This window comes from Canis lupus, chromosome 25 (genome assembly GCF_003254725.2).
Source record: "Canis lupus dingo isolate Sandy chromosome 25, ASM325472v2, whole genome shotgun sequence".
Taxonomy (NCBI): domain Eukaryota; kingdom Metazoa; phylum Chordata; class Mammalia; order Carnivora; family Canidae; genus Canis; species Canis lupus.
In genome coordinates, this window is record NC_064267.1 from 12710078 (window position 1) to 12931590 (window position 221513).

At 40.9% G+C, this 221513-nt stretch overlaps 2 protein-coding genes, 1 long non-coding RNA gene and 1 pseudogene across 15 annotated transcripts; 2 read left to right on the forward strand and 2 right to left on the reverse strand.

The window, feature by feature from the left end:
• Window positions 1-19846: 19846 nt before the first annotated feature.
• GPR12 (G protein-coupled receptor 12) lies at window positions 19847-23803 on the forward strand. The gene is made up of 2 exons (XM_025462647.3): window positions 19847-19967; window positions 20754-23803. The coding sequence occupies exon 2, from the start codon at window positions 20769-20771 to the stop codon at window positions 21771-21773; it is 1005 nt and encodes a 334-aa protein (XP_025318432.1). The 5' UTR covers window positions 19847-19967; window positions 20754-20768; the 3' UTR covers window positions 21774-23803.
• Window positions 23804-61521: 37718 nt separating this feature from the next.
• LOC112670252 (U6 spliceosomal RNA) lies at window positions 61522-61613 on the reverse strand (annotated as a pseudogene).
• Window positions 61614-87061: 25448 nt separating this feature from the next.
• On the reverse strand, window positions 87062-220299 carry WASF3 (WASP family member 3). 13 transcript variants are annotated; one of them, XM_049100986.1, is made up of 11 exons: window positions 220172-220299; window positions 160080-160162; window positions 155231-155419; window positions 129816-129958; window positions 109304-109438; window positions 107021-107174; window positions 103704-103821; window positions 99170-99345; window positions 94893-95159; window positions 92725-93092; window positions 87062-90476 (listed from the first exon to the last, which is right to left on the reverse strand). In XM_049100986.1, the coding sequence occupies exons 4-11, from the start codon at window positions 129946-129948 to the stop codon at window positions 90319-90321; spliced, it is 1509 nt and encodes a 502-aa protein (XP_048956943.1). In that variant the 5' UTR covers window positions 129949-129958; window positions 155231-155419; window positions 160080-160162; window positions 220172-220299; the 3' UTR covers window positions 87062-90318. The 13 variants fall into 13 exon arrangements, with proteins under 13 accessions (XP_048956943.1, XP_035575250.1, XP_048956942.1 ...); XM_035719357.2 differs by lacking the exon at window positions 155231-155419 and adding an exon at window positions 159487-159559; XM_049100985.1 differs by lacking the exon at window positions 220172-220299 and adding an exon at window positions 164224-164379 and having other exon boundaries at window positions 155269-155419.
• LOC112669502 (uncharacterized) lies at window positions 151694-162401 on the forward strand. Its single transcript, XR_003142308.3, has 3 exons — window positions 151694-151824; window positions 161817-161856; window positions 162241-162401. It is a non-coding gene; the product is annotated as an uncharacterized LOC112669502 (long non-coding RNA).
• Window positions 220300-221513: the final 1214 nt, after the last annotated feature.

The window sequence follows — 221513 nt, forward strand, 5'->3', positions numbered from 1 at the left end:
GCAATCCGTGATCCTCCTTTTCGGTCTTTTTCAGTAGCTGTGTTTTTCTCTGCCTCTTGGGTATGCTAAGCAGATCCACAATCTCTTACTCAAAACCTTGAAGGCTGAATGTGTTTTAGACCGCAGAAATTTTCAGATTGGGGGAAGGTAATATAGTGCAGATATCGTATTTTATGTCACAGCTCCAGGGTTTAGGATAGTGCCTCATAATTAAACTCATTAACATTTCTGTGGCAAAGACTATGAAGAGTCACCCTACATGAAGAAAGATCCCAATTTGCTTCACACCATTTTAGGTCAGGTTTTGCCACCAAATGGGAGAAAGAACAAAAACAAAAATCCCTCAGTTTTTGGACATTGGAATTGTAGAGAATGCATGATGAGCTTGCATTCCCAATTTTTTTGACTTGCCCCATAAAAATCAATTGTTACATCTTTTTCCCTTCCACTTATGTCTTCCTTTGTTCCTACTGTTGGTCTGAATTTGGAATCTTTCCCTTGTCCTTCCCCAATCTTATTCTTAAGTGCCTCAGGGATAATCACCAAACTAGTTTATACTTGAGGATCCTGTAGCCTCAACACCCTTTGTGCACAGAGGACATTCTGGCACAGAGGGACGTGGCCCGGACTTGGCTTGGAGGCTTCCTATAAAACAGGTTTCTGTCTTAAAAGCTTTGCAGACACAAACTGAGTGACTTACAAAAATATATAGGGCCTCCGGTGTTTGATGAGCTAACACTAAGAAAGATATTTCAGATGATCCAGCTCCCTCATCCTTCATTTATTGGTTAAATCAATGAGGGATTATCAAATGGTTCCTAAGCAACCGATCTCATAAGACTCTGAGAGCTGCATTCCGGTTACAGATGACTTTCTGAAGGAGCTCATAGTTACAGTCCACCGCTTATGCCAGGATATAAAACCTTCAAAACACAATCCAGCTGAATGTAATCGGATGTTTCCAGCAGTAAACGCTGATTTTATCCTTCTCTGGTGGCCTCAGCCTTGGGTCGAGGCTCCAGATCTCATGCAGTTTACCCAAGAATTACTAATCTCAGGGCACCTGGTGGCTCAGTGGTTGAGCGTCTGCCTTCGGCTCAGGTCGTGATCCTGGAGTCCTGGGATGGAGTCCCGCTTTGGGCTCCCCAAGAGGGAGCCTGCTTCTCCCTCTGCCTATGTCTCTGCCTCTCTCTGTGTGTCTGTCATGAATAAATAAATAAAATCTTTTTTTCAAAAAGGAATTACTAATCTCTTTGTGCAACCAAATAAGCATCCAAATTATTTGCAATAGCCAAAAGGTGAAAGTAACCCAGGGATCCACTGACATGTAAACAGATAAACAAAAAAATGGTGTATGCATGCAATAGAACATTATTCAGCCTTAAAAAGGAAAGAAGCTCTGACACAGGCTACAACATGAACAAACCTCGAGGACATGATGCTAAGTGAAATAAACCAGTCATAAAAGACAAATACTGTATGATTCCTCTTACATGAAGCATCCAAAGTAATCAAATTGCCAGAGACAGAAAGTCAAATGGTGGCTGCCAGGGGCTGGCAGGAGGTGGGGGATGAGGAGCTATGGTTTAAAGGAGACAGAGTTTCGGTTTTGCAAGATGAGAAAGTTCTGGAGATGTGTGGCACAACGACATGCACATACTTAATGCTAGCAAACTGCACACTGTAAAAGGTTAAGATGGTAAAACTTACATATATATATATATATATATATATATATCTTACCATGATTAAAAGTAAAAAAAAAATAAGAATGAGCTACTGAAAACAAAAAGGGGAAGGAAAATCTGACACATATTACAACACGCATGAAGCCTTGAGGAAACACTGTGCTAAATAAGCTAGACGCAAGGACTAATGCTGTACCACTCACAGGAGGTACGCAGAGCAGTCACAGTCCCAGAGACACAGAAAGGTGGCTGCCAGGGGCCGGGGGAGGGGATAGGAGGGAGCTGTTTAATGGGTGTGGGGCTTCTGTTTGAGAAGATCAAGGGGTTCTGGAGATGGGTAGTGGTGATGGCCACACAGCAAAGTGAATATATACAATGCCCCTGGACCTCATACTTATAAACTGATAAAATGGGACATTTTAGATTCTATATTTCTACCACAATAAGAAACAAATTGCAAATGCAAACAAAGATAACTCCTGTTTGGCAGAGGCGCTTTCTGCTTCAAGTACTAACACGACCCTCAAGTGACAGAACCAACCATTCACATAGGCCTAAAATTAAAAAGCAACAGGGAGGGGTGTTTGGATGTCTCAGTGGTTGAGCATCTGCCTTTGGCTCAGGGTGTGATCCCAGGGCCCTAGGATCTAGTCCCACATCAGGCTGCCCGCAGGGAACCTGCTTCTCCCTCTGCCTGTGTCTCTGCCTCTGTGTTTCTCATGAGTAAATAAATAAAACCTTTTTTTTAAAAAAAAAAAAAAAAGGAAAAAAATGGAACTGATCACCCCCACAAAGAAAATCTTCAAAATGGTCTTGTCCAGTTTGCTTTTGTGTGTAAACATGTTGAATTTACAGCAGGAATGACTTTGAAAAAGGGACACCAAGTGAATCTCAGCTTTAAGAAAACTAGGACACAGTTATCATTTATAGAAACAGGTGCAACTGGTTTTCTTTGGGATTTTTTCTTTAGGATTTTTTTTCCCCTCAACTTTCTTCATGATAAATAAAAGCAGACACCATGTCAAATGAACCAGGGATCTTTGGCCACAGCTGTTGGCAAATTGCTAAACTCCTTGAAGATCAAGTTTATCTCAAATGTTGTGCACCCTGACTTCTTGGCTCTGTTGCTGCTGCTGGTTCCAGTGTTGGCATCATCGGCTCTGCGGTCACACGGAGGAGTAGGCTTCCCAATGCTCACAATTATTCCTCAATTGGATCTCCACTGAGTCAAATGCAATTGTCAAGCCCTTCTTACCTTTTCCAGCACTGGTTCTCTACCTCGGCCACACAGAATCACCTGGGAGATGTTTTAAACCCGAATGTGTAGGCCCTCCCTTTAGCCAAACAAAATCAGAATCTCTGGGGCTGAGACCCACAGTGGAGACAGCTGTTTTAAAGTAACTCTACAATCCTTTATAAGGTATCTGTGAGAGTAATAAAACTATATAGGTTTTCGGGATCCCTGGGTGGCGCAGTGGTTTAGCGCCTGCCTTTGGCCCAGGGCGCGATCCTGGAGACCCGGGATCGAATCCCACGTCAGGCTCCCGGTACATGGAGCCTGCTTCTCCCTCTGCCTCTCTCTCTCTCTCTGTGACTATCATAAAAAAAAACTATATAGGTTTTCTCCTTAAAAATATATCCTCTGTTTTCTGTCCTTTCTTGTGCTCTTTCCTTTGAAAATCCCACCAATGATCCTCTGAGAAGCCCGTATCCCATTCCCACTTCTCAAAATAATTGGTTGAATTAGAAACTAATCATTGGCTTCCAGTAAACATGTTATTTATTAAGTACCTACTATTCTAGACCCTGCGAACAGATTGGTGAACAAGACAGCTTGCCAGCTCTCCTGGGGGATCACCTTCTAGAGGAGGCAGATGTACCCCTTTTGGCTAGAACATCCATCCTGCCAGCTGGAAGGAGGACTGGCTGCCCATGGCCACAGTTGAGCCCCTTGAGGGGAGCTGCCTCACCCAGGGCCAGCCTGCAGCCAGCGATTGGTCCCTGAGGGGTACAGTGCAAAGGCTTGGTCTTCTTGCCTCCATTTGGGGCAATCTGGAGCCATCCAGAGCTCCCCATGGGGTTGGCAGAGGCTTCTGGTACCACTGAACCTCAGTTCTCCCTCTGCCCAGGTCTGCTTTCCTGATCCCCACCCTTGCCCATGTTGGTCCCAATAAACACCCAGCATGCAACAACCCCCATCCTTGGGGGTTTCCCAGGGAACTTGCCCCAAGTCTGGGATGGATACTCAGGTGGCGGTGGTGGAGGTGGGCAAGGCAGAGTGGTTGAAGATGTCTGTTGGAAGTAGAGCTCCATGGATTAAATGTGAGATGTAAGGAAAAGAGGCATCAGGGGTGCTTCCTGGGGCTGGGGCCCGAGCCAGTGATGTTGATGATATTACCCAAACTTCTCTTGGGGAGAAATACTGGCCACAGAAATTGTGGTGTGTGCCAAAATAAGGGCTTCCAACTACACTTTGTAAATTAGTAAATGGCCCCCTGATAATAGCTATTCATTTTTCATGTTCTAAGCAGTTTAGATACATTAGATACCTTAACTCATTCTCACGAGAGCACAACCAGGTAGATATTGTTTCCCTATTCCTGAAAGCCCTCAGATTCCACACCTCACCATTTGCTCCCTCCAGCTCAATAGGCTGCACTGGCTTTCTCCCCATCTTGGCATGCACCAAACACTCTGACTTGGGTGACCTCAGGCCCTTTGTATGTGCTGTCCTCCACGTGGAGCCCTCTTCCCACTACCCCCACCTCTACCCCTCTGGCTGTCACCTTCCTCAGGAATAGCCTCAAAAATCAGTTCCTCAAAGTGACTTCTCTTATCCTCTCAGTTTTTCAGTTGGGTTCTCCTGGTCTCAAATTATTTTTTTTAAATATTTTATTTATTTATTCATGAGAGACACAGAGAGAGAGAGAGAGAGAGAGAGGCAGAGACACAGGCAAAGGGAGAAGCAGGCTCCATGCAGGGAGCCTGACATGGGACTCGATCCTGAGTCTCCAGGATCAGGCCCTGGGCTGAAGGTGGCGCTAAACCGCCGAGCCACCAGGGCTGCCCTCAAGTTATTTTTTTAAATTAATTAACTCTAGAGCATTCCTTTTTGAATGGGCCTATGATATTTACTATTTCTATTTTATTAACCGTATAACATTTCTTGATGATTCACTACAATTATAATTAAATGACTACTTGTGCAATGAATCTCTTTCCCTATATGTTTTAAGCTCCATGAAAGCAGGCCCTGCTTTGCTCTGCTCTTGACCCTAGTACAATGCCTGGCACGTAGTAGGTTCACAAGAAATATTTGTTGAATTAATGATGGAAATATTGAGGCTTAATTAGATTACAGAATATCCCAAGGTTATAAGTCAGTTTGTGATAGAGCTAAGTCAAGCAGGTATGTTTGACTCCAAAGGTCAAAGCACATCATAATTTGCTGACCTAAATTGGGTAGGCTGACCCATCAAACTGGTCAATAATATCTGGTTTAATCCAGCTCAAGACTGCTTCCCCAAGGGGCACCTGCCTGGTTCAGTTAGTAGAGCATGTGACTCTTGATTTCAAGGTCATGAGTTCGAACTCCATATTGGATGTAGAGATTATCTAAATTTTAAAAAAATTAGAGGCAATAAAAATGTTATGTATCTATATAAGAATGTTTCCCCAAAACTAGACTAAAATGTGGGTTCCTGTAATACCCAAGCTTCACTGGGACCTCTCCCAGAACAGCAGGGAAATAGTAATTTTTCTTCCATGCAGGCAATTCTAAAATAGATTCAAGTTGACTTGTGTGCTCAACATGATGCTAAAGAATGGGGGTGGGACAAATTGGGACAGGGGGACAGGAAGCTGTGATAATGTATAGTAAACTAGAATCCTTGGAGGCTGAGATGGAATTGTTCTAATAGGTAAGATCACTACTAATTGACAAAATATTCGCTAGAAAACCCCTTTTATTTCAATCCTCACAATAAATCTTTTTAAAATGGGTTAGTCCATGGGGCACCTGGATGGCTTCATTGGTTAAGCATCTACCTTTGGTTCAGGTCATGATTCCAGGCTCCAACCCCTCTGTTGAACTCCTTGCTCAGTGGGGAGTCTCTCTCTCATTATCTTTCTCTCTTAAATAAATAATAAAACCTTCAAAAAATAAAATGGGTTAGTCCATTATTCTGCAAAAATAAACACTCTTTTGTAAACAAAATCTAATTTTTTAGTAATGATAGAATTCCAGTGGGACCCAAGGTTACAGCTCTGATGATCCAGTGCTTCATTGAGGAATTGGAGAAAGTCGGGCACACAGCAGAGAACTCCCTGGGTAAGTGAGCTCAGGACAAGTCCTGCCTTTTCCTAACACTCAGCTGGTGAGCAGGAGCAGGGCGATTCATCCATGCTGACCTGTGTGTCTTCATCTGTAAAATGATAATGGACCATATCAGTGTTTGTCACATTATTTTGACCACAGCCCACAGTTGAGTTCAGTGCTACTCAGAGTTCTTACACACACACATCTATGTATGTTTATATAGAATTGAAACAAGTTTTATGAAAAAAACTTCCTCTTTTGTATGCACTTTTTTTTCTTATTTTATTTTCGAAGAAATTCTGGTTGCTGATTTCATGACCCACTAATGGATTGCAAGGGCTACTCGAAAACCCCAAACCCCACCCCAGATTTATGATTCTCAACAAAGAACTGGCTGAATAAGGATACACCTTTAACATGCACAGGGATTTATTTGTTTTGAAAACTAAATGTCATGTTATCTTTGATTATTAGACTCATTCTTCAAAAAACTCAGTGAAAACCCCCTACTTTCTGATTAAGAGAGTATTCTAGAGTGGTGGTCGTTCTCGTTGATTGAGGTTAATTTAAAACTCCCCCTACACCTGAGGTACCATAGGATTTATATGAAGAACAAGGAGGGGTCAGCACCCAGTGGTACATTATCAAAGCCAAAGGCATCTGGCAGTGATGAGAATGCAGAGGGGAATGAGGAAATGAATCCTTTGCTCAGATCTGGGTCCCCTCTTCTATGACTTAAAGGAGTTGAAGTGGTAGTCATCATGGTTCCTTCTGGTTGCAGGTTTCTATGAGTAAATTGCTGTGACTACAACCCTTAGTTCTGAAATCCCTGAGACCTGGCATTGTCAACGGGTCTGGAATCTCATGGGTGTCAATGGAGGAAGGTGAGAACGAACATTCTGCTCATCCAGAAGCAGGAGGTGAGACCTCTTGACCTCTTTACGCTCACCCTGGACCATGAACCCTCCTGTCAGTACATGGTGACCAGAAATGTGGGTAGCTCAGTAACTGGGCAGAACCACGGGAAAGACAGCATAGACCTTGCCTTTGAGACCTTCAAGCAAGTGTATGATATGAAAATCTGCTAGCTCATTTTCCTTGTATCTTAGGGACCTCAACAAGCTTCAGTGTGCGTGAAAACCAAACCCACAGCCTGGTTCACGGCACACACTGCAGTGTGTCAGCTGTGCCTGGCACCTCTCCCAACCTGGAAAGGCATAGCTGCCTTTATGGATTGGAAAATTAAGACTCAGGACACCTGGGTGGCTCAGTGGTTAAGCATCTGCTTCTGGCTCAGGGTGTGATCCCAGGGTCCTGGGATCAAGCTCCACATCAGGTTCCCGGCATGGAGCCTGCTTCTCCCTCTGCCTGTGTCTCTGTGTCTCTCATGAGTAAATAAATAAAATCTTTTTTTTTTTTAAAGAAACAAAGAAAATTAACACTCACAAAAAGGGAAAAGCCTAAATTACCCTCAAGTTAGGGATAAGAATTGGGTCTCTCGGCTCCCAGTCCAATCCACCAGCACTTACTCCTTGTGCCTGAATGGAAGGACACTCTCAGGAATGAAAACAGCATCTACCATTGAGCACTTCATAGGCATCTATTATGTGCCAGGCCCTGCTCCAAGAGCTTCACATGCATTGATTAATTTAATTTCAAACTATAAACCCTGTAAAACTGGTGCCATTTTTATTCCTGTTTCCAAGCTATGTAGACTAAGAGTGGGAGATGGGGTGTTTTCACTTCCTCCAGGCCCAGGAGTACTTTCAAAGTCCAAATTAGGGAGCATGGAGCTCACTATTATTGAAAAAAACCAAGATGGCCTTTGCCTGGACTCCTCTGAGTCATGGATAAATACATTATAGAAGGAAATGAATTCAATTGAGCTAATTCAAATTTCATGCCATTTAATTTTAATGGGAAGAATATTAGCCCATAAATAACACTTTTAAATAGTTGGAATATGAATATGTACAATTCAATGTTGGACTAAAGACATTATTTCAACATCATTTAATCTGATTCATCTCAGGGGAAATGAAGGAGACATTTTTAGTGGCCACAGAGGTAGATGAGTGAAATTCTAATAAATCTGGGAATGGATGAATAAAGCATTGTCCCATGACTGCAGACCAGAGTTTAAGCATCTCTGAAGCATCTGGGGGCTCAGCCCAAAGCAGATGTGCAGCCCCTTCTTTTTTCCATTGTAATGTTCCAGGAGTTAGGCAGAGCATGTGTGATGCTGATCACAGCAGGTTACTCTGCTCTAATTGCTACCCACTCTTCTTTCTCCTTTAATACTGTGAGCCCTGTGCGGGGAGTCATGTCCTTGGGGGTCTTATATCAGTAGCCTCTTGCCCAATGCTTTTGAATGAATTATTTTTTAATATTTTATTCATTCATTCATTCATTCATTCATCCATTCATTCATTTTAGAGAGAGAATCTGAAGCAGATTCCAACTTGAGTGCAGAGCCCGACACAGGGCTTAATCCCACGATGTTGAGATCATGACCTGAGCTGAAACCCAGAGTTGGATGCTCAACCAAGTGAGCCACCCAGGCACCCCTGAATGAATTATAAACACTGCTGGACAGCGCTACCCAATGCACATTCTGGCCTCTTCCCTCAGATACATTTTTCTATCTAAAAAGACTTCAGTGGCCTATGGATCCACCCAGCCCTCACCCTGCTACCCAGCAACAATCATAAAATAAACCAACTACATGCATTTCCAACTTCCATCAACCTTACAGCAGCATTTCCAAATATTTTCTGGGAATGTTCAAGAACATTTCAATAAGAATGAGAAAAGGTTTCCCTGCTAAGAGTGTGAAGCTCTGGGTTAAACTCAAATGTTTCTTTACAGAGGATTTCTTATAGCCTTTAATAAGCTACCAAGTGCTGTGATATTCCTAGAAGGACCTGCAGCATTCAGCTTTTCTGTCTTAATTTGGGTTTCCACAGAAGCAGACCCTAAGACAAAGATTTAGTATAAATAACTCATTTGGGGTATATTCCCAGGAAACACATAGGAGTGGAGAAGTGAGAAAGCAGGCAGTGAACAGATTTTTTAAAGCATGTTACCTGTCATGGACTAAATGTTTGTATCCCCTCAAAATTCATAATTTGAAGTCCTAGCCTGCTACGCTAGTGTGGCTGAATCTGGAGATTGAACCTTTGTAGTATAATTAAGGCTAAATGAGGTCATAAGTGTGGGGCCCTGGTCCAATAGGGTTAGTGTCCTTGTGAGAAGAGACACGGAGAGCTTGCTCGCTCTTTCTGCTTGGACATATTCCCCCAAAGAAAGGCCATGTGAGGACTTAGTTGAGAAGGCAGCCATTTTTGAGCCAGAAAGAGGATTTTCATCAGAAATCGAACTCAGCTAGAATCTTAAACTTGGGTTTCCAGCCTCCAGAACTGTGAGAAAATAAACTTCTGTTTCAGCCACCCGGTCTGTGGCCTTCCACTGTGGCAGCCCGAACTGACCAAGGCGTTCCCACCACAAGTTGCCAGAGCTGCAGCCTGCCAAGAGTTAGAGTAAAACATGCACCAGGAATGTGATTAAAGCACAAGGAAACAAGCTGCAGAGTTTGACTCTGAAATCTCCAAGCAAGAATAGGACCCAGAGCAAGCTCTCTGTGCTGGAGTGCCTGGCAAACCTGAAACTGAGTGAGCAATGCAAACACAACCATGTACCTGTCATCCCAGTTGTGGTGGCTTCTTTGGTCTAAGAAGATTATGGTGATCGATTAGTCCAGATACATGAGACCCAGGGAGGAGAGAGGAGGGTGCTGGGGTATGTATATCCCTGTTCCCAACAGCCATCTGCAGATGGCTGCTCCGAAGGCATACACTTCCTGGCACTTCAATCTGCAATGCAAGGTGGCAAGGTGGGCTCTAGGCCACAGAAAGTCCTCAAGTAGGAGATTTGGGTACTCGTTGCTGGGAGTTAGCTAGGGTGCCCTGATGAGCAAGGGACAAGTCTGGGCATCAACAGCACCTGGTATACTTTCCAAGCATGTACTAACATCTTGTGGAACAGTTACGTTCCTTGACACCATTTGGAAAGCTCTGCTATATACCAATTTCAAACCCCCCAGAAAAACTTGACTTCCTGTCAGAATCTGTCCATCTGCTCGTACTCATCTGTGTTAATCTGCACCGGCTGTCATAACAAAGTACGACAGGCTGGGGGAGCTGACACAACAGAAATTTATTTTCTCACAGTTCTGGAGGCTGGAAGCCCAAGATCAAGGAGTCCCAAGGTTGGTTCCTTCTGAGACATTTCTCCTTGGCTAGTAGATGGCCATCTTCTCCCTGTCTCCACTTGGTCTTCGCTCTCTCTGTGTGCATCTGTGCCCTAATCTCCTGTCTACCCTCATGACCTCAGTTTAACTTAATCATATCTTTAAAGACCCTCTCTCCAAATATAGTTGCATTCTGGAGTACTGGGCATTAGAACGGCAACATACGAATTTTGGAGGACAGGATCCAGCTCATAGCATATCCTGTCCCTCTGCTGACATCAAGGCAGGTCACTTGAAAAAGACAAAAGGGCTCTGAAGAGAGCAGGACTTGCCTCAAACCTGATCCATAGATCGGCCTGTCTGAAAGAACACATTATTCTGATTGGCGGGTGCGGGGGGGGGAGGATTCATTCCTCAGGGAGGCCCGTGCAACTTTGCCAGGGAGAGGCTCACTTGGTCATTAGATACTTAGTGTCCCAAATACATTGGGAAGACCTGCCCTGCAGTGAGGTGCTGGATCTCCATCCAACTTTGCAACATCCAGTCCTTCTGACTTCCTTTCCCAATTCCATGATCCATTCATCAGAAATAAGGCCCTTCCATGCACCAGGCCACATTCTAGGAACCAGAGAAACAAAAGTCAACCAAATGGAGGAAACAGTATTATGGGGAGGACACAGATAAACAACAGGGAAAGAAAGATAAAACAGGTGGTATATCAGAAGGGGTCAGCGAGAAGGAAAGAAAGAAAGCAGGAAGAGGACCACTGTGTGTTGGGGGTGCACAGTGTGGCCAGGGTGGCTGAGGCCTCTCTGAAATGTGACATTTGAGGGGAGACCTGAGAGAGGCAAGGGCCAGTCATGGGGCATCAGGGAAGAGTAGTTTCAGGTTCACAGCAAAAGTGAGCGAAAGTACAGAAAATTCCCAACACACCTTCCCCCCACATGCACACAGCCTCTGCATTATCCACATCCTTCACTACAGTAGTACATTTGTTACCATCTATGAACCTGCATTGACACGTCATTATCACCGAAAGTCCATAATATACATTAGGGTTCATTCTTGATTTTTTGGGCAATTGTATAATGGCATGAATCCACCATTGCAGTGTCATGCAGAGTAGTTTCACTGCCCTAAAAATCCTCTGGGCTCCACCTATTCATCCCTCTCCCTCCTCCAACCCTTGGTAACCACTGATCTTTCTATTGTCTCCATAATTTTGCCTTTTCCAGAATGTCTTTTTGTGGCTTAAGAAATTTTTTTAAAGAGCTGAATAATATTCCATTGTCTGGTTTTACGGTTTATTTACCCATTTTTCACCTACTGAAGAACATCTTGGTTGCCTCAAAGTTTTGACACTTATGGATTCTGAAAGTATTTTGAAGGGAAGATCAAAAGGATTTCTTGACAGGTTGGGAAGTTTGTGGGCAATGACTCTGAGGAGGTACCCATTTGGCCAGTACAACAGAGAGGAAGGAATCACCTGGATCTCCGCACACACAGGGGACAGGAAGATGACACACTGACAATGGCCATAGCAATGATCACAACTCCTGTGTACAGACCCTTAGCTTTGTGCCAGGCTGCGATAAGTGTACTGTCTGCTTTATCTTGTGTCACACACCTGCCTAGGAGGTAGATGCTGTTAACATTCTCATTTTACAAATAGGTGAGTGGTTTATTTATTCAAGGTCACATAGATCTGTGCATACTTGGCTCCCGAGATAGTAAATATTAATTATATGATAGCTGGCACTTTAATGTGACTGTATCAGTCTGGTTAATGTAAAAACTCCCCAAACCAGGGTAAATTCACAGAGAAATTAATGTCACTATGTAAGTCATCATAGGAGGCAGCCAGCTCGCCATTTCCCTGATGATACCATACAACATCCTGGCAGTGATTGAGTATTTTCTAATTCCCATAAAGTGAAGAGCTCATGACACAGGGTGGGTGTTGTATAAACATGAGCTATGAGTTTGGAGAGGTGAAGAATGTTCCTGAGTACCTAAAAGAAAACTGTGTATAATTGGAAACTTTACCTGTACATTTTCCCTATTGATGTGACAAGAAAATGTTAAATCTCTTCAAGGGTTCCTTTGAGTAGATACAAAATCATCATGTCCATCAGTGGTTCTCAAGAGCCAACCTCTGACCAACCTGGGCTGTGACAGTTTCCATCCATCTCAAAAATGGATGTTCTACAAAAAGAACAATGCGGTAAGTTTTCATTAAACCAGATCTATTTCATTTAAAGCACTTTCCTATTGTTTGAGATATGTCTGTGTGTGTGTGTGCGCACACGTGTGTGGTAAAAATGTCCTTTTAGGGACGCCTGAATGGCTCAGCAGTTGGGCATCTGCCTTCGGCTCAGGTCGTGATCCTGGGGTCCTGTGATTGAGTCCAGCATCAGGCTCCCTGCAGGGAGCCTGCTTCTCCCTCGCCTCTGTCTCTGCCTTTTTCTCTCTCTGTGTCTCTCATGAATAAATAAATAAGTTTTTAAAAGTGTTCTTTTAATATAAAATAATAATAAAAGTAATTAGGAGTTTGCTTGCTTAAATGAACTTATTTGGCTAAGTAAAAGTTTGGAAACCCCATGTCAGTCTCCTTATTTTGTTATTGTTGTTGCTGCTGGTGAAATTTACCAACTGAAGGAATCCAAGTTTGGGGGTACCTCTGATCTTAAATAATCATTGTAAACTCAGTTGACTGTAAAGCAATCAGAAACACAAGCCTCCAATGTAGAATGATCAAGAGTTAGGACAGGTCAACTTTATTGCCAAGCAAAGCATGCATTAATCACCCACCACACATTACCCTGAGCTAGGTAAGCATCATTCAGAGACACTAACACAGAATGAATAATTCTCCTTCACTGTTAACGAGACCACTGCCAAAGCTCTTCTAGTAGCACAGTGTCACACCTGTGTACACATCTTGCAGAAGTTTGGCTGTAAATTTATCATCCTCAACCTGTTTGCATTGCTGAAGGAGTCAGGTAGAGGGGAAGATACCGTACACTCTACAGAAGCCAAGGGCAGGGCATTGAGCCAGTGCTCTGGGATCTGGTTATTCCTTCCTCTCCCCTGTCCCTTCTCTCATTTCATTCACTAGCCTTTTAAGCCAGGATTTCAAGAGCTACAGGATGGGGGACTTGCCAAATAATCATGTTTTGGCTAAAATTTATTGATTGCAATTGGCTGCCTGGCCCTCCTGACATAGTAAAAGAAAAATTAGAAGCAAAGTAGTACATCAGCAAAATACACTGCTTCCCTACTTCTAGCTACTCCTGGAGTATCCTTCCATTTTCCCCCTTTAAAGAAAGAAGGCGCATCCAGTAGGAGCGTGCCAGAATTTTAAAACCACATTAGAAGAAAAGGCTATATCTTTGCTCACGACGCACATTTCCTCTAAGCCTCACAGGGAAGTCCATCAGATACAATGAAATGTAGGTCACAAGAAAAAGAGAGAGATTGAGAACACATGATTCATGATGTATCAAGTGATAGATCCCCTAGGAATGCTTCTTTGCAAAGCAAGTGTGTGTTGTCAAGCTGGCCTGCAAAGATGTTTAACTCTTCATCTCAAATACAAAGCATTTAGATTGTGTGAACAGTGCTGGCTCCTTAGTGATTCAAAAAATCAATACCAAGCCTGATCACTCCATTTCTCTCTTTGAGTTCTTGTGCAAACACAGCCAGCGTGTTGAGGCCCAAGAAGATAACTTTCCCGGACCTCTGCCCAGTGGAGCGTGGCACCATTGAGCCAGCAACATGCAACAATTCACAGCTATGATGCCCACCTCAGGGTTGGTGGTCTTTGTTACAAGGCTGAATGAGAACAGTGTACAACCTGAATGGAGTTACAGGTGAACACTTTCTCTTTATACCCAAAAAGTAGCTGCCTTGGCCTCTACTGGCTTGATTGTTAAAATTCAGATGTCCTTAAAGCATCCTCTAATGATGTGATGAGTCCCCAAAGAGGTATCTCAAGCTCAGGCTCCCTCTCTTCACATGCCTGTCTACCTCAGGAGGAAGTGCTGGCCTTGCCCCTTCAGAGGCTGGCCCTGGTGCGGGCGTGGTGCCTGGCTCCTGCCACTCCGTGCTTCCGATGTCCTGGCTGAGAGAAGGTCTCAGGATTCCACCGAGAGATGCAGACGTGGCTCCTCCCCACCCCATGGCCAACGCCCGTGCCCATGTTACTAAATGAAAGAAGCTGGTTCAGGAAGGCTCCGTGCGGTATGACTCCAACAACATGACATTCTGGAAAAGGCAAACCATAGAGACAATAATAAGATCAGTGGTGGGCAGGGGATGGGGGAAGCGGGAGGGAGGAACAGGTGCAGCAAAGGGCATTTCCAGGGCAGTGAAACAGCTCTGAATGATACTTGGATGATGAAGACATGCCATTACAGATTTGCTAAAACCCACAGAATGTACACCACTACGAGTGAAGTCTACTGGAAGCGATGGACTTTAGTTCGTAATAGTGTGTATCAATATAAAAAAACCAAAAACCTAAATTTATTCCAGAGGTAAGAAGTCAAAAGTGGGTCCCTAGAACTGTGTTCCTTCTAGAGGCTCTGGAGAGGACCCATTCCATTGCTCTTTCCAGCTCCTAGGGGCTACCTACACCCTTTGGCTCCTGGGCCCCTTCCTATGTCTTCAAAAAAGATCTCAAAAGGACCTTTGTGGAGTGCCCGGGTGGCTCTCCAGTTAAGCATCTGACTCTTGATCTCAGTTCAGGTCTTGATCTCAGGGTCGTGAGTTTGAGCCCTGTGTTGGGCTCTACACTGGACGTGGCCCTACTTTATTAAAAACAACCACCACAACAACAAAACAAACCTTTGTGATTATGTTTAGGACTTGCCTGGATAACCCAGATTATCATTTCCACATTCCAAAATCTCTTTTGCCATATCAGATAATACAGGTTCCAGGGATCAGGATGTGGCTCTTTGGGGGGGGTCACTGTTCAGCTACCACAGGGAAGAAGAGGCAGCAGGAGACACTGCAGGAAGAGCTGGTGTGGGAAATGGAGGGCCGATGAGCACCTAAGAGTGAATGGGAACTGTCCCTGTCTGGCCATTTACAACATAACACACAGAAACCAGACTAACCAGTGGCTCAAAATCCAAAGAACATTTAAAACTATTTCTCCAAGCAATGAGAATAAAATATTTCTGAAAGTAATTCCTCAAGTTACTCTGGGGAAAAAGAATCTCCAATAAATGCATTAAAAATGTATATTAACAAAAAAAAAAGTTCACAGCGTCTCTCTCTGGAATTGAGAGTTGAGAGTACAGGTAATTTTAATTTTTAATTTTAATTGCAGGCAACAACATTTCCATAATGAATATGTATTATTTAATAATCAAAAAAGAACTTTTATTTTTTTTAATTAATACAATTTTAGAAACACAAAAATACGTACAGAAATGAGGTGATGTTAGCACTGGCAACAGAACCCTTCCTTTTCACACAGAATCTCAGACTTAATGTTATCTTTATGTGATGTGTCCTTTCTTTTTTTATCTCCTTGATGTGCCCACAAAATACATTCCTCCTCAATTAAAACAGGAAGTTTAAAGGATCTTATAAAGGGGAAAAGAAGGGGATGTTGTGATTTTTCATAGACCCTTCTCTGACCTTAAATAGCAGTCAGGGTTTGTTTAAATAGAAAATTAAATATTAAAATGTACTTTGATCGAGCCTTCGGAATATACCTAATAGAAGTACCTACATATGTGCATTAAATGGTGTGTACAAGGATGTTCGTCATGGTTTTCTCCACAATAGCCAAAGCCAGACAATGACACAATGTGATCAGTAGGAGACTGGATTAAAAAAAACCATGGCATATTATATAATAAATACTACACAGCAATGAAAAAGAATCAACTCCTAATCCATGCAATGAATCAATAACGTTGACAAATAATGTCGAGTGAAGGAAGCCAGACACAACCGTATACATACTGTATGATTCGTTTATGGAGAATTAGTAAATAGGCAAATCCCTTATATTAGAATTGAGAATAGTGGTTCCCTTCTCCTAGTGGGGATAATAACAGAGACTGGGAGAGAAAGACAGCTTTGGGGCACTGGTAATGTTCCATTTGTCAGGATGGTTAGAGATGACATTGGTATATTTATTTGGCATCTCTGCATCAAACTATATGTTTATGAGATGTGCACTTCCTATATGTAAGTTGTACTGCAAAAAAATTTACTGTAAATTAGAGAAATGAATGAGAATTAAACTTTAATTTGGAGTCCTGTTTTATGCTCAGGTAGGATATAACCCTCAGCTAGGCAGAATGAGGCATGGCTCATCTGGTGCCAATTAGCACACCAGTTAATCAAATATATAGAAATTGACTCGCAGTCATTAACACAGGCAGCAAAGAAGCTGACCATTTCAACATAGACACCATGTCCTCCATGCAGTACTGGCTCACTTATGACTTGCCCCAGCCGGTTATCTGGGACAGCCCCACAATCTATAAATTCAATCACAAGAAAGGGCCAGGAAATGTGCGTACCGGGTCGACGTTAGCAAAGACACTGTGTGTGATTAAGATGGGCACAGAGCCTTTCTCACACGAAACAGTTGTTGTTAGTATAGGTTGTAAAAATGCCAGGCTGTGCTTAAGGCTTACAATTTCTTGCCAAAACTATTTTTTAAAAAAGTGACAAAAAGGCGAATGATGAAAAGACAATTAACCTCACATACTGAAGGCATCTGCTCCAGCGTCCTGTGATGAGTGATGGATGAACTGAGACAGCTTGCAGTCAGCTACCTTATGACCCACGTTACCTAGGGTCATGCAAAACCTCCTGATCTGCCCCCTGGATTCCAAGCTCCAGAGGCCACCTGGTATCCCACTTCACACCTCCTCTAAGGAAATGCCCATTCAGCAAAGTTCAGATGGAAACTCCACTGCAGGACTCTCCACATGATCCAGGCCTTGCCAACTGATTCATCCCATCCCATCAGCCTCGTGGTTGCTTCAGAGCTGGGCATGCACCAGGCTATCCTGAGTCTCCATGGGAACACCTCTCCCTAGCTGGGAAGATGGTCTCAACTTGCGCCAAGGGGCTGCCTGGGGCCACTTTCACGGCTGCACAGGAGATGCTTTTCTAGGAAAGGTCAGTTTGAGGCTGGCAAACACAGAGAAGCAAGGACAAGAAATAAGCCAGAGGAAGGAACTGACCAGGAGCCTCCGCACACAGGATTCTGTTTCTGCAGCTTCTCCTTCCTTTCCACGAGCCACTCCAGGATCTTTCCCAGCCATGCCAGACAACAATATCCATTTTTAATTGAGTTAGTTTGAATTGGATTTCTGCCCCCTTGGCAACAAAAGCCCTAACAAATACACAAACAAATGTAGAATTTGGAGTAAAGTTTAAATTTTTAATTAAAAAAAATTTTTTTTTTGTTACAAGTATTTATTGGAGGAGAAGGCGGAACTGAGCAGAACTGTGAAGGCGCAGCTGATCTTGACAATCCAGAGGAGCTGGCGCACACGCTGCCCAGCCCTCGGTGCTGCCGTTTGGCCGTCTCCAGTCCCGGGTGTAAGTTCTCTCGGCTTGTTCCTTTGCTCAAGATTTCACTGCCAAGAAAACACATCCACTTCATTACCTTTTCTCTTCTCATTGCTTGCTTCTTTTTTTCCCTCCTTCTTTCCCAAGCACCTTAAAGAGGGAGTACCTTCCGCCACTGTCAGCTCTGGGGGGCAGGCCCTGTCTCAGTGTCCCTGACGAGTATAGTGTCCTGCTAGCGCTGAACCTTCCCCTTCCCTGAACCGCAGCGCCCATGTGAGCCTCTTAAGGTCTGGCAGGTAGTTGGAACCGTACCATGCTAATAAAACTGCTATGTATCTGCTTGAACAGCTATTTTTCAACACTTCATTCTAAAAATGCTTAGGTTCATCACATAGAAATTGACAGGAAGGTATACATCCCTTCATTACAGCATTTGCTGCCTGGTATTATTGTTCCTTTCTAGGCGTCTGTCACACGCAAAACATGCCTGTGAGTAGAAAGATCATATCTTATTGAATATGTGCATCCAGCAGTTAGCATGGTTCTTGGCAGGTACAGACGTCCGATGCTTCCCCACCAGGTACCAGCAGTTCTTAAAATTCCATAGAACCTTGCTTGTCAAAGTGGAGTCCATGGACCAGGAGCAGCAGGATCTCTGGGACAGAGGCTTGCAAATGCAGAGTCTGGACCCCACCCCAGAACTACTGATTTGTAGTTGAGCGCTGGCCAGTGGGGAGAAGCGGGGTGATCTTGCAGAGGCAGGAACCCACGGATGGAAGAAAGGGTGGAGAAGGGACAAGAGGAAGTCGAGGGTAGGGGAATCTTCAGGACTGGGGCACAAATGACAGTGAGCACCAGGAGGAGGCAGGATGGCCAGAGGAGGATGCCCGGGGAGGAACGGTCCCACGTTCTGCAGACCATCTCTATCTACATAGGACCCTTTCTGAGTGCTGAGAAAGGCAGTCAGGAAAACTTCACTGCTGGAAAAGAAAAAACCACACAAGCATGCCTTGTTTTCTCCCATCTTTAAGCTGGGAGATCATTTTTAAACTTAAGATCTCCTAGGTGCTCTAGGTTTTGTATCCGGAGGAGACAGGAGCTCATAAAAGCAGACGGCTATCAGGTTCTTAATCTTAGAACCTACTGATGTGTTAAAACGAAAAAAAATAAATTCACACTGCCACTTCAGTACCTAAAAGAATGGGTTTGGGCCAGCATCTGCAGGAAGCGTCTGCAGGAACTCAGTAAATGATTCCCATTTGAAAATGCAGCTTAAAGAGCACTTAATAAGTGCAACGTGATGATGATGATTCACACAACAGCACCTTATACACAGTTAAGCAAATGTTCCCAGGGAACGGTAACGAGGAACCAGATCTCGGACACACCTAAGGAAAGGAACCCCCTTGGGATCAGGATGCTGTGCGGTCAATGGCAATTCTAAAATAGCTGGCCATTCTGGGGCTGGAAAGATGAGCCTCCCTAACTTGCTCACCCTGCATCCCTACTGCGAGCCCTGAGTGCCACCCTAAGCGACTCTTTGGACCATGAATGTGGCAGGTTAGGGAAAGGCGCGGAGAAGTGGGTCGCTAGAGACTGGGACTCCCCGGGGAGACCTCGGTATCGAAATAGGTCACCGGGCTCGCAGGCGGGGCTCCTCTGCCCCCGCCCCAGTGCAAGCCGCAGACCGCCAGCTGGGGTGGGACTGGGCTGAGGCAGGGAGGGTGAGGGTGCAGGTCTCGGCCTCCAGGTTCGGTCCCTCCCAGAACGGGGGGGGGGGGGGGGGCTCGAGCTCCCGGGCTCTCGGGCTCTCGGCCCCAGGGGGGCGCGCGCTGGCCTCCGGGGCTCCCGCGGGCGGGCGGGCGGGCGGGCGCGGGGGCGGGGCGCGCGCGCGAGGAGCGTGTGGGCCGGGCGGGCGCGCGGCGGGGAGGACCGGGCACGCGAGCCGAGCCCGCCGCTCACCTGCCGCCCGCCGCGCACCTGGCGCCGAGCGCGCGCCCCGCGCCCCCCCCGCCCGCAGCGCCCGCCCCGGGGCGCGGCCGCCGCCCCTCGCCGCCCCTCGCCGCCCCTCGCAGCGGCGGGCCCGGGCGCGGACGTGCGACGCGAGTAGCCCGCGCGCTTCGGAAGCACCGGAGGAGCCCCCCGGCCTGGGCGCGCCAAGGTGACCCCCCAGCTGACCCCCCGCCCCCGCGGGCCGCGCGTCCCGGCGCCCCGTCCGTCCCCACGCGTCCTCCGCCCGTCCGCGCCGGGGGTGGGGGGCGGCGGCCGTGCATGGGCGTGTGTCTGTCTGTCTGTCTCCACATCCCCGCGGCACGCGCCTGCCTTTGTGACCCTGGCCCGACTGCCCCGTGCACACGGGGGACGCCTGGGACCCCTCTTTGTTCTGGCCGGGGACGGGGGGCGGCGTGAGCGTGTGCACGCGCACGAGGGATGGTTTTGGAGTGTGGATGGGGTCGATGGAAATGGGCGATTTCCGTATTCCACGGAGGATGGCGGCCCCCGGCGCGGGACCTGTGGCTGCGGCGTGGCTTTCCGGGCAGCAGCCCAGACGTCCGGCGGGGGTTGCTTTCCAGCATGCAAGCCGCGGTGGCGCGATGTGCGTGCCCAGCACCCTGGGACCAGCCCCGGGCCCGGCCCCCGCCCCCGCCCCCGCCCCCGGCCCCGGCCCGGCCCGGCCCGCCCCGGGGTGCCTGCCCCGCTCCCGCTCGCGGCTTCAAGTCCCGCCCTGTGCTGTCCCCGCGCCACACGGCGCTTGTGGTCGTGGGCTTTAAACCACGGAGACTTCGCCTTTTGTTTTATTCCGCGACACTCTATAATTCATGAAGCTTGTGGCATTTGATGGTCGTGTCTGAGTGGGGGCTGGCTTCTGTTTGTGTGTCTTTCTGCATGATCTTGGATTGCCACCCTGCCGTGTCTAAACATTAAAAAGCCTGTCTTTTCGTTGAAGAGGACGGGGGTTAAAATGAATGAAGACCTGAAGGTCAATTTAAGCGGGCTGCCTCGGGATTATTTAGATGCTGGCGCTGCGGAGAACGTCTCGGCTGCCGTCTCCTCCCAGGTTCCTGTTGCAGAGCCGGAGCCGGAGCTCGTTGTCAACCCGTGGGACATTGTCTTGTGCACCTCAGGAACCCTCATCTCCTGTGAAAATGCCATTGTGGTCCTTATCATCTTCCATAACCCCAGCCTGCGAGCACCCATGTTCCTGCTAATAGGCAGCCTGGCTCTTGCAGACTTGATGGCTGGCATCGGACTCATCATCAATTTTGTTTTTGCCTACCTGCTTCAGTCAGAAGCCACCAAGCTGGTCACCATCGGACTCATCGTGGCCTCTTTCTCTGCCTCTGTCTGCAGCTTGCTGGCTATCACCGTTGACCGCTACCTCTCCCTGTATTACGCCCTGACATACCACTCGGAGAGGACGGTCACGTTCACCTATGTCATGCTCATCATGCTCTGGGGGACCTCCATCTGCCTGGGACTGCTGCCTGTCATGGGCTGGAACTGCCTCAGAGACGAGTCCACATGCAGCGTGGTCAGACCTCTCACCAAGAACAACACGGCCATCCTTTCTGTCTCCTTCCTCTTCATGTTTGCGCTCATGCTTCAGCTCTACATCCAGATCTGCAAGATCGTGATGAGGCACGCCCATCAGATAGCCCTGCAGCATCACTTCCTGGCCACCTCCCACTATGTAACCACCCGGAAAGGGGTCTCCACCCTGGCCATCATTCTGGGGACCTTTGCTGCTTGCTGGATGCCTTTCACCCTCTATTCCTTGATAGCCGATTACACCTACCCCTCCATTTACACCTACGCCACCCTCCTGCCCGCCACCTACAACTCCATCATCAACCCTGTCATATATGCTTTCAGAAACCAAGAGATCCAGAAAGCCCTCTGTCTCATTTGCTGTGGCTGCATCCCCTCCAGCCTCTCCCAGAGAGCGCGGTCACCCAGCGATGTGTAGCAGCGTCCCCCTTCGGTGGACACGCTGCACACTCAATTCTGCATTTACCAAGCACTTTCACTGCCCCGCCAAATGGTTGAGATGCTGTCCTTAAATTCTTTATATTGGATTCTCTCTTGAGCCACAGGAGCACTTAGCATTCGTGAAGCATTCATTTAGATGAGTAAAGTGACCGAAGTGAAAATAGTGTTGCCAGTGTTTTTACCGTTAAAAAAAAAAAAAATGAGTTCTTTGCTCAAGATTATTTTGTTTTGTTTGGGGGCAGGAGCTTTGTTTTCTGTTTTATTTGGAGGCAGGGTTTCTGTTTTCTGTTTTACTTAGAGGATTGGTAATGCGTGGAAAGAAAGTATATGAAATGGCCATAATGTTATGAAAAGTAAACCGGTCCCAGAGCTCTTACTTGGACTTTCAAATAAATTTGAACTATTGAGAAAAATGGAGGAGAAATGACTTTTCCCAGACTTTTTTTTTTTTAACGTCAAGGTGGATTTTCAACGCTGCATGTACCTAACTGAATATAATCTCTTTTGAGCCTATACAAATAGTTTACATGATTCTGTTTGGAAGAGACCTGGTTTTATTAACATGAACTCAGTAATAAGTTACCAATACAGAAACCACGTACCCATTCTTATTCATTCTTTCTTTACTTTGGGCAATTACTGTTCACAAGAATTACTTTGGCATTTCTATGAATGTTGTAACTTTCTGCATGGTTGCCTGTGTTAGCTAGACCACTAGTTTCAAATGTTGCTGTGTAAATCCAGAATCAAATGAGTCCGTTTTCAATATAGGTTTTCAATGTGTCTCTAAAATGAATTATGAAATTTGTTTGACTTGCATATGAAGTAGGATTGATTAGATCCACCACTGTAGTTTCCACGCCACAGTCTGATTGTTTTCTGGAGGCAAAAGAAAAAATTTAATAACAGCTATTAAAAGTAAGTTACATTTATTTTACTATATTCTGAGAAATAAATCAATGTAAAGCTATTGCAGAATATGAAAAACACCACCTTTCCTAGCTCTCTATATCTAAGAATGTATAAATAGTTATTCTTGATTGAAACAAATAGAATTAAATATTGTAGGCCAAATATTTCTGGTTCATATGGTCTGTGGTGCAAAGTGCATTTGAAACAGGTGGTCTCCTATTTTAATGATTAAGTTTGTGACTGTATAACATGTGTACCTGATTGTAATATATGTTTGCTATATTATGTAAGTTGACAAGCAGAATGACCATGTGGCTGTTCATGAAAAGCTAACTTTGAATTCCTTTTCCTTCTTTTCACCAAAAAACAACTTAAATGCAATAAAAACTGTATTGCCTGTTTTCAGAGAGCAAAGATTTAGTCAAGAAATGACACAGAATTAATTTTAAACCTATTGCAAAGTCACTGTGTCTGAGCATCATTTCTCTTGGTACAGACAGGTGTTTTAGACACAGATACCTTCCCTCCATTTGCTGAAGATTTATAATGCTGTCTGTACAACCAGTGGGAGAATTTCTGGACAGGATGTCAACTAAGCCCATTCAGATGGTGGCAAAACCAGTATTTCAAGGTCTCTGGGGGAATAATTTGTAATAAATTAACCTCATCAGTTTGTCCCAAACGTGATGCCCATCATGGTCTCGGGACCATTCCGGCAGCTTGCATGCCAATGCCATCTCTCCAAAGCCCCTTCGTATGTAGCACAAGTGTGAATAAATCCTATACTTGAATCTGGGTCTCCTCCCCTAGGTTACTTATGGAAGCAGGAGAGAGACTGAAATATTTCAGAAGCAGGAAAGGATTTTTAATACATATCACCATGCGACCAATCTAATCAACTTGATGCCTTTAAAAAATTTCTTTTGAACATTTGATGGAGTTGGTAGATTGGAAATGATGGGTCTGTTTGTTTTTAATGACATAAAATTTGTTAGCATCTCCTTGTGAGAAATGACTAAGGTAAGTTGGTTCTGACAAGGGCTGGGAAATATCCAGACTGAGGTTGTAAAGCAATAAATACTGTGTTTGTAGAAATGGTGGTCCATTTGCATATCTGTAACAGTAAGAACTATAGTCATAATGATGTGTGCTGTTTTTCACATGTTGCGTGCCAGGCCCCTTTTTTTGCTTTGTTGCTGGATTCATAAAAACGCACTCTTACAGGTAAAAAAATTACGGCAAAGAGAGGCTAAGGGATTTGTCCAAGGCCGCAGAGCTCCAGGGTAGAGTCAGGATCCGAACCTGGGTTTTCCCAAAACCTATGCTCATAGTCCCCTTCCCTGCACTGGGTTGCCTGTGATCCCTCACTGGTTAGAAGGGCTGAGGGAAATGATTTAGAACATGTTACTGTCACCAAGTTTTAGTTCTAGAATTAAAACAACGCTTCCTGTTTAAAATTACATGTGGTGTGACTATTGACGTGGTCCTAGGTAAAAGAGGTCTGTTTTTTTTTTTAAAGATTTATTTATTTATTTACTTATTTATTTATTTATTTATTTATTCATGATAGACACAGAGAGAGAGAGGCAGAGACACAGGAGGAGGGAGAAGCAGGCTCCATGCCGGGAGCCCGACATGGGACTCGATCCTGGGACTCCAGGATCACGCCCTGGGCCAAAGGCAGGTGCTAAACCAAGAAGCCACCCAGGGATCCCCCTAAAAGAGGTCTGTGTTTAACGTGCTCTTCTTCACTAAACATTTCCCAGCTTTGGCCCCAAGGCTAGTCCCAGAGGCACGTTGCAATATATTAGTGCAATAAGATGAGGGCACTAATTATACATGTTTTTTTTTCCTTCATTTATTATTTTAAACTTCACATTATATACTTATATCAGTTTGTAATGGTCTTATAAATACTAATGGATTGTTTTTGACCCTGTTTTTAAAACATCGTTTTTTTTTTTTTTCTTTTTGAAGATTTATTTATTTATTCATGGGAGACACAGAGAGAGAGGCAGAGACATAGGCAGAGGGAGAAGCCCAGGCTCCCCACAGGGAACCCAATGCGGGACTCAATCCAGGATCCCGGGATCACACTCTGAGCTGAAAGCAGGTGCTCAACCACTGAGCCACCCAGGCATCCCTAAAACATCTGGTTTCAGCTAAGATATTTTTCAATTCAACTATAACATGTCCTTACAGTTTAAATTGTGAAGATTTGGGGGTGTTTATGTGGTTTCTACAAAGCTTCTTTGTTTCTATGAAGTTAATTATTAGGAACTGTGTCTGTGTCTCAATATATATGTATATGCTTATGTATGTGTATGAATGTGTATATATGTATTTATACATATATATATATAAATGCATATATGTCTTCAATAACATTAACTTTGCAACAGCACTAAGTACATTATGGAAAACTTTCATATCCCCAACAGTCCTGAGGTACCAGATAATCTTTCACTCCAAATGATGAAAATGTTTAGCTACCAAGGAATTTATTGAAAGTTATCCTTGGGGGCCCTGGGTGGCTTAGTCAGTTAAGCATCTGCCTTTGGCTCAGGTCATGATCCTGGAGTCCCACGATCAAGTCCCATGTTGGGCTCCCTGCTCAGCAGGGAGTCTGCCCCTCCCCACTTGTGTTCTTTCTCTTGCTCAGTCTCTCACTCTCTCAAATAAATAAATAAATAAATAAGTAAATAAATAAATAAATACTTTTTAAAAAGTTACATTGTAACAAAGACAATTCAGTTACCTTATCAGAATCCTTAGTTGAGGCAAATTATCCAGGTTGTGATTATCCAGGATTTTGTTTCCTTAGTCCCTTTAACTTTTATTTCTTTATAGCAATAACTTTGTTTCTTGCTGGTAAAAGGGGCCATTTTCCTTCCTGCTACCTGGGGGTGGGATGGGTTGGGGTTGGGAGACAGAGCACTTCTTTCCATAGAAGCCTAAATTGAAGAACTGAGTTCAGGAAGGGAGAATAACTCACTTGACTTGGCAAGGAAGAACAATCTTAGATTCCTCCAGAATTTAAAGCAGGATTGAAACAAGAAGTTTAAAAGAGCAGATGAGAAATGAAGATCTTTATTGCCAATAACGTGTCTTAGAGATTTTTAAACTTTTTTTAAAAAGAAATGCTTAATCCATTATTAAAATAATAATTAACTTTCACAGTTTTATATATATATATATAAGTTCACATATATATCATATGAAATTAGGATGACTTACCATTTTATATTTAAAATACATATTAAATAAGTGACTACTATGGTCTTACATTGAACAATGTTTATGTTTTTCTCTTGATTAGATGCCTAATGTAATAAAGGGACAAACAGCCTTCTCATCCCCTTAAAAATTTTAATGATTATTGAATTGTTTTGATATCTGGAACCTTGAAATGTGATTATAACTTTTAGAACCATCAGACATAGTTTGTATACATCAAGGAAGTAAAAACATGGTTTGAGTCAGCAGACAGGTCTACTGTCCTCTGGCAAGCAATACAGAAAAAAATATTGGTAATTTTGACTAGAGATCCTTGAATTTTCATTATTTAAAAGCATACAAATCACCTGAGAATCTTGTTAAAATACAGCTTCTGCTTTAGCGAGTCTGAGGCATTGCTAAATTTCTAACAAGCTCCCAGGTGATGCTGAGCTGAGGCTGATGGTCTGTAAGCAACACTTTGAGTTGCAAGGATAACTATCACACCCTCCCCATCCTGAAAAATATATCTATATTTATAATAATATATACATATCTTATATGTATATACAGTATATATTATATAGTAATATTATTATATATAATTATATTACTATATAATATATTAACCTCTAAGAAGAGGTTAAAGAATAAGTGTTATAAGAATAAACACTTTTAAATGCATGTATTTTTTACATATATGTATATTATATATTTATATAAAAAGTGTTCGTTCTTGTTAGAAGTTAATAGATAACTGGGGATCCCTGGGTGGCTCAGCGGTTTAGCACCTGCCTTTGGCCCAGGGCGCGATCCTGGAGTCCCGGGATCGAGTCCCCCGTCAGGCTCCCGGCATGGAGCCTGCTTCTCCCTCCTCCTGTGTCTCTGCCTCTCTCTCTCCCTCTCTCTGTGTGTGTGTATCATAAATACATAAGCAAATAAATCTTTAAAAAAAGAAGTTAATAGATAACTAATCTGTTTTCAGTGAACATGAACTTTGAACTTTGCCTAGAACTTTTCAGTATCTAGTAAAGATCTATAAATATATTTTTTCATGTTAGTGTTTCCACTTTTTAGAATCCCAATTACCATTATCTGAAGGTATTTGTTTCCGAGCATTTTATATCTGTGGAATATGTTTCTGTATGTGTGTGTGACTACACAGAAAGATTTGCATACTCATACATCCAACAGTGGCAACAGACTCGTTTTCACTGCCATTTTTTCAAGAAGGACAGTTTTCTCTATGACATGTGGTTTATGTACATGCACAAATTTATCTTGAGATAATTTAGATGGAAACTTTTCTTCTCTGTGCTGCACAATTCAGCTGAACTCATCCCAAAGCAACCTTTATCTAGCCAGGTACATCAGAAAAATTTTTAAATATCTCATCTTCATTTTGATATTTATCTGTAATCTTTTGTTAATTTTCAACATCAAAAATACTATTAATGTTCATCTTTAGCAGTGCTCATTACATCCACTGTGCTTCCTCTCTACCCAAGGAGGTGAGAACATTTTTTATCCAATTGAAGCCTGTCAAAGTCCATAGTTGTTTTTTTAAAAAGATTGTATTTATTTGGAAGAGAGACAGAGAACATGAGCTGGGGGGAGGGGCAGAGGGAGAGGGAGAAGCAGACTCCCCACTGAGAAGGGAACCCAACAGGGGGCTCAATCCCAGGCCCCTGAGATCATGACCTGAGCTGAAGGCAGATGCTTAACCGACTGAGTCACCCATCAAAGTACATAGTTAGAGTGGATTTTAATATATAAATTAAATGTGCCTATAGTATAAAATATTTATAGAAGAAATCTGGGGATTTTTTTAATCACTGAAATTCAAATGGTAGCATCTAGCACCAGTGAACAAACTTTCAATTGGAAATAAGTGTGGAACAAAAGTGAAAACATTTACTATGTCACAGACTTCCCTGCAATTGATAGTTTGAATAGACAATTACAAGCAGAATATTTTAAAAGGTAAAATAACATCTTAAGGGCATTCTCTGAAAGTCTTTGATTTGTGTTTCTCACCAGACACGGTACTTTGAATCTATGGGATTCTTGCTTGAGTTGGTGAAGATACCATAGATCACTCACATGAGGAGGGATAACGGCCTTTCACAGATGTCATGGTCACAGGGCTACAAGCTAAGGGAAACTGGTCCTGGTGCAATTACATTTCCTTACTCCTTCCGGGATGCTTTGGGACTATGAGCGAATTTATGTTTGGGTACCAGAGAATCTAACCACTGGAAGAAAATGCAGAGTGCAATTTTGTACACTCAGTCAAAACCATCTAGGTCCAAGTTTCTTTGGAAACTAAAATTCTGCTCTTTCCCTTAGCACTTGGCAGTGTCTGAACATTTCTAGTCTTTCTTAGTACAAGTTATGTTGGCCCAGCCCCTGATGATCCAGAGAATGCTCTAGTCTCTGTCAACATTTACCTACCGTGGGGCATCCCTGGGTGGCTCAGCGATTGAGTGCCCGCCTCCAACCCAGAGTGTGATCCCGGGGTCCCAGGATCAAGTCCCACATCGGGCTCCCTGCATGGAGCCTGCTCCTCCCTCTGCCTGTGTCTCTGCCTCTCAATATCTCTCTCTCTCTGTCTCTCATGAATAAATAAATAAAATCTTTTTAAAAATTACCTACTGTAAATATTGATTAAACAATATAGTTCTCTTCTTTTTTTTAAAGATTTATTTATTTATTTATGATAGACATAGAGAGAGAGAGAGAGAGGCAGAGACACAGGAGGAGGGAGAAGCAGGCTTCATGCCGGGAGCCCGTCGCGGGACTCGATCCCAGGACTCCAGGATCGCGCCCTGGGCCAAAGGCAGGCGCCAAACCGCTGAGCCACCGGGGATCCCCCAATTCTTTTCAAATACAATTATCTCGATTACTGAAGTCATTTTTTTTCCTGATTTATTTTATTTTAGATCCTTTAGATTATTTCACTGATCCTTTTTTCCAAATCATCTGCCATCTCTCTGCATACCTCTTCGAGTCTGGGAAGGCAAGCTGGGATGCACAGCCCACTGCATGCAGAGCTTCCTACAGCAGAATGACTGAGTGCTGTGCAGCAGTTGGCCCGCCAGTGCAGGCCCCAACCAGCAGGAGCAGCATCTCCCGCAAAGGTGTTAAAGATGCAGAGTGTCAGGCCTCACCCAAAGCCCAATGACTCAGAAACTCGGGGTGTGAGGCCCTGCAATCTTTTCACAAGCCCTCCAGATAATTCTGATGCATTCTTGAGTTTGAGACGCACACAGTGTAGCTGGCTGAATCTTGACATACTAACATACGATCTTAAAAAGATTTTTTTGAGTATAGCTGCCACTCAACATTGCATTAGTTTCAGGTGCACAAAATAGTGATTGGACAGCTCTATATGTTATGCCGCGCTCACCACAAGTGGAGCTCCCATCTGTCACCATACAGAGCCGTGACAATCCCGTTGACTATATTCCCTGTGCTGTGCCCTTTATTCTCATGACATATTCACTCCACACCTGGGAGCCTCTCCCTCCCACTCCCCTTCACCCATTTTGCCCATCCCCCCAACCCACTCCCCTCTGACAACATCAGTTCTCTTTATGAGTCTGATTTTGCTTTTTGTTTGTTTATTCATTTTTAACATAACATAGTAATGGCATTAATATGGCAGCATAACTGAGACCTCTTAGCCTTTTCTGTCTATGCCAGGCATTTCTCACGTTGTCCCCTGAAGGATGATTCTGGAGTGTGGTGGGCTTCATGACACTGACTGTTCTCAGAGATGGGTGCATTTTCACCAAGACCCGGGGATGTCTTTGGGTGAAAATCTAGATATTTCTGAAACATCTGAATCCAGAGGTTCTGACCAAAATAACGGAGAAGATTGGCCTTGTTGCCCTGAGCGCTGACCCAGGAGCCGCTGCTAAAAGCAGCAAGCCATGCCCAGTGGCTCCTGTGCCCTCTGAATGTTGCCATTCCACAGCCAGTGTGTCCCAGGGACAAAGGCTGCTCTCTCAGCCCCAGCAAACTTAACACAAACAAAACACAAAAAAGCCGAGCTGGCGGGGGCTCCAGGGCAGTCTGTGGCAGGCTGCTCTCATTTAAAAGTCTTCACTCTGCAGCAGATCATTGTTTTAGTCCTGGAACCGGTGACACATCCTGAGAGTTCTTTCTACGTAGTATATTTCAAAGCCCAATTCACTCTACCCAGCCCTGCTGTGAACGTGAAGACTGTTTCCACTCTTCAGACTTTTCTGTCCAGTTAGTATCCAGTTCTCATGGACTTATTTCAGGAGGTCCCCCTGGGTTTGAAGAAGTTTGGAAAAGAAAACTCATCAGCTTTAGGGTAGCCACCCTCTCACCTGCAGACCTGACCGAGTGACATGGCTTAAAGAAGCAATGTTGACAATGGATGTCGTATCTACTGGAGTGAAAAGAGATTTAATTGTTACTTGTAAACAGAAAAGACGTAAACCAATAGTTACATAGCCTTCATTAATAAAGTGATTAGGAACACAGGCCCTGGACATAGATGCCTGGATTCACATCCCCTCTCTGTCCCTTTCTATTCACGCCTGGATTCATGTCCCCATAGGCTTTGGGCATGCTGCTTAACCTTTCTGAACCTCCACGTCTCAGTTCTATAAAATGAATGTGGTACAAGAACCTACCTCACAGTACTGGCTGAGAAACGACAGATTTGTTGGCACAAGCCTACTTGGATGTGAATTTTCATTACTATTTTTATTCCTACTACTGATAATACAGCTTCTACTCTTTAGTTAGCTAAGTACCGAGATAAAAGCACATTCTCTTGTGATCTTTTCAGCAATGCCATAAGGGATGTATTAATATTCTCCATTACAAGTAAGGAAACTGATGCACAGAAAGGTTAAGTGACTGGCCTAAAACCACATAGCTTTTGTGTGAGTCGCTGTGCTAGGAACTGTGGGTACTCAGAAATAGCCAGTGCCTGCTAAGAAATGCCCAGTCAAATGAGCCAAGAGTGGCCTGCGCATGAATAGGTCAGATGACTAAGGTAACCCGGGCTCAGTGTCAGAGGAATGGCACACAGAAGCCTGAAGGGTATGCTCTGGAGTGTAGACAGGCTTCATGGAGACAGCTGGATGCAATGGGTTCCAAAGAGCAGGCTGGATCTAGTTAAGTGTAAAGAAGAAAAAGAATTCTCTGAGAAGAGTAACCATGATGGACTCAAAGAAGTGAAGTGGAAATAATTTGGAGGTGACTACACAGAATTTCTTCTAATGACATTTAATATAGGGACCGATTCTTTAAAAAGTTTCTGAGAACTGCACTGAAATAAACTTCAGCATAATCACTAAAAGCTCACAACTAGGTGCTTTGCAAACCTCGTAAATATAAGATTTTTAAAAATTTATGTTTATTAACATCCATAAAGAGTCTGTTCAGGAAAACAGCTGAGCAACCAAAAGTTTGCATTTGTAAACATATGCATGTGCATGAATAAAAAATCTTTAGAACATTTATTTTTCAAAAAATCAGCTAATATACATACAGACTTTACAAACTTAAAACATACGGGACGTCTGGGTGGCTCACTGGTTGAGCATCTGCCTTCGGCTGGGATCTGGGGTTGAGTCCCACATCCGGCTCCCGGCAGGGAGCTTGCTTCTCCTTCTGCCTGTGTCTCTTCCTCTCTCTCACTGTGTCTTTCATGAATAAATAAATAAAATCTTAAAAAAAAAAAAACATAGCACAGGTTGGTAAGTTTTTATTTTAAGTGGGTCCTTTAGAGGTCTTTGGAGTCATGAAGTCTATATTCTCAAGCTGGAGAAGACTTTGCAAGCCCCTCACTTCACTGACGGGGAATCTCAGGCCCAGGCTGACATCCCAAGGTCACTGGCTTGGAAGCAGCAGGCCCAGAACAAGAAACCAAAATTGCGATTCCTCACCCAGAACTTCATTCTGGGCCAGATGTTCGTAGACAAGGAAAAGCTTGAAATGTGAAAAGCCTTGTCTAATGTTCCCTTCCATGATTGAATAATTTGCTGTTACTACTGACTATGAGAAATTATAATGATAATTTGAAGAATAATTATCACTATGAAGGCTAACACTTTCAGAGCACTTTGTTCCAAGCACCATTTTAAGGGCTTCCTATAGATTGACTTACCTGCTCTTCACATCCTCAAGGTAGTATTCAGAAGCATGAATTCTAGCCTTAAAGAGAAGGTTGTTCGCAAATGCAAATTGGAAGCAAGTTTTATGACCCTTCTTCTGTGTCCCCTAATCCTGTGCTCTACACATCTTGGAGATTAACACATGCCTGGGCCAACATTCTCCAATTTATTGGCTTAAAAAGCAGTGTATCATTTCAGAAGTCACTGCATTTTCAATACAGATTGTACAATATTTGCATACCCCAAATATCAGCACATAATTCAATAAATTCACTAACCACTGTGATTCTTCCTCACACAAAGGCTGGCAAGTTTTATAAAGAGATACGCAGAGGTCCAGAACCTGTTTCTGTCCCACCAGAAAGTGTGTAGCCAGACCTCACACTGCTTTTCCAGCCTTTTTGAGAAATGGCAAATAAATCCCACGCATGACAAGCAGGGGAACAAGCTTGGGAAAATAAGAATAATACAACTGTTATTAAAAGCGACAGCAAATAACAAAATTTATTGGGTGACTGCTGTTCCAGGCACTGCACTTGGCACTTTACATGAATTAGCTCCTTCAGTCTTTACAAATGACTCTGCAACACATAAGCACCTCTATTATATCCATTTCATAGGGGAGGATGAAGGATTGAGGGGCTAAGTAATGTGCCCACCAGCTTTCACCTGTTAGGTGGCAGGTCTGCCCAATACCACAACCACCGTCTTCAGCAACAGACACTCTTCCTTCTCATCTGTCTTGAGCATCAACCTAGGCATCTGTTCTTGACTGGTCTGTCTCCAAGACACCAAAGGCAAGCACTGGAAGACAGAGAATCTCAGGATTTCTTGGTTGCAACACCCCTGTCTTTCTGCTGAAGGCTGGAGGAAGGTGTCTTGCCTCTCCTTGAACACCTGAACACAACTTAAGTGAATTGTATTAAATGTCTGAATGGAGGAAGTCTCCACTCCCCACTTCTTCCCTGCCACTCTGTTTGGCCACTGGAGCCCTGGCCCTTTATTGATTTTTTTAAATAAATTTATTTTTTATTGGTGTTCAATTTACCAACATACAGAATAACACCCAGTGCTCATCCCGTCAAGTGCCCCCCTCAGTGCCCGTCACCCATTCACCCCCACCCCCTGCCCTCCTCCCCCTCCCCCACCCCTAGTTCGTTTCCTAGAGTTAGGAGTCTTTATGTTCTGTCTCCCTTTCTGATATTTCCCACATTTCTTCTCCCTTCCCTTATATTCCCTTTCACTGTTATTTATATTCCCCAAATGAATGAGAACATACACTGTTTGTCCTTCTCCGATTGACTTACTTCACTCAGCATAATACCCTCCAGTTCCATCCACGTTGAAGCAAATGGTGGGTATTTGTCATTTCTAATGGCTGAGTATTATTCCATTGTATACATAGACCACATCTTCTTTTTCTTTTTTTTAATTTATGATAGTCACACAGAGAGAGAGAGAGGCAGAGACATAGGCAGAGGGAGAAGCAGGCTCCATGCACCGGGAGCCCGACGTGGGATTCAATCCCGGGTCCTTCCAGGATCGCGCCCTGGGCCAAAGGCAGGCGCTAAACCGCTGCGCCACCCCAGGGATCCCTAAACCACATCTTCTTTATCCATTCATCTTTCGATGGACACTGAGGCTCCTTCCACAGTTTGGCTATTGTGGACATTGCTGCTAGAAACATCGGGGTGCAGGTGTCCCGGCGTTTCATTGCATCTGAATCTTTGGGGTAAATCCCCAACAGTGCAATTGCTGGGTCGTAGGGCAGGTATATTTTTAACCCTTTGAGGAACCTCCACACAGTTTTCCAGATGGTCGCACCAGTTCACTTTCCCACCAACAGTGTAAGAGGGTTCCCTTTTCTCCGCATCCTCTCCAACATTTGTGGTTTCCTGCCTTGTTAATTTTCCCCATTCTCACTGGTGTGAGGTGGTATCTCATTGTGGTTTTGATTTGTATTTCCCTGATGGCAAGTGATGCAGAGCATTTTCTCATGTGCGTGTTGGCCATGTCTAGGTCTTCCTCTGTGAGATTTCTCTTCATGTCTTTTGCCCATTTCATGATTGGATTGTTTGTTTCTTTGGTGTTGAGTTTATTTATTTATTTATTTATTTTTTAAATTTATGATAGTCATACAGAGAGAGAGAGAGGCAGAGACACAGGCAGAGGGAGAAGCAGGCTCCATGCACCGGGAGCCCGATGTGGGATTCGATCCCGGGTCTCCAGGATCGCGCCCTGGGCCAAAGGCAGGCACCAAACCGCTGCGCCACCCAGGGATCCCTGGTGTTGAGTTTAATAAGTTCTTTATGGATCCTGGAAACTAGCCCTTTATCTGATACGTCATTTGCAAATATCTTCTCCCATTCTGTAGGTTGTCTTTTAGTTTTGTTGACTGTATCCTTTGCTGTGCAAAAGCTTCTTATCTTGATGAAGTCCCAATAGTTCATTTTTGCTTTTGTTTCTTTTGCCTTCGTGGATGTATCTTGCAAGAAGTTATTGTGGCCGAGTTCGAAAAGGGTGTTGCCTGTGTTCTTCTCTAGGATTTTGATGGAATCTTGTCTCACATTTAGATCTTTCATCCATTTTGAGTTTATCTTTGTGTATGGTGAAAGAGAGTGGTCTAGTTTCATTCTTCTGCATGTGGATGTCCAATTTTCCCAGCACCATTTATGGAAGAGACTGTCTTTCTTCCAATGGATAGTCTTTCCTCCTTTATCGAATATTAGCTGACCATAAAGTTCAGAGTCCACTTCTGGGTTCTCTATTCTGTTCCATTGATCTATGTGTCTGTTTTTGTGCCAGTACCACACTGTCTTGGTGACCACAGCTTTGTAGTACAACCTGAAATCTGGCATTGTGATGCCCCCAGATATGGTTTTCTTTTTTTAAAATTCCCCTGGCTATTCAGGGTCTTTTCTGATTCCACACAAATCTTAAAATAATTTGTTCTAACTCTCTGAAGAAAGTCCATGGTATTTTGATAGGGATTGCATTAAACGTGTATATTGCCCTGGGTAACACTGACATTTTCACAATATTAATTCTGCCAATCCATCAGCATGGAATATTTTTCCATCTCTTTGTGTCTTCCTCAATTTCTTTCAGAAGTGTTCTATAGTTTTTAGGGTATAGATCCCTTACCTCTTTGGTTAGGTTTACTCCTAGGTAAAGGAGTGCAATTGTAAATGCTTTTGGGTGCAATTGTAAATGGGATTGACTCCTTAATTTCTCTTTCTTCAGTCTCATTGTCAGTGTATAGAAATGCCATTGATTTCTGGGCATTGATTTTGTATCCTGCCATGCTACCAAATTGCTGTATGAGTTCTAGCAATCTTGAGGTGGAGTCTTTTGGGTTTTCTATGTAGAGTATCATGTCATCGGCGAAGAGGGAGAGTTTGACTTCTTCTTTGCCAATTTGAATGCCTTTAATGTCTTTTCGTTGTCTGATTGCTGAGGCCAGGACTTCCAGTACTATGTTGAATAGCAGTGGTGAGAGTGGACATCCCTGTCTTGTTCCTGATCTTAGGGGAAAGGCTATTGATTTTTTTTAAAAAGATTTATTTATTTACTTGAGAGACAGAGTGCACACATGAGGGGAGGGAGTGAGAGAGAGAGAGAATGCACAGAGGGAAAGGGAAAGAAGGCACAGAGGGAGAGGGGGAGAAGCAGACTCCCCAGTGAGCAAAGAGCCCCATGAGGGGCTTGATCCCAGACTCGGGGATCATGACCTGAACCAAAGGCTGGTGCTTAACCAATTAAGCCACATAGGGAATCCATGTCCTGGGCTCTTTAAATACTAAGTTAATTCATGAGCCTCAATAATTTTTTCAAAGGGAGCACAGAAGACATTTGAAATTATAGAATTACAGCTAACATGAAGAAACCTTCAAAATAAGCCAATCAACAAAAACAGGAAAATTTTTTTTAAGTAGGAAAGTTGCTTTCTTAGTTCTGCCAAGGGAGAAAAGCATAGATTGTCTATTTCCTCATCTGCCCATCTGCCAAGTTTATAAGCTTTTTAAGAAGATGGTCTATATACTATATTTCATAAAAAAATTCACTGAAACTGGTGAATTTTGGCAGTCCATTTCAGCACAGCTGACTCACTGAACTTGAGATCCAAGTACAATAATCTTACCACAAGTAACATCTAGTAGAAGTGTACTTAGACGGTGTGCCTTTGTGTGCATGTGTGTGTGCATCCATGCATTGGTGCACATCTATATTCGATGTGTTCTAGTTTAAGTATTGTCAGTGAAAAACTACTGAGGAAGTATAAAATCAAGCTGCCTTTTTCTGTAAGAGATATGAAATAAAATAGTGAGAATAAGGCAAAACAAATGTTCAGGACACATACTCAGTTTTTCCCAACATGTGTTTTGTATGCTTTTCATTAGTATTATTAGTAGTGTGTTATTTTTTTTATTTCTTTTTAAAAGTTTTTAATTGTAATTCTAGTATAGTTAATATACAGTGTAATATTAGTTTCAAATGTAAAATATAGTGATTCATCACTTATCTACAGCACCTGGTGCTCATCCCAAGTGCCCTCCTTAATGCCCATCACTTATGTCACCCATTCCCCACCCACGTCCCCTCTGGTAACTAGAAGTCTCTTCTCTATAGTTAAGAGTCTCTGACAGTATGGAGGTTCCTCAAAAAGTTAAAAAAATCAGAGAGGGAGGCAAACCATAAGAGAGTCTTAATCATAGGAAACAAACTGAGGGTCACTGGAGGGGAGAGGGCGGTGGGATGGGGTAACTGGGTGACGGGCATTAAGGAGCATGATGGAATGAGCACTGGATGTTATATATAACTGATGGATCACTGAACTCTATCTCTGAATCTAATAATACATTATATGCTAAGTAATTAACTTTAGATAAGAACTAAAAAAATTTAAAAGTCTGTTTCTTCATTTGTTTCTCTTCTTTTTCCCCTTGTTCATTTGTGTTATTTCTTAAATTCCACATGAGTAAGACCAGGTGGTATTTGTCTTTTAGGATGTTATTTTTTAATGTTAATTTTTATTTATGTCACACATTTTAGACTATTGTTATATATTTTAGATTACATATTTTAGTTGGTAAGTACTTAATATAGAACTATCACATTTAAATGGTTACTTATTTTAAAAGTTGTATCAACTGTGTTTTTTTCATCTATTTTGATCCCCAGAAAAACTCCAGAGCAGGGCTTTCTGATGGAACTTTCTCTGACTATGGAGATGTAGCCAATTCAGTAACTGCTAGTCTCAAACGGCTATTGAGTATTTGAAATGTGCTAGTGATACTGAGAAACTGAATTTTTAATTTTACCTCATTTTGATCAATTTAAATTAATTTGAAAAGCCATTTGTTGCTAGTAGCTGCTGTACTGGACAGTGCATACCTAGATACACACTGAATTCCTCACAAAAACAACTGTAAGAAAGACTATTTAAAAATAATGACAGCTGTTATTTTTTTAGAAATTAACTTCTGCCTCTCAATCTTCTTTACTATTCTACTAGCTTTAAATTAGGCACCATGTCCTATTTTAAGAAAATCTAATGTGTCCAGGTTATAATTGATGAATTAAAACATTAGGAGTATCACTTTGAACAACAATTTTACTTCACACAATCCACAATGGTTTAAATATATTCTTTTTTCTCCTGCCTTTAAAAGTTAATTCATTGGCCCTTTAACTAGTCAGAGTACAGAGCTTCAGTCATACAAAATGAGTAAGTCCTAGGAATCTACCATACAGCATACAGCCTAGAATTAATAATATTGCATTATTTACCTAGAAATTTACTAACAGATTGAATCTAAGTGTTGAAAAAGAAGGATAGGGGGAGGGGAAGGAGGAGGAGGAGGAGAAGAAAAAGAATGTGGGAGGAAAACTTTTGGAGGTAATGGATACTTACTTTATGGCACAGATTATGGTGATGGTTTCACAGATATATATTCATCTCCAAACACATCAAATTGTATGCATTAAGTATTTATAGCTGTTTGTATGTCGATCATACCTCAAAAAAGTGGTTTTAAAATTAATGAAAGATCCCTGGGTGGCTCAGCGGTTTTGCTCCTGCCTTTGGCCCAGGGCGTGATCCTGGAGTCCGGGGATGGGGTCCCGCATCAGGCTCCCTGCATGGAACCTGCTTCTCCCTCTACCTGTGTCTCTGCCTCTCTCTCTCCCTGTCTGTCTGTCATGAATAAATTTTAAAAAATGAATGAAAGAATAAAGTCTATTTTATCAATTTTAATAAAGTTTCAAGAATATAAGAAACATATACAACTCATTATACACAGATTATTTCTCCCACTCTGCCCTGCCCTGCAAGGTGGGCAGGGCAGAAGGAATGGGAGAGAGAGAGAGTGAATTTTAGTGTTGTTAACTGTGGCTTCAGAAGGAACAATCTGATCAGTTTTCATGTGACAAGGTTAGAATTAGAAATAGTGTGGTAGGTCATGAAATCCCATGAACTCTTCCAGGACGGTGGAGGAGCTGGGACCAGTCAGCAAAGACCTAAATAAGAACAGGATAGTCAGGTTCCTGCCTTCCCCAGGTGGCAGAGGATACTCAGCAGGTAAGAGTGACCATCATCACAAAAATAGTCACCTTCAGGCTCACTTGCCAAATCACTGGCCATGAGGAATACATTTTCTCAGTCCTAATAGAATACTTTTATCTTTGAAGTTGTGCATTTCCCTCCCCACAACCACTGATGTCTGAGTAATAGAAGAAGGAAAATGCAAGATAATTTACGGTAGTCTTCTTTCTGCATGATTTTTCAAATATAGCTTTCTCTAGGGAATTTGACTCGCTTTAATCTCAGCAGATGATTTTACCATGAGCTTCACAGTACAAGCTGCCCCTTCTAATGAAAGCAAACAGCCTAACCTCTGAGGTGTGACTGTGCCTGAGCTCCAAGGGGGCTCTTTTTCACAGGCATGCTAGCTACAGGCTGATTATGTGGAGATACTGTAATTAACTTTCATATACTACCTCTTAAAAATTATTGTGACACTCTGAAATCTAATCTTTAAAATCTAGAATACTGAAAATACATGAAATTCTTCTTTCAATGTCCTCAAGGTTTCAACTGTGTTTTTATTTATTTTTTAATTTTTTAAAGATTTTATTTATTCATGAGAGACACAGAGAGAGAGAGGCACAGACATCGGCAGAGGGAGAAGCAGGCTCCCTGTGGGGAGCCTGATGCAGGACTCAATCCCAGGACCCCTGGGATCACACCCTGAGCCGAAGGCAGATGCTCAACCACTGAGCCATCTAGGCATCCCTCAACTGTGTTTTAAAACCAGTTTCATGTGACTCACATGAGAATGAATGTGCTTTATTTTAATTTTTTAAAAGGCACAAATAATTCCTTGCCACGTATCACAATTGCACCATGCTAAATTGAAAAGGTGCGGTTTTCTGGCTCATGTTGTAATAGCTTAGTTAGAAACAGAACTGTTGTCTATGAGGTATGATGATACAGAAATTTGGCTTCATGAAAAGTTGGGTATTTCTGCATGTTGAATAGGTGCATGTGTTGTTTACAATTTTTCTATGTGTGTCCTTCAGAGACAGGAGATTGCCTATCTCTAGAATGCAGAGGTTGACTCTAGAGGTTGAGGTTTGAGAAAAGCAAAACCTTGAAAAGGTGACAAAGTTTCATTTCATTATATGTCTACAGAAGCCTGATTGGACTGATTTTTGCACACTAAATACTTTTAGAATACACAAGATGTGAAACAAAGAATGTGAGGACTGAGCCACAGATTCAGTAGCAAATAAATAAAACATACATGTGTCCCCAACATGAATTCTGATTTTGCCTTTGCAGATTTTTGCTGTTTTAGCACAAAGGTAGATGGTTGTGCCTGCAGTTGAAGAGAACTGTCCAAAGCCTGTGGAGCTCCCACTTTCTGGCTCTGCAGCCTCAGGTAAATCACTTTATTGCTCTAAGCCTCATGTGTAAGATGCCACCCATGACAGCATGGATATACCCAGCATCTCTGGATGCACTCAAGAAGTGAAGCTACTTTTATCATTATGAATGAAAATTCTCCCTACTAACAGCACAAGCATGGGTTTCCTTACCCAAAAAGTCTGACATTATTCCACAAATGGGTAAACAAAACCCAGAGAAGTAAAGAGAGATATCTCACATCATAACTGGAGGATAACAGAGTACAGTTGGTGCACCTCCTACTTCCCCGCTCAGGACTCTTTGTCAAAGATCATTCTAAAGTGATAGAGATGGGCCATTTCTCGATTTTAGCAAGACTCTTTTGTAATATGAAAGTGAAAGTACTAGTTCATTACAGACACTTCAGAAAACTCAGAAAAGCACAACAGAAGACACACAAATCTATAATTCTTCTACCCACTGATAACCACTTGAAGTTGTAATGTATTTTCTTCCATTATTTATGAATGCTTCTCTAAAACCTCAGGTCACATTGTTACAAATCATGAGAGCTCACACTTACAGAGCCACACAAAGTGCTAAGTGCTTCACCTTCATTCTGTTTTATAATATGATTCTTTAATCATGCTGTTTTGTCACCTGATGTGCAGTGAACATATTTAGACGTAGCATCATCTTAAGCCACATTCTCTACTGACTCCATGGAATTATATCAGATGGAAATACTGTTATTTATTTAGCCAGTTTTCTTTCTTATGACTATCCAGACCATTTCCAATTTTATTGGCAATACGCTTCAAAGAATATCTACACGTACATGTTTGCTCACACTTTATTTTTCTTTAAAAATCCTAGAAGAATTATTATATCATATTTCCAAACTGCCCCCCCAGATAACAATTTATAATCCTCCCAGCAATGCATGCAAATGTTCTCCATAGACATTCGATTCTATTTTAGATGCATCACACAGTTAAGATTTGATGGTTCTGTTGAGTGAGTAACTCACCTTGCAGGTCACACAACCCAGTCAAAGCTACTGGGGTCTCAAGCTAGAACATAAGGAGAGGAGGATCTAGTGGGTAGAAAGGCTTCAAGTAATATTGGAAGGATAGGGGTGCTCCCTCTTCACCTGCCTCTATACAGGTAACATTTCTATTCGTCCATTGTGCTTACCTGGGGGCACCATATTTGAAAATGGTTGCAGACAAGTTGGAATAAATCCTGTTTAGAAGGTGATTAAAGGGTCAGGAAATGGAGTCAATGAAGAAAGATAAAAGGAACTGGGGCTATTTGTCCTGAAGAAAAGGAGGTCGGTCAGTGACCTAATTACTATCATAAAGGTATAAAGAACTTGAGAGTATTTCTTTCCTCAGTATTAATAGAATATTGACTAAGAAGCCTAGATCATATTAAAACAGAGCTTTTCCAATTGGATACAATCAAATGCTTTAAATGCATTCTCTCATTTAACCCTGATGACAAACTTTCAATGAAGATATCACGTCTGTAGGGGTCATCTCCAGTTTGCAAAGAGGGCTCCAAAGGAATGACAACTTGCTAAAGACCCCACAGTTAATATTGTGATTACTGTGGTATGCCCAGACCCCTAGCTCTGTGCCTAGAAAAGAGTCTATGACTAAACACATATATTGACTATTGACTACAGATGGTAGAACTAGGACTTGAACCCAAATCCATTGGACCCTAAAGCCCACTCTCTTAACCCTTGGGGTACACTGTCCCCAGTTACAATCAATGCTTGATGCATTTTAAAGCATCAGTACAACCCAGATGTGAGCTGTTCTTTTGCAAATGTGACATAAATCTTGGTTCTGTCATCAGCCCTCACTCCATGAATGTTGTAATACACTTTGGTTCATCCAGCACTTGTAGGGTCACAAGAAGAGTCTGTGGGATCATATGTTGTTTCTTCCCCAAATGCCCCTTGGGCATGTCTCTTCTCCAAACCTAATCTTTGCCCTCCCCTGTCCCAAAAAGCAGGTTTCCTGAACCCTTTTACCCCTTCCCCAGATGGCAGTAAACAAAGATGGCTCCCCTCACAATTCTTTCAGAAGTGTACTCTTTTCTTTGCTTGTCTCACTTCTGCCAGCTTGTCCCTGCCATAGCCAGCAGCTGGTGCCAAGGACCTGGAGCCCAGCCTCAACCCTGAGTACTGTGGAGTTTATGATAGCTTTCCCCATCCAAAGCAGGTCTCCTCAAGGGGAGACTCGTAGCAGCTGCTAAGAATGGCATCTATTCCAAATCATCTTATATAACAACACATATTAAACTGGCATGAAGGTATAAAATACTGCCCTCAGCATGAGCCCACAAAGACCTCAAGGCAAAGCTCCCATATGTTGGAGCTGCCCAGAAGTCCTGCTCTCCAGTCAACCCACCTGGAGCCACCAACCCCAGCACTGGCCCAGTAGACATCCCAACCTACCACTGGGTGGGTACCCTGGGCCAGCCCAAGATGCTGGTCATCAAGGTCAGTGAGTTCAGCTAAGAATAGGAGGCTGTTTGCCTGGACTTGGAAAAGCCATCCAAGTGAAGCTCAGGAACCACCTCCTTGGTTAGAAATGGCCAATGAGGTACATATTGTTTCAGGCAGAAAAGGATTGGCTGAAGAGCAGAATGGCATATCCAAACTAGTTTTTTCATCAGAGAGGATAAGCAGTTTTATTTTCTAAAGCATTCTCTTTGGATAAATTCAGCTTAAAAAATGTGGGGTTTGAATTAATGCAGGCAGAAGTGTACATGTATAACTTTGCACATGGTGTGGCCCTCCTATAATTTTCAAGCTGAGCTCCCACAGTGTATGCTACTGGTTGAGATTCTACTTTTGAAGACACGCATTCCAGGTAGACTCTACCACTCTATCACATAAGACACAGGGCACGCGGGGACTCAGGTTGTTCTTAGTCCACTCTTGTTGCTGTTTTTAATTTCTTGGTTTTGCCAGAGAACTAAGGCTGCTTGTGGTGGTTGAAGGAATAATATTTTCTATGTAGAAAACATTGTATAAGATAGGATCTTGAGGTAAAAAATAGATTGGGCACCCCCTCAGCACCCACAAAGGCTGACATTCCTGGGTGAAACCCATCCCAGAGCCCCTGTCACTCACACGGGGGTTGTCACTCTCCGTTTCAATTTCACCCATGAAAACATACTGAGATGATAGTCACTCTGGAGATAATCTTGAATTTGTTTTAATGGGTTTGAAAGAGTAAATATTTCAAACTCTAGCACTTTCTTGTCAGTAACAATTTGCTCAAGATGCACAGCTGGGATGTCTCACTATTATTGAGAATTTCTGAAAGGGAAGATAGGGTTATCAACTATTGGAGGGACAGAATTCACACTTTCATGGAAACAAGACCATCTCCACATGACCAAAAATGCAGCAAGCAGAGCAAGCAGAGCAATAGGCTGAGGCAGAGGGGTCTGTTGCTGCCAATAGAGGGTTGGGCACTCATGGGATCAACTCAGGGAAGGCAGGAAAAGCTGAATGGCATTTTAGGAAAGGTGTGGCCTCAGCACCATTTATTGAAGAGACTATATTTTTTTCCATTGAATTACCTTTCTTGGTTTGTCCAAGATTAGTTGACCATACAGTTGAGGGTCCATTCTTTGGTTCTCTATTCTGTTCCATTGATCTATGTGTCTGTTTTTGTGTCAGTATCATACTGTTTTAATGATTACAGCTTTGTAATATAGCTTAAAATCAGGCATTGTGATGCTGTCAGCCTTGGTTTTCTTTTTCAATATATCATTTAGGGTCTTTTCTTGTTTCATACAAATTTTAGGATTATTTGTTCCAGATCTGTGAGAAATGTCAATGGTATTTTGATAGGGATTGCATTGAATGTGTAGATTGCTCTGAGTCGCACCAAAAACCCCCAAATAATCCAGTCAAGAAATGGGCAGAAGACATGATCAGACATTTCTCCAAAGAAAACATACAAATAGCCAACAGACACATGAAAAAATGCTCCACGTCACTTGGCATCAGGGAAATATAAATCAAAACCACCATGAGATACCACCTTATAGCAGTCAGAATGGCTAAAACTAACAAGTCAGGAAACAACAAACATTGGCAAGGGTGTGGAGAAAGGAGAACCCTCCTGAGCTATTGGTGGGAATGCAAGCTGGTGCAGCCACTCTGGAAAAATGTGTGGAGTTCCTCAAAGAGTTAAAAATAGATCTGCCCTACGACCCAGCAATTGCACTTCTGGGGATCTACCCCAAAGATACAGATGCAATGAAATGCCGGGACACCTGCACCCCGATGTTTATAGCAGCAATGTCCACAATACCCAAACTGTGGAAGGAGCCTCGGTGTCCATCGAAAGATGAATGGATAAAGAAGATGTGGTATATATTTAGAATGGAATATTACTCAGCCATCAGAAAGGATGAATACTTACCATTTACATCAATGGAGAGTATTATGCTGAGCAAAATAAGACAGAGAAAGACAATTATCATATGGTTTCACTCATATGTGGAATATAAGAAATAGCACAGAAGATCATAGGGGGAGGGAAGGAAAAGAAAAACCACGAGAGACTCTTAACCATAGGACCTAAACTGAGGGTTGCTATTAGGGAGTTGGGTGGGGGGATGGGGTAACTGGGTGATGGGCATTAAGGAGGGCACATGATGTGTTAGCACTGGGTGTCATATGCAACTGCTAAATTATTGAACACTACACCTGAAACTAATGATGTTGGCTAATTGAATTGGAATTTTTAAAAAAGAAAAATCAACCAATAGATCAGTATCACTCATTCACACCATAAAAAAAAAAAAAAAAAAAGAAAAGAAAAGGCGTGGGCTTTTCTTGGAGAAGGTCGACCCACATGCTGTCTTAAAACCCACATCCAAGAAGGTGGAAATGAATGGTTAGATTCACACCAGTCTGTGAAACCCTGTGCACATGGAAGTGTGCATGACTTCCACATCTGTCTCCTACTACAGAGAACTGAACTCTGCTCTGGAGGAGAGTGGGGCCAGAGGCCTGGCTGCCTTGCCTCTCTTTAGGATAACTAAATGGTCACTATTCCGTGATTCAGTGATCATTTCTTTCAGAGAGTACTTAAGGCTTTTAGAGTGTGCAGCAGCACAAAATAACAAAACTGATGAATAAATAAAAAAGGTCATCATTCATAGTTTTTTTTATTAATATGTAACTTTGTTTGGCTTTACTGGTACTTTGGATCAAACTCTCTTTGAGAATAGATGAACCGAATCTCCTGACATTCTCTATACTTTTTACTATTAAAATAAAAATTGCTTAGGATGCTGTGACAAGGTGTTATTGTCTCACATGACTCCTCCCCTCCTTCTGTTATCATTATAACCAAATTATAGCTAGGTACATGACTACCCAGAATAAAACTGTATTTACTCACCTTCCTTGCATCTTAAAATAGCCAATGAAATATAAGCAGGATTGGTGTTTACAACTACTTAGAAAGGTCCTTAAAAGGAAGAAACACACACTTTTCACCTTCTTTCTTCAAGCTGGCTGGAATACATGTTTGGTGGCTAGAGCTATAGCAGTTGTCTTAGCCATGACTTGAAATCCATGTGCTGAGAATTATGGTAGAAAGATCTGAGTCTCCGATAACATGGTATATTATACCTGTCTGTATTGATTATACTAACTGAATTAATTCCTCTAATTATTGACAAATTGCCCTTCAGATACCAAATTACAGTTCTATCAGCCATGTATGCACTGCCCTTAAATGACTTGATCCTGAGTAGTCCTTAAATAAATAATGGAAGGGTTTTTGCCCTCTAATTATTTAAACCATTGTTATTTTGTTACCTATCCCTCATGCATCACTTTATTTTAACCAATACTAGCCCCACTCAAAGTATGAGAGAAAATGCTCTTCCTTCAACCCACCCTCCGTCACTCTGGAGATGCTTGCAGGAAGTATGTTTATTGAAGTCATCATTGCTCTGATTTTCTGCCTCTGCTGAACTCTTATTCTATGTCTGATCTCTGTACCTTTTTTTTTCTCTAAAAATCTGGGAGGTAGCCGGGAGGAATAAATCCAACAAATCTAGTACTCCTTGAGCAGGAGGCACATGCAACATTTTACAGAGTGGACAGCCATGATGTACTGTTAAGTTGCTAATGATGGACAGAGCAAAGCAAGTGAGAAATCAGGGACTTTCTGAGGGTCAGGCCTCCCTACTGTCCATCCAGGCTGGGTGATCAGAGGCAAGAAATGTGTCCCAGCCCCACTGAGTCAAGCCACACCCACCCCAATTTTGATTCTAGTTTGTTTGAATCAGGACCTCAGCCAAACTTGAACTTGGACTTGGATCCTCAAACTTAGGTGAGGCCAACACTAAAATACAGCCATAGACAGGGAAGTTAGAATTCAGGGCAAAGAAGTAACCAGACTCCATAGCATCAACTGAGTGGGAGAGAAGGGGGAAGACAGATGTAGTAGATGATATCCATATACAAAAAAATTAATCTAGACACAGAAATTACACCATTCATAAAAATCGACTCAAGGTGAATTATAGACCTAAATGCAAAATGCAAAACTATAAAACTTCTATAGTATATCACAGGGGAAAATCTAGGTGATGTTGGGTTTGGTGATGACATTTTCATGCAACACGAAAAGCACAACCCATGAAAGAAAAAGATTGGTAAGTTGGACTTCATTAAAATGAAAAACTTCTGATCTGCAAATGATACTATTAGGAAATGAGAAGACAAACCACCTGTATCTCAAATATACAAATAACTATTAAAACTTAATAAGAAAACAAACAAGTCAATTTAAAATTTGGCAAGAGGCACAAATAGACATCTTACCAAAGTCATGCAAGTGGCAAATAACCATATGAAAAAATGTTTAACATCATGTTATCAGAAAAATGCAAGTGAAAACAACAAGATACCACTATACACCTATTAGGATAACCAAAATCTAAAACATTGACAACACCAAATGCTAGTGAGAATGTAGAACAACAGGAATTCTCACTCATTGCTGGTGGGAATGCAAAATGGTACAGCCACTTTGGAAGAAGTTTAGCAATTTCTTACAAAGCCAAACACAGTCTTATATGATCTGACAATCATGCTTCAAGGTGTTTATACAGTGGAGTTGAAAAAGTATTTTTACACAAAAACCTGCACATGAATATTTATAGCAACTATATTATTATCCCAAATTGAAAGCAACCAAGATGTCCCTTAATAGGTGAACTATGAACAAAAAAATTGTGATACATCTGTACAATGGAATGTGATGGCCTCAAGCCACAAAACAAAAACAAAAACAAAATAAAAAACCATGAGGAACCTCAGATACATATAGCTATGTTAAAGAAGTCAATCTAAAAAGGTTACATACTAGGGTGCCTGGGTGATTCAGTCTATTGTGCATCCTACTCTTGATTTCTGCTCAGGTCATAATCTCAGGTTCATGAGATCGAACCCCATACTGGGCTCTTCACTGGGTGTGGAGCCTGCTTGGAATTCTCTCTCTCCCTCCCCCACTGCCCCTCTCCACCACCACTCACATGCATGCTCACTCTCTAATAAATTAATTAATTTAAAAGGCTACATACTGTATGATTCCAACTAATTGACTTTCTCAAAAAGGCAAAACTATAGAGACAATGAAAAGATGAGTGATTGCTAGGGGTTAGGGTGGAGGGAGGGATGAACAGGTAGAGAGCTCAGATCGTTGGGGCAGTTTAACGGTTCTGTAGATTACTATCATGGTGGATATAAGTGTTTATATATTTATCAAGACTCATAAAATGTACAATACCAAGAGTGAACCTTAATGTAAACCATGAAGTTTGGTTAATAAGAATGGTTTATCAACTGTTACAAATGTAACTGAGTCAGTGAGAGGGAAACTGTGGGTGGAGAGGGGATATACGGGAATACTCTGTACTTCCTGTGCAATTTTTCTGTACACCTAAAACTCTCTAAAGAAAACTGCTACTAAGAAAATTTTTTAAGCAAAAGTTGGTAAAAAAAGATATGGAATCTGGCCAAGTTGTCATTTCTGGACAAGTGGGGCAGGGGAGGTTCAAACAAGGAAACCAAGAGTATCTTGTGCTCAGAGCTCAGCCAGGTATGTTCCTCACTAGAGCAATGACATCCAGCCCTTGCATATGACAAACTGCTGAGCTGAGAGCCTTTCCTAACTTGCCAGGGCCCCACTGATGGTAGGGCAGAGTGAAGACTTGAATCTAGCTCTTCTTACTATAAAGATCTTTCTATCGTTCACCACTCTCTGAACTCACCTGCTTCCATAGATGGGAGAGGTGCTCATGACCAGTCAGATATACAAAGTCAGATACTCTGATAGGCCTGTACACAGTCAGTGCTCAATATATTACTGCTTCACATGAATTGGAGGAAGATGATATTTCCTTAAAATGAGCATTTGGAGTGTCCTTATCTCTGCCTCCTAAAGAGAGGAAAATAAAAATATAGAGTTATAAAGACAGAGTAACTATAGCCAAGGTGATCTAAATACTGTATTTAGGCCGAAAGAAAGCATAGTCTAAAATAGTTCCCTCCATCAGCAAGTCGCTGGCAGAACAGGCCACCCATCCCTCCCTGACAATAGCCCCAAATGTGAGGTCCTATTGTTGAGCACTAATCTCTACTATTTGAGCAACTCCTTGGGCACACGGCTAAAAGGCTCATTACCACTGTGAGAACACGGTCTGCTGTGTTTTTGAACACATGCAATCTGCAGAGAGCAATTTGAAGCTAAACGTGGGCGCTCGGGACAGCAGCTCTGCAAAGGGCTGCCTCCCACCTCCACCTATGTGCCCTGCTCTTCCTCTGCAAGAAGGAATCTATGGAAATGGCCCAAGCACAAAAATGACATTCATTGTTGTTACGGTGAGTCGGCAGAGATTGCTTTGCATGTTCAGTTTTTTTGAAAAACACTGAGAGGTCCCTCGCCCAGCAGGAAACCAGTTGCAGTGGCATTCATTTAGTGCTCCCTGCAAGCACGTTTTGTGTGGGGCTCCGCCCTTAGTAGCCAGCTCCTGGAAATGTCTGAAGCTACCATGTGGGGGGCTGTGCACAGGTTTGGTAGTGTCCTAACACAATCTGAGGCAAACAGATTTGTGCCCTAAATAGCCTGTGCCCTTAAATAGCATGAAGTGACCTAACGCCCTTGTCCTGGGAATATGCACCTCATGGAAAGGCCTCTGAGGTTGGGGCTTGCTCATTCTAGGTGGTTTGCCTGGTTTACTAAACTGGTTTTAATATTGATGTGAGAGTAGTATAAAGAGATCATGTGCTTTGAGGAGGCCTCCATTTCATCCCGGGAGTGGTGGGTGCTGCTCTGGGGGTCTCCTGGGGCAGAGTGTGTAATCCTGCCGCTTTTTAGGCTCTGGAGGATCCTGTCAGAGATGACCACATTCTTCCTGCAGGGTGAATTTTGTACCAAGATTGAATCTCTCTAAAGCAAATCAGTCTGGCATTGCCAAGACCGAGTTCCAGAGCGTAGCAGGAAATGAGCAATACTTTTGGGTAACAAGTTCTCAGTCTTTATGAAAAACTTGCTGAATCCAAACTGTGATTCCAGAACTTGTCCATTTCACCTACATTTTCAAATGTATTGTCATATTCCTTATTATCTTTTTAACAATGGTGGGTTCTGTAGCAAAAATCCCCTTTATAATCCTTGACATCGATTTTTTTTTACTTACTTTTTTCTTTAACAGACTTGCCAGGGAGTTTTGAGTTTTATTAGTCCACTCAAAGAATCTTTGTCGTTCTTGTTACTTTTTGTATATTTATTTTTCTGAGTCATTATTTTTGGCTTTTATCCTTATTATATCCTTACTTCAACTTTCCATCGCTTTATTTTCCTGTTCTCAAAGTTCTTGAGATAGACTCTTAGCTTATTGATTTTCAGCATTTATTCTTGTCAAATATAAGCCTTTAAAGCTATAAATTTTCCTTCAAGCATGGCTTTGGCTGTAACCTAAAGTTTTGATATATAGTATTTAATCATAATTTATTGTAAGGTGTTTTCTGATTTCCATTCTGACATCTTCTTTGTCCTATAGGTTTTTGAGAAAAAGTATTGCTTACTTTCAGAAAGAGAACAATTTTGATTTTTAGCCTAATTACACTGAAGTGAAAAAAAAATTCTCTGTATGATTTTAATCCTTTGAAAATGTGAAACTTACTTAACAGCTCAGTTTGCAACCAGTTCACTCTTGTGCTCCATAGGGCAGCCATCCCTTGAACAGCCATGAGGAGGACATTTATCCTGATCCCTAAGGAAGTCTGATGGGCAGGCTCTCAGGCTGCTTATGACTCCACTGCTCTGCTCAGGGGTCTCCAGCACATACAAAGTAATGTGAGGCCAATACTTTCCAACTTCCCACCAAGGGGGCCCAGTTTGGTACCTGTTATGATAAATTTTAAGTGTCAACCTCAATAAGCCATGGGTGGCCAGATATTTGGTCAAACATTATTCTGGGTGTGTCTGTGAGAATAATTCTGGATGACATTAACATTTGAATTGGTAGACTGAATAAATCAGATTGCTCTCCCAGTATGGGTGGGAAGTTGAAGAGCCTAATAGAACAAGAAGGCAGAGTAAGGAGCTCCTCCTACTTGATGGCTTCTCAGCTGAGACATTAGTTTTTTGTTTTTTTCCAAAAGATTTTATTTATTTATTCATGAGAGACACACAGAGAGAAGCAGAGACACAGACAGAAGGAGAAGCAGGCTCCTTGCAGGGAGCCTGATGTGAGACTGGATCCTGGGATCCAAGATCACTCCCTGAGCGGAAGACAGACACTCAACCACTGAGCCACCCAGGCATCCCTGAGACATCAGTTTTTTGTCCTGCCATTGGACTCAAACAGAAATGTTGGCTCTTCCTGGGGCTCAAGCTTGCTGGCCTTCAGACCGGAACTATACTGCCTACTCTCCTGAGTTTCTAGCTTATTGATCTGCCCCCAAGAACTTGAGACTTATCTGTCTGTATAATCACATGAGCCAATTCCTTACTGTTTTTAAATAAATTTTAAAACTAATAAATAATAAGTTAATGAATAAATATTGGATATATTTCTTTGGAAAATTCTGACTAATACAGATTTTGGTACCAAGAAGGAGGGCACTGCTATAAAAAATACCAAAAGTGTGGAAGTGGCTTTAGGACTATTGCAGGTAACAGGTTCAGGCTGAAGGATTTTTGAGACACGTGCTAAAATAAGCCTAGATTGACATGATGGGACTATTGGCAGATATGGATGCAAAAGCAATTTTGCTGAGAAAAAAAGGAGAGCTGGAGAGAAAGTCCCCATCTTCTCAGAGAATGAATAACCATAAACAGAGCATTGCTGGGACTGTGGATGTTTAAGGACATTCTGGGAGGCCTCAGCCAGAAGTGAGGAAAAGGTTACTGACCGAGAAGTAGTCCCTGTTAAAAAGTGGCAGAAATTTGGCTGAGCTGTGTTCTAGTGTTTTGTAGAAGATAGAACTTGTAAGTGATTAAATTGGAAATTTAGTTGAGGAGATTTTTAAGCAAAATGTGGAAGGTGTGGCCTGGGTCCTCCTGACCACTCACCAGAAAACTCAAGAGGAGAAAGATGAATTGAAGAAGGAAATGTTAAGCAAAAAGGAACCAGAATTTTGAAATTTGGAAAATCGTCAGCCTGCCCATCTGGCAAAAAATAAGGAAGCTTGTTCTGAAGAGAAGGGTGTGGCTGGATTTTCCCATGATAAAGGGATGATGAGATTATTTGAGCAGAAACATGATTAGTTTGAGCTGATATGGAAGGAGATGGGACCCATGAAGGGGGACTGTGGGTTGGACTCTTGGATTCTAGCTCATGGGATCTGAGCTGTGCAAGTGTGAATGTGTGCTGTTCTTGGAAAGGGGGGAAGAATAACTCAGAATCAATTCAGAGGTCATCTGAGCTGCCCCCTCCGTTTCAAATCATGGGGTCTCTGTCTGAAGCCTTGGGGACAGGACCACCCCCTAGAGCCATGAGGGCAGGACCCCTGCCCCAGTGGATCCGGGACATGGATCATCAAGTCAGAGACAACAACTCTTGAGCTTTAAGATCTAATGAGATTTGTCTTGCTAGATCTGGGTCTTGCTTGGGACCTGTCACCCCTGTCGTCCTCTCATTTTTTTTTTTTTTTTTGGAGTAGGAATATCTATCCTATGCCTGCTCCATATTATATTTTGGAAGAACATAATACACAAGTGTCTGGTTTCACAAGTTCACTGCTAGAGAGAATCTTACCTCGTCTCATCCACACTTGATTTGGACTTTAGATTTTAGAGTTGATGTTGGAATGAGTTAAGATTTGGGGGACTGTTGAGGTGGAATGAATGCATTTTGCATGCAAGAAAAAAACGTGAATTTGTGAGGAGGCATGGGGGAAATGTTATGGACCAAATGTTTGAGTCCCTTCAAAATTCTTATGTTGAAGCCCTAACCCCTAATGTGATGGTGTTTGTTGATGGGGCCTCTGAAGAAGTACTCAAGGTTAAGCGCGGCCCTAAGAGTGGGACTTGGATTTTATAGGAATAGTGTTCTAAGAAGAGACACTAGAGAACGTGTTCTCCCTCTTCTCATTCTCTGTTTCTGCATGCACACACCATGGAAAGGCCATGTGAGGACACAGCTAGGAGGTGGCTATCCAAAACATGTGGAGAGAGTTCTCACCAAGTACTGGCACTCTAATCTTGGGTTTCTAGGCTCCAAGACAGTGAAAAAATAAATTTCTGTTGTTTAAACCGTGTAATCTGGTGTATTTTGTTGTGGGGAATAATACAGTCCCCTCTAGTGCGATCCCTTATTTGACAGATGAAGACATTGAGGTTCAGAGTGGGCAGGTAGGATGTAACTCCTTAGAGGGACACCTGGTGGCCCCTGAATTTCCTGGTTCAGCTTTTTCTGGTGCTCTTTCCACTATAACACACTACATGTCTTCATTCCCTCTGGCACACTTAATAAATAAATCGCAGCCAATCATAATATCAAGGCCTTCGTATTGTTTCTACAAATTTATTCAAATCCAGAGCTATTGACCTCTCTGTGGCCCTTAATCTGATTTCATAAAGATTCCCAAACTTTCCTTATGCTGTTAGACATTAATACTTTTATTCTAATAAAAAAAGGCTAATCCATTTTTATCAACATCCTTCTAGTCAATAAACATATCTCTGTTTCTAAGAATGTAGACTCTTTCAATGAACAAAACTATAGTATTTTGATTTTGAATCAAGAAAAATGTGCCTGTATGAAAGAGGATTTCAACTATCTCCATTTTGACCTTTGTCTGTACTTTCTAATTGATTAGGTCCTTCTTTCCAGCTTATCTCTTAACACAGGCAAAAGACCTTGCAGGCAGTGTCCCATGATGGTCACCAAAGTTAGCCCCTCATGCAATAAGGACTGCCTGGAGCCAGCAAGATCCTGCCCATAATTGACCCCAAGACAATGATGACTTGACCTTGACTGACCGCCTGCACATATTCACTGACCTTTGGCCCACATTTTCCTTACATAAACCTGGAAGTATTTTTAGCACTTTGGAGACAGTCTTTGTGCCACTAGTCCACTACTTTCCTGTGTTGGACTCAATGAACTAAATTCTTTTCTTGTGTCACCACCACTCATCTCTCTGCCCCTGGATTTTGTGAGCAGAGAGTGGCTCAACCTGGTCTCTTGGGGACCCCCAAAGCCAGGTGCTCTTGCATCCTGGGTCCTGGCTACATGGAGACATTTTTTTCCTGAATTGGTCATTAAGCAAAAATTTAAAGATAAGTAAATACATATAAATGCTTTCTACCATTCTAGAGTCACTGGCTCCAGGGTAAATGTATCACTTTTAAGACAATGTGTAAGAAAATTTAGTTCATAGACTTGTACCAATAATTCCACTTCTAGGAATTTGCCCAAAATGATCATCAGTCAAGTGCAAAGTGATACAAATCCAAGGATAATAATTGTAAGCATTGTTTAATAAAATGAGGTGAAGGAGTCTTAAATGTATGTCAAGAAGACATTGGTAGAATGCTATGTAACTACTTTAAATATTTGAATCTGTTTACATGAAGGTTATAGAAAATTATTATGTGATAAGGTACCTTATACGAATTGAAATATTTAATAAATATAAAATTGTGCATGTACATGTGCAAACATATATAGAAGAGATATCTATGTGGCTATTTGTCAGAATATTTGCAGACAAATATTGTATATCCCACTTACATGAGGTACCTAGAATAGTTGAATTCATAGGGACAGAAAGTAGAAGTTATGAGAGCTGGGAAGATGGGGATAATGAGGAGTTGGTGATTGATGGGCATGGAGTTTTTATTTGGGATGATAAAAAAGTTATGGACATGAATAGTGGTGATGGCTGCACAACTGTGAATGTACTTAATGTCATTAAATTGCATACTTTAAAATAATAAAGTTTATGTTATGCATATTTTATTACAGTAAAAAGGGCAATTGAAAAAATTTATTTGGATCCCTTTACTGTTCCCAATTTTATTTAATTTTTCTTTTTGCTATTAAAAACTCTTAAACATGGCTGAACATTTAAAAAATTGTTAACAGTGGCTGTCTCCAGGTGGTATCCAGGAGATATTTTTATTTTTATTCTTCACTGTCTTCTATTGCTGGTAGTATCTTTATAATCAGAAAAAAAGTAATAAAACAATTTCATACAAATGAAAAGAAACAAAACAATGTGGGTTCTGTCCATTCTCTCCTGTGTAATGGTGTATCTACATCACCGATAGTGAATGATGTAGCATAGAAGAAAATATGATTACTAGTGGATAGAGCCTATCTAGAGACTAAGTTACACACACACACACACACACACACACACGCATGCATGCATGCCTACAAACTGAGTGGGTGATGGCTTTGGTTCAGTCTATGGGAGACAGTATGTGAGTCACTGCAAAAGTACAATGGCCTTAGCAAACTAGGGGTAAAGGTGAACTTCCTCATCTTGATACAGAACATTTACAAAAAACCTAGTTAACATCAACTTAATAGTGAGAAACCCATGATCTCATGCTAAGATCAGAGCAAGGCAAGGATGTCTCCACTGACCACTGCTTTTCAACATTGTACAGAATGTCCTAAATAATGCAGTAAGACAAGAAAAGGGAGGCAGAGCATACAGATTGGGAAGGAAGAAATAAAATTCACAGATGACATGGTTGTCCAGATTGTCCATGTAGAAAATCTGAAAGAATTGTCAAAAACAACAACAACAACAACAACAACAACAACAACAAAAACAACCCTACTGGAATTGATAAACAATTATAGCAGGGTTGCAAGATACCTGTTAATACACAAAAGTTAATCACTTTTGTGATTTTTTTGTGTAATACAAATTAATACACAAAAGTTAATCACTTTCCTATATATCAGCAATGAACAGGTGAAATTTGAAATTAAAAACATAATACCACTTATATTACCCCCCCAAGTTAAATATTCAGGTATAAATCTAACAAAATATGTACAAGATCTGTATGAGGAGGACTATAAAAAGACTTGTGGAGGAAAGGCAAGTGGGTTACTACTGGGGTTTGAGCAGGGTTCTCAACAGTGGCTGTACATTGCAATGACCTGGAGACTTAAAAACAATACAGATTCCTGGATCCAACCTCTCCTCCACCCCTAGAATTCTGATGTAATTGCACTATCTAGACATTTGAGATTTTCAAAATCCCCTCAGGTGATTCTCATGTGCAGCCAACATTGGGAACCATGGCCTCAGGGCACCCAGGACACTCTTCCCATTAACCAAGACCTCATGAACAAGGAAACAACCACAGATGGCTTTAGATGATCATAATATCAAGTTTGCATTATGCTAAGAAAATTCTGCTATCTTGCTATTTTGCCTATCCTAATCATCATAAAAATTGTACTGCATGGCATAATTTGGAATCTTAATGAGAACTGCTTTCTTAGTCTTAATAGGATTCCAAGTTACGTTAATCCTTTATAAAAATCTTTCAATATATTATGCTTACTATGCCAAAAATATTTTGTTAGCACTGCATTTTAAACACAAGAGAGAGAGGGGGGGAAAAAAGAACAGAGCAGATAGCTCATTTTAAAATACTCTAAAAGGCAAAAGCAGTTCTTCACACATGCCAGCATTGCAGACATGGATGTTATCCAAACTTACTTTGTAGAAACAAGACTTCAGCCTTGTAGGAAACAGAAAACACAAGCCCAGGAAGCAGCATGACTCAGATGTAACCCTGCTCATCTATAGCCACTCCCCTGCCAAGGCCACCTAACCCCTTGGAGCCTCTATTTCCCTGGGCTGGAAGGGAAGGAACCTAACTAGCTCCCACTACCTAATATATCAGGCACCGGGCCAAGTGTCTTATATTTGCTATCCCACAGTCCTCCCAGCTACTTTATGAGATAAATATTATTAACCTTTCTTTAGTTTGGGGAAAACTGAGGCTTAGGCATATTAAGTAAATGCCCAAAATCACACAACCAGAAAAGGCAGAGATAGGACTCAAAACTGGGTCCCTCTGAATCTAAATTTTTCTGTCTGAACCACTCTAGTATAACAAATCTGGCTGAGATCAAAAACCAGTTTAGACTTGATGACATCAAGCCAAGTGAAATAAGCCAAGTACAAAAGGACAAATGCTGTATGGTTCCACTTAAACGAAGTACCTGGAGTAGTCAAATTCATAGAGACAGAAAGTAGAATGGTGATTGCAAGGGGCTTGGTGAGGAGGGGACTGGGGAATTCATTTTTAATGGATACAGAGCTTTCATTTGGAATATAAAAAAGTTCTAGAGATGGATGGTGGTGATGGTTGCACGATAGTGTGAATATACTTCATGCCACTGAAGTATAAGCTTAAAAATGATTAAGATGGCAAGTCTTATGTGTATTTTACCACAATAAAAATATAAAAATATATTTTAAAGATTTAAAAAGTCATGTCCAGAGAAATGTGCAAATAAAGGGATTGTGACCCACTTTACAGCATGAAAAGCAATGGAATTCCTAAAGCCTGTTCTATCTGGAAACCAACAGTGTTTCCAATTTTCCTTCAAAACTCTTCCTATGCTCTATTGATGACTACCAACCCTTCATTGTCTCCTTCCACCACAGACTGAGACCACAAATTCATCCTTTGTGGAGGTGGGGGTTAGGAAAGCCCAGAGTTCCTGATGTCATGTACCTGGTGATCTGCAACCACTCCACAAGAATTTTTCCACATTCTACCAGAAAGCCAATTGCATTAATTGCCATGAGACATTTTAAAATGGGAGCTGTTTAAGGCTTGCTCCTCTCACCTAAGAGGGAGGGACTCATCTCTTCTGGGCATGAAGACAAATACAGTGACTGAGGACAGAAATGCTTCATTGCATAAAGCAGTGGTTCATCTAGTGTGGGCTCAAACAGCTGCATCTGCAGCACTTGGGAACTTGGTAATGATCCCACCCCGGGCAACTGAGTCAGAAATTCAGGGAGTGGACCCTAGCAATCTGTGTTTTAACATGTCCTCCTGGTGACTTTGATGCCTGCTAAAGTTTGAGGATCATCTGCATGTATCACTTCCCATTAGGAAAAACAATCACCTTTGTACTCACAGAGTTTTTGCCCAAAGGAATTAAAAAAGAAGCAGGCTTCTCAACCCTTGACTGCATATTAGAATCACCAGCAGAGCTTTTAGAATTTCCACCCCCTAAAAACAAAAAACAAAACAAAACAAAACAAAAATTCCACCTCCTGAATCTTGACTCAATGGCTGTAGAGTGGGTGTTCTAATGGGAATAAGGGATTCCCATGCCACTTGCTAATTTATCTATGTCCTTTTATTCTGGGTTACCTCCACCTCAGCAACAAGTCTTCTTCTGATTCTTTTCTGGAAAGGGCTGGAAGGGTGAGAAAGAAATGTCTGCCGAGTTTCATTGAATAATAATAGAAGAGTAGGCCTCTTGGTAGTTTTACCTCACTGTTATTGTACGACACTGGGCTCAAGGTAGGATGCTTGATCTGCTGACCTAAGAATCAGTTTTCTTAGAGTCAGAGTTCAGGATGATGTATTTATGCACCCCAAGGGAAAGATGAACACATGTAAGCATTTGGCTGCAAAGATTATTGTGAACTCAACAGAGCATAGGGAAAGTTTTGAAGGAGAACTAGAAACACTGTTGGTTTCCAGATAGAGCAGTCTCCCAAACAGTTCCCTTAGACTTTAGTTTATTCCACAAAGACATGGACTTTCCCAAGGGATAAGTGAATAGACCCTTCACAACTCACTGTGAGGAGTTAGAGAAACAGAGAGATGTAAGAAGTATATGATAAATTTACCATCTCAATGTGAATGGTCTTAGTGGCACTGGCAAGTGTTGCCAGAGTAGCTAGGACAGTCAATGTGGTCAGCTCAATGAGAGAGCTGTGACTAGTAATGTCATTGACTGTTTCTGAAAGCCAAGAAAACCAGAGTCTGTCCTTAAAGAACAGGACAGATAAGTAGGGGAAAAGTATGGCCCCGAGAAAGGTTAATCAAGCAGCATAAGCACACACAAGGGAAATGAAGAGCAATGTGAGATAACACAGCACACAGCTCAGAGAGGGTAGGGAGACAGGACAACAGCAACATTGGTGGGAGCAAAACAATAGCTCTTCCCAGGAAGTACAGCAAGCCCATGTACTATTGTTATCAGACTTGAGCAATGAGTCAGGAACTCCTGCAGACAGTCCTTTGTCCATAGCCAGCTGGGTCTCCGCTAGAGCCATTCTCAGTTAGCTGACTCTGGTGTTCTGTTAATTGTCCTTTTGTGGTTTCACCCTACACATCTGTTCTACTGTGCATATAAGAAAGGACAGAACATTTACACTGTCTTCATATGGAATGTTAAACTCAAAAGGCAGGATTTATGCTGGTGTGACTTGGATATTTAGGAGTTGTGGCATGTCAATCCATTTGAAAGTCTATTAAAGCATCTAGGATTGCTCCTCTGCTCACATTTTTATAAGATAGGGTCACAGAAGGTCTCTTTTCACACCATACCAGGTGTTCCACTAGCTGGGCAGAGAAGCATGTGAGATAAATAAGAATAGGTCATAAGGCACCTGGGTGTCTCAGTCAGTTAAGCGTGTAGCTCTTGATTTCGGCTCAGGTCATGACCTCAGATTTGTGAGATTGAGCCCTGCATCAAGCTCCTCACTCAGGAGGAAGACTGCTTTTCCCCCCAACCCTTGTCCCTCCCTGCATATACTCTCTTGTGCTCTTTCTCTCTCTCAAATAAATAAATATTAAAAAATTTTTTTTACTTATTCATTCATGAAAGATACACAGAGAGAGGCAGAGACATAGGCAGAGGGAGAAGCAGGCTCCCTGAGGACTCTGGGATCACGACCTAAACCAAAGGCAGACACTCAACCACTGAGCCATCCAGGTGCCCTTAAATAAATATTTTAAAAAGAAAAATAAGAATAGGTCATATCTTGTAATCCACATAATTCATTTTCATGTTATTCTATTTACTTTTTTAAAAAAAATATTCTCTAAGCTTAAAGTCTTCATTAAAATCCAGCCCAGCTTCAGTCACACTCTAGGAATATGAAGATAGTAGTCATAAGCACCTGCTTGGTAGAATGAGGAGGAACAACTTCCCATACAACCAGCACAGTCTAGCAGTGTAAAGAAGCAAAAGAACCCTAAGGGGAATGGAAATCTATAAGGCCTAACCACCCCTCCCATGGAGACTCTCCCTCCATTATTAATCTTGGCAGATAAGAGTTGGAGTTTTATTAGTGAAAGCTGTTTCCTTAGTGGGACTCCAAGAAGGAGATAACTAAGGAACAAGAAAAGAGCCATCAAGGATCAGAAACAAGCATGAAACCCTGGCTCTAGACACTCAGGGATACATGGGACATGTGAACTTTACTACATCTCTGTGCTTAAGCTTATATGTTATTTCCCAATTAATTCTACATTTTCTATGTTTTTAAAATCCAACCAGTGTTACTTAGAGAAAACATGAAAAAACATACAAAGAGATGTGAGTTGAATAGAGATTCTGGAGGTCACCGTGGAGAAAGACATTATAGATTTGGTCACTCAAAATGGAGAGACCTCATTAAACACTGAAAACATTCAGCTGTAACCAAAAAAGGAAATGAACTATATTAGGCCAAGAGTAAGAGCTACTGTATAAAGCCCCAAACCAAGCCTCGAAAAGATCAAGATGATCTGCTCATAAATTAATTGTCTAACTGAACAAAATGCAGCACTCTTTAAAGAAAGAAAATAAATCCAGACTTTCAACAATGTTACATCTACAATACCCAGCACAATCTCAAAAATAATCATGCAACGAAGTAGAATATACAACATGTAATCAGAAAAAAAAGAAGTCAATATAAGCATAATCAGAAATGACACAGATGTTGGAATTAGCAAAGGAGAACTTTAAAACAGCTATCATAAGCAAAGAAAAAGAGGTACATAATGAGTGAAGAGATAAGGAGTAAGCAGGAAAAGTGGAAAAAATTAAAAAAAAAAAAAACATATGAAGGGATCCCTGGGTGGCTCAGCGGTTTGGGGCCTGCCTTCGGCCCAGGGTGTGATCCTGGAGTGCCAGGATTGAGACCCACATCGGGCTCCCTGCGTGGAGCCTGTTTCTCCCTCTGCCTGTGTTTCTGCCTCTCTCTCTCTCTCTCTCTCTCTCTCTCTCTGTCTCTCATGAATAAATAAATAAAATCTTTAAAAAAAAAAAAAACATATGAAGAGGGGCACCTGGGCGGCTCAGTCAGTTAAATATCCAACTCTTGATCTCAGCTCAGGTCTCTATCTCAGGGTTGTGATTTCAAGACCTGTTTTGGGCTCCATGCTGGGCATGGAGCCTACTTAAAAAAAAAAAAAATGAAGATTCTAGAACTGAAAAGTATAATATTTGAAATGAAAAAGTCACCAAATGGTGACTATAATAGCAGTTGTAACACTGCAGAAGGAAAAAAATCAATGAACATGAAGATGTGTCACTAACAAAACTGAAGAACATAAAGTGAAAAACATTAAAAACATAAACAATCTCAGTGAAACAATATTAAGCGGTCTCTCAAATGTGTAACTGGAGTACAACCAGAAGAAAAGAAAGACACTGGGGTATAAAAAAAAATGCGATGAAAGAAATAATCGCTTTTTTCCCCCAAATTTAAGGAAAACTATCAGCCCACAGATACACAAAATTCAATAAATCTCAAAGAGGATAAGCACACAGAAAACTACACTTAGGCATATGATCACCAAGCTACTACAAATGAAAGAGAAATTCTTAACTGCATCCAAAGAAAGAAGACACCATACATACAGGAAAAGTGATAATAGAAACTGCTGGTTTCTCATGAGAAACAAAGCCAACCTGTGCGAGAGAAAAGAAAAAAAAAATGTCAACTTAGAATTTTTTTTTTTAATGTGGAAAGCTTCACCAATTTGCATGTCATCCTGGTGCAGAGGCTGTGCTAATCTCCAATTTTAGTATATTCTGTTGCCAAAGCAGGCACACAATCTAGAATTCTTTACAACTTTTTTTTCTTTTTAAAAATGAAGGCGAAATAAATGTACTTCTAGAAAAACAAAGGCAACAACAACAAGAAAACAAATAAAAATGCATACACAGTCCTGCAATGTAAGAAAAATTAAAAGAAGTTCTTCAGGCCAAAGGCAATAGCACAAAAGTCAGGAAAGGGATAAACGTAAGTGTGCACTGCTCTAAGGTTCTCATATGTGAAGAAGTATGATATTAACTCAAAGTAAACTGATAGGTTAAGAATGTATATGGTATCCCTAGGTTCTAGGGGCAAGAGCAAAAATAAAAAGGCATAGTTAGCAAAACAAAGAGGCATAGTTAGAAAGCCAACAGAGGATGTAAAATGGAAGACCTAAAAATGCTTGATTAATGTAAAAGCAGGAAAGAGAAAAAAGAAAGACGGGATAAATAAAAATGAATAGCAAGACAATGGACATGAAGTCAATTATAGCAACAATTACATTAAAAGATAGAATAACATTCCAAGTAAATGTTAAGCATAAATAGACTAAATGTTCCAACTAGAAGGCAGAAATTATGAGATTGGAGAACTGTATTGTCTAGAAGAATGTACTTTAAGTATAAAAATACATATAATTAAAAAGTAAAAGGATGGGGAAAGATATTGATGTAAAGTCTAGTCATAAAAGAACTGGAATGACTATCTTCATATTAAATAAAGTAGACTTCAAAACAAGAATTACTTAAATAACACTTTATAATGATAAAATACATAATGTTCCTAAGTGTGTATACATCTACCAAAGAACTCCAAAACACATGAAATAAAAGTTGGAAGTACAAAAGGGAAAAATAAACAAATACAAAATTAGAGTTAAAGATGTTAACTCTCTTAAAAAATAACTGATATTGACTATTCGTTATTATGTGACATACCAGTGACTAGGATGGAGGTCTTCTGACAGTTAATGAAGAATGCTTACTCTTACATATCATTTCATGCTCTCTCTCTCTGAAAGGAAAGAAAAATCGGATCTCTCAGGTTTGGGAAAGTTTTCATAAGTATATAGAGAAAAACCATAAAGAAAATTTTGGCAGATTTTACATTTAAAAAAATTTGCACCTCAGGGCAGCTGAGTGGCTCACACGGTTGTGTCCAACTATTGATTTCAGCTCAGGTTATGATCTCAGGGTCTGGAGATCGAGCCCCACGTTGGGCTCGACGTTGGGCATGGAGCCTGCTTAAGATTCTCTCCTCTCCCTCTGCCTCTCTCTCTCTCTCAAAAAAAAAAAAAAAAAAAAAGAAGCCTCAAAAATTAACCTTAAGAAAATGGAAAAGTAAGGAAAATAAAAGTAAGAATAAACTATTTGGGACTATACCAAAAAAAAAAAAAAAGTTCTTGCACAGTGAAAGAAACCATCAGCAAAATGAAAAGGCAACCTACTGAATGGGAGAAGATGTTCACAAATGACATAGCCAAAAAAGGGTTAATAACCAAAATATATGAAAAGAACACATACAACTCAACACCAAAATAAAATAATCCAATTTAAAATGGGCAAAGGACCTGAACAGGTATTTTTCCAAAGAAGACATACAGATGGCAAACACATGAAAAGACAGATGCACAACATCACTCATTATCAGGGAAATGCAAGTCAAAACCACAGTGAGATATTGCCTTATACCTGTCAGAATGGCTAGAATAAAAAAAAATTTTTTTAAGGAAAAAAAAAAGAAAGAACAAGTGTTGGTGAGGATGTGGAGGAAAGGGAACCCTCATGCACTGTTCGTGGGAATGCCAACTGGTGCAGCCACTATGGAAAACAGTATGGAGTTTCCTCAAAAAAATTAAAAATAGAAATCCCATATAATCCAGTAATTCCACTACTGGGTATCTACCCAAGCAAAATGAAAATATTAATTGGAAAAGATATATACACCCTAATATTCATTGCAGCATTATTTACAATAGCCAAGATATGGAAGCAACCTAAGAGTTCATCCATAGATGAATGGATAAAGAAGATGTGGTATAGTCAATACAATTGACTATTACTCAGCCAAAAAAAGAATGACATCTTGTCATTTGCAGTAACATGGAAGGGACCTACATGATATTATGCTAAGTGAAATAAGTCAGACAGAGACAGGCAAATACCATTTGATTTCACCTACATGTGGACCCTAAAAGAACACACCCAACAAACAAAACAAATCTCATAGGTACAGAGAACAGATTGGTGGTTGCCACAAGGGAGGGGACTTGGCGGGGTGTGGGGGTAGATGAAATGGGTGAAGGGGAATAGGAGGTACAAACTTCCAGTTACAAAATAATATAAATTATGGGGATTAATGTACACCATTTCTCCAAGGTTATGTTAATTCTGTTTCTCTGGAGAATCCTGATTAATACAAGGGACATGAAGAGATCAGCAATGGCTCTGTATCGGGCAGGCTCCTGCTGTGTTACACACCCATTTCCCTGGGTGGTGGGAAGAGCATGGCTCATGTCACACAGCAGCTACCAAAGTCTTGGAACTTAAGAGATCCTGTCCCAGGGAGCTCTGTTGGGGGCCTTCTTTCAGCAAGCCTGCTCTTCCCACACTACAAATGTTGACCCGGCTGGCTAGCAGATCATGAGCTCTCTGCGTCAGCTCCGTGGGGTCAATCAGCCCCACCCCAGGAGGGAAGCAGATCTTACCACAGTGAAGCTAGTGCCATCTGCCCCAGCTTTCTTACTGAGCCCAGACTGAAAGCATAAGCCTTCTCAAACTGCAGAATGCCCCAGAGCATCCGACCTGAGGAGTGTGCTTTGCTTCTGCTAGAAGACTGCACTGCTCAGAATGGATGCACCCAGGCTCCTAGGATGCGGAGAGCTGGCATCAGCGATCAGGAGGGTGCTCAGCCAAGATGCCTGGGCCACATGGAGGGTTCATGTGCTAAGAAGAGGAGATCATGTTCAGGAGCAAAAGGGAGTGTCAGCTCCCTAGAAGCCAGCCCAGACAAACCCTCTGAAAACGTGGACTAGATGCAGGGCAACTTCCTGTTGATGTTTGTGAACTTCTGTAGGTGGATTTTAGATTTGAAAAAGAAGCTAAAAAAAAAAAAAAAGAAAAAGAAGCTAGATCTTGCAAGCAGTTAAGGGAATCTGCTCCTGACAGCGCTGTGTGCTGACACTCCTTTTTGCTCCTGAACATGATCTCCTCTTCTCCCTCTGCTCCTCACCCTGCTTGCGCTCTCTCCCTCTCCTTCAAATAAATAAAATCTAAAAACAAAAATAAAACAAAACAAAACAAAAAACACCGATTTGGAAAAAAATCCTCCAAAACCAACCAGTTACCTTGCTGGCTTCATTAATTTGCATAAATATAGCCTAATTTCAGTTTCAGCTGCCTTTTAGCATTTATGTGCTCACCTATATTTCTGGGAGAAAAGTACTCCAAAGTCTTCACCAAATTGAAGCATAAAACTAGAGGATCCTAATGAAACCACCGATTGGAAGACTGCATTGTATAAAGAGGGGTTTCTTAGACCTAAAGAGGTGGGGCCCATGGAGGTAGGAGCCAATTTGCTCTTTTATTGAACTGCTTTGGCCTTTTAACTGGAGGGAGCCTGGGAGGGATCTGGGGATGTGTGAGGCTCACAGTCTCCTCTCTTTGACAGAGTGATGGTCTCTGGTCCTGTCAATCTGCTCAGGAGTGCAAATGGGGTGCAAGGTTTGGGGGAGGTGAGGGATAGGGGGCTGGGATGGAAGCTGCTGAAGCCACTGCAGAATCCTACATTGCCATCTGGGAGAACTTCAGGAGGGGAAAGGGAGCCATCCGTGCCTTCCTCCCTCCTCTCTCACCTCCCCAACCCCCACCCCAGCAAGAGGGCCTCCTGGGTCCCAAAGCACATAATGCAGATAAATCTGTGACTTTGGGGGCTCAGTCAGTTAAGTGTCTGCCTTTGGCTCTGGGGTCCTGGAATTGAGCCGTGCACTGGGCTCCTGGCTCCACAGGGAGTCTGCTTCTCCCTCTCCTTCTGCCCCTCTTGCCCCCACTCATTCTCTCTCTCTCTCCTTCTCAAATAAACACATAAAAATATTTTTTAAAAAAAAGTCTGGGGGATCCCTGGGTGGCGCAGCGGTTTAGCGCCTGCCTTTGGCCCAGGGCACGATCCTGGAGACCCGGGATCGAGTCCCACATTGGGCTCCCGGTGCATGGAGCCTGCTTCTCCCTCTGCCTATGTCTCTGCCTCTCTCTCTCTCTCTCTCTCTCTGTGTGTGACTATCATAAATAAATTAAAATAAATAAATAAATAAAAAAGTCTGTTACTTTTCACCTTCACTTGACACTCCTCTGCCCCAGTCTGCTGCTGCAGCTGCCCCCACCGCCACTCTGCTTATTCTTGCCTCAGTTTCTGTCTCTACAATCAGCCAGCGGCTCAAACACTGGAGTGACTTCCTCTGCCTTTTGTGATTTTTCTTCTGAGTCGGCAGCAATCCCTCAACTTCATGGCACAGAGGGGATGCTGTGAGCAAGCCTGCAAGAGTGGAGAGGCCGCCCAGCTCAGGGTTCCAGCTACACCCCATTTCCTACCTGCAGTCCTACATGCCAGCGGGTCTTGCAAACGGCCCTTCGTGCCTTATCTGCCAGCCTTCAGAGAGCACCCACAAGATGCAGGTGTCACGCGGTGAACCTGGAGATGCAGCATCCTGCTTCTGAGGATTCACCTGACCCCGTAGCAAGGACCCCTAACCCTCCCATGAATCAGCATGAATGTAAGCATTGAACATACTAACTCTTACAAGTCCCCCTACGGCTCTGTTACACATGAACCAACGATCATGTCCATCCTGTGGAGACTAAGGCATAGGGGTTAAGTTACTTGCCCAGGTTTCCGTAGCTAGTGAGTGGCAGAGTGGGATTCAATGCCCCAGGTAGTCCTGGCTCCAAAGGCATCTGACTCTTGGGGGTAGATGGTCCTGCAAACAAATGGCAGACCATTACGACAGAAGGGGGTCCCTGCAGTAAGAAACGATAAAGTAGAGTGAAGGGGAGCCAGGAGCTGCTCTATCCAAGGTCTGGGGGTGGAGGAGAAAATGCTAGAAGTAGTCATGGCAGTATTAGCAATGACAGTTCACATTTCTTTTATACTTAACAAACACCAGACATCGTGCCAGGGCGCTGCATGACACGTGCACTCCGAGGACTGGTATGACTCTCATCCCTATTTCAGTTATGAGGAGCCTGGGGCAGCACAGCCTCCAGCCTGTCCCTCGTGCGCATGTCTCCACTCTGCAGCGAGTCAGGCCGTGTGGATGGCATGAGGTCGCTATGTGGGACTCTGTACCATAGAAGTTGGCACGTGCTACAAAATCAAGGCTTTTGCAACCCTCCTTTTGAAGACTTGGTCATTAAACATCTACCAGCGCCCCGCGGGGACCAGTTTCCCAGTCACCCCGTGAGCAAGAAGCGTCTGACTCCGGAGTGGGCTCTTCGTGGTAGGAGTCAACGGCAGCTGAGCCCATTACGATGCACATCTAACTCCAGAACTAAAGGCCTTTCATGCGTAGGGGTTAATCACCTGCTCCTCTCAAGTAGGAATGAGGCCCCAGGTGCGACAGGTATAAAAAATCAAAAAGCTTCTTCTCCTCCCTCCCCACCACCCAACTCCCCTTTCCCACAGTCCATCAAGTAGACATCACAAGCAGTAAGAGTCTATTTTTGGAGAGAGCTATGGGAAACAAAGTTTTAGGGTGGATCACCCTAACTGCGTGCCCTTCACTTAGAAGGCTTGGCTGATAGGAGTTGGGACTCCCGGGGGGCTGCAGGCCCTGTGACGGTGTCCGTCTGGGGAGGGAGGGGAAGCACTGCCAGGTAAGGAGAGGGCAAGGAGGAGCCAAGGCAGCTGAGGAGGATTCCAGGCACACAGCTGGGACCCGCAGGGGACTCAGGGACCCTGGGGCCTGGTGATACCTCATTCTTGTCCTTTTTTTTTTTTTTTTTTTTTTAAGTTTTATCTATTTATTTGAGAGGGAGACAGCATAAGCAGGGGTGAGGGGCAGAGGGAGAGGGAGAAGCTGAGTCCCCACTGAGCACCAGAGCTGGATGCGGGGCTCGATCCCAGGACCCCGAGATCATGACCTGAACCAAAGGCAGACACTTAGCCAACTGAGCCCCCCAGGCACTCCCGCTTCTTGTCCTTCCATAGTCAGCCAGGAGAAAGCGTCAGAGGTGTTCCTGGACGTCACTGACACCGTGTGGAAAGCCTGTGAACTTCTTCTTGGTAAGTTAGCTTCTTGGAAAGGCCCCGCATGATGTGACCTTATAATAAGTGTGAAGACAGTACTAAAGGGACCCTAACATTTGTAGGGTGCTCCCTTGTAACCAAATTCAGGCTCATCGATGCTCACGACCATACTGTGGGTTGTGAACATTCCAACACTTCCAGGTGAGGAAGCAGAGCCTTGGAGACCCAGGGTCCTGCCGGCAGTGAAGGGCAGATGAGTGACTGGAGCTCTGTCCAAGGTCAGGGCCCTTCACCCAGCATCACTGGACCCTCATGATCCCTGGCGCCGCCCTGCAAGGACTCTCTGCCAGATGCAGGAGCACATACACACTCAGGGCTTGCACCTTTGCTGGACTTGAGGGCCTCGCTTGAACCCTCCACAATGGGTGCCCTTGGGCCAGACCTCAGCCAAGACTCTTGGCTTTCCTCTGCCAAGCAAACCTGACTTCCTTCCAGATGTGGCCCAGCGCAAGAGATCCAGCAAGTGATGCAGACCATCTACGAGCAGATGGAAATGCCTGATGACACTGTTAGTACAGTGCCCTCACCTTTAAGAGAAGGGGCCAGCTTGTCCCTTCTCGGCCCTCAGAAGCTGTGAATGTGATGTTCACCCTTCACCCTTGTGCAGTTACCAGTGCTCCCTGGCCCCCCACCTCATCAACCTGGGGAGGGGACGGGGTCCTTACCTTCCTCCACTCTGCGCAGGAACATCCATAGCTCTGTGTAGGGACTTGCTTCCAGGGCTCTTGTCATGTCTAGCATGATGCTGGCAATGCGTAGGCAGTGCATGGACACCTGAGGATGGAAGGCAGGCAGGAAGTCTGAATGAACAACCCAAAGATCCAAATGTGGAAGAACCAACAATTCACTTTCTGTATATCACAGAAGACACATTCCTTCCCAGAGTCAAAGCACTCCTAGTTTTGATCCCAGACCAACATCCCTAATTGAAAACAAATTTTCAAATATTTTATTAACTGATGGCAAATATGACAGTCCAGTATCTTCCAAATCCTTCATCAGGTAGATTTTTTGCAAATATTTTCTCCCAGTCTGTGTCTTGTCTTTTCATTCTCTTAACAGTGTAATTTGCAGAGCAAAAGATTTTTATTTGAATGAAGACCAACTTACCAAACATTCTCTCATGGATCATGCTTTTCATATGTTGAATCTGAAAAGTCAGCACCAAACCCAAAGTCAATTTGATTTCCTCCATGTTATCTTCTAGGACTTTAATTGTTTTGTATTTAACATTTAGGTCTGTGAACTATTCTGTGCCTACTTTAGTGAAAAGCCATAATTCTGGGTTCAGATTTTTTTTTTTTTTTGGCATGTGATCATCCAGTTTTTTCTTTTTCTTTTTTTAAGATTTTATTTATTTATTCATGAGAGACAGAGATAGAGAGAGAGAGAGAGAGAGAGAGACATAGGCAGAGGGAGAAGCAGGCTCCATGCAGGGAGCCCGACATGGGACTCTATCCCTGGACTCCATCCCGGGACTCCAGGACCACGCCCCCAGGGGAAGGCAGATGCTTAACCACTGAACCATCCAGGCATCCGTCCCATCGTCCAGTTTTTTCAGCTCCTTTGTTGAAAAAACTGTCTTTGCTCCAGTGTATTGCCTTCGCTCCTTTGTCAGAGATCAACTGACTGTATTTCTGCCATTGACTGAATGTTTGTGTTCCCCCAAGTTAGGTGAAACCTGATCTTCAGTGTGCTGACTTAGGGTGTGAGGACTCTGGGTTATGTGTGTGATTTTTTTTTAAGATTTTATTTATTAATTCATGAGAGACACACACAGATACAGGCAGAGGGAGAAGCAGGCTCCCTGCAGGGAGCCCGATACGGGACTCGACCCCAGGAACACGACCTGAGCAGAAGGCGGATGCTCAACCACTGAGCCACCCAGGTGCCCCTATGTGTGTGATTAGATTATGAGGGTAGGGCCCTTTTGTATGGAATTCATCCCTTATCAAAGAAACCCCAGAGAACTCTCTTGCCCCTTCTGCCACGTGAGGACACAGTGAGAAGACCGCTATCTATGCACAAAGAAGAGGAGTCTCAGCAGACCTGGCACCTGCCACGTGCCTTGACCTTAGGCTTCCCAGCTTCCAGAACTCTGAGAACTTGATTGGATCTATTTTGGCACTCTCTGTTTTGCTCCATTCATCTATTTGCCTGTTCTTTCCACAATACCACACTGTCTTGATTACTGAAGCTGTATAGTAAGGCTTGAAGTTGGGTGACATCCGTCCAAGCATGTTCTTCTCCTTCAACATCATTCTGGCTGTTCTGGATCTTTTGCCTCTCTGCCTCTGCAGATCAGCACTGTCCCATTCATGCCTTCTACCAAACCAGGCTGCTTCTAGAACAGCCCCACCTATTCCACATCCTCTAGCCAGGCCAGGCCCTATCTACAGACAAGCTCCAGACTGCCCACATCCTCAGGAATGTCTCTACAGACCAGCACCAGCTCACACTCTTGCAAGTGACTGTTTGCTTTGTTTTTGCTGCAGGCAGCCTGTTTCTGTGGTCATAATTCCCTCTAGGAAGAGGCCTCAGCCTTGAGGCATATCCTGTTCTCAGTTCCCCCAGTGTCCTCTCTTGCTCAGAGGCAGCTGTTCTTTTGCACCTCTACCTCCAGGCTCCCTGCCCCCACCCAACTCCTGTTAGTAATGAGCCACCTTGTCTTGTTCTACTTAATAATTTTTAATATTAAAATATCCCTATTTAAATAACTGGTGAATTTCTGTCTCTGTTTCTTTAAAAAAAAAAGATTTTATTTATTTGACAGGGAGAAAGAGAGCATAAGCAGAGGGAGCAGCAGGTAGAGGAAGAGGGAGAAGCAGACTCCCCACTGAGCAGGGAGCCTGATGCAAGGCTCCATCCCAGGACTCTGGGATCATGATCTGAGCTGAAGGCAGTGTTTAACCGACTGAGCCACCCAGGTGCCCTTGTCTCTGTTTCTGATGGACTCTGACTAATAGAGCCCCTGGCAGAGCCAACAAGGAGTCAGCTGGCAAAACAGGGATGTCACTGGCAGAGTCACAGCTCCAGCAGGTTGTGTGTGTGTGTGGGGGGGGGGAGTGGCATTTGGAGTTGACAGACAGTCCCTCAATAACTAGAACAGAGGGTGAAATAAAGATATTTTCAGATGAACATAATAGTTTTCCATTAGCAGATCCTCACTAAAGAAAATTCTAACAATATACTTCAGGGAAAAAAAAAAGATCCCAAATGGAAGCTCTGAAATATATAAAGAAATGACAAGCCACGATAATAATGATAAATATTGGAATAAATCTAAAAGAACATTGATTATGTGAAATAATACCATTTTATGAGGTTAAGAAAAAAAGAATAAAAACAGAGAAGTCAGACAGGGATTGCTAGGTTGAACTGTGCTACCCTGAAATTCCTATGTTGAAGTTGTATGCCCCCCCACTGCGATGGTATTTGGAGATGCCCCCTTAAGAAGGGGTGATTAAGTTGAGATGAGGCCGTGGGGGTGGGGAGGCTCATGATGGATTAGTGCCCTTACAAGAAGAGGTACCCGAGGCACTCATGAGAATGCAGCTATCGGCAAGCAGAGAGAGGGCTCTCGCCAGAATCTGGCCACACTGACATCCTTTAGAACCACAAGAAAATGAATTTCTGTCATTTGATCTCCCCAGTCTGTGGTACTTTGTGATGGCAGCCCAAGCAGACTAAGACAGAGGTAAAGGGAATGCAGGCTCTTGCATTGCCCCAGAGGAGTGGCTCGGTGGGGCTGACACCCAGATAGCACGCACTCGTGCATTGTCCTGAATGAGGGGGCTACTATGTGTCCAGACTGGACCATGTGCATGTCACACCGACTGTTAAAAATATATACATATTTTTAATTACCTCTGAGAGAAATTATTGATTAACCTTAGATTTTGATGAATTAAGCTTCCATATTGTAATTCTTAGAGTAATGACCTAAAAAATATGAACAGTAGATGTTTCTAACTCAGTGAAGAAAAAAATAGAATGATTCAAAAAAATCAAACAAAAACAACACAAGAAAGGAAGGAAAAAGAGGAGATAAAAGAAAGCACAGCCTCATCTGTTAGCTCTAAACGACATATATAGGAAGTCATATTACATTTTAATTTTTTTCCTCTGAAACACAAAGAGTGTCAGAATGGGGACAAAACCTAAATATGTGTTAACAAGAGACATGTCTGAAACATAAGGACACAGAAAGCTGACAGGAAAAGGACAGAAAAAGATTTACCGAGATGTTAATCAAAAGAAAGCTGGTGGAACATGATGTATCAGGAAAACAGATTTAAGGCCAAGACAGTTACCAGAAAGAAGCCCATGGCATCATGACAGAAGCCCATTCATTAGAAGGAGGTAAAAGTTTTATTAAAAGAACAGTTTCCAGGGGCGCCTGGGTGGCTCAGTGGGTTAAGCATCTGCCTTTGGCTCGGGTCATGACCCCAGGGTCCTGGGATCGAGCCCTTCATCAGGCTCTTGGCTCAATGGGAAGCCTTCTTCTCCCTCTCCCTCTGCCTACTGCTCTGCCTACTTGTTCTGTCAAATAAATAAATAGAATCTTAAAAAGAGAAAAGAACAGTTTTCAGAGTCAGCCTGTTCAAATCCCAGCTCTGCTACTTATGTACATGATCTTCAGCTAAGTACTTAGTCTCGGCAGTTTCCAATTTCCTCATATGTAAGCTGGAATATTAATAGTACTTGCCTTGTAGGGTGCTTGTGAGGATAACTGAGTTGGTATATATTTAAGGCAATTAGAACAGTGGCAGACATGTATGTACATAGGAAGCATCCCATACATAAGGCATGAAATTACAGACCCTAATAACATGCATCAAAATTTGTGCAGGAAAGTTTGACAGAACTATAAAAATGATACAGATACATACTGGTCCAGATTCTTAGTGGGCTTTTATTTTTTAAAAATATTTTATTAATTTATTAATAAGTATGAGTGGGGGGAAGGCAGTGCAGAAGGAGAGAGAGAGAACAGACTCCGAGCTGAGCAAGAAGCTGTCATGGAGTTTGATCTCTTGATCTTGAGATCACGACCTGAGCTGAAACCAGGAGTTGGACGCTTAACCAACTGAACCACATACAGTCTTCCTTAGAGGGGTATTTTAAACATAACCTTCCCAGTGATTTAAAAAAAATATCAGGGGATCCCTGGGTGGCTCAGTGGTTTGGTGCCTGCCTTCGGCCCAGGGCGTGATCCTGGGGTCCCAAGGTCGAGTCCCGCGTCGGGCTCCCTGCATGGAGCCTGCTTCTCCCTCTGCCTGTGTCTCTGCTTGTGTCTCTGCCTCTCTCTGTGTGTCTCTCATGAATAAATAAATAAAATCTTTAAAAAATATATCGGTAATGATATAGAAGAGTTGACAACACATAAAACTTAATGGGCAAGTATAAAACATTGCATTCAACAACCTCATACACATTATTTTCCAAAACTTGCCGTATAGTGTGTCATAAAGTAAATCTTATCAAATTTATCCAAGCATGCATGCATTGAAATTATGCAAAACATGTTCTAGGATTACATGCAATAAAGCTAGAAATCAAAAAGCCTATAAAATCCTTATATGCTTAGGAATTAAGAAATATGCTTCTAGATAATATATATATGCAAATTGGGAAATGTCATGTCACAGCTAACAGACTTTAATTCAGCAGAATTTAGAGGAAAACCATAGCTCTAAAATATGTATATTGGAAGAGAGGTCTGAAAAATAATGAGCTAAGACTCCCTCTCATGAAGCTAGAAGAGGAATGGCAAAATAAAGAAGAGAGAAAGAAAGAATCACTAAAATTCAGAGTGGAAATAAATGAAATTGAAAGCAAACACACAATAGAGAATATCAACAAAGCTAAGAGTTGGGTTTTTTTTGAAAACACGAATAAAATTGGCAAGCGTCTAGTGGATTGGGATCAGAAAAAGAGAGGGAAAGAACAAATCTATTTCAGTAATGGAATGAAGGGAAATCACTATAGTTGCTGTTTGCATTAAGAAAAATAATAAAAACTATACTTATTTATGATTTATTCAACTCAAAAGACACAGAAACAGAAAAAAGAATGAGATTTATAGCATAATGCAACTGATACAACTTTACAAAATATTGTGTGTATATATTTTTTCATATTGTGTATGAAGCATACACATTGTTAAATACATAAAAAGTTAACTGGGGGGGAGAAGGAAGATAACAAAAGGATGTAATGAACAACTTTTTCTCCAAATTTTAGAAGGAATAGTCATATTTATAGAACAAGATAATTTACCAGAAATAAGAAGAAATAAAGAACTTAAATTGCCCTACTGAACATTTAAGAAATTGAATCATCAGTCCATAGCTTTTCCTCAGTGAAACATTCAGACTCACATGGCTTCACATTCTATTTCTATGAATCCTCAAATCAAGAACCCAAATTCCAATCCTTTACAAGCTCTTCTACAGAATAGAAAAAAAGCAAACAATCTTTATTTTATGAGGCAAACATAACCTTGATGCCAAAATCCGATGACAGTTAAAGAAAATTATAATCTACTCATGAACATAAACACAAAACTTCTAAACAAAACATTAACAAAATAATGTAATCTGTAGTTAACAAATTAAAGGCGAAAAATTACAGGAACATTGAAATCAATGCAGAAAGTCATCTGTAAAATTCAACATCTAATTATGATTTTTTTAATTGAGAAAGGAAATTAAGGGGAATTTTATCAACCCAGTGAAGCTTTTTAAAAAACATCCTTACAACAAATATCATATATAATAGTAACCCATTGGTATAGTAAGGCAAGAAGATAACATAAAAGTTATAAAGATTAAAAAAGAAGAAAAAATAACAAGTGATGAATATCCACATATATGCGGTGTCTATTGAAACACCTTTAAAACAAAAGGATACAAAATATACATTTTTAAGTTTTTGAACAAATGCCAGGCAAATATAAAGCAAAAGAAAGCTGGCATAGAAGGTTTAGTATCAGAGCTGTTTTAAAGTCAAAATTTTAAAAGTCAGAAAGAAAAGGAAAGAATATTATAAATAAAAAGATAATGACAATTGAGTTAGAGATTTTAAAATGCTCTCTTTGGAACAGATAAAGCAGACAAATAATAACCAAAGGTATAGAAGATTTGATTACTGTGTCTAACAAAGCTAGGTAATTAAATATTAGATAAAGGATACACATTGCTTTCAAGTGCACAGAATATTCACAAATGTGATCTATATATAAGGCCACAGAAGAAACCTCAGTATATTCCAGAGAATTCACAGCAAAGGTCAAACTATGTTTTCTGACCTTATGTAAAACAAATCAATATCAAAAGAATCAATTTATAAAAGTCCTTGTGAATGAAAACTAAAAACAAAATGTAATATGACTACCTAATCTTTGGAATGAAGAAATAATAATTTATTAAATATTTTTAATTGAAATGAAAAATACTCTGCATCCAAATGTATAGAACAAATCTATATTAATATTTAGAGGTTAAGTTACAGTTTGAAACAACAAATGAGTTCAGTTTTCATTTAATAAGCTCCAGAAAGTGGGGCACCTGGGAGGTCCAGTCAGTTAAACGTCCTATTCTTGATTTTAGCTCAAGGTCATGATCTTGGGGTTGGTTTGTGAGATCAAGCCTCCAGTAGAGCTCCATGCTCAGTGAGGAGTCTGCTTGGATTCTCTCTCTCCTTCTTTCTCTGCCCCTCCTGCCCCCCTCTAAAGATGATTAATTAAAAATAAGTGCCAAAAAGAAGAGTAAACCTAAGCAAGTGAACGAGCAAACACAACACCCAAAGAGAAAAGTTGAAATAGGTGAAATAGGAAATAAGAGAAAAGTGGAAGATGAATAAAACTAAATAACTTGTTCTTTGAAAAGTCTCCTAATACAGATAAAACAGCAAGATAACTAATCAAGGGAGAAGACTCAAATAAACAGAAATATAAAAGAAAAATAGAAGGAGAAACAAACATTTCTGTAAGAATTTTAAATGCTTAAATTGCCACAAGAAGTAGCAGATCTGAATAGATCAACAGCCAACCGCCAAAAACTCAACAACCCTTTGAGGTAAGCACTCTTACACCCCCCACTGTTCAAAGAAGGAATCTAAAGAGTGATCATTTGAGTAACTTGCAAGGTCAAAAAGGAGTCAGAATTTGAACTCCAGCAGCCTGATTCTAGAAGTTTCACTCTTTACCCTCCATGTTTTATATTATTTTGCCTTGCTAGCAAGGCAATAGTATAAATGTGATGATGGTGAGCAGGAGCTATGCCTTTTGTCTGCATATTACTATGTGTAGCATATCAAAAAGGCTTTATACATTTTTAAAAAATTAGAAAACTATACAATTTTTTAGACCTGAACTTTCACTTGATTACAAAATTTACAGGTACTAAAAGAGTAAGCAGGAAAGCTCTCCCTTCTACCTCCACCGGGTGCCCTCTCCTAGATAATGCCCTCACTTTCTTGTGGATCCTTTCAAAAGCATTTTATGCGCATGTAAATAATGTGTTCTTTATTCCTCTTTTTATCTAGTGAACAGCACATATGCACATTTCTCTGCTCCTTGTTTTTTCACTTTAATGTTTCCTGAAGGTCATATCAATTCATTTAAAACATCCTCATTCTTAGGACGGTTGCAGGGTCCTCCATGGTGCATCTGTTATAACTTAACAAGTATTCTGTTGAGAGAACAGTAGGATATTTCCAACCTTTTGTGATTTCAAATAATTCCGTGGTGAACCTATCATTTAGCACACGCGCAAACAAAGCACATGGAATTGATGCCCGTCACACTGACTGCAACCTATCTGCCTCCATAACAGGTTACCCCAAATCCAAGTGACCTAAAACCATGACATTGGTCTGGTGCGGTTTTGTGTGGGCAGGACTCGGTGAGGGCCCCGGTGTCTGCTCCCCGGGCCGTCAGCCGTGACCCTCAGGTCGGGGGCCGAGTCCTCTGACCGAGTCTTGCCCACCCACAGGGCCTGCGAGCCCTGGCTGGTGCCTGGGGTCCCTTGGCTGGGAGCAGCCCCTGGCCTGGGGCCCCCGCAGGCAGCCTGGGCTTCCTCGCGCGGCGGTGGCTGAGCTCCAGAAGGACATTCGGGCGGCCCCAATCCTCTTTGCCCTTTAGCCTTAGAAGTCAGGCGAGCACCAGGCCTCCCCCAGTGCCACGCGGCTTCGAGGGGAGGGGAGCAGCGGGGCGCTCTTGGCGGGCGCGGGGTGGCAAGGCTCTGGAAGAGAAGACGGCGCAGAAACGCTGTTGTCGGGGATCCCTGCGTGGCGCAGCGGTCCGGTCGGCGCCTGCCTTTGGCCCAGGGCGCGATCCCGGAGTCCCGGGATCGAGGCCCGCGTCGGGCTCCGGGCGTGGAGCCTGCTTCTCCCTCCTCCTGTGTCTCTGCCTCTCTCTCTCTCTCTCTCTCTCTCTCTCTGTCTATCATGAATAAATAAAATATTAAACACAAGAAAGAAAGAAATGCTGTCGTCACATTTCGGGAAAACCCAACCGGCGGCGGACACAGTCCAGGGGCGCACGGGCTCCACCGCCGCCTGCCGACGCCCGCTCGGCCCTTCTGCGGCTTCGCACCCACTCACTGCGGCGCCGGCGCGGGGACAGCGCACCCGGGTCCCGAGGGCCGGGAAGGACTACGCGCGGGGCGGAGCGCGGAGGACGCGGCGCAGGCGGTCTCCGGGGCGCGCTCCGCGTGGCCGCTGGGGGGCGGTGTCTCCTCGCCGAAGCGCAGGGAGGCGCGGGGCCGCGGGGCCGCGGGAGCCCGGGCCTTGGCTCCCGCCCCAGGGCAGACAGCGGCCCGCTCGCCTTCCTCTCGCCCCCTGCGGGCCAGGAGGCGTCCCCGAGCCCCAGCGCCCGGCGCCGAGCGGGGGCCCCAGGGGCCGGAGGCCCGGCCTTCGCAGCACATTAGCGGGGGCTCTGCAGAGGCGCCCCCGGGGGCCCCTTGGCCACTTCCAGGGATGGCTCGGAGCCCCGGACCCTCTCTCTCCTGCCCAGGGAGGGCCCCAGCGGGCAGGCCCCAGGTCACCCAGCGCGCACACCCTCTCTGCTTGCACCTGCTCCTGTCGCCCGTTCAGGAACCCACATCCTGAGCCTGGGGCCCGGGCCTGGGTGACCGCTGTACACAGCCGCCTGCTTCCTGACACCCCGGGCCCTTCTCTCCAGACCTCCACTTGCCCTCTCCTCACCCTGCACCACTCCAAGCACAGGCTGTGAGCGCCCCCCCCCCGCCCCCCCAGACAGGCCCTGCTGATGCCGGGCAAGCTCCCTGCCCCCTCACCACCACCCCTCAAGGCTAGCAGGGGACAGAGCCGGATTTGGACAGTGCAGCTGGGACGGCTAGATGATTCCACTGCCCATGAACTTATAAAAAAAAATGAATGAGTCAGGCAGGCGTCCACCTTCCCAATCTTGGACGCTGATCTCAAGTCCTGAGATTCAGGGCCAGGTTCGGCCATGGGGTGGGGGTCAGGGATAGGGCAGGGTACACAGCCTCTGAAGGGTCATGGTTTGCTTTTAGCTCAAATGAGGGACCCAGTAGGCCTCGTGGGCTACCCTGCAGCCTCCCATAAGAAGGCCACGGGGTCACGTGTGTCAAGCTCACCCACTCACAGTTGCCCCTTTGGGTCCTGACCCATCATCACTTCCCCTGTTGCAGAGCACCCTCGGCTTTGTGGCATAGCAGGGGTGAAGGCCCACCAGCCAGCCACCACCAGGTCCTCCTGCAGTTCCTCCCAGCGGCCTGGGAACAGGGGGCGGGGGGCAAAGCAGGAGTGCAGAGTTGCTTCAGGAAGACCTGGCTTTGAGCCATACTTCTAGAAGCTTTGGGCAGATGACTTGGGTCCAGTTTTCTCACCTATAAAATGGATCTCAGTTCTCATATGCTTCATAATCACTGTGGTTTCTTTTTTTTTTTCCTTAAAGATTTTATTTATTTATTCATGAGACACACAGAGAGAGGCAGAGACACAGGCAGAGCGAGAAGCAGGCTCCATGCAGGGAGCCCGACGTGGGACTCGATCCCAGGTCTCTAGCATTAGGCCCTGGGCTGAAGGCAGCATTAAACCACTGAGCCACCGGGCTGCCCCTAGTCACTGTGTTAAATCAGGTAGCTAATGTAGTGGTCTCAGCATGAGGCCTGGCTCTGAGGGCAACCAGGGGGCACTTCCCACGTCTCTGACCCTACCCCCGGCCCCTGCAGCTGCGGCCTGAACACCCTCTCCCAGAGGGAGTAAGCAGGGGTTCTGGCTACACCCACAGAGAGAAGGGCCGGACTGACAGCCCCCCTGCACCCTGAGGGGTGGCATTGGGCATACCTCCAGCAGCCCCCTGCGGACTGTCTCTTTGGCTGATATGCCCGGGGCCCTCGGGGACACAGGAACTGCTCCCTCGGGGACAGTCTGGCGGTAGGCACTGGGTGCCATCTCCCACCGGGGCGAATGGCTGTGCCACTCTATGCTTGGTTAAATGGGACCGGGGCTTCCCCCGGCCCAGAGTTGGTGGCCCCAGGCCCAGAGGGCGGGACTGCCCTCCTGCCCTCCCGCTGGCTGACCTCTCACTGCTCCCAGTTAGCAATCTTGAAAGAGTCGGACTCGGGAAGCCCCACCTCCTCCCCCACAGTCCTGAAGGGAGACTTTGGTTGACCTACTTTCAAAATCTCTTCCTCGCAGTGGCCTCAGGGCAGTCTGTCCCTCTTGGATGCGTGGCTGGGAAGGAGTCCCGGGCGGGCGTGCGGGGCAGGGCAGATACGGCCACCTGGGTCACCGGGGGGAACGCAGACGAGGGTCCTCCGTCACGCGGTGGAGGGCGCACCAGATGTAAGCCAGCCCCCAGCCATTTGTCTTAGCAGAGGACAGACAACTGTGACGGCTCGAGGTGGGGCCAACCCCAGAATGGTTTTCCCGTTTCCCATTCAGAGTCCCTTAACAAAATGGGCAAGGCCCCTCCTGGGAGCCCCCTGCAGGGAACTGCTCAGGGACCTGCCTGCTCCTGGCAGCCCGCAGACTGACTACACGTGGGGGACAGGGAGCCTTCGGGCCCCACGTCCCTGCCCAGCCTGACAGACCGCAGCCAGCCCCCAGCCGGAGCATCTTTGCAGAATGCACACCTGACCCCAAGAAAATCAATGAAGTGCTTTGCTTTCTTTTATGGCTCCTTTGATGCTCCTGTCTCCGGGGGGGGGGGGGGGGGGCTCAGTTAGAGTTCCCGCCACTGTTATTGATGGCCTCCTACATCCCAGCCACCTGCTGGAGGAGGGACGGGCAGCCAGGAGGGAAACCAGTAAGCAATGGACCAAGGGAGAAGTCTGGGGATGGAAATACGGGCCGTGAGGGCAGGTGGGGGCTCTCAAGATCCCCGAGAGGAGCCCTGGAGCCCCTGGGTGATGTGCAGCACACAGGCCATATTCCCACCCCAAGGCCCCCAGGGCGGTGGAAACAGGAAGTCGGACTAGCATCTCCCAGTGCATCCGGGAGAGACCGAGGCCTGTCTGGTGAGGGACAGCCCACGGGCAGAAATGAGGCCCCGACATTTCCCTTCCCCAGGTACTGAGGGCGAGAGCTGCGAGGAGTCTCTCCATCTCCTGCTCCGGGACCATGACATCTCCCGGTGCTTTGTGCAGCCACGACCCATCGGTACAAACAAGTGAGGAGCTTGAGCAGGTTTGGACCTGAAAGGAACATGGAATTGGGCCCCGAGAGGCAGAACCAACTTGGCTGCCATCCTGAGATGACCAGGTCACTACTCAGCTCACCCCTGTGGGCGCCGGGTGACGCTTGGCTCATCTGCCACAGAGCAGGCACCGGAGTGACCAACAGCCCCAGGCTGCTGTGGGGCCCAGCCCCCCCATGTGGAATCCCTGCGGTGACACCAGTCAGCTGACCAGCCCTGAATCCCTGCAGGTGATCTTTGGGCTCCTAGCAACCATGCCAGGTCAGGTGCTAAGATGATGTTCCTGAAACTTTGGTGCTCCTAACAGTCATGCCCGATTCCTGGATAAACTGTGGATGCCAGGGTCCCGGTTCCAGGTTTGATTTAGTGGGTTTAGGATGGGGCCCAGAAATCTCCAACATGCATCCCAGGTGACTCTGATGTGGGTGGTGTAAGAACCAACCACCCTTGGAGAGACTCAGACGCATCTGATGAGCGGTGAAGGGGATTCTGGCCCAGCTCTCTCCCTGGTGATCAGGGGAATCGCAACTCAATTTTATAACCATTTCTAGCAGGGCTCACCCCTCTTTTAGATTCCTTGGGCTTCCGCATCTGCAATGCTGCCTCAAAACCCAGCGTGGTGGGGTCTGGCCAGGCAGGAAATGGAAGCAGTGGGGAAGAGGAGAGGAAGGGGCTGCAAGCCAGCAGCTCTGGGGATAACAGAAGGATGTGACAGTGACAGGGTGTAAGGGTCCATGGCCTGACAGCCCCCTTGGGGAGGAAGCCTGGCCCGTGGGAGACGGGTGCAGGTGGGAGACGGGGTACAACACAAAGTGACATAGAGCCCTTCAGAAATGGGGAAGGGGGCTAAGCTAGAGCCCCAGCGATGCTGCAGCAGGGTGCAATGGGAAACAGGCCAAGCACCCAAAGTCAACCTGAAACAAAGCTGCTGATGAGTATGGATGCTCACGGGCAGGCGAGCGATTGAGGGGGGCTCTGGATGCTGAACCACTGGGCTGGAAGTGATCTACGGTGCTGTTCTTTGCCCTGGCCTGCAATGCATAGGTTGTTGAAACTCTAGCTTGCAAGTCAAATGAATGCCTAGGTCCTTGGAATACTAAAAGACATTTCAGAGGAGCTGAAAGATGACACCCTAACTTAATTATTGAGATCCTAAAGTCTTGATTCCAAAAGGGTAGAAGGGATATTTTGCGCTGTCACGTACACCACAAAAGGTGACATCTCATCCACGTAAGTGCTAAGTTATATTCACACTCCAAGGACGTGTAGGTTTACATACTCTCAAACTGCTTGACTTCTATTTAAACTGGTTTTAGGCCAGAACAGCTGAAGCACATCCTAGAATATTAAATGCTTTTAAATGTCACTTCATGGTAAGTACCACTTGGTAGGTTTTAAAATTGCTCTCACAGGGCATATTTTCTTAATTTTTCTTCATGGTAAATCATCTACCAATTCACCACCTCTAACTAATCATGGCGCTATATTTGAAGCCAATTACTCAAATCACAAGTGCACAGGATGAAAGCAGTGGGGGATTTAGAAAGATGACATATGCAAATATTCACAACAGTGAATATTCACAATAGCAAGCTATTGTGTTTTGGCAAATAAATGTCCACGTGTCAGCTCTGTGAAGAAAGTGTATTTTGAAAGCAAATCTCTTCATCATCTAAGTCCCTGTCAAGATACCTGCACAAGTTACTCACAGCTCCAAATTAAATATGTAAGTCTCCTCCAGCTTTTGACATGCCTCTGTATTAGTACTGTCTTCACAGAATGTGGAATGAGACCCCCGTACAATGTGCTAGCACAGTGGGAACACTTCTACGTCTAAAGATAAGACACTCAGATGGTGATGATGTCAAGTAGTGGTTTTCAAACTTTTAGGTAGCAGAACCCTTTTTTTCAAATGAACCAACAGTAAAAAATGATTTTGTCTGCATAGATTTATTCCTGAATTTAAATTTTTAACACTCCGTGAAAACATCAAGGTTCTGTGGTGAGCATAAAAAATTGAGACTGGGGTTAAGACCAGCAATTTAAGTGGTCTGTCTCCACATCATTTAGGTACTGTGTTCTCCTTGTACAGTTTAAACAAAGGAGAGGAAGGCAGCAAGTGTTTCATACGACATTGCACAATCCTTGGACACCACTTAGTAAAATGAAGATGTCTTAAGTTTTAACGCAGGGCCCCTGCAAAAACAAGTCCACCTGGCAGGACTACTGAAGTGGTGCTCTGTTATAATTTGGTATTCAGCAACAGTCTGCATTTTTAAATTGCATTTTAAAATGTTTTTTAAAATAAATATTGCATCAAATATTTATAGAATGAGGCTCCTGAGAATGCAAGACTAGCCCATTGCAGACCAATTCTTTACAGATAACAACTAGTGGACAAAATACTTTGTAACTACTGAAGGCATAGGAGAGAAACCAAAATCAGGACACCAGAGGGCTGAGGCTCAAGGAAAATCTTCAGTTGCACTTCCTATTTTTAAATGGCTTTCTGCCTGAGGACAGGCTCCATCATGCCAAGCAGGACAGCTACACTTGAGTAGAAAATATGCAGCCTTGCTGGCTTACCCCACACTCTTACTGGCTCAAATAAAAAGACCAAGTTCACAGTGACCAGAACAGGTAGAGAGGGATGGAGGATACTAGAAAAGGAGAGCCAGAAAGGAGGATCCAAAAGTTCTTTGTAAAACTGCCCAAGACTCTGGATGATCTTGTACCAGATGAAAGCAAAGGCACACTCAAAGCCACCTGGCTAAGCCAAAAGAACTTAGAGGAGAGTTGTTCTGGTATCCATCATAGGGCAGGGTGGGGAAGAGTTGGGAGCTTAATTCTAGTCATGGTAACAGTCTCCCTTAAAAATCATTACTCTTCATATGAACATAACAAAATCCAGAGTTTCTAAAGTATTATTTATAAAGTTTAGGATACAATCCAAAACTACTGGACATGCACTCAAGAGAAAAGGCAATTAATAGAGAGTGATCCTGAAAAGATCCACATGTTGGAATTAGCAGGAAAGGGTTTTTAAAGAGTTAGTGTAACCATCCTCAAAGATGTAAAGGAAAATAAGCTTGTAATAAATGAACAGGTAGGACATCTCAGCAGAGAAATAAAACTATTTAAAAAAAGAAAAAATAGGAAATTCTACAATGGAAAAAAAAGGTCAGAATAAAAGATTTGCTAGATGGGCTTTAAATTTTAGGTGGAATAAATGGAATAAAGACTCAGTGAACCTGAAAATAAATAAGTAAAAATTATCCAATCTGCAGAACAGAGAGAAAAAGAATTTTTAAATCAAGAGCCTCAAGGAATTGTGGGTCGACCTCAAAAGGCTAAGGTATGTGTAATGGGGGCGTAAAAAGGAGAGGATAGAAAGAATGGGATAGAAAATATATTTGAAAAAGTAACGTCCGAATATTTCCCAAATTTCATTGAAGACAATAAATTTACAGATTCAGGCAAGAAAACACAAAGCAAATCATACCTCAGCATGTGGAGCAACATTGCTGGTGAGTTTAAAATAGTACAGCCACTTTGTAGAAATCTATCAATTTCTTTCTTTTTTTTTTTTTTTTTTTTTGAAGACTTTATTTGACAGATAAGTAAAGAGGGCACTAGGAGGAGGAGGAATAGAGGAAGAGGGAGAAGCAGACTCACTGCTGGGGTGCCTGATATGTGACTCGATCCCACTGGGATCACAACCCAAGCCGAAGGCAGGTGCTTAACCAATTGAGCCACCCAGGCGCCCCTGTCAATTTCTTATAAAACTAAACATACACCTACCTATGCTCAGCAATTTCACTCCTGGGTATTTATCCAAGATAGATGAACAGGTATGCCCAGAAAGGACTTGTCTTAAGTCTTACCGAGAGAATGGATAAACCCACTGAGATATATTCAATGGATGCATACAACTGCTCAGTGATAAAAAGGAATGAAATATTGATACATGCAAGACATGAATGGATTTCAAAAACATTATGCTGAAAGAAGTGTAAAATGGCATCGACTGCTTTATTCATATATGTGAAGTTCGTCAAAAGGCTAAATCATTCTATAGTTAAAAAAAAAAAACACAGTGGTGGTTGCTTCAGGGACTGGGACAGAGAGCAGACCCTGAAAAGGTATGAAGCAGCATTTTGAGGTCACAGTGATGCTATCTTGATGGGATTTGCACTACAGGAGTGTACACATTGTTACAACTCCTTAAATCATATACTTAGGATGTTGCATTTGACTCTTTTACTTTAAAAGTATTCAATATTAGCTACAAATATTAAACTCTAATTTATGATATATATACTGAAGTGTTCAGAGGTAAAATACTGCAACTTACTTTGCAATGCATAAAATAAGGTGGATCGATGGATAGATATGGCTCTTATGGGTGTTGCTAAACAACTTTCTTGGAGGTTTCAATTTTTTCATAATAAAATACTGCGGAGAGGGATATTTGCCTAAGTCTTGAGGTCTACTGTGAACAGAAGGACCACAGTTTGAAACTCGAGCTAAGAGACCAAGGTTAGAGCAGTGCAAGTGTTTCCCCATTTCTATCTCTAGGGAGCTGGACCAGCTGGGCAATAAGGTGCTTTCTAAATACACCTTTAGTCCAAGGACCAAGGCCGTCAAGATCAATAAATAACCAACAGGCTGCAAATAGGAAGAAATTTTCTGCAGCTGTGGTCGTGTTTGTTGGCTCAAAAAGCTCCCTCTATCCTGAGTGCTGGGCACTGGAAGGGGTCTACCACTTTTGCACATGGTCTCATGACATCCCTCTTCCTCCTGCTTCTTCCATTTCACTAATACTTTGTTCTGCTTATTACTCCATACTGTCTTTCCCACCTTAGGGGAGGCAAATGCTATTCCTGCTATTGAGAAACTCCTTTCCCTTCCCTCAATCTCTCGTTCCTGTTTGTTCTTAGACCTCAGCTTGCCTTGGTCCACAGACGAGATTGAGCATTCCTCACACCGGCCCCATAAAAGCACATGCAAATAATCTAAAATTACTTGACAATATTCAAGGTCCATATTTCTCTTTAGACAAGAAGCTTCCATGAGGGCAGAGACTGGCCTGCTGTTCCTCCACCTCCTTCAAGTGAGTTGCAGACGATAGTTAACGGCTAACATTCAGAGTGTTTGCTAAGTGTCAGGCACTATCCTAGGTGCTTTACACCTATTAATGCATTCAAGCTCTTCTTGGGACTTCACTTTTTTTTTTTTAAAGATTTTATTTATTCATGAGAGACACAGACAGAGAGAGAGAAAGAGGCCGAGAAACAGGCAGAGGGAGGAGTAGGCTCCATGCAGGAAGCCCAATGTGGGACTCGATCCCGGGTCTCCAGGATCACGTCCTGGGCTAAAGGAGGCACTAAACCGGAGCCACCAGGGCTGCCCAGGGACTTCACCTATTTATTGATGAAGAAGCCTCCCCCTTTGCCTTACAAACAATGACCACTCAATAAATATTTACCAATACCTATTAAGTGCCAGGCACTGTGCCTGATATATAGCATATATGAGTAAATAAGAAGCCCCATGCCTGCCTCACTACGTTCAGCCTGGTAGGAAATACACCCAAATAAAGTGGGACCTATTTGTGAAATGACAAGTAATAATAAAGGGGAAATACAGGTTACCTGGTAAAGTATCTCATTTTTTTTTTAAGTTGCACACAATTCATTTTTTGGTTAAAAAAATAAAAAGTAACTCAGATATCCATCCATTCGCCTAGTCATTCAACACGGGGCTGCTCACTGCCTAGCAGATTGGGCATATGCTCTTGGGATACAAAGATGCAGATGGTATACACCAAACATATCGTCCAGTGGGGAGGCTGCAGGGAGACCTAGCTAGGACACCGGGGGATGCATGTTGTAGGAGGTAGACATGGCAGGCACGGGCAACCCAGAGGCAGCTGTTCTGGAAGCTCACTCCAGCCTACTTTCCCAAACGTGGCCACACTTACCTCCCTGACTCAATTCCCATTGCCCCCCAAATGCACAGTTGCATTGAAGTGAGTTCAATGTCAACCGAGGTCCCTGACCAACAACTTAATTTCATGCTAGTTTGCTCATATATGAAAGAGAGGTCTATTTTAAAAAGGTATCATAAGGACTGAATGAAAGCATCCCATAAGTAATAAATGGTGCAGGGTGTTCATCACTATTATTGAAACTAGATGTGGCCAAGACGCTTTACCTGACTGAGCATGTAGCTTCCTGCTCCCAAAATGGCTTTTTCTAACTATGCCAGTGCTTCCCAGGTCGCTCCCAGGATCCAGTCTGAATTCTTGGATATGCAAAACACATGCAGAAATTTAAATGGAAATCCGAGTGGTATCTTTTGCTATCTAGTGATGAAAATGCTAATTAAAAACTCCACCCAACCCTCAACTTCTCCATTCCAAAAAAAGGTTAAACATATAACACTGTTATCAAGGAGCAAAACCTTTTAGGGTTAAAAGTGTAATTTTATTTAGATGTTACTTGTACATAATCTATAGTAAGATATACAAACAGATAAAAATTGTTTAACAGGAGGTTTTTTTTTTTTTTAATACCACTTTAAGTTCAATTTACAACAGCATTGGTAATACTGCAAGGTGACAGATACTCTGATTTATAAAACAAAAATTACTTGCTACTCTGGCTGATACATTCCCACTAGTCTTTAATGGATTAAAACGTATCATGTATTCCAGTTGCAAATTATTACAAAACTTTCACAACCTAGCCACTTGATGCTCAGAAAAGATTTTGATATTCTAAAAATTTACTGAAATGAAAATGTTAATTTTCTAACCATATACATTCACTAAAGAGAAACATAAGTGTACCAAATCTCATGGTTTGGGGCTGACAATAGAAAACCAATCACGTTATGTCTGTGTAGCTAATGTGTGATACCGAGTAACCTTCTCATCCTCTCTACCTAATCTATAACATGAAAAAAAGCTTGTAAGAAATCTAAAATATGCATGGGGGAGGTGGGGAAACGGAGGGCAATTTAAAATAACCTCATAATATAGAAATACTACTTTAAAATGCAAAATTCATTAATATGAAATATGTTTTTAAATATTTTTCTCCATTCGTTTTGGTAAACACTTTTTGAAAATGAAAACAGAAAATCCAAAATATTCACTTTTTCCTTTTCGTGTAATATAGCACATTAGAAAAAGTCTGGATTTAAATTTTAGAATAAATCAGATTTGCTGAGAAAATACTGCAAAAATAATCTAAATTGAGTTTTAGTCCTTCTCCATTCCTTTAAAGGCTATGCAACACATTAGGGCAAAAGCTTTTTCACTAGTCAGAAAATCAAGTTGAAAATAACTTGTTGATTAAACTACAGGAAGACAACTAATAATTAATAGGCTTATGAATATTTATGAATAAAGTGCCAGTAATTTTATTGTAATACGATATAAATAGAAGAAATCCTGACATGGATAGTAGCTTTATGTGTTCTCTTCATCCTGAGAACAGAAGGGACATAAAAAACAAAGAAGCATTACCAAATAAAGTTCTAGAATTATAACGAGTAATTCCTAATCCAAAAGTAACAACAAAAACAAAATACTGTAATAAAGACAAACTCAAACTATAAATGGTGAAAGTCCCAAGAATAATGCCAACACAGTAGGCCTTTATGCTGAAAAAAAAAAAAAAAAAAAAAAGGAGAGAAATCAGAGAGAAATTTAAAAGTTCATTAGTAATTACTGCTTATATTCAACAAAATTATGGTGACTAGCTCTAAGAAACAGAAACTCGAGAAGCATGTGCCGAAACAGCTGAAAAGACTCAGATAACCTGATATAAGAAGCATGGTCTTGGGAAGGGGATGCAGATATTAGGCTTTTCAGAGTTTCAAAATCTAGGTAATTAAAACCTTATATATGGGCTTTATATGATGACTGCCCACAAGCCCAATAAATGTCCACTTGGGGGACACACGGACATGGTTTAGGGGCGCCGCTGAAGTCCTCAGGAGGACTCATTAACAAAAATCCATTGGTCATGGTCCTGTTTCGGCAACTACCATGAACCAGACAACTCTATCTTGAGCTAAAGACTCCTTCATCGTGACAGAGTCACCAATAACTGCCATCTGTCTGAAATGCTGCACATGGTAAGAATCCCTAGTAAGTAAAGTGTCTTAGTATACCTGTGAAGTCCTATCTATAATCGAAGCCTGGGGGCATTTATTTGTTCTAAACAAGCAGTTACCCTTCATCCAAAATCATAAGAGAAAAGCTGCCATCCGTGAGTTTTCCAGTGGTCTGCTGTCACCAGGAAGATCAACCCTGTGGGGCTCTCCAGTTCCTTGGAGGTGGAACAGCAGCAAGAGCTAAGGTGAAAGGAAAGTGATCTGGTACAGCTACATGTCTAATCTAATCTGAGGTACTTCTTAAAATTTAATGTGCCAACGACAACATGAGAAAAGAGAACCGTGTGCTTCTAGGAGTAGGGCCAAGGCCCTACTTGGGTGATGGATCCCTAATCTGGCCACAGCACCAGGAGAAGCGAATAGCTGTCAGCATCTACTTTCACCTAAAATCTATGCTTTTAAAATTCAGATCACGTGGATCAAGGTGCCGTGGGAGGCGCTCTCAGGAGCAGGCCAAGGAGCCAGGACCACTCCAAGGGCCTAACAGGGGCCCTAACAGAGGCCTTAGCGGCTCCGGGTAAGGTGGGGGCAGGGCAGGGGGGTGGCTCCTCTGCACCGGGAGGTGGTACACCCTCACCCCACCACCCCCAGAGAGGAGCCAGGCACTCCACGGGCCTAAGTGAGGCCATGGCAGCTCCAGGATAGGTGGTGGTGATGCAACCCCCGACACACTCCCCCCGCCCTCCCCCCCACCCTGGGCCTGCCATGTCTGCATTGGCCTGGCCGGCTGGCACCCAAAACTCCAAGGGTAGCCAGGTATTTGCAGTGTGGGCCCTGATGGCCCCTGGAGGAAAGGGAACATCTCTTCCTGTTCTTCACTGTCATCACTGCGGAGCTACTGGACTGTCTCGGAGGAATCATCAACCAGCATGGACCAAGTGCACGCCACAGGGAACCCGCCTGTAACGGGCCCCTCCGATTCCACATTTTACAAGAGTGCAGAGGAAGCGAGATCGCCTCCAACTCACACAGGGGCCGCCAAGCCAGGGTGGAAAGCAGAAACGTTTGACTCTCTGTATGTGTTCCATCTTTCCCTCCAGAACCAACTTCTTGTGCAACACATTTGGAACAAACAAACAAAATGGGTGAAACGCTATCACTGACTGATCGGAAGACATCACTCTGACACACGGTCATTAATCTTGCAGAAGAGCTAACACCAGGCAGCTGCACACACACACAGCAAGTCTGGGGAACAGTAGCGATCAAGAAGGGGAAACCCAAATGGCACGAAGTACTTTCAGGGCCGAGAAAAAGGAAGCAAGATGCTGTGTCAGGACAATGCAATAGTTACAGCATATCTCCTCAGGTGCAGCACGATTTTGCTATGTTTAGTGGCACTTAAGTATTACACAGTAAATACTGAAAAAACCCAGAATTTTTGGATGTGCAAAAGCAATATCACATTATTAATACAAAAGTTGCTAAGCTACAGGATTATAATACCACTATGTGGGTGCTGAGACCACTGAAAATTTTCAACACGTTTCTGACACATGGTCTCCCGGTGGCACCCGGCCTCGTCAGCATGCCGCCTCAGTCGGACCAGTCGTTCTCGTCAAACTCTGAGTCATCGTCAGAATCGCTGTACTCGACGGCGATGCGTCTGGATAGAATTGTGGCCACATCATTCCCAACTGGCTCACGCTTGGCCTCTTGCTCACGCTGTTCTTGTACCTTTTTCAGCTGAATCCCTGGGGATACAAGAGTAAAATTAAATTAAATCCCAAATTAAGGAAAATGAGTAAGTCTATTTAGCATTTCTCCCCCCCTGGCTGACACCAAAGGTAAAATGTTTTGGAAACCTGAAGTGAGAAAAGCTTGGGAAATAGAAGTTTCAGGACAAAAAAAAAAGGCACTCAAAGTCATAACACTATTTATAATAATTGTTAAAAAACAAAAAACTTAGATTTTTCGGCGCAAATGAACATCATGAAAGAAAATTCTGGAGCTGCACCTTACATTATGGTAACCACTACATGTGGCTAAGAGTAAATTTATTGTGCCTAGTGGCTACCATGTTGGACTGTATAAACATGGAACACTTCTATCATGAACATTTCTTGGGCATAGCTGTAATCCAAAGACTTAAAAAGCAGCATTTTACATTAATAGCTTTTGGCTAGTGCAGAGAGGTGACGGACATCTTTGTTTCACCAATTACTGCTAAAAACAAACACAAAATACAATAGTCTACTTCCTTATTAAGTAACAGTGGGTTATAAAGATGATTCAATGTGTTAATTCTTTAACTTTTTCTTTTGAAACAATTTCATATTTACAGAGTCCATATAGGACTAGTAGAAAAATGAGGCACCTGGGTGGTTAAGTGTCTGACTCCTGATTTTAGCTCAGGTTATGATCTCAGGGTTGTGGGATAGAGCCTCAAGTCAGGCTGGGTGCATGGAGCCTGCTTAAGATTCTCTCTCTCCCTTTGCCCCTTCCCCCTAAAAAAGAAAGACTAGTAGAGAAACATCCTCATAAAACCTACACCCAGATACCCCAACTGATAACATCTGACCACTTGGTTTTAGCAACCTTTCTCTATCATTCTTGCTTATACACACACACTTTTATTTCTGGACCACCTGAGAATAAGTAACAGATAATGTCCCTTTGCCCCTAAAATAATTCATGTGTAATTCATAAAAAACAGTAATCAAAATCAGACTGTTGGCATAGATACAATACTACCTATTCTACAAATTTTATTTAAATTTTGCTAGTAGCCTTAATAACAGGAGAAAGTTTTCCACCAGGCTTTGGATGCAACATGGGAACATGATTGATTGTCATCTTTCATCAGTGTCCCTTAATCTGGGCAGCTCTTCAGTCTTTGTGTTTTTCTGACCTTGACATTTTTTAAGAACACAGGCAGCTCTTTTACAGATTGACCCTTGATGTGGGCTTAGAGGTTTCCTCATGATTAGATCCTGGTTATGTTATCACTCTTATTGGATGGGGCTCACAGGTATCAAAAAACAAAAACAGTGTCCTATTATGACCCTAAATTTATTATCAGTGAGGTCATATAGCTTTGGGACTTTTCTTGACAAAATCAAAGTGTGTTGATGACGTTGAAGACATATGAGAAGGCTGGGCTTGTGTGCCACAATCAGGTCTGATTTGTGAGCACTCAAGCAAAAAAGTAGAGGCAGTAAAGTCCCAGCTGTCCTGTGAAGGACGTCAGTGATGCTGCAAGCCAAGCTCCCTTCTCAGTCCCTTCCAAAAGGAAACAACAAGCCTGTGACCAAGAGATGGCACAGCTCCCCACTGAATGAGGAGCTCCTAGGACATCTGCACACCCTGTCAGTGACCCTCAGCCAGCCTAAGCAATGCCCTGGGGCTGAGAACAAATGGTGTGGAACAGACGGTTAGTGTGTGGTGCTGAGGGGATGCCAAAACGGGTGAGTATCTGGGTTCATCCATCCTGATTTGACCAGAGATGCTCTATTTCTGTATGTCTCATGTTCTGGGGTTCGGTGTAGGACTTTACCCAACAAAAGAATTTTGCTGCTAAATAAATGTTGAGGAACTTACTAGCTTAGCACATCAAGCTAAAAATATGGAAAGTCTAGGACATAGCTTTTTAAAAATACCTCAATCATTGATACGAGCTCACTTTCTTTCATTTATACAGTTATCTTCAGACTAGAATGCAGCGAAAAGATCCGATTAATCAATGATCATTTTTGTTATCTATTTCTAGTCAAGTAAAGCTTTCCTGAATTCTCAATTCTTTACTATTGTACGTTTATCTTGCACTGGCAAAAACAGGTCTACTGTTAAAAAACAAAATTAAACAAGTGTTCTTTAACCCTATCCTAAAATATAGTTCAGTGGAGAGAATAGTCATTTGACTAATATAGGCTGGAAGCTGGTTAGAGCCCTAAAGAAGTCTCTAGATTTGTAAAAGGAAGACTGTTTGAGACGCTCACTTACCCATTCGAATGGCAGCGAGAAGATCGCTTCGGGCATCACTTATGGGTGGCTGTGCCGTCTCCTGGCGCTTTGCCTCGGCTGCAGGGGGGGCATGCATTGGAGAGGAGGAGCGAGAAGAGCCTGCACCAGGAGGGCCTGGTGGAGGAGGCGGTGGGCCTGGTGGTGGCGGGGCTGTGACCACGAGCCCAGTGGTGGGAGGGTGAGGAGGAGCCGTGTAGGACGAGCCCGCCGAGGCAGGGAAGGGGGGCTGCATGGGGATCTGTAGGGGGCTGACGAAAGCAGTTTGTGCTGAAGGAATCATGGGGGGTGGTGGAGGAGGAGGAGGTCCTGAGGGGTTGTAATATTCAATTATCTGTGCTGGCAGCATCCTAATAAAGAGATGAAACACACAGAGTCACTAAAACAGCAAGAGAGTCACATCTTCTGAGGGTCTAACATGTCTTATTCAGGGGCCTCCCCCAAACACAATATATATACTGTCCTCTGAACTTAAAACACTGCAGGATGCAAATAGCCAGACTTCATGTCAGTCATTTTTACAGGTCTACATTATCCATTATGATGAAATTCAAGTTCATCTACTCAAATGAACCAGAAAGAAAATCACTCAAAAAGTAACTTTTGGGGCATGTGGTGGCTCAGTCAGTTAAGCATCCCACTCTTGATTTCAGCTCATGTGGTAATCTCAGGGTCCTGAGATTGAGCCCCCACATGTGGCTCCATGCTCAGCTTGGAATCTGCTTGGGATTCTCTCTCTCCTCCCTCTGTCCATCCCCTCCCCCATCCCCGTTCACTCTCTCCTTCTCAAATAAATAAATAAACCAGTCTTTTTAAAAAAAGTAACTTTCTGTGGAAGGCTAGAATAAAACAGTTGACTATAAAAGTTATGAATAGGGACGTCTGGGTGGCTCAGCGGTTGAGCGTCTGCCTTTGGCCCAAGGTGTGATCTTGGGATCTGGGATCAAGTCCCACATCGGGCTCCCTGCATGGAGCCTGCTTCTCCCTCGGCCTGGGTCTTTGCCTCTCTCTCTCTCTCTGTCTCTCATGAATAAATAAATAAAATCTTTTAAAAAAGAAATAAAATAAAGGTTATAAATAGCAATTCAAATCTGTCCTTCATATTGGGCATCTTGAAGGTGGATGGCTTACAAACTTGTTTTACAAGGGTTCGGTGACCAGATTTGGAAAATTCTGTATTTTATATCTCATCCCCACAGAAATTCTTTAAGCCCACAGTGCCCATTAGAATATTAAAATCTCTGAAATGTCCTACACCTAAGAAGTCCACTGAATCCTACTTAGCTAACGGTTTTCCAAGCCAACTGGACCACAGACCCTCTGTTTGCCTGACCCTTGGGTTAAAGCCTCAGAACACACTCTGGGGACTGTTAATGAGAATTGACGGACGAGAACCCTCTGAGGGTAGAGGGACATACATTTAGGTGAAACACGCTGCTCTGGACTGAAGATGATACATATTAATGGAAACACACATTCAACTTTCCTGGGTACTGTCTCTGAGGGGCTAACGCTTTAAAGATTATGGTTAAGCCAGAAAAGAGGGCAAAAGACAGCCTATCAAAATAAAAGTGAGTGCTTAAATTAATAAATACTTGATCATAAGGATCTTTCTTTAGGAGGTGTTTGAATTTTACTCAAGTGACAGAAAACTAAAGGACCTGGTTGGAGAAGGCTATCTGAGCACCAAGAGATCAAGAAAGGGGACTGACTACAGGGCCAAGTTCTAAGTAGGGGTACATGGGGAGCTGCACTGGACAGTTTTCTCACTTGTGATAGGAATTCTCTGTGGTTCATCCAGGACACACAGAATCTTGAGGGTTTGGGACAGGTTTTCATAATCAGCATTTCATCTTTTCTCAACACTTTGGCTTAGCAACGCACTCGAACACACCCTAAAGTATGTAGGAAGGGAGTGTGTATACATGAATACAGATCCAAACCTAAGATCCAACTGTAATAAAAAGGGGAGCAGCATGACACTGAATATTTTAACACAGAATTGGTCATAACTGGTAGTATCTACATCCAGTCATCCTTGGCCACATCTGGCCCTTAAGGTATGATTAGTCAGTTAAAATTTTTAGATCACATATAGCAAACTCCAACACGAGAGCAAGCAGCAGTAAAGCACAGGCAGTCTGAGTTACCCGTAGTCTGCTGGCGCCATGGGTGCGGAGGCCTGGGACCCCTCTGCGGCCTGTGGTGGGGGTGGCGGCGGTGGCTGCTGGGGTCTGTTTAGGGCCATGTGCCTCGCCGAGGCCGAGGGGGGTCGGTACTCATGCTCTGGGGCCTGGGTTGCCGGCCCATGCGGTGGCGCGTCCCCGGCTGTGTAAGAAGGGGTCACGGGCTGCGGGTGCAGAGAGTGGTTGGGAGTTGCCGGGTAAGAATAATCTGTGACATCCGATGCATGCGACCTGATGGTCAGGAAAGAGGAGTGGGAGAAAATTCAAATTCAGTTAAAAAGATTCTCCCAGCAGGCATAAGCATCTATTCAAATAACTCTGCCAACATACAGAAATGACACACTGATTTCCTTTACTATGGACTAGGTCCAGCCCCCATCAAAGCTTCCAAGCAACAATATAATTACTACTTTAGCTGCAAGCCCCAGTGTTACATGGCTTCAGAGTCACCGCTTTGTGGTAAGTCAGACAGATCGGCAAGCAGGACACAGCAGAGCCCCATTTCTGCAATATTTCAGCGTGCTTTTTTTCTAAGAGAGAAGGCTACAAGGCAAATTCTGTTTAATTAAAACACAGCACCTAAGACAGAGGATTTCAGTGGCAACGGAACTGACAGCATATAATTAGAAAGTATAGAATGGCAGGTGACATGGACAAATATGACGAGCAAGAAGAGAAGAAATCAAGAAGGCAATATAGTGGGTTATAGTTTTCTTAAACAGAAGGGCTGTGTTTAGCCAAAAGAGAAAGAAGGCGGTGCAAGGTGGAAAGGGCTTCTTTTCTTTGCATGGTGGAGTGTGAAGGTCTGGAAGGGATGGAGAGGTGGTGTTAGATGAGCAGAGAAGCTGGAAAGACGCAGGGGCCGGTGTGGCAGCCAGGCCTGGTGAGGGTGGCGGCGGCAGGGCCCTGGCCCAGGCCCAGCTCCCCAGACTCGTGGGATCAGATCAGAAGAGGGGTTGTGCATCCTGTCAGGACAGCCAAAGCAGGGCAGGAAAGCTGAGGCTGAGGCCAAGAGAGCAACATGACGAACCCTCTGGGCACCGTGTCCTCAGTGGTGCCCCCTGCCTGCACCAGCTCCTTGGCGTCACTCATGAACTCAATGCCCATTTTCCTCCTCTCCCACTCCTCTCTTCTGGTCCTTACTCTTCTCACATGTATTTGCTGGCTTCTGTGAGGGGTCAGCTTGTGTCTCTCTCTCTGGAGGAAAGAGGCAAACACACATTGGGGAGGTGGGGGACGGGGAAGACACCGACTGAGTTTCCATCTTTGAAACTCAGACGGTAGCTTCTCTACCTGGAGCATCACATGGCAGAGAAAAGCGTCCTGCACAGTAAGAGGCTGCTTTTTTTTTTTCCTTCCTTGATTGCAGGTTAATAATAACTGGTAACCTGTTTTTTCCCTCCTTAATTGCAGTATAAATTCTAGATTACAGTGTGCATATGAGTAGGTACTCTCAAGTATACAAACTATGCAAGGGAGTTAAAAATATTTTTAATGGGGGAAGAACCTAACCCGGCTTTAGATTGAGCATATTTGAAAAACATAAATACCTAAAACTCTGGAGTCACTGGTAACGTGTACTTGACTCTGTGTGTATACCCATGTCAACAGATGGTATGTACACTTCCTCAAGGAAATGAAATTATCTAGCAAAATATAGAATGCTTCTGATGAGATGAGGAGCTGGAAACTGTAAAGGCTATGGCATGACTCAGAGTGCTACCTTCATAAAATCGCTTTGTGATGGAGCCCCAGAGGAGCCAGTCAAAGAAGGAAGACCAGATGGAGGACGGAATAAGGAACAGGTGGTGAGTACTCAATAGGAGAGTTCGAGAGGGCAGGGCTTTGGTGCAGGGTGGGCTCGAGAGGGGCTGCATGGTTGAGGGGAGTCACCAGAGGGCTGAAGGAGAGGTGGGGAGTCAGAGGCTGCTGGGGGACAGAGACTACTGAGGGAAGGTAGCAGTCAGCCACAGAAGATGCTGTACGAACGTGGAGACGAGTGGGATGATCCTGAAGTGTCTTGATCGGCACTGATTATCTGGCACAGAATGGAGAATTGCTAAGAGTGAAGACCACATGGAAAAGAAAAAAGTGTAGGCAATGGAGACACAGTGGGAGAACCAAGACTCCCCCAGAGTCTTGTGGGGAGACAGGTGGGCAATCAGAAAGCCTGGGGTGCAGGACAGGACAAATTCAGGGACACCTGGACTGGAGGTATCACACCACCTGATAATGGTGAGAGAGAGCAGTAGGCAAGCATGTTAATTCTCATCCTAAATTCATGTTTACAACCAAACCATTCCTGATCTACAGAGAGAGGAAAATTTCATGGTTAGGTTTTATTTATATGGGCTGGGTTAAATCAGATTACTTACATGAACAGATCACATGCACGCCATGAAATCTGATATTTAACTCAGTTGTCTCCCATACATCCATTAAAAACCATGTTTCTAAGAAATACTTAAAACAGAAATATGAAATAACAAAGGCCAAAAGATAGGAAACATAGAGCATGATTCCAACTTAGTAGAAGAAAAATATATACTTGTACAGAAAAAAGACCAAAGAAGAAATACACTAAAATGCTAACAGTGGTTTCTCTGGATAATAGGATTATGGACAATATTTTAATTTTTCTCTGTAATTTCCAAATATAAGAAGTTCATCTTATTTTATAATAAGAAAAAAGTGAAGTTTCTAAATTAAGGGATAGAATTCAAGTACAATAATGAATTTAAAAAAAAATAAATAATGAATTTTAATCTATTATCTGGTGCACGCTGACATTAAGAGGCCATGGGAAATAGAAATTGCCTTCTGAAAAACCAGAGAAATGAAGATATATCTAAACAACAGAAATACAAAGGCAGAATACTAAAAAATCTCAGTAATCATCAATTTTATACCCAACACAGAACAAGTGAATCTCAGATGCTAGGATGAATAGCGATCATTCAACTGAGAGATTTTAAAACATCATTTTTCCATCTGTAGCTACTGAAATAAGAGTATATTTGGAATATTATCAAATAAAGTATATGTTTTACATGAGTAAATAGTCATAATCAAAGTAGTTGGAAAACAAAAAAACAAAAAACACCCTAGGTGCTATCTATCATATTCAAGTACCCTTCCTCATTCCTAGGCCTGTGAGCAAACCTGAATCATCATTGCTTTTTTCCTATGGAAATAAATGGATGTAGAGATTCACACCTGAGGCAAAAACTCAGTTACAGCTCCAGTAATTCCCTAGGACTGAGCAGACAGCAGCTGGTACAGAAAAACTGCCTAGAACTTGCCTCCAGTCATAGCCAACCAATGACTGACAGCCTCTCTGGGCAGGGTAACTATTAAATACGAAGTATCTGCTGTGTGCAGAGTCTATGCTAGACACCCAGGCTATAGAGATAAAAATTAAGAAAAAAGGACACAAATATAAGGCAAGGTCCAGGTTGTTGCTGTTTTTGAAACATCCTTGAGTCACATTAGAATTCTCTATTCAAATTCTTAAATGCTGATGGAAGACTCTGGGGCTTCTGGCAAGTGGAAGTCCGAGGCCTTACAAAAGCAGAACTAGGAAACTAAACCAGAAGTACAAACTGACTAGTGAGTTTCTATCATTCCATGAATCCCTTTTACAATAAATGTGACTTAGTGACCACATAATTTGCACCTGCAAAGAATATTTTTACTTAAATGCTTACAAATTCTTAAAGTAACTCCAACAGAATTCTTCTCCTGAAATTAGAATACATAAGATTAGTAAACTGGTGTGTCTCTTTTGCTCATCACTCTTAGAAAAGGTTACCAAAAAGAAGAACAAAGTTCCGTCGTATGCACATCAATTACCACCTGCTCATTATTTTTAGATCAACTGGCAAAGGAAATTCAACATTCTAAGCTAAAGAGGGAGAGAAAGAATTAAATGATTATTAAAATAAAAATGTAAGTCACTGGCAGTTAGTCCAAATTTAGCATCAGTGTTAAAAACACTAATCTAGATTAATGGAACAATAAACTTAAGTCAGAGCAGTGGAAAATCATACAAAGTAACCCACAAAATGAAACTGCTTTAAAGGGTTATTTCAAAAATCAAAAAAATAAATAGAATTAATTTTTAAGGAAATTTTTTGAAACATATCGTGGGCCATGTAAACACCAAAGCCACTGGTGGGTTTCCAACATATAATAAAACCAAGTACTACGCAGAGGCTTTGCTACAACACACGCACACACACCTAGTGTCTGGGGACAGGGATCCCTCGGAAGATGCTCCGTGGTACACACTCTGAGACAGTCTGTTGTCGGGTCTAAGCTCTTTGTCATATGCCATCATACTCCATTCCTGGCGCCTGTTTCTGGCCTTCCTAACCTTTTTCACCTCCCGGGTTGTGCCATCTATACGCTTTTGCTCCTGATGTCCAGGAAGAGAAAGCAAGCATGCCGAGACAGAAGGGAAAGGAAAAGAGCAGGTTAAATGCAGTTGTAATGCACGGGAAACAAGCCCGGCATGCAGACAAGAGACATTTCCATTTCAGATCACACTAATGTTAAGAAAATTCTAACACAGTATATATTCTCTTACCCGACACAGACCCAGGAGAAGTAACTGATAGTTAACTATTTAACCTAAATAAATAGAAGCTACTCTACTGCAGCTAATTACAGGAATCGCTTATCATCATTTCTAGTAGAGAATTCACACCTTACTAAGTTTTTTAGCTTGTTTTAAATGTATTAGATCTTTCAGATCTGCATTATATAGATGAATATCTGAGATACAGGCAGATCATGCCCTACCACTACACAATTTTGATTGAATTGTTAATATGCAATCATCTTTCACAAAATAACTCCAAATACTCTATTATTAGTTTCCAAAAGACTATACAGAATATTTAAGCTAATCCTGCAACTAGCTTAACACAAAATGAAAACATAAGAACTTACCTTCTCATACAAAGAATCTTTCTTGCTCCAGCCCTATTTTGCCATCAAAAATGTATCCAAGAAAAAAAAATAAAAATAAAAATAAAAAAATAAAAAAAATAAAAATAAAAAATAAAAAAATGTATCCAAGAAAAACTTGGGTCCTACATAGGTGTTTTTTTAAAGGTGAAGACAGTTATTTCTATGTATGTATGCTTCCTGTACTTCCCATAAGATGTTATGGTCTTTGAAGATGAGAACTATGTTTTGAACCATGCTCCTGTTAAAGTACCTCTGCATGTGGCTTTACACAGGGTACACATCACAAATGCTAACTTTTACCCACCATTTGCTTCGACGTGGATGGAACTGGAGGGTATTATGCTGAGTGAAATAAGTGAATCGGAGAAGGACAAACATTATATGGTCTCATTCATTTGGGGAATATAAAAAATAGTGAAAGGGAATAAAGGGGAAAGGAGAAAAAATAAGTGGGAAATATCAGAAAGGGAGACAGAACATGAGAGACTCCTAACTCTGGGAAACGAACTAGGGGTGGTGGAAGGGGAGGTGGGCGGGGGATGGGGGTGACTGGGTGGCGGGCACTGAGGTGGGCACTTGACGGGATGAGCACTGGGTGCTATTCTGTATGTTGACAAATTGAACACCAATAAAAAATAAATTTATTAAAACAAAAACAAAAACAAAAACAAATGTTAACTTAGTGATCAGATCCAGGTGAGCATATGGTGCTCACTGTCTCAGGCACTGTGTCAGGTGCTGATGATACAGACAGCACACAAAGAAGACAAGGAATTTGCCTTCACAGAGCTTGCAATCCAGTGGGGGAGGCCCACAAGATCACACAAATACATCTACAGTTGTAAAATATGGTAAAGCATAAATGCATCATACACCAAATGCTGCCTCATCTGGGAGTCAGGGAGTGTCCTGGAATGACTTGAGACGTGAGCTGGTGTTAATTCTGCAAAGGAGTAGGGGCCAGGTGTATGGCCAGAGAGGAGAGACTGTGCATCCACTCTGAGGGCGACAGCAGCACAGCAGGAGGAATGAAAGAAGGTAAATGGGGAACTAGGGCAAATGGTTCCTGAGACCTGAAAGGTAGGCAGGACCTTAAAAGCAGGGAGTGTTGTTCTTTATCTCAAGAGCAATGGAAACGACTGGCAGGTGAGAAGGGAGAGGCTGACACATGGAGGAGGCATTTCAGAAGATCCCTCTCGGTTGTGGAGAACAGATTAAGAGAGGGAAGGCAGGGCCACCAGTCAGGAAGCTGCCGGGGCAGGTCCTGTGAAAGGATGGCTGATGGCTCACAGTGTGCCAGGATGAAGCCAGGCTGTCGACAGAGGGATTCAGGAGGCCTGGGGGATTTACTGGCAGAGGATGTGAACATGGAATTTACAGAACATACATAAATGGTAAATAAAGATACAAAAAGGTTGGTAATGCAAATTAGATTTTTTTTTGAGGGAGGGATGAGCACATCAAAAAAATAATGATATCTACATCTGGAAGAAGTCTGTTAAGAGCGTAAAAGACTGGTTCGTAGTCTTTTAATGGTCAGGGGCAACATAATGGTGTCTTTCAAAAAATAAAACTCCTATTTGTCTTCTAGAAGTTTACCCAGAAGAAATAACTGCATGTGAGTAAAGTAGTATTACAGTACTGTTAAGCAACTATTCAGACAACCTAAGCACGTCCTAATACAGTATTGGGTAAATAGTTTATGTAGCATGCACACTTTGGAATACTACACTATTAAAAAGAATGAAGAACATCTTTAATTAGTCAATATATGTATATGTCTGCGTGTGTGTGTATAAGTCATGAGTAGTACAACTCTATGCATATGAAAGTACTTTGTGAAATGTGTATACATGTGTTTATGAATGCTTACAATGTCTAAAAATGTGCACACTGAATCGTTACTAGTGACTGGTGATAGCTGGGGAAGGGAGAAACTTATCCCCAAATTTTCTAAATGAATGCATTTACTTCAGTGTAATGTGAGTGTTTTACAACCAGCATGTATTGTCTGTATACTTGTAGAAACCAAAAGGAGGGAGACTTCAATGGATTTCAATACACGACCTGATTAAAAACCACTGTACTAAATGAATCAGTAACTGTCACCCTTACTTTTAAGAGATGTATGCTGACGTATTTAAAGATTAAGTGTTATGATTATCTGCAACATTCATTACAGTGGTTCAGCCTCCAAAATGACCCATCGTCATGCAAACCACACACACAGGCACACCACACACACACACACACACACACATACACAAACCAACTATGACTAAGTATTAACAGTGATGTATCTAGCCTCCAAATACACTGGCTTACATTAAAGTCCCCAGAACGTGCCCAACTGTCTCCTAGCCCGGGATGATCCTGGCTGCTTCTACTTCAAATGCTCCTTGATTCTGAAGCACCCCACACCCCCTTTACCCCCTCACTCCTCTAGCACCTCACTCATGTGCGTGCATGCGCCAAACACACTCTGCTTAGCTGACTTCTAACTCCCCACTGTTGGAACTCTGAATGAATGAACTCCACTTCATTTACACTGTCATTCCCCTCTTGTCATCTCACTCACTGTATACCATACTTTTCCTTCACAACACTTACTAGGCACTGTAACTACACTCTTACCACTCCATATTTATCTGCATCATTATAAAAATGTTTTTAAACCAGCAAACTAATGAAACCAAGTTCAGAAACAATGGATTTCTCATCTCTCAATTTTATAAAGTAATTTTTCCTTCAGAGAGACCTCTCAGTTCCAAATTTAAAGTAACCTGCCTTTCTGAAATCCTGGGAAATGAAGGCTATCTAGCCTCATTTTCTATTACTACATAATAAAAGCAGATTTGTACTAGACTTTTCAAATTTCTTTGCCTCTTTAGGAGTTCCAGTGGGCTGCATGATTACTTAATGTTTGTTTCCCCCAATACATTGTAATCTCCCTGTGACGGTGATAATCCTTTCTCACCACTGTTTATCCAGCATTTAGAAGGCATTCAAGAAACATTATTATATAAGTGAATAAGAAGTTCTTATCAGAATTTTATGCGTTGGAGGAATGTGTAATGAGACAAAACAGCCAAGAAAATGGTATAATTTTGAAGACACGATAATCATCCATAGACTAAGACTTTTTTCCTCTGAAGAACACTGCTGAAAAAATTAGATATTTTTGTCAAAAATATCACTGAGAAGGGAAACCTAGAAGACCATTTAAAAGGACAGCATATTTTAAAGGAAAATATTCTTAAATCCCTGTTAATATAAAAAGGTGTGGGGACCAATGGGCTATTTAGGTATCTGTTTCTTTTCCAATCAAGGGATTAAGATCTTCCTTTTCTTCACTTAAATACTTTATACTTTCTTCACCTGAATACTTTCCATTTCAACACTCAGCAGTAATTCCAAGATTTCCCCCATTCATCTCCCTACCCACAGCACAAAGAGACAGCATGAATAACCAACCTCTGGAATGCTTTCCTGGACTTCAGTGGGAATATCTCATACTTGCAGTCTGCAAACTGTTTCCATGTTCCATTTCTTAAATCTTGTTTTCAAATCTCAAATTCTCTTCCACCCCAAACTGTCACTTCTATGGGGCCAGTACATCTAGATGCCTCCAAACATTTGAAGGTCACTAACCCACAACATGCCAAGAATTCTGTCGTAATAAAAGCACTCCAAGATTTGTCAAGCAAGCTCATTTTTAAAAATACAGTATACGTACAAAAGTCTTAGCAAATATTTGCCTCTGGAGAATTAATTCTCAGTAGGTTTAGTCTAATTTCTTACCTTTTGACGCCTCTTCTCCTTCCTCTTGTCTTCTGTGTCCTGCAGCATTTTTTCTTTCCAGAGGTCAAAGAAATAGGAAGGATCAGTGTAGAACTTCAGCCCATCCTTTTTATCATCTCTGTAAATCAATGTTTTATAAGTCGGGGGAGGAGAGAAGGCTGTTAGATATTTTCACGTGGGGTGAAGATTCACTTAATTTTAACTCATGAGATGATAACATCTGTATAGGGCATTTTGACTGTCCTACGCATTAAGTCTCTCTGAGCTCCTTATTTGAAAAAGGTGAACATGTAAGAACAGCACCTTTTTCTAGAATAATCATATAAAAAGTACTCTTACCAATTCAGATTTAAGTACAGAGAAGTGCCTCAAAATCACAATATGGCTTGTAAACAAGAATATCTGATACCCCAATTATTTCAGGAAATGTTTTGCTTATTCCAACAGAGGCCATACACAGAGATGGGTAGAATCTTGGTATATATATATATATTCACATATATATATATTCACCTCTACTCTGGAATGTCAATATTATTAGGATGAAAATGAATAAGTACGCTGTCCCTTTTTATAAGGTTGACCGAACCTCTATAAATTCAATTTGCAAAGAAGCAAAATGTCCATAGTGTAGAAGTGTGACAAAAGTGGAAATAGCCCACAAAGAGAATTCACTCACGGCATCTCACTTTCAAGTCCTGCTACAATTACTGTGGTCTAAAGAATATTTCAAGCATTTGTAGAAGTTATTCATCTATTATGAAACCACTACAAATCCCAAGTTGTAATATAAATCAATAGCAAATCTCAAAATAATCACGACATGAAGGAAGGAAACACTCTTTACTACTAATGCTTTAATAAGTATCTGGCCGGTAGATTACCTTTCATGAGGAAGCAGAACATTTACCTTTCAAATCAGTGTTTCAACAAGTCATGTGAGGCACAGAGAAAAGCAAAATGAAATGAGGCACAGTGAAGTGAGTTTAAGAAAGAGGTTATGCTCAGTCAAAGAAAACTAACTGAATGAGTCCAGAGAAAAATCCTGCCTGCCGGTCCCTGAAGTTCCTGCCAGGCCACGTTCTGGTGAGTTGCTCATCATCACAAACTAAGGCCCAAGTTCTCAGGGGGGCTCCTCTGGCCCATCCCATTGTCTGAAAATCACCAACCATGGTAATTTGCTTTACACTTTAATCTTTGATTACTTGAAATCCTTCCTTTCCAAGTTTCCTAACTGATATGAGACCTGTATTATAGAGACTGTATTAATAACATTACTGTGAAAAATACAGTCTCCCTAAGATACTAGGCCTTCCATATAGATTGAAGATTCAAAAAAGCTCGCAGTAACTTGCCACAAAATTTAAGACGTATAAAATGCACACTTAAAAAAAAAAGAGGGAGCTAATACCCTAATGAAGGCAGAAGCTCTATAAGTAAACAAACATTAATCTTGCCATAAGAATATAAGTATAGCAATGTCCTGTGCTGCTAGCAACTAAATACTTCATTTTCTGGTCATGTTGTAATGCTCATATATTAACCCTGTCTTTAGTGTTTTATATACTTCAAATACTATTTTATTATCAAAAAATACATTTGAGTTGGCACTGTTATTCTTTTTTTTTTTTTAAAGATTTTATTTATTTATTGAGACACACAGAGAGAGAGAGGCAGAGACACAGGCAGAGGGAGAAGCAGGCTACATGCAGGGAACCCGACGTGGGACTCGATCCCAGGTCTCCAGAATCACACCTGGGCTGCAGGCGGCACTAAACCGCTGCGCCACCGGGGCCGCCTGGCACTGTTATTCTTAAACATACTATTAAAAGTCAAAGACATTTTTATTTTCCGTAAAACTGAATATACACATACACTATATATGAGAGTCAATTTGTACATTATACAGTTAAAATTTTTCTATCACAAGTATCTAATCATGCTCTTGATTCATCAAATGTAAGTGGTCCACTGAGTTTTCTAGGCTTTTTCCTTTAGAACAGAATATCCAGTGAGGTGTCTTAGGAAAGTTTTAACAGGCCTGCCCTTGTGGCTTTCAGTGCTAAGTAAAACTGAAATTGCTCCCCCAAAATGCCTACTGAATGAAAGCAAAATCACAAGTTAAAACACAAGGCTGACAATACTAGTATTCATACAGATCATGGATTTTTAGAGGAGTGTGCTAAAACTTCTAGAAAAGCATACTTGTTTCAGAGAAAATGGTGGCTCTCTGGCCCTTTCCCATCACAGTCTCCATGGGATTTCTATCACATTTTTTGAGATAATCTTTCTGTCCCTGCTGAAAGAAAGGGATGCAGGTGGAACTGCTGCTTTACTAGCAGAGTTGCAGTAAAGGATGGGTCTAAGCATCTCCCTTTGGACTCTGAGAAGGAACAGGAATTCAGACCAAAAAAAACCTCTGGGTACTCCCCGAGAAGGACCAAAGGTCCAAGATAGTGGCACTGGAAGCAGAGAACCCACTGAATGGTAAAGGGGATCTGTCACCCAGCAGAGCTGGTCCTGGGGGCCATGAGGGCCACCCTCCACTATAGCCTGTGCTCATCAGAGGCTGAAGGAACAAGTTTACCAGGAAGACAAAGGCTAGAGCAGAACAAGCAGCACAATGAAGGACAACGAGAAGGTATATGGAAAAGGGAGACGGGAAAGAAGGTGACAAAATATGGAAAGAAAATGCTTAATGTGGTAAGAAGTAGGAGAGGTGTTTTTAAAAAGCATTTTTTGGTTTCTTAATATTAGTTTTTTACACCCTTGATTTTCCATTCTTTTTCTGGGAAGTTTGGTGGTGATTATGTGTCCTACCATTTTACAGTTAACAGGTTGATTTGTTGACTATATTATTCACTTGTAAAAACTCCTACTGCTGCAGCATACGTTTTTCTGAATTAAATAACAAATGTCTCTGCAGTGGTGAAATGCTGAGACAGGTATTCTGCTGCATGATAAATGAATTATCAGTTCCTTTAAAATGGACTCTGAATATGAATATGGAACATACCCACACACAATATTATGCAATGTGCCCACTTCTACTTCAGATATCTACACTTAGATATCTACTTTTGTAGATATCTACTACAGTTATCTACAAAAGCTAACATCAGAGCTCACACTTCTCTTGGTGAGATTATCTCTATTTTAAAATATTAAACTTTTAACAATTCTATACTGGTAACTAATTCCATCATATGTAATAATCGCAATTATTTTCATAATTTGAAAAAAATACTTTTACAGCACTGTCCTTCTCTCTTAGTTTATCTAGAATAAAAAGGCCCTGGGAATGCATGAAGCCATACCTGTATGGTGTAAGAATATTCAGAGGAGGTGGCTTATCACTCTGGTTGTAAATGTCAGCAACAGGATTAGGAATGCTGTTCTTTGAAACCACCTGCTGGTCTTGAACTGTGGAACTTTTGAAAGCTTTTTTCATGTTGATATCCTGTAGTGACACTATTTAGAAAAAAAGTGCCCCAGGTTGAGTTACATAGAAATATTTTTAACTGTTTAAAAATAAAACTCATTTAAGACACAATCATAAATAGAATTTATGATTCTAGAACAAAATCATGTTTTTATTGTTCATTTAAAACCATGCTTAAATAGCATGTGAATTCCTTTCCTCTTATAAATAACAGCTGTCTCTATAAAATGAAAACAAATCATGTGTTTTCTTCTGTAGTGATCTAATTATTTCTTTGAACCTAGTATTAGAGCATCATTCTTTATAATAGCATTTTTCAGAAACCACACAGGAATATAGTTGAGTATAACAGGAATGTAAATACAAAGGTTTGGGTATCCTAGAGGAAAAACACATTCAGTTAATACCAGTTGAATTGTAGTATGTGTAGGAAATATGTCTGCAAAAGGTATACAAATGTAAAAAAACACATGAAGTTTTCCTGATGTTAACATGAAGGAAAGACGGCAAGGCTTTTCAAAGTGTGTATAGTCCTAGGAATAAAGTAGCAGCATATAAACTACACTTAGGGGTGAGAAAATCAGGGCTGATTATATTTTTCTTTGAACACTTTACATTTCATGTATTAACTTATCTAACTTTGACATGAACCTTTTGAAATGGGCAACCTGGCCCACTAACCCACTTGACCAATGAAGCCAAGAGTTAGTTGGGTGTTAAGCGACCCTTCCAAGATCACCCAGCAAAAAAATGAAGACCCAGAATAAAACAGATTTCCTAAGTTGGTCAAATGTTTCTTCTACTATAAAATCCATGCCAAAGAGTATCATCAGGTAAATCTTGACTGGAAAAAGGATTTTAAGGATATGAGATACACTGTGAAATCTTATTAACTTTAATGTACAGATTAACATTTTCCAGCTCAAGGTCTATCACTGGTATGCCAATTGCAAGATTCCACAACAAAACTGAAGGAAGATGAATAAATACAAAAAATCATTTGTGGTACCAATTTGAAAAATGAATGACTGGCTAAAGATGTTAAAATGCCTTATCTGAATAGACCAAATAGCTACCCACAGTTTTACTTTTTTTCAAATGACATCAATTTTAAAAATCAGATTAAAAAATGTTCATAATGGATATTAGAATTTCAATGCTCTACATTTTTATTATATTTCTAATTCATTAATTTAATATTGACCTTTGAAAAAGATCTGATCATGAGTAAACATTTTTTAAATGATGAGGGATGAATTCCCTAAAACACTACATTTAAAAAAACTAAAACTTCCATTTTTTCTTATTAATACTACTATGGTAAGTCTAGTAAAAAATCAGATACAAAGATCAGTTTAGTGCAACAAGAGAAATCTTTACTACCACTATATAAAGGTAAAAATAATGGTTAATCTGAAAATTTTTCTCAAATAAATATGAAATGCCATATCCTGTACTCTTTTTGGAGATTTTTTCCAGCCCAATCTCAGTTTTTCATTCAAAAGATACAGAAAATGAAATCTTTAAAAAGGAACTGCTGGATTTTAATTTTATTGAAACTGTCACAATTTCAGGGGTATGGCCTCAAAATGATTATCAGTTACCTACATGGTGCTTACCATATTAACTTTATTTTACAACCATGATGCCTAAAGGCCTTCAGTAAATGCTATTTGTTGAGATGTTAAGTCACCAGAATCACCATGATTATTTACTGGCATGGACCCCAACAAGAGCAGCAGGTGGACGCCTTCACTCAGTCATGCTGGGTATGTACCACCCTCCCTCATAGCTGGACCACGTTTTGGAGTGATTCTGTGATTTTTTTAGGCAAGAAAGTATCTTTGAAATAATTCCCAATGACTTCAACTAGGGTTTCTAAGACCAGGAACATTCAAAGAATCCTTTAAAACAAATACAATATGTGTCTATTTTTTAAAAAGCAAGTATGGGTAGCATGTATGAGGTAGATAAGACTTTTTAAATTACTAACTAAACCAATGTTGGGGGCTCCACCCCCCACCAATATTCTTCTAGAAAAGGACAACATGAAATATCAGCACACCACCCCAAGGAAAAAGCAGTGATTACACCGCAATTAATTACTACCGTCTTGTCAACATCACTTCTAGCTCATTGCTCTCATGCAATTACCTACCCTCTTCCACTGTTGAATCCAGCTGGGTAACTTTGACAGCAAGGCGATCAATTCTGTCTTGAAGAGAATTTGCTCTGATGTAGAAGTTGTTAGCCTCATTAAACAGCTCACCAAATATGTCTTCAGCATGTTTGCCTAAAGAAGAAAATGAATGGAGAAGGCCATCTGTTAAGAAGTGCTGAGGCAGCCTTCACACGTTCTCACCAATGCCGATTACTGTCAACACGTGGGATTTTGTGCAAATGACTATAAAAATAAAGTGTCACAGTCAAAGGCCTTTAGAACTTTTGAAAATGCAGTGTGGATAATAATAGATATCTGAAATTGACCTGAAGTTGTATAGTTTTAAAATACCCCAGAGAGTAAAGAATTTTCATTTAATTGCTACATAACCCATCCTGCGAGTTGTTTCCCATTAAACTTCTTTAAGAAAAAATTACTCTCATTTTGTATGCTCTATGTATAAATAGAATCTTGGGACCTTAACCTTCCTTTTACTTCCCAAGATAATTAAATAAATCATTTCCAAATTTAAGATTTTGCTTCATTCACAATCAGAAACATTAGCTATCTTACATTGTACCTAACACTCTCTAATGGCATGAAATTGTTCTAATCCACATTTTGAAATCTAAGTATATAGTGCTGACTCTGGCACTCTCTAAAAATCAATATTTTGTATTCTGAGTTAAATTTTTCAATATGGATTCTTGTGAGTGCCAGACATAACTACTCCCACTTTTCTAAAAATGTAGTAAAAAACATTTTTAAAAAGAGAGGAGTAAGGATCTGTGTGAATTTCCAAATCCTAACATCATTCCTTTATTCATTCAATAAACATTTAATAACTATCTATCCTGAGAGTACAAGGCACACCTTCATCTTATCTCCTCTGCCAGAGAGAACCACTTTTTAAAAAATAGACTTTACTCTTTAGGACAGTTTCCAGTTCACAGCATTAAAATTGAGCAGAGAGCACAGAAAGTTCCCATATACTCCTTGCTCCGCCACACAGAGCCTACCCCACTGTCAATATCACACACCAGAGGGATGCGTTTGTTATAACTGATAAACCTGCATCAACACGTCATTACACCCAAAGTTTTGCTTACATCTGGTTCACTCTTGATGTTATATATTCTATGGATTTGGACATACATATAAAGACATGTATCCCCCATTATAGTATCATACAAAATAGTTTCATTGACCTAAAAATCCTTTAGGTGGACCTAAAATGCTGCACCTATTCATCTTGCACACCCACCGCCCCCACCACCACTCAACTCCTGGCAACCGCTGATTTTTTTACTGTCTCCATAGTTTTTGCCTTTCCTAGAATGTCACACAGTAGAAACCATAATTAATTACAATTAATTATATTCACTTAGTAATAAGCACTTCAGGTTCCTTGATGTTTTTTCATGGCAAGACAGCTTGTTTCTTTTTAGCGCTGAATACCGTCCCACTGTCTGGATGTACCAAAATTTAATGATTCATCTACTGAAGGACATCTTTGCTGCTTCCAGTGTTTGACTGGTGTTGTGATGAATAAACACCTGTGTGCAGGTTTCTATGTGGACATGAGTTTTCAACTCATCTGGGTAAATACCAAGGAGCAAGACTGCCAGATTGTTTGATAAGAGTATGTTTATTTTTACAAGAAACAGACAAACTGTCTTCCAAAGTGGCTACACTGTTTTGCATTCCCACCAGCAACATATGAGAGTTCCTGTTGCTCTACACGCTCATCACCACTTGGGTGTTATTGGTTTTCTGGATTTTAGCCATTCTAAAAGGTATGAAGTGGTTATCTCATTTTAATTTGCATTTCCCTGATGACAGATGATGTTAAATATCTTTTCATATGCTCTGTGCTGCCATCTGTACACCTTCTTTGGTGAGATGTCTGTTGAAGTCTTTTGCCCATTTTTAAATCAGGTTGTTAATGTTTTTAGTAATGAATTTTAAGAGGTCTTGGTATATTATGGATAACAGCCTTTTATCAGATCATGTCTTCTGTAAATGTCTTCTCCCAGTCTGTGGTCTGTCTTACTCTATTGACAGTATCTTTCACAGAGCCCAAGTTTTTCATTTTAATGAAGTCCAGCCTATCAATTGTTTCTTTCATTGAAGTGCCTTTCTTTGGTGTTTTTTTTTTTTTAATTTTTTATTTATTTATGATAGTCACAGAGAGAGAGAGAGAGGCAGAGACACAGGCAGAGGGAGAAGCAGGCTCCATGCACTGGGAGCCCGACGTGGGATTCGATCCCGGGTCTCCAGGATCACGCCCTGGGCCAAAGGCAGGCGCCAAACCGCTGCGCCACCCAGGGATCCCCTTTCTTTGGTGTTGTATCTAAAAAGCCATCATCGGGCAGCCCCGGTGGCACAGCAGTTTGGCGCTGCCTGCGGCCTGGGGTGTGATCCTGGGGACCCGGAATCGAGTCCCACATCGGGCTTCCTGCATGGAGCCTGCTTCTCCCTCCGCCTGTGTCTCTGCCTCTCTCTTCGCTCTCTCTGAATGGATGAATAAATAAATCTTAAAAAAAAAAATAAAAAAATAAAAAAAATAAAAAGCCATCATCATTTCCAAGGTCATCTAGATTTTCTATGCTACCTTCCAGGAGTTTTATCATTTTACATTTGGGTCTATGTTCCATTTTGAGTTAATTTTTGTGAAGGGTGTAAGGTCTATGTGTAAACCTACCTCTTATTTGCATTTCTACCAACTTATCACTTAAATTCAAAGAGAACCTAAATTTTGTGGATAGAAGATTTAAAGTAAGAATCACCATGATGCTTTCCAGTGCTTTACAATTTATACAGTGCTCTGATTCCCACTTTCCAAACTGTTTGCTCTAACTCACAACATGGCAAACTCTGAGAGTGAGAATGATGCCTATCTGTTTAGTGCTGCAGCCCAGCCCTAGAACAATGTCTCCCGACAAATGCCTGTTCCATGAATGCACCAGCTCATAAGGTCAACAGCAAGTCTGTTTTCATTTTCCCAATGACTAACCTGACCATCAAAAGGTGATCTGTCCAAATCTCATGGCTAGTAAGTGGTGGAAAGAGATGAAACAAAACTCTAGCCTTCTAACTTCTAGCTCCTTGCTTTTATCATATACATCCCTAAACTTCCTTGTCTAAAAATCAGCAACTTCCATGAATCATTTCAGGTCATGAGCCATTTGGTAATTTCCTGTTTACTTAATGAAATGGACTAAAACATATGTGCTGCTTAAAAATGGTTACTCTCAGACACTGGATGAGCATTTCTTGGAATCTAAAATTTATAATCTCATGAATTCTCATGGTGTAACTGTCTTAACAAGAGGAACTTTCTCTTAAAAAATGAAAGCAGTAAAGAAGTCAATAAAAACATCTTTGTATCTAAAAAGTCATACCTCCTGACTTGAAGGAAGGGAGATCCCCAAGACTACTGATTTCAGCTGAGCAGTAAACTGTTTCTCTTAAAGTGTGGTACCTATTGCATGGTCCTCTGGAGTCCCTTAAAATCCTGCCAACTAGTTTCCCACAATATAGAAAGTGGTTCCAAAAAAGGCAAAGGAATAAAGTCTTCACACAAATGACATGTTTTAAAACTCTGTAACTAGATGTGGTATCCAGAATTAGTATTTGTTCACTATCTTATAAACTCTTTCCTGAGTGCTGGCCTGGCGTATCTAATTAGCTCATAAACATCCCCATGTTGATGTCCTAAAAGAATTTCAAATGCTGTACAAACACCAAAAGGAGTTTATTTTCATGTTAAATCAAACCTGCATCCCCACATGGAAAGGCCTTAAGCAACCCCAAATGAAGCCCAAGGCAGAAATGGAGTCATCTGTGGCTGTCACCTTCCACTACAGCTCACCAAACACCAAACCTCATCACTTGTCTTTCTCGAGCACCCCAGAGTTCAGACCCTCCCCGTTTCCTTCCTGTATTACATACATCAACAGCTTGGTTTTTTCTGCTTTCAGGTTCACCTCCCACCCTCAGATCTATTCATCACCCTGCTGCCAAATGATCCTCCTTAAAGAAAGATCCGACTGTCCTTCCTACTCAAATTGCTCACTGCTCTCCCATCATCTCAAGAAAAAATCTAGGCCTCTCGGCAGGGCACAGAAGGCCCTGTGCACCTCACTTCTGCCCTTCCTTTGTACTCCGGTTCGAATGAACTACTTGCAGTACCTGAACCCATTCCCCTTTTCCCACAGATCCTGCTACTGCTCTGCACTTTCAAAGCCCTGTCATGCTTTGCCACCTCACTCAGAATAAAAGCCAAAGGCCATGGGAGGTTTATAAAGTGGTTTAACTCCGTTACCCTACTGGCCTTATCAACTAGCACCCTCTCCCTTGTGTATTCCCCTCCAAGAACATGATCTCCTTGCTCTTTCTCAGACATGCCAATCATTCTCACTTCTTGTCATGCTTTGGGTTTCCTGTTCCTTCTCCCTGGATTATTTTGTCCCAGAGACTCATATGGTTTGGTCCTTCATGTCATCTAGATCTATACCCAAATGTAACCTCCCAAGTGACACACCTCTAGCAACCTTAGCTAAAACAGCAATCACTTCACCACACACGCACCCTTGTCCCCTCCCTACCATATTCTTCTTAGCACTTATCACCATCCTGTAATTGTACACTTGGACTTACTTGTCTCCTGCCTGTCTCCTTCCCCTAGAATGTATGATCCAAGAGGACAAGGACATCCAAGAGGACAAGGACTCTCCTTGGTTCTGCATACTCCCCAAGGTCTAAGGCTTATATAGTAGGTACTCAAAAAGATTTTGGAATAAATAAATAAAAATGCATTAACTTAAGATTAATCCTTCAGGATGCAGATGGGGTCTGTAAGATCAGATGCCTTTCTCTGTGTTCCCACAAATACCCTCAGTATACTTCAATAACAGGATTCGTCACATAACTTGAATGTTGTCTTTGAATAAGTTCTTTGAGGGTGTGAGCAATGTCTTTTATCTCTGCATTGCCTCTGCTTAGTGCTCAGTGAGTACCTCTGAAAAAAAAAAAAAAGAATGATCTCTACCAGTGTTTTCTTGTTAACAAGTACATAAGCAGCAAATGCTCCCTGCTCCAGTAAGTTTGGGGAAACCTGGGCTAAAAAGATTAAACATGCTTCTATGCCTTGGGGTATATCAAATCTTTAATATGCTAATGTGCAGTTGGAATCTGTAAGAGAAGCATCTAGCATGCCATGTTTTTAAACTGACAGGGCCTGGGAACACCTAATAACATCCTTTGGAACTACTGTTTAATGACACCCATTTAGGAAAATGTCCCTTCAACTGGATGATCTGCAGACAGAGTACCATGTTCCAAATAGTTTATATCCAAGACTATAAGTTATTTATTTTGAGTATCAGCCATGGTCAAAACATAACCAACTAATTTTTGTCTATTTGACCATTCACAGTTTAAGAGACATAGTCCAGTACGTACACACACACACACACACACACACACACACACACAACCTCGCCAGCAAGAAAATCCTTTCCCTTTCCCTTCAGTTATGCAGAACTCTAATGAGTAGGGACAGCACAGATCACCAAGAATATGGGAGTATACACCATCACCCCTTGCAAAGATCCACGGCACAGGCCGTGGAGGCAAAGAGTGGCGCTCGGCCCCACTGCAGGACGGGCAGACCCCTGGTGCAGTCACACCAGCATTCTCAAAGCACAGCAGCGACTGTTGAGAACCACACTCTGCTAAATGCTGTACAAGTTGAAAAGGATAAATAATATGTGTCCTTTACCTTCAATGCTAAAAATTCACTCACCCTATTTGAAAAAAAAATGCATTTGATACTATATTTCTATAGAAAGTTCTCAATTTATAAAAACGAAGCAGAAATTAAGGACTCATACTTAACTTTTTGCCAGCTGTTCTAAGCTAACAAGTGATTAAAGAAAATGGAAGACACTATATTTTCCTGATGAACGAGAATAAAATGTTGCAAATTACAGTATTCAGTTTTGCAAATAGCAACTTATTTGAAAAGCTTAATTTTACTCACTCTTTCAATGGCAAGTCCATTAATAGCTAAACTAAAATAATTCTGAATTGAATGAAAGACCATGCTGAGGTAAGTGTAATTTATTCATTCTTTACTGACAAGGGATCCACTTATGGATTTATTAGTACCATTATCAACCCATATCCAAGCATGTCAGGTTGAGAAGTATGCCTCTAAACTGCCAAAGCATTCAAAATTGTGTCTGGGTTTTCTATTACATTTAAAAGCAAAGATTTACTGGAAACAATCACTGTGTCTGATAGGAGTCCTTTCTGTAGAACAAGAAACCAGTCATAACAAGGTCCTTCAGAAATTTTAATAAACACACCTAGCAACACATCTTGATTTGTGGAGATTTTGGCATTTCATTTTCTTTTTTTAAAGATTTTATTTATTTATTCATGAAAGATACACAGAGGCAGAGACACAGGCAGAGGGAGAAGCAGGCTCCATGCAGGGAGCCCCATGTGGGACTTGATCCTGGCACTCTGGGATCATGCCCTTAGCCGAAGGCGGATGCTCAACCACTGAGCTACCCAGGTGTCCCTTGGCATTTCATTTTCCACTAAAAGTAACAAGGCTCCTTGGGAAAATGACGGATTCTAGGGCTGAGTGTGGAAAAGTATAAGATGAGCCTAGTATACCTTTCTGTGCTTTTCTTAAAAAGTCCAGAAGGACTCAGAGAGTGGCAGAAATATGTCAAGACACAGGAGCCAGTCCAGAAGTGCTCCCATTGGCCAAATCTGAGAAAATGTAAGCATCAAAGTAAATAATAAAGACAACAGATTATAACCCACAGAACAAAATAACAATCCATGAGTTCATATGGACATAAATGAGTGAATGAATGACAAGGAGTGAAAGCACTTACAGCAGAATTCCAACTAATAAATGTAGAAAAAATCAGGGAACGACAAAAATCATCTTTCTGCAACCACCACAATAGTATTTGAGGCAAGAATCATCAATGGATGCTGACAGTAGTGGAGAGAAGTGGATGAAGATAGGCTATTACAAAGTCTCAATATGTTTCCCCATAAGATACTTAATTACGGAAGGAGACAAAACTGTAGTTACTGAAATCTACGGACAAAATGTTATGTGATTGAAAACAAGATGTGACTGAAGTCACCACAAACAGTTATGGGACAAGCACAGATTATGGGCTTTGTGAAGAAATGCACTGAGGAGGCTGTGACATCACTCTCATAATCCTGCCAATATCCTAAATCTAATCATGAGGAAACATCAGAAGGCTCAGACTGAGACATTCCAGAAAATAAATGGTCAGTTCCCTTTTAAAATGTCAAGTCATAAAGTCAAAGAAAAATTGAGGAACTCTTCCAGATTGAAGAAGAGAGTTAAGTATATATATGTATGTGTAAATATATAATATTTATATATATATTTATATGTGAATATATACTTATATACTTACTAAACACAAATTATGTAATATTAAAAATATAAAATATTAAATATATGTTAAATATTAAATATATATGAATGTGTGTATGGGAGAAAGGACAGCAGGAAGAAGAATCTCTGAGGAAAAGAAAGTGTGGTAAAACAACATACAAGTGAAAGTTTGAGACTTCTCTACTGTTTTTGACCTTTTTCTAAGTCAGAAATTATTTCAATTAAAAAAGTTAGAAAAGAAACTTTATTATAGTATTTGTAGTAAAGTCCAATTTCCAATGAATTCCATAAAATAGCAAGTTATAATCACTAGGCCCTGAGATTTTTTCCCCCTTTTTAAAGTTTTATATTTTTCTACTATGAAAGTAATCCACACTTATTATAAGAAATACAGAAAATACAGAAAGGTAAACAGTAGGGAAAATGGCTCAAAGTCCAATCCAAGACATCTACTGCTAACATTGATTTATTTCTTTTGTCTTTGTTGTGTTTGTAAGTGTAAGTCAAAAAAATATAATATACACCCTGATTCTTATTGAAATGTATTTGTGAGTATAAAAGTAATATATGCTTGTGGCAGAAAATCTGGAAAACTCAGAAAAATAAAAAGTAAGGAATGTCACCCACAGTTATCCATAGTAAATTTTTTGGTATACTTCTTTAACAATATTCTTTCTAGCATTTCATAAGAACGAAGACAAGAGAGGTTGATTATTAAGCATATTCAGTTTATTCAACAAATACTTAATAAGCATCCACTGTGTACCAGGCACCATCCTAGTTGCCTAAAGGAACACAGCAGTGAACACAGCAACAAAGCTTATGTTATATACAGACAATATATGAACAGATAATGTCACGTGATGCTGAGTGCTATGAAGAAAATAAAAGACTGTGAGGGAACAGAGAGTGGTAGGAAGAGGGTAGTACATAGGTAGTCACAAAAGGCCAGGGAACCATGTAGATATCTCAGGGAGGAATCTTCCAGGCAGAAGGCAGAAACCTGGTTGGTGTGGGAAGGCAGCCTCCAAGAGCTCAAAATGGCCAGAGCCCAGTGAATGGAGGGAAAAGTGGTGGAAGAGAGCAGACAAATACATTCCCTCCCTGTGGAGGTGACAAGCAGAGCAGGGAGACCAGACAGGAAGTTGCTGTTGAGCAGAGATGCCGTGGTGACTCAGACCAGAACAGTAGCAGCAGAGGTGCCAACAGGTGTACGAGTTGGGTACATATTTTGAAGAGAGCTGGTATTAGAGAAAGACATAAATAAGAACTGGAAGAGTAGAGTTCTCATTTGCTAACAGAGAAGAGGGGTGGGGAAGAGAAAGGAAAGAAAGAATTCAGTTTTAAACCTGTAGAGTGTGAGATGCCTATGAAAAATCCAAGTGCAGATATCTTGTAGGCAGCTATATACACAAGTTTAAAATCTAGGAGAGAGGTGAAACTGAAGACATACATTTGGAAGTCATCAGGTAAAGATGGTGCTTCAAGCCATGGGCCTGGATGAGATTGCCCAGTGAATGTACTTCAATGACCGAGCCTTGGGAGTACTCTCACATGCAGAGGTTGGGAGGATCACCAAAGACTAATAAAGAATAGCTTATGAATGAGGAGAAACACCAGAGGGTGCCAACCCAGAAGCCAGGTAAAGAAATGTCCAGACTTTCGACTCGCACTGGATTTGGCAATGAGGAAGTCACTGGTAATGTTGACAAGCACAATTTCAAGAGTGGATGGGACAAAAATCTAATGGGGACAAGAGAAAATGAAGAAAGTAAAGGCAGAGGAGGTATGGATGTTCTTTCGAGGTATCCTGCTGTGAAGGGGAGCAAGAAATGGGGAAACAGGTAGAGGATGGTCTGAGGTTTAAGTTGGGAGATTTCTCCATATATTAATGTTTGGTAGGCATGATGTACATGGGGGGAGGGGACGGGAGAAGGGTATGATACAGAAAAGAGAGAGAGTGAACACAGTTGTGGAGTGAGCATGAGGGTAGGGGGGCCAGTGTTTTTGACAGAAACATAAACAGTCACCATGTTAAAGGAGGGTGAACAGTACACATTGGTATAGGACACATCAGCAGACTGATCTGGCACAAGGGGGTATCTGGTTCTCCTCTGCTTTTATTTTCCCAATGAAATAAGAAGTAAGTCATCTGCTCAGAGGAGGAAATTTGAGGTGGAAAGAAAGATTTGAAATAGGTACTCTAAGGGTAGGAAAACTAATTAACAAAGGAATCACAGCAGGATTGCTGAGCAACATTGAGGGCTCACCTGAGGAATGTGCTCATGATTTTAAATCTCTCTTCTTTTCTCATATAAGCATTTAAAGGTACAAATTTCCCTCTATGCACTTCTTTAAGTAAATCCCACAAATACGGGGTTCATTATCACACATGTTAGAAATAGTTTTTAATTTCCTTTTTTGATTTCTTCTTTGACCAAGGATTATTTTAAAAGATATTGCTTCATTTTCCAATATGTGAGAATTATCTAAAAAGATTATTATAATTACTATCTCATTACCATCATACTCTTTATGATATGAATCTTTCAAACGTATTATTTTATGGCTAAGCATATGTTCATCTTGGTGAACATTCCCTGTGAACATTAAAGAATGTATATTCTATAATTGGGGAGTTTAGTGTTCTATAAAGGTCAAATAAATCAGACTGGTTAGTAGTGTTCAAACCACCCATATTCTTACATTTTTGTCTATTTGTTTTTATCACTCACTGAGCGGTTTTTGTTAAAATTTATGATTCTGTGATACCTATTTATCTATTTTGGTTCTATTTTTATTGCACGTTCTTTTAAATTAAAATTTTAAATTGTGAGTTCTTGACAAATGGACTCATCACTACAGAACATCCCTCTTTATCTCTGCTTTATAGTCTACTTTACTTGACACAAATATAGCCACATCAGCTTGCTTATGCTTTGCTTTATGTTTATGTGATATATATTTTACATTCTTTTCTTTAAATCTGTGTCCTCATCCCTAAAAATGCATGTATTTTGGTCTTGCTTTTTTATCTAACCTGATAAGCTCTGCCTTAAATTTTAAATGGGTATTCAAAATGTTTCCATTTAATGGAATTTTTGATAGGGCTGGGTTTAATTCTATCACCTGGGTATTAGTTTTCCATTTGTCCTTCCTGTTCTTTCGTTCCTTTCTTCTTCCTTTCCTGCCCTCTTCTGGGAAAATCAAATGATTATCTTAGGATTCCACTTTATCTCCTCCATGCATTATCCTAGAGGTTACTGGAAATTAAAATATGCATTCTTGGGCGTCCAGGTGGCTCAGTGGGTTAAGTGTCTGCCTTTGGCTCAGGTCGTGATCTCCAGGTTCTGGAATTGAGCCCAGTATCAGGCTCTCTGCTCAACAGGGAGCCTGCTTCTCTCTCCCAAATAAATAAATAAGATCTTTAAAAAAGTAAAATATGCATTCTTAACTCATCTTGATGTACTTTCAAATAATATAGTATTTCATAAAATTATGTAAAATACAATATCGTTCTATTTACCCCCTTCTACCCTTACAGGTCTTACTGTCATATAATTTAATTTCACATAGGGTATGAACTCTATAATACATTTTAAACAGTCAGCAGGCTTCTAAACAAATTAGATATAAATACATAATTTTTAATGAGCATTTATATTTACTCCCATATTTCCTTTTCGTTTATTATTTTTTTTAAGATTTTTAATTTATTTATTCAGGAGAGGCACAGAAAGAGAAGCAGAGACATAGGCAGAGGGAAAAGCAGGCTGCCGATGTGGAATTTGATCCCAGGACACCAGGATCATGCCCTGAGCCCAAGGCAGACACTCAACCACTGAGCTACCCAGGTGTCCTTATTTTGTTGATCTTTATTTCTTCTTGCAGATCTAGGCTACCATCTGATATCATTTTCCTTCAGCCTCAAGAGCTTTTCTAGCATTTTTTGGTAATGTAGATCTACTGAAGGCTTAATTCTATGAGATTTTGTCTAAATAAAATAAAAATATGTCTCTTTCATTTCCATTTCACTTCATTTCATTAGTATTTCATTTTAGGTCTTGTTTCTGATGAAAATCAATGGTCATTCTGAACAATGTGCCCGCCTTTTATGTTACTTTTTCCCTCCTGCTTAGAATTTTCTCTTTACCTTTGTTCTTTTAGTAATATTACTATGATGTGACTAAATGGGATTTTGTTTAATTTACACTTCTTGAAATTTGCTGAGCTTCTTGAACCGCTGGTTGATAACTTACCATCAATACTAAAAAATTCTCATTCGTTATTTCTTTTGCCTTATTCACGCTCTATCCTCTTCTCCTGGGACTCCAGTTACATATGTATTAGACCCTCTGATACTGTCCTACATTTTGGATGCTCTGGTTTTTTTTCTTTTTCTCATTTTCTCTTGCAAATTTGGTTGAATAATTTCTATTGGCTCATCTCTGAGCTACTTCTGCTTCTGTCCAGTCTGCATTTGGGCCACCAAGTGAATTCCTTTACTTCTGATACTGAGATTTTCAGTTCAATTTCTTTTTCTTCTCTTTAGTTTCCATTTCTCTGTAGAAATTCCCTATTTCTTCATGCTGTCATTCACCTTATTATTCTGTTCAATTTTTTTTTTTTTTTTTTTTTTTAGTGCTTAGAATTTCAGTATCTCTGCTGACATGATCCATCTATTTTTGAACATTGCCTACTTTTTCCATCAGCGTCCTTGATGTATTCATCATAGCTATTTTAAATTCCTGGTCTGATAATTCCAACATCCCTATGACCTCTGACTTTGGTTCTGATGTTTATTCTGTCTCTTCAAACTGTTCTTCACCTTTTAATTTTTTTTGTTGGAAGCCACACATGCTGTACTAGATCAAAGGAATTGGGGTACATAGGTCTTTGGTGATGTATTGGGAAGGTGTGCGTTTGGGGGTTGGTGTTCTAGAATCCTATGACCTTCTTTTCCAGTTTTATTGAGGTATAACTGACAAAATTGTGTATATTTGAAGTGTACTACATGATTATATATATACACCACACACACTTTGTGAAATGATTGCCATAATTGGGTTATTATACCATCACCTCATATACTGTGTGTGTGTGTGTGTGTGTGTGTGTGTATGTGTGTGTGAGAGAGAGAGAGAACCCTTAAGATCTACTCTTTTAGCAAATTTCAAATGCACAATACAGTATTTTTAACCCTGGTCACCATGCATATCAGATTCCCAGAACTTACTCAACTTATAACTAAAGGCTTGTACCTTCTAACCAGCATCTTCTTGTTTCCCCTCCCCCACATCCCTCACCTGGTAACAACCAATCTACTTGTTTCTGAGTTCACCAACTTCTTCTTTTTTGTTTTTAAGATTCCACACATAAATGAGATCATACAGTACACAGTATTATCTGTATAGCTTATTTCACTTATCATAAAGTCCCCTAAATACATCCAGGTTGCAAAAGGCAGGCTTTCCGTCTTCCTCAAAGCTGAATAATATCCCAATGTATACACATATATTCCATATCTTCTTTAGCCCTTCATCTGTCTGTGGTAGTACTATAATCTGGTCTCAGTCCTTCAGTGAACCTAGGTCCCTGGGTCTCATCTCCATTGTCCTCAGATGAGAAAGGAAGGCAAGAAGAGGCTAGAGTAGGTATTTCCCTTCCCCTGGGTTGCTTAGGTTCTGGTAAAACCCAACTCCCTTAGGCTCCAGTGAAATAGTTTCTTTTGAGGGCAGGCATACTAAGAAAAACACAGAATGCTCTGGTTATATTTCAAAATGGTTACTCTCCCCCTCCCTCTGATGGAAGCAAAAGGGGATTTTTCTCTAATATTCACTGTGAGAACTCGGTAGGACTCGTGACAGTAAAACTCACAGAAGTGTGGGAACCCCACTAAGAGTAGACCCCCTAGAGCTTTTAACTCTCAAACTTGTTCTCATTGAAGCCCTAGTAATTCATCAGTCTCTCCAGATTTGGGGGCAGTGGTCTGAACTGTGACTTCAGTTCCCTGACAGATCTAAGAAAAACTGTTAGGTTTTCAATTTGTTCAGCTTTTTTCTTGCTGTGTGACCAGGAATGATTTTTAAGCTCTTTAAATGCCAGACTGGAAACTGGAAGTCCCTTCAATATATTTTCATAGCTATTTTAAAGTACTTATCTGCTAATCCAAAATTGGGGTCATCTGTGGGTCCTGCTTCTATCAACTCTTTATTTTCCCTCTTCATTATGAGTTACATTTTGGGGAGCCTGTGTGGCTCAGTTGGTTGAGCATCCAACTTCTTGATTTCGGCTCAGGTCATGATCTCAGGATCGTGAGATCAAGCCCCATGTCAGGCTTCGCAGTCAGTGGGGAATCTCCTTGAGAGTCTCTCCCTCTACCCCTCCCCCTGCTTGCTCACATGCGTGCTCTTTCTCTAAAAATAAATAAATCTTATAAAAATGATGAGTCATGCTCTTCCACACATCTTACAGTTTTATTTTTTCACTGGACAATGGATATAGAAGAGTAGAGAGTGAGGTAGATAATGTTTAGTCCTATAAAAGGGCATGCTTTACAGAAAAAATACTACTTTAGACTGCTAAAGAATTGTGTTCCTAATATGAGTGAGCAAACTTATAGAATAAATATTAAGAACCTTTAAAATCTTCCCTCAAAGTTTTTAGATGATCTACTTTAATAATAGTGTAAATCAAAATAATGAGAAGAACATCTATATATCATAACCCTATCTATTCATGAAATAGGAAGAACAGAGATGATAAACCAGAGGAGGACTGAACATTCAGATTTAGCTAACTCTCCAACCTGTGCTGTTATGAGTTAGTCTACATTTACATTCTGTTATATAGAGATCCATTTAGAAGGAGAAATGAAAAACAACCTCACTTATAACTACTTTCATCTCCTCAAGGAAGTATGTATTTCTAATATTCCAGGTCAAAAAATGTGTTGGGAAAGTGCCTGAATTCCCAATAATTCTGTCTTCTGGGGGAGGGGGCTCTTATACTTGCCTCCACCTTGCTGACACAACTCTTATCTTATAGTTTCCTAAGTGTATATTACTTACCTTCCTTCACTGGCTTTCTATTTTAGTCCACAAGAAATGCAAGTATTTATCTTAGCTTGAAGCTTTAAAATTTTTAAATTCTTGCTGTTTCTTCTAGTCAACTTCTGTGCAGATAAAGCAATACATTTTCTCTTAACATCTCCCTTTTAACCCTAGCCTTAAACTGCATGGAAATGCACTTGTGATCTATTTCCTGCACATATTGAATTTGAGTATCTATCCTTCCTCCCAAAAATCCCATTTGGCTAAAGCACCTCAGAAATTTATTCAGTACATGCCTTCAAAATATTTAGATTTCTATTCTGAGTAGAATTGCACTTGGTATAATCAATTAATATGATACCAAATTTTAGATCCAACAAGATAAAGCAAATGTGAACAAGCCCTTAGGTAGTATTTTCATGTTGATCTGGCATTTGGTTTGATATGAAACAGTATATATCACAAGGAGTATTAGTAAAAATATTAATCACTTATTAAAATCTTTGATAAGAAAACAGACCTCCTTTCTTATTCATGCAATTACCTAAAACCAGGAAATTAACAGGAAAATAGATTTTGTAATGATTTTTTTAAGATTTATTTATTTGAGAGACAGTGTGCATGCACAAGTGTGGGGAGAGAGGGAGAAAGAGAATCCTATAGGCTCCACACCCAGCACAGAGCCCAAGGTGGGACTCTATCTCATGACCCTGAGATCATGACCCAAGTTGAAATCAAGAGTCAGACACTTAACTGAATGAGCCACAAAGGAGCCCCAGTAATAATTTCTTAAAGGAAAGGCATATTTAAAATTAATAAAGTCTCAGGATTAAAAAAAAATACCAAAAATAACCAGAGATGTATGTACTGGCTTATACAAGAATATAAATTAATGTTCCCCACCTCCCAAACTAGGAAACAACTTCTATGTCTAACAGCAGGAAAACAGCTAAATAATTACATTATATCAATAAAATACTCTATAGCTATTAAAAATTGTATCTTAGAAGAATCAACAAAGATGCTTACTATATATTGAGTATAGGCTACAAAACCGTATGTATACTAAGATATCTTTTTTATAATGATGCATAACAAAGCATTACCAGTTATCCTCTCTGAGTAATGAAAATTTTATGATTTTTTTCCTTTGTGTTTTCCTGTGCTAAGTCTTCTGTATTATCTCATTAATACCACCTAATATAATAAAAAAACTCAGGGGTGGGGGAGGTGTACTAAAGGTCTGACCCCTTCCTTTGTGATATCTTGGGAGCCTTCTTAAGGCACAGGGGAGGGGGGGCGGGGAGTGAGGAAGATCACTGTTATCACAAGAACAAAGAGAAAAGTAGTAGTAAAAAACAAACAAACAAAAAAACACCCTGGAGGTATTATTAAAGAGGACTTATGTCCTTATCCTTGGCACAAATGTTCTATGTTCCCATGTCCTTTTTTTTTTTAAGGGTTTATTTATTTATTTTAGAGAGAGAGCATAAGTGGAGAGAGGGGCAGAAGGAAAGACTCTCAGGCAGACTCCCCATTGAGTGTAGAACCCAATGTGGGGCTCAACCTCAGGACACTTAGATTACAACTTGAGCTGAAACCAAGAGGCAGCCGCTTAACCAACTGGGCCACCCAGGCGCCCAACCACCATGTCCTTTTTTAAACAAATTATATTAAAATTACATTATAATATCAGTAGGAATTTGATGCAAGATACTGTAATTTTAACTGAGCAACTAGCTAATATGAACAAGAGCACTCAGATTATCAATCAAGGAAAATGATGAAAAAGCACTCCTGGGATGCCTGGGTGGCTCAGCAGTTGAGTGTCTGCTTTGGCCCAGGGTGTGATCCTGGAGTCCTGGGATGGAGTCCCACGTCAGGGTCCCTGCATGGGGCCTGCTTCTCTCTGTGTGTCTCTGCCTCTCTCTCTGTGTGTGTCTCTGTGAATGAATGAATGAATGAATGAATGAATGAATAAATAAATAAATAAATAAATCTTTAAAAAAAACTCATTATAACAATATTTCCTCACTGAAAAGATTTCAATTCTCTCTGAAAAGCCTGGTAAAAATATAATGTTGACAAAATTTCTTGTCCTTTAAATACATCATGTCTAATTTTGATATAATGGGAACATGGTACCTGGTAAAAACCTACAAATGTCCCAAAAGTTATGTGGAGTTATAGGGGCTTCAGAAGTCTATCTGGTATCTGGGACCACATTCTTTTCTCCATTATGCAAAGTCACATCTGCATGATGCTGATTTGCCCCTAGAGATGTGACAAGAATTCGAATGATCTGGTGAATCAGGGCCTCGACTGCTAAGTCTTCCTTTCTTGGAAAAGATCAAAGACATTCCTGTGGACTCCTGGTCTATTATTCCTCCTCCCTTGGACCTACTGGAGAACTAGTTACCCTGGACCATCGCAGTAGGTCTCCCAAGGCAAGTCTCTGCTGCTCAGGCTGATAATGATAGTCTAGGGTCAAGGCAAATCCCTCAGCTTCCTATGGGAGTCCGCCCACAATGGCATTTGAGGATGAAGCCCAGCCTCTCCCTGTACCACTCACAAGAAGTTCAGATAGTGTGCGTCACCCATGCCTAATCTGGGGGTTGGAGGTACTGGGAGGATGGTAATAGCACGTGTGAGGGTGGGCAGGGAAGTGGAGAAGATTAAGATGGTTCACTCTTATTTGGACCTACTGCATAATGGTTAGATACTCAAAGGAATAATTAAAAAAGATTGTTTTGACTTTATCTTGGAAATTAATACTCAGTAAAAAAGACTTTTTTTAGAAGACTTAATACGATACATGCATTTCTAAACCTTCACTTTAAAAACATCTGATGAATGATTACAAAACTAGAAAATAATGTTAAAGCATTTTTAAAATTCTTATTCTTCCTAACAATTTTAGCTCATAAAAAGATTAGATTAAAAATATCTCCTGTAATATATTTCAACTCAGTGGAAAGCCCCACAAAACCTAAAGATTCACCCAAAATGGAGCAGTCATTTATTACATGTGTGAGTGTTGTGGCATGTGGTAGGATGTTTCCTGTTCTATGACCATACTATTGTCAGTTATACCTGCTTTTTAAAATTCGAAGTAGGCACCAAATTGATTTGCTGTGCATTGTACCTAGAAGGGTACCAAGTGAATAATCACTCCTAAGTAAATCCCTGGTAACAAGAAATGTGCTATTTTACCACCAATAAGTAACTAAGTATATTAACTTCCTACAATTATATCCTTGGCATACATATCACTATCCCCTTTTGTAAGTCTCTTTGGGCTGCAAGCATGGATCACATAAAGATGGGCAAGAAAAGAGGTTTGCTCTGAGGATATCTGAGCACTGCTCCTCGAATGGGAGGGAAAGCCCTCCTGAACAGGTCTAGGGACCCGGGCTCCCTCCACCCTGCTGTACCCTGGGGTCTCTCTGGCTTCCTCTGCCTGAAATTCTAGCTTCAGCTTGCAGGGGCTATCACTTCTTCAGTCCTGGGTGACGTTTTTGGCAGCAGATGCCATAATAAACTAGCAAGCTCAACGTGTTTCTTAGTTCAAACTGCCTGCACCCACAGGACTGACCCAGCTCGTCTTTTCAAACCAGGTACATGGTATCCATTTCTTCAGATCCCATCTCTTAGGGCACACAATCATTATCTCTGGAGGGATGCCTAGCGTCTTGTTTTAAAGCTTCTCAAGTGATTCTAATAGAGACAGAGTCGAGACCCACTGGGGCAGCCTAGCTGAGGTTGACTGTCTCTGAGGCCAGAGCCCATCCCTGGTCCACTCATGAGGTGAGAGTGGATTAGGTGGACGCAATGAGACCAAGGGTGGGTGGTGCATTCATCTCCTAGTATTGCTTTTCCAGTTGCGTCAAATGACCATAAATTTAGTGGCTTAAAACAACACACATTAATTATCTCATAGTTTCAGAGAGCAGAAGTCTGAAATGTATTTCACTGAGCTAAATGAAGATTTTGGCAGAGCTGTGCTCCTCCTGGAGGCTCCAGAGGAGATCTATTTCTCTTGTCTTTTTCCACTTTCCAGAAATGGCCTGCATTCGTTGGCTTGTGGTCTCTTCTTCCATCTTCAAAGCCAGCAACAGTTGATTCTTTCTCATTTTACATCATTCTGACATGGGTCCTTCCATATCTTCTTCCCACATTTAAAGGAACCCTGGGGTTACACTGCATAACCCAGGCTAACCTCACCCTCTTAAGATTAGCTGATTTGTAACCTTCATTTCACCATCACGTCATATCCACAGGTTCCAAGGACTAAGATGTGGACATCTCTGGAGGAGCAGACTACATGGACCAGAACATAACTCACAGGCACCATAAACATGACCAACACAACACTATGCCGAGCATTATCACAGCATGAGGAATAGTTTGACTATTAAAACTTTAACCATTTACGTTAGTTTTCATCTCTGATACTCTATATCAATAGACATTTCAGGAAAAAAAAAATAGACATTTCATCCATAAAAATAAGAGACCAAAGCATTCTTATAAAAATATATGAATTCAAACAGAAACATTTTTACCCTTCAATAATATACAAGCTATTTTCCTATAATTATATCAATTTACACATTTTATCAACAACCTCTACCCAACATCAATTGTAATTAGTTTAGATTCCAAAAGGAATCTATTTTAAAACACATTTTAAGTATCTAAATTGCTTTTGCCTCAGCCATTGATTATATATTAAAAATATAACACAGTACAATTCCTTTAAAGAAAAAATACTTGCACAGTGTTTCTTAAAAATTTAAAGAAAAACACTTGAACACTTTTAACAAACATTGCCCTGTGCTTGAGGCTACTGGGATGCGAAATTATGGAGGTTTTTCTAGTCATTAACAGAGTTTCTGAAAAATTTAACTGTGAAAACCTGTCACCCAAAATGCAGTATAAACCATCTAAACCAAAAAGGAGTGGGACAAAGTGAGAAAACAAGATCATGATATAAAAAGTTAAAGGGAAAATATTCCAGCTTCAAAAAGCTTTGAAGGCAAATGTATTTTCATGCATAACTGAATCTTAAGAAATGAACTATTTCGGGGTGCCTGGGTGGCTCGGTCAGTAAAGCATCCAGCCCCTGATTTTTAAAAATTGACGCTACTTTAAATCCACACATTTGGTCTTATCTGTTCAGATCATGATCTCAGGATTGTGAGATCAAACCCCGGCTAGGCTCCACACCCAGCATGGAGTCTGCCTAAAATTCTCTCTCTCCTCTTCCTCTGCTCCTCCTTACTCACCCCCCTCTAAAAAAAGAAAAGAAATGAACTATTTCCTATTTTACACTAATGTTCAAAATTAAAATAATAGTCCTTTCTTCCTTATACTTCTATTTGCTTGGATTTATACAACCTGTGCAATATATACATAGTACTATATATATGTAATAATCAGCTTATCTATTGACCTCGATTTAGAAGTTAGTACCTGAATTTAGGTTAAAATCATCAAATCTCAATATTTTTTGGCTTTAATCTTTTATTCACTTGGAATATTATGTAATCAACAAATATTTGAGCATCTACTCTGTGTTAGGCATATTACAAGCATTAACAATTTTTCGATTTTTCACATTAAAAAATTAATCCTGTCCAAGCTTAACAAAATAATTTACATTTAAAAAAAAAACAATGACCTTATCCTCATTTAATAAGCTTTTAAAATTGACACTACTTTGAGTCCACACATTTGGTCTTATCAAATAATTTGTAAATTGGTCAATTCCAACTTTACATCTTCAGCATGTGAAGTTGGTATCATGACACCAGTGATATATTTCACACTGGGAAAATTGGATGAGTAGGAACAGGCTCTTTCCTTCAGAGTTGTGGTCTCTTCTTCAGACAAAATGAACTACTGAATTGAAATCAATTTGCTAATGGTAAAGCTAATAACATGCCATTGGTAATCAGAAGAAAGGTGTTCTAGAAATGAGATGACTTACTTAGACTGCTTAGCTGGCGTATGATAGCAGCAAGAGTACTATTGGTTACACATTCAAGTTCACTGGTAATCCCTTCAGGCAGGGCTCCCCGGCACAAGTGCCGGGGTTCGATGTTCCTCTTCACTAAAGGCATGGCTCACGATCTGAAAATTAAAGACATTTTTTTAAAAAAAAGCTCATACGCTCATTTTAACAAATTTAGAGTTTTAATTCCCTTGAAAATTGATTCCTTCCTAGGAATTTTCATTACCCTTTCTATGTGAATCAGCTAAATACACAACAGATGTTCAACTTCTTACATAAATTTTATCGATTTCAAAGATATATAGACAGTACAACCTACTTTTAAAAAAAGATAACATAAGCAAGATTTCCAGTAAAGTATAAACGACTGAATACATGCATTATTACCTTCCTTTCCTCTCTACTAAAATGAAAAGAGATAGAAAAGGCAAAAGCTCAGAAGAACTACGGGCAGGAAAGGGCACAACAGCCCCAAACTGGACAGAACCTAAACAGATTAAGACACAGAAAAGGCCACTTTTCTGTGTCTTAAGTGACACACCTGAACCACAGAATCTTGTCCACCCTCCCCAACACAAGCTCCATGTAACAAGGGTTAGGTGGGGAAGAAGGGGGCGGAGGATAGGGAGGATGAACCCCAGGGGGGATAAGCTAATGAACCATATGTACTGTAAGGATCTACAAGGAGGAATATGAAAACAGGAGGGCTGGCTTTTTAAAAATCCATTCAAATTCCTTCTCCCATCCTGGGCTGCCCCCACCTCACTGCACTCAGCTGTTCTACATTTTGGTGAATTCAGAATTTGGACTTGAGACACAAAGTGTGGCTAAAGGTTAGGGTAGGAAATGCACTGAAGCCAAGAGTATTAAATCAAAGTCTACACTGAATGTAAGACAGAGATGCTCCCCACACCCTCATTTCCTAGCTCACTTCTCCACTTGGCTCCCAGAGCACTGGCAGCCTGGTTTTCACTTCCCACCCAAAGAGACCGGGATATTCTTCCTAGAATGTTGGAAAAGAAAAGATCTACAAAACTGGGACACTGGGCGAGGGTTTCTCCCTATGGAAAATGCCAAAAAGGTCACCCTACAGTTACACCTGCCAATAATCTCACCCCACACAATTTCTAATCAGCTTTTAATGCCTTAGAGGTAAATAAGAATGGAAGTGAAAGCTTGCCAAACACTTCAGGAGAGACTTCCCTGACGTCCTGGCAATTCCCTTCACTTCTCTCCTCAAAAAGTACATCATAAATTAATGTAAAATCTCAACTTTTTTTTGTTGTTGTTGTTTTGTTTAAGGAAGCATACAGAATTTCAAACCTACTGTTTGTATAACTAATCTACTGCTCACACAACAGCAGAAAATCCAGTGACTGGGATATACTGTCATTTTGACAAGATTATCATATTCCCCAACTTGTAAGAACAGAAACAGAAAAGCCTAGGATGTTGGTTAGCAGCCCTAACCAACCCTGAAATGCCAGCCCTGAAATGCCAATCTGGAATTGTTATGTGAGACAAATAATAGCCTATTTGCTTAAACCACTGTAGTTGGGCTTTCTGTTACTTGGAGTAAAACTTATTTCCAACTGGTACAATAACTGAATGGTACACTGAACCTGGAATGTGGTAAGCATGTAATAAATCTTTGCCTTTCTTCCCCCATTCCTTAAAATCTTTGCTCATCTAATAAATACTTACCCAGCACCTACCATCTACCTGGCAGTATGGGAGGTGACAAGGACCCAAAGGGGAGTGAAAGCAGACAAGGTTCCTCCCCAAGTAGAGCTATATTCTATGAGGAAGTGAGACTTTGATCCAAACACATGGATTAATGAACTTAAAATGAGAAAACCACTTATTGGAGGCAGGGTGCTACACTGTCTGCAGAGTCATGGGCAGCCACCCATGGATGTGGGACATGACTGCTGACCTGAATGAAACCTAAAGGGTTAATAAGGATCCTGTGGTAATGTGGAGAATGAAGCAAACAAAGGCAAAGTGGGAAAATTTCTGTTCAATTAACTAATGTTTGACTACTTTCGTCTTATGTCCATGAAGGTGGTAGTTCAATATACTGACTGTAGCTTCAGATTCAAATACTACTTCATCCATTGACTTAGGTGCATTGCCCATAGCATGCCCTTCACCTCTCTGTGCCTCTGTTTTTCCCGTGTAAAATGGGGATACTAGCAGTACCTACCTTAGAGAATGAGAATCTAATAAATTATTACATACATAAATCATTTCAAACAGCCTGGCATATAGTAACCATCAAAAAAATGTGACTTACCATATTAACTTTACAATATCTTACATGTCGTTATAATGCTAATTATTATTCCTATTAAAATAAAGAAGGAACAGTTTACAAGCTGATAATAAGGCCGGACCACAGAAAATAGACAACAGTATTTGCATAAACGTGTGAAAGAAAAAGTACACGCTGCTCAAGGAAAGAGTGCTAAAATATGAAAATTCTAGATCTCCACGTCTCAAGGCAAAACTATAAGATTTACTGTGAGTTGTCATTACTTTCTGGAAGAATCCATTAGAACAAAAGATGGTAACTGATCAAAATAGCATGAAGTATAACACCAGAAGTCATCATAAAGAAAAAGAGTATCATTGATAAACTTAATAAAAAGCATAGAATGTGGGGGGAAAATACTGATAAATCAACAGGGGCTCACACCATGAAATCTACAAGAAAATTAAGCAACAAAAACCATGATTTCCATAAAGAAGCACACAGAGAAATGAGGGGAGGGATATGGTCAAAAAAAAACTTCTGGAGACGATGCAAAGAAGCTTATGAACTGGATGTTCTACAAGAATCTGAAGTCACAGGCAGTCTGCCTGTAATGCTAGCTTCTTGTAAAACTGGTCCAAGCCTGAACTAGCTTTCAAATAATTCCTCAAAAGAAGGATTTACAAGAATTTGGGGTAAATATAAGATTTAGGAGCTGAATGCTATGCATATAACATTCCCCTCTTTCACATAATTTTGTATTTATTCAGGATAAATGTCACTCTTTTCCCATATTTTTAGGCCTCGGATATGCCCAGAAAACTTGCCAGTACAGCACTTCCCTAGCTCACCGCCCACACTTTTTTTGGACTTAAAATTATTCAAATCCATACAAATTTAATTATACACATATCACACAGAGGCCCCACCACATGTCTCAAACCTGCTGCAGCATACCTTCCTCCTCCTTTCCCTGGACTTGGTAGGTCCCCAATATCAGATATGCCTGTCAATCATTAAGGAACCTTGTGGGAGCTAGCACAGATTGTTTGCCATACAGGGAATCTCAAAAATGCACACAGGACTTTCCTGACATCCCCAGTTAGAAGTGCTCACACCCTGCTCTGATACCCGACTCACCCTTGCTTCAGTTTCATTTTTAAGACATCTCCCTCTTGTGTTATATAGTGAACTGTTGACTTAACATGGTACTAGGAGGCTCTGGGGGTACCTGACAGCTCCACTGAAAGTGCTGACCTAGAGGCTTCATTAAGATGCTATTAGGACGCAAGAGAAAAAGCTTAGCTCTATTTAAGCTCTATACAGGTGTATGAAGCATGTCTTTCATACCTGTATTCTACGCTTTGACACCCTGGAGTCAGATGGAAGTCCCTGAACTAGTTCCCAGAATTAGCCAATTCCTAGAGCTGGGGAACTCACCCACAAGCTCACCTACCAACCTGGAGCCCACTAATTCCTCTCTACTCTCACACCCCACACCACTGTCCACCTGCCATTATCACCCCAGTGCCAGGGACCAGGGAACTAGGGACAACATTATACCCTAAAGCCTGCTATAATTATTCAGCCAATCCCAAACCTGTTTATCCTGCCTCACCCATCCCTTCCCACAGAAACCGCAATAAAGGCTCTTGTCCCCAGTTCCCTCTCTTGCTCCCTCATCCTCCAGATACCCCCCACACCTGGTGCTTCCCTAGGTGGCCCCCTCATGATGCAGCATACACTCATCTTGGGATCTGTAACATTTATCTTTACACTGGCAGCCATCGCCTGATCTATTGGCCTCATTACATTTCACCTTTTCTATTAATGTACCATATTTTAAAATAATAGGGAAGTCTAAGGATTTTCACAAGGCATCCTGGCAGCTGTTCATCCATGTCCCCACTTACCATTCCAAGCGACCTGCCAGGGTCTATGTGCCTGGTACCAGGGGCTTTCTTCCAGGATGGACTATACATTTTCTAAATTCAGGGACTGAGACTACAAGTTCTGGGCTTTCCACACAGACTTTTACGGTTCCCCAACACTGCCTGAGCACTGAAAAACCGTCTGCCAGTCGCACACCCACATGCGTAGACAGACACATCTCTATTTGGCCTTCTCCTTGGGCAACTCATCTGCAGTTGTTCCAGCTTTTCAGCTCTAATTAATCCGAGCCTTCATTTCTCACGATCGTTATGCATCTATTTGGCACTCCCACACTTGTCTAAACACAAATGACAACAGAGAGAGGCCATGCTACTCTCTTTCCAATTTTAGAAAAATTGTTTCATAGCTCCTTTTTAAAGTTCTAATTACCTAGCAATGATTTTTATGGCTTTCCAATCCAATGCAAAGTACTCTAACACATGTATTTTCCCCCAGATGGCCTTTAGTTTATCTGACACTAATACAGTTTTGAATAAATTGAACAGCAGGGTAGAGGTAAAGGAGAAAACCCTGGGTCAGTCATTACTCTTGAAAATGCTTTGTAATGACAAAAACAGACATGTAATGAACTAATCCAATTAGTCACCAACAAATGACTTAAGTATGTCTCTCAACTCCTTCACTGGGAGAACTATGACCCATCCAGATCATCCTTCAAAGTTACTCTGCATGCTAAGAAAAAAATCAAAGATTACTAATCAAACGTTTAAGGATTAGAGGTTACATAAGGTATTACTATTAAACCTGTAGTTTGTCCAACTTTTCTGGGAAATGTTTCAATTTAGAGAAAGACAACCTGGTTCACATAACCCTGAACTAGATTCCAGATGCGGCTGAAACCAGGCCAGAGCCCTTCCCTGGGAATTCGGAAATGGGACCCCTCTACCGCGCTCAGCAGCTGCTCTCCTGAACAGCAGAGATGGCTAACTCCTCCACCCCAGGAAACGGAGATCAGCAAGGCTAGTCAGCAGCAAGAGATTAGAATGAAGTAACAAACTAACTGCCAAAGACAAGAGACGGACAAGGACACCCCAGGGCTTTGCCCAACCTCCCTTAGGCGGCAAAGCCAAAGACCAGAGGCATTTCTACCCAGCCCCCTCCCCAACTTCACTGGGGGTCAGACTTGCATCACAGTTTGATGGCTCTCCCAGCCTTTTCTCATTTCATCTATTTCCGGCCACACAGGCCACCCCCCCTAGCCAAATCCTCACAGGTGTGATCCCTTCTTGAGGGCTGTCTCTTGAGGACCTAGACAAATACAAGTGGCTCTGATAATGGTCTGGGAAAACAAGTGGTAAGACAGAGATCTGTGTCTCACACACAGACCCCTCTGTAGACGATGAGGAGGCCGTCTGGAAGGGCGGGCAGAGAGAGTCCTGCCATAAGACTGTGGTTCACTTGCTACAGTTGTTGTAAGTGACCTGGCAACTGTCCAGAGAGAAATACCATGATGGGCGTTATAATACAGACCCCTGGGAAATACAGATGGAAAGACCTCTACAAAAAGTGCAGAGTTGGCTAGCTACTGCCAGCTTGCACTGGTGGCTTGCATAAGGGTAATGAGGTGCTGCTGAGAGCCGGTAAGAAGCAATTAATAGCTAAGTGTGGGAACATGAGAGCCTTCTCAGTGGGTAATGGAACTTCGGACCTAACCGTGACAGCTCTGGACTCATAATGTTTGAATGCTCAAAGCACTCTATTATTATGCAGGTCCAGTCTGTGGCTTCTGGGATCCTAACAACTGGAACAGGGATGGACTTCTGATGGATGCCCACGATGATGCTGAGTCCAAACACCTCCCCACCACCCACCAGGACCCTCCAGAAGTGGGCAGCACACCACTGCAGAGGCCTTTCCCCACCAGTTATACCAGTTGTACACATCCCTTCCTGGATGCCAAGTGGGTAAGTAGTGCCAGGCATGGGGAGGGAGACTGACATCATGCTGACTGGAGAGGAAGAGCAAGTGGTGGGTGGCTATGCCCTGGAGGCCCTTGTAAGACACATGCTTCTGGAGTGTGGGAGACAAACTCTACGAAAGTTCTGGGTCTGGCGACTCTGGTGAAGCTTCTAGGGGTGTGGTGGTAAGGGCATGCTGGGATAGCCACTCCTAAGAGAAATCCACAGAGAAAGAAGCACAGTACCTGTTAGGTTGGGTTCTGGGGGCAACATGGCTGGAATACTGCTCTAGCCCACAGACTGTGTAACACAGCGGTGCCAGCTTGAGTGTGGCCCAGGGCAAGAAAAGACTAGCAGGGCCAGGCTTGGCACAAGCAACCTAGATATTTAAGCCATATAACCCAGCGACCCTGGACGGTACAGACCGTGTTCGTAATGGGAAAAGGCACATCCAGAGCCCCTGGCAAGCTCTAGGGGAAAATCAAATGCATGCCCCTAGGATTCTGAAGGCCATGCCATTCCAGCAAAGAGTTACACACCCTTTGAAAAAAGCTCTTGGTGTGTGTATTACCAGGCCCTGGCAAAGGTCATGGAACAGAGAGGGGCCAAGTATCCAAGGCTCCCCTTGAGCCAGTTTATAGGTCAACTAGTCCACCAAGAGATGGAAATGGCACACCCTAGATGGAGCCAGAGTGGAAGGCCAAGTGACTCCCACGAGCAGGAAGTCCATATCGCCAAGTCACCCGCCACAGCTGCTGTGCCCTCCATGCTCTGCATCTCTGGCAACATGAGGACTTGTACATCTATCTAATGGGAGCATGAGGGCAAACCTGGGCTTGGGTGATAGGTCAGCCTGACATAAGATAGGGAAACGAAAAAGCAACCATGGCTTTGTTACAGTGGCACTGGGGGATGGCCCTCGAAGACACTGGAGAGGAACATTTCCCCACATGTGCAGCTGTGAGCAATACACCAGTTCACTCTGCATTGTGCAGACAGAGTAGCCTGAACTGGAAACAGATAACTGAGGCTGCCTCTCTGTGTGGTCAGGGGACTGAAGAAAGAACTGCAGTATCAGTGACAAGGAAATCTGGATAAAAGCATGCGGGTGGAAATTTGGGACAGGGCAGAGTGAGAAGACTTGTATTATGTCAACCCCCACTGCAAATTACCCCACCAGGGGAGAGGCAGTGAATACACGTAGACAAGATCCACAGGGCTGCAGCATCAGCGCCCCCAGACTGGCCTGATGGGATCACATACATCACTGCATCTGACCAGGGGCTCCACTTCACAGCAGGGAGGCTCAGGATTGGGGCCACCACATTGGGAGCTACCATGTAAGATGTGGATGGCTCCGCTGAGCACTGGAGCAGGCTTCTTAAAGCACACTGAAGCACCAGCTCAAGAGAGAGTCTGAAAGGATGCATGCCGTGGTTCATGATGCAGTCTGTCTGTCAAATCACAGGCCTCCCTATGGCACCACATCCCCAAGAAGGACATACAGGTTTAGGAGCCAAGAGGTAGAAGCAGGAATGGCCCCACTTACTATCACTGCCAAGAGCCCACTGAGTGGTTCTGTCCACCCCTGCACCATTGCACTCTGCAGGGCTAGGCGTCCTAGTCCCAAAGAGGGCTCATTCTTGGCAGGGGCATGGTCATGGTCCCAGTGAACTGCACATTCTGGCTCTGGGAAGTACTCTGGGCTCACTGGGCCAGGGACCAGAAAGTGAATAGGAGTCCCCCATAGAGGAAGCTGATTGTGAGTAGGAGACAGGATCAGGCAGAAGCATGCATGGAAGCCAGCTGACACCCATCTTGTCTGCTTCTGGGGGTGGATCTGGATAACTTAATTACCTACCTTAGTGCACTAATTCATGTATGTGCATGTGTGTATATGTGGCACCCGCTGATTTCCTAGATAGAGGCTAACTCATTACTGTTAACTTATTTCTCACAGTGGGGGTTTGTTCTCCGCACCTCGGTTCAGGAAAGTAATACTCGTAAAGAGCAATTTTGCTTCTATTGAGAACCTGGCACAGGACTGGGGTTCTAATTTCTCACCGAGAGTTCAGGATTTTTTCTTACTTCTGAAGCCCCAGGCAGATGGCAAGCCATTTCTCAAGGTTGGCGATTTTTAAGGGATCTGACAACCCTCTGAGCATCCCAGGGTTCATTATGAGGACTCTGTTCCAGCTCGCTGCTTCAGACTGGCCCAAGACACATTCCCATATCCTGGGCAGCATCAGAACCTAGCCTCCAGCCCCTATTCCAGAGTCCTTTCCCCTCTCGACCCCCTCAGCTTCTAACACCCGTGGACAAGCTGCCAGTTTGCTCTTTCACCACGGCAATGTTATTAAAAACATACATGTACACATACCCAGCATTTGTGTGTTCACAGCAGCTTGGTAGTTCATTTCACTTCACAAGTATATATCACTTGTGAGGACTCTTGAGAACCAGCCTGAGGTCTGCCTCTCCCTCCATCATGTAACGCATCACGCTTCGTTGTTCCTATAACCCTCCTCGATGTGGTCCTCAAACTGAACAATAAGCAATGACACACATCAACTGTTGACAAGGTTTCATGAAAATCTGAAAGGGACTGTTAGCCAGTAAAGAATGACGTGGATAAAATGCAGAAGGCAATGTTGAATATAGAGCAAAAACACACACTCTACTTCGATTTGTATCCTCTTAACAAATTAACCCCAAGTCCCTGTGTGTGCTAATTACATTTTCCCTGCTTGCCTTCCAGGTTGCTGAGAGGCTCACATGAAAATGTGTGTGGAGAGGGGAGGGGAGGGGAGGTAATAATACCAATGGTATTATGACCTTATTTTTAATATAAATATAACATTCATTCCTAAAATAAGATACTTAATATTTTCCCCCAATTTTATTTACTGCACAATTAATCTACACCTCAATTTTTCCTATAACTTTACTTACTATGCAGCTGCATGTCCGAACACTGGCATTTAATTTTCCCCAACAGTGCTCTTCTAACTAAAAGTCAAATGATTAAAGACTAAAGAATTTCAAACCATATCAGTATGCTTTCTACTTAAAGGCAACTTTTCTCTCCTCCAACAATTTATCAAACGTCTTTCTAAAATTCATTATACTGAAGCTCTTTAAGTTTTCCTATAGCATAATTAACTGGAATTTTTCTTAAAAAGTTACAAAAACAATTCAACAAATTGTTATTAACAGTATGAAGTCCTCTGAATGTCCTTTTCCAAACCATTCCCATCCACACCAAACCATCTGGGATGAACAGTCATCTTAGCAATCCAAATAATTGGTGGATCTTTCTGGATCTCTTAAAATTACTGATTTTCAGTTTAATTTCACTGTATTCAGAAGACCTGCTTTGTCTGAATTTGTCCAAATTTGTCTTATGGCCCAAAAAACGGTTTGTCTTGGTTCCACATGTATGTCACTCAAATGTATATTCAGCTGTGATGACTGGTGATGATGCCGTGATCTTCTATATATTCTAAACTGATTCTCAGTAAACTTGTTCTATGAATCACTGTGAGGAGGGCTGGGGCTGCCAACAATAATTTTTAGATTTGTTAATTTCTTCCTCGAGTTCTATCAGTTTTTGTTTATGTATGTGGAAAGTCTGTTGTTAAGTCTATACATATATTTAAGACTATTATGTCTTCTTGGTGAAATAACTCCAATGTCATTCATTATGTGATGTCCCATTAACCCCTAGACATAATCACTGTACTGAAGTTTCCTTTGGTCATACCTTCTTTTGGTCAGTGTTTATGCAATATAACTTCTTCCTTTCAATTTTAACCTTTCTGGGTCTTTATATTTAAAGTAGGTTTAAGACAGCATGTAGTTTGATTTTGCTTTTTTATCCAATCTGACAATTTCTGACTTGTAATTAGTATGTTTAGATCATGTACATTCCATGTAATGTTGATATAGAATTTAAACCTTCCATCTTGCCAGTGGTTTTCTATATGTCCCATCTGTTCTTTGCTCCATTTTGCCTCTTTTTAGTTTTCATAACTTACAATTATTTTTTATGATGTCATCTTATCTCTATAACTGGCTTTTATTCATTTTTTAAGTGGTTTCCCTAGGTCTTAAAATCTGTATCACAGTCTACCCTCAATACAGTGCACAAACACACACTGTAATTCTGGAAGAGTGTATTTGTTTTCTTCTTTTAATGGTATTTCCTAAGGTGTCACACATTTTGCTTACATTATAAATTCACAACATACTGTTTTTACTTTGAATAATTATTGTTTAAAGCAACTAAAAATATAAGATATTTATGTTCACCCTCATTTTTCACCATAGCAGGGTCTCTTCGTTTCTTTGTGTAGATCCAAATTGCCATCTGGCACTTAAACTTCTTTTAACATTTCTTATAGTACTCATCTCCTGGCAATAAATTCCCCCAGTTTCTGTTTGTCTGAAAAACCCTTTAAATGGCCTTAAAAAAATTTTTTTTAGGACCCACTGGCGCTTGAATTCACAACTCTAAGATCAAGACTCAGTCAGCCAGGCACCCCTTATTTTTTAAGATGTTTTTTGCTGGGTATAGAAATCTGCATTGACAAGATTTCTCTTTTTGTCTTTCAGTACTTTAAAGATGTTATTCCAGTATCATTCTTGTCTTTGTTCCTCCATTTGTAATGTTTCTTCTCCCTATGGCTGCCTTCAAGACTTTCCTCTTTATCTTTGGTGGTTTGGGTTTATAGAATAGGGGGAGGGGTCCCCATTTCTTTTTATCCTGCTTGGTGATCTATGAAATTCTTGGATCTGTATGTATTTCATTAATTTTTTTTTGCTTCCATTAATTTTGGATAATTCTCAGCAACCGTTCTTCAAGTATTTCTTTTAGACCATACTTTGTTTTCCTTTTGGATTTCCAATTACATGTATGTTACACTACTGATATTGTTTCATAGTTCTTGGATATTCTGTGCTACTCTCAGTATTTTCCCTCTGTGAAATAATCAGATATATATTTATATCTGCCCTGGGTTCTTGGTACAGAGCTCCCAAACACTTGTAAGTGATGAGGCACTAGGAGTATCTTTTGTTGTAATATTTGTTTGGTCTCTGATCCTGGCTTCTGATACCAAGCTCCTAAATCCCTTGGAATGTCCCAGGTGACAGAAATGTCTTGTGTTCTAATTAGATGACCCTTGGTGGTGGGTTCCTAGATGGGGACTGGACCAATCCAGAAAGACCAATCCATGATTAGAAGTTTGGAACTTTCAGCCCCATACCCCATTCCCCTATTTTCCAGAAAGGGCAGAAGGACTGGAATGGAGTTAATAATCAATCATGCCTCTGTGACAAAGCCTCCATAAAAAATCCCCAAAGTATGTGGTTTGGAGATCTTCCAAGCTGATGAACACATCCATGTACTAAGAAGGTGGCAAACCCCAACTCTGTGGCCACAGAAGCTCCTGCACTTGGAACTCTTCCAAACCTCAACCTATGTACCTCTTCATTAGGCTATTTATCTGCATCCTTTTTTTTTAAAATTTTTTTTATTTTTTTATTTTTTTATCTGCATCCTTTAGGATATTCTTTGTTGTATAATAAACTGGTAAATGTAACTATTTCTCTTGATTTCTGTGAGCTGTGTTAGTAAATGATCAAACAAAAAGGCAGCGTTGTGGGAACCCTGATTTATAGCCAGTTGGTCATAAGTTCAAGGACATGCAATCAGCATCTGAAGTGAGAGCTAGCCGTCTAGTGGTACTGAGCCCTTAACCTGTGGAGTCTGCACTAACTCCAGTTAGTGTTAGAACTGAATAGAATTATAGGAGACCAGGCTGACATAACAGAGAATTGACAGAGTGTGGGAAATCCATACATCTGGTGTGAGAAGTGAAGTGTTGTATGTGTACTACAGGATTTAAAGTAGAAGAGAAACATGGGAGGGTAGTCTTTTCCTATATACTCTTTTCCTTTCCTTCTTTCTATGTTTCTCTTTCCTTCCTTCTTTCTATGTTTCATTTTATGTTTACTTTTTTCCTTCCTTCCTTTTTGTTTCCTTCCTTCTTTCTCTGTTTCATTTTATGTTTCATTTCTATGTTTCATTTTATGTTTATTTACTTTTTTTTTCTTGAGTATAGTTGGCACAATGTTTCAGGCATACAACACAGTGATTCAGCATCTCTATACATTATGCTGTGCTCATCACAAGTAAAGCTCCTATTTGTCACCACACAGCACTATTACAGTATCATTGACTATATTCCCTATCCTGTACCTTTTATTCTACTGATTTATTCTACAGCTGAAGTCTGTACCTCTCACTCCACTTCACCCATCCCTCCTCCCCTCTGGCAGCCATCACTTTGTTCTCTGTACTTATAGGTCTGTTTCTACTCTTTGTTTTTTTATATTCTATACACAATTAAAATCATATGGTATTTGTCTTTCTCTGTCTGACACTTCACTTCGCATAATGCCCCCTAAGTCCATCCATGTTGCAAATATCAAGAGCTTAACTTTTTTATGGCTGAGTAGTATTCCATTATATAAATATATAAATATAAATATATATACACATATAGCCATATATTTACAGATAGATAGACAAACATCTTTATCCATTCATCTATCGATGGACACCTGGGTTGCTTTCATATCTTGGCTAGTGTAAATAATGCTGCCAGAAACGTAGGGGTGCACAGACCTTTTCAAATTAGTGTTTTTGGGTTTTTTTGGGGGGTAAACAAGTCAACACCAAGAAAACAAATAATACAATCAAAAACAGACAACATAAAAATAAATAAATAAATAAACACACAACATGAGAACATGCCCAATACCATTAGTCATCGGGGAAATGCAAATCAAAACCACAAAGAGATCTTAACTCATACCTGACAATATGGCTACTATCAAAAAAGACAAGAAATGACAAGTGTTGGTGAGGATGTGGAGAGAAAGTAACCTCTGTGCAGTGTTAGTGGGAATGCAAACTGGTGCAGCCATTGTGGAAAATGGTATGGAGGTTTCTCAAAAAATTAAAAACAGAAATGCCACACATCTGATAATTTCATTTTATATTGTTGACTTAAGCTTCAATTAACTGATCCTTTCTTCAGCTATGTCCAGTTTGCTAACAAACCCAACTTAAAATGTTTTTTGCATCCAGTAGTTTCCATTTAACTCTCTTTTTAAAAAAGTTTTCATCTCTTGTTGACATTCTTTACAAGTCCATGCATGTTTGTCCACTTTTTCCACTACAACTTAAAATACATTAATCACAGCTATTTTAAAGTCTCTGATAGTTTCCACATCTGGGTTATCTCTGAGTCTGTTTCTGTTAATAGCCTTATCTTCTGACAATGGATTGCTTTTCTTGCCTTTTGTGGCTTTTTTTTTTTTTTTTTTGGCCTCGATGCTGGACATCATTTGTAGAACACTAGCAACTTAGGGCAAACAGTATTTCCACCTGGAAATGGGCTTGCCTGGTCTTCCAACATGCCATTACTACAGAGGATTTGAATCAACCTACTGTTATCTAATGTAGCAGAGCATCAAAATCCCCCAGCGATGGACTGCTACCTTGTACCAGGTGTGGGGTCTGAAAAGCCAGATTTTTCTTAAGTGTTCCTGCTCTACCTGGCAGTCCCTTCACACCTGTGTCATAAAGGAGTCCCTCTCCACACTCTCACCTTCCAGCAGAGGAGTGCTGTTGCTTTGTTTCTAGATGTGAGGTTCATGGTAGGAGCAGGGAAAGTTCTTGGTTCTCCTGGTCCAGCCTGTATCTTAGGAAAGACCTAGGGAGCTGGACTTCAGAGCAAGGCCTTCCCATGGCAACTGAACTCCGCCTTCTATCTGCCCATGTCTTGGGCATAAGAGTTTTCTGCTCCTCATGCACCATAAGCAGAACTTTGTTTTCTATCAGTGAAAGATCCTGGGGCTAAGAGGTTATCCTGGTTTTGCCACTGTGCTTGGCCCCAGAAGCAGATCTTTGCTGGTTACAAAAGGTGGACAAAAGTGTCTCCTACCCTTCCTCCAGAAGCAGTAATATTACCTTGGTTCTGGGGGCAAGAGGATCTGCTGCCCTCCCAACAACTTCTGTGTCAAAGGAGAGAAGGGGCAGGATAACTGCCCTTCATCCTGCCAGTTCGTCAGTACGGTCATCTCCCATGTGGCTACACTACCAGTGGGGTCCTGTCCAATCTAGGCTTGCCACTCATCTTTCTTACAAGGACCTGATAGAGGCTCTTAGAAAAGAGCTTGTGAATGTGAACCCCCCACTGGTATCTGGGCTCCTGATTATTCTAAATAGATGTGTTAACTCACACTCAACTTTAAGAACTCATTTTAGCCACTTCTATGGTGGTCACCTGTTCCTCCCATGCTCTGCAAAACACAAAATAGCTCAAGAGGGCGTGTTATTCTTTACAATTCAAGAAAAGTTATCTGTAGATCATCTGGTTTCTTCTCTTTCATACTGATGGAAGCAATGCTCATTAGGCGACTTTTTACAACCTAATTGGAAGAGAAACTCTCTGCCATCATGGTAAGAACAGGATGAATATATTAGTTTCCTCTTTTGTTAAGACTTTAAATTGCTAACTGTATTCACAAAGGGAAAAGAAGGCAAACTGATATTCCTGAGGATTAAACATTTGAGTGTACTCTAAATATTTGTGTGCACAGACTCAAAGTGAGCAAACTATTTTGGAAAGAAAGGAATAACAGCATTAAATTAGTATGGATAATAGATCACTTTCATGCATGGAATATACTGCAATGGGCAGTATACATTAAATCGAAACCCCCAACTGTGATCTTTCCCCAGCTAATATTGCACTTATAGGAAGGGCTGACTAGATGCAGAGTAACTTACTAACTGCATTAAGTCTTTATGACATATTTAAAAACTATATTACTGATAGTAAGAGAAAGCTGAGTGTACAAAATTGAACGAGTAGATTGTAATGGGTTCCTTTCTCCACTATGCAGCCATAAAGACCATCCTGTGAGTTCTGAGAGCATGCACAGACTGCAGAACCTGACAGTGTTAATGATTCTGTCTTTTCTATTCTTGATGTGCTGGTAACCTTTGCTCTGATTGCCGCATGCCAGGCAATCAGAGTGCAGTGAGAGGCAGAACTAAATCACACAGTACAGACTATATTATGGGGCTGAACTAAACGTGTGCATACTGCAGATGTCTGGCTTTTTAATCATGTTGACTTCTATGTGCGAGTTTTGTACTCAAGAATGACCCACGCAGACGTGGTCCTGGCCCCACACTCATACAGAAACGAGTGACACAGTGCTGCAAGCCCTTGCTCTGACTTCCCACCATATTTTCCACTGGTCTTTTTTTATTTTGAAGGGCAAGGGCCACATCTCTGTACCCCAGTTTCACGGCATGCTGCTTGCCTACTGACATACCCCAGAAGATACTCACTACTAAATACTACATTCCCACAGCCAAAGGAAGAGTATAGAATTCCTCAACTCCCAATCCGTTACATTATCTTCTAGAGCTATGCCTCACCTTCTGTCTTAGTGAAGCTTCAGATTCGAAGCTGGGAAGGGTCGGGGAAAACTGGGTAAGATTTAATCAATAGTGTTTCGGTGAGATAACGGACTACATTTCACTATTTAGAACATGGTCTGTGTGTTTCCACGTGGTAAGACCCAGGAAAGTACAGTAAAGCAGGAACAAGGGGACCTGGCTTGTGGTCCTAGCTCTGCCACTAACAATGCACAACCCTGTGCAAGTTTCATAATCAAGGTGGGCCTCAGTTTCCTCTTAAGAAAAACAGATTTGCTCCCTCCGTCTCCTCCAGCTCCGACATGCTTTTGTATTTTTCCCTTTGTTACATATTCCTCTGCCTTTCAGAAACTACCACATTCGAGTCATCTGCTCTCAAAACACTTAGTGCATTTTTATTATTCTTTAGCCAGTGCAAATACAAAGTATAGACAAAAATAAGACACAATCCCTTTCCCGTTCCTCAAGGAATTAATGGTTTAGTGAGACACAGACATAAATTAAGTTACAACCCAGTGTGACAAGACTACATTGTAGGTATTTCTCATACCTGGTAAATTAAATTAAATTAAATTAAATTAAATCAGAAAGACTCAGTGGTGGGAAGGGGACACAGCATCACAGAGCCTGCAGCACCAGGCCCGGCACATGGGAGCTGCTGCTCATTAAGCATAGCGGATGGGAGAACGGAAGTCTTTTCTCAAGGTTTACAGGAAGCATTCTATTACTTCTAAAAATCGCTAAGCAGCCTCAGTAACTAAGCAAGCATCCCAGGGAAAAATAGCTGATTCACATCTGCAGAATAATGTGATATACCTTAAACCTGTGATATACCTGAAACCGGTCAAGTACCTATTTTTGGAGGGCATTCTGAGATAAGAAGTGGTCATTTACCTTCTATGAGCTACAACAAGGCACCAAAAGACACTTGAGGTAGAAGCTGGTATCTGGATCTAACAAAAGGCAGAGATTAGATGTCTAGGTTGAGATTTCTCCCCAACAAAGTTTTCCCATTGCCTCCTATCTTGCAGTTTCCCTGCTGAGGGAAGAAACCTCAAAGCCAGCATAAGTGATGAAAAGCAATCTGTTCTAAGTGAGAATACAGAGAAGCAGAACAGGGATCTTGGCAAAGAACAATCTTGGGTCTCTTTCCTCTGCTCTTTTCTCTTGGGTATCATGGGGGAGAGTGAGGAGTACTCAAAAACAAAACAAAACCAAAAAAGCCTCTTTCTAGAACCTTCCATCACTTCTTCTATTTATCTAAACTTATCAAAATTGATTCTTATGCTTCTTCAGTCTAGATTTTTTCTAATTTAAATAAATTACTAAGTTTTTACTGGATGTGAAATGTTTTAAAAATATATTTGTCTTCTGTCCCTGCTGTCCATGTAACCAGATACTCAACACATCTGACACTAAAGAATATATTTTATATTTGAGCATACATATGTTTTCCAGGTTTCTTTGTCGTGCATAAAATTCATCCTGATACATGTTACTATCCTAGGAACCTTGGAGATGCTTTTTCCAGCAACTATTTTCCTTCCCTTCTTTGACCAGCCAACAAAACCAGCTATTTAATAAAATAAACTTTTTTAGATTAAATGGAACCTGGGCGATTTAGACTTCTTCTTATAGACGGAGATCAAGACAAAGAGATCCCAAATCACTCGCATTATGGAGATCTGCCAAGGATGGAGGAGACATTAGAAGCTCAATCTCTGACGTAGCTGGTGCTCTGCCCACCGCATTCCTATCTGTAACTGTTCCCCCTATAAGATCCATTTGCAAGAAGCCAAGGCTACTTCACTTTTGTGTTTTATCAGTATATAAAGGCAGTCAAGGCAGCAAAAATTCTCTGCCTTAGTATGCAAGTAAGCCTTGACTTCTATATGATGCTTCTTTTTCCTCTACTTCCCGCTACCCTCCCAACACTGAACCAAGCATCTGACCATCTGCCATGACTCCATGGTCAACTCCAACTATGAAAGGAAGAAGTTGGTCTATATTTCCAAGGTTCCGTTTATACAAAGTATCCTGTTATTGTACAAACAAGAGTTTTGTCTGGTCCCCCAACTCCCAGTGCTGCCTGTTTGCTATAAGGATAAACATTAGATCTCCTAATCTTATTCTGTTTTGTATTTTCAATATAAATGAATTTTTATAATGTGACTGGCTTTTGGAAAGCCAGATATTTGTGTCCTATCCTACTTTCCAGGCCAGGGAAGCATTCTGCCTACATCTCTGCTGTGCATGATCCAGCTGACCCCTGGTAACTCAAATCCCCTTTGACATCTGCCAGGAAGTTGTGTGTGTAAGACCATGAGTATATTCCATCTCTAGAGAGAATGAGAGAAATGCTGTTGTATATGAGTATAGTAAGGTAGCCTGCAGTTTAACATAATCTTTGAGACAAGGGAAAAGGAAGCACCTCCTTTTCCTTGACTTGGATTATAGGTAATTTACTGTTCTTCTTTAGGCCCTACCAATAGTAAGTAAATCCCTCAACCAAAATGAGATTTTTATAAGAACCAGGGTATGTGTGTGTGTGTGTGTATGTGTGACTATTAACTCTTTACAGGAAATCATTTCAAAAGCTATGTAATTTGGACAAGAAGACTGAAAAAAAAAAAAAAAAAGAGTACCAAGTCTAGGTGAGGAGTATAAACAGAACGCCCTATTCTTCTCCTTAGGCTTCAAATCCCCAGAAATGACAAAAAAGATCTACACTTAAAATATATGCAGTAACACAAGAAAACTAGAAATGACGGATACTCTCCAAAAGTTAAAAGGCAAAAGGATCAGATTAAAGGACACAATAAGCCAAACACAAGACAGAGAATGTGGTCATCACTGTGTGTGGCTAGAGAACCACAATGGGAAGACCTAGACAACTCCCATCAGAAAAATACAAATAGCAACCAACCCAGGGATAAGAAGATGCTTCATCTCCCTAACACTCAGGATAGTGGAACCACAAGAAATTCGATTTCCCCCTTACCATGTTGGCAAAATTTAAGTGTGTCTATCAAGTTTTAGAAAGGTAAATAGTACAGTTAGTCCATGGATGTGTAAATAATGGCAAATTGTCTTTCCAAAGGGTTATAGCTAATAAAACTAAAAATATCATATCTTTGACCTACCATTTCTGCCGCTTATTCTTCTGAAAGAAACACTATCATTTGGCACAAGGATTCATATACAACAATATTCACTGCATTACTGCTGTAGTGAAAGACTGGAAATGACTACTAAAAGGGAAAGGCAGCTGTCAAAAGCAACAAGGTATATATATATGGAGTGATCTCTAAAATACAGTGATGAATGAAAAAAGGTTTACAATTAACAGTATACCATTTGTGCAAAAGTAACTACATATTTCCTTCATGTGTACATACAAATAAGCCTACCAAAGGTCTGGGGGAAAAAAGCATCCCAAATTCATAACATGATTACCTCTATGGTGGATGGATGGACATGAGAGTCAAAAAGTGCTTTAATCTCAAATATGCTCCAAGTTTTTTAAAAAAGAATACATTCAAGTATTATATGTGTAATTATTGTTTTGATTTAGTGCAGACAACTAAAAAATACCTGATGTATCAACAACAAACTATTACAGAGAAAAACTAATAAACTTAGCAATGGGCAGGAAATGGATTTTTTAAATTTCTTAATGAAATAAAATGCACTAATAGTAGCCTTTTGCATAATTATAATGAATGTTCATTGGTGAACTCATCTATTAATATAATGGCTAAAACTTATATAACGTGCCAGGCATTAGTATGTGTTTTAAATATATTAACACATTTAATTCTTACAAAATACTTCCCTTTTATAGCAAAGAAACTGAAGCACCAAGAGTCAGGTAAATTTGACCCACACTCCATAACAGTGTTCTTATCCACTATGGTTGACTCTTGAACAACAGGAGGATTAGGGGCCCTGGTATCCCCCACGCTGTCAAAAATCTGCATACAGCTTTGGATTCCCCCAAATCTTAATTACTAATAGCTTACTGTTGACCAGAAGCCTTACCAATAACATAACAATTAATGCAAATTTTGTATATCTATTATAAACACTATTCTTACAACAAACTAGCTTGTAGATAGCTTACTATTCTTCTTTAGGCCCTAGCAATATTAAGTAAATCTCTCAATCAAAATGAGACATAAACTGTATTCTTACAATAAAGTAAGCTAGAGAAAAGAAAATATTAAGAAAATCATTATGGAAAATACATACACAGCACTGTATGATTTTTAAAAAATTGCATAGTAGACCCACACAGTTCAGACCTGTGTGGTTCAAATATCAACTGTACATAAGTCTCTGTTAAAAGAGAGGAGCACACAAACTCAGTGTTTTTTTAAAAAAAAACTAAATATTCAAGACAACATCTAAAATGAAATAACCAGGAAGAATGAAAACGAAGGGTCTACAAAACTATAGTAGGTCAACGCTAACAACAGAAAGGCAAGTATAGCAATATTAACATGAGACATAAGGGAAATTCAAGTGAAAAGCAATAAAATAAATGAAGGCAAATACCCATTTCATATTGAGAGCTTTTATTACTCTTTTTTTTTTTACAAGATCCCAACATACTTCTTTCAGAAACCAAAAAACATTCATACTTTAAACTATATACAATTAGCAAATTTTAACTGATATTTAAAATATTGCACATAACAATGTAAGAATGTATTCTTCTCAAACACACATGAAAAGGTTGTTTTTAAAGGACGATGAATTAATAAATAGGAAAAAAAGTGAACAAATTTCAAAAAAATCAAAATCACATGGTAAGCACAGTGCAATTATATTAGCAATAAACAACATTTAGTAACTAGGAGATGTTGGTAAGTCTGTCTCCAGGGTTTCCATCTTTGATTCTGAACCCCAGCTCTGGCTTCTGACAAGGAGTCTGGAGTACCTTAGGTTGGACCAATGTGATACTGATCAACACCAGAATGGCAGATCTCCAGACTCCAGAAACAATGCACTGCCCATCCTAGAGTCAACAAATACAGTCTATGATAATTAAAAAATCATTTCTACCCTGAAGAGGGGGCTACATCCTGGAAGGGATTAACTCGTATACAGATAGCTGAGAAGCTAACCCTAAGGAAAAGAGAGTACAGACCAAATATGTTGACATAAAGGGAAAGAAAGGGTAGGAAAAAAATGAAGAGGATACTGAGGAGGTCAGGTCTCTTGGAGGGCAGATGGGTTAAGTGCCAAAAAGGAGAATACAAATGAATCCCACAACACTCCCCAAAGTTACATTCTGGAATATAAGGGAAAAAACTGCTAATAAAATGGACAGAAGTACAAATCACGTATCTAGTAAAGGTCTTTATATAAAGAGCTCTCAAAACTCAATAAAAAAGCAGACTATTCAAGGAAACATATGAGCAAAAGTTTTGAACAGACACTTCTCAGAGGACAGACAGATGGTCAACAAGTGCCTGAAAGATACTCAACACCACTCATGGTGAAGGACGTAAAATTAAAACCACAATGAGCACCAGCACATGCCTATTAGAATAGCCAACCTTAAAAAGACCGACAATACCAACTGGAACATTCACACTCTTCTGAAGAAAATGTAAAATAACACAGTCACTTTTGAAAACAGTGTAGCTGTTTCTTAAAAAGTTAAACACACACTTATCATATGTGGTTATCATATCATAGGAGCCATTCCACTCCTAGGTATTTATGCAAAAGAAATAAAAGCATACGCCCACATGCAGATTTGCACATGAATGTTCATACAGCTTTATTGTAGTAGCCAAAATAACCCAAAAATAGAAACAATCCCCAAATCCACAACAGGTGAATAGATAAATTTTACTAAATCAGCAATAATATGGGAATGAATTATTGATACATGTAACAACATGAATGAATCTGAAGATAAATACGCTGAATATAAACCAGACCAAAAAGAGTATATTCTGTATTCCTTTTATATCACTGTGATACTGTGATTTATAATAAGAAATATATATTTAGTTTTCAGCCCCATTTCTGGCACAGTGCTCTTAAAATCCTTGGAATTTCCTAAGTGATAAGAGCTATGGTTTTGATATTCCTAACAAATCCTTCTCAACCTCACCTGAATATATTACTGAGATGACTTTAGGAAAGACACTAAGGATAGGGGCTGGTTGCCAGGGGAACCTATGACATGATTAGAGGATTAGAACTTTCAGTTCTACCCACCCCCAACTTTGGAGAAGAAGGAAGGGCTTGACTGAGTTCAATCATCACAGGTCAATGATTTAATCAATCATACCTATGTAACAAAGCCTCCATAAAAACCCAAAAGGACAGCGCTTCCAGGTTGGTGAGCCAGAATGTATTCATATACTGGGAGAGTGGCATATCCCATACTCCATGGGGACAGAGGCTCCTGTGTTCTGCCAAACCTCTGACTGCTCAACCATATTCTTTAAAATCTTCTGTAATAAGCTAGTAATCTAGAAAGCAAACTGGTGTCCGGAGTTCTGTAAGCCACTCAATATAAAACCCAAGAAGGGGGTCGTGGGAGCCCCCAGTTTAGAGCCAGTCAGTCAGAAGTACAGGAAATAGTCTGGGCTTGTGAATGACGTTGGGCGGGTTGTGGGGGAGGAAGCAGGCTTATGGGACAGAAACCTTAACCTGTAGGGTCTGATACTGACTCCAGGGAGATAAATGTCAAAATTGAGTTAAATTGTTGGTCACCCAGCTGGTGTCAAATTGCCTGATGTGTGGAAAACCCACACGTCTGGTGTCAGAAGTGAAGTGATGCTGAGTGTAGAATTTATAGTACCAGAGATACATCAAGGAGTGCGCTTCCTTTACAATAACACTCTAAGAAATGCAAACTATCTACAGTGATAGAAAGCAGATCAGTGGTGGCCCTGGGGGTGGGGAACAGACAGGAGGGACAGATGATAAAGGGACAGTTTGCCACAAGCAAACTTCTGTAGGTACTGGTATATTCACTTTCTTGTATATAGTGATGGTTTCATGGGTGTGTGCACATGCCAGAATTTATCAGACTGTACATTTTAAATATTGTTTATGTCAATTATGCCTCAATAAAGCTGTTCAAAAATGGGTCAGTGGTGATGGATAAGAAAATAAGGACAGCAAATTAATGGGGAAATCACTGAACATTTATTTACTACTTAGATGCTAACATGAGGAGCTAGTAGAGATAACTCTGCTATTAGCCACAGACACAGGATTAAGTATCACACTGGGAGAAACAGAGATAAAAGATAAAATTAGGGAAGCCTGGGTGGCTCAGTGGTTGAGTGCCTGTCTTTGGCCCAGGGAATGATCCTGGAGTCCTGGGAGAGTCCCACATCAGGTTCCCTGCATGGAGCCTGCTTCTCCCTCTGCCTGTGTCTCTGCCTCTCTTTCTGCATCTCTCATTAATAAATAAATAAAATCTTAAAAAAAAAAAAAGATAAAATTAGCGATCAAGACAGGCTATTGCTCCAAGAGTGTTTACAAAGAGCCAGTTAGTGGCAGAATAAACAGAAATGAGTTCAGTTCCCTAAGGCAAGTTATCCTCCTACAGAATTCCCTCACCTGAAGGGGCTTTGACTCCACCAACCTCATCAGCTAGTGTGCCACATGAAACAGTCTTCCGGCCAGACAAGCTGTGCAGGGAAGCAGAGGCAGCAGCAAGAAAAGCCCTAGTTCCTCAAGAGCTGAGGCCTGGGGGGAAGCCATATAAGTCCCACTACACCCAACTCCTTATCTAAAATACAGCAGCCATCATACCTGCCTGCTTGCCTGAAAGGGCTGTGATGAGAAAGCATAGCTGCAGACCCAGTGACCACCATAAAGTGGAATGCAGACACTAGATATTACTCTATACAAATAAATGCTTACTTGACAAATTAAAAAGAAATTGAACTACCTCCCTTTTCACTTTAATTGGACAGCAAAAGGAAGATGCCATTAATCAGTACCACATTGTGATGAACATGAGAAGTTTGCACGCTATTTACCACAATATTATTACTTAAACCCACACGAACTATTTGTTAAATTAACGCCCTTTCAACAAAACTCCAATCATCAGCTCCTTATTCAGGGTATAATAAACATGTGAACTACACACATTTTACAAACAGAATGTTAAATTAAGCTAAATGGCATTGTTTTTATAATATAAAATATGTCAATAAACACTCAGAAGCCAAAAACACCAACAGCATTTTAACACTTTGCTAGAGACATGACTTTTGGAAAAAGACTGATCTCAAAGAATTTAGAAGTTCAAAAAGAAATTTTACGTACTCAGAATTTCCCTGATATTACCTATGACCTCAAGGTTTAATTCTCAAAAAGCTTTAGCTTTTGTTTCCAATTAACCAGTGAACCATAAATTAAAAGTCTTCTAAAAAATTAGCATCTCCTCTTTTTGTTAAGAGAGAAGTATCAGATATTTTTCTCTAACTTACTCTTTTGCATCATTTGTGAATGACATTCACCAAACAAATTTACAAAATCCAAAATGCATTAAGGCTTAAGTTCTTAGAGGAAACAACAAATTTTAAGATACAAAATTAGATAATTTGCCAAGTGTGTGAAGAAAACATTGTTACCATACCCCAAAATACCAAGTTGAACCACATGAAGTTACCACTTTTGTTGGTAAAAACAGCCAAATGTTGGTAATTTCACATGAATGAACAGTAAGAAATGAGATAAAATTAAAACTGCAATAAAGCTTAGAATCTAGCAACTGTTCGCTAGCATACATGCTACTAAACATAGGTTTTGGTGTTTTTAGAAACAAAAAGCATCCTGATGGCAATATTTTTGGCAACTAGAAATTACGCTCATGAAAGAAAGTTAAGATCAATTGAATGGCTGTTTTAGTTAACCATTCCCAATCGTTTGGGTCATGAAAGCACAAAGAGAAACATGAGAGTAAAATTTCTCAAATTTGTAACCTATGTACTTGGTCTCAAAACATCAAGTCTGGCATCCTATCAATTCCATTCCTCTGAATGTATTCCAGCAAGCAAATCAAGAGCACCATCAAAAGGATCACACAGGATTTCTAGGTAACTTTATAAAAAATCGACCAAAGAAACCAAATTATAAAGCTACATGGTAATATGACAAGTGGGAACATTTGCATACATAAGCATTTAATACACTATGTCACTGAGGTCTAAAATACAGCTGACCCTTGGACAACATGGATTTGAACTGCACGGCTCCATTTATATGTGGCTTTTGTTTTTGTTTTTATAAATACGGTACAATACTGTAAATATAATTTCTCTCCTTGTGATTTTCCTAGCAACACTGACTCTTCTCTCACTTATTGTAAGAATACAGTTTGTAATACATACAACATACCAAGTATGTGTTAATCAACTGCTTATGTTATCAGTAAGGCTCTAGTCAACAAAAGACTATTGGTAAAGTTTTTGAACAGTCAAAAGTGATAATGCAGATTTTTTACTCTGTCGGAGGTTGGGACCCCAACCCCTGTGCTGTTCAAGGGTCAACTGTATTAGCTGCAGGTGTACACCACAGTGATTTGAATTTGTATGTAAATGATCATCACAAGGTAACATTCATTGCCACATGCTGTTGCTTTTTTCTTATGATGAGGACTTTTAAGATCTACCTTGTTTTAACAATTTTCAAATATGCAATATAGTATTATTAATTATAATCACCACGCTGTACATTATATCCCCAGGACTTATTTATATTTGGAAGTCTGTACCTTCTGAACCCTTCACTCATTTCACTCATTTCTCCCACCTTCGACTCTCCACCTCTGGCAACCACCAATCTGTTCTCTGTATTTACAACCTTGGTTGTTGTTTTAATTCTTCGTGTAAGTGAAATCACACAGCATTTGGCTTTCTTTGTCTGATTTATTTCACTTAGTCCTCAAGGTCCATCCACATTCCTGCAAATGGCAAGATTTCATTCTTTTTTGTGGCTGAATAGTATTCCATTATTGTTTCCATATACCATATAGTATTCTTTTTTATCTATCCATCCACTACTGGACACTTAAGTGTTTGCATACCTTGTCTACTGAGTACAATGCTGCAGTGAACATGGGGGTACAGATATCTTCTTAAATTAGTGTTTTCATTTTCATTAGATAAATATCCAGAAGTGGAACTGCTGAATCACATGGCAGTTCTACTTGTAACTTTTTGAGAAACCTCCACTCCATACTGTTTTCCACAAGGTTGCCCCAATTTACATTCCCACCAACAATGCACAAGGGTTCCTTCTTACCAGCACTAACTTTTTGATAATAGCCATTTTAACAGGTGTAAGGGAATATCTCATCGTGGTTTTGATCTGCATTTCCCTGATGAGCAGTGATATGTAGCATCTTTTCATATACTTGCTGCCCAACCAGTGTCTTCTTTGAAAAAAATATCTAGTCAGATCTTCTGCCTCTTTTATAATTAGATTTTTCTTGCTACTGAATTGTATGAGTTTTTAATATATCTTAGATATTAAGCCCTTACCAGAGATAGGAGTTGCAAATATTTTCTCCCATTCAGCAGTTGCCATTTCATTTTGTTGATGGCTTCCTTTGCTGTGCAGAAGCTTTTTAGTTTGATGTAGTCCCATTTGCTTATTTTTGCTTTTGTTGCCCTGGCTTTTGGAATTCAGATTCACAAAATCAACACCCAGACCATCTATACTTTCTTATAGAATTTTTATGGATTCTGGACTCACATTTATGTCTTTAACCCATTTTAAGTTAATTTTTGTTTATGCTGTAGAGTTAGTGGCCCAGTTTCATTCTTTTGTATGTAGCTGTCCAGTTTTCCCAACACCATTTATTAAAGAGACTGTCTCATTGTACATTCTTGGCTGCTCTCTCATAAACTGACCATATATGTATGGATTATATATCTGGGTTCTCTATTCTGTTCCACTGACCTATGTGTCTGCTTTTATAGTAAGACCATAATGTTTTGATTACTGTAGGTTGGTAATATAGTTTGCAATCCAGGAACATAATGCCTCCAGCTTTGTTCTTCTTTCTCAAGATTGCTTTGGCTATCCAGGCAGGATTTTTTGTGGTTTCATACAAATTTTAAAATTAGGCTCTATTTCTGTGAAAAATACCATTGGAATTCTGATATGGATTGCACTGAATCTGTAGATTGCTTTCTGTAATATAGATACTTTAAAAATAGTAATTCTTTCAATCCAATTCAAAACCAAATCTGTCAGATACCAGAGTCTTATAACATTTCTGCAACTAAGATCCTCTATTAGCATCACCATTTGAACACCCACTGTCTGCAATAAGCTCTGAGTATTATTTTTCATGTTTTCAGCAGCTCATCAAGATTATCCTCCTTTTAGAGATGAAGGAAATGAGAATCAAGGATTTAAGTGATTTTGCTCAAAAGCTTAAACCTATATGTTTTTAGCATTTGAACCAAGATTTTCTATTAACTCCTAAACTTACACTCCCTCTACTACACCACTACTCTGCATACCCTGTATCCGGCACCAGATATGGCCAATAACACATACAGCTGATCCTTGAACAACATGGGCTTGAACAACATGGTCCACTTATAAGTGGATTTTTTTTATTAATACAGTACTGTAAATGTATTTTCTCTTCTTTATGATTTTCTTAGCAATATTTTCTCTTCCCTAACTTACTTTATGCTAAGAACACAGTATGTATTACACACAATATACAAAATATATGTTAACTGACTGTTTATATCATTGGTAAGGCTTCTAGTCAAGGCTATCAGTAGTTAAGTTCTGGAGGAGTCAAAAGTTGTAAGTAAAAAAAAAAAAAAAAAAACCTGTAAGTGGATTTGACTGTGTGGGAGTCAGTGCCCCTACCTGCTGCACTGTTCAAGGGTCAACTGCAATCAAAATGAAAACGCAAAAAAAAAAAAAAAAAGGCAAAATATAATGGAAATGCACACAACTATTACACTATAAATTTGTTGACATTTTTAAGCATTCCATTAAGGCTGAGAAACTATTTGATTGCAAGAGACTTAGAAGTGATTCCAGTAACACCATCCAGAGACACACTGTCTTGCTTTACAACTATCCCAGGCAACTGGGACAAGGACGCAAGGTTTCCTCAATTCTTACCTGCCAAACATCATAAAAATATGTACATGGAAATTACTTAGCAGAAATCAAAGGGCATCATATGTGGCTTACATTATTACACAAAATATGTCAAGTATTCTGAGATATAGACAAGCATACGAAATAATTTTAACTCTTCCAAAGATAGTTATAATAGATTTCAGAAGTAGTTTTGTATGTCCTCTTAGAATTTAAGAAGACATCTTACCATTGCTTCAAATAGCCTTTTTCTTTAAATCAAAAAACAAGAGCTATTTAATGAAGTTTAAAACCAATGCATAACTTTTAAGTACTGCATACACAAAGCTTTCTGGTTATATTAGCAGAAAGAAGAAATGCTGAACTAAGACTCTACCAACAGATTATGCTGACTTAACTTTAGAGAAAACAGGAACTTAAAATCACGCATATAAATGTGGCCTTGCTCTTATGATTTTCAGATCATAACCACAGACACCAAAATGTAACAGATACTGTCTACCGGCATTCAACATTTATTCCCACCTCCTCTGTCCCCTTCCCTATATCACAGAGACTAGAAGACTAAAAGCTCATTTCTCAGGTCCCTTGCCATGGGACTTTAATTTTTCTTCTTTCTGTATCTATATGCCTTTTATTTCTTTTCTTTTTTCTTTACTGCACTGACTAGGACAAGTCAGAGTAAGAACACTGAGTGACCATCCTTTCTTATTTCCAATGGTAGGCAAAAACACTATGTCTTTCACCAGTAATTAAAATTATTAGCTGTAGATCTTTCATAGATACTACTTATCAAGTTGAGAAAGCTCCTTCTTTTCCGAGTTTTTATAGTGAATAAATGACAAATATTGTTAAATGCTCTTTCTATGCCTATTGAGATGATAATACAGGTTTGAAGAATTCTGTGTAGCTTGCTAATGTGAATTATATGACTGATTTTCAAATGAAGAACCAATCCTGCATTTCTGGAATAAATGGCACGTTAGCATGACATATTATACTTTTTATATAAACTTTATTCAAGTTGCTAGTATTTTGTTGAGAAATATCTTTGCATTTTTATATCAGAATAACTGCCTCATAAATTAGTGTACTCTTCCATTTTCTGAAGATTCTGAATATAATTGGTTTTATTTCTTTCTTTGTAAGTTGGTAGAATTCACCAATGAGTCCATTTAGGCTTAGAACATTTTTGGGAAGGAGGGCTTTTAACTACAAATTCAATTTCCTAAATAAAGAGAAATGTACATTATCCATTCCTTCTAAAAAGAACTTTTAGAATGTGATACTTAATTTCAAAACATCTGGAGATCTCACAGATAATCTGATATTGATTTCTAGCTTAATCCAAAAACAGATGTATGGGGATCTCTGGGTGGCTCAGCAGTTTAGCACCTGCCTTCAGCTACCCAGGGCGTGATCCTGGGGGATCGAGTCCCACATCGGGCTCCCTGCATGGAGCCTGCTTCTCCCTCTGCCTGTGTCTCTGTCCCCCCCCCCCCTTTCTCTGTGTGTGTGTTTCTCACAAATAAATAAAATCTTTAAAAAAACACACACACACAGATGTATTCCTGAAAAACTACCTGTAAAGCATGGAAATCTAATTCAATTTTCTGATAGTAAATTAATGAAATGATATGCCCAGTCAAGGTGAGACAGAATTAAAGATCCAGTCTTACAGCATCCTTTTCTGTAAAGGATATTAAGAGCAATATGTTCTCTCTAAAGCACACCTTAAAAATCGAAAATTTTGTTATTTTCCCTCTATACTTCCCAAAAAGGGGGGGGGGGAGAAAAGGACAATTTCCCATAGATCATCTGATATTTACAATTCTATAAAACAAATGATAGACATTTTGTACAAGGAAAATGAAGCTCAAAGGAATAACTTGCCTTAGTGGTTGGCCATGTCTCATTACTCTTGAATTATCCCTTGAAGATAGAGCAGTATAGATAATTTAAATCTCTAAAAAATTCAAGACCTCATTTTAGTCACTGTTGGAATCAACACCACCTCAGTTCTGAGTAAGATGTAGTAAAATCTAACTAGATTTAAGTTTTATCATCTTGACTGCTCATATCCATTCATTAGTAACAAGAATTAGATAATAAAGAACTGGTTAAACCCCAGGAAATTAAAAATAAATGGGCAAAATATGTAGGGAGGAAAATGAGACCCCAGTTTAATAAGTCATAAACTATACAGCCATATTTGCTTTTCACACAAATATTACTATGAAATGAATATAGCAAGTTATATTTTTTCTTGTTCAAATTCTTGAAATGTTGATTAGGATCTGAAGCTCTAAAATATTATCTGCTGTTAATATTTATATGTTAAAATATATTAATATGTAATATTTCAAAATATTAGAATATTTCACAGTATTCTATTTCAAATTAAAATTTTTTTTTCAAATTAAAATTTTAAGCTATAATGTTACAGAAATTAAATGGCTTTATGGGTAAGAGGCACACATTCTTACCGTATTACGGGTTGCAGAAATTTCCCTCAGGTAGCATCACCACTTTGGCTCAGATATCAATAGAATGGCAATCAAAACTAAAACTAAAAAAAAAAAAAAAAAAAAAAAGTTAAATAACAGTAAGTAAAATGCATTCAAGTCTTCAAGAAAGTCTTAAATTCAAATTTCACATTTCAACAATTTCATCAAGGGAGTTCTAGTCCCAGAACTAGTTTTTTAAATTAGTTTAAGCAAGGAACTAATACGGTATGTGAATTCCTGTACAATTCTAACTCCTTATCCTGTAATAAGCTCCGAAATTAACTTTAAGAAATTATAGTAAATAGCTAAAGGGCAGAAAAACAAAAAGCCAAGTATATTACAGGTATATTCAACTGAAGTTCAGTTCATAGAGTCAACACATATACATTTAAGGTTTTGCTACTGGGATCCCTGGGTGGCGCAGTGGTTTGGCGCCTGCCTTTGGCCCAGGGCGCGATCCTGGAGACCCGGGATCGAATCCCACGTCGGGCTGCCGGTGCATGGAGCCTGCTTCTCCCTCTGCCTATGTCTCTGCCTCTCTCTCTCTCTCTCTGTGACTATCATAAATAAATAAAAATTAAAAAAAAAAAATTAAGGTTTTGCTACTGCCCACATGAGCGAACAATGACGATTCACACAAGAACTCTATCAGACAAGAGCATTCTATACTAATTAATACAAATTAACTGTATTTCAGGTATTTAAATACAATTGTAGTAAATTGTGTTTAAATTCAGGCTCCTCTGAATTTAAATACTGGTGGCACAGCTGGCTGAACATGGACTCATGGTTTCCACTCAGGTCATGATCTCAGGGTCATGAGATGGAGCCCCACATCAGACTCTGTGCTCTATGCAGAGTCTCTTTAAGACTCTCTTTCTCTTTCACTCTACCCCACATGCCTTCCTTCTCTAAAGTAAACAAATATATCTTTTAAAAAATATATTTGAATTCAATAAAAATCTTGATCACTTTATAAATACTTTAATATAATGTATGTGGATAAAACAGTAATTAATACTTGCTGAATGATCCTAAAAAGTGTTTCCAGGATAACTGATACTCATAATAGCAAGATTATAGAGCAATCTGATACTATTTATCATTGTGCTGGAGCTAGGTGGTAACAGAAAGTATGACAGTTTCCTACCCAAAGAGTTATGGTTTACTTAGGAAGAACATGCAGAAGAAAATTTGGTGACTATCATTCATTCATTCAGCAGAACTTCACCAAGCATCCTATAGGAGTCAGTTCCCCCTTAAACAATGCAGACATAGAAATGAATAAGAAAATGCCTGCTCATCAGAGAACTAAAAGTCTTGTGATGGTGATCAATATATTCTAATAATTATAATACATTAAGGTAGCTGCAAGAAGGCAAGAGTCAGGTAGAGGAGTGGGATATATCAAACAGCTTCTCGGGGGACAAAGAGTAGGGAGGAGGAGGCCAGGCAAAGGCCATGTGGGCACAGGAGAAGAGCAATATGCAATTTCTGAATGGGAAAACAACTTTGAGTCTACTAAAGAGGATTCTCTGGATATGGATGAATTACATGTAGGCCTGTGGATGAGAACCTATGCAGTTTAGAATGTCACTACCATTTTGAAAGTAGGGGGAAAAATAGATCATTCAATGATCCTCTAACTTATACATGTCCCACTAGTTTGCTTATTTAAAATTAAAAGCAGCGCATAATTTTCTTCTCTTTCCTTAGGAGCAGCTGTACAGCATTCTCTTGATTATGCAGAGAAAAAGTGAGTTCTTCCTAAGGAATTTGCATTAGTGATCACTTTATTTCCAAACAGAGAGAATAAGCCCTGGGTTTTTGATTATCCAGGCCCAATTTTACCTCTCTCAGATCACCTTATTTGCATGATTCTGAAAGTAGCCAGCACTATACATTTCCCTTCAGATATGGCTCTATCTAGCTAATTGTGAGGGATAGGGTTCAAAGTGGATGACCATTTGTGTTTAGCAATCATGTGTTAATTCTTCCTTTGGGAAATACAACAAGTTTTCCCATTTGCCTGAAATGCTATGTTCTATTGTTATTAGCTATCACTTGGTGAATGGTTTACTCAGGATTAGGCACAGTGCTCACATGTCACATACATTTTAACTTAATCTTCACAACGCAGGTAATATCTATCTCCAACAAAAAATGAGGAAACCAAGGACCAGAGGGTATGATATGCCCAGGATGACACAGCTTGGAAGAAAACAGGGTCGGGATAGGTCTGTCTGTCTGCAGTCACTTTTCTGAACTGCTGCATTAAACAGCTTCCTTTTTGGATATGTACACATGCATTTTTCTTTCCTGTTCTGCTGCTACCATGTCTCACTAAAATCAGGAAACCATAAACGTCTTGAAGAATCAACTAGACTTTGTGAGCATGTTGCTTAATATTATAGGGGGAGAGTTTATCTTTGAAGCTACAGTTTAAGGTTATTAAGTGTGAAACCCAGCACCTCTATTTAGGTGTTAGGGAAACACATTTATATGCAACACCAGAATTCAAATTCTATTTATGTCCCATGGTTAAGCTCTGGATGGTACTGAAAATGCTTCTCCGTGGCTGTGATCTAGGAGCACAGTTGCCCTGTTAATTTCCTACCAATGAGTCTGCATCCATGATGCTCCCCCAGCATGAAGGCCCTCTTCTCACTTCTATGCACACCAATTGTGCCCAGCCTTCAGAATGCAGCCTAGTACAGCCTCCTCCCCACAACCATTCAGCTCTCTAGCTGCTCAATAAACACTTATTTCTTGCGGTGATGTGTCCCCACCCTAGAAGACCAAAGTCCAATCCTGCAACCCCCCCAACAACCTCTTAGTCCACCACAGGAAAACTGTACAAACAAGGAATCTGCATCCAATGTGATAAAGGTGTATACATGATATCAAAACAGTGGAAGGGAGGGAGAGGTAGAAAAGATATCACAGCCCTGGTAACACAGGTGCCCTAATCCAGATGACAGATGATGACATAAAATAAGATGGGAAGAATTTTTTTAAAGGGAACAAACTTGACAGAAGTGCTGGGTGATAGGTGGATGGGATGCTAGGATGTCTCTTGGGAGGTAGAGTCAAGGACCACTTATGCAGCACTATCCGGCAATGACGGTTGTGTTCTGAAGATGAAACCATCCAATATGGCAGCCTCCAGCCACATTTGGCACTTGAAATGTGGCAACTGTGGCTGAGAAACTAAATTAATTTTATTCCATTTTAATGAATGTTCATTTAAATAGCAACACATAGCTAGCAGCTACTGTACTAAACAGTGCAACCCTTACCAATTCAGGCTTGAGATACTGAGTTGGGTTAGTACCGTATCTGGGAAAAGGAATACCAAGAGAAAGGTATATGAACATGCGAGTATTTGTTGAACAGGTGAATGAACAAGCCAATGAACAGATAACAAACTGACTCCTCCCTTTAAGATCCCATTCAAAGAGTACCTATCTCTGCTCCTTCAGGTATCCAACACTGCTTTCAGTATGGTGGCATCGAAATGTACTCATGCTGTGTCCAGACATCAGTTTAATTCTTAAAATACTGCTAAATTAAAATTCCTTATGCTATTCAGAGTAAAAACAAAAACAGAAAAAACAAAACAAAACAAAAAAGAAAAACGGTTATCGTGAAATTATTGCAAGGCAATAATCACACACCAAGGATAATCAAGCCAGGGTAAATAACTACCTAGGAAAATGTCTTTTTCTAAAAATAGGAAGAATGGAGGAGGAGAGGGCTAAACAGCCTTATGATGAACTCAGGTCATTACAAATATATTACAGACCATTCAGCTCCTAAGCAGTTCAGCTGATGTTCAATTTACATTCCTCTACACTCTGCTAAGAGAAATGACTTATCTCATGAAATACCTAATTTTGTTCTACAGAGCATTTTAAAAGTTCAATGATAATGAAGTTGACCCTAGTAATATGCCCTTTTATCTTAGTTATCCACAACATCCAAGTCAATATAAGATAAATAACCCCGCAACAGGAAAACATGTCACCTGAGAACAGGTTGTGTCCAAACAACTTACTGTTAATCTCGTCAATATTATCTTAATCTGATTGTACCAGGATTTCTTTACTATTTTGGTCCTCACCATGCCTCTCAAGCTTTCGAATCCAGTTTTCCAGAATTGAGAAGCTGCCCTGTGTACAACACCCACACATGTTCCAGAGAGCTGTCTCCCGGCTGGGTTTTCCAGGGCTACCTTGTTAACCAAACTCAAGTTCTAAGGGGTCCTCCCTCCCCCAGGAGACTGCATCATCAGTGTTCTTAACTATTCACGTGTGAAGTTCTATTTACAAGACTGTTAGGCGCTTTAGAACCTGTAGTCTCTGTTACCTGCAGAGAAACCAATCTCATAAGAATGTCTAATATGAACATTTTCAGCTAGACTCGTACATCTGACGACACAGTAAAAGAGAGCAGCCTTGTGTTTCCCCTCCTTGGCCTCTCTCAGGTTGGATACCTATACTCTAACTTCCAGTGCTGGAACAGTCCTCCGTCTTTGAATTTAGAGCCAGTTAGGGACACACTTAGCTAGTCCCACAATTCAATGTATGAGTGAGTTGTTTTGTAGAAGGTAAAACAAAAACTCTAAGTAATAAGGTCTTGGCCTCCAGAAAGCTTTATCTTATCTGGTGAGGAAGAGTAAATAAACACAAAGAATATGAAACGAGTCTCAGAAGGGATAGTGCTATGAGTAAAACAGAACTGCAGCTAGCTGATATTTACTGGTCACCTATGTATATCACACTGTCAACCAGGTCCACTTTCATGTATTTAATAATTAATAAAACCACATTAATTATGAGTCCAAGTGAAAAATTCTCCCGGTTTTGAGTGATCTGTTCATTAAAAAGTCCTTATCCCAGACCTAAATACAACGGTCATAAAAACAATATTTTCTTCCCCTTAACTTAATCAACAGTGTAACTACCTGGTAAAATATGAGGAATGAACAATCAATTCCTGACATAACATGACTTTTGCAGAGATCCACAGCTGGTCCACACTCTAGGCTAATAATGCTCAAAGAATCAAACAGCTCAGATAAAGATCTGGGTCATGTCAACCACTCATGAATCCATTCAAACACTTACTATCCTACTATGCATCAGAAATACAACCATGAGTCAGACAAAGGCAAGGCTATATAGGAAAAGACGCCACACCGCAAGTTCAAAAGTGCTGTGGTCAGAGTTTTGAGAGAAGAGAAAGCTAGTACGAGCTGCAATAAACAGGAAAAGACTTAAATCCGCATGGGACTCAAAGTGATACCAAGAGACTGGTTATGATCCTCTGAGATGCACAGATTATACAAAGTCAATAAAAAGATAAATGCTGTATCAGTTCTTAAGTATTAGGACACCATGAGGAAGTCAGGATCATGAGCAGTACATCCAGAGCTTGCTCCTGAAATGAAAACTGAATCTGCATGCCAGACTCCAGGGAAGCTACAGGAAACTCAAGGGCAAGCATTAGGAGGAGTCCAGAGGTCCACCCCACCCTCTCCCTGTACCCACCCACCTGCCTGAACACTCCTCAGGAGAGAGAAACCATGAGTGGGGAATCCCACTCATTAAGAAACACTATTTGAGATAAGGCTTTCTTTATATTCAGTAAGAGCCTACATCTTTCTAACTGCCAAACAATGCTCTGCTTTGCCCATTGAAAGCAAGCAGAGTCCACCACCCCCTCAGCTCTGCAAACATCCAAGTGTCTAAAGGCAGAGTTAAATGCCCCACCTTTCCCAGGTGCTCTCTGGCCGGTCCTTCAGGAGGTGCAGTGCTCAGAACAATGTATACCAGATGTTGCCTGAGGGAAGCAGCACACACTTCCCACTAATGAAGCCAGCCTGCCAGTTTGTTCTACTGGTTCTCTCTCCTGGGTGCTGCCACCACACTAGGCCCACTCCTGCTTATTAGGAAATCTCCATTCTGGCCCCACCACTCTGCGATAGGACCCCCAGGCTACAGGGTGGCCTCCTCTCCCAAGCTGCACTCATGCCCTGAGTCCCCACTCCTGCATTTCTCTACCCCTGCCTCCCTGCTTGTGGGCCTTCCTAGTGACTCAGAGTCACTTCCACTGCAAAGCACTGTTCAGCCTCCCGGGAGCATCCCCTTCCCCCTTCTCCATGTCTACCAAGCAAAGGGGCAAGCAAAGGGGCAATACCAAATGCCATAGTGCAGTGGACTCCCAGGCCAGAATTGAGCTCCAACCAACTTCCCCCACTTACTTACACAGTCCAAGACTCCAAGCAGGTTACTTAAGCCTAAATCTCCTGAACTACAAAAATGAGACTGTGGGAGTTATATATGCTAATCTGCAGGACAATCCAGGCCTTGCACATGATAAGCAACAAAGAGTACCTATCATTGCTATTACTACTTGCTTCACCACCACCACCATTACAATCTGTTCCCCATCACACTGTCACACCCACCAGGGCTGTCCACCAGGGTTGGGAGTGTCACCCACATCTTTATACCCCCAGGGCTTTACACAAAATCACATTCACAGCAATCTCTTGAGCAATGTTTGGTCCAAAAGAAAACAAATATTGAGTGAATACATGAGCACAGAGGGAACCTAAAACCAAGATGATCGAAGAAGTTCAGATTTAGTTCTATCCCTAAATGTGCCTAGTTATTCATTATCACAACAGAATGCACTGAGCTGCTAAGAGATCAAAGAATTTAGAGGCTGAAACGTTCAAAAATTTATACTAAATGGAATCTGTTTTCAAAGAAAAAATGGATCTAGTTGTATGATACTTCTGCCTACTGCAAATATTACAGTTTTTTGTTTATTTTCTGTTTTTACTATTCATGGCAGAGGTTGGGCCCTGGGCAACCACCCGTGAGCCTTAACACTTCTGACCCCTAACCGCTCTTCACTGTGAAAATTTTTTTTTCATTTACCTTATTAAATCCCTAGTACCGCCGGGGCAGCTGGGTGGCTCAGTGGTTGAGCATCTGCCTTTGCCTCAGGGCATGATTCCAGGGTTCTGGGATCTAGTCCTACATTGGGCTCCCTACAGGGAGCCTGCTTCTCCCTCTGCCTATGTCTCTGCCTCTCATTCTCTCTCTCTCTCTCTCTCTCTCTCTCTCTCTTGCTCTCGCTCTCGCTCTCACTCTCTCGTTCTCTCTCTGTCATGAATAAATAAACAAGTAAATTCCTAGTACGTAACTCAGTATTTGGCACACAACTCACACTCAAAAAACATCTGCCAAAAAAATTATTTTTCCTGAATGCTGAGATTAAAAAAAAAGAAAATCACAATGCTTCTTCATGACCTACTTCAACCTGGAAAGTTGGATTCGCCTTGTGTCCAGTGACCTTATCCTGGCCCAATGGCTTACCACTTTTAAGTGCTGGGCTTCACCCAAGCAAAGAGCAGGAGAATTTGGGTCAACAGAACACTCGTTTCAATTCAGCCAGTTAATGAGCTTTTGTGCAAAGGGCATAAAAAGATAAATATTAACTTGCTCAAGATAAAATAAGGCTTCCAGCTTGAGGCAAGATTGCTGACTATGAAAAAGTTTTTTAAATGCTGTTTAGCAACATTATGGAACAATCTACAACCATTAAATACAAATGTGGAGTGATACCAATTGGCTCTGTCGAGCACTTTCTTTCATGACCCTCATAGGCAGCCTGAGAGTCGAGGAAAGAAAGCTGCAGGCAGGACAGATGCAGGGGACAGAGGGACAGCGGTCCTGGTGGGGGAGTGAGCTGCCAACAGGAAGGATGGGAAAGCAGGACGAAGCCCAGGGGACCCTGAAGATTTGTTCCAGAATTCTGCAGACAACAAGAGATACAACACACTTGCCCATTTAGACATCCCAGAATCCCAGAATTTTTTAAACTCCCTTTCTTGAAAGTGGAACACTGTGTCCTTGGCTGATGTTCTGGTACTTCTCCTGTTGCTTGTGACCCCATAAAGATGACAAACCAACGATTCTGGGAAGGCCTCTGAACACAACAACTTAAAAGTTGAAAGAGATCCAATTCAAGTGAAAGATTTTCTTGCCTAAATGATGCTAATATTTTTCTCTGCTTTAATTACTGAATCCTGTAATTGGAATTCATCACTGATTCAAAGAGATGCTAAAAATAGTCTATTTCAGATTGTAGAATGAGAAGCATCATGTAATTTTCCTACTAAATGGACTTCTATTTTTTTCACAGCTCAGTGACTTATTCTTGAAATAGATTTCCTCTTTTTATTAACCAAAAATGTAAGACACTTCCGATATACATTAAACATTAATTTTCTAATACTGATTATGCATTTGTAAGTTTGTAAGTGAAATCTCAGACATATACTAACCTTGCTTAAAAACAGTTCCTTTTCCATTCCATTTCCACTGAATCACGACCTTCATGAAACACCTCTGATTAAAAAGTACTATCTTATTTCCACATGATAAATGAATTAAAAGAAACCCGCTATCCCATAGGCTCTCCACTGCCAGTGGAATTTGAACCATCATGCCACTTACAAAAGGGCTTTTGCATGAAGCATCTCCTTTAATCTCCACAACCACCCTAACACATAAACTAAAAAGAAGTTTTCTTAACAATGATTAAAGCTGCTTTACGGTTTGGTGCCTGCCTTTGGCCCAGGGCGCGATCCTGGAGACCCGGGATCGAATCCCACGTCGGGCTCCCGGTGCAGGGAGCCTGCTTCTCCCTCTGCCTGTGTCTCTGCCTCTCTCTCTCTCTCTCTCTGTGACTATCATAAATAAATAAAAATTAAAAAAAATAATAACTCTTAAAAAAAAATAAAAAAAATAAAGCTGCTTTATTCTTCAACTGGCTTGAGTCTCTTCTGCTCTCCTGTATCTATAAATTGTCTCTGGTGTCTGGCCACATTTTGGTTGTGAGCACCTGTGAACCTGATTCACTTGTTACCTGTGTCTTTATTGGCTAGATGTGACCTGTCTTGGTCCCAATACTCACTTGCTTTCCCTTCATGCCAAACTCAAATCTTGAACTTCCAGCCCCACTTTGGGTCTGCTGACTCTTTCTCACCTATCCCCACATCAACCACAGTCCCATGCTACCACAGATACATCTAGATACCACCCAGGCCCCTACACAGGGATCTGTGGGGCCTGCTAGGAGTAGTTGAGAGAAGGATAGTGTCTTATTTTTTATCTTTAGCTAATAACCTGAAGTTCTGCATTTCCATTGCTATTTCAAGAGCAAAACAAACGGAACACAGGTACCAGTGGCAGTTGCTCTTAGCTCCCCATGACCCTATAACCTTCCTCTTCAAGCTCACATGAGATATTAGGACAATGTAGGCTAAAAAACCATACAGTGATTATTTTTTTTTAAGATTTTATTTATTTATTTATTCATGAGAGAGGGAGAGAGAAAGAGGCAGAAGGAGAAGCAGGCTCCATGCAGGGAGCCTGATGTGGGACTCTATCCCAGGACTCTAGGATCATGCCCTGAGCCAAAGGCAGATGCTCAACCACTGAGCCACCCAGGCGTCCCATCATTCAGTTTCATTAAATATGCTGAATCTTAAATTTGGACAAAGAATTATTACATAAATGCACAGAAGTACTTAGGAAATCTGTGCATTATCGGATGGAAGCAGCAGATGTAAGCACTGCATTGCAGAGGCCTCTTTTTTTTTTCATTACCATGACAATTTTTACATATTCTAAAAACAAAACCTATTTCAAAGCTAGCTATGTAATACTAAACCTAACCTAGGGATTTCATGTGCCATTCAACAAGTACCTTCAGTTACTTGTTTTCCCCCTTGAGGATAATTATAGTACCAGCCAATATAACAAACAGGTCCAGGGACACCTTTGGCTCAAGTCATGATGCCGTGGAACTGGGATTGAGTCCTGCATCGGGCTCCCTGCATGGAGCCTGCTTCTCCCTCTGCCTATGTCTCTGCCTCTTTCTCTGTGTTTCTCATGAATAAATAAATAAAATCGTAAAAAAAAAAAAAATAGGTCCATAAACTTCTATCTACAGGGGAGCCTGTGTGTTCAAAGAAGACTAACAAATACAGCAGTCACATTTTATGGCACATCTATACTCAATCCCCTTGAGCCTCTAGTCAAACCCTAATGTCCACTCTATCTAAAGTAGTCAGGGAGCTGAATGGCTCACCACCTGACTACAAGAATACCACAGCTTGTGACAGAAGACAAACACAAAGGAAAAGAACCATCACTACCCAAAAATGAATATAAAATTTCAGGCATCCAGAAAGTAACTTATTGCCACTGAAAACATTTCTAGCATTAAGTTCTGTCTGCTGTTAATTAGTAGTGAGGGACCCCTGGGTGGCGCAGCGGTTTAGCGCCTGCCTTTGGCCCAGGGCGCGATCCTGGAGACCTGGGATCGAATCCTATATCAGGCTCCTGGTGCATGGAGCCTGCTTCTCCCTCTGCCTATGTCTCCGCCTCTCTCTCTCTCTCTCTGTGTGACTATCATAAATAAATGAAAATTAAAAAAAAAAAAGTTTAATTAGTAGTGACCATTTAATTAGTGGCATCCAATATGATCTTGGAGAAAACATATTCTGAGGACCAGGGGCTGCAGGATAAAAGGGAGAGAACAGAGATGTGAGCACCAGAGACTAGAACTCCATGCCTGGATCTACCACTGGAAGCTGTGGACTCTGGGGAAGTTAATACCATCTGGGCCTCAGTCTCCCCATCTGTAAAAGGCCAACAGTGCCCTTCCCCCCACAACTTAAGAGTGTAAACATAAGAGGAAGATGAGCCATTTTTTCAAAGAACACAGCAAGGAGGCAGATGTGTAATTAACGGTCGCTGCTAACCCTCTACTACAGAAGCTAAATTCATACTTGTGCACTTGTCACACACTTGTCATCAAACAAGGAGGCAGAAGCACCCTGCCACCATCGGGCAGTGTTACTTGGGCCGCTATGGCAAAGGCGAAATGGAAATACAATGGCATTTGGAAATGCAAACGACATGCCCCTTTCTCATTCTCCTCAAGTTACTGTAGTTAACACCTACCTGTCTGCAAATGACAATGCAGATGCTTGTGGGCAGCGGCCAATGTACAGGACGTGCCCCATTCAGTTCTTGTTTGATTTCTGCCAATAAAGACGATGGCCAACTTACCCACTGAAAGAAAGGGCATGGAATGTGGATATTCCAAACTGTAGGTATTTTGGTATTTGAAATCCCAGTGTTTATTTTACTTAACAAAAGCTCCTTTACTTTTATAGTCTTCAGTTAAGTTTGAATTTTGCCTGAAATGCTAGCTGAATCTGTCAACCCTGAAAGCGTGAAGTTGCCAAGATCCAGATTCTGTTCTGTTCTCTCCACCACCCACCATAATCCCGAATAGTTGACATCATTTTTCTCTCCAAATCGAGAAAAGCCCACTCTCCCAAAGACAGACCTCAAGTCTAAAGAACCTTTTGGCACAGGGGTCATGATTAAGTGACTGACTCCACGTATAAACTGAGAGAATTAAAGTTGCAACAATCTATTCAGGGATTGTCAGCAGATGTGAAATCAAAATGCACTCCAACAAGTTTCATACCCAATTTTATCTTCTCCCTTTACAACTACAAAGAAAAATGAAATTCCATGGAAATTTACTAAAATAAATACTATATAAACCACATACCAAAGATGTATAATGGTATGAATTTTCATGTGTTACAAACACAGTAAGATTAAACACTATTTTTTATCAACCTCAATGCTTAAAATAAATGGCCCTTAAATCTTCCTAACAAAGCGGCCAGCCATATTTAAAATCCACTGAAGGCAAGTTAATGAGTTACCGAACCTAAAAATACTAGAAAGACGTTTTAACTAAACTAACAAAATCATGCAACTTCAATATATCATGGCCCTCCCTTACTACATAACATACAACCTCAAGCATTTTCAACCTATGGGACACCTGGGTGGCTCAGCAGTTGAGCTTCTGCCTGTGGCTCAGGGAATGATCCTGGGGTCCAGGGATCAAGTCCAGCATTGGTTTATCCACAGGGAGCCTGCTTCTCCCTCTGCCTGTGCCTCTGCCTCTCTCTGTGTCTCATGAATTAATAAATAAAATCTTAAAAAAAAAAAAAAAGAATTTTCAACCTAAAAGACCTGCATATTGATAGTTTCTACCCTGCCATCAAGAAAACTGCCACCACTACATAGCACCTGCCTACAACAAGTAAAGAAAGGAAGAGTGGGAAGGTGGAAAGAGAGTTGTAGAGGAGAAACTGACAAGATTCGCTAGCGGGGTGGTGCTGATGGTCCTGCTTCTTCTCCGAGGTCATAAGTTATATGGAGCGGGAGCTCCTGCTCCTCTTTTGCTAATGACTTGAACACAAGGAAATTAAATTCATGCAAAAAGGCGCTGAAAACATCTGGCCTCCGACACTAACATACCCAACAAAACAAAGAAAACTTCAGCTCCAGTAAACACTGAGATTTCTTATTGGAAATACCTTTTTAAAAAAAAAAAAAAAGGAAATACCTTTTTAGTCAAGATTTGTATTATGAATTCTAGCCAGGATCATATCACACAAGGACATTCAGAAAGGAAAAAAAGAGAAGCATACCAGCTGACATTTCCTGAGCCTTGCAAGGCCCAGCCAGGAACACTGCTCAAATGCTTTACATGCTTTCTGTATTTCATCTGATCCTCATAACAACCCCGTGAGCAGGATCCCCATTTTACAGATGAGGAAACCAGGAAACAGAGAAGAGATTGCCTCAAGGTCACACAATACGTAATGGAGTTGAGATTCTAACCTAAAAAGTCTCTGCCTCCAGAGACTAGGCTTTGTAACCACTAACCGCCTCCTGTCTTCTGAAATTAAAAATGTCACTGCAAAGAAAACTCAGGAAATGGAAAGCTATCAAATTTCCTTTCCACTCACCTTATTGTACACTCCACTATCAAAGAGAAATTTCACAATCTCTCTCTACAGCACTCCTCTGTAAGCTGTTATTCAAGCTCTGTGAAGTCTACCGTGGACTTCTGCATTCAGTACATCACTTAATCCTTTGGGCTCGAAGAGGAGGGTAGAGGCAGGTACTATAAACCCCAATTAACAAATGAGTATCTTTCCGAGTGTAGGTAAAACTGAACACTACCATAAGCTTCGAAGTGGCAAAGGCAAGGCTGAACTCCCAGTCCATTTATAGTAGACGATGACTTTGGAATATTTTGCCTCCTTTGTCTAAATGAACTGAATCCTGTGGGATAATGGTAACTTCCATTCTATCACGTTACACAGAGACGGCTCACCCCAGGACTTAAGGGAGGAAGCATCCTTCCTGAAGGGCCCTGCTGGGCTCTAGATGGTGCCTGCCAGGGTGGGGGAGGGGTGGCCCCACGGGGAAAGAGCTACTTTAACAGGAGCAACAGGAGAGTTGCCTCAGCTGAAGGCAATGATAGCTCTGAGAATTGAAAGGAGAAGCTGCTCCCAAAATATATAACTGCCTCTAGCTCTCTAGGGCAATGATTCACAAAGTGTAGGGCACCAATGGGCAGGGGGACTGGAGACACAAAATGACTGAACAGAGAGAAAGAAAGGAAATTAAGCTTTCTTCCTAAGGACAACAGGTCAACAGTGGTGTTCATAGGAGGTATTACAGGGGCCCAGAGCTGCCCCAGGATGGGCCACTTTGGCATGAAAGTTATTTTGAGTTAAAAGTGATCAAAACCTAGCAGATGCAGGAAAAGCTCTGCCTCCTCCTCAACTGCCTAAATTTACTTTGGAAGGGAGAGCTGGTACCAGGAAGAGAGTCATTCAGAGACTCCCCTTTACCTAAGAAACTGATCTGCATCATAGGGCAACATTGTTTTTCCAGACATCTCTTCTCACCTTCCTGCTAATGGCCTCCCTCCCCTCGGCATCCTCAGGCCCTCCCCCTCTCAACTCATAGAAGCTGCAGGTGGCCTCACGGTCTTTGAAATTTCTAGTCTGTCTGGATTCCCCTTATGTACGCTACTGAATTTGATTTTCTACTGTTAACCAGTCTCATGTCACTCCATTGCCCCTTACCCCCTAACACTCTCTCTCTCTCTGCCCCCATCTCCAAATAGATAGATAGATAGATAGATAGATAGATAGATAGATAGATAGATAAAAAACAGTAGGGCAAAGAGAGACCTCCCGAGGAGAAGAAAGCCAGACTGGAAAGAAAGAAAGCTCATTAGTGTACCCAAAACTAGCAGTCAAACTATAATACTAAGAGAGAGCCATTCACTGTTCAGAAAGTTAGCAGCCTAGTTCTAAAACATAGAGATCTCCAGTGTCTTACTGGAATCATTCTGAAGCTCTGCTGAAAACAAAGGTCTGATTCCATTCTCAAAACATTTGAAGGTAATGGCGAACTAAATCTAACTCTTGCTCGTTTCCTCACATTAGCAGTAGGATCAAAAAAGGGACAAGCCCTTTCCTAGGAGGTAGATATTCATCAGTCTTTACTGTTTATTACACAGAATGACCAGGGCACAATAAAAAATTATGGAACAAGAGGAACACATGATTCATAAAAAAAGAGAAAACAATAGTCAACAGAGGTAAACCCATATATGACCATAACGTTGCAATCAGTAGATATAACTATATTAAACATACTAAAGAATCTTGTGGGAAAGATGAGCAGAGGAACATGAACAGGGGAGGATTTCAGCAAAGTAAACCAGAAACTAAACAACTAAATAGAAAAGCTAGAAATGAAAATTACAACTTCCAAAAGAACTACTCCGATGAGCTTAACAGTAAACTTGGAACAGTGGAAGGTTCTGAAAATCTGAAGAGAAAAAAAACAGTAATTTTTTAAAAACAAGCAATAAAACCTCCCAAGATCCGTGTCACAATATCAAATGGCTTGCCTACAAGTGAAATTGGGAATTCTGGAAGGTGAGGAGAGACAGACAATGGGACAAAGAAATATCTGCAAAAACAACATGTGAGAACTTAATATTGTGATGAAGGACATCAACCCACAGAACCAAGAAGTTCACTTAATTCAAAGGAGGATAAATACAAAGAAAACCACACTTAGGCACATCACAGCCAAACTGTTGAAAACCAAAGATAAACAGAAAATATCCAAAGCCACCACAGGAAAAAAAGCCATACTGAATATAGGGAATAGCAATAAGACATGTAAGAAAGGTACACTTTATCAAAAATAAATCAGAATGCAAGGGAGTGACATTTTTAGAATGCTGACAAAGGGGAGGGGGAACAAATGGTCACACAGAATGATTTATCCAGCAAAAATACTTTCAAAAACAAAAGCATCAAAAATTAAAACTCTTGACTCTGGTAAGAGAATGAAAACAAGCTACATACAGAAAGAAAATAACTGGAAAATGAATATGCAACAAGGGCTTCCTATCTAGAATATATAAAGAGTCATAAAACTCAGCAGTTAAAAAAAAAAGCAAACAATCCAAGTATAAGATGAGAAACATTTCATCATAAACATTTTTTTTATTTATCTTTTTTTTTTTTTAAAGATTTTATTTATTCATGAAAAACAGAGAGAGACAGGCAGAGACATAGGCAGAGGAAGAAGCAGGCTCCATGCAGGGAGCCCGATGTGGGACTTGATCCTGGGAATCCAGGATCACGCTCTGAGCCAAAGGCAGATGCTCAACTGCTGAGCCACTGAGGCATCTCTCATCATAAACATTTCATCAAAGAGGAGACAGAGATGGCAATCATTATTAACACTGAAAGCCAACATCATTGGTCAACATCATTAGCTACTAGGGAAATGCAAATTAAAACCACAATGAGATATCATAATCCATATATTGGAACAGTTAAATTATAAAAAAATTGTTCTGATGAGGATCCAGATAAACTAGGTCACTCATACACTGTTGGTAGGGCTGTAAAATGATACCACTACCCTCGAAAATAGTTTGGAAAGTTCTTACAAAACTAAATATGCACTTGCCAGTGGACTCAGTAATCATACTAATGGGTATTTACTCCAGAAAAATTAAAATTTAGCAGCTTTATTCATGATACAAAAATATGAGAAACAGCTCAAATGTTATTGGGTAGATGGCTGAACAAATCCTGCATCCATACAATGGTTTACTACTCAGCAATACAAAGGAAGAATTATTGATATATGCAACAATCTGAGGACTGTAAGGGCATTTTGGATTGTATTTGTTTTTGTAATAAAATTTTATGATGATGTAAGACATTAATTACACATACAATAAATGCTCACAAACATGCTCCTAGAAGCACATTCTGAGTATATTTCGGCTCATTTTTTATTGGGTGGACATATGTACTGTAGTAGATCTTTAGGAATATAACAAATATTAACACTACTATTCTAACTTCCCCAAAGATTTATGGATTATATAGTGAATTAGGAAAAACGAGGTCACTTTCAGTTGTTAGCACTTCTTGAACTGGGAATCTGTTCACTCATGCAGTTTATTTTTAACTCATTTTCTAAAATTTTAAATTCACTTGACTTTACTCAAAACTATTTCTGTAAATTAAAGTGGAGCCCATCTTGCAAAATGATATTACTCAGACACCCTGAACATGATGATTCACTTTACTTATTATCTTCGATCACAGCTGCAGAACATGATTTTCAGGGAAGATAGATTTGTTTATCAAGTCTTCTCAAGAGAAACTGCCATACCCATATAGTCAGTTTTGATTAATTTTATTACCTTGGGTTTGGTGAAACCTTTTTAATTGAGATATTGCTGACATATGGTGTTATATTAGTTTCAGGTGTATAACACAGTGATTCAACATTTATATACATTATGAAATGATCACCAGGGTAAGTATAGTTACTCCTGTCACCATACAAAGTTATTACAATATCACTGCCAATATTTCCCATGCTGTACTTTTCATTTCTGTGACTCACTTATTTTATAAATAGAAGTCTGTACCTCTTAATTCCCCCACCCCTCCCCTTCTGGCAACCACTAATTTGTTCTCCGCATTTATGAGTCTATTTGTTTCTGTTAATTTTCTGATTCCACATACAAGTGAAATCACAAGGTATTTGTCAACCTGTCACATTTCACTTAGCATAATACCATCCAGGTCCATCCATGTTGTTGCAAATGGCTGAGTAATAATAATACCTTATGTATAGGGAACAATCTTCATCAACCATTCACTTACTGATAAGACACTTAGGTTGCTCCTTTTTTTTGTTTGCATCCTTTTACAACATGTACAATAGACCCTAGAAACATTGTAAATGATGCTGCAATGTACACAGGGATGCATGTATCTTTTTGAATTAGTGTTTTTCTTCCCATAAATACCCAGAAGCAGAATTGCTGTATCATATGGTAGTTCTATTTTCAATATTTTGAGCAGCCTCCAAACTGTTTTCCATAGTGGCTGCACCAAGTTACCTTCCCATCAATAGTGCGTGAGAGTTCCCTTTTCTCCATATCCTTGCTAACACTGATTATTTCTTGTCCTTCTGATAGTAGCATTCTAATAGATATGAGGTGATATCTCACTGTAGTTCTGACTCACCTTTCCCTAATGGTTAGTGATGTTGAGTTTCTTTTCACATGTCTGTTGGCCATCTGTAGGTCTTCTTTGGAAAAATGTCTATTCAGGTCCTCTACCCATTTTTTACTAAGGGTACTTTGTTTAATGAAAAAGGAAAGTCTCAGAAGGGGTTACATACATTGTAATTCAATATATGTAACATTCTCAAAATAACACAACTACAGACATGGAGAACAGGGTTATAGGAACCAGAGAGTAGGGTAGATGAGAGTAAAGAAAAAAAAAGCTCAAGGGAGATCTCATACAGTGATCAAACAGTACCACACCTTGATTGTGGCAGTGGTTAATCTGCAGAACTACACACACACACACAATGCAATTGAAAATACAGTGAATAGTGAATTAAGTCTATAGCCTAGTTAACAGTAATATACTAATACCAATTACGTGGTTTTGATTATTGTAGTACCAGTTATACCAGATGTCCCCATTTGGGAGAGCTAGGTAGAGAGTATACAAGACTATAAATGTTTTAAATTTCCTGTGAGACTACAATTATTTAAAAATAAAAAGAAAGTGAATTAAAGACATTTTCCAATAAAGAGCTTAACAGATCCATACTACAGAAGATACTAAAGTGCTTCAGACTGAATGGAAATGAGACTAACCAGACCAGACAGAAGCAGAAAGGAAAGAAAAACACTAAAAAGACATCAACTCAAAGTATGTTTCTAATGAGATTTACATTAATTCAACAAATATTTGTTAAATATTTTTTCTACGATAGTTTCTATGGTCAGTGCCATGAAATCAAGGACAAGTAATGTTCATCAAACAGCCTAGCTCATAAACCTAAAAATGAACATTACTTAAAAATGACATTGATGATTTTGTCAACAGAGTGCTTAAATACCACCTGTAGCTGTACAGAAAAAGAAGCTGTCGCTACAAAACAGTAAGAAAGCCTTCTTGGAGCTGAACTGACATATGAATGTTAAGTGAGGGACAGTATTCCAGGCAAAGCCCAGCCACTGAGGGGCGGAAGAGTTAAGACACTAATGTGGAACTAGAAGGGTTCAACACACCTGGAGAATAACAGGAGGAGGAAAACCCCTCATTACAGGAAATGATGAAAAGTGGCTTGCAGGAAGGGCAAACAGAGCACAGAGTCTCTGCTGAAGTCCAAACTTCACTCTGTAAGCAACTGGGAGAGTCTAAAGGAATTTAATTAGGACAGCAATAGAAGATGGGTCTTTCAGGAAGACAGCTTTGGCAGTAAGTATGATGCATTAGAGAAGGACATAGGAGTTTAGAGTAATAATCTAATAGTCCAGGAAAGAGGTGATAATAAGCTTAAACTAAAGTAGGAGCAAAAAGCATGGAAATAGAGGGGCATGTACCAACTGGTTAAGAATAAAGAGGAAAGGGAAGGCTTGAGAATCATGACCACATCTCCAACCTGGGTGCCGAAAAGATGTTACTTTCGTTGATCCCAAGAGGGTCAGGCAGTAAGAAACAGATTTTGATGGAAAGATGATCATTACAGTGTTGGGGAATGTGAACTTGAGGTACAGGGGGATGTCCAGTATCTAGTACATACAGAGTTAGAGCCTGGGGTAAGAGGCCACAAATCACCAGCACTGGCTTGTAAAAGCAGCAATAGATGGGACTGCCAGAGGGAATGAAGACAAAATGAGAAGGAAATGGCGGTACAGACCAAATCTTAGAAGGAAGGGGCTCTTTTAAAATGCCGGTGAGGGTGCAAATTGTTATACTTCTGTTGTCAGTACATGTTCAGATTTAAATTATTTCAACTAATAATTCTTTCAGTAATGTATCTTAAAAGAATAAACACAAATGTGGTCAAAGGTCTATCTACATATAAAGATGTTCTCCCTTTGATGTTACTTCCAATAATAAAGCAGAGAAGAAATTAAATATGCCAAACAAAAGAGTTAATTTAAAGCAAATTATGCTAGATCTATAAAATAAATTACCTGGGTAGCCCTTCAGAAAACTTTTTAATTATGGGATAAAATTCTTATTGAATAAAAAAGCATACAGAGCAGTGTCTACAGTATTTATTGATACAAGACTATTTCCCGAATACCTATTATGTACCACTACATAGGTACTGGGGACAAAATACAGTAAAAGACAGACAATTTCGGGCAGCCCCAATGGCGTAGCAGTATAGCGCCGCCTGCAGCCCAAGGTGTGATCCTGGAGACCTGGGATGGAGTCCGTCAGGCTCCCTGCATGGAGCCTGCTTCTCTCTCTGCATCTCTCTCTCTCTCTGTGTCTCTCATGAATAAATAAATAAAATCTTTTAAAAAAAATAGACAATTTCTTGTTTTTGTGAAGCTAGGATTCTACTGGAAAGTGATTCAGAAAGGGTAGATAAATAAATTCTGAAAGGGAATCTCAAATGAAATAAGTGCTAAAAAGACAAATGTGACAACTGATATAATAAGAGAATATGATCAATTAATTATATAGAAATATCTGAAACTGACTTAAAAGAAATAAGCCTCAAGATTAATACTAAAAGTAATGTAAAATAAACATTTAAAACAAAGCACATTTCAGGTGGCTCAGTAATAAGTAAATGGTCTAGAAAAATGAAGGTGTAATTGTGAACAGGAAGTGCGCAGGCCCTCAATGGTTTCTCCTTCATCCTCAGGAGGCAGAATTTCCATAAAAACTCTCACTTTCCTACTCTCGAACCAGGAAACTCAGGAACTACAGGAAAGCAACATAGGTAAGGAAGCCTGTGCTTTTGCTGAACTGCCCTGGTCCTAAATGAATGCCTCTGAACGCCCAATGTAAGAAATCTCACACGTAAGCCCTCCATCTACAAGCTATGAAAGTATGTTTTCCATTTTCCATCTTCGTTAGAGTACAACCCTCCGCCCCCAGAGACACACACGTTCACCCAAGTTCATTCACTCACTAAACCACTATCACATGGCATGGAGACCCAAACTCACTTAAAATCACAGGGGCCCTAGAAACAGGACTGAAGATGCTACTGAAACTTAAGGACTGCTTCCCATCAAGCAAGCAGCAGGCTGTTTAATCAATTTTTTTAGATTTTATTTATTCATTCACTCATTCATTCATTCATTCATTAGAGACACACACACACAGAGAGGCAGAGACACAGGCAGAGGCAGAAGCAGGCTCCATGCAGGGAGCCTGATGTGGGACTTGATCCTGGGACTCCGGGATCACACCCTGAGCCAAACGTAGACGCTCAACCGCTGGGCCACCAGGCATCCTGTTTAATCAATTTGTGACAAGACTAAACTGAAGAAGAGCACTGAAAATACTCACAGTTGTACAACATATTACAGAAACACCCTTCGAAATAATTTCTCTGTATCTAAATCTCACACACAGCTCAACATTTATCCTCATCAAATTACCCTTCAGTGGATTATTGATAAGAATGTTTTTGTATGAGAGAGAGAAACGAGAAAGCATGATTTTTTAAAGATTTATTTACTCATGAGAGACATAGAGAGAGAGACGCAGAGACAGATGCAGATGAGAAAGCATTATAAAGTAAAAGTTCTATATAATGCCATGAAGAAACTGCTGAGATTCACACCCCACCCCCCCAAAAAACACAAAAATATTCCTAGTATTCTAAAACATTTCCTGAAAAGTAAATGTGATTTATTATTTTTTAAAAATATTTTATGTATTTGACAGAGAGAGAGAATACAAGCAGGGGGAGATGCAGGGAGAGGGAGAAGCAGGCTCCCCAATGAGCAAGGAACCCCATGTGGGGTTGGATCCTAGAACCCTGGAATCATGACCAGAGCAGAAGGCAGATGCTCAATTGACTGAGCCACCCAGGCACCCCAGTAAATGTGATTTAAATTAATACTAACAACTTGCTTTTTAAAAAGTCAACTGTCAGAATGAGATATTATCTCATTAGAGACTAGTTAAATAAAGCACTTTGCAGAGGTTCACTGACATCATAAACTCTGTTAAAGCCATAATATAAAAAAAAAAAAAAAAAAGCCATAATATAGCAAAGCTTACCAGTACAGATATCAAGCAAAATCCAGAACAATCTAGAATCAGTCTAATATGGAAAGCAAAACAGTAAAACAGCTTCCTCTGTCCTCCTAGGTCACTGAGAACTACTATCTAATATATGTCCTCCAGCCAGACATCCATTCTGAAACAACAGCTGAGTTCACTGGGAATAAAACTAACAGTGAACCAGGCAGAGAAGCAGTATGTCAAAGAATAACCAAGAGCTACAGGCATCAACACCCAACTGCTCCTAAAGCTTCCCCAACCTGAAGAACCAGAGCATACTCCCTGGACCTTTGCTCTCCACTGACCACACTTCTCTTCCTGGTCTCACCCAGGCTCACGATCTTAATGCCAAATGCACACTGACACTCCAAATTTACATGCCCAGCCGAGACCACTCCCCTGATTCAAAACAGCAGACCACAAGTGACCTCTACATCTTCACATGGACATCTAACAGGTGTTCAAATTTAACTTGCCCAGGAATGAACCCTGGCTACCACCTGCAGTCTGCCCCATCTCAGCTGATGGCACCTCCACCTTCGCAGATGCTCAGGTCAAACCCTCTCCCTCACACATACCTCAGACAGCATCCATCAGGAAATCCTACTGGGTGGTTCTGCCTTCTAAATATATCCCAGGTGGACAGCTCCTCCCTCCTCCCACCTCGACTGCTTCCACCTTAACCCAGGTCCCCCACCCCCACCCCAGCTCTCACCTGATGACTCCACCTCGTTGGTCTGCTGCCACTACCCTTTGTTCCTGTTCTCCATTATGTCAAGCCAGAGCAATTCTACCAAAAGAGAAGTTGGATCCCGTCTCTCCTCCACTCAAAGCCCTTTAATGGCTGTTCATCTCACTCCGATGAAAGGCAAAAGATCTCATGACGACCTGGAAGAACTACAGGACCTGCCTCCTTCCCTCTCTTTACCGCTCTGTCCCCCTCTCTCATTCTACTTCAGGTGGCCTCCCTGCTCTGGCCTCCTCCCATTTCTCCCTGCACACCAGGCTTCTGCCAGGCCCTAAGACCTTTGCATTGGCTATGACCTCTCCTGGAATGTTTCTCCCCACCCACCCAACTCCTCTGACACCTCCTTCAAATCTATTGGAACACTCTTCTCTGACCCCACCTCACATAAAATTACTATTTAATGATTTTTTTTTCCTCCACAGTACCTATCATTGTCTGGTAAGCTCTGCACCTGTGTGTAACTGACTAAATTAGCTCCTTTACTGCCTAAAATGTCAGCTCTGAGGGTAAGGCAGGGATTTTTTTAATATTTAGTTCACTGATTTATCCCCAGTGCACAACAGTACATGGTACATAGTAGGTATTCAATAACTAGTTGCTGAAAGAATGAATGCCATTTTATTCCTACTTTTTATATAGGAGAAACTAGAGAAATACAAGTTTATCAGATTTTAGATGTGTTTATCTGGACCTCTCCCTTGGTGACCTCGCCCAATGACCTCATGTAGATCTGCACAGCACTTAAATCTCATCAGATTACTTTCTGTGAGCCCATTTTTAGGGGATATTTCTAGCTTAAAATCTACTCTTATGGATGACATCTATAGGAGCAAAGACATTTAAAGAGAATAATCAACAATTTTCCACCTTATGCCTTCCTGTAGGATTTTTTTTTCTCAAATACAAAAAGGTCAAAATTTTAAAAAATTACTGAAACAAAAGTAAATACCGTATTACATCTTTGCACAGAGAGGATGAGATGGCAATCTTATTAATACACAACAGTTAAGAAAGATATCAGAAGTTTTACCTTTTCTTCTAGGTGTGATTAAACGGGGGAGGGAGCACTTCCCAGCAGAGGGTCACAGATAAGAAATTAACAGCATGGAAATCAAAGCATCTAGGCTTCAAACCAAGAACATCCTGACAATGCCTTTCTTGCAAATTGAGGACTGACAGAGCATATTAATGAGAAATACTGTTAAAATGCTATTCAGACATGGGTCTTCGGTTTCAGCTTTCCCAAAGGAATTGGTTGCAAAGGGGAAGGGGAAAGTTAGACATACGAGAACAGAAGCATGTTTACGTTTTCCATTCACTCCTGTGCACTGAGAGCTAATGAAGCAAACCTTCATCTGCACTGGCAGAAGCCCAGGAATGGAGAGAGGCCAGTCAAGGAAGTGATGCAAAAGAAATGCGAAAATGCCTTCGACAGCCCTACCTTGGCTTTAATTCAATGTAAGAAGCATGATGACAGTGCTCATGAATATTAAAATCTAAAGAAACATCCAGCCAAATGGAGTATATTCATCTGTGTTCAAGGCAATCCAAAGCATGAGATCGAACATTCACTCAGAAGTGGAAGACACCCTACACCCCAACCACCCAATACTAACACAATTGTCTATAATTTAATTTCAAGAAAACTATACATATCAATCTGCCCAGCTACGTTGTGCTTTGAAGAAATAACACAAGGAAAGGCTTAATTAAATACGAGGTATATGCAAAATGATTTTGAAAGTAGTATCATGGTACCAATTTTATTCTGAACATTCAACTAATGTTAAACAGCAAGCCCCTCATACAAATGCATCTATTGACAATGCCACACCAGGCCCAAAACTAAGCCTTCATAGGATGTTGCCGCTTGCCTACACAAGTACCTTTCTAAACCATACAGTCCTTGATCCCTGCTGAGCCCAGTTTGCAGCAAGGGTTTGCTGTCTACCAACCAAGACGGTTACCAATCAGGATGTTTCCCATCATGACACCTCGTTCTGTGATCACTTCCCTTTAATGCTCTGCTGGCACCTGCCCATTCCACCTAAGCTAGTCCTGAGATGAAGCATTTTTAGTGTTAATCTGACACCTGACAAAACAAGCTGAAACTTTTTCCAAAGTAATACTCTACAAAACAAAAGACTCCTGCAGCCCACCAATCTGGTTGAACAAAAACAGAGGGGAACTAAGTAACCGTCCGCCCAATGGCTGATGGAAAAGCAGACATGAAAAACTGCCTAACCTTCATGATACTAAAGTGCAAATTAAAGCCACAATGTGTTACACCACTGTCACTTATTAGATTAGCAAAGATTAACATGAAAAACTCCAGTGTCTGCCAGGATGGGAATACACAGACACTCTTACACTTTATTGGTGGAAGTATAAATTGTTAAATTTTGCTTTTTAGTATTCTGAAGAGTCCAAAAGATCTCACTCTGAGGAAAAAAATAAGTATTTTCCAAAATGCAATCTGTGATGACAACTGAATTGGAAGTCAGGTTTAAGGTATGTTTGGCTTTAGTAGAACCATGGGGGGTTGAAGACTCTTTGAAGCACTTTGTGACCCCCACCCCCACCTCCTGGCCACAGCTGACTAGACCAAGATAGGCATTAGCCACAAGGGGCCAGTTTCCCTCCCAGGAAAGTAGAACTGGGTCTCTGATTCTGGTTTATTCTAGTCACATGTACTGTTCAAGAAAAGAAATGTAAACTCAAGCACTTTATCTGAAGTCTCACATTCCTCGGATACTGTATTCCTATTTAGCATATAAACAACTGACTTTCACAACTGACTTATTTGAGGATTCAATAAACTGACTTTCACTCTTAAGATTATTTCCTGCTTGGGGGGCCTAGTGGCTCAGTCCGTTAAGTGTCTGCCTTTGGCTGGGGTTGTGATCTCAGGGTCCTGGGATCAAGCCCCACGTCCCTGGGCTCCCCGCTCACCGGGAGTTTGCTTCTCTCTCTCCTTCTGGCCCTCCCCTTGCTCCCTCTCTCCTTCTCTCTGTAATAAATAAATAAAATCTCTTAAAAAAAAAAAAAAAAGATTACGGACAACCCAGGTGGCTCAGAGGTTTAGCACCACCTTCAGCCCGGGGCGTGATCCTGGAGACCCCAGACGAGTCCCACATCAAGGCTCCCTGCATGGAGCCTGCTTCTGCCTCTGCCTCTGTCTCTGTCTATCTCTCTCTGTCTCTCTCTGTCTCTCTCTCTCTCTCTCTCGGTGTGTGTCTCTCATGAATAAATAAATAAAATCTTTAAAAAAAAGATTATTTTCTGCTTGCATTTGTTTTCTTAATCTCCCCCCTCTAAACTTTCTAATTTCAATAACAATAATTGATATCAGCTTATCTAATTATCATATTCATTCCTTCTTAATAACATTATTTACATTTTTTAAATAGATGGAGTCTAGTGTAACTAGACTCAACATATTCAAACCTTATCCTTACTTCAGAATTTTATTCTTTATAGAATTATAGGATTTCTGGTAATCTTTTTAGGTTGTTTTTTTTTTTTTTAAGTAGCAATTTTAAATCAATGAATCCTGTAAGCCATTTTCCAAATGGAGCCCCAAAAATTATCATCTCTTGGGGCACCTGAATGGCTCAGTTGGTTAAGCGTCAGACTCTTTGATTTTCACTCAGGTCATGATCTCAGGTCTTGAGATCAAGGCCCACATAGGGCTCTGCACTCAGCGAGGAGTCCGCTTCAGCTTCTCACTCTCCCTCTGTCCCTCCCCCTCTCCTCCACTCCACATGCATGTGTGCTCTCTTGAGCTCTCAAATAATAAATAGGTCTTTTCAAAAAAATGGTCATCTCTTCATTTTAAAAACTCACTTTAGGGATGCCTGGGTGGCTCAGCAGTTGAGCTTCTGCCTTCAGCTCAGCGCGTGACCCTGGAGTCCCGGGATCAAGTCCCGCATTGGGCTCCCTGCATGGAGCCTGCTTCTCCCTCTGCCTGTGTCTGTGTCTCTCATGAATAAATAAATAAAATCTTTAAAAAATAAAAATAATAAAAACTCACTTTAATTTAGTGGCGACTGACATTCACCAACAGAAGAAGACCAATTTTCTCTTATCATTTGTTCCATTATTTTTCAATCTGTTACAGAAACGTACAAACTATAGATGTGACTTGCCCTTCAAAATGTGAAGTTTGACTTTTGAGAATTAGCACAGCCTTGATTATCTTCTCCCATAAACCAATCATTCTCACTAGAGGCTCTCACAGGACCTAACAATGAACACTCAGAAAGGGAAGAAGATACATATACACAGTTATTTCAATCATAATGCTCAACTATGACAACACAAATTCAAGCTTTCAAAGCACTTAATTCTGCTTAAGATGCAATCGTGTTACAGGCTTCGAAAATAACGCACTCCCCCATCCTGTTTTTAGAGAACTTTGAAAAGCTAGACAATATGCTTCCTTTCAAAACACCAACTGCTTACAGAGGAAAAGAAAGAAACAGACAAATGATCTTGCCAAGAAACATTTCGGCAGCTTCTCTTGGTAGAGTAGCCCTTTCAGTGTCTACAAAGATTTAAATTCAATCCTTGATTGGATTGATGATATACCACCTTTTATTATTTAGAACTGAATTTTAGAAAAGAGCTGAGAGAACTCTCAGTTAGTTGTTTCCAACTTTTGCAAGTATAAAGGACCCCTCTGCAATGCTAAAAAATTTTGAGGATTTTTTTTTTTTTTTTAAGATTTTATTTACTCACGACAGAGAGAGAGAGAGAGAGAGAGAGAGAGAGGACGAGACACAGGCAGAGGGAGAAGCAGGCTCCATGCAGGGAGCCCAGTGTGGGACTCGATCCCAGGTGTTCAGGATCACACCCGGGCCGAAGGCGGCACTAAACCACTGGCCCACCAGGGCTGCCCTGAGGATTCTTATGATCGTTGTATCTACTGATTGAGAAAATAAAGGAACAAAAAAAAAAAAACAAAAAAAAACTGCAAGTACCCAGTAATTCTTCAAAAGCACCTGCAAACATCTACAGAACTATAAAACACAAATCTAATTTTTTATTACAGAGCCAGTTAAGAACTAGGTCTAAAACCAAGTCTCCAGACTTACCATACAGATGGGGCTCTAAGAATCTGGGGTCATTCATCATAGAGGAAGGTTTTCTTTAAGCACCCCCTAAAATTCCATTAGGGACTAGACAAGATGATTTTATTTTTTATTTTTATTTTTTAAATCTTTTTTTTTAAGATTTTATTTATTTATTCATGATAGTCACAGAGAGAGAGAGAGAGAGAGGCAGAGACACACACAGGCAGAGGGAGAAGCAGGCTCCATGCAGGAAGCCCGACGTGGGATTCGATCCCAGGTCTCCAGGATCGCGCCCTGGGCCAAAGGCAGGCGCCAAACCGCTGCGCCACCCAGGGATCCCGACAAGATGATTTTAAAGTTCTTGTGGAAACCAAGCAAAGATAGACAAGGCAATTCTGAAAAAGAATAAAAAGTAGGCAGTGTCCCTATCAAATACTGAAATACTGCAAAGCTACAGTAGTTAAGACAGTGTGGTCCTGACCTCTGAGGAAATCAACTAATAACTGAACAGATTAGAAAGTGCAGGAACTAATACATATGGAGGAACTCAGTATAAAATGGATGTGGCATTTCAAATCACTGGGGTAAGAATTATTCATTAAATGCTACTGTATCAATAACTGAGTACCTGTCAGGAGAAAAAATCCCAGATGAGTCCTTACCTCATCCCTTATACCACATGAAGCTCTATAAGGAGCAAAAATATACAAAATGAAACCACTAAAGAACTAGCAGAACAAAGAAGGATGTTTTTCCAATAATCTTGTAGTGGACAAGGTATTTCAAAGCATGACTGAAAAACAATAGAAGCCAAACATGAAACTACTTGAAAACATAAAATGTTACTTCATTACAGAAAATTCCATCAACAAAGTCAAGATCAGGCATTAAATGAAGCCCCCCCGCCCCGCCCTACTCCAGCACTAAAATTCCAACCAGCACACAACCCAGGTTCTATGCCACTCAAGTACAGCATTCTTTCTGTATATCATATAATCCCAAATCACTAAGAAGTTTTAGAACAAAAAAAATCAAATCCTACAGAATGCACAGTAATAGCCTCAAACACTGCATAAGCCTAGGACATGAGGCTTCTACAGTACCACCTACAGCTGTTACCTCCACTCTTGTTAGAAACTACCAGACATACAATAAGGTGTTATCTTTCATTATGCATTTTGGTATAAAACCATACTGGTATAAAACCAGTAAAGCCATGAAGAGGTCAATAGGTTCCCATGAATAAACTTGCCCTGGGGTCTATGGTAACATGCACATTCAGCAGTGAAGGCTTACCAAATTAACAGCATCAAAAGAGATTACTGAGCACCTACTATATGTATGCTATTATGCCAAACTCCAAGGTGAAAAAGAACCAGTCTTCTGCCTTCCAGAAGCTAGCTTATTAGTCAAACAAACCATAAGGAAAGGGTATCTGCTTTAACCAACAGCCAGTAACATTTGTTAGCTTCAATCTCAAATCTCCACAGATGACTGCCTTGATGAAGCAAAATTTCACTTATCTAATTTATTACTGTAAGCAAGTCATAATTAACTATGTGATTAAAAAAAAAACTAGTTATACTAGGTATACCTAAGTGACTCACAGTTCAAAACCTAAAGGTACTACTGTAATAGCCCATCCACTAAGTGAGGTACTCCACTCGCAGGGTACTATAAACAGCTGCTATTTAAATTCAGATCATTTGGGGCACCTGAGTGGCTCAGTCAGTTAAGTGACTCTTGTCAGGGTCCTGAGATCCAGGCCCACATGGGACTATGCACTGAGCAGGAAGCCTATTTAAGATTCTTTCTCTCCCTCTCCTTCTGCTCTCCCTCCCCCGCCCCCACCACACATTCTCTCTCTTTCTCTCTCTCTCTCTCTCTCACACACACACACACACACACACTCTCTCCCTCAACAACAATAAAAAACCAGATCATTAGTTACATATCACCTTGATCCAGAAACCATGTTATTTTTATTTCTATGCACTTTTCTGCTTTATCCATATCTGGTATTTCTCCAAGTTCCTAACAATGCATTCTTCCTTTTTGACCTAGACATATCACTTATTATAATTATGCACTAGCTCACATCAGGCCATTTGTCTGAAAGCCTTCCTTTTTTGCTTCCTACATTATTGCTTGGAGCATTATATTGTGTGTTTTATGACGGAGGCTCCAATTTGGAGGGCATCTGCCGCCACACTACGCTCTTTACCCAGAGAATGGAATGGTGGCGTTCCTCCACTCCCTTGTCCACTTAGCAGGCACTATCAGAACTACAAAGGAGTAATAATGTTTTCATCTTTTCCCTTAAAAGGCTCTAAAACAGTTACAACTTTCTGTAAGGTCAGTCTACAGGGCAATACTGACTTTGCAAAGAGATTACAAAACCTCTTATCCCAAATACTAGCAACTGAAATTCCTAAATAAGTATCCCATTTCTTTGCTGCCCGTGACTGTTCTCTGCATAACTGAACATAAACCTGAAGAATATTTTACAAGTTCCTTATTTTAATTTAAAAAATGATTGAAATCAAATGAGTCATCCTAAAAACCTGGTTAATTATGAAAACATGAGTGAAATTATAAGTCAACTCCAATAAACTGTCCTTAATAAATTTCTGTAATGAATAATTCTGGTTAACAACCAAACTCCCAATAAACTGCATTAAATGTATCAAATACAGATTTGGTGAACAGAGGCCATATAGTGTTAATTCCAGATCCTACTACTGTTTCATAAAAATTATGTTCTGCATAGTAATAGCAATTAAAGTCACACTTTAAAAATAAGCACTCTAGAGAAGTACTCTTAGGAAGTATTTCCCAGGAATTAATAAAACATTCTCATTTGCCACAGTCAGGAATTTTTCAGTCAAGATCTGTAAAATCCTTAGATATGTCATTTGCATTCCAGCAGAAACCATTAGCCCTCAAGAAAAAGCAGTAGAAAAAAAAAAAAACAGCATTCTTAATTTATTGGTCCCTTGCAATCTATGATGCCAGAGAAAGAGAGGCAGTGTAGAAAAAGGTGGCTTTATTACAATGTTTGCTGAATCTCCACAATACTGCAAAACCAAGTGAGTGTCTTTTGGGAAGAAAGTGGAGATGGTAAGAGAACACCGGGGGTACCCTCTTAAAAGTCAGAAGTTAAGCAAACATTAGGCAAAAATGGCAGTATCTTACAGAAGGTCACATATTCACTGCACTGAGCCCAAAATTTACTTCACTGAATTGAGTTTTGAAGGACTTTTTGACCATGTCAAATAGCATCTGCACTCCAAACCTTTCCAAGTTTCGTAAGTGGCAACCATACCCCTGACTCCTATTACTATCTGCTATTTGAAGAGACAGAACAGGTTTTTATACACCCTCCTAATCACAAAAGCAAACTACAACAAAGCCAGAGTGGCTTCAAAAGAGGAAAGGGGATACTTATGTATAAATGTAATACAGAAAAGTAATTTAAAGAGTCTAACCTGTTGGAAGAACAAAAATTGTTAAAATGTCTATACTACCCAAAGCAATCAACACATTTGATGCAATTCCTATCATAACACCAACAGCATTTTTCATAGAACTAGAACAATTTTAAAATTTGTATGGAATCACAAAAGGTCTCAAATAGTGAAAGCAATCATGAAAAAAAAACTGGAGGTATCATAATTCCAGATTTCCAGTTATATTACAAAGCTATAGTAATTAAAACAATATTGTACTGGCACAAAGAACAGACACACAGATCAATGGAATGGAACAGAAAACCTAGAAATAAAACCACAATTATATAGTCAATCTTCTATAAAAGAGGTGAATATACAATAGGAAAAAGTCTCTACAACAAATGGTGTTGGGAAAACTGGAGAACCACTTGCAAAAAAATGAAAATTGGATCACTTTCTCACACCATACACAAAAATAAACTCAAAATGGTCTAAAGACCTAAATGTGAGACCTGAAACCATAAAAACCCCTGAAGAGAGGACAGTCACTTCTCTGACACTGACAATATATTCTCGATATGTCTCCTGAGACAAGGAAAATAAAAGCAAAAATAAACTACTGGGACCACATCAAAATAAAAAGCTTCTGCACGGTGAAAGAAATAAACAACAAAACTAAAAGGCAACCTACTGAATGGGAACAGATATTTGCAAGTGACATATCCAATAGAGGGCTAATACCCAAAATATATAAAAAACTGATACAACTCAATACCCCCCAAAATAAATAATCCAATTAAAAAAATGGACAGAAGATAAGAAGACATTTCACCAAAGAAGACTTACAGATGGTCAACAGACACATGAAAAGATGCTCTCGTCATCAGAGAAATGAAAATCAAAACTATACTGACCATCTCGTACCTATCAGAATGGCTAAAATTAAAGCACAAGAAACAACAGGTATTGGTCAGGATGTACAGAAAGGGGAACCCTCTTACACTGTTGGTAGGAATGCAAACTGGTGCAGCCCCTATGGAAAACAATATGCAAGTTCCTCAAAAAGTTAAAAATGCAACTACCCTACAACCCAGTAATGTAATTACTGGGTATTTACCTGAAAAATATAAAAACACTAATTCAAAGGGAAACATGAACCCCGATGTTTAATGCAGCATTATTTACAACTGCCAAGCTATGGAAGCAGCCCATGTCCAGGGACAGATGAATGGATAAAGAAGAAGTGGTGTGTGCACACACACACACACACACACACACACACACACACAGGATTATTACTCAGCTATAAAAGGAAGGAAATCTTGCATTTGCAACAACATGGATGAATCTAGAGAGTATAATGCTAAGTGAAATAAGTCAGAGAAAGACAAAGACCGTATGATCTCATTCATACATTTAATTTAAAAAATAAAATAAAAGCAAAGGAAAAAAGAAACAGTGCAAGAAACAGACTTCTAACTATATGGAACAAACAGAGTTACCAGAGGGAAGGTGGGTAGAGAGATGGGTGAAATAAGGGATGAGGATTAAACAGTACACTTATGATAGAAAAAAAAAAAAGCATAAGAGCAAACAAAGAAAAAGAAAAATGAAAACATGGGACTCATTCAAAAATCCTTAAAGAATTTTTAAAAATAAAACAAAAAATGAAAAGATATATACCGTCCAAGCCCCACAGGATAGTGTGTTCAGGGACACTTTTCTAAAAAGCCATCTAAAGAAACAACAAAAACAAGGAATATAATCAAATTCATAATAAGAAAAAGGACACATAGGTTGTTCTGTCCCTCTCTTCAAAAGTATGGTCAAAGTTACACACACAGATCTGAAACTTTCTCGAGAATTTTCTTACTCTTGCTGTTGTCCTTTATCTCCTGGCTACTGGGTAATTTTCTATTCTCGGTACATTACTCTCAACCCTTTATTTATTATTTACATGCTCTCCTTTACTGCTTACAACTCTGTGGAGTAGGCACTGTTTTATAGATGGGAAGAGCAAGGCTCACCGAACTTGACAAAAGCCCCCCAAACCACACTACTCATAAATGGCAAAGCCAAGACTTGAACCCCAATCAGTCTGGACCCAGAGCCCCTACTCCTGACTTGGGTTGCAATTCTGTCTCATCCTGTCCTGGAGGCAATCAATCAACTAGCCCTGAGTCTGAAGCCTACAGAGGTAGGTCTAGTCAGGCACCATCTACATATGATTGCATTTATGTACATCCCACTGTTCCAAAAAGAGAGCGTTCATTTGTTGGAAGTGAGTTTAAAAAAAGAAAGGAAGTCTAGAAGCATTAAGTGAGTTAGAAATGAGACAAGTGCAAAAGGTAGGCCTTAAACTCTATATAGGGGAAACAAATTTGGTTGAAGAACTTGTAAAGGGGAATCTGAGGTACTACAGGACCCATTGTCTATCAGCCACAAACCTACCAAATACTCAAAGAAAATGCCTTCACTTCTAAGTCCCAAAAGCCAATATATTTCAGTCTGCACCTGCTAACATCCTATCCCAAAGCACCACTACATATTCCTTCTTCCTCAATATCCCAAACAGCCTCTGCTGCTCTTCTGATACCAAAGCCTGGTTTGTAGCAAATGGTTGTCAAAAAAGCTCTGGTAAGAGGTAATTAAAAATAAAAAGCCAAGAAGTTCTGGTTCACTCCCACTGATAACAGAACCCCTTACCCACAAAAGCAGTGGTTCGGTAATGTGAAAATGAAAAGGGGAAATCTCACTAAAATGGAGCAGGGAGGCCCATTCAACATCAATTATGGGAAGAACTGTCCATCACAGGCCCCAAAAGGAAAAGATGGACATCGTATCTCTACAAGGAATTCAGCCGGCCAGCCGTGCAACTCAGCCAAAGAGAAACCATCATCAGCCTGAACTCTTGCTTCTCTCCAAGGGACTTTTGTTAAACAACCCCTCCCAACTTCCGCCTTCTCCTCTTCCTCCTCCTCCATAAACATTTCTCTCCTTCCTCTGTGGGACTTGCCTGCCACAGCCTGCATGCCCCAAATGGCAATTTTCTGCTATCCCTAAATAAACCCATCTTGGTGGTAAAATAACTGGATGTTTTAATCCTTTAGGCTAACAGTAACTTTTCATTAGAACGCTAGGCAGCTACAAAGGGAATAACTGGTTCAAGCAAGAGTGGAAGGGTTCCAACTGATTTCTCTACCTTAACTTGTCTATAACTGGACAAGAGGCTCATCACTACTCTCTGTCCTTCTCTCCAACTGCTTTCTTCTACCACAATATGAATTTATGAAGTTTGCCCCTTACTTTCCTTTCTAAAGGAATCAGTGAAAGTAAAACTCTATATAATAAAACTATTAAACAGATACATAAAGGAAATCTCACTAGAAAGGAAAAACAGCAAATTAAAAAAACTGAAGCTAACCAAAGCAATTTACGTACAAGAAAATATTATAACAGTTACAGAACTATGCTAAGTGGACTTCAGTACTCTCCAAACAGAAAGAAAGCTTTCAAATAAAACCTTAAGATGTAGTATTTATCATTTCTGCATCACATCTGGAGGAGAGGGCAGGGAACCAGCTCAAAATGCTTTGGTCAATTCAAGCCACCCTAGGCTTCTATTCATTCAAGTTTTCAAAAATTTGCTTTAATTCGCTAATTGTTCATATCCATACAACTTCAAAAATTCTGGGAACTTAAATTTAATTTGCTACATCTTATTTATTTTAGCACTTCAATGAGAAGACAAGGATAAATCAAATTCTACTCAATTTAGGAAGAGAAACACATTCCATTCCTCCCAGATAAGGAAGGGTTCCTCATTTCATTAATAATCAATGTCTGTAAAAACAAATGCAATCTTTAAGAAAAGAAATTCCAAAATTACTAGAAATAATCTGAGGCTGACACTAGAAAATTAGGGGGAGAAATGCCAAGAAGCACTAAACTATATGAAATCCAACTCTTTAGAAATAATATTTGAATGCTAATTAGAACAAAAGAATATGAAATATAATGCTTGGCCAGTTTTATACAAAGCCCACTGAGAGCATAATGCCATTCACTGAGATTGTTTCAAATGTTCCTGACAGAAATGGAAACTGAAAATATCTTTAACCCACATTATCCTACAGCACCTCTATGAAAACCCACTTCTAGACACATTCATATTAATGAATCTATCCCAATACTCTTCTAAAAGGAAAAGTTTAAACGGCTGTTTTTTAAAATGAAATCTTATATACCGGAAAGCCAAAAATACACAGTAGGAAATTATGGGAAATGCAGACATCTCCAATTTTCAGCATGTAAGGTTTCAGAAATGCAGTCAGTCTAAAAATCATCTGTTTTTCACCATGATTTGGTTTCATTTTTTCTGGACTCATTCATTTCTTTTCATTATCAGTTCATTCATTTCTGAAGACCATGCATAATCACTGTTCACACTAACCACGAGGAATGTCATCTTCTGGTACAAAAGGGTCATTGCAGGGGTATATATCAGGTCTACAAACCACTGAGGGGTGAGGTGCAAGACAATCATGTTTTTCTTTTTTCAGGAATTCAAAGAGACAGGAAAAATAATGGTAAAATAGGCAAGGAGACAATGTATGTGGAATTTTATTGTACGTGCAAAACAACCCAAAATATAAATGTCTCCTCAGTAAAGGAAAAATATTATTTCAACCATATTTCCTACCCTTGGCACTTCAACATTTATCTAGACCCAGACTACTCACCTATATGGAACATTAAAATATGTGAATTTACTTGTCTACAATCTGAAATTACTCAATAAAAGTGAAAAAATTATTACAATTAAATAATTTACTTATAATGAATCAGCATCCTTCCCCTTTCTCTAGCTTGGATATTTTATTCACTTTTGTATGTTTTTTTTAAGATTTTATTTATTGGGCAGCCCGGGGGCTCAGCGGTTTAGCGCCACCTTCAGCCCAGGGCATGATCCTGGAGAGTCAGGACAGAGTCCCACGTCAGGCTCCACATCAGGCTCCCTGCATGGAGCCTGCTTCCCCCTCTGCCTGTTGTCTCTGCCTCTGTGTGTGTGTGTCTCATGAATAAATAAATAAAATCTTTAAAAAATGATTTTATTTATTCATGAGAGACAAAGAAAGGCAGAGACATAGGCAGAGGGAGAAGCAGGCTCCATGCAGGGAGCCTGATACAGGACTCAACCCCCTGACCCTGGGATCACATCCTGAGCCTAAGGCAGATGTTCAACCACTGAGCCATCCAGGTATCCCTCAGTTTTGTATTTTAATCTAGTTTCTCTCTCTCTCTCTCTTTTTTTTAAAGGAACTAAATATCCATTTCACATTCAAAAGACAGACCTAATCATCACACTGAAATTCCATAGTCTAAAACACAATCACTGACATCAGACAGTTAGCATTTTTCAACAATTTTGAGGTTAAGTCCTACTTAGATGGAAGCAGATCAACAAAAGTGAAAACACCTTCAGAGTGACCACGATAAAAAGAGAGGATGTACAAGTTGGCAAAATTAGGAATGAAAGAGAACTACCACATCAATTACTACCAACCATAAAAAAAAAAACTCAGAGATTATAAAGGAATAATAAAAAAATCTATGCCACCAAATTAGACAACTCAGAAGAAAAGAAAAATTTCTGAGACCATGTAAACTAACAAAACTGTCTAAAAAAAGAGAAAAATTTTATTAACTTATAGCAAACTAACAGATTGGATTAATAATTAAAAATCTACCCACAAAGAAAAGCTCAGATGCAATGGTTTCACATGTGACTATTTAAGGTATCAAAGCAGTATCAATCCTTCACAAATTCTTCTAAAAAATAAGAGGAAACGCTTCTCAACTCATTCTATGAAGTCAGTTTTACTGACACCAAAAAGAGACAAAAACATCACAAAAAAACCTACAGATGAATATCACTCATGAATACAGATTCAAAAAATCCTCAATAAAATCTAGGAACATATAAAAAAGATTATATACCATAAACAAATGGGACTTATCCTGGGAATGCAAAATTGGTTTAACCTCCCAAAATCAATTAGTATAATATGGAATATTAATAAAGTACAAAGCTACATGACAATCTCAATATATGCAGAAAGAATATTTCACAAAACCCAATACTCAGTTGTGATTAAAAACTCCCAACAAACTTCCATAACCTGACAAAGGTGATCAACAAAAATCTACAACTAACATCACATTTAATAGTGAAGGACTGAATGTTTTTCCCTAAAATCAGGACAAGGCAAGAATGTCCACTCTTACTACTTCTATCCAATACTGTAATGGAGGTTCCATTCAGCGCAACAAAGCAAAAAAGAAAATGAAGAAGGGAGACCATCCAGATCAGAAAGGAAGTAAAACTGTCTGGCTAATGAATTTCATCATTTCATCAGGACATCAGAACATGTCATGAGCCTATATGCAGAAAATTCTAAGGAATCCAAAATAAAACTAGAACTAAAGCCCAAGCTCAATGAGGTCACATGATACAAATCAATATACAAAATCAACCACAGTGACCACAAAGAGGAAGCATGAGGTGGGGCACTTGGGTGGCTCCGTCAGTCAAGTGTGCAACTCTTGATTTCAGTTCAGGTCATGATTGCAGGGTCATGAGAGCCACATAGGGCATGGAGCCTGCTTGGGATTCTCTCTCTTCGTCTCCTTTGCAACCCGCTCCTCCCTGCCCCATTTATGTGCATATGCATGCTCTCTCTCTAAAACGAAAGAGAGAGAGGAAGCATGAGGAGCTCCTTTATAATGATGAAATAAGCAGGTGCTTTGATGTGGTGGTTACACAAATCTATACATGTGACTATTGTACACAACACACAAATGTGTGCATGTAAAAAGTGGTAAAATCTGAATAAGGTCTACAGATTGTATTATATCAACTTTCTGGTTTTCACAGTGTATTACCGTTACACAAAATGTTACCACAGGGGTAAACCAGGGTGAAGAGTACACGGGACATTTCTGTGCTACTTCTATAACTTTGTGTCCATGACTGTCTCAAAATAAAAAGTTTTTTTCTTGAAAAATCAACTTTTTTTTTTTACAATAAAAGCAACAATCAAAAATGAAATTAAGATCCCCAAGGTGATTCTTTTGTATACATTTGGGGTTCACCATTCCATATTTGTTTCAAGACCTCAAGAACAGAAGTTACATAAGCATATGATGTATAACAATTACAAATTGGTAAAATTCCCAAGCTTGTGTACCCATCAAAATCATCTAGAGATCATTTAAAAATTTCAAAACCTGTGTAACACCCCAGACCCAATTAAATCACAATTTCTGGATGAGGACTTAGGCATCAGTATCTTTAAAACCCCCTGGGTTTTATTATTATTGCTAAAGCAATAATTCTCTATTTTTTTTGTTCAGGACTTCTTATCATAAAACTCCAAACTGCAATTGCTCATGAGTTACATTTATCAATATTCACCAAATATTAAAAATTAAGACAGAAATGTTTTTAAATATTTAAAGGCATGCTTGGGTGGCTCAGTCGGTTAAGCATCTGCCTTCAGCTCAGGATACCAGGGTCCCAGGATTGAGCCCCACATTGGGCTCCTTGCTCAGCAGAGAGCCTGCTTCTCCCTCTCCCCATGCCTGCTAGTTCCCCTGCTTGTGCACACACGCACACACTCTCTCTAATAAATAAATAAATTCATTCATTCATTCATTCATTAAATCACTATAAAGGACAAAATAAATTTATTATGTGTTAACATATGTGTCTTCAAAAAAATAACTTTTTCTCAAGACAACAAACTATTGGCACCATTATATTTTTACAAGTTCCTTTAATGTCTGGCTTAAAAAAGGAAGCTGGATTTTCATATCTACTTTCTGAATTCATTCCATTGTGATACGTTGTTTTGACTGCAGTATATAAAGACAATTCAGTCTTACACAGATACCCAGTTGGAAAGAGGAGTATTTAATAGTCTTTTCAGGTAACTGTGGTCCTGTCAGGTAGCTTCTGAAAAGCCCATTGTATGCTCTAAAATAATGAGAGCAAAAAGAGCATATAATATTTTAGTATAATTATGAAAATAAGTATGACCTCAATGACCCCTTAAAAGGTGCTGGAGACACCCAGAAGTCCCCATACTACACTTAGAGAACTGCTGGCATGAGGTATAGAAGAAAGGAGGACTAATGAGGTCTGCAGCTGTCAGAGGTTTTACAGGAAGGCAGGGCTTCCACTAGGAAAATGAGACGGGGAGCAGAAAAGACAGCTCGAAAACCATGTTGATTTTCACTGAAAAGATTAACACTTAAAAGTGAACTGAATAAAAACCAGACACTAGCCGAAAAGGAAAACTATATCCAAACACCAGTATAAATGTGATATATAAAAGAAACCCAGCTATTAAAAGAAATTCCAGGTCAAAGGATTATCGCAAAGTGGACATATCCAGGGAGCCACATCAGGGTCATACGATAGGGCAATGCCAGCACCCTCAGAAGTGTCCTTTGTCCCTCTCAGTTATCAATATTTTCTCCTTCCCCTAAAATAATCACGTTCCTTGTTCCTGACACCCCTTTACAATTTTACTTAAGCAAAATTGTCCAGTTTGGATTCTGCTATGTCTAGCATCTTCTACTCATCATTAAGTTTGTGAGATGATTACAGCTGTTGAGTACAGCTTCAATTTTTTCATTCCTACCACTTTATAATGTACAACTACACCACAACTTACATAATCGTTCCACCACTGATGAACACTTGGGATGTATCTAAGTGGGGCTATGATATATAATGGTACTACCCACACCACCATACACATATCCGGGCACAGTCATGCATGCACAGCTGCTGAGTGCACACATAGAAGACCAATCCTGGTTCATAAGGTATCTTCGACTTTAGTACAACCCCCAACAGTTCTTCAACACGTCTGCACCAATTCACACCCCCATCAGTTAGGATATGCATTCCAGCTGCTCTACGTTCTCCACGCTACAGACTGTCAGTCTTTTCAATTTCAGCTGACCTTGAGACGGTGGTGGTATCTCATTATTTAATCTGCACTTCCTGATTACTGAGTTTAAACTTTTTTTCATATCTTCATTGGCTATTTGTATATCTTCTTCAAAGTGCAAGTTCAAGTCTCTTACCCTTTTACAATTTTACTTAAGCAAATGTATTAGATTATGTATTAGATTATCTGGCTTTCTTACTGATTTCTTCCAGCTCTTTAAATTTTCTAGGTAGGAGACATGTCAGTTTACATGTGATTCAAACATTCTATTCCAGCCTATGGATTACTTTTACAATCGTAATGGTACATTTTAATAAACAGAAGTTCCTAATATTAATTTATTTCAACTTAGCATCTATTCATTTATAGTCTGTGTCCTGTTTAAGAAAGGTTCTCCTACTCTTAGGCCATGAGGCTTTTCTATATAATTTTTTACCTTTCACCTTAGTCTATCTGGAATTGATTTTTATAAATGATATAAGGTAGGGGTCAAATGTAATTTAAGGATACCCATCTTAATAATCACACACCAATATCAAAAAGACCATCCTTAAAAAAAAAAAAAAAGACCATCCTTCTCAGACTGTTTTGCACTTAACACAATCAAACATCTATATATGTGTGCGCCTACTTCAGGACTTTCTACTCTCAGTTTCATTAATCATATTTGCCTACACTTATGCATGTTAATACCACACTGTTTAATAACTCTTCATATTGCATAAGGCCAAATATTTGTCATTCTTCAAGAGTGTCCTGATGGCACTCTATTTTTCCACATTCCACATTCTATTTTCCACATTCCAGATTTTAGAAACAGTCCATTTGCACTGCCCTCCCACAAAAAATTTCAGGCTATGACCTAGGTTGGACAAAGTCTCTGTATTGATCTAGAGAGAACTGACATCTCCATAATATTAAGTCTTTCATTTCATGAACTTGATATAATCTCCCTTTATTTACCTTTTCCTTAAATTCTCTATTCTATAGTTTCCTACACAAAGGTATTATAAATTTCTTGCTAGTTCTATTCCTATATATTGGGATTTTTAAATTTTTTATTTATTTATTTATGATAGTCACAGAGAGAGAGAGAGAGAGGCAGAGACATAGGCAGAGGGAGAAGCAGGCTCCATGCACCGGGAGCCCGACGCGGGATTTGATCCCGGGTCTTCAGGATCGCGCCCTGGGCCAAAGGCAGCCGCCAAACCGCTGTGCTACCCAGGGATCCCATATTGGGATTTTTAATGCCACAATAGTACCTTTGTTAACTTCATTTTCCAGTTGTTATAGAGAATTCAATAACCATGCTAAACACACTTCTAAATTCCAATAAATGCACTGGCTAGAAGCTACACAGCATAATGGTGAACAAACTCCTTGCAGATTAAACTCTTCCTAAGATTATTCTTTCCTAGTTTGCTTAAGAATTTTTCATCATGAACAAATGTTAAATTTCAGTGTTTTCTGCACCTAGTGATGATTGTACAGTTTTTCTCCTTTATTAATATGGTGAGATATATTTGATTTTTAATATTAAAACCACCTTGCATTCTAGAATAAATGCAAAATGCTCATATTATACCCTTTTATATTGATACATCTAATTGTTATTCTTAAGGATACTTGCAAATATGCTCATGAATGAGACTGCCCTATAATTTTTTTTCTTATAACGTCCTTGACAATATGTGATATCAAGATTATGCTTGCCTGGCAGGACCTCCAGACTTAGAAGACTGGCTACCTGATTTCAAATCTCCCCATACTTCCTCCCTCCAAAACATCTATCAGTAGGGCAAAACAATCCACACATGACCCATGTGCCTTCATGCATTAATAGGAGGCAGAATACAATAGCCTTCAAATAACCTATAAGGAGAGAAATAAACTGCGTTCCAACAGAGCTTCCACCATGCTCCACAGCAAGCCTGCAGGTGGAAAGAACAGGACTGGGGATATTAAATGGTTTGTAAAACAGAGTAAAAACAGGTGGAAGGAAGACTTAAATGACCCTCCTCCACCTCCCCCCCCAACCCTCTGGAAAGAAAAGTGTTAAGTTACTGAATGCAGATCAAGACTTGGTAGTTCACAGAACTGGCTACAGGAAAAGGGACTTGAAAGTTGAGTGGAACTAGAAGTTGCAGGTTTGGAGAAGCAATGCTTGTGAGGGAGGGTCAGATATTTAGAGAGTGGCATTTCTTGGAGACATGGCAGAAAAGAGAAAGAAAGAAGAGAAAATTTAAGGAACTGCAGAAATGAAAGCAAAATAAGGCAAGCCATCCACCCATCAAAACCAATCATTCAAAAAAGAACTTCAGGGAAGAAACAACTGGAAAGAGTGCGCTCCAATCAAAAAACCTACTCATAAAATAAACAGGGATGCAAAAAATAAAGCCCAAGCCCACACAAAACTGCTATAAGGAAACAAAATGTAAATCAAAGCATTTCACTAATAAAACGTCTCCCCTCTCAAAGCAACCATGAAACCAAAGAAATCTGTAACAAAACACTCAAAACTGAACTAAATATCCTCCAACAAGCACATATGAATCTAATACAGAAACTGAGAACAGAAATGGTGTGGAAAAAAAAGTGAAACAAAAGCAAACTGAACTTATTTAGAATAGAAATTTTAAAAATCCTATTACAAAAGACTGAATTAAAAGGTACCCAAAGGAGAATAAATTCAAATGAAAATTTATGAAAGGCACTGAAAAAAAAGTGAAAAAAACACCAACCAAAAGAAAAAGATAAAGAAATGAGTATGCAGAAAGAAAGTGAATGAAACAGAAAATAGGCAAAGAAAGTCAAACATCATGTAACACATATTCCAAGGTATGTATATGCAAGACTCTGGGGGAAAAAGTTTAAAATACTGAAAGAGAATATTTAAGACAATAATCCAAGAAAATTCTCTGGAAATAAAAAAAGACTTGAAACTAGACACTAGAAGAGCCAACTGACCAAGAACAAGTAACTCTAAAATGTACACTAATAAACCATAAGACTTTAAGATACTGAAAAGATAACTTACAATAGCAGAAAATCAGACGTACACAAAAGTAGCACATCATTTTTTTTTTTAAGATTTTATTTATTCAGGGGAATCCTTGGGTGGCGCAGCGGTTTGGCACCTGCCTTTGGCCCAGGGCGCGATCCTGGAGACCCGGGATCGAATCCCACATCGGGCTCCCGGTGCATGGAGCCTGCTTCTCCCTCTACCTGTGTCTCTGCCCCTCTCTCTCTCTCTCTCTCTCTCTCTCTGACTATCATAAGTAAATAGATTAAAAAATTAAAAAAAAAATTGTTCTGGGAACTTACAGAGGCATAGGATATGTATCCCAGCCCTGGACTGGGCTCTGAAGACAGGAAAAAAAAAAAAAAGATTTTATTTATTCATAGAGACACACACAGAGAGAGAGAGAGAGAGAGGCAGAGACACAGGCAGAGGAAGAAGCGGGCTCCATGCAGGGAGCCCGACGTGGGACTCGATCCCGGGTCTCCAGGATCATGCCCCGGGCTGCAGGTGGCGCTAAACTGCTGCGCCACTGGGACTGCCCAGTAGCACATCATTTTTAAGAAACTTAAGGGGAAAAGGCAAAAACAAGGTTTTTATATCCAGCCAAGCTGTCCTTTAACTATCAAGGCCATGAAAAATATTTGAACAAGCAAGAACTTACAAAATACTTACGCATACACCCGTCCTCATCACCCTTCTCAACTCAGGCCCATCATCTAAATCACAGAATGATCAGAGACTGTTTTCTCAGTTCTCCCAAAGATACCCAACTAATACACTTCTAGATGCACTGGAAAGAAATTAATCCCTTACACTCAATGGATGCATTATAGCTTGAACTCCATCTATACAAGGGATAGAGCCGGCAATTGGTTACAGGGGCTCAAGGCAAAGGCAGTGACACACAGGTCACACATTAGAATCCTGAAGGCACAACACCTTGACTTTGTGGGCTCTAGCCTTATGGTTTCCAACACCAGGGGCTGGCAGACCAAGAGCCTCGGGTGCAGAACATGCACTCTGCTCTTCAACCTCTGCACCCAGGGTAACCTCAAGCTTCACTAGAATACATCTACATTGCGGTTTCCACTCCTCATGGGGGAAGATGGCCATGACTGTTCCAGCAAGAACCAGCTAGGGCCCAAACCCGGCCCTCCCAACTAACAGGAGGAGTCCCTCAGATGACTGGAAACATCCCCAGTCGGAGATGCCCTCACAATGACCCATAAGCTACCCAAACATGAAAACACACCACTAACCCGGATGCACCTGCCACTTCTGGGCCTGCCTTGCTCTGCCACCTTGAGAGTACACTGTCCGTAATAAACTGCTTTATGCTTGCTACTTTCCTTCTGGCTGTCTTTATTCAGGTGTGAGTGCAGATCCTCATGTAAATCTTCCACAGGGAATCTAAGAACTGAGACCTCCATTCACACAATGCAGACTCTCCCACGGGTAACAGAATGACTGAAGAAACTTAGGCAAAAGGGCTGATGAAGAAGTGAACAGTTTTTGTACTCAACTGTAGAACTAAAACTAAAGACAAGACTGGGGTCATGGAGAGAAGAATGTATATAAACCTACGTTATGCCAAAGTAGAAAATTGCAACTAAAATAATGGGAAGATAAAAGAGAAAGAAAAAAACAATAAAATCACTATTATATAACAGGCAAGAATCAAAAGATGTCATTTAAAGATGATGTACAAGATAGTAAAAGGACGGGTTAAAAAGCAGGAAGGGGATTAAAGGTACTATAAATTAAAAAAAAAAAGGTACTATAAATTCATGTAATTGAGAAGTAATCACTAGGACAAAAATGTAATCCTTCCCAGATATGAAAAGAAGTTTTCTACTAACTCAGGGAAAACACACCTAATAATGAGTGAACACAGTAAATATGATACAGACAATAATTATATCATAGGTAATAAGAAAACTGAAAACAAATATATCAGTTATAACAATTACTGTGAACAAGCTTAACTTGCCTCTTAAAAAATCTTCAAACTTGCTTAGAGAGGAAAGGCCAACTCTACCCTGTACACATGAGAAGACATATTTAAAATGCAATGATTCAAAAGGCTAAATATGAAGGGATACACAAAAACTTACCAGGCAAATGGAAGCATTTAGGTTGCAATCATATCAGAAAAAAATAAAATTTAAGATGTAAAGTATTCAAATGGATAAATGCTAAAAGCTATTATTTCACAATGAAAATAAATGTTACTAATATTTGTAAACCAAATAACTGAAACTGTAACTGATTCAAGAAGAAATAGAAATTCTCTATAAACAAGAAATACACACTACTCCGTACACAAAACAGGTCAAGAAGAAAAAAATCAGTAAGGACTAAAAGTAAATGATCTTGGGGCACTTAGATGGCTCAGTCAATTAAGCCTTCACTCAGGTCATGATCCCAGAGTCCTGGAATGGAGCCCCACAGCAGGCTCCCTGCTCAGCAGGGAGTCTGCTTCTTCCCCTCCCCCTGCCCCTCCCCTCTGCTTGTTCTCTAGTTCTCTCTTACTCTCTCGCTCTCAAATAAATACAATCTTAAAAAAAAGTAAATGATCTAAGCAATATAATCAATAAAGTAGGTTTTTTGGACATATATGAAAACCATACTCTAATGGACAATACACCTTCTTGAACAAACACAAAACAATTACCTATATTAAGGCACAAATAAATCATTAATGTAATCCTAAAACAGAAACATTACAAACAATAACCAGCTATTAGAATGCAAAGAAAACTAAAAATAACACTGGAAACAATGTAAAACAGTACCAGAAGAAGAGCTGAATAAATGCATTATGGTACAGTCACACATGGAATACAGCAAAAAGAATAAATGACCCATGAGTACTTACAACAACATAGATGAATTTTTAAAAATTGTTAACAAAAGATCTAAATACAAAACCATATATAATGACCTAAATTTAAAACCAGGTAAAACTTATCAATTTATAAGTCAACATAGGTGCTACCCTTTAAGAGTAGGGTGGTCATGACCTGAAGGGGACACTGAATGTTCTAGGTGCTACTTTCATGGGTGAATGAATATATCTTGTAAAAATTCACCAAGCTCCTAGTGATATGTTAATTTTTCTGTATCAACACCAATAAAATTAACAATTATTTTAAAAATCAGGAAACTGCTAGAAACTAAATTTTTAAAAAGTCTTCCTGTCTAAAAATTTAAACTCTTGGAAGAAAGAGAATAAACAAATCACAGAATTCCTGAAAAATAATGATAATGAAAATATCACATATCAGAGTCCATGGAAAAATTTAAAGTACTAATCAGAAAAAAAGTCCAGAGCCCTAAACACTTACATCATTTTCTTTTTAAGAAAGTGAATGAATGATATTCCAAAAAAGCTAAAAGGAGAACAAGATAAACCAAAAGGAACCCAAAGATGGCGTCCAGCTGGCTCAGACTCTTAATTTTGAGATGGTGAGTCTGAGTCCCATGCTGAGTGTAGAGTTTACTTTAAAAATAACTAAATAGGGCAGCCTGGGTGGCTCAGCGGTTTAGCGCCGCCTTCAGCCCAGGGCCTGATCCTGGAGACCTGAGATCGAGTCCCACATCAGGCTTCCTGCATGGAGCCTTCTCCTCCCTCTGCCTGTATCTCTGCCCCTCTCTCTCGCTTTCTCTCTCTCTCTCTGCATGTCTTTTATGAATAAATAAATAAAATCTAAAAAATAATAATAATAATAAATAAATAAATAAATTTTGTTTAAAAAGATGGTAACTATAAAAAGCAAAAATTAATGTGGTAGAGAACAAATTAATAAAAATCCTGGTTCTCAAAAAAACTAAGTTCATTTATATGAGGTTCCTAGAATAGTCGAATTCACAAAGCAGAAAGGTGGCTGCCAGGAGCTCGGGGAAGGGAAAAATGGGGAGTATTCAGTAGGTACAGAATTTTCATATGGAAAGATGAAATTATCGTGGAGCTGGATGGTCCTGATGGCTGCACAACAGTGTGAATGTACTTGTACTTAATAACACAGACCTGTATATTTGAAAATGGTTAAAATGATCTATTTTATGTTATATATTTAAATAAATTTATGTTATATATTTAAAGCATACACTAATTTCATCAAAAAGGGGGAAAAGGAACAAATACACAAATATAAAAAAGATAAAATATAAAAATAGAGACTCCTCTGCACACTTCCATGCAAACACATTTAAAAACCTAGATAAAAGTAAGTAGGAAATACAGTGTATTAAGAGGGGCCCCAATACACAGAATGCTTAAACCAACCAATTTCCCTAAAAGAATCAGAAAAAGTTGTCAAAGAACTATCTTACCAAAAAACAATCAAACCCAGATATCACAGAGGAACCTACCAAACCTTTAGAAAGCAGGTAGTCCCAATATTAAACTGATTTAAAATGTGGAAAATAAAGAGTAACTTCCAAATTCTTTATGAATCAACCGTAACAATACCTAAACCTGATAAAGATAGCAAAAAAAAAACAAAAAAAAACAAAAACAAAAACAAAAATGACAAAGAGCACTTATGAACACTGATGCTGTGTTATTACAGAAAAAACCCCAACACCAGACTAAGAGTTTATCAAATGCAAGAATGGTTCAGTATTAGGAAATCTAGTCATACAACTCACCATACTAATAAATCTAAGGAGAAAAAAATACAAATTACCTCCAAAAGGGCGGAAAAAGTCAATGACAAAATTCAACATCCATTCCTAATTTTGAAAAAAACAACTCTTGAATAAGTCGGAATGGATTTACACTCCTTAACATGACTTCACTAAGAAAGAGAGAGAGAGAGAACATAAGTATGCATACAGGACAGAGCAGGAGCACCAACATCTTACTGGGTCAAAACCAGAGGCACACTGACTACAGCCAAGAACCAAGCAAACCATGCCCACTACCTCTTCTACGATTTAACACTGTTCTGGAGGCATTCACCAGTGCAGTCAGGCAAGAGGAAACAAGGACACAAACAATGGAGAAGGAGAAATAAAACTCTAAACCGATGACACAAGAGTAAACATGGAAAACCAAAGATATTGATGAAAACAACTCAAGAAAGAGAATTCTGCATATATAAAATTAACAAACGAAAAACCAACAGCCTTCATATACACAAATAATAACTGTTTAGAATGCATAATGGAAGAGAAAATCCCACTTACCAACAGCAACAGAAAAGAGCACAAACTTAAACAAGAAATGTTCAAAACTTATATGAAGAAATCTATATAGATTCACACATTCCTGAAAGGCACACAAAGTGAGACTTGGTTAAGACATCACAACTTTATCAGGTTGTCAGTTCTCCCTAAATTAATTTATAAATATAATGTAATTCCAATAAAAATTACTCAGAAGTTTCTTTACGGAGCTAGACAAGTTGACACTAGATAACACAGAACAGAAGGAGCTATAAGGGAAACTAGCCCTACCAAATATTAGAACAAAGCTCCATGATTAAAACGGTGGTACCAGCACCTGAAAAGACAGACAGACCAATGAAATGTAACAGAAACCCCCAAAACAGACCCAATTTACATATAGAAATCTAATATATAACAATGGTGGCATCTCAAATGACTTGAGCAAAGATGGGTTTCATAAATGTTGGGACAACTGAACAGCCATTTGGAAGAAAATAAAATTAGATCCATTCCTAATATCACATACCAGGATAAACTCCCAAGTATAGCAGAAATCTAAATGTAAAAAAATGAAAGCTACCCAAGTTCTTAAAGAAATCATTGGTGTAGGGAAAGGTTTTCTGACCTTGACTTAAAATCCATACCAAAAAGTAGTATGTGAATTTTCAACTGCCCAGAGGTTGGCACCACTAACCCCCATGTTAAAGGTCAAACTCAGAGATACTTCCGCTGGGTTTAGTTTGCCATTCTTTTCCTAACTTCTAGAGATGGATACAGATGCTCACTGAATTTTTTTCAGTCTTTCTTCCTTCCTAACATGCACTTACAGCTATAAACTTTCCTCTTAAGTATAACTTTAGCTGCACCCCACAAATTTTGATATGTAGTATTTTTATATTAATTCTGATCAAAATATTTTGTATTTTTAAATTCCCATTGTAATTAATATATCTTCTATGATTTATGGATTATTTAGAAACAATTTTACTTTTTGCTACTGAGTTTAGTTTAATTTAGAGAATACTGTTCTGTTTGGCTTCAATTCTCTGAAATATCCTGAGACTTGGTTTTGTCCCACAACCTGACAGCCTGGGTGAATGTCCATGCACATAGGCAAATAATGTGTATTCTGCAGTTGTTAGGGACAGTATCTTGACATGCAAGGCAAATTTATTAATTGTGCTGTTCAAATCCTCTATATCCTTACTGAAGTTTGTTCACTCTAAGAGTAGTATAGCAGTATAAAAAAATAACAACTCCTTCTATGACAGTGAATGTATATATTTCATCTCACTGTTTCTTTTAAAGCCTGTATTACAATCACTAAAATTCCTTTTGGATGATCTAAACACTCTACGAAAGAGAACAAAAAGGTGAATAACCTTCTCGACGCCAGTAAAAAATGGCAGCAATTTTTTTCAGCTAATTATTATCCAAAATGAGTTCATGGCACCTCTCTCCAAAATAAAAATCATCATTATAGACATCCTCCAAGGTTTCACTGGGTCAGATCCAATAACTCCAGACAGCAGATCAATTTGTTTAATTACTCAAAGATATATTTTGCAACTAATTCATGCTGCTGGGCTCATGGGAAAAGTTAGCAATGCTCCACAATACATTCCATAGATAATTACTGAGACTTTTAATTTTTCCAGACCAAAATTACCTTGGTCCTGCTCTCTGCCAAAGATGGCAAAGATCATTCTCCCCCTTCAGCACCCACTGCACCGTATCCCATTGAGGCTTGACACAATCTTAGAATCATTCTCCCACATTCTCTCCCATTGATTAGACTGATTCTAGTCAATCTTAGAATCGTGCTCCAGAGAGCATCCATTACAATCTGAAACCCACTGCCCCCTCTGCTCTATGATAAAATCTCTGGTGATCTGTTCGTGCAGTCCTTTCAAGAACCTCAGGGCTCAGGTACAGAATGGGCACCTATTCCAATCAGTTTTCATCAGTGTCCTCCCATTTTCTCAGGTCAGGACATCATCTCCCACTTGGATCAAGCACCCCTCTTATGCAATCTCAGGGTGCCTTTTTGCTTTCCAATTCTCTAAGTGTATATCACAGTAATCTTTTTACATGTTTTTCTCAGCTGTTACACTTTCAGCCCCTCAAGGAAAGGAACCATTTGATTTATTTTGATATCCTCAGCATCTAAGCAAAGCCTAGCAGCAGACAGATCCACTCTCTCTTGACCCTTGTCTCCTACAATCTATTCTCTACACAGCACTCCTAGTGACCCTTTTAAAATCTAAATCAATTGGTATCATTTTCCTGCTCAAAAACTTGCAATGGCTTTTCAACTCACTCAGAATAAAATTCAAATGCCATCACAGTCTCCTGGACCCTATATGACCTGGCCCTTTATGACCTCTGTAACTACACACCCCTCACTACTCACACTACCCTCCTACCACTTCAATAGCCTTTGCACTCACTGTTCCTCTGCCCCCAAGGCTCTCTGCCAAAATATCTGCCTGACTGGTACACTCCTTCACCTACATCACACCTCTGTCAACTGTCACCCGAGGGATACCTCCCCTGACCACACTATGACAAATGGCAGTCCCTGACACACTCTCCCCTTGCTTCTTTACTTTCTACACAGTCATTATAACTACATATGTTTCTGTTGTTTATTTATCATCTTTTTCCCACACTACAATGTGATATCTGTAAGAAAGGGCAGAAACTCACTCTCCAGAACAGGGGTTGGGATTTTTTGCTCTGAAGAGCCAGATAGTGAATATTTTGTACTTTGGTATTTAGACAGTCCCTGTTGCAACTACTCAGCTCTGTCTTACAGCACAAAAGCAGCCAAAGACAATATATAAATTAGTGGGCAAGCCTGTGCTCCAATAAAATTTTCTTTACAAAATCAGGCAAAAGGCCAGATTTGGCCCAAAGGCTATTGTTTACCTTTGGAAGGTAAAGAGAAGCTTGTTCTAGAAGCTTGTTCTAGAAGCTTTGCATGCAGTACATTGACTTTGAATTAATCAATCATTCTCTGTTCTTGGAGAAACTACCTTTAATTGACAACATAAAATACCAACATTCCAACCTCATCAGAAAAGACAACTCCGAACCAGCTTCTGTACGCCTTTTACCAAAAAATCCACTTGCGGCTAATTATTCCTGAATGGCTGTTTCCACAGATATGCAATGTGTTCACTCTTACCACTAGAAAGCACATAAACCATATTAGTTTGACTCTCTGCAGAAATGTTTTTATTAAGTTGTGTTTTAACTTCATTTAAGACTAGAAAATAATCAGCTTCATAAAAACCAGGTTCTAGAGGCACCTGGGTGGCTTAGTTGGTTAAGTATCCAACTCTTGATCTCAACTCAGGTCTGGATCTCAGGGTCATGATTTTAAGCCCTGTGATGGACTCTGCATTGGCCGTAGAGCCTACTTAAAAAACAAAAACTACATTCTAAGTGCTGCATATACTCACTAGCCAATACAAAACTCCAAGTGTAAGTTCTGGGAACATACTAAGGAAAGGAAACTGGTCTGTTTTCTATGGATGATGACTACAGTGTAGAGATGAAGATGTTGTTTCCCCTTCTTTTTGGCCCTCAGGATGGGCCAAAAGGATGCTCGGCCAAGTACCTTGCCTGCAGACTGGTTATGTCCCCAATACCTATATCCTCTCTTCTCCAGGTTTCAGAGCCAGCCTACGTTTTCTAGCCTTCAACACATGAAATAAGGCTGCGTCTGAGTATAGCCGATGGGATGAGAAGTGGTGTGTGCTGGCCCAGAAAGCCTCCCACAGGACTTGGCTTTTTCCCTACCCATCCACTGAACTGAGCAGGAGAAGTTCCCACTTTCTCCTGAAGGCTGAGTCACAAGTATGGCCCTGTGGAATGTCACCCCATGAGGACCCCAAAACTAAGCTTCACTTGGGTGAGCAACAGATGTTTTTTGTGCTGAGTCACTGAAACCCTGTATGAGTAAAGCAATTTAGCTCTCTACAGCTAAAACCCTGAATTGGGAGGCTGGAATCCTGTCCAAAGAACAGGTTTTATTGTTTTCATTCGTGATCTTCATAGAGGTTTAATTCTCATTTATATTCAGTTTCATTCTTTTGAGTATTTCCTATAAGCTAATTCAAATCTTTATGTAATAGGGTACAAGGGACAAGCCTCCACTGTTTGTGTTCAGTAAAACCATAGTATCTCAAACAACAAAAATCTCAATAAATATATTTGGATAAACATATATTTGGACAAATATAAACATTCAAACAAAACTCTATTTGTAGCTTTCACTTATACACAGTTAATCTAAGTTGTATTGGGGTACCAAAAGAAAGAATACTGGGTAAATTCTAAACTGCAGGGCAATATATTTTGTCTCAAACAGAATTTGACAATCAGAAACCAAATAGCCTAAGAAATGAAACCACATTTCTAAACTCCTCTCTAGCACGAATAAGTAACCATAAACAAAGCTTTAAAAGAAAAAAAAATTGTTCTAACAATTAGAACAATTGTTCCTATAATACCTAATCCCTATATAGTTCTATCATATGATGCCATGAGGCTTTGTTGTTTCCGCACTTTTTTTCCTGAGAAGTAGTATGGAAAAAACTGGACATGTCGGAAATGGAAGAACTTTTTAATTGGTCTATGTAATACAAAAGACAGTGTACAAGCTCTGAAAATTTTATGTATAACTCAGGTATGAACTTCACTATCATCGTTAAGCCTTGTAATCATTCAATATTGTAATGCCAGCTTTTAAAAAGGAGTCATATTTTGGGGCACCTGGGTGGCTCAGTAGGTTAAGTGTCCTACTTTTGGTCTTACCTCAGGTCTTGATCTCAGGGTTGTGAGTTCAAGCCCCTGTGTTGGGCTCCATGCTGGGCCTGGAGCCTACTTAAAAAAAAAAAAAAAAAAAAAAAAAAAGAGGAAGAAGAAAGAAAGAAAGAAAGAAAGAAAGAAAGAAAGAAAGAAAGAAAGAAGAAAGAAGAAAGGAAAGGAAAGGAAAGGAAAGGAAAGGAAAGGAAAGGAAAGGAAAGGAAAGGAAAGGAAAGGAAAGGAAAGGAAAGGAAAGGAAAGGAAAGGAAAAAGGAAAGGAAAGGAAAGGAAAAAGGAAAGGAAAGGAAAAAGGAAAGGAGTAATTAATGTTTTAATAATCTTCCTCCCTGGGATTTCTGAATGGACAATTCACCATTTGGTAAAGCCTTTGGAAACAATGTTGTTTGCAGCGTGTAATTAAAATCTGGAGACAGGTGATTGAGGAATTTAGGGGTTTCTGTGCATTTCTGGTGTTTAAATAAAAAACCAGGATAATTAACTCTAAAAGATGTACAAAATAGGAGATAAATACTATGGAAAGCCAAGAACCAAAATAACATTTTAAATTCTATAGGTTCGGTTATAATCAAAATGTGTTTTTCTGATTCTACTGAAAATGGGCAGGTATCCTATATTGAAAAACTTCAATCTTTCCCCCCAAAATTAATTATCTTACTTTTGATGGAAGGCATCTGTGTTTGCTCCTCCTGGTTGTAAGCTGTGAAGAGCCTCTCTCAGAATGATACGAATATAACTTCTCCCTCTCTTTCTTGCCACTCTTCTGGTTAATGTCATCGCTCTACTGGACTAGATACTTCACTTCCTAAATGCTTAGACACTGTTCCTTTCATGTAGCACAGGGAGCAATTTAAATCCATGAACCTCTCCTTCTTAAGTGTTACTTCTGAACAGCATAGAGTATGGCCCTGCAAAGAGTTACAAAGTCAATTCAGAGCTAAATTGTGGCTAGGTATTAACTCTACTATAGGACTACATAACCAAATGGTTCTGGAGGGCGGCGGGGGGGGGGGGGGGGGGGGGGGGGGGGGGGGCATGTACATAGTTTGAGGGGCTGAGAACAGAACTGTGACATTAGTAGGGCAAAATGGCTCAGCCCAGGTTTTTAAAATTACACAGTAGTTATAGTGTTCTGCTTATCCTAGTCCTGAATCAAAACACAGGACACGTTCAGTCGATGAAAAAATACTTGTTGAGGTTCTACTATGTGCAAAGAATACACCATTTCTTCCATTCAGCTGATAAAATATGGCCACTTGGATTCTTAATTCAGTCAATCACATCCATACTTTTATACTGCAATATAATTTCACTGAACTGCTCGTGTGCACAAAATGGATAACAGCACTCAATGAGAGAAGCCAGATGAGCTAAAATGGAACCGGAGCAGCATGGTGATAAAATCTTCAGCATGCACTGGAGCACAACTTTAAAAATCCAATACGACTTTCAATGGCTAGTAAAAGGAAGACTCAGGGATCAAAGATTACAAAGGTGGTGGGGAAATGGTCAGTTGGAGCGAAGGAGGCACTGAGTGTTAGCACTGGTCACTGAGGTTATGATCCAAACAATCTGCACATGATCACAATGTTTCAGAGATTGTTCAACAAAGCTGGAACACATCTACTAAGTGCTGGCTGTGTACAAGGCACCGTGATGTCTGGTGCCTGCGCGCAAGGAGTCTGTAGTTAGCAGGACATTTTACCTCTGCTTTCCCTCTCTAGGTTTTGAGGACAGTAGCTTGGTCCTATCAACGCTGTCATCACTAGTAACTAGAATGATCCACAGGAGGCATTCATTCACACATGTGTGAACTGACTGAAAAGAACCATAAAGCAAAAACTAAAAGAAAAATATTAAAAGAAATAAAACTCAGAAAAAGTGCAAGAATATCCAATACAGCAGAAGAGTGAATCTTCAGATCAGTTTAAAGACCATTGCTCTAAGAGGTCAGAGGACATCTTAAGAAGAGGCCCAAGTCTCTGAGAAATGATCCCAGATGCTGAGCTCAGAGCTGAGGTCCAGAAGCTGCTAGCAGACCTGAAAGAAGAGAAATGACCCTGGGATATTCAGGATGTTTAAAAAAGGTAAATGAATAGAGTCAACAGAAGAAGAGGCACAGATCCAGCGGAGAAGAAACAGAATAGGGAGGCTCCAAAATTTAAGAATGAAATCTGAGGATGGAAAAATTATTCTAATCTAAGGATATCTGCTAAGATGGGAGAATAGGCTCTCGCGCAAGACAAACAAAACTGACCTTGAGGTAAGGAGCAGAACAGTGAGAGTAGAAAGCATCCAGTCAGAAAGGAAAGCAGGACAGCACAGTCACAGACAATACGACCTTCAGGGAATGCCAGGACCTGGAAAAAGGCACAGCCATGTCCAAAGCACCCCACCCTGAGAAGGACAAATAAGTCCTATGAGACACATGTCTCAAAGGGAAGGAAAAAAGCATTCTTAAAAAAAAAAATAAAAAGTTAATAAAAGAAAATAAAGTCACTGTTTGAAAAAAAAAATTTACCCTGTACCAGATGTCCCTCCCTCGTGAATGCCCTTCTCCCCTCCTCAAAACCAAGGTTTAGAAAGATGTGCGTGCCCTGACTAGCTTCCCCCGCCTGAGTGCCATTCACTCCTTAGTCCATGGAAGTAAGGCTCCCCTGAGACTCCTCTCGTTGAAAACCAGTAATTCTATCCTAGGGCTAAATCCAATGGAAACTTTGGAAGCACTATCTATCTGGATCCCTGGCTAGCTAGCACCCTCTCCTCTCCCTCTTGGCTTCTTAACATGCTCAAATACCTCTATTCAAAAAAAAATAAAGGTATCCTCCTTTTTACCCAGCCTCCTGGAGCCACCCTTCTTCCCCCCCACCAGGCTTCTCAGTTGTCCACACACAGTGGCACCATTTTCTGGCTTCCACTATCAAACCCTCTGGCCATTCTGCTCATGTCCCCATCACTGTGTCACCACTGCCGCCATCTAGGTTACTAAAAATTTTCTGGCTCTTAGCATCCCTCTTTACTGATGTCTCCTGGATCATGGCTTCTAAGACATCATTCATGCCTGTCCCCCCTCCCACCGGCCACACACACACACAACTGTCCTCCTCTGTCTCAATTCTTTCCTGAGTATCTGCTGAACACAAGAGCTCCTCAGATCATATTCTATACCACCACCACCACTCCTTTTCTCACTCTGTACATGCATCTTGAGTAACTTCATCCACTCCAACATTCTCCATTAACAAATACAGGCAAAGGCAGAGGTTCTAGAACTTTCTCTGTTCACTTAGCATCTCAGACCAAAAGAAATGCCTGAGTAATTGAATCATTGGACAAGTTCAAATAACTTACGTATTTTTTGCCCTAACAACTTATTACCCATTTTTCAAACACACTTCAATTGACAGAAAATGAGTATCTTTATGTCATTATTACATAAACCACAAGTATTTACTGAAGGTATGTATGTACCTGTTGAGCGCCTTACAGTTTCTCAAATCTTGGATGTGGACTGGATAGCACCTCGTTCACTTCCTGTTCCACATTGATTCTCACATGGAATGCAGCAACCACTAAACACTCAGCCTTCCAAACATACAGCAAAAGGATAGTACTGCAGCCGATGGTAGAAACTGTTGACTACTTTGAGCTAGTATGTCCCACAGGGTTGGACAGATGTCAAGTACCACTGCATTTCCTTCTACAATTCAATATCCTGCAGTCTCCCTGTGTGTTCCCTGCATCACATCAGCACAAGGTTGGGGAAGTGTAGTGCTAAAGACTCTCAGGTGTCTGTCTCCATCCAAACATCCCCCGACAACCAGATCCTTAATGTAATCAACTAAACACTGTGTCCCACTGCCACCTGAAACTTAACAAGGCCAAGCACATCCATCTTTTCTTCCTCCAAATGGCTGCTGCTCCATAAGAAAGGCATCATCCCCGCAACTGATCCGCGAGGACTCTGCACAGCCCTGAACTCCTCCCTCTCTTAACTCCCTCCCCCATTGCACATACAACCCCCACCCAACGACCAAGTCCGGGCAATTCCACGTCCCCCACGTGCCCTCCTTCCATGCTTGTGCCCTTCCATCCATTCTCTGATCATGCCCTTTTGCTTCATAATTCTGCAACTGTTTCCTTTGCCTACAGAGGAGTCCAAACTCCTTACAACAGGAATCACAAGACCCTACATGGCATGATCATGGGCCCTAGTCACTTCTGTCTCATTTCTTGCCGCTCCTGAGCCCTTCTGCACTTGGCCATGCCACCATCGGTTTTCAGTTACTCCAATGCACCACCCCTCTGACAACGTTTAGCAAGCCTCTCTTCAACCCATACTGACAAATTCCTCCTCTTGTACTTCTCTGGGAGGCTTTTCTCATCTCTCCAAATAGCCCCTAAGCTCCAGTTTGCAGTCATCCTATGAGCTCCTTCCTATAGCTGATCCCTTCTAGAGCACTTACCATACACTGCACTGTAACGGATGGTTAAGACTGTCCGAGAACCCAGCTGAACAGGTGCTCAAAGAGGCATCTGCCGCCTTGCTTATCTTTGCATCACCAGCACATATGATAAATTCTGAAGTATAGCGAATGACTGGACTAGGTCATTCATGTGATGTTTCCCATCCCTCTCTGCTTACTAACTCCATCACAGCACTTTTATCTCTTATTTCTGCATCCCAGTATCAAAATACTACAGGTACTTAGCAAGCATCCCCTAAATGGCTTCTGAAGAAAAAGGTTATCAAAAAAATTCTGGAAGGCCACACTCCACAGTAGTAGGTGTGGTTACTTCCAGAGAGAGAAACAGGACACCAGTAAGATGAAAAGACTCAGGTGAGACTTGTTACTCCATGGATCTCCACAGTGATACTCAATTTATTCTATAATACCCCTTATTTATGTATGACTGGTATATAGTACTCCTGTATGACCAGCATAAAACCAGCCCTGAAGAATGCAGGGACCGCAGGCAGCCTTGGGCTCCAGATGCCCAAGACCAGGTCCCAAGAACACTTGATCTTAAAGAATAAAACAGGCTTCTAAGAAAAACAGGACTGAGAAGGTGAGCATCTAAGTCTGTACAGCAATGTGAAGGCAGTCCCAAGAAAATATAAGGAATGACAAAAGCATGTAAGCGGAACACATAATTTGTAATTATTCCCCAAAGAAAGTTCTGGGAACTCTAAAAGAAGATAACTGGTACTAGCTCATAGCACAGACAATTCTTTTAATACTTATGTTTTAATGAAAACATTCCAATAACCAAAAGGTGGCTTGCCACATGCAGGTTACTATGGGAAGTGTAAAGTACATCTACAAAGACATGCTGAGAACAGCCAGGAGGCTACAGTGTTGGCATGACCCCTTGACAAAGTCCATTTCACCTTTATTTTCAGAATTATTAAAAAAAAAAAATAGTGGAGCATATCACTGACTGTTAGGTCATAAATTTTAAGGAAACAGGTAAAATACCATAAAGCAACTTCATGTCAGCAACTGGAAGTGCAAGAACAATTTTTATAAGTCGACAGTTCCAGAACAAGCTTCTTTTCACTGTTGGAAGACAACAGTGAATACAGGGTCAGACTGTAAACATATAAAGTCAATCAAACCTCTCAACCTAGTGAGCTTTTAAATACCCAAATGGACACAACTTCAGTGAATACAAATTAAGATCTTCAAAAATGAAGAAAAGTGAGCACTATGCAGATGCTATTAGAAAGGAGACCAGACACACAATAAGAACTGCCTATGGGAAAGGTCAAACCCGGCTTTCCTTTGTTTAACCTCTCAAGTAGATAAAAGAACTAGCTTTCAAGAATCACCGCATTGTTTCACTGCTAGAAAAGGAAAGTTGAGTAAAGCCTGTAGAAAAAAGAAGCAACCAAGGTTCCACAGAATTCGCCCTAGAGGCAACAGAAAAATAAGTCCATTATAACACTTTGAACTTAAGTTTTGCTAGAGACGGAGACATTTTAAGTTTTAGACAAACCTTAATTTTTAAAATAAAAAAATACTTCAAATAGCTCGTCCCTTCCCTCCTAAAAACGTGGATCCTTTGAATCCTAAAACTCCACGCCCCAGCATGCATTTGATTTGGGCACTCACAAAGCAAAAACGGACCGTTTAATTTTCGGTGTTTTAAAAACTCAAAAAAAAATTATTGCTGGTAGTCAGTGCGAATTCAAAACCGATCCCCAAATGAGAAAGAATTAGTAAGATCCCCAACAGCGGCTAAGAAAACGAGATGCTCCCATTCACCCTTAAGCCCACGGCTTAGCTTCTTAATTAGTAAGAACTCCGCTCTCCGCCACGGAACTACCCTCGCGGAGAGGCTGAGCCGACGAGAACCGCCACGGCCTGCAGGCACCACGGACGGCGCGGGGAGGTGGCCCCTCGCTGGGGCTCCGGCGCCGAGGAGCCGAGGAGCGGAGCCGAGCCGAGAGCCAGGCGCCCCCCGCCGCGCCCCGCCGCGCCGCCGCCCCCACCCGCCGCAGGGCACGTCTCCCGGGGACGACCCTCGCCGGCTGCCCGCCCCCTGCCCGCGCTCGGGAGCCGAGCCCCGCTGCGGAGGCCGGAGGCCCCCACGGCCCGCAGCCCCGCGGGGGGGGGGGGGGCACCCGGCGCAGAGGCGCGGGCAGGGCCCGACCGGGCGGGCGGCGGGCACGCGGGGACTGGGCCACATGCGGGCAGGGTGCGCCGAGCCGAGGGACGTGAAGGTCCCGGGCGCGGGGCGCGGGGCGCGGGGCGCGAGCGGAGGCCCGGGCGGGCGCCACCTGCGGCCCGGAGGGCGGGAGCCTGCCCCGCAGCCCGGGGAGCGCGCCGGGCAGCGCGGGCGGAGGGCCGGGGGCCGCGCGGCGAGAGCGGCCGCGGGGCCGGCGCGGGAGCCCGCGCGGAGGATGCGGCTGGGCGGCAGGGCAGGGCAGGGCAGGGCAGGGCGCGGGGCGGAGCCGCGGCCCGCAGTGGGCCCCGTCGCCCTCCCGAGAGCGCCCGGCGCGATGCAGCAACTTCACTTGGCCGCGGGGCTGCGGGGGCCCGGCCCGCGCCCGGCCCTCCCCCGGGGCGGCCGCTCGACCCGGAGCCCAGCGGCGAAGGGGCCAGGACCGGGGAGTCCGGCCGCCGGCAGCCCGCACTCACCGGCCCGCGATGCCGCCGCCGCCGCCGGGGCTGCGCTCCGAGCTCCATGGTCCCGCCGCGCCGCGGCCGCCCGGCGCCCCCGCCCCGCACCGCACCGCACGCAGCGGCGCCAGCGACGCCGCCTCCGGCCCGGCCACGGCCGCGGCCACGCCCCCTCCCGGCTGGGGGCCCGGCGGGAGCCGGGGGGCGGGGCTCGGCGCCGGCTCCGCCAACCGGAGCCCTGCCAGCCCGCCGCTTCACCAGGATTGGCGAGCGCCGCGGCCAATGGGGAGCCGGCAGGGGCGCGGAGCGTCGGCGCCGAGGGGCGGGGGATTGCGGAGGAGGTGGCTCTCACGGTCGGCCGGTCGCCGCCGATTCCGGTGGAGGCACTGGCCGGGGTCCCTCCGGAGCCGAGCGGAGCGGAGCGGAGGGGGCACCTGGGCCGAGTTTACCGTCGGGGGCCCTTCCGTCACCCTGGCTGGCGATGCACCACTGCAGTCCCTTCGAGCTCCCACCCGCACCCTAACCTTACCTGGGTGTCGAGGGCCCTGCAAAGCACGCCCATCTACCTGCAGGTAGCCGGAGGTCCTGCAGGGTTAAGGGTTCTGGCAGCCTGGAGAGGATTACAGCCTTCGTCATCTGCTAGGTTTATGCTTCTGCAGTCCGTTAGCGTGCTGCCTATACTCTTCCCTTCTTTAATCACCCTGTCTCCAGGCTCCCTCCACCCCACCTGTGAGAAAGCCCTGACACTGAGCCCGGTGGCAGTGAAACACAGCCAGGTGGTCCTGGAAGACCCGGGCGTAAATTTACGAGTGGAAGAGGAAAGGAAAGAAGAAGGAAGGAAAGGAAGAAAAGCCAAGCATGTTCTCCTAGGTCCTGAAGGAAAAAGAGTTTAAAGGCATTAGATAGAAATGTTAGCCATATTTTGGTGTGCATGCCTTTACTCGTTTTGATTTGTAAGTAAGAGCACTAAATTGAAAAACTTGGAAAAAAAAAAGTTCAAATCCTAGTGAAGTGTCCACGAAAAACTGATTCAGGTTGTCTTGCTTTTGTCTGTACAGACGTGTGGTAACTGTCCACATCTGTTACGGCTACTCACAGCAACTACAAGCTAGGAAAAATGAATTGCAGTTGCTAACAAAATTAGCAATGTTTGCAACACTGAAAATGCAGAAGAAAAATCATGGGCCCCCTCTGTGTGTGAATCTGTTAACCTACCTGACTTCCAAAGGAAGGATTTCAAAAGCTCCATTTTAAGATAACATATAAACTTAGTTCCCATTTCATGTCAACATAAAATATACTGGCAATTAATAAGGTAAATAGAATTTTAGTGAATTATTACAGTGCTCTGTATTTGAAA

Excerpts from the sequence above, each read along its gene's own strand:
- GPR12 (XM_025462647.3), top strand. The coding sequence starts at position 20,769 with ATGAATGAAGACCTGAAGGTCAATTTAAGCGGGCTGCCTCGGGATTAT.
- WASF3 (XM_025462649.3), bottom strand. The coding sequence starts at position 129,948 with ATGCCTTTAGTGAAGAGGAACATCGAACCCCGGCACTTGTGCCGGGGA. Across the intron at positions 99,346-103,703 it reads AGGAGAAGAGGCGTCAAAAG|GAGCAAAAGCGTATAGATGG; the intron begins GTAAGAAATTAG and ends CCTGGACATCAG. Across the intron at positions 90,477-92,724 it reads TCTCGCTGCCATTCGAATGG|GGATTCAGCTGAAAAAGGTA; the intron begins GTAAGTGAGCGT and ends TTGTATCCCCAG.